The sequence below is a fragment of the Lepisma saccharinum genome, chromosome 1 (genome assembly GCF_977018435.1).
Source record: "Lepisma saccharinum chromosome 1, izLepSacc3.1, whole genome shotgun sequence".
In the NCBI taxonomy this organism is placed as follows: Eukaryota; Metazoa; Arthropoda; class Insecta; order Zygentoma; family Lepismatidae; genus Lepisma; species Lepisma saccharinum.
In genome coordinates this window covers 99122646-99392051 of record NC_139229.1, presented here as the reverse complement: position 1 = coordinate 99392051, position 269406 = coordinate 99122646, and the positions used below count along the sequence as shown (strand labels likewise).

The 269406-nt window shown below is 38.2% G+C and overlaps 5 protein-coding genes across 11 annotated transcripts; 3 read left to right on the top strand and 2 right to left on the bottom strand.

The window, feature by feature from the left end:
- The first annotated feature begins 7938 nt into the window (after nt 1-7938).
- Nucleotides 7939-18728, top strand: LOC145998688 (tubulin alpha chain-like). The gene is made up of 5 exons (XM_083135161.1): nt 7939-8065; nt 9545-9764; nt 13960-14261; nt 16035-16562; nt 18329-18728. Exons 1-5 carry the CDS (start codon nt 8063-8065, stop codon nt 18617-18619), a joined length of 1344 nt encoding a protein of 447 aa, XP_082991287.1. The 5' UTR covers nt 7939-8062; the 3' UTR covers nt 18620-18728.
- Nucleotides 18729-30892: 12164 nt separating this feature from the next.
- LOC145998676 (uncharacterized) lies at nt 30893-175095 on the bottom strand. Of its 2 annotated transcripts, none has more exons than XM_083135144.1 (5): nt 174980-175095; nt 78858-79152; nt 35217-35315; nt 33204-33408; nt 30893-32119 (listed from the first exon to the last, which is right to left on the bottom strand). In XM_083135144.1, the coding sequence occupies exons 2-5, from the start codon at nt 78942-78944 to the stop codon at nt 31293-31295; spliced, it is 1218 nt and encodes a 405-aa protein (XP_082991270.1). In that variant the 5' UTR covers nt 78945-79152; nt 174980-175095; the 3' UTR covers nt 30893-31292. The 2 variants fall into 2 exon arrangements, with proteins under 2 accessions (XP_082991270.1, XP_082991275.1); XM_083135149.1 differs by lacking the exon at nt 174980-175095 and adding an exon at nt 114607-114850.
- Nucleotides 175096-187872: 12777 nt separating this feature from the next.
- Smyd5 (SET and MYND domain containing, class 5) lies at nt 187873-204628 on the top strand. 5 transcript variants are annotated; one of them, XM_083119292.1, is made up of 10 exons: nt 187873-187996; nt 190075-190187; nt 191805-191932; nt 195752-195872; nt 196889-197010; nt 199144-199252; nt 199680-199808; nt 200927-201104; nt 202149-202371; nt 203754-204628. In XM_083119292.1, the coding sequence occupies exons 2-10, from the start codon at nt 190116-190118 to the stop codon at nt 203908-203910; spliced, it is 1239 nt and encodes a 412-aa protein (XP_082975418.1). In that variant the 5' UTR covers nt 187873-187996; nt 190075-190115; the 3' UTR covers nt 203911-204628. The 5 variants fall into 5 exon arrangements, with proteins under 5 accessions (XP_082975418.1, XP_082975428.1, XP_082975447.1 ...); XM_083119302.1 differs by having other exon boundaries at nt 187885-187980; XM_083119321.1 differs by having other exon boundaries at nt 187885-187980; nt 190072-190187.
- A 14669-nt stretch (nt 204629-219297) lies between these two features.
- Nucleotides 219298-246449, bottom strand: LOC145998657 (DDRGK domain-containing protein 1-like). 2 transcript variants are annotated; one of them, XM_083135125.1, is made up of 7 exons: nt 246084-246449; nt 236041-236136; nt 230605-230744; nt 228485-228748; nt 227258-227363; nt 222667-222868; nt 219298-219569 (listed from the first exon to the last, which is right to left on the bottom strand). In XM_083135125.1, exons 1-6 carry the CDS (start codon nt 246172-246174, stop codon nt 222699-222701), a joined length of 867 nt encoding a protein of 288 aa, XP_082991251.1. In that variant the 5' UTR covers nt 246175-246449; the 3' UTR covers nt 219298-219569; nt 222667-222698. The 2 variants fall into 2 exon arrangements, with proteins under 2 accessions (XP_082991251.1, XP_082991255.1); XM_083135129.1 differs by lacking the exon at nt 219298-219569 and adding an exon at nt 220697-220874.
- Nucleotides 246450-246488: 39 nt separating this feature from the next.
- LOC145998667 (transmembrane emp24 domain-containing protein eca-like) lies at nt 246489-268478 on the top strand. The gene is made up of 5 exons (XM_083135136.1): nt 246489-246715; nt 256067-256182; nt 257546-257650; nt 265675-265824; nt 267741-268478. The coding sequence occupies exons 1-5, from the start codon at nt 246571-246573 to the stop codon at nt 267888-267890; spliced, it is 666 nt and encodes a 221-aa protein (XP_082991262.1). The 5' UTR covers nt 246489-246570; the 3' UTR covers nt 267891-268478.
- The last annotated feature ends 928 nt before the right edge of the window (nt 268479-269406 follow it).

The window sequence follows — 269406 nt, the reverse complement described above, 5'->3', positions numbered from 1 at the left end:
GTTGACATTTGCACTTTTCCACCATGCATTTCATAAATTTCGAGGTACACGAGCTGGTAGTTTGGAAAAGATCCGCTTCGATGGCGCTTGGCGCTAAACGCATTCTTTATCACAAGCATACGCCCTGTCCTCTTGCGAGCAAATGCATAACTACTTCCTATCTCCAAACCTGCAGAGGCTTTCTACATAAATGCAAACAGAAAGCATAGAAGAACAATTAAATCACTGCAAAACGAAAGTGAATCAACAGAATCAGGCCCGTACCCAAGCGGGGGGGACAGGGGGCCATGCCCCCTCCCCCTCGAGCCATAACAAATTTTAATTTGAACGTATAAAAACCTACAAAAATTACGTTGATGGTTTTTCAAATTTTGCATGCATTTCAATTTTGTCGCACAAATGAATAGGTTGTTTCTGGACACAGGCAGGCTCTAGAAGTCTGCAGTCTGCAATATTGGGCTATTTTTGTTCTATAACCATTGATGCAAAGGCAGGCCCGTAGCCAGGAATTCTTTGTAGGGGGGGGGGGGGCAAAGTCAATCCTAGGGGGGGCAAATTTTTAATACATTGTGTCGCATTGGCATATATAGCAGGGTACGCAGAGGCACTTGCCCCCTACCCCAAAATAAATAAGTAACAGAATAGGGATGATATCTTGAAACTGCAACGAACAAAAAAAAAAAAAAAAAAAAAACTTCGAGCAACATCAAATAGTAATATTTCGATAATGACATTTCCAGATTGCCAAAGAATATAACGTTTAACATAAATAGGCGAATTGGGACTGTATCTACTTGATATTTACAGGTCCTCTCTGCAGAACAGATTAAGGGAGCCTTTATAAATAATGCTTCATAATGATTCCCTCTAGTTTCCAGTATGCAAGATTTTTGCGTACAAAGGAATCTAACGAGAATCCAACAACACCATTATGTTGTGTTATGCAAGAAAAATCGAATTAATTAAATAATAATGGTTACATATTATCTACACTTTGATGAATTGTGTAAAAATTTGTAATACTTTTTTGTAGTTGCTAAAACATTAAAACATTGGTCCCTTAGTCCACCACGGACTATGTTTCCTTCTAAGGGAGACTTTTGCATCACTACAGACAATATTTACCTACTGGTTACGTTGACCATTTTGCAAAATATTGTGTGAATTGTATTATATTATAGTTGAAATACATGTTTTGACACCTGACAAACAAATAGGAATCCCTTGATTGCTCAATGACGTCTTGGATTACAGTGTCATCATTAATATTTCATATTAAGTTTCATAGAGAGAAATTGATTTAGTATGGCGCAAATAATTTTACGGGGCGCCATGGCACTCTCTTTAACATTTTATTTTTCATATAGATCGTTTGGCTCCCAGGGCCGACTCCCGTCGCTCCATAGCTATGGCTCTGAACTTGTAAACTTGGACCATAAGAATAGTAGACAGTGCGTGCAAAGCGAGAAATACAATTTTATAAAATGTATTTATATTTGTATAAAATTTTAAATCGAGGGGAGGGCAATTGCCCCTCTGTGCTTCTTGCAAGTGCAATCGGCCGTCTGGAAGAAAAATGCAAGGAACACGTAAAAACTAATTCCATCATAAGTAGCCAATTGTCCTGCTATTCTTAGATTCTCCTAGTCTTGTTTTTTTACTTCATTGTTTGCTTCCCCTGGAATTTATTTCCGTCCAAGGTTGGGGGGGGGGGGGGGCAATGCCCCCTGCCCCGCAGTGGTTGCAGCAGTGTTAATGAGTGTCTCTTCATCAATTTCACGTCATCATTCATTGTTGAGATTAGCTAAAAGTGGCAGAAAAGCAACGCTAAGTGACAAAAATCAAACATCCACTCCCTCTCTCTACCACATGAATCGCTATTACCAAAAGGTAGACTTGGGAAACAAAAATATAAGCAGTTCCAAGTTCATACCAACACATCCAAGAAAAACATCCGAACACATTAGGCACCTGTAATACAAGACTACTCATAATGTCACAACTGTACTAGATACTGAAAATTGCAAAATCATTTCCCGAAGTCTGGATCTGGAAGGAAATTTTCCCCCCCAATCCTGATACGACATTATACGGAATCCCACACACCCTAATAAATCACAAAATCAATTTAGTGTCTTTGTTATGTTGCTAGTGTAACACATGATATAATTATAAAGATTAGTGAGAATTCCAAGTTGGAATGTGTTCTGTATTTTCACAGGGAGGGGGGCAAAGCAGGCTCTCAGGGGGGGGGCAGTCGCTCCCCCCGCTCCCCTCTAGCTACGGGCCTGTGGCAAGGCTATCAGACGTTCCGATGTCGTCGGGACAGTCCATTCCTTTTAATCCATGTCCCGACCTTTTCGCCTCGGCTCGGTCACAAATGTTTCACATAATTAGAATAGAAGGGAATTTTCTATACTCTTTACATTATGGGAGAAAGGTTCCTCAATGACTGCAAAACAAAACCAACCATATAAGGGGCATTTGGCTCTCCACCCGCACCGCAAGGTCTGTGATACCTTTCCGCCACCACTGAGCAGAAGGATAAAAAAAACTTTGTATTCTTTCTCCGACATCAAGATTTTCTGCAACTGATGCCCATTCTGCCACTCAATGGCTTAGGGTTAATTATAGGCTTTATATGTAAATAGGAGAATCCACTTCACAGCAGAATCGTTGCTAGATTTTGGGGGCAAAAAATTGTCTGAAGTACTTTTAATATATAGTGTTATTTGTCCAAAACACTCAAGAAATTAAGTACATTATTATTTACGAAATTCTGCCAATCGGAATTTGTTTTACTGCAACTTTTCTTCTTTTCTACTAGTAATTCTCTTGAACATAAATGCACAGTGGTGTGACCATACACAGTGGCGAAGCGTGGTGTCGCATGATTTTATTGTAAACTGATGTTTTAGATGTCATTCGAGGGACAGTCTTCAATGTTCCGATGCCCCTTCTCTCTTCCTATGCCCGATAATAGGCTTTAATGCTTGTTTTGTAGCATTCCAGAGTGATACAAGTCATTATTCCCCTTGCTCACTTCACGCTCACAACAATGACAGCTGGCCCTCGTGGCGGAGTGGTTAGCACATGGCGCTACGACGCCAGGGGTCCTGGGTTCGAATCCCGGCCTGGGCATGGATATTTCTGAATGTCCATTCGTCAGTTTCATCATATCAACACTCTTCCCCATCTTCGCAAATTAGCCAAAAGAGGTACAAAAAGCGAAGTAAAATAATACAATCGGTCTCTGACAGAAACAAATGTCAGTGTCAACTGCAAATATTTGTCACATGGTTACATACATGTAGGTTAGAAAATGCTGTTTTTCCAAATTGCATAACATAATGAGCAAATTTCTCTACCCATCCTCTCCTATACACCCCCCCCCCCCACACACACACACATATACAGTGTAAAATACGAGAGAAAATTTATTTAAAATTCGCCTATGGGTCCGCCGCCCACCCCCTCAAAAAAATCCTGGGTACGGCCTGAGCAGAACTATAAAAGAGGAATATTTGTTCATATTAATATTGTCATGTCTTAAAAACAGACACGTAATTTCATGCAATGAAATCAAGAAAGACCTGTAAAATAATTCTTAGATCATCCATCACTTTTACTCAATATACATAGTATATAAACCTCGCGACAGGTTAAGTTTGCAGCAACTTCTTGCATATATAAACGCAAACGTGCGCTCAGAAATGGCAAGACTGGCCCGAGAGATGCGGAGCGTCGTTCTCACATGGATAAATGCATAAAACCTGCTGCAAACTTAACCTCTCGGGGGACTTAATTTAAAATATCTCTCAGTGCAGGCACTGGCGTAAACAGGATTTTTTTCGGGGAGAGCTGCCAATTGTGACGGTCAATATTACATAGCTGCGTTGTAGGGAGGGGGCAGGATACACAGTAAAATATATCGTAATTAATTACCATTTTTAGCCTTCTTTTTATTTATTTATTTCTTACTTTTTTTTAAATTGGGTGCGTCAGCACTAAGGCTATTTTGCACCCGTCACATTATATGGGGTCCAGCCCCTTATCGTTACACATAACAACTCGAACGTTGCATAACTAAAATCATAAAACATTAAAATCTTCTGACTTTCGTTAAAAGCTGAGGCTGTAAAGGAGCACTCAGCACGAATAAGGACAAAACACAGGACAACACAAACAAAATTATACTGGCCATGGGGCCAGTCGCCAGAGCCTCGTTAGTCTGCAGTCCAGGGTGTACTACGTGGAAGTGAGGTTGACTATTGGGTGCACTACGTGAAAGGAGCACCCCTTACACCCCCATTTTTAGCCTTCGTTTTAAAATGTGTTCAAAGACATAAATGGTAATCAGGGAGGGTGGGGGACATTTACTACTTTGATTTTCCCAATTATTTTTTTTCATTTGAACATTTGAATATCTCAAAATTTCCGAGGGAGCTGTAGCCCCTTCAGCTCCCCCCTTGCGCGCGCCAGTCATGCGAGGTGTATTTTGTCACGTTGGGTTTAAAGCCTATCATTTTGAATCGTGTCAGCCTATTTCTCTCAAAATGTAACAACATAATTGCAGTTGCAGCCTAAAACTTTACGACTGTGTACGAGGTCAAATAAGAGGGGAGGCTGGGGTGTAAGGGGTGCACCAGTCAACCTTACTTCCACGTAGTACACCCTGGACTGCAGACTAAAGAGGCTCTGGCGACTGGTCCCATGGCCAGTTGAATTCTTTGTCCGTCCTGTGTTTTGTCCTTATATGTGCTGAGTGCCCTTTTTAGCCTCAGCTTTTAACCAAGGTAAGGAAATTTTAGATTTCAGACATGCTTTTATTTTTGTTATGATAAGGAGCTGGACCCGTATAGTGTGACGGGTGCAAAATAGCCTCAGTGCTGACGCACCCAAAAAAAAATTCAAATTTTAGTTCAAATTAAAAAATATTCAACGAGGGGAGACTGATAAGTATTGAGTCTTACCCAGAAATAATTGAGCTAGGAAGCTGTAACTGCCACACTATTCTACATATTCCCCCAGGAAGTCAATGCACTTGCGACATCTGTCCTGCAGCTTCTTAAGTCCCTGTAAGTAAAATTCTTCCAACTGCTGGTGTAGCCACTCATTTGCAGCATTAGTTGAATTGTGAACACTCCCAAATCGTTGTTCCTTTAGGTGTTGTTTTTCTTTTTTTCAGATTGGGGAACAGATGATAGTGAGACGGATGAAGTCAGGTCAGCGAATAGGGTGGATGGGGCAACACTTAAAAAGCCTAAGGAGGTTAATGTCGCCATTGTTTCACCTGCAGTGTGTGGTGAGATATTGTCATGCAACAGGATGGCGCCTTTGGAGAGCTTTTCTGGAGGTGCTGCCATTTTCACTTTGGACCTGAAGAACAAAGGGAAGTTAAAATCATAGGAAGTCGATTTTTGCCCCATTACATATAGAAGAATTGACCAGTACACCCTGCAAATTTCAGCTTCCTCGCTCAATTTTGTCTGGGTAAGACTCGATATTTATCAGCCTCCCCTCGTAACAGAGACTTGCCCACCCTACTTCACTTCCACCTTCCCGAACTGTTCGCCGTATTTCAAAGGTTCTATTGCAACATTCTCGTTCAAGTGGTTCCTCAAAATCCCTGAGAGTTGTACTTGTTGAGTTACAAAAAATATGATCCAGGGAGAGATTTGAATAGTCATCAGAATTTGGAGACTGAAGGTTTACTTTGCAAATGGGAAAAAAATCAGGGGCAACCAATTACTGTGATGAAAACTGAAACGCACAGCATTGTAAGATACCTAATTTTGAACGAAAAAGATTAATTCAAAGGTTGAATTTATGAATAGTCACAAATGGTATATTTTTATATCGATATATTATTTCAGTACCACTATTTTCCTAACACTAATTGTCCAAGGTACTTCTTTTTTAATTAAATGTTGGGCCGGCCTCTCCTCAAAAATCGTGGTTATGCCTCTGCCCACTATGTAAATAATTTTTTTTTTCGATTTCGATTTTTTAAAGGAGTTAATGTATAATAGAGAAACAAGAAGCATTGTAATGGCGTGAAATTTTCTAAAAATTAAGTTTAATGGCACATACGAGGGTGCCCGCAAGATTTTTTCTGAGAGGCAGAGTAAGATTACATATCTTGCCCTTCTGTCATAGAAACTTTTATTATTGTTGCTGTTACTATTATTATTATTGTTATTATTATTATTATTATTGCACATTACAAATCATAAAATTCCAATTGGATAGAAAATATGTTGGTGTTGTGTAACTACAAGTTCAGACTCCAGTCTACTATTTAGATAGATACTGAATTCGCCTTGCTTTCTTTCTATAAACATCCATCACTTTGTTGATGAACAGTTCTTTCTCTTTTTGTACTTGTTCATAAAGCACAGCTATCAAACGGAGACCACTCTATTTACTGTCTTTCATGGTACCTCTGATCCATGTTTTTACTTGCCAAAGGGAACTGGAAAAATAGCAGTAATTCAAAATGACGGTGTGAGGATTATCAAAGTCAGATCCCCACTTCGAGAAAAGATATCCCGAATTTTCGTAATCCTAAACAGAAGAGAAATTCCAAAGGATCCTTCTTTTATTGACGTTAATTCTTGATATTTTCTGCACTACAAGTGTCTGAAATTTCTTGAAATTAATAAGTTTTATTCCAGAAGTGCAAAAACAATTTTTAAATGGGAATAATATGTACAGTGGGATCCATGAGTATTACAGTGCAAATTGTCCATGACTATTTCCATTAATTTCTCTCTTACATCGTATGTGTTTTTAAGCAATGGATTTTTATGTATGCTGGTGCAAAAGTTGTTAATAGCATGTGTTGAATTCTCTCTTAATTATTGAAGCTCTTATTGGGTCAAATAAAGTGCACGAACATGGTGATGGACAATTTGCACGGTAATACTCATGGATCCCACTTTACAATTCAAGACTTTCAACTCATCGGAAAATCTTGCAAATTATGATCCCAGTGTCTCTTGCGAAAACATCCTATCGTTATGTTGTTGGAAAGCGCAGTTAATTGCTGTAACTTACAGCCTGTGAAACAGGCAGAAAACAATATTATTTGTAGTAAAATATCACTACAATTTCATCATTCGAATTACATGAACTTTTCCAGATATCTCAGGGGGGTAGGTACCCCCGTCCCCAGCCCCCTGCGGGAGTCAAGAAAAACATACGTTACGATTTCTTAACCAGAAGTGACATAATATTAATTTCTGTTTTCACAATAGTTAGACGTGTTATCAAAGATACCACTTGCTTTGTGAACTAGTTTATATTTGAAGATGCAATGGGAATATTTGTTTTAAAATATAAGTATTATATGGTTGTGGACTTGGAGGGCATCATCCCTGGCAGGGGTGAACATTTTCCTTTGTTACAAGGGTATTATATTTCTTGTTATTTTTATTTTTCACTTTTCATTGCTTTCATTGTATTAGGAAAGAAAAATCATGAAATAATGTAATTAATGGTCAAGTGGAAAAGAAGGCATTACAAACTTATTTTCGTCATGTAAACAAATTCGTGAATAAATAGCGAAGGGAAAAATTGCAAGCATTTCACCCACGTTAATTCTCACACTGGTAGCAATTTACATGTAAATGAACTAGGAGTTGCCAAAATAGAATATAACATTTCATCAAGCAAATATGATTATAAAGAATGAATCTGGAATAATTATTATTTCAACGTATTAAATTCTTATATTGTAATGTTTAACTTAAAATTGCTTTTGTTTTAAAAAAAAATAACATATTTCTTTCTGCTTCTTTCACTTCAAACTATATCAGTTTTGAACCTAAAGTAACAGTGAAATATTATTTGGTCTATTGTTTCCGCCCAGAACTGAATATTGTCAGCTTTAAGCATTCTTTGAAATTTAAACTCAACAAAATAGAATCGTCGCCATGGAAACATAACAAGATTCCTCTAGTTCCAGGCGGATCAAAATTCTAGTACCACACTTTCCTTTTCGGCAAATTCCACAAATTTATAAATTCTCAGTGTAAAATTTCGAAATCTACAGTAGAAAATGGTAAGTAACTAAATGTTAACAGACGATTGAATAATTTGTAGATATGTTTACTAAGTTTAAGAAATATTTCAGGAACTTGAGTTTCGATATTCGCCATTCGAGTTGTAACGGAAATTAACAAACTAATTGTCTGATTTTGATTGTTCTCGTCGTAATAACTTATAAAAATATTACAGTGGACGATTAGAAATAAAATAAATTATTACAGCATTGACATTTAGAAGTATTGAACATTTTGATGCAGGCATTGTTTAAATATAATGTAATCGAATGTAAAGAGATGGTTGAGTACTTATACAAATCTAAGAATACGTCCATCTTGAAATATTCATGCAAAGAATTTCGTGAGCTCTTAATGTTCTGAAAAACTGTTAGTACTTAATAGTAAAGAATGATGCGAACTTGATCGATTGATTGACTTATTTTACTTAACTTTTCTGCCACTTTTGGCTAATCTCGAAGATGATGAGTGATGATATGATGGAATGATGGAATGATGCAACCTTGCCTAGGAGTGTGACAAATGTAAGAATAGACTACCTGCGTTTTGATTATATTAAAGCATTTCATTATCTTAAAACAGTATTACCTTATTATATTCAGTGCTGCCCTTTGCTTTTCATGTTTTAAAATTATTTGCCATTAAATAGTCCATGCTTATAAATAAATAAACAACAATTTCACCGCACTCTTACCTTACTGATTCCCCGGATCTCTACAATTCTTTAAACAGGGCAACTCACACCCTGTTTCCAGATGTTGTAGTGATACATTACCTAATGAAATTTGAGTTTTTGAAATATTAAGAATTGTGATTGGATTTGCTTATTTTCCTTCGCTTTTCTGCCACTTGTGGCTAATCGCGAAGTAAAGAATGGGAAATGATATGATGAAATTGATCCCTGGCAGAGATTCGAACGCGGGACTCCTGGCGTCGTAGCGCGCTGTGCTAACCACTCTGTCAAGGAGGCCGGCTGAAATTATTTAAAAAGGGGAGCGAATGTAGAATATAGAGAATGTCTCTAATTTCGTTAATATTTGGTATACTAACTAAATTTGGCCTTCTAATCACGAATCTGTTGTTAAAATGCCGCGGACACGCCTGCAAATCGTGAAAAAAGCTGATGTAAGTTGAATTTTTTTTTTTAAAAAAAACTTGTTTGCATTGTTTTGCGAACAAAATTTTAACTATGCTTGCTTTGCCTAACCTAACCTAACCTAACCTTGCCGGAAATGGTTCGTGGAGCTATCCGTGAATGGTTTTGGGGGCTATCCGTCAATGGTTTGTGGGGCTACCAGTGCATAGTTCGTGGGGCTACCCATGAATTTTTACACGCGTCCGCGGCATTTTAACAACACAATCGTGATTAGAAGGCCAAATTTAGTTAGTATACCAAATATTAACGTAATTAGAGACATTCTCTATATTCTTCATTCATACCTAAACGGGAACTAAATGCACTCTTTTACTATTCACAGAGGGAGTGCATATCTATCCACATCGGCCAAGCAGGCGCTCAAATAGGCCAAGCATGCTGGGAGCTCTACTGCCTGGAACATGGGATCCAGCCGGACGGAAACATGTCAGCTCTCAAAGACTCCATCTACGACGAATGCCTCCACACTTTCTTCGCCGATTCCAGCTCAGGGAAGCAGGTACCGAGGGCACTTATGATTGATCTGGAGCCCACTACTATCGGTGAGTTCTTTTCGCATTTCGGTCGTCTTTCAACCCCTTCAAGGTTCGTCTGTTGTTCTTGGTTTGTTTCATTACTTCGCCTTTCTGCCACTTTTGGCTACTCGCGAATATAAGGATGAGTGATGATATGAAACTGATGAAGAACGCTCACAAAGAACACCCATGCTGAGATTCGAACCCGGGTCCCTGGCGTCGTAGCGCGCTGTGCTAACAACTCTACCACGGAGATCGGCTCAAGGTTTATCTGGACAATGAGGATGAAGATGAACTGATGAAATAGATGGGTGTGGGTAGGGTGTCGAACCGATCCCCCCATGGAAATGCGACATGCTTCATTTGAAGTTACAAAAAGCCAAGAAGTTTGTTATTTTTATTGTTAGTAACAGAAATAAAGTTCTTAATTAGTATTCGAACAGAATGACCAAAGTAAAATCCTCGTTCAAGAAATTGAGTGTAAAATTCTGGAACTACAATATTCTATCATTGAATACAAATAATAAATGGTTCCACAAAATTACAAAAAAAAAGTTTTATGTGACACGTCACACAACATAAACTTCTAAAGTTTTTTTCTAGAACTAGGTGTGCAACAATTAATAACAAAATACAATAACTATACATTAGTACATTAACTGTATGAAATGTAAAAAATAATTAAAAACAGGTGAGCTGATTTATTTATCTGGTGCATCGAGTAGAAAGTCTTCCTAAGGATATAACAATAATAAATAATTAGAAATAAAATTTGTTTATATTTATAGGTGGCCGCGATGGCTCAGTCGGTAACGCGTCTGACTACCATGCTCAAGGTCCCGGGTTCGATCCGGGAACTTTTCTAACGTTGGAAGCGGCTCCGGCGCCCACCCAGCGTCGAATGACATGGGTACCTGGGGGAAACCCTGGGGGGTAAAGGCGGTCAGGGGCGTGATGCTGATCACATCACCCCCACTCACGACCGGATCAAGAAAGTGTGGGGCGTTACCCCCACACCCCCTATACGCCTTCATGGTGTGGTGCTATGCACACGGGAGCACTTTAACTTTTTTCTTTTTATATTTATAATAGTTATTGTATACTAATAATTATAACCATAATAATTATTATTTATGTTATTATTTCTACTATTTAAGTTTTGTCAATAGCCTGATCCTCCCCCCCCCCCCCGATTACAAAGGTTTGTTTCTAGCTACGTCAATGATGAAATGGATGAAAGAACAAACACATCAATGCCTTACCCAGGAACTACATACATGCCAGAAGTATTGCACGACTTAAGCAATATAATCTTAACATATCTTATTTGTTTTAAGACCGCCTATATACACACATTTTAGAATGTGCACTATTAGTTAAGTTCTGATTTTGATCCCCTGGGTTACACAACGACGAATAAATACTAACCGCACGATTATCTTCAAATGTATTCTGTTATTTCAAGAATGTATAAAGGGCCAAATTATGTAGAGCTTGCTAGAAAAGAAGTTCAACGAGTTTCTCGTCATGAAAGCCAAACAAATCACAAACATTTTGCCAGGTCAAGTAGGCTAACTAGCTACAAGATTTACTATAAATGTTCATGAAATAAATTATCTCTTCGTACATTTCTCGCTAGATAATATCTTAATTATCTGTCTACATGGTCTGTTCACATCCTATCGTAGTCAACACTAATAGACCTAATAGCGCTAAAATCATAATCTATACTTGTTAATGAAAAAGGAAAATGTTTATTTTCTTGTACACGAAGTTCTTTTGATGTGTAGAGTCAAAGCTGGATCATATTTTCGGAATGTTTCATATGAAACCTAATTTAAGTGTTGGGTACATGAGACAATATTAAGCAAAAAAAGCAGGACTTGACTTCAGATAAGGTGAAACTGATTTAAATCGCATAGAGAAGAGTTTTATTTTTTTAAAAAATGTTAAATATTCTTACAATATTGATCGAAAAACAATGTTCTGCACTTTTACCCAAGTCGGATAAGAATGACGTTGTTACTTAAAAACGGTGTCCCATTCTCAAAACATTGCTAGAATATGGTATTGCAGTGTTCCTGTGACGAAGTCTTGCTTGTAATTATCAGCATTATGTAAAAGCAATGCAGTGCATTGTCAATGAAATGAAATTACATTGCATTCTGAAAAATCAATATTAAATTAATAAGAAATAATCGCATGTTCTTAGGATCTAAACAATTGTTGTATTTGTATTATTAGTACGGAGCTCACGTTCATTACAACAGAGACAGAGCCTGATACTATTGTCTGGACAGTAAATGTTTCTTCATTTTTATTTGAAGGTTATATTGTGAGGCCCTTGAGATCAGTGGTGTGGGTAGTTAATTCTAACTTGTTTTGGCTGTAATTATGAAAGAATTCTTACATAGCAATGTATTGTGCATTTTATTATTCTGATGTAGGTTGTTTTCATTTTTGTTGTAGGGGTAATTTCGACATATAGCTAAATATTTTTATTCCTTGTTGTTTAGAATTTCATAGTAGTGATAAGGATAAAATCTTGCTCCTTCTCTGCAACTTTTAACCACTTTTTATTCTTTCATTTTAGTACAGGAAACTATGCCCTCTACTTGTAACGTATTTTGTACTATTAATTAACAGAATAAGCAGAACATGTTGAAGGTTAAAACCAAGAGTTAGGGGGGGGGGAGGGTAATAAACATTCATAAATTGTTGTTTCTTTTCATTTCTGATGTGCCAATGGTGCGACGTTCATTAATCATTATATTTAATTATAAAACTGTGTGTTCAATATGGAACTGCTATTTTCTTATTAAGTGGCAATTTTTATATTCAGTAACATCATCTTTCATAATTCTCTTTTGTTTACTTTAGATACATTTACATTTTTCATATGAAATAATGTTTTGACTTCACGTTTTCTTCCATAAATGAACGAATAGTGCATATTAACTATTTATAATTGAATATTTAAACAAGATTTTTATCTAGTACTTTATTTAGAATATGATTTCAGTAATTTTGGATATTTGACCTTGATAAGGGTATTACTTATAGCATGCGTTGAAGGGGAATTCCCCCTTCTGGTTGCAAATTTTTATCCCTTGCCGGGAGGATGTTGCATACGAGATACCATGATCCTTCAAACAGGTTACTGAAATTCTTCCTTCATCCTGGAAAATTTTCTAATACCACACTGAGTAACACAACATTTTAAATTTATATTATATTCCAGGCCGGCTTAGGTCTTTTTCTGTCCTTTCTTCAGGATGCCCTAACAGTAATTATAGCCTATATATCTCGGCTACTGTGTCCTTAATCTTTCCAGTTGTATTTATGGCCTATAGTTAAGAACTTCGATTCTTCGGTGTTATTTTTTACCAAAATCAGTGTTATTTTTTCCCAAAATTCGTGCTTTTATTTTATCACACTGTTCTTACAAAAAATAACTAAAAATTATACCTTCTACCTTCATTGTGCTTTGAAACTAGTATTTTAATTTGTAAGTTACATGACCTACGTCTGTTTGTGATCCATACATTGAAAACGACTTTTGATGCCAAACGTTTCACGTGCAACAGATACCGATGTTACGACCCCCATAATGACGGTAGGTGCCGCACTCGATCTCCGCCAGAATCTATCGCTATGTTCGGTGCTGCAAAATTCGTGGGGAAGAACCCTTTTACATATTTTTTCATGTAAGAATTATTACATGAGCAACATGCACCATAGTTTTCTAATGATAAAATGTTGCGCATGCGCGTTATACACACGGAAATATTGGTGAGTTGTTATTAAATATTAGAAGACAAATATAGGAAAGGCATATTACACAGGCAGGATGTTCTCTTCGGTTTGGAATGCAACCTTACAAATTCTAATACCTGTCAATTCAGATCCGGCTGTCAGGCTGGTACCTTTCCACCGGATGAGGCAAGTATGTTTTTTTTTTTTCATTAAGCCTAAAATACAATAAATGTTGAATTTTCGCGACATTTTTCACTTTTAAGCACAACATGCGTTGAAATTCGCGGAAAAGGCCACAATTCGCATTTTACACCAATTGCGCTTTATTTCGCAAATTAGAATACATGTAAAATGAGTTTAGAACATATGATTTCACATGCATAATAACTTTTTTTTGAAACAATTTACACATTTTGGTGCGATAAATCTATAGTTTGTGAATTAATGTAGAGTTTCATTCGAATAGACGAGGTAAGAACCGGCAAATACAAGGACCTTTTCCATCCTGAGCAATTGATCAACGGTAAGGAGGATGCAGCGAACAACTACGCCAGGGGAAGGTACACCGTGGGGCGAGAAGTCATCGAGCTCGTCATGGACAGAATCCAGAAGCTGTCGGACAATTGCTCGGGACTGCAAGGCTTCCTCGTGTTCCACTCTTTTGGCGGCGGAACTGGGTCCGGCTTCACCTCCCTCCTCATGGACGCTCTGTCCGAGAACTTCAGCAAAAAATGCAAACTGGAATTTGCTGTTTATCCAGCTCCTCAGGTGAGTCGGGACGTATTTAGTGGAGTACTACACTATTTTAGTCCAGGTACCCTCTTAAGTTTGGACCCATATGAGTTTTCAGCAAGATGGCGTCCCTCCGCATCATGTGTTGACAGTGCGACCTTACCTGAACACACACAGTTTCCCTCATATTGAACAGGACGATGAGCATGAATAAAGTGGCCTCCAAGGAGCCCAGATCTTATTCCGCTCGATCCTCACTACATGAAATCTGTGGTGTACGAGATCAAATTCCAGGACATTCTCAATCTTAAAGAATGCACTGTGGAGGTGTGTTAAAAAAAATGCAACGATGATCCATAAAGTGTTTCGGGAGGGGAGATTTTATCTTCAACTGTGCATGGAATACAACGGCGGACAATTTGGACAAATTATATAATTCTAGGTGCTTTTCTCACATGGGTCCAGATTTATGAGATACCCTGTATATCCTACACCGAAGAATATATTTTTTCGATGGTAGTTATTCTCAAGGCAAATTTTTAAATTAAAATTGTCAGTTTTCTTCAGACGACCTTATGTGCAATTGGGCTAATGGGGACTGGATGTACAGTTTAGAGTGTTGATCTGTGTCACTGTGTGCTCCCACGGGAATCGAACCCTGGACAGGTTGATTACAATGCGTCAGCATTAGCCACAATGATATCGGGTAAACACAAGTTTTATATTAAGCAAGCACTAGTATTCAGTATTCCTCTGATATCCAACAATCCTTACAATAAGAGAACTTCGCTACTGATTTCACAATATATTAAACAATGCAAATTAATTTTTGTATTGTTTTAGATTTGTTTTTAAAATAATGTTGTGCAAAATACTAATCTGTAGTAATCATTTAAGTCTTGTGTGCAATTAAATATTGTATATTTAATTCAAAATCATTAGTCAGAATTAACATGCAAGTTTCATTTCTTATATCTATATGTTGACTAAAATTAAGTTAGTAAACCCAGTGAAAATTATAATTAAACTATAACCACAAGTAACTAGGTATATGTTAAAATAAATGGTTTTTATAATACGTAAATATTTCATTATAGTGCAAAAAAGTAGAATTTCTGCAATTCGAATACTCTGCAAATAAACAAATTTATTCGCATCTTTGTATGAAATAGTAGTTCTGTCTTATTAGAGAATAAATGTATTAATTGGGTCATTCCAGCGTCACGTGTGGGACATTCAAACATGAAATGTAAGGTTCTGGACATGCAAATAAATTTAAATATTTATAATGAACTGATTTCATGGAATTATGAAGTAGTTTGTGGTGTCTGATAACAAATGAAAAAACTTGAGTATGATGACATAGCCTGAATGCATGAGAAGCAATGAAAATGTGTTGTGTATGCTTTAAAACTGTTGCAAAGTTTGACTTCATTTGTGAAGCATATAGACTACAGATACTAATATTTTTTGTTGGTGGGATATGCAAATTATATGCGTTCATAAACCTTATTGCAATTAAAAACAATAATAATTTTCAGATTGATTCATTTTGTTATTTCTATAGAGTAGGACTATTTTTCGCGGAATGAACCATTTCATTCTGTACTTATAATCAGGGCAGGCAACCACAAATATACATGTCTTACCCACGATTCAAACCCGTGACCCTGGTGTCTTACCGCGCTCCTCACCGTGGTCGACACCGATTCACAATTGTCCTGTTTTTTTCTTTTGTATGTATGTACGTATATAATTAACACCTAACGTTATGTTCAATACATTGTTAAGACCACATGGTTATTTCAGATTTCCACTGCAGTCGTGGAACCTTACAACTCAATCCTGACCACCCACACAACGATGAACTACTCTGACTGCGCGTTCATGGTGGACAACGAGGCCATCTACGACCTCTGCAGGAAGAAGCTGGGCATCGACCGACCGACGTACACCAACCTGAACAGGCTCATCTGCCAGGTGGTGTCGTCCATCACGGCGTCCCTGCGCTTCGACGGCGCCCTCAACGTGGACCTGAACGAGTTCCAGACGAACCTGGTCCCCTACCCCAGGATCCATTTCCCCCTGGCGGCCTACGCACCCATCGTGTCCTCCGAGAAGGCCTTCCACGAGAAGATGTCCGTGTCGGAAATCACCAGCGCCTGCTTCGACCTGGGGAACCAGATGGTGAAGTGCGACCCGAGGGACGGCAAGTACATGGCGTGCTGCCTGCTCTACCGGGGGGACGTCGTGCCAAAGGATGTCAACGCAGCCATCGCCGCCATCAAGTCCAAAAGCAACATTAAGTTTGTCGACTGGTGTCCAACAGGTTTTAAGGTTAGTCATCTTTGTTCAGCTGTAGACATGACCTTAACATGTTATATATAGAGAAATATTTGGTGGAGTTCAGCTTTCAGCAACCCAAACATAGTAAAATAGTAATAGTGATAGACCATTAGTAATAACAGTAATATGTATTCCTTGATATTAGCGGTCGAGAACCGGAATTTTTTCCACTTGTTCAAGCGGCTCTGGCGCCCACCCAGCGTCGTTCATGGAGGAACCTCTGGGAGGTAAAGTCGGCCAGGGGCGTGCTGCTGATCACATCATCCAAACCTTCGGCCGTGATCAAGAAAGTGTGGAGCCCTAACTCCACACCTCCTATACTCCTTCATGGCGTGGTGCAAAGAACAGGGCAGCACTTTATATTTTTTACTTTATTCATTGACATTAATGGTCATATTTGTAAAATGCAATTATTATTATCATTAGTCAATTAATTAATACAGTTTAAACAATCTTATTGTAAATATCATTATTCACCTGATTTTAACAATATTTTTCTTCATTATATTAATTGAAGTGCATTCATATTTCAACTTTTGAAAATCTATCAAAATATGTCTGTATTTTCATTTTTTCAGACTATATACAATTCATTATTGTCAATTACAGCATATTTTGTTCCATAATAGATTATAAAACATGCTTAGGTTATGAAGAATTTAACGTTGTAATTGAAGAATATGGGACCATCAATTATAAATAAACCATAATTATATTATTCAATATTCCCCCAAGTAATATAATGAAATGATAATTGATTTGATCATATAATGAATGCAAAATGTTTACTAAAACTTCCTTTATATACGACCATGCCTGTAGATATTTACTTGTAAGAAAGCAATGAACATGTATTCATTTCCTGAATTCTTTGCTTGTCTTCGGCGATCTTGAAGTTGAAGCCAAACTGCCTTGAAATCATAGGGTCGGCGCCGATTCTGCTACATATATAAAGATATGATATACCCGTAATCTCAATTTAATGATTTGCCTTATGTTCAACTTTTACTTAGAATGAAGAATCGAGACCGAGAACCAAATCAGGCCCTTACTGGCCTGAACTCTCGTCTCGTTCGAGATTTTGGTAAATAGGCTAAGTTATATGCAAATCTCGCCTAAATGAAAATTATTTTTAAAATGCTTTTTTGTAGACGGCAGATATGCTTTGCATAATGTTCTAAAGTCGAGAATGATCCGAGGCCAGAATGAGACTGAGGTTTAGGTATGAACCACTTTCGCTCCGTCAAACTCGTTCGAGTCTCCCACGCTCGAGCGTTTTAATGTGACAATAATCGTAGACACATAATGTAAACTATCCCTCCTGGCAGTTTCAGCCCACGATCCTCTATTTCATTTTCATATATCACTGTATTGGTAAGATAGACTAAACTACATTTTAACATGGAGATAAGTGGAGATAATGATTATGTTCACTAAAGTTTCAATTTCCCTGCATCTTTCACCTCACGATCCATATTTGAGGGTCCACTACCACAGATAAATTACGGTTATATGTGTCCTACTGGGTTTCGAATTAATACCGCTCGTTTTGCCTATTCGAGCGTTATTCGAGCCCGGGTACATCGACTCGTCGCACGTGTTGCAAATGAAATCGTTCAGCATGGTGTATTGAACACAACACTTAGTTATTTTTATTCACCCTTGAAATGTGCTAAATAATTTATAACCACCCTGTACGCATATATATGATCCCAGTGTTGGTCAATGTCTGCAATGATTGCTTTTGTTGTTCGCAGGTAGGAATAAATTACCAGCCACCAACCGTGTTCCCCGACGGAGACCTGGCCAAGGTCCATCGCGCGGTGTCCATGCTCACCAACACCACGGCCATCGCAGAGGCCTGGTCAAAGCTGAACAGGAAGTTCGACCTGATGTTCAACAAGCGCGCCTTCATCCACTGGTACGTGGGCGAGGGGATGGAGGAAGGAGAGTTCGCCGAAGCAAGGGAGGACCTGGCAGCCTTGGAAATGGACTACCACGAGGTTGCAAACGACCTTCAGGAAAGCTACTCGGGGTCGGAATACTAAATCGCCCGCTAAGCTAAATCTTCGCAATAGCCAGCAGCATTTAGGTTTGTACACCGAATCTTGTACAGGCAGTTTTCATATGTAAATACCACAGGAAATAATAAATTGTTAAAATGAAATTGTTGTTTGTGTAACTCTACTTGATAACAAGGTGCAAGTCGACCAAGGTGAGAAAAATCCCGACAAACTAGCGATCTGAAGTTGGATGCTGCTGAATCCATAAATACTTCCGTGGGATCAAATTCGAAGGTATTTATTTCAGATGAAATCTATGAACGGACGATCACAAATCAAAAAAATGTCTGCTTTTTGAAGACTCGTACTGATGGCATGATCGCATTTATAGCGTCATTCTTTAAGATATAAATAAAAAATGACCAGTTTTTAAGAAAAAATTCAAGGTATAAAGGTTACTTTAACTATTTTGATTTCCGGAATTTAATACTGTTCTGACACTTTAGTATAATCACTACCATTACGTCATGATTAGATTAAGTTGATGAAGGTAACACCCGCACAGGCGTCCGGAATTCGAAACTTATTATACAGGCATTCAGGAAATAATAATAAAAATAGTGGCGACATTCATGACAGTATTCACACTATTCTAAGTCTCTAAATCATGTCATTAAATTTGCAGAGTATATATCACACTTGCAACAAACATTTGCAATATTCTTTCTTAAAGTACGACGGGCACAAACAACATTTTTCTATATACATTTTCATTTTTAAAGCACTTGTAATCCACCGTCACGCTAATGCCGCAGTGCGGGGGGGGGGGGGGGGGCGGAGACAAGTAAGCCTTTAGGGGGCCCTCAGCCATTGACATAGAAGAGGGTCCGCGTACGTAAAAAATAAACGTAGTTACTCGGGAGGTACAGAAACGTATACAATGCATACAGGTAAAGGTTAAATTCCCTGTGCATATAGCACCGTGCCATGAAGGCATATTTAGGGTATGTGGGGGTAGGGTCCCCACATAATTTCGATGTGATCAGCACCACGCTCCGGCCACCTTTATTCCTCCATCGGGTACCATTTGATTTGAGGCTGGGTGGGCCCTGGAAACTCTTTATGTGGGGACAAAGCCGGAAAAATTCCGACCTTATATCACCCAATATGCCACTGTTTTATATAATCAGATTAGTATTTCTTTTACATGTACGAGTAATTATGTGTGTGCTACTTCATACTACATTGATGTGGCTGAAAGTTGCAGTGTTACACATTTATACCGATGCTTAATGAACGTTAAAAACACTCGAAGGCGCCAGACCGCGGTGTCCCGATTTAGTAGAGCCAAATCCTTATTTCTGATTACATAAATGTGGATATTTGTTTTATAAACAGTTGAATTTGTGTAGAAAATATTAATTGAAGTTACTTCTCAATAATACAAGTATATTGCAAAATCATGTATTAATTTAAACTAAGATAATACACTGTTAATTTGATGTCAACCTACAATATACGCGTGCTTTGACAATAAGGTATTGAAAAAAACAAGGCTATTATTTATTGTCGTTAAAACTATAAATATACAAGGTGGAAAGTAGTGGGATCAGGGTAGAAAGATGAGTCGGGGGTGACAGGGTGGACAGTTGGGGTGCCAAAAATAGACCTCGCCTGGATGAAAATTTTATCTTGGGCCTTCCTTTTTTATGTAAATATGTGTCAAGATATTAGACTCCTATAAAGGATTGTAGGAATAAGTATTATAAACCGAATTATGAATATAAGTATTATAAACCAAATTCTCAGTCAAAAGTTACATACAGAGTATTATGTCGTACAATTGCATAATCACAGTAGTACAGTGAATTAATTTTTTGTCCAGCTAATAATGTTCGATGTACCCTGATATATAGGCTATGACTTGTTGTCAAAGCTAGTTATTGTAATTACAATTTTTCAAATGTTAACTCAAGTGTATTAGGTCTCAACTAACCCCTCCCCCCGAAAAACATAAATAAATCCGTATTCATGCTTTACTTAGCTTTGCTCTCCCCCAAATCTCCGAAGAAACCGGCGCATAAGTACATCAGCCCCCTTCCCATTTAAAAATTTTGTGTTGAATTCAATATGGCGGACGTCCGCTTGGAACACACCAATGTAGTTCCCTCTAAGCCTAACCTGTTTCTATCATAACCAATTGTACCCAGCCTAATTCCTTTACTTTTTATAGGGAGTGTTAAGGGACTTTTGAATCACCCTATAGGCCCTTGTATGTGACTTTGCCAACATGAAATCAAGAATTACACACACACACACATACATTATATATGTGTAATATATATACAAGTATAGTGTATGTGAAGGTAGATAGAGGGGGCCTTTGGTAATATTTTGCGGGGGGGGGGCAAGATTTGTAGATCCGGCACTGCTTCACACTCACTATTTAGTGGTTCTAACTCCTTGTAACAGGTTATGGTTGGATAGATACTGGGGCAGGGTAACAGACAATACAACAACGTACAAATAAGATAACTGCTACACAACGCAATCTTGGGTTCAAGGTTGTGTCACCACAAACTTTAGTATTACAGGTTAGAAGGAAATAAGCCATTCTTGATACTAAGAGAACCTTCATCTACTGGGAACGAAGCATTGGAATCTCACCAGGATTTTAAACTGGCTACCATTGTACGAAAATCAATAGGGTTATTTTGGGAGAGACATCTAACATATGAAGTTAGTTAGCATCCAAGAAATAAGTATGCTTACTTCCTAGGATGTGGATGGGTTTGAAACACATCTTCCTTAGAGTAAAAAGTATGATTGGTTGGTTGGATTTTTGTGCCACTTTGGCTAATTTGTGAAGATGGGGATGAAATTGATGAATGAACACACAAACTTCCATGCCCAGGCCGGGATTTGAACCCGGGACCCCTGGCGTCGTAGCGCGATGTACTAACCACTCCGTAAGGTGACGATGATCAGATATTAGATGAAATCAATTACAAAAACTGTTGCAAAAACCTGGAACTTTTCGTGTGGTAAACTTTCATTATACGCACAACCTGATCATTTTTATATTATCTAGAACTATTGATATCCCGAATCAACGAGAAAACATTTTCTGCCTCGTTGGTAAATATGTAATTATCTTTCACCGAGCATTAAGTGTATTAAGTGTATTTTCGTTAATAATACGGGAGAAAAAATACGCGTGGAATGCTCTTGGCAACTAAATTTTTGTGTATGAATTAGGTTCATTATTATTATTATCATCATCATTTCTTTTAAAGATATACACACTGAAGAATTTGTATTTTTGGTATTTACTGTCTCTTTTCTTCCGCTTTAAACTAATCGCGGCGATGATGATAATGATGATTGCATGAAACGACAAGGGGAACCCCACAAAACTTTCTTAGTGCCATCGACATGAGTGTAAGGAAACTTTCAAACCAATGGGACAAGCGACACTGGATGTTCACACTGTCACACTAGTGACACACACTTCCAGACTGTAAAATAGCATTCATTACACATGAGGTTCCAAACAGCAAACGACACGTTCATATGGCGTATTCGCGTGCTACTTGTTACTTCGGTCGGAAAGCTCCTTAAAGGAAGACAACAGATAGGCGACACGAAAAACCGCACATTACAACAACAGATCTAGGCGACACGATAAGCCACACGTGTCGCTTTGTCGCTTCTGCGTCGCTCAAACTGGGCCATTTCCTCAATAGCTTGCAACATGTTGCCGTGGTTTGTTGTTCGCGCATACGCGATGCAATGAGTGTCTTGCTTTAGTGAGATTGCGCACCAAAGCAACAAGCGGCACGCGACACTTAACGCTTGAGGATTTCACCATCCGAACGCTGGCCTGTGTTTCCCGTCATGCCCCAACGATGTGAAATGTTGCTCTTGATTGGCTCCTTTCCAAGCAACATGTGCCGCTTCGGTATTTATTTATTTATTTATTTATTTATTTATTTATTTATTTAATTGAAACACAACAGGCGCATGCCCAATTACAGTGTTCAATATGGGATGACACCATTACATAAACAAGAAAATTAACAAGAAATATGAATGACGCAATATACATTTTACATTTAAAAACAATTGTGAGAAGAAATTAATTATTAGATTATAGAAGCAAAGGGAACACAGAGACAATACAATAATAAATGAAGCTAAACTATTGGATATAACCTTACAAGCTGAATGAAAGCAAAAATTCAATGAACAAAACAAAACAAAACATACAGAAATTCAGCAAAAAGATCTAATGTTACAATTACATTTAAATAGGTTTACGCTTGGATTATTCTTAGAAACTAAATTAAATAACTTGCACATTCTCCTCATGGGTTCAGCTTCGGTCATTTTGGTTCTTCCAAGGGGGATTTGAAAGAGATCAGTTCTGGGCCTTAACATACAGTTTGGCACATAAAAATTTAAATTCGACAACAGATTAAAAGAATCTATTTTACCATTGATAAGCTTGGAGAGAAAAGTTATTTGACTTGTTTGCCTCCTTTCGTCGAGTGACGGAATATTAAAGATTTCGCGTAATATGTTGCTAGGAGTGAGTTTTGGATATGTACCATCAAGTTTAAATAGTAGATATCTGAGAAATTTATTTTGAAGCTTTTCTAATTTTTCGATATCTTTCTTGAATTGCGGGTTCCAAACAAGAGAAGCATATTCGAGTTTAGATCTGACGAGCGTATAATATAGCAAGAGAAATGTTTCCTTTTTTCTAAATTGATGACCCATTCTCATTATAAATCCCAAATTTCTGTGAGCTTCGCTTAAAATGCGGGCAATATGTGATTGGAATGTTAACTTTTGGTCAAAAGTGACCCCTAGGTCGGTAACTATATTCTCACTTTGTACTAACACATTAGAAATAGTGTATGAATGTTGAATAGGGTGTCTGTTGTGGGTGAATGATACAAGTTTACATTTCTTTAGGTTTAGGCTGACTTTATTAATTTCACACCACCGAAGCAAGTTATTCCGCTCTTCATGTAATATTGTACAGTCATCAGCGTTTTCGATATTTTTGTATATTTTAACATCATCAGCAAAGATTAATGTCTCACATTTTGTGAGTAGTTCTGGCAAATCGTTTATAAAAATTAAATATAGCAAGGGACCAAGGTTCGACCCCTGTGGAACTCCCGAACTGGCCACGAATTCGGTTGATCTGCAGCCTTGATACACGACATATTGTCGGCGGTTCTGCAGATAGGAAGAAAGAAGGGTAATAAGTGGAGGAGAAATACTATTGTTGGCAAATTTCTGTATTAATATATCGTGGTGAACTGTATCAAATGCCTTTGAAAAGTCTGTATATAAAACGTCAACTTGCCCTTTATTAGCTATACTGGGTGCAATGTAGCTTGTCAGTTCGACAAGATTGGTTACGGTTGAGCGTTTTTGGACAAATCCGTGCTGTTTGGGGGAAAGAATGGGTTTAATATGAAAATATATATGTTTGTATATTATCTGCTCGAAGAGTTTTGCTGGTACTGACAATTTTGCAATAGGCCTGTAGTTACATATGTCAGCCTTATCAGCGGCTTTGGGAATCGGACAGATTTCTGTTGTTTTCCATATTGCTGGAAATCTCGAAGTTCTGACAGCCAAGTTGAAAAGGGTGTGAAAGTTGCCTTGGACCGAAGGACCCGTATCGCTTTGGTGTGAAATCCTCGTATCGTTTGTCGCGTGTCGCTTTGGTCTAAAATCTCCTTGAGGAAACGGTGCAGTCAGAGCTTGTGTCCCTACGGTTCGAAAGGCTGCATTGATTATCGACTGCTCGCTTTGAAGCGACACTTGTGGTTTGTCGCCTCGGTATGAAATATCTCTCAGGCTACTATTTATATTCTAATAATATAGAAAAATAAACTAATACACAGTCCAAGACCTGACGTCCGGAATCACATTGCGATGTTTCTTTTTGTGTTACGCACGCATGCTATTTATTTATTCGTTTTATTTTCCTTTTCTTTCCAAATTAATGGCATTTCGTGACTGCAAATCACTCCACAAATATAACTGTTTCCATCAATTCACGTGCCGCCTTTCAAGACAAACAAATCTACATAATATATTCCAAAAACTAACAAAGCTGCATTACTTTCATAAGAAAATTATCACCGATTCTGATCGCATTGCCATCTATGTTCTCATCAGACGCGAAAACCAGTTTCTTGGGTCGTTTTCCACACTACGTTATTCAAGGCGCTGTACTAAGGCTGTCCCTAGCCGCTCGTTGGAAAAACTGCAATTAATTCCAAATTCACTAATAGATGGCAGCCCGCGCTTGAAAACTTTGCCATGGTCCGTACTTCTGATTTCAAATTAATTTAGGATTTTTTCCCTTTCGATAAAAATATATTTTATATAAAGTGTATGATCTGTGAAAATATTAGGATTATCAATTTATTCTTTTCTTTCACTTTTACTCGCACAGAAGTGTCCGTAATTAAACAACTAAGAAAGTAATTTAGAAACCAATGACAAGAATAATAATTCATTCTTGTTTTGTCAGCCATAGTTTTATTTCGTTGTAATGTATTCACTGTCTTATGTCAATAACTAACTAACTCTCTAGCCTTCTTAAGCCCGAAGGTTCATAGCTGCAACAACACATACCTTCCATCTGGCCCTATCTTGAGCAAGATCTATATACTCTTTTCCATCCCTACCGATTTCCTTTAGGTCCATCTCAACGTTATCCCTTCATCCTCGTCTTGACCTTCCTACAGGTCTCTTACCATCAGGTTTCCCAACAAGAATCCTGTAAACTCTTTTCCTCTCCCATTCGTGCCACATGGCCTGCCTACCTAAGTCTTCTTCATTTAATCACTCTAATAATATGTGGACATGAATACAAATTATGTAGTTCTAAATTAAGTAACCTTCTCCACTCACCTGTCTCCACATCCCTTTTAGGTCCAAATATTTTCATAAGGATCTTATTTTCAAATACTCTCAATTTATGTTCCTCTTTCAATGTAAGGGACCAAGTTTCACACCCATATAATATTTCAGGCAAAATTACCGTTTTGTATATTTTAACTTTTAGTTTCTTAGATATTAAACGAGAAGACAAAAGTTTATGAAGAGAAAAGTAACATGCATTTCCTGAATTAAGCCTGCTTTTTATTTCCTATTTAATATCATTTTCATTTGTTAGTATTATTCCTAAGTACTTTAATTTGGAAACGGGTTCATACGAGTTGTTATCAATAATTAGATTTTGATTATTACCTAACACTTGGATTCGGCCTGTAAGCATATATTGTTTTCTCATTGCTAACTTCCAAACCTACCTCTTTAGCTGCTTTGAAAAATATTTTAGCATTATTGTTAATTGTATTTATATCATCCCCTAATAAGCCTACATCATCTGCATATGCTAATAACTGAGTCACACCGTTTAATTTTAGTCATTCGTTAGTTTCATTTACCTTCCCAACAGCATATTCTAAGACAAAATTAAAGAGCAATGGAGATAATGCACCTCCTTGTTTTAACCCATCATGAAATGTAAATTTGTCAGACACATTAATACCCACACGAATTTTACTTTGTTTCACTGGTACATACTTTTATCATATTAACAAGCTTCTTAGGTATTCCAAACACGACTAACGTATTATATAATTTCTCTCTTTTGACTGAATCATATGCTTTTTTTAAATCAATGAATAGCTGATGGACACCCTGATTATATTCCCACTTTTTCTCAGGTGTCTGTCTGATGTGAAAAATTTGATCTGTAGTTGATCAGTTACGTTTAAATCCACATTGATAATCACCTATAATTTCATTAGTATATGGGGTTAGTCTTGTTAAAGGAATGTTAGATAATATTTTATATGTTGTTGAGAGTAGAGAAATTCCACGGTAATTATTGCAGTTCATTTTATCACCTTTTTTAAACACAGGAACAATTATGGATTTTTCCACTGTTGAGGGATTTCTTCTTTATTCCATATTAAACAAATTAATTTATGAATTTGACATATTAACGAATTTCCACCATATTTAATTAACTCAGCTGGTATTAAATCAATGCCAGGTGCTTTGTTATTCTTTAGCCTTTTAATAGCATCTTTAACTTCAGTCAAGTTAGGTTCTGAAACTAAAGGTTCTGCTGTGTGTACTTCATTGAGTTCTGATTTATCTCCTACATGAACATTTAAAAGGTCATTAAAGCAGTTCTTCCATCTATTTAAAATATCGTTTGGGTCATCCAAAAAATTGCCGTTTATATCTTTTATCAAGTTTACTTTAGGTTGCCACCCCTTTCTAAATTCATTTACACCTTTATATAAATCTCTGATATTTTTGTTTTTGCTGTTTGTTTCAATTTCGTTAATTTTACTTTTCAAGTAGTCTCTTTCTTTCTACTTCTAAACGTGCGGTTAACTTCTCGCTTTATTCTATTATAATTGCTTAGATTTGTATCGTCGGTTATATTTTAACCACCTAAGTCTAGCCTGATTTCTTATTTCTATTAGGTTATGACATTAGTTATCAAACCATGGCTTACTTTTTCTTGGTTTATGGTATCCTATAGTTTCTTTAGCTGCTGATTCTATTACATTACGTATGTGCTCCCAATTCTTATTTACGTCTGTTTCATTTATATTTTCATCATCATTTAAATCTTGCAAAACATCGAATCTATTTGACAGTTTAATTTGGTAATCTTTCTTAATTCTTTCATCAGCAAACTTTCCTGTATCAAATTTTAGAATAATGGTCACTGGTACAGTCAGCACCTCTATGTGAACGAACGTCAATTATACTAGTATGCCTTCTCTTATCAATGAGAATATGATCTATCTGATTATGAGTTTTACCATCTGGAGAAGACCAGGTATATTTATGGATATCTTTATGTTTAAAAGTGGTACTTTTCACAATTAAATTCTTTGAGGTTGCAAAAGTAATCAATCTTATACAGGGGAGCCGACTTGTCAAAATATTTGGGGGGGCCCTCTGATCACTGAAATAAATGAATGAATGACTTACTCCCTCCCTTTTTTAAAAAAAATTACGTCTTCGTATAGTAGTTTTTAAGCAGCTATTATATTCCTCATACAAATGAAATGTAACATGAAAAACGTTTAGAAAATGTTTCAAAGTCTCTTTATGTCTTTTGTGTCTGCTCATTTGTTTTTTTAGATAACAATTAACATTTTTATTGAAAAGTAGGCTATGTATTTACATTAAGAGGCCAACCTAACAGTTTTATGCTGGCCTCGGTAGCCGAGCATGTTGGGTGATCGACTCAACTCGCTTTGATCCGAGATTTCGAGTTCGAGTCCCGGCGAGGACATGGTGTGGTTTATCCTTCCGTCATCCGCGCCCTCATAGTAGCAAACAGTCAGCCTATTTCGTACAATTTTATTAGCTATACTAAAACTAAAACTATATAAACTAAAAACATTAGAGGAAATGACACAGAAGTACACGCTTAGACTCTTGAAGCAAATGCACCAAAATATTATTCCCAAAATACGCCTAATTAAAATTTTGCCATATAATAAAGGAACTAAAAAATAAACTCATCATTCACAAAATTTTCAACGTAGTTTTCAGGAACGTTTAACATATTTTTCAAAACAAATTGAAATCATACAACTTCTATGGGCTTAGAAAGGAACAATTTGTTCCAAAATTCTCAGTCAAAATCTTGCTGACTCGCTGAAAAAGCAATCAAACGAGTAAAATACAACTCGAAGATACTTACAAAATATTAAAATCTTCAAATCTCAATACGTTTCTTCTTGTTTTACAAGATATACGTGAAAACAGATATACAAACTCAAATAAAACGGACCGAATATTGTCACTTTTCAATACATTTTGACAAACTCCGACATTTCGTATGCAATGGTTTCTGCATTCAATTAATTTGCATTCCGAACAACGTACCGTCGTTTTATTTTTCTTATATCCGCCAAATTCATGACTGGAGTGCTATGATTTAAGATAGGAAACCTTCCCGCGCGCGGTACTGAGTGCCGCCTAAGGGGAACCGGCCACTTTTGAGGCATGTAAACAAATTAAAAACGCCAGAAAAAAGGTTTGAACGCCTGTATGTTTCGTGGGAATAGTGTAGATAAGTTTCCTAGTGCTTTCCAGACCATTCTTGCACTGATAAGGAGAATAATTCAAAATTTTAGAAAAGGCGGCAGAGTGCTGCCGCGCAGGTTACGGAGGGTTAATGTCCGCAAGAGACTTGTAAAGAAAGGACATGTGACAGCTGCAAATAACCTTAGTGTTGACGTACCTATAAAAATAACGAATATTTACAATATTTAACACTTTTATTTAATTATTTACATAAATGCTAACACAAATCCCAGGAAAATAGTTTTACTTTTTTGTTCTTGCTACAATATTTTACTTTTTAAATTTAATTTTGCAATAATAAAAAACACATAGCACGCCGTGCTTTAGCAATAATGCATTTGATCATAGCCGTTCCCGTTTTCGCAATACAGACTTTTCATAAGCTTTCCTTGCGTACTTTACTGCAAGCCAGTGTGAAATAAACTCAAAGACTTTAGGATTGTTTCCCCCTTATTCTTTGGACTAGAGGAAGAGATTTCGAGGATAACTAAATATCGTACATATCAATATCGCCTGAAAGTCGTGTTTACGACCTCAAATTGTTCAGAATTCACTAAACAACAAACATACTGGTATAATTGTCATATCACCTAGTTATTTTGAAACTCTTTTTAGTAAAAATGTTAACAATACTCATAATTATATACTTAGTAGTAGTTCACCAGTCGTCCCCTATTTCTGCCAATTGTGGGACGCTCAAAGAGCCATGATAGGACAGCTCTGTAAATCCCAACAGAGCAAAATGTTGACCATTTCACTCTGTTGGTTGACTAACTGCAGTGAACAAGCCAATGGGCGATGAGGTCGTCACATCCCTACGCAAATTACATGTATGAATGGATGTACGTCTAGGTTTTAGCAGACTCAATAATGGCCATATATAGGATGCTCAATTTTTCGCATGTATTTTCTAACATTTTCCCGATAACATTCTTTACAAACAGCACTGCAGCAGTCAAAATATATGGACACCAGTATTAATTAAAATTTATTCACCAATACGTACTGGCTGATACTTTTCCAGATTTCTGGTATCTTGCAATGTCCGCAAAAAAGCCACATAATAATTTTGCAAAGTCTAATTATTCTGTAAATGATGCAAAATACATAATACAAAAAACAAAGTGTGCTGTGTTTTAACTAAAATAACCTAACTAGATTCTCTACATAAAACAACATAAAATACAAAACCACTACAAAAACATCTACTCCCTGGTCTTTGTTCCATTCCGTAAAAATTAACATTCATCATTTATTGCATTGCAAAAAAATCAAGCTACCTACGTATAACTTAAAGGTATAAATAAAATATGTAGTTTCTTTTACAAAGGAAAATATTAAAGAAGTGTATCATGTATCATTTGCTACTTTATTTTGGATTGGTAAATTCCGAATTGGTACTTCAACCAAATCAGTAGAAATTTCAAACCAACCAAGTAGAATGTACAAGAAAAAAACAACATACATTTTAAGGAACACTACAACAGGATAAACCTAATTACTTTCACATAAGTAATATTCAGTTTTTGACACACACCTGTACTTTTATCTCTAGTTTTTACCAAATCATGTAGCTTCATGAGGAGGATGAATAAGTTTAAAAAGAAAATAAAAAAACTGAAAAACAAGTAAGTCAAGTTGAAACCAAGATGTTCACTCCTCCATGTCTGGTTGGCAACTCTGCAAAATATACTTCCAAGCTACTGCTGATTTGAATAATGTTTAATGATATTAATGACTGAAGCCATGCATGCATATTTCGTTTTTGACAAAAACACGAAATGTGAAATAACACATTGTAATGTTAATTTTTCATGTTTTTGAAAGGTGTGAGGTGTATTTTCCTATCATGTCTTGTCACGAAATGATGCAAAATGAACTGCAAAATAGACTACACGAAATTTAGAATTTATTTATTGACGCAACACTTTCTGAAGTTTGAATTATCTTGTGAGTTATGCAATTCACGGAAAGTTGTTTCATTCTACTGTAAATATTTGAGAAGCAATGTCAATTCCAACCAATATTTTGTTAAAGCTAAGAAATGGGGGAAATGACATTTTTTGTAGAAAAAAATTCTAAATACAGTTTCACTAACACCTTTCTATCAATTTATATTACTATTCCATATAATGTACATAAAGAAACAAATAATAATTGTAAATAATAAAGTTTATTGGCGATATACAAAACGTACAGGTACAATTATTTTTAGTAGCATGCAAGTTAGATAATACGTAGGACTTTCAAATGCCTCTCTAGATACATCGTAAACTATGGCATTATGTTCAACTAACATTTTAAATACCGAATAAAAATTTCTTTTACTGAAATATTACCGATTCAGCACGTCAAGTGTCAAATATTATTATTTACATCTTACAAATTTGTTGGTGAAATTAAACTGGACCGAATGGCTGTATATTGGCAAGGGGAAAGACCGTGGTTTATACCCACAAATAACGCTCTTCAGCTTTCTGAGATAATATCAAAAATGGATGATTAATCTACTTTTTGGCTTATATTATCGTAATACTTTGCTGAGATGTTTTGTTCAACGAATTATCACGCACGGTGAACACTCACCATAGTCAAGAAAATCTGGATGGCACTGTGGGCACGCCGGATTACGTTTGGCAGCGTCTTGAAAGCTTCTGAACTTCATAACACCATGATGATGAGGATGATCTAAATCGTCCAGTTCCTGATCGGTTTCAAGATTGATTCTTTTCACAAAGGTATAATCGTGTCGTTCATCTAGATCGTAATCAGGAATGAAGAACATTCGACGTGTATCTAGCAGGCGAAGTTCCAAGATGTTTTGAGATTCTGCCGTCGGCGGAGCCACTGTGGTGGTAGTGGTTCTTCTCCGCAAGAAGCTCCTTGTATTCTCTCTTGTCCCAAAGCTGGAATTTTGATTGCCCAAGGATTGAAAAAACGGATTATTTTGATAAATGCCTAAAAGTGTGCTGTTTTGTTGCGAAAATTGTGGTCGTCGTTGTCTTTTTCTTCCTCGTCCGATGAAAGCCAACGGAATATTTCCAGATTCATCTGACCTTTGTGTCGTTGCTTCAACCTGAGGTAGATTCACTTTACCGCTGGGTAATACGTTTCTTGCAGACGTAGACGAAGCTACTGAATGCGTGGTTCCGAATACCTGTGACGGCGTTGGACTGTACGGCGGGAAAGATGTCTTCGAAACGAACTTATATGGCAACGATGTTGTTTTTGGCCTGCTTCTGGTGGTTGTCGATTTGTATGTCGCAAAACTAGGGAAGCTCTGAGCGGCATCTGCGTCTATAGCTGCTGGTTTCTGCTTTCTTCCTGGTGAATAAAATGGTCTCTCGTTGATTATATTAGGCACAGTCTTGATTGGGACAACTGAAAAGAAGCAATAGGGCATATTATAAGAACGCAAATAATTCAAGACGTACCAGAAAAGTTCAGTGATTGTTCCAATAAACTAAACTACAAGGGTAATCCTGAAATTACTTCTAAATAAACCCCTCCAGATGCAATACACGTTTGATATCGTTCATACAGGTTTTGGAAGATTTAGGAAAAGTCATCCTAACATATGCTCTGCCACAAGAGCGTCACATTTTCCTGGATATCTGCAATAATGGCATTTTCGACGATAACTTTAGCTTCGAGAAAAATAAGTTCTCTCCCGGAGTCAAATCAGGTGAGTAGGGAGGATGGTGTAACTTTCCAACGTTTCTATGGACTAGAACTAGAGAAGGATGAACAGCCGCAGCGAAATTCGATGCTGGTGCATTTTTGCTCAGAAGAAACCACTAGTTTTGAACAAAAATTAGTTGCACGCGATGAATTTGCTGCAAAAACGAATTACACATTTTCACACCTACATATCAACAGTTAAGGAGTGTAAGGGAAGATCCTTTGTGAAGACACCCAAATGTCAACCTCCATTCAACGTAGTACACCCTGGACTGTATTTTGCAGATTATCGAGGCTCTGGCGTCTGGTCTCACAGCCAGTATAATCCTCTGTGGGGCTCTTGTGTTGTGTCGTCCTTATATGTTTGTGACTCTTTAATCCATATAATATTTTCACCATTCATCCTCATCTTCGCGATTAGCCAAAAGTGGAAGAAAAGCGACGTAAAATAAACTAAATTAATCAATAGAAGTCTTAATTTAAAATTCGATAACTTTTATTGAATGAAATATTATTTCAATTGGTCAAATCTTATTATAACAATAATATTTGATTGTATATATTTAATTTTTATAGGTCTAGTAATATATTACATCTATGGTTATTTATTTTATAATATATAAATCAACAGTTAAATACCCCTCATTCACTGAACTTTTCTGACCCAATATCCAGGAATATTTATAATTTCACCTTCAAATTAAGTTTGGGAAAAATTTTCCTGTCAAAGCTTTATTCTTGTCTCCGAAACCTACAATAAGATTTATATAATTGATAAGTGTACCTGGACCTCTATTGACTCGTTCTTCTGTTTCTATGAACAGTTTGTTCTTCTGACCGAGCAACAGGTTGGCGCTGTAGTCGAGCTCAGCCACACTGCAGTTAACCATGTACCAATGATCGCACACCATCATCCTCTGCTGGAAGAGCGTTCGGTTTGGGCAGCTGTAGCTGAATTGCCTTCCTCTGCCGTCACACATATGATAAACCTAGAAGTAAAGGGACTGATTAAATTATGAATAACTTTACACACAGAGGTACGACAATCAATCTCGGATTATAAATCAGTGTTCAATTCAGATGAAAATTGACTTATTATGATTGTATTATATCTAATGGCGTTGGTAAACAGGGTGCATGGAGTGGTTGCGGCGTATCAATCAGGTTCGCGTTCTGGCGTTGTAACATGGTTCGTTAAGTCAACTTTATGAAGATAAGTTAATACAGGGTGGCTACTCTAGGACCATGATAAAATTCAAGTATAATTCCCGGTTTTCAAGGCAAATTTTCAAAAAATTCAAGGCTACAAACAGATGTTTTCTCTATTTCAACATTACGTATTACCGCCTCTCAACAGCCACACACGAACTTTTGTCTGGGGGCAAGTACCAGGAGAAACGTACCAATAATAATGATAATAATAATTATAATAATGACATTTGTGTTGGAACAAACGATTTTAAACATTTTTTTTAAAAAAAACATTCAATTTCACATTAATTAATCATGGAAAACATGTACACAAACTGTATTTTTGAATGGCAGAAAATGCATGATAAATGCTTTCCGAATATTATTATTTTTATGCATATAAAATTGCATAACTTTCATGTACAACATATGTTTTACACATATTGAAAATGGAGTGATTTAAAATAAGAAAATCGATGCCAACGCTAAATTATGTACGTATTCAAAGTTTCTTTAATACACACACATAGTATATATACAGCATATAGGTCTATTATTTATATTTATTACATAATCAATTCATCCACCCCATTACAAACCAACAGCAAAAATTATATAAATTGTCTCTCAAATGTGCACGCTCCTTCTCCTCCCAACAATTGTTCATGCATTTAAGACAAAATCCATTTTAGAGAGAAGTCTTATTTCTCTCTGGTAATTTACAATGCATTACAGAAAACAATCATACTGTGAGTGACGCGAACAAGAAAAATTTTAATCGATTATTTTTGCAAACTGAAAACAATATTGATTTAATAGAGCGCAAATAATTTCACAAGGCGCCATGGCATTCTCTCTTTTACAACATTTATCAATTAGATTGTTCGGTGGCCAGAACAGACTCCCGCCGCTCCCTAGCTACGGCTCTGAACTTGACGAGACTAAGGAAAGCAGGCATTGCGAGCGAAGCGAGCGAGAAAATTTTATGAAATGTATTTTTATTTGCATAAAATTTAAAATAGAGGGGGATAATTGCCCCTCTGTGCCCTCTGCAGGTGCCCTTGGCCATCAATGTTTGCCCCCTTGTCATCCTTAGAATTGATTTCCATTCACGTGGCGGGCTGAACTGAAACGTGACGAATCTAGACGAGCGCTCGAAACGTCCCATTTGATTTCCTTAAAATCAATTTGAACGAGCCTGGTCTGTGCTGTACAGAACCGTAAAGCGTCGGTGGATCGTCCACAACTAGTTTTCGAAACAGTCTTCATCCATTTTCCAACAGTCTGCAATTTATCCAATCCTTTCAGTCGATTCCACACTCACACAACGCCATCATTCGGATCGTGCTTTACTGTGCACGAAGCAAGATTCGGAGTGTCTCCAATCTGTTAATTTTAGATGCTTGTGGTGTAATTTAAGATAGGAACATATTTTGACGCATCTGAAAGCAGGGTCCAACTTTTGAAGTGGTGTATTCATTAATTGCATTTGTTGTAAAGCTGCGATTACAACAACTACAAATTAATGTAATTATCTCACATGTTGTTTTACATATTCCTGGAATCAGTGCTACCGACAATAAACATACTGACTAATACTCCTCACCTGACAGCCAGATCCCACGTCAGCATAGTACCCAGCCACTCGTCCTTCACAAGAGAAGTTGGTCTGTGGAACGTCAGGACCAAGCACCTGGAGAATGCCCTGAAATAAGAGTATAAAAAGTTGTAACTACTTGCCACGAATTCATATATTAAATCCTAACAAGCAATACAAACGTTGAATTACCAGGAGATTAAAAGTCCATTAAGTATGGCTAAGTCAATACAACTTTGAACCGATACAGATGCTTGAAAATTGTAACAATTACAAATCGTTGAAAGTATTGCGCTACAACTATAAGCATCAATTTATTAGTGTTTTGTTTTAAAATACAGTAAAACCTCGTTAATCCGGACTAATGGGAGGATAAGTTGACCGGTTTAACGAAAGTCCGGATTAACTGAAATAACGTAAAAGAACAGTAGAAAGTGCATTAAAATTCCGATTATAACAACAAAACACGTTTATTATGGTGTATTTAAAGGGCATAGGCCTAAATACACTATACAACACAGTAAAATGTAAAGCAATACGCCAATGCAGTAGGTACGTACATACGCGATACCCATAATATTATGAAGTGGCTCTGCATCACTCAAAATTCTTGCTGTGGAAGTTGATTGTTGACTTCTAGCCACATTTAAAACCTTGCATTCTGCTTTTTTCTATATTTTCCTTTTGCCTGTCCGGATTAAGCGAAGTTGGGGTCTGGATTAACGAGGTTTTACTGTATTCACAAATTACATCAGAAGGTTAAGATACATGTTACGTAATCTCAAAACCTAATCTTTAGGACTATATTAGTGCAAAATAAAACTAAACTTCAAATTTTGCATGTTTTCCAGGAGAATAAAACTCAAGAAAAGTGTGGCAGGTCATTTTTGCGCACTTCGCGAAAGACCAAAATGTCGGGAAAGTATCGGCCGGTATTGAGAAATAAAATCCAATCCAATCCACTCTTTCTGATACCGATACATCCGCATCGGCTCAGTCCTAGTATTAAAAAACAAACTAAGGCGTTATAAATTTTCTTTTATGGATATAAATGTGACAGGATTGGAGACTTGAATGAAGGTTAACGCCAGTGTTGCCATGTAATTTATAAATCTATATTTAGAAATATTGGTACACATAATCTACGCGTAGTCTACGTAAATGTGGACCCTGTTCGTCTTGACGTCGACGCACTGTGAAAGCTTTCTTACTCATACTCTCTCCTCTCTCTATCTCCACAAATTGTCAACGTTAATGTATGAAATCATAATACAATCATAGCTAAGTTGTATCCCCTAGTTAGCGGTTACATATTGTATCCAGAAGATTAAGGGTGCTTGATACATTCCACAAATAGCAGGTTGAATATTGATTTCAAGAGCTATGTAATTTTTTATCAATGGCAGTAATTTCGCTCCGGTTAATTTTTGGAACCATTCAGCATGGGCTACAATTTGGGGGAAAAAAATCCAAACAGCCTTAAAGTTGTTTCTTTACATGTTGGCATACAATTTGATGTAGATAATATATTTCCTCTTGAGAAACTTTGAAGTGTGCAGCCAAAGCAAGTGGCAAGTATACCAGTAATCACAAATTTAAGAACGAGAGAGAGAATTGTTGTCAATTCAGAGTCCCAAATTCTTTCCCTCGTTGTCTTACTGCTTTCGCTCAAATACGTGATTCTCGTCAACACACACGATGTAATTTTAGCAGCCTTTGGGGAAGGCACGAAGAGTATTATTATATCCCAAGCGTCGTTCGGTAATTCGACCAATGAGGAGCCATCAACAAAGTGACAGACGCCGTCACCGAACAGGAAGACGCTCGTTCCGCGAAGTCGTGATCCAACAAGCATCACCTTCTCCCTTCCCACCCTCGCCTCCCACTTGCACTTTCACCGATGATGATCCAGGAAGGCCAGGAAACCAGTTTACACGCGGAATGGTCCCTACCAGGCTTCTGGCACGCAGACGTCGCATACTGGGGCAAAATATCCATCAATACTTAACTACCTGTCATGATACAAGATGGATCGGGAAGTGTTGTCGTATTACCAGTGCTGTAGTTCCAAAATTTTCAGAGTGTAGCCTCAGTCAAGTTTCGTGCAACATTAAGTGGATACCATGATTCCATTAACTTTGGATTATATCTCCATTAAATAATGAAATCAGTAGAGGCGATTGGGTACCAAAACTAGTGGGACAAAAACAATTTACTTTGGTAGACAAAGCTTAGCATTAAGAGGTCATAGTATGGTGGCAAAAAGTGTGTGTGTGGAAGGGGGGTCGCCTCTTAATCGCCTCCACTGGATAAAATCATTTAACTTCTGCAAACTCATACTAATATTAATAATAAAAAGCGTTGGTGATAGAATACTGATGATGATATGCCCATAATTAGCATAGTTACATTGGCCTATTGCAATAGATAAGGAAACGTTAAAGATATGAAACGTGTATTTTAATGATTGCTTTTGAACGTAAGGGATACAGTACAGCATGTTATTGTATTTTATACACATAGCATGTTAGACTACTGGTAACACTGTTAAGCTTTGTTCCCATGTTAATAAAACATTAAAATGCTGACCAAGGCAAAATTTATTGTATAAAAAATATACACTAAGAACGTAATGTTTCCACCTTCTAACAGGGTTTTCTTCAGACGAAGATTCGCAACAAATTTTATTTAAATTCACAGAAGTTACTGTGAATCTTTGTCTGAAGAAAACCCTGTTAGAAGGTGGAAACATTACGTTCTTAGTGTATATTTTTTATACAATAAATTTTGCCTTGGTCAGCATTTTAATGTTTTGCTAGACTACTGTATTTAAATAGATATAAACTATTATTATACAATATTATTATCTGTGTGTGTAATTGTATTGGGAGTCTGTGACATATGAACTTTAAAAAAGCAGCAATTCAGACACACCAGACGCCGCTGAGAAGCACACTTTCCTCTGTCAACTCTTTAAACTAACAGATACTGAGCTTTTAAAGAAACGAATCCTGGATTTAGAAATACAAACTCTGCTTTACAATGAAAAGCGTCAAGGATTAAGTATGAATGTTTGCGTAAATACGCAAAGGCTTCCGGTGAAATATGAGAAACACAGAATGAGTCACTATTTGCATGAATAAAGCAACGAACAAGGATAAAAGTGACATAAAAGATACGTCAAAAACCTTTAAAAATTGTCCTTGGTCGAACTTGTTAGCATGCTCCAATGTTTCTTGCTCTTCTGTGATTGCTTCACCTTTCAACTCGCTTGATTAGCTAAAACGTGCATGAATTTCCTCTCAAAATGATGAAGCGTTTGTTGGGAGGATGAGTCCAGTTCCTTGAGTTGTTGACCTTGCCATGAGGAAGAGCCTTGCCTGACTTCCAAAGCAGAATAAAACAAAAAGTGTGGGTGAAGCTCAGGGTCTTTACGTCTTCAACGGAAATTCAATGTCGATCGTCTTCTCTCGGTCATAAACAAGGGCCAGTGGCGGCTGGTGGTTTGGTTCTATAAGGTGTGCACCTCAACCTTGCGTTCAGAAGTGTTGTCACCCCCCACCAGGACCGGACTGGGATTGCCAAGAGGGCGGTGGCAATTTTCCACAAAAGGGCGCTCCCAAAAAAACGTTGATTCTAGTGGCCTAGTATTACAATAAATGCTGGATTTGGATTCATATCATGTATATATTTAAAGTAGACATAACAAATTCAAGAGACTGTTATTGCCAACACAATTACGAATGAGAAATGCTGAAACTGAGTTTTTTTTTATGGCTTATTAAGTGCAGCTCTAAATTCATTAAAAAATTTAAATATATATTTGATTCTTCGTGACTTATAGGCAGAGTGGCATTTTTATGGGGTTTTCTTCATCCGCCTCATAGATTGTAAACTTTCGTCTATATATTTAAAAAAAATAATTTATGAAATATCATTAAAATAAAACAATAATCCACACGAACAATGATTCCGCATACAAAGCAGATTTTATGTTATGTATGACAGCACTGTACTCGACCCTCACAGATTTTCCCCTGAGCGGGTCAATGAAATGGTAAAACGATGACAGCACCAGAGGAGGAACAAAGGGGCGGACGCACCCGTCCGAATTTAGGAAATTTGCTAGACCTCCCTCAGCCCCATCCAGTGGCATAGCGCGGTTTTCTGTGGCCCCTCCGCAAGTAAAATGTTCGGGGCCCTTGGTGATGATGATTTACTGATGTACAATAGTTAGCTTGTTTTCCCCTTCCCTGAGAACTAAATTTATGATGACATGATCTGATAAACAACTGGGAGAGGAAATTGGAAATATTATCTTTTACTTCAAGTTAGTGGCTCAGCAAGGGTTCTTTCTTGGTGGGCAGGGGTTTAACCAGAATTTTCTATCTCGGGGGTGAAAGTTCGTATTTAGGTAGTGAAAGGGTGAATTTAGAGCCAAAATGATCATAAATTGTACCCTTGTGAAAAGTTTTAGGATGTTGAGTAAATTTTGTGCGGGTGATGTGTGAGGATAAAACACTTGGGGAGGCTTCATGTCAAATATGTAGAGCATGATCATTGGTATTTTGCTTCACAATTTTTTAAAAAATTGGATGCATGTATACTCAGAGAGACGTTAAAGAAATACTATTTTGAGCAATTGTTGAACGGATAGCAAACATTCCTTATTTAGCCTTTGAAGGGGCTTCAGGGCAAAGATTCAGGGAAAGTCACTCATATTCGCCTACCATTACTAATAGTGACTAATGTATTAAAACAAACTCACAATTCAGTTCTGGCGTTGAACTGGGCTTCTAGATTGTGGGTGTCGACCAAACATCACAAGCCCAGTTGGAATCTATCCAGAAACAAATAGAGAAGCGATGGGACCCACTTCACTCAATGTACAGCCGATTGCAAGGAATTTATCTTCAAAAGGTTGTTGCCACACGGACAAAGAGTTAGTTTACTTTTAATATTTATGGGCCTTGAATTTTAGTTGTGACATTTCTTTTAGATATACCAATGGATATAGACTTCTTATACTTTTAATCAAACAAGACCAAAAAAACACAATCACCACTTCATTCCCTTTGCAACAGAAGATGGATGCGGGTCCAACCTGCTATCGAGTTTTTGGCCCCCTTTGAATTGTTTAACAGTAAAAAAAGGAACTCGACTACCTTGTCACAGTACAGCTAAAAATCGTGTAATGCGGACACAGTGACGGCAATTAGGGGGGCGTGTGGCGCAGTTTCACCCACTATGCTAAACCTTATCTACCAAGAGAAAGTAAACTGTTCTTGCTCCGCCCCCCTCTCTAGTTTTGGAACGCAATCGCCGCCACTGGCGGACAATATGAGATAGCTCGTCTTTTAAGGCCAACATATGAAATTTTCGCACAGTACAAACTCCACTAAGTTGCCGGTTTTTTAATATATGATGTAGATTCATGGCGAGTAAGAATGGAACATGGTTAGCGCAACAATAAACAAAGTGACGACAAGCGTCGATCTGATGGAAATACTGGGATGTTATTGCAATTGGTTTATAGACATCGCGAGCTAGATTTGTGTTCCTTTTTCCTGACTAATCCTTTGCTGTCATTGTTTCTGCTCAGTAAGCGCCAGCCCCGTCAGTCGTGTCTTGTTGTTTGTATCCATGAGGGAACAGGAAAGAAAGGTATATTTACAGCTGCTATATCTGTGTCCGATTGTCAACATTAGGAAAAAAGGCGCCGAATGTGTGTTTTCGGAAGGGCGCCGAGACGAAGGGGCGCACCGGGATTTTGCCCGGTGTCCAGTCCGACCCTGCCCCCCCCCAATCATTCCCACCAGTTTCTACTAATTGTATTGGGGATCCAAGTTATGACTAAAACTCGGATTTTTAGGTTCTAAAAAGGCTCTTAAAATCCTAAAATAGGTTCGAAAACCCTAAAATAGGTCCTAAAAATCTTAAGTTAGGTTCAAAAAACTTAAAATAGTTCAAAATTCCTGAAAAATCCTGATTAGGTATAGTCACCGGCAATGAAAATGGGACACCTATATCCTGAAATACGCACTATCTTGCATAAGTTTATGTATGTTGCCTAACCCTATACGGCGATGGCAGAACTTTCCATTGGACATTTGCTGTTAAAATCTACTCTTCGCCGTATAGTTAGGCAGCAATCTTCTTTCATGTTATCCACAGTCCATCTCCGCAATTTTGTCTGTGAGGATCATCTTATATGCTGAAAATAATAGTTTAACAAAAACATAGTCAGTGGTGCAAACTTCAATGCTGAAATGTTAGTTTGCAAGGCGTGAATGCCACAAAGCACCGAAGTGACGCGAAAGTGAGCAAGACCACACAGATCAGACCACTTTTGGTTGTACAGGTAACAGTTGCACCAGACATTTTGCTTTGTTTAGAGCTTTGAAAAATCACCATGGACTTGGAGGAAGGGAAATCGACAGAGAGTACTTTTCAAACACGTTCGTCATTGAATTTTTTCGTGACCAAACAAAGCAAATGCCTCTGTGCGACATAAAAATCCTGTAAAACCTTTAAAAATATATAAAAACCTAAAAAAAGCTTGGTTTAGGTGCATAAACCTAAAATAGGTTCTAACAAGCAAAACAGGTTTCTTTAGGCACTATAAAACTTCATCAGTCGTTGCGTTTTTTAACGAAACGCTGACATAACTTATTACTTCTTACACACCCGTAAAGGAAAAAAAAAGTAGGTTGAAAACTTTAAAATCCGAGATCTAGTTATGACGCATCTTTCACTGATAATGAGACGATAGCAGAGTTATATTTCATGAAAATTTATAAATATAAGATTTATTACAAATCTGAAATACCCAGTGATTTCTTCAAACGAATACGAGAGAAGAAATGTTGTTTGGTCTCTTTCGTGGCCTGTAAAAAATTCAGCATTCTACAACCTGACAAAATCACTCACAACGCTATACCAATAAATTGCTATTATCGCTAGTTATTTTGTGTATTTACCATGTTTTAATAATGTATAGGCCTATTATCTTTCTTCAATATAAATACTGTATGTCCCATCAGAAACCCAAGTTTAATGCCACAAATATTTCATTGTATACTTGAATTAATTACCATTTTTAATGTACTTATTCAATTTAGTCATTGTCAGGATCCTCGAACCCCTAATCAAAAAACCTAACTTCCCATTACGATACCATACTACACATAAAGATGAGTGCATCCGTTTCAAATACGGGATTCTCTTCCTCTCTTCTAGAAAGCACCAGATCTCACCTCCTAGTCATCTTACTGGAAATTAGCTACCACGCTAACTCTTAAGTTCATCATACAGATGTACTCCACAAGGTAAAGGTTGAAAATGCGTCGTGATCGTCACTATAACGGACTACCAAACTTGATCGGTGCTCAGAGAAAACAGATTCTGCATACTCCCTTGAAATGGTTCCCAGGTACAGATCGGTTTATTTACTTGAAACCACATATTTTTATACTACACAAAATTACAAGAAAATTTTTTAAAATTAATTTACAGGAAAATAAAAAAATAAGTTTCGATCAAGCCCCCTTCGATTTTTGTATCCCTGCGTAAAAACCTGAAAATATTTTTTGAAAATTTGTTTAACACTACAAGAGAACAATTGATACGAAAATATAGACAAATGGTTGAGGGTTTATGTCTGGAATATTTAGTAATGAATGAGGTGTGAGGGCCGACCTTCTGGTAAGGCACCCAAAAGTGAACCTCACTTCCCCGTAGTACACACCGGTAATTGTTTCTTGCAGGACAACGAGGCTCCGGCACCTGGTCCCACAGCCAGTGGTGGTCTCCTGTGTTTGTTCTTGTTTGTGCCGAGTGCCCGTTTACAGCCTCAGCTTTTAATCTGTGAGTTCTTGTTAAGCAATGAATGAATGAATTAGTTTTAAAAATTGAGTGAGGAGTTTTTATTTTCTTGTTAGGAGCCTGTCCTCAATTTTACTTTAATTAAGGAGCTTATCCCCGTATTGTGTGACGGGCAAAAGTAGCCTATGTGCTGATATGGCCATCATATAATCAATCAGTCATCAATTTTTAATAAATCTTTCTCGATGAGTACTTTAGAATAAGTACCTTTCAGATTTGATTTTTGCACCCTACATAAAACCTCAAATATTTTTTTTTAAATTTAGGTTTATCATTAAGAGGTAGCAATTTATACGAAAATATAAGAAAAAATACTATCAATTGTTTGAAGTTTATATTTGGAATGATTTTTAGTAAAACGTATTCGAACTGTACTTTAGATTAAGTACCTTTCCAATCTTTGTACCGCTTCACAAGACACAGAAAATCATTTTTAAAAATAATAATATTCTTTAATTAATAGGCAGTAATTGATATGAAATACGCATAGACAAAATATCAAATTGTTGAGGTTTATATCTGGAATATTTCTTTTAATAAAACGTAGTTGACTGCTCTAGACTAGTCCTTTTCTGAATTTTGTAACGTTACGTAAGACCAAGAAAATATATTTGTTTAAATTTTGGTTTACCACTAAAAAATCGGAAAAGGACGTAACCTAAAGTACACATCAAATGGGTTTTATTAAAGAATATTTCAGAAATATAGTTTGATATATTTTGGTATGAATTAATGTCTCGTAGTTTTTATATAGCGGTAAAAGAAATGGGAAAGGAACTTAATCTAAAATACACTTCTAGCACGTTTCACTAAAAATATTCCAGATATAAATCTCAACGAGTTGATATTACTTTGGATATACAGTATTTCTGCATGAATTGTTGGCTCTTAATGATAAACTAAAATTTTATGAAAATATTTTCGAAGTTTTACATAACTGTACAAAATAACGGAAAATTACTTATTCTAAAGCGTTTATTCAGTAGCGTTTACTAAAAACTATTCCAGATATAAACCTCAGATATTTTGATATATTTTCGTGGATTGCTGCCTCCTACAGATAAACTATAGGCTCTACTCAAAATTATTTTCGGAGTTTTGTGTAGCGGTACAAAAATCGAAAATTGACTAAATCTAAAGTACTGACCAAGCATATTTTAATAATTAAATTAAATATTAATAATTAGTAATTAAATGTATCATATACGTTCCTCAAACATTTGATACTATTTTGTCTACATGTTATTTAGAAAGTATGCCCCTTAATGAGAAACGAAAATTTAGAAATGTATTTTCGGGGTTTTATGTAACGGTATAAAAATTGCATTTGCTTTATTTTTTTCTGAAACAAGCTTCTGTTAAGTATTATATTAAACAAAATGCTGTAACAATAATACTTCAAGCTAGGAACTGACCCGAACATGTTACTCATGAACAAGTCCAACATGGTCCAAATTGTATGGCCTCTCCTCACTTTGCCATCAAGTGGGATACACAAGGAAAAGCTTAACTTTTCTGCCTTTCTTATTGTCCAAAGTTTTACATTTTATTTTTAAGGTTTTTTATACATCACTAGCTGATTACCCGGCGTTTTCCGGGTATTTATTTATTCCAATCTTGTATTAGACAGGAAAATAATGAATTCTAACTATAATGGAAAATGTAACTAACTTTAAATGTGATCGTGAATGTCACCAATTAGCTTAGCGACTCCGAAAACTATGGATTCGACACTAATCTAGGTCATTTGAGGCATTTTATTTTTCACCCCCTCTCAGCCCCCATGTAGTGATGGGTCGTTCGTGAACGAGTCGTTCAAAAGTAACGACTCTCTCTTGTGAGCGGTGAACGACTCGTTCACCAGAATTGAACGACACGTTCAAAGAGTCGTATGTGTGCCACGACTCCTCCGCCCGCCAAGCAACTATTATTCCATTATTCCCTCTCCTTTCCACGAATTTTGCGAGGAAGGCGCATGCGCAAGTGTATACTCGCCTGGCGGCCGGAATTTTTTAAAGAAAGCAAGTCGATTCTGCGGGCAGCAAATGGGAACTGGAGAGGAGAGGGAGGGGGGTCCTCTCTGTTCCTTTTCCCTACCCCTAGTTGAGTAAAGCTGGCTGAAACGTGCCGTGTACGATGAGAGGGGAAGGAGCATGCTCGCGAGTCTACTCTTTCCTTCGTTCAAAGAGTCGTGGCACACTTTAGCGACTCTTTGAACGAAGGAAAGAGTCGACTCACGAGTGTTGTTTGCAGAGAGAGAGCGCGCAACCTCAGCCCATGACGGGCAGCGAAGAACAGCCAACAAATTTGTCCTGTAGTTTCAAGTTCGGCCAAACCATTAGCGCTAAAATTACAAGAAATTAAATGTTAGTAAAAAATATTAGGGGAGTCTTGTAAAGATTTTGGGAAGGTGTTAGGCACAGACCTCTTGATTACAATATTCCGATTAGCCTATTTTGAGTTGTTATTGTTTAAGTCCACTTTATGTGCAGATAGGATAGTCGGGACTGGACCTACAGTTTAAAGTGGGATCCGAACCTCCACTTTGTATTGAACACGGTACCCCTTGATTACCGGCGACGTTATAACTACGCCATCGAGGAGACCCGATTAGCCTATTGGAGCATAAAAGTGGACTTATAACAATTTTTGCCAAGCAAACCATTTTAATACATGACAGCGTTAACCACTATGCTATTAAAGTGAATCAGAAAAGGGAGGCAGTAATTTATAATTTGCAACACAAAATACTTAGTGTGGAAAGCGATTGTTACTTTTAATTATTTTCTAAAGCGCCGGCCTCCATGGTGGAGTGGTTAGTACACCTCATTACTCATCCTGATCTTCGCGATTACCCAAAAAAAGTGACAGAAAGGCGAAGTAAAATAAACCAAATCAATCAACCAATCATTATTTTCTAAAGCAAGATCAAAGACAATAAACACCTTTTGTTTTATGTTACTCCAAATCCAAAAATGACGTAATACAAGCAGCAAGCACAAGTTCAAATGATAAACCTTTAGTGAAAATAACAAACATGTATTAAAACAAAAATTATAACTTACAATTTTTTATATTCAGTTAAGAATTACCTAATAGAACAAACCACATGATAATGAATTAATTATAAGTGGACTCGTGAAATTAAGGTCTTTTTATATTTGAATACTACATTATGTTCTGTTTTTCTGATTTTTTAATAAAGAACCTGAGAGACAAACACACGCTCACACACGCAGTTATACATAATTTCTTATAATCCGATCTATAATAGATATTCAATTTGTTATAACATTAATTTAATATATTTTGTGTAATACAAGGAACAAATTTGAAATTATGCGGGGAACGGTGGGGATTTCCCCTCTAACGATCATATCATGCAATTTCCCTCTCTTTCTCTCTGTATGCATGTGTACATACATATACTTATATATTATACACTTGAGATTAGAAGATTTAAATTTAAATCACATTGAAATGATAACGTTATTAGAGACGAATCACAAATTTACACCAATAGAAACACAGCATTATATACAAAATAAAAGTAAAACACAAATGAAAAGCAAAGATAAATATGAAAATTCAGTGCGCAAAATCATTGCAAAACAAAAATGCAATCAATAAAATTAATATTGACAAAACTAACTCAAGTATTCTATAATGTATGCCGGCGTGGTTAGCACATCAAGGGTCTCGAGAAATATAGTTTAAGGGATGGAAGGGATGATCCTTCCACGTAGTACACCCAATTGTCAACCTCAGTTCCACATAGTACACCCTGGACTGCATTTTGCAGACTAACGAGGCTCTGGCGTCTAAACCTACGGCCAGTATAATTTTCGTAGGAATGTGTGTGTGTGTGTTGTCCTGTGTTTTGTCCTTATGTGTGCAGAGTGCCTTTACAGCCTCAGCTTTTAACCGGTCAGATTATTTTAATATTTTAGTTACTACAGGACATTACAGTTATGTTATTTTAGTTCTGGTAAGGGGCTGGATCCCGTATAAAGTGAAGGGTGCAAAATAGCCTAAGTGACGCACACAACATTTTAAATTCATATTCAACCATAGCCTTTAGTATAAAACAGAGATGTGATGGGGAGGGCCGGCCCCCGTGGCGGAGTGGTTAGCACATCGCGGCACGAGGGCAGGGAATCCTGAGGCCGATATTCGGTGGAAACACATAGCGGCTCGGGATACCACTTTTGCCCAGGCTTTGCTCTTCTGCCACTTTGGCTAATCGCTAACATGAAAATCAGTGATGATATAATGAAATTGATGAAGTGACACTCAATTCCGAGATTCCTCTTAGCGCACTGTTCTAACCACTCCTCCACGGAGGCGACTGAAATTGTTGGAAGTGAATCAGTTTCACAAGTAGAAGGGCATTACAAAATCGCAATGAAAACAGGGCCAACCCTTCCAAAGTTGGTGAGATGATGAGAGACACTCTGTGTAAAATGTACTGTCCGAGAATCTCGTCTCATTGGAGTAACGATACCGATTTATGCTTTGAAATCGATAAGCGAACAAGACCTGACAGGTGTTTTTAACTTGAAATCAAATCACGAACAAGATATGCATTCTCATTCACGAGTTGAAACGATGTGCCAAGTCATCTTGTCTCACCACGATACTCGATCGAGTTGCTCTTCCGCTTCGTGCACATGTAAACCTTTTAATTTACACGTTCAATTTTATTTATCCAAGAAAACAAATCTGTTAACATGAGAATGAACAGAAGAAATAAGCTACTAGTTATTTTCCCATTAAGGAACAAACAAATTTTAAAATGCTATAATTTCTTATAAATTAGCATGCAGTAATTATATTTTATAATTTATTAATTCAGTTTTAATATTTTAACTGCCTAACACGCTTTGTTGTATTTTATGCATCTTTTATACCTAATTACTTAGTATTGACAGTGAGGATGAATGAATTTTACGTACAGATAAGCTAATCGGGATTGGATCTACAGTTTAAAGTGGGATCCACCAGGTATCGTTACAAGGCGACGACGGAGGATGGATGGTGATTAGAGTAATTGACAAGAGGTTAAATACAGATTACCACTCATCTCTGGGCTGGGGTTCGAACCCGGAACTTTCGGTGTCAATAGGCTTACTTTGAGGAGGGCGACACCACTTATCTGTCACTCCAAGATTATTTCAAGCTGGCCAACATAGAAACCAAGAAACAAAGATGCACCATGGAGTATGTTTTATTTATGTTATTCAGCCATCCTTTCATTCCTTGTTAAATCCTGGTAAGGAAATCGCTTCCTGTCTCGGATTCGATCCTCTGTGGAGGCACCTTGCCCAGTGATTTAGACCCCCAGTTTAAAATGTAGCTTCAATCCCGAGCATAAAGTGAACTTTAAACATTGTCTGACAAAATCGTTTTCATATGACGTGAAATATTTCATTAACATTAACGTGTAAATATTTTACTAATGAAAACAGCATTAAAGAATAAGTATAGAAGTTTAATCATAAATCTCATCGTACATGATACTGCAAAAAAGCTTTTATTGAATGACTGCAGAATTAGGAACAACTACGTAAGATGGACATGGGTCATGTTCACGAGTGATATAAACAGCTGTTGGCCATCTGCGGTGAGCCTACGTGTTAAGGTGTTTTACTAGTAGAAAGCAACATTAAAAAAAAATACATACGTATAATTTGGCCCGCTTTATAGAAATTCGATCATACATTATGATATTGGCAGAAACTTATATTGAATGACTGTAGAACAACAAAAACATGGATATGGGATGGACATGGATAATGTTCAAGAGCGATATATATTTCTTAAACACAGCTGTTAGCCATCCGCGGAGAGCGAGCGGGTGGATCATACTTTAAACTGTAGATCCAGTCTGCTGGCGAGACTGCCGCCGCCGCGCCTTGTGTAAGAGAGCTCGCGACTCGCGAGCGAACGATGAGTGAGGAGAAGAGTCGCTAAGGCGAGCGAGTCGTTAAGGTGCTTAATGGCTCTTCGTGCCGACTCGCGAGTCGTGAACGATGAGGGAGGAGAAGAGTCGCTAAGGTGCTTAATGACTCTTCGTGCCGACTCGCGAGTCGTGAACGAATGATGGGGAAAGAGTCGTGGGACTGTGCTGTGACTCTTCGTGCTGTTTCAAGAGTCGTGAACGAGCGATGCTCGTGGAAATGCAAGCATGTGTCGCAGCGCAGATCTGGAGTGCATTTTGTTGCGATATTAAAACCAGTGATCGAATGCAAAAAAGGAAGAATATGTAAATGCACGTTATTACTAATAAAAGGTTGATATAATTATATAGCATTTCTGTGTATGCTATCGTACTGCATAATTTGCATTATCCGCAGTATGAAATGTAAACTGAAACAAGATACAAATATAGAAAATCTCACTCATGAGACAGAGTAATGAAAACAAGTATGTGCAATAAATTTTGTTTGTGTGTGTGTGTGTTTACTGTTTACACATATATGTATATCCACACACATACAGAATCGTATTTGTATTTTTCTTATTTTATGCCGCTTTTCTTCAAATTTTAAGTAATCGCGACGATGAGGATGATGCGTGATGATATAGATGAAGGGACACTCGTAAAGAATATCCTTGCCCAGACCGAGACTAGAACCCGGAAACTTCTGTGGCAAGATCAAATGTCGATTACTTCAGAATCTTGGCCATCTAGTCGGCTACACGCACACACACATACACAAAAATGCAATACAATTTATTAATCTTGAAGGACGTACGTTGTGTTCGTTTACTTAAATACAATCATCTGCTTCAACACCACCTACCCCCTTCCCCCTCTTCAGGCATGTGTTTCGAGAAAAAGAAGCTTGGCGACTCTTTTGAACGACTCATTTGAACGACTCTTCTCAGTGAGCGAGCGCTCATGAGTCGACTCGCACAAATGAACGGCTTGAACCCATCACTACCCCCATGCCGATAGGTGATGAACTTGGAGTTGAACCGCATTGGGAGTGTCACGAAAACTATGGATTCCATTCGCAACACAGCCTGAAAGTTAGACAACCCGAGAAACACTATCGTTGTCCAGATTGCATAGAGTCACGGATGTCTGTTTGTGCGGAATTTAATATCGGTGGTTCTCTATTATTTTTACGTCACCCCTTCCCACCCCACCCTTTAGGGGTGCCAGGGCTGTCTTACCCCCAAATATTATTTCCAGATTGCAAGTGATACGTGTACCAAGTTTGGTTGAAATTGCTCCAGGCGTTCAAGAGTTATGCCGGAACAAACAAATATACACACCCACCCACACACACACATATCCATTTTTATATATATAGAGATTATTTTCGTATTTTTGTATACCTTGCATATTCGGTTAAACGACAATGACGATGAATGAACGTTACTCAGCCCGGGGTATCTTTGGAGTGAAAGAAAACAAGGCTCTGCGTAAGTAGTGATGGATCCGCCAATGAACACGTGAGAGCGAACTGAATTCCCTGAAGGGGGAGAAAGCGACTGCAATTACCAGCCATCGCAGCAGCGGTACTTCGCTCTGCCCTCTCGATCCCCCCCCCCCTCTTCCCTTCTCTGCCGCTATGCGCCGAGCTTGCTCCACAGATTCCTGGGAACAAGTGAGGGAACAAAGTTTATGCCTAGACTGAGACTCAAACCCACAACCTTTGGCGGCGAAATCAATACAACAAGAAGCGTGAGAGTTTCGTTGTTTCGTAGCGGAGTCGATATCCCCCAATAGAGAGGAGAGATATCAAACATGAAGTGGTTGCATTTGCTCGTCTTCATTAACAGCGTGAAGAAAACGAAAGTGACTTCCCTGGAATTCCTCCAGTTGCATCGCAAAGGAGCGCTCGATCTGGAAAAGGTCAGTCCAGCGTGCAGAGTTCTCTCCAGAAGTGGGTTGCCCCCTCTTCCCCCTCCGCCGCGCCGGGAACAATCCCCGATGTGAGGAAAGAGGTGATCACCCGAGAAGTCAAGGATCGCCACTTCACGCCGATTCAAAAGTGGTGGTTTCTGATTTATTGGAGCATTTTCCCAGAGGCCTTGCGCAAGGTGGGCTCGCCAGCGGTTACTTTCACACCTATGTGAAGACCAAGCAGTGTTGCCAAACGAACATTTTGCACAGCTGAAGAGAATTTTCCCATGATACAGTGGGATGCACAAGAATTACCGGCAAATTGTCCACGACTAATTTTATTATTTTTCTCCTTGCATCCTACATGGTTTTAAGAAATGATTTCTTACATATGCTGGTGCAGGGGTTGTCAGAAGATTGTTTTGCGTTTTCTATCGATTATTGCCGTCCTCTCTGGCGAAGTGGTTAGCATATCGCGCTACGGCGCCAGGGGTCCCGGGTTCGAATTCTCCCCTGGGCATGGATGTTTGCGAGTGTCCATTCATCGATTTCATCATTCATCCCCATCTTCACAAATTTGCCAAAAGTGGCACAAGAAGCAAAGTAACATAAAGCATATCAATCAATCAATCAATCAAATATATCAATTGTTGAAGCTCTCGCTGGGTGAAATAAAGAAAAGAAACATGGTGATGTGCAATTTGCACTGTACGTCCAGAGGAAATTCCCGCGGCCAAAGAAAGGTTCCCAAGGACGTTTCTTTGCGACTGTCCCAACATCGATTTCATCTATTCATCATTTTAATTGTCACGATAAGCCTAAAGAAAATAACTTAAAATAAGAAAATTAAACAATAGCTTGATATACAACGTACAGTAGCTCATAATTCTCAATGAATGCATGTTGTAAAATCAGGCATATTAGGAACTCCACTATAAGTATAAATTCCTACAAATATATAGACAACTCCAAGTATAAACTGGTATATTTTAGAACAGCCTAAGAAAGCGATATATTTGTTTCAGTACAGATAAAGTATTTAACGGGATGGTGCAAAAACAGCGACATCTTAATTTTATTAGCTCAAAATAAAATTTGCGCCCGGGCGAAGTGAATTTTTGGCGCTCCCCAATTTCTACCCTACCGCCCCCTTAACTTTCACCATCTCTCAATAAAAAAACATAGCCATGTTATATATTTAGGGTTTTAATTACGAAAAATAAAGAAAATATTTTTAAAATTCTTTAAGAACATGTTCCTTGTAGGTCTGTATTTATTTAATACCTACATAATGATATCAAAATAACAGTAATTTCTTAGCTTCAGTTGTTGCATGGCTTTGCAATATACTTATTATGTTATGCAGCAGTAACTTCAATTAATTCTTGTCTATAGAAACCCAACTCTTTTTAAAACAAATAGCCACTCTCATATAATCATTAATAAGATTTTGGCGCTACACAATGGGGGAGCCCCGCATTGGCGCTCCGGATTGCCCCACGCAATTACACGGGTCGCCCGGCCCTTAATCCGCCCCTGCATATCAATAATAAAGAGAAAAATTAACGGAAGCCAATCTACTAGAAACAGAATAATACTAAACACCAGCAGTGGCAGCGATTGGGTTCCAAAACTTTGGGGGGGGGGGGGCAAGGACAGTTTACTTTCCATTGGTAGATAAGGTTTAGCATAGTTCTGGGGCAAAAGTAGCAAAAAGTGAGGGCGACTGCCACCTCTTGTCCCCCTAATCGCCGCCACTGCTAAACACAATAGCCCCGTCTAGTTCCCCTCACTTTTTGACACCATGTGTAGTACAGGTGTATCCTGGTATCAGGCTGGTGCAAGGAAAATGACGTTCAACCAAGCAGACGAACAGCGGTGTTCAAGTTCAGAAGATTCATCAAATGCCTGTCTGTTGCTTTGAACGTTCATTTCATTAGTTAGCACGCACCACGTGATCACACACTACACCGCCTCAGAACGTGCAAACGGTGCAGACACCAAATACACCACTTGACACCAAATCAACGAAGTAGACGAGTCGGTGTTTAACCGTGTAACCACAGACAAGGTATTACAGCAAAACCTCGTTAATCCGGACTAATGGGGGAATAAGTTGACCGGTTTAACGAAAGTCCGTATTAACTGAAATAACCTAAAAGAACAGTAGAAAGTGTATTAAAACTCCGTTTATAGCAACAATACACGTTTATTATGGTGTATTTAAAGGGCATAGGCCTAAATACACTATACAGTACAGTACAAAGTCTGAGGGAAACAGATTTTCATCAGTGGTTGACTGCCTTTCTTTGGGAAGTTCTCTTGTTGACTTCTAGCCACATTTTAAACCTTGCATTCTGCTTTTTTTTTCCTTTTGCCTGTCCAGATTAAGCGGTCCGGCTTATCGGGGTCCGGATTAACGAGGTTTTACTGTACCTTGTCTGTGGTGTAATCAACTAGATGCGTGAGTGCAGAGAGAGTCAAAAAGTGCAGCGAACTAGACGGGGCTAGTCTTTAGCATAGTCATGTTGAATACAAAGACATCTAACGTGCTCGAGGCTGAAGGGTGTCAATTTTTCAACACAGCAATCATTGCCTGCAAGTAGTCACGACGTTAACTTCGCAACATCTTCCCTTCGATAAACACCCATGATCATTAGGAAACAGAAGCGCCGTTACAGCCTTTAAAAGGCAAAGGAACACAGCGAATGACGTTCACTCCATTTTGTTTCATGCTCAGAATTAACAAACAGAAAGATTGCGTAAGCGTGAACACTTTCGTGTTGATGAGCGAATGTTATGGTTTTTGACAGTGACTGTGTGACTTAACACACAATCCGTCAACTTCAGATTTTAATCAGCCGCCAATTGTTTTGTTACCTCAGCGCAAAGTGCTTGAATCACAATGTTGACGAAGGTGTGAAAAGCTTGCTCCACCTCACGGTAGATCGCGAAGGTGAATTTCTTGCCAATCTGCAAATCTTCGTCTGTGGTCGTGAAGTCTTGAAGGTTGTTGACAGTTTTCATTTCAGTCATGTCCTGGAATCTCCATTTTTTCGGCCAGGGTTTCCCACAAAAAGTCCCTCCCCCCTCTCCCCCCCTTTGTCTGGTCATTTGGTTCGTGTCTCCACCTCCGTATTTGTTTAATATACACTGTATATTGCATAAGTATTAACAGTATACATTTAATGTGTGTGGGAGCATGGGCATAACTTGGGGCCTAACTTTGAGGGAAAAGAATCGAACCTGGAACTTATTTGGGGGTGGGGTAGGGGCATGATGCTAAAAATAGTGGGACTATTTTGCTAATAAATCATGTCCAAGGAGTTTAACATAAATACCTTTAACTTGTAAATTTCAATAAACCTGAAAACTTTAGGTGGGGGACAAGTGACCCCGCTAAGTTATATTTGTGTGTATAGGACAAACGGCTGCTTTGTATAGTTATAAAAGATGCAAAATCACATATTGTACGGGGTTATTTCTAATAACCTTAGTATAAGAATGTCAAATATATCTTGGAGAATTTACAGTTTAATGGAAATAAGCAATTTTGAAATTCCCAGCCGAGAACGTGATGTAGAATGGAATGAAGCAAGAAGAGGACATCAAAAGCTAAAAAGGTGCTTGGAATGTGTAAGAGAGTTCAAAATCAGTGCTAGCTTTCAGAGGAAGTAGCTGTACGTGTGGACTTCTTACGAGAGTAGAATGAGAATGAATGAGAACGGTACCATAACGTCATAGTACCTTAGATCATAGGTGGGTGCCAGTGTGTGCGATCGGGGGCGAAGGAAGAATATTCACTAGTGCCGAAGAGAATTCTACGAAAACAGTTATGCAAAATGAATATAATATCCATCAACTGCGAGTGCATGTATCCGAAGAGTTACTGAACAATGAACAAAAACTTCCAAGTTGTTTAAAAATATAAATGTAGAATACTCACAAAAGTTGCAAATAATAATACAGCTACAAAGAAACCTCTCGATATCGCAGAAGAGTATTGTGTACATGCATGTGTATACATAAACGTATCTATATGTCTACTCTGTATCTAAACAGGGGGGGATTTGCCACTAGGCTATCTTAGGCTATAGCTTAGGGGCCGCATAATTTTTTTGATTGATTGATTTTTCATTCAAATTGGAACGCAGGGGTCCCGGGTTCGAATTCCGGCCTGGGTGTTCTTGGACACAGATGTTCTTTGTGAGTGGTCCTTTATCACTTTCATCACAACTTAATTTTTGTGTGTAGTGCGGTATTTACGATTTCATCATTCCCCAGATTTGAAACTCAAAAGCAGTTATCTTCGAAATCGGCACTTATGAGTAAAATAGGCAAAAAACAGCCACTATTTCTCTCAGAAATGGCCTGAAACTGTTTTAAACGTAAAAGCCTACATTTTATGGTGAAGAAAAAATAGAATTTAGAGCAAATTCTCAGCAAACCTATGACATGTGTTATGCATAAAATTAAAAAGTAAATCTCCGAGTTCAGCCCATCCAATGTTATTCCCACTGCTTAGGGGTGACCATTTAACTGATAGAATATTTTCTAAAAGGAAGATCTATGCACATCTGAACACTCGAAAAACTTTAGAAAGCAATTCTTACTCATACTTACAAAATTTGTGAAAAGTCCTAAGGCACTAAGCAAAGTTTCCCAGATTCTTTGTCCCTTTCACACAACTCGCAAATAGGTTTATGTGAAATTCGTGAGGTTTATAACAAAGAAGCCTTAGAGAGAATAGAATTCTTCAAAACACTCCCAAGGTCTTCCGAAGAACACTTGCTACGTTGTCCTCTTCTCGACATAATACTTATTCATCATTCTTATGTGTTGTTTCATTGAAATCACTTTTGGTATCCCAAGGCAGTCAATGATATAGGCTCGAAAATGTTACATCACACTTTTTTCACGTTTCAAGATGATTGTAGTCTTAAAACGATCGAGCAGACTATAGATTAGTCGCCATATTTGTTCATCACCTGGCAATCTACTTTTCCTCTCCTTTTTTTTTCAAGAAAATGAAAACTAAATAATGACTGTTACATTTCTCAATCCCTGGGCCAAGTAAATGAGTTTTAAGATATAACAGTTACTGTTAGTGATTTATCCACCCATCCAAAAATTTCATCAAACATCCCCCATAAGAAAACTTCATAAAAACCCATTTTTTGATCATTTTGACCCTAAATAAGCCCTTACACCTCCTAAACACGAATTTGCACCCCGAATGGAAAATTCTGGATAAACTCCTGTAACAATAAACCAGGAAACCCCAAAGTAGGCTTACATACAAAGAGACATGTACAAAAAATAGGTGTCCACAAATAAAACAAAAATACACTATATTGTTGTTTGTAGCTAAGTTATTAAGAAACTAGGAGAATTTGCCTTGATAAAGTAGATCCGATACGCGGTGCATTCATAGACGTTTGGATTCCACTTCAAACTGTATTCCCAGTCTTCATTAGCCAATCTAAGGACAAAAAAAGCTTGAAACGTGTTATGAAACCACTGAGAAACAAGTGTGATTATAAGAATGGGGTGTAAGGGGTGACCCTTTTTCAAGCCCTTTAAATCTCAACCTGTTCCACGTAGTGCACCCTGGACTGCATTTTGCACACTAACGAGGTTCTGCAGCCAGCATAGATAATCCTCTCTGGGGCTCGTGTTTTGTGCTGCCATGTGTTCGTAATTCTTCCTTCATCCATCTTATCTTATCGCCATTCATCCTCATCTTCATGATTAGCCAAAACTTTCAGAAGAGCGAGGTAAAATAAACTAAATCAATCAAGAAGACCCATTTGGCAGTGGCGTGCCCAAGGAGGGGAGCGGTTGGTAGAACGTCATAAGCCAATTCTTTGGCCCGTTATTCCAAAAAGAACGTGAAATGCAGAGAACAGATGGCAAAATATTCGACTGACTATAGCCATATACCTCCACTCACAGAAATATTGGGCACGCCACCGTTTGATAATTCTTGAGCTTCCCTTTAAGACCAATTCTAGCTGCGACACTGAGCTCACTCTTTTTCTTCGGTATATCATCTGCATATTACCCTCGAAAGTCTTTGTCGATAGTATCCAAATTACAGAGCAAAGGAACACCAAGGATTGCAACGCGTGTCGCATACACACGAGCAGGATGTTTATGGAAGGAGACCAAGGACAACGAAGAGGTAACAACTAAATAAATATATTCTGCAGACAAAGACGTCGCTGCCGGGGCGGAGGGGAACGAAATGAACGCACGTTTACAGAAAACTATCGGCTTGAAATGGACCAACATGCGTCATGTCATGACAAAGATGGATTTCGGTTTCAGAGATTGACGTGATTCATCCTGAAGCCGTGAAATAAAAATGAAGGGAATCCGTGACCGTGGGATTTCATGAGAGTTTCTTTATTAGGTGTTTCGGTAATTCAGGGACGTACCGAAATTAAAATACAGGGTGTCCGGAAAAGTGTGTACCCTCTTCAAAACTTTTACTCTCAGTGTCATGATGTGTTATGAGCATGCTTTCTACAACAAAAAGTATACCTCGTGGCGGAGAAGTTAGCACAGCGCGCTACGACGCCAGGGGAGCCGGGTTCGTATTCCGACTGGGGCAAGGGTGTTCTTTGTGAGAGTACGTTCATAAATTTCATCATATCATGACTCATCCTCATAAGGACGATATTCTCCCAAAGTTTGTTAACTTAGGTCTAAAGTTTAAAAGTTTACTTTCAGCAGATCTCTGTGGAGGAGTGATTATTCCTGCATGTTCGCACTGAAGATCGAGCGATGTGCTTTGTCTGATTCAGTGAGTGCCTGCACAAGTTGCACCTTGTAATCCTTAATTTGTAAACCCCTATAAAGCATATATACCGTAGCCTGGAGCATCTCCAACTCACAGATCGCATTTCGAACCTAGTTCCTGGGACTTTGCTGGAAAGCTTGAAGCAGTGGCGCAGGAACGGGGGGGTACAGGGGTACATTGAACCCCTCCCCCCACCTTCGGTAATTTGACAGCAGACAGCAGGTGCTACTGTTAAAAGAACATATTTTCAATTCGCCCAATAAAAAAAGTGTATTTTGTTTATAACTTACAAGCGTTATCTTCCTTACCACAGAAATTCAAACCATTGTAAACTTATTCTACTTATTACATTGTGCTTGCTATTAGTTAGTTCATTGACGAATGCTCCTTTGGGTAAGGGGGGTACACTATTCTAATGAAGTGGTCGCGTTGATTCGAAGATAAGATACAAATCTTCATGAGAAGAGTATATGACTGATCCCATTATCTTTTGAATATTTAAAATGGAATTTTTCGAAACGAAATACTTACACGAACGAGATGAGACACGACAGACCAACTTCGGGGGGGGGGGGGGTACAATGTATTCCTGTACCTCACACACATATTTTTAATAACTTTGTAAGAGGGTGTTCGGAAAACTATACTTAAATCTACATATTAAGACTTTTTTTTTGAAAATAGAGTCTCGAATAACCTATCTGCATCTATAATAAATTTTAATAACTTCAGAGTGGAAACCGAAACAACAATAAGCACAAACAAGGATGAGAAAGACATCACCACACAGGAGACGAGATGAGGCTGTGACAATTCTCGACTCATCGCATCGCGATATCATTCCTAGGTGAAATGAAATTTTTCCTAGACATTTAAACAAGGTGCAATTTGCGATTTATTTTTATTTTTACCTATGTATTAGGTATACTTATAATTGGACATAAATTGCTTAAAATCTAATTCTGATATCGAATGCAACACCATTTTAAGTTAAACCCTGAAGTCAAACTAAGAAAATTACATTAGTCAGATGAATGCACGAGATAAATGCATTGCAGGTACTATTGGTAGATTGTGGATTGGATTCACAAGGTCTTTGAATGAGATGGGAATGTTTGATTGATTTATTTGGTTTATTTTACTTCGCATTTCTGTAACTTTTGGCTCTTCGCGAAGATGAGTGATTATATGATGAAATTGATGGACACTCATTGCAGGGCCGGGATTCGAACCTGGGACCTCTGGCGTCATAGCTTGCTATGCTAAATCCTCCGTCACAGAGGCCGGCGAGGTGGGAATGTGTTTTGGATTTTCTTTGTAGATGCAAAAATCTTTAACTGTGACGCGCACATGCTTTTGCTTATATTATAGTTTACCTTTTCACATAAACGAGAAATTGACATGTCATTCTAAAACACACGCATGTATCGGCATTTAATACCACTATATACGAAAAAAATACCTTGGTCGGGTCTTCACATTGTCCACCAAAGATTGAGAAGGAAAAAAACAAGTTTTGAGCGTATGGCTTTCCTTGCTTCCTCCGAGATTTGAAGAATTTCGTTTTTGTATATGTAATGATAGTAGTTTCAGTGCTTGAAGAGTGCAATTAGGTACAGGTAATTACATAACAAATAAATGCTTTGTCAAATGTTTCACAAATATTTCAAAGTTAGACATCCTACGTGTTGATCGGGAACCATCTCAACTTAGTTTTTATTTTTTAATACCACGCCCTATAGATGTCTGAGAAAATACCAAATACATGGCTTCTAAAAGGCATTGGATTTTACACATCTGCCAAGATATTTTATGCGTAGCTATGGAACTTTAAAAACAGAATGAACTGAACTGGACCTCTATTAAGTATGATATATTCAATAATGTGGTTTCCATATCCAGTGGGTGGGAGATAATTATTCTTGGTTGGGGTGACTCAAGATCCTCCTCAACCCCTTTAATCGCCGTCGTCGCCTTGTAATCAAGGGGTCTCGGGTTCGATACCCGGTGGAGGCACATAGTGGTTCGGATCCAACTTTAAACTATAGGCCCAGTCCCGATTAGCCTTACTGTGCCTAAAGTGGACTTAAAACACTAAATCAATCAATCAAAACCTTTAATCTCAACCTGCATTAAAATGAATAGATGTATCTTTGTTCTCAATTTTTACATTTCGAACTCCTGATTTTTCGTTATAATAGAATAAAGCGAGAAGTTAACCGCACGTTTAGAAGAAAAAAAAAGAGATTACTTGAAAAGCAAAATTAACGAAATTGAAACAAACAACAAAAATAAAAATATCAGAGATTTATATAAAGGTGTAAATGAATTTAGAAAGGGGTGGCAACCTAAAGTAAACTTAATAAAAGATAAAGACGGTGATTTTCTAGCTGACCCAAGCGATATTCTAAATAGATGGAAGAACTACTTTAATGACCTTTTAAATGTCCATGTAGGAGATAAATCAGAAGTAAATGAAGTCCACACAGCAGAACCTTTAGTTCCAGAACCTAACTTGACTGAAGTTAAATATGCTATTAATAGGCTAAAGAATAACGAAGCACCTGACATTGATTTAATACCAGCTGAGTTAATTAAATATGGTGGAAATTCGTTAATATGTCAAATTCATAAATTAATTTGTTTAATATGGAATAAAGAAGAAATCCCTCAACAGTGGAAAGAATCCATAATTGTTCCTGTGTTTAAAAAAGGTGATAAAATGAACTGCAATAATTACCGGGGAATTACTCTACTATCAACAACATATAAAATATTGTCTAACATTCTTTTAACAAAACGTAACTGATCAACTACAGATCAAATTTTTCACATCAGACAGACACTAAAAAAAGTGGGAATATAATCAAAATGTCCATCAGATATTCATGGATTTCAAACAAGCATATGATTCAGTCAAAAGAGATAAATTATATAATATATTAGTAGAGTTTGGAATACCTAAGAAGCTTGTTAGTATGATAAAAATATGCACCAGTGAAACAGAAAGTAAAATTCGTGTGGGTATTAATATGTCTGACAAATTTACAATTCATGATGCGTTAAAACAAGGAGATGCATTATCTCCATTGCTCTTTAATTTTGCCTTAGAATATGCTGATAGGAAGGTAAAAGAAACTAACGAATGACTAAAATTAAATGGTGTGACTCAATTGTTAGCATATGCAGATTATGTAGACTTACTGGGGATGATGTGAATACAATTAAGAATAATGCTAAAATATTTTTCAAAACTGCTAAAGAGATAGGTTTGGAAGTTAACAAAGATAAAACTAAATATATGCTTACAGGCCGAAACCAAGTGTTAGGTAATAATCAAAATCTAATTATTGATAACAACTCGTTTGAACCAGTTTCCAAATTCAAATACTTAGGAGTAATATTAACAAATGAAAATTATATTAAAGAGGAAATAAAAATCAGGCTTAATTCAGGAAATGCATGTTACTTCTCTCTTCATAAACTTTTGTCTTCTCGTTTCATATCTAAGAAACTAAAAGTTAAAATATACAAAACCGTAATTTTGCCTGTAGTATTATATGGATGTGAAACTTGGTCCCTTACATTGAAAGAGGAACATAAATTGAGAGTATTTGAAAATAAGATCCTTAGGAAAATCTTTGGACCTAAAAGGGATGAGGAGACAGGTGAGTGGAGAAGGTTACATAATTTAGAACTACATAATTTGTATTCATGTCCAGATATTATTAGAATAATTAAATCAAGAAGACTTAGGTGGGCAGGCCATGTGGCACGAATGGGAGAGGAAAGAGGAGTTTACAGAAAATCTGATGGTAAGAGACCTGTAGGAAGGCCAAGACGAAGATGGAGGGACAACATTGAGATGGTCCTAAGGGAAATCGGTAGGGATGGAAAAGAGTATATAGATCTTGCTCAAGATAGGGAAAGATCGAAGGCCTGTGTTGCTGCAGCCATGAACCTTCGGGTTTAAGAAGGCTAGGGAGTTAGTTAGTTAGTTTGATTTTTAGTTTGAAAAGCTTTATATATTTCAGAATTGTTATCTGGTTAAAAAAATTCTAAGAAAAACAAAGAAAAAATATTTATGCAAATTTTGCATTAAATAACAGGACATTCGTGTGTTTCTTGTTTTTATGCAAATCTTGGCGATATTAACTACACCTAAGCTAGATAATGAGGGCGTGCTGTTATATATCTATTCTTTTACTATCTTTTACCTATTCATGTAATAATAACAAAACAATATGAATTAATTTACATATTTAATTAATATTTTAATTTAATTAAATATGAGTATTCTAATTATTATTTATTTTGATTATTATTGCGGCACTTGTTTGGACCCCCCGAAATGTATTTCTAGATATGTGCCTGCTAGATATAGGTACCTATATATATATATATAATATGGGAGGCTGAATTTTGTACTCCCCCAAATGAAAAACGTTCCTGCGCCACTGGCTTGAAGGTTTGACTCCACTAAATATGATGGGCGACTGGTACCGTTTGCCTTTGCGCAGATAATCTCCCCCCAGGAATTGCGTATACCAATGCTTATCAGATGTATCAAACCCCCAACTGACGCTGAAAACTGCTTTGAACTGTGATCGCAGACGTCGTTTTCGCGTGTTCTACAACAGAAAAAAAGCTGGTATCGATAAATAAAATCCAACCGATACTTTTCGATACCGATGTATCTTTACCGGCTGTAAACATTCTTCTACCCCTCCCCCCCCCCAAACCTCCCACTCTCAGTGACCGAACGTGTTGACCAGTCGACTCGCGACATCGATATCTTCATCCTCGCAATTAGCCTAAAGACAAGGACATATTTAGGGGGGTCTAGAGAAGCCGACCCTTCCCCCCAAAGACTTGGCAAGTACTAAAATTAAATAATGAAAATATGCTTGTTTAGCATGTATTGCATAATCGATGGTTGTTAATTTCCTCTGAACTAATTGAAAGGCAAGGATAATATTGGGATCATACTACTATTTGTGATAATATGCATAAAATATAATCAGGAACTTGATCTAATATCCTTTTTTGTTATTCAATAAATATTAAATTCTTCATCTATTTGACATTGATTTCTTTGCCAAGGTAAATTTTATTTTACAAACTGTGCCGACCTTAACTGTAGGTAATAGAGATAATGAATATATGCTATTATATCGTCTTTTACATATTCGTGGAATAACATAATATTAATTAATTTACATATTTCTATTTAATGTAATTAAAATACAATTTTAATTTAAACATTATTATTATTCCTGAGACACTTAGTTCGGACTCCAAGAAATATAGTATTTCTAGATACGTGCCTACCTAAAGAGGAAGAAAAGCGACGCAAAATTAGAAAAATAAATACAAGAAGTATACACACATCCTCAGGGCCACCAATAGTACAGACAAGATAAATTAAGAACTTCTGATACAGAGACTGGTAGTGAAATATGTCTACCTTCGGGCGAACAGTCAGTCTGAAGGAATTTTCCCAACATCCGATTACGATCGTGCTCAAAAATCCACGCATACTAATTGGAAAGAACATGCGATTTTTCATCACACAAACACGTTCTGCAATATTCCCAAAGGCTTTTTGGTCGTTTGTGCAATTTGCAGGATGTCGCAGCAGCGAATAATTAGTACATTTCATCGTTGCAGAGAGAGTAGAAAGAATTATGTACACCCCGAAGGATTCCCGTTGCTGCAATTGTTCCCTGACCTCGGTGTTGAGATGTAACTGGGTCACGTTCGTGTTGGGTGTCGGTCTCGGGTCTTCCATTATCATCCGAGTACGACTGACGCCCCGTGCTGTGCGTGGTTCCCCCTCCCCCTCCTGTGGCGGTCCAAGCGGCTGGTATCTGGTCCACCCACTAGTCTTTTTGGACCACTTTCACTCTTGGATCCACCGGGTTGGGTTTACTTTTCCTCCTTAGAGAACATTCATTAGTCCCGGAGCTGTTGAAACGAAAATGTCTGGTTCAAAGACCAGGTAATCTCGGTTTTCCCTATTCAATTTATTAACAGCAGTTCTTTCCTCCAAGTTACTAGCATTCACACCATACAATGTAAATTACTGCCTCCAGTATTTTACGAGTAGAATTGTCTGTACACAAAGTAAACTATACTCGACCCCTCTTTGCTGACCTCCGTGGCGGAATGCATGGGCTTTCCTTGCCAGTGTCCCTTCATCAATTTCATCAGACCATGATTCATCCTCATCTTCGCGATTAGCCAAAAGTGGCAGAAAAGCGACGTAAAGTAAACCAAAATCAATCAATCCGTTCCCCTTGTACTTTGCTGTTATTATATCTAACGTTTCGGGGGAGCACATGCTCTCTTCATCAGACAATTATTTGTACTTTTGTTACAGTTATAGCAACAGGATAAAGTCAATTGGAACAATAAAAGAAACCGTTGCACAATGATGTTGTCAATAATGTTACACTGTTGGAATCTAACTACAGCTCAACTGTGTAACAAGCAACCATTTTTTAACTGAAGTTTTATCAAATTTTAATATTAAAATTTGATATGATCTTTAATCAAAAAGGGTTCACAGATGAGTTCTTCGGTTTCATCAATGTAACATTATCGACACAATTTTTAAAATTAAATTTTATTTAAAGGATTTAAAATTTGATAAGATCTTCAGTGAAACAAAATAGTTGCTTCTTTCACAGTTGAGTTGTTATGTTCCAACGTTATTGACAGGATCATCGTATAACTGTTTCTTTTTGTTTTGGTTAAATTTATCCTGCTCTTATAAGTGTAACATTGATCGAACTAGGAATAATGCCTGATGAACGCACACACACACAGCTGTGGGAGGGCGGGAGGCTGTTTAAAACCATTTACGTCAATCTTAGCGTCCCCAAAAATTATTTGAAGTCAACAGTAACAGACGGAATTCAAAACTGATAGATATATACACACAGAAAGCAACACACATTTCCAGCTCACAATTGAAATTGAAATAAGAATTCCTAGGCAGCAAGTTTGCGAGTCGACCTCTCAACACACTACCAACCGATGCTGCTACTGTAGAGAGGAAATTGGGACAAGAAAGCCTTTACAAACCCACGACTTTCAATGTTGAATCCATTAAAAAAAAAAATAAAGCAATTTCTCGAGCGGTTGGAATGCAAACATTGTTCCCGACACATCACGAACCTCCTCCGCAGGGATTCTCCCATTACGCCCACTCTCTTGCGTGACGCCATCCAAGAGCGGGGCTCACATATCGCACACTTCTCAAACACCTATCTGGTCAGGACGACTTCTGGCGTTAAGCTAAATGCTTTCGTTGTTAGGTTAGGTTTAGGTCCCTTAGCATAAATACATTTTTTTGGTCAAGCCCTGAAAAATTGTGTATTTATGCTCAGAGCCCTAAACCTAACACAACAACGGAAGAATTCCTCCCTTACGTCAAAAGACGAAGGGCTGGACTTGACGAAAAGGGATTTGATAAATGTGCGATAAGTGAGACCCTTGGAAGAGCAGCCTCCAGTCGCGGGAAACCAAATCTGCTGCCAGATTCCAGGCTGTCTTAAAGCGCCTCGCAATCTCTGCTGCATGACCAATCTTCAGTAAAGCCGCATAATGAGGATGCAGTGCGGTTGATGGAAAACCTCCGTGACCATCTTGGTGGATTCTCAATGATAAACATCGTACTTATTCTCGATCAATCTCTCTTTGGGTTTAATGCTTGCTTACTACCCTCCATTACAGGCCAGAAAGATTATTTTGGTACAGTTTCCGCCACTACACTACGTCCCAGGAGTCTGTGGAGCAGCACCACGCATAATGGTACAGAAGGGGAGAAAGCGAGTGGACGCCGCTGCAGTCACGTTGCCCGTCCATGCTTCTCTTTCCCTCACACGCATTGCTCGAGCTCTCTCGAATCATAACTTTCCCAGAGGACTTGATTTCGTTCGCTTGCTCCACAGACTCCTGGGACTAGTGTAAATTGACGTCTGCAGGCTGTTGTTACTAAATTAATGTTTCATGTAAATATGATGTTGCATGCGAAAGCCTTTAGAACAGTGGTTCTCAACCTTCGTGAGACTGAGGACCGGTATAGTCTTTTTTTTTAAAAAGTCAATGCCCCGATCCCAACAAGTTTACTCGTAAATGCCTTCTTAACTTTATAACAACTTTATACATTAATTAATATGTAGACCCTTGATTATCACATAATAGTTGTCAACCACTGGATCTAATGAAATCTTGTAGTTTAATCGGTCAAGATTATTAAATGAATTTGGTTTAGTTTGGTTTTCATTGGCATGTTGCATTTTGAACATCGAAAATTTCAATTGATACCAATTAGGAAATCGATGACTGTATTATACTCGCAAAACTGGTAACTATATCAATTTGATAGCAGCCCAGTATAATTGATATCAGGGGATGGTACGCCACTTTTCTGCACTTTTGGCTATTCGCGACGAAGGTACCGTAATATGAACGAGAAAAATACAAAAGTTAGATTTTTATCAAAACGGAGTGGTTAGCACAGCGCGTTACGACGATAGGGGTTCCAGGCCTGGGCACGGGTGTTCTTTGTGATTGTGCCTTCATCAATATCATGATATCATGACTTATCCTCATCTTCACGATTAGCCAAAAGTGACAAAAACCCGAAGTAAAATAAAGCAACTCAATCAATGTATTCAGCGCGACCCTGAGCGCTGTCGATGACGTGTATGAGACGAGCAGGTCGCTGGTGTGACTGTGGCCTTATCCTTTGCCCACACAGAGCAAGGAAGACGCAGCCTACGTCCAGCAACTAAAAAACGTCAGCTAATGGCTCTACGGAGGCCACGGTTCAAAATTCTACTTCAAGATTGGCATCAGTTCTCAGGAAGCACACTTTTCCAGCACCCACTTCATTTGCATATCCAGGATAATTGTCTGTCCATGAACAGTATTACGTTTATGTTGTAGTAATCTAAGTAGAGGCCAACGAGAAAACATGGTCCGTATAAATACGACACATTTTTCATCCTCCCACGACAATCAACCTTTTCCCACGTAAACAACGAAGAACGATTGTTATTTTTTTTCTACCCAAGGCCACAACGCAATGTCACCCTTTTATGAAAAATTAAAGTTCTTGCCTTTATTACAAGATCTTGTATATTCTCGAGTCGGAACGTTTCTACATCCCTTGTTTGTTCGTAGGTTGACAAACTTATCATTTGGTGCTTATTTTCTGTCCCTCTAGGCTAATCGCGAAGATGAGGATGAATGATCATTAGATGAAACTAATAAGGAACGCTCATAAAGGAACCTGCCGACACCAAGACTCGAACCTGGGACCAACGTGGAAAGATCGTGACTCCACCACTGAATGTCCACGGTCACCGAAGCGACTTGATCAATTTGTTCCTATATGTATGTTATATAGTGTAGAATGGCCAAAGGCGACAACTTCACATACATATTGGGGGAGGGGGGACAGATTGACAATATTTTTTATGTTCGAGGGGAAGTCATTAAATAACGGGAATTTTATTCTAAACTTCATGGAGATTTATGCACAACGAAACTTTGTATTTCGGGACTCAAAATGGTTCCTTAGCAACACACCATCAAGGTGTCACGATCGAGCAGCATGCGCATGCGGAGTAGCTAATGCAACATGACCGCTCCACTCACAGTAGAAGAGCTAGGGAATGTTTTTCGTATTCTGTGGTCAGAGGGAGTGAAACCTTCTGAAATCTACAGCAGAATGAAGGTTCAGTAAGGAGCAATTGTTTAAGTCAGGGGAGATTGTACTAAATTAATGGATTCGCTGGTCGATCTGCTCTTTTCACTGGCTCTGATGCCACGCAAACTTACCTCACTCTCCAAATTTCATCACTGACATTTCGTCTTCAGTGTTTAAATCTTTCCACACATTCATACACTCTTCCCTGACTTAAAAAGTAGCTTTTCTGCCACTTTTGACTAATCACGAAGATGGGGATGACAGTATTAATAGTAGGATGAAATGGAGAGGACACAAACACAAGCTCCACAGAGCTAGTTACTCTGCAAGAATGCAATACACGGTGTACTACGCGAAATAAAGGTTTATTTGGGATGCCTTCACTGGGGATCGAACAGTGACAAGGGGACAGTGACAATGGAAATCTTGGTTTGATGAAATGCAACTCACGATGAAATTGGGGTCTAAAGTGCTAAAAAAATGCTTCGCCGGGCATACATTTTACATTGTTTTAAAATATACTTCTCACGCACAAGCACAAAATGAACGGCGCAGGAATCTCTGTAGCAAGCGAACGAAAAGTCGTATCTGCGCAAGTATGATTCGAGAGGGCTCGACCAATGAACGCGTGAGAGAGGAAGTAGGAAAACTAGGCTGCAGCTACAAGCAGTTTGCAAAAGCGCGCACTACTTTTCACCGCCCACTCGCTTTCTCTACCGTTACGCGGGGTCTTCCTCCACAGATTCCCGAGCAGTTTCGTGCTTAATCTTAGCTAGTCTTAAGTGTAGGACACAATTTGTATTCCTGCCCAAATATTATTAAAACAATTAAATCAAGAAGACTTAGATGAACAGGCCGTGTGCCACGAATGGGAGAGGAAAGAAGAGTTTACAGGATTCTTGTTGGGAAACCTGATGGTAAGAGACATATAGGAAGGCCAAGACGAAGATGGAGGGATAACGTTGATATGGACCTAAAGGAAATCGATAAGGATGGAAAAGATTGGATAGACCTTGCCTAGGATAGGGACAGATGGAAGGCTTGTGTTGCTGCAGCCATAAACCTTCGGATTTAAGAAGGCTAGAGTTAGTAGAACATCAATTTGATTAGGATAGAAAAATCCAAGGCGTACGTACGTCTTGCTGTTCTGCAACGTAAATAAATGAGTTGGTCATGCGTTGAAGCTTCATTTGACTTTAGGGATTCTCCCACTGTGTCGTCGGATGTGACACGGCCTTGGCAATTAGCCTTCAGCCTTCAAGGTCAGAGGTGAACGAAGGTATTTGGCTTGGGCGTGTCTGCCTCCTTATGGATTCGGAACGTAGAAAGCCAAATTATCGGCTTGGCGTGATGAATGAACACTCAACGACCTTCACCATTTACTACCATCCATATTGCATGAAAATGTGCGTTGATGACCTATTTGACAAAAGTTTCGAACTCCCGCCTCTCCCTATTAGACCAAAATAATACTAGCAACAATGTAATGAGATTATATTTATTTACCCTTCCAATAATATAATAATTTACTACTGAAACAAAAGTATTTCCATTACAATTTCAAATCTAAACGTGTTTATGAAACAAGTTTTGTTTGTGCTTTCAAACGTCGTCACCAGGGCCGGATTAAGACGAAATTGGGCATGATGCTATACCGTCGATTTTTTTGTACACAACTAACTTTCAAGGTGAAAATTTTACTACCTGTGTCTAGGCGTTCGAAATTGGGGCTCCAAATTTAATTCTAAGATTTATTTTCGATTAATATAGCAAAAGAAAACTGTTCAGCTTTCGGAAAATTCTCGTCTGCTTTCATCTGGGCCTATTTCACGAATGGGCCTAATGTTGCAGCATCAATAGCACCCACCTTAATCCGCCCTGGTCATCAGCGCTATCATTGTCAGAACCTCTGGCTGTACATATACTTCCGGATAAACTTAAAGAAACTCTGGCCTTATCTTCCTCACAAATGTTTCTTCGATGTCGCAAATTCTTACAAGGGCACCCAACCAATACTTAACTATCAGTGACGTATGCTGAGTTCACTGGAACACATGGTCTCCACTTAACGTTCGTCCATTAAATAAATAGGCAAAATCATGTAACTTCTACATAAAATTGCCATTGATAGTAGAATATTGATGATTATTATTTATTACAATAAAGAAGGCATTTCTAAAATAAAAAAATATGGAACGCGCATTTTAATGATTCCATTTAAATGTAAGGTCTACAATAGTACAGTACAGCTTGTTAATGTATTTCATTTTCTTGCTGATCTTGCTTTTGAGAATTGTCAGTGTGTATACTGTTAATGACTTTAACAATAATGCTAATAACACTTGAATAAAATAATTTGAAGACTGCACTAATCACATCCAATAATAAAGTCTTTTTCTGGAGCTGTTTCCATAGAGCGACCAAAACAAAAAACCTTCGGCGAAAAGTCTCCGTGCACCTCCCCCTTCTTCGGTTCAACTCGGGCCATAAGGAAGCATGGTCCACTCTGCCTCTCGCCTCCACGCGGGAGTACGGTGCACAGGAGTCGCGGGTATGCGCAGGCTTTTTTGCTTGTGGTTCCACTATCAGAGTGACTACTCTAGGACCATGATAAAATTTTAAGTATAATTCCCGGTTTTCAAGGCGAACTATATTCAAGGCGAATTGGTTTTCATCAGAGATTCACGGCGGACCACTGATTCCCACATAGACGCCATGCAGGCGAGAACTTAATCCCCTGCACCAAACTGAAGGCACGCCCTTTGACAGCATTTAGACACAATAGAGCCGCGGTTGTTGTACCCTCTCGAGCCGAAGCCACGCCGTAACGTCTTTCCAACTGACATTTTCGAATCTCGTATAAATCTGCGGGACTTCGAGTTTCCACACAGTTTGACAGGATTTTTGTAGCGAGAGCATCTCCGCGCTAGACTCCCGTGCACCTATTGTTTTCGTGGACTTTGTTTTGTTTGCGGACCGTCAGCGAGTAACCGCCTCTGAAGTAATTCGCGAGTGCTTGTTTCGGTGATATCATTCGCGGTGATTTGTTTTTGTGAAACAAGGCCAATCCAGAACCATGGGTGGCTAAGACTAGAGAGAGAAGGGGGCCGTCGGCTCTCGTCGAATTCCATAACGACGCTATGCCACTACCATCCTGCGAGAAGCTACAGCCGGCGACAACGCCAACACCAGACACACTATGCCGCGAAGCCAACCAACGCAGACGCCAAACTCCATCCACCGCGACGCTACAGCAGAACCTCCAGCGCCCGTATGGCAACGACAGAGACACATCCGACGCCAAGAAGGAGGATTCCAGACCGGCGATTGATAGATGCCCGAGAGAGAGAGAGGGTTCCAGACCGACGCTTGGGAGATGCCCGATGCCCGAGAGAGCAAGGGTTCGAGACCGACGCTTGAGAAGCTACAGCTGGCGTTCGAGACAAGAACGTACAGCCGACGCTTGAGAGAAGGAGGGATACGCGACGTCCAGTGAAAGAAAGTGAAAGCACCAGATATCGTCGCCACCACCCTTCGTCGCGTCCTCAGGAGAGTGAATGAGTGAGAATGAATCAGGGGTACCTGTAAGATGTTTGTTATCCCAATATTTATTTGATTACAATATATAAATATTTTAACGTTCGTCCAAGTTATCATTTGATGCTTTCAGGTACAATGCTATATGCTGTGTTTTTCTTTCAGTGCCGACAGATGTCAGGTAGATTTTAAGGTGTCATATTCCAAGGTATTTTATCCCCACCTCGCACTAGTACGACAACAATGACCGTCTCAGAACCCGAACTAAAAACCTGGTCGTTTGCAATCGCATGAACGGCACCTCCTGCCTATTTGTGACATTTGGCCCCGTGCCAGGGAATGAAAGATAGCCTATGTGACCGGGGGACCGGCATGCGATCATAATACCATCGCACTTCTCTCAATACTGTAGTGATGTAAGTAAAAAACTGGTTAAGGGGGGATGGCTGGATATTTCTCGTGAAAGTTTTGAGATTTTTGAAGTGAAGTGACATTGTATCCAATTAACCTCTAATTTTAAAACTTGAAATCAACAATCACAAAATAATTATTATTTCGGTAGACTCAGAATCATACACATGGAAACATCAATCAACGAAAGAATGAAACGCGGTGGATATTAAAGAAATAGGATCATTGATATGAAACAGTCTATCTAGCGATAACATTAAAAATCGAAAATTTGCTTCATAATATTTAAGACTGGAAATCAGGTTGCCATCTTCTGAAGCACCATCATATTATTTAAAGGAATAATATTATGCTCATTTTCTAATCGATTTTTCTTCTGTATCTTAATCTCTAGGCATCAGGCTTCGCAGATACTCGGGAATCTGCAGAGTAAGGCCACGCATAACAGTAGAGAAGGGGAGAAAGCGAATGGACGGAACTGCGCGCTACTGCAAACGGCTAGTAGTCGCGGTTTCCTGATCAATGTAGAAACATTCCCTCTCGCGCGTTCATTGGTCGAACCCTCTCGAAGTCACTACTTGCGCAGAGAATTGATTTCGTTCGCTCGCTCAAGAAATTTCCGGGACAGTGTGTAGCTTAAAATATACGCCCGTGTTAACAATACCTTAAATATGTGAAAATGTTGGGCCATTCAGTGTAACAAGCATTAAAGGGGCGATCCAAATAAAAGAACTGCCTTCCCAAGAGGTCGCAGTAAGTAAAGAACAATTACATCACATTCTTGGCTCCCTTGCGATCTGTCATCCTGTCATTCATGTATCTAGCGCAACAATGCCCATTTCCATTGTTGGATTTAGCTCCAAGAAGGCACTGGATAAAAAAAACCGCTGAAAGGCAAGTGAGAGTGGACGGTCATAATCTGAATCACGTGCTTCCACACCCACGCAACCTCCTGGAGCCTCCAGTAAAAAAGAAAGGAACTTGTTACACTTTGACCCGGGTTTCCGTGCATCTCGGGATACCCGAAAGCAGAAAACTATAAAAAACGAAAGGTTCGAAGTCTTGGAGGAAGCAATGCCTATTGGTAACGCGTGCAAGGCTTTCTTCCTCGAGGAGGTAATTTGAGCCGTCACGCCGCGCCAAAACCGCATTGCATCATGGGAGTTGGATAACCTGTATTTGCACAATGGAACGGTCATAATTACAATACAATTGCAGGCCATTGCATGTCCCGATTGGTTTGCTTGCGTAAAAGGGGTTGGTCATAATTTCTAATGATCGGTTTAGCCGGAATAATGGGTCGAGCGCAGCGGCGTTCAATGAGATGTATGACTTTCCAAGAGAGCAAGAATGTCTTACAATACAGACAGTAGTATTCCCAAGGGGATTACTGACCCAAGTTTTCTTATAATAATATGAGATTTAGAAAGATTATATAATAAATATAACTGCCGACCTCCGTGACGAATGGTGTCGGGTTCGAATCCCGGCCTGGGCAAGGGTGTCCCTTCATCAATTTCATCATATCATCACTCATTTTCATCGTAGCGATTAAGAAATGGAAAGTAAACAAAACAAACTCAGACAATGCTCCTGAAAGAACTTAATGACTAAATGCTGGTTGCTACTTTTGACTAGCCGATTTAATCAAAAGAGATTGTTTCTTTATTCAGTTTGGAAGAAATTGCTCCAACAGTGATTGAGCCACTGTTTATAACCACTTGCGAGAAGCTTTCATATTATTTTTGAATGATAAATAAATAACTAATTATAAACAAATTTGCAAAATAAATTCGTAACTACGTATATTCATGCATACAAGTATGAGAATTGGAATATCCAATCATTCATGGACACTTAACATGTTTTATCATCCCAGTCACATCTGAGGGTTAGCGACATAAAATAATTTCAACTTGCTGGAACTCTTACATAGGCCAACTTCATACTTTAGCCTTCACTTTCATCTCCGATTTGGGTTTCTACAAATTAGTTACACAAAAGTAACCGTTAATTGTGAAGAAAACGTGTGTGTAACAGAAATGTTTTAAGCACCAATGAATACAGCATATCTTCAAGTTTATTGTCGCACGTCATTTGCTTCCAGTTGTTAGTTTCAGATGCCGCCACTGGAGGCGTGAGCGTTTGCTTATCTTCTCTAGTATTGCGCCCGTCATCATGGACTGTCAGAGGCATATCATACCTGAACATGCTCGAGAATTATCTAATGCCACAATTGCGTTGAAGATATGGGTGCTGATTTCATTTTCATCCGCATTTTCATAAAGAAGTAATCGTGAAGTACCAACTTGGATTGGTCGTGGTGGAACGATTCCGTGGCCACCTCGTTCACCTGATTTGAACCCACGGATTTCTCTATCTGGGGTTACATTAAAGAACGTGCGTTTGTTCCCCTCTTCCCAGCAACGTCGACGAGCTGCGGGTCCGGATAACGCAGGCAGCTGCGACCATCGATGCAGACAAGCTTCAATGGGTTTGGCAGGAAATCTAATACCGCTGGGACATTTGCCGTGTGATGAAAGGATCACATATTGAACACTTGTAGAGAAAACTTGAAGATATGCTGTATTCATTGATGTATTTCTGTTATACATACACTTTCTTCACAATTAACAGTTACTTTTGTATAACTAATTTATAGAAACCCGTATTTCGCTTGTGGCGTCTGGAAACGTGTGTTTTTCTTCAAGAATTAAAGCTTATTTCGCAAAATTCACGTCTGCTATTTTCCATCAGAGAATCAATTACTGCGTAGATACGCAGCCAGAAAGACAATTTTAAGCTTGCATGCGTCTTGAATATTAAACGCAGCATCCAACCGGTCTGACCGTTGATTGATTGCGCATTTTGACACAACGGGTTCCATCCGATTCCACCTTGGTGGCGTCGCTGTAATTGCATCCATATCATGTCGTAGGAGTCAATTTTCACATATCACTGCAAATAACTTGATAGTGTGAACAGTCATAGCAATAAGAGTAACAGAAGGAATATAAAGTTAATTGTTCACTCACAGTCTTTGTACGTTCGTCTACCTCTCTTGCTTTCTTTCTCTAATTCTCTCTCTCCCTCGTTCTGATTTCTCTCTCTCTCTCCCCCTCATTCTGTTTTTCTCACTCTCACTCTCCCTCATTTTTTTATTTCTCTTTCTCACTCATTGTTTTCTCACTCTCTCCCTCATTGTTTTCTCATTCTCCCACTCGTTCTCTCATTCTGTCTACCTTTCTTTCCTTCTGTCTCCCTCTGTGAATGTTGTCGTAGGGCTGTGATGATTTCATAAAACACAAACATAAGAAGTAATGTGCGTACTTAATCATGCTTATGTCATTGACTGAATCGATATTATTAATATTCTTATACATATAAATATATACTTATAAATATATTAATGTATATTATTGATAGATGCCCAGAAGCGTACAACGAAGGGCCACTCCCCCGTATCTGGACTGGAAACAATACGAAACTTATATTTAAGGTCAATTCGATACATGTAATTTCACCTAAACGAATCCTGGGTTCGATATCAGGCTAGCATTTCAATAGTTCGAATGCGAACTTTAAACAATGTGGACATATAGAAGAAAACTTTGAAAGCTTGTTAATTTTTGGCATGTGATATTTTGGAATATAACAAGCTGGACTGGCCCTTCTCATTCCCGCTCAGTCGATTTCTCGCGACGTTGCAGTCCAAGACATAATACAAGGGCAAGTGACGTATTCGCTTACCAAAAATGTAATTTGTATGTCTGGTCTGCTGTAGGATTTGTGAAGATTTGTCAGAATAAACACACATACGCGCGCGCTTTATAGAGTTTTATAAGCTACAAGATATTGTGTGTAATTTAGAAAAAAATGTCCGAATCCGGTAGACTTAGATATTAGGATTTATTCGGATTTTAGAATACCGGGTACATAAATATGTATGAAATATCCAGACTTCTGAAATCCGGAGACAATTTATTCAAATTTAGCCATCCTCAGTTCAGATTGCAGGCATTAATCCCGGATTTGGATAAGTTCATACTCTTCCAACTAACCAATTTAAACTTAAAGCAACGAGGCCAATGAGAAGTTGTACGGACATACTAAGCGTTTTACGTGAGACATATGTTGACACCACTGAGACAAAAATGCAATGTCCTTCATGCCTGTCCCACCACATTGCAAAGGACAAGAGAATCTCTCTTTTTCCCCCTCACAGCTTTCTTTTTCTTCATGGAAGAGTTAATTATGGAGTAAGTACGTAATCTTACATAGATGCACAATAATTACGATGTAACCGCACAAATCTGATACATATCTGTCACGTTTCCCACGGTGGGGAAGTCTTTCAGTTGAAATCTTATTTACTCATCACTCCAAGATACGACTATAATGCAGTGATCACGGCAGAAAGTTACGTGAGATAGTAATTAGTTAATTGGCAGTTAGTTGAGATTTCTAGCTGCTGATGTGGTTTCAAAGGTCAACATAATTGAAATTTAATACGTAGGGTTCTACCATGGTACGTATTATCATAAAACGAAGTAGTAGGAATTTGGACATGCCTAACTTTCGTGGGCCAACAATTGACATGATCTGCAATGACACTTTAATTTTGCGTAAACATTAGAAAGACGATATCCAGTTATATAAATTAATGTTACAACAAGGGACATAATAAATATTTATTTCAAACCGAGACATCATTTGAAACACAGGTATAATTTTTAGCTTACTGTGACATTTGCAAGGTTCAATGATCTTGCTCGGGATAGGGACAGATGGAAGGCCTGTGTTGCTGCAGCCATGAACCTTCGGGTTTAAGAAGGCTAGAGCGTTAGTTAGTTAGTCAATGTTGAAGTAACACTTGATAATGAAAATTTATTAAAAAAGTATATGGAATGCTACGTCAAGGAAGGTATATTTTTAATGTTTTATATGTGTTCCCTTTCCAACAATAGTGAATATCTTTCATGATACAATTCGTATTATGTACTAAATATAGAGAAAGATATGGGTGCCAATTAACCTGTTGAGCAATTCTGATAAGAAGAATAAACCACAAAATTATTACTGACAATTATAAGTAATGTCTCTTTGAAATCATACTAGTAAAAACAATGGAATTGCTGAATTTATCTTTATCTAGGTTAAATGAGGTTATTTTGTTATTCTTAAATTCAATAATGGAAGTCACAGTCAATATTATTACTCGACGTGAACAGAGTAAACTAAATTTATATTAAAGAACCCATCTTCTTACTCCTAAACAATTCTTATCTACTCTTTGACATGGAACGATACATTTAATAACAGTGCTTTAGAAGTTTTAAACTGGTTTCGTGGTTACTTAAGTCTATTAAACTACTGATAATATCAATATAATAGCAAAAGTAAACCAAATGAAGATTCACGTGAATGCTCTTGAAAGAATTCTACACATGTTTTTTTTTTTTCAAATTTTGGAATATCATAACGGTTTTTTGAAAGGGGAGCAAAATTCGAAAACAGCTGCCCTGGCGTCGAGCAAAGGTCCAGCCGAGCCTTAACTACACTGTTTAGATGGTTCTCAAGTTCTTTTTTCTGTAAATGAATGGTAGTGTTAAGTAAAACTGTACAATCACACGTCCCGTTAACAGGTTGACAAATTTTTGACAGTAGAGGAAAGAAGAGTTTACAGGATTCTGGTTGGGAAACCTGATGGTAAGAGATCTGTAGGAAGGCCAAGACAAAGATTGAGTGAAAATGTTGAGATGAACCTAAAGTAAATCGGTAAGGATAGAAAAGATTGGATCGATCTTGCCTAGGAGAGGGACAGATGGAAGGCTTGTGTTGCTGCAGCCATAAACCTTCGGGTTTGAGAAGGCTAGAGAGTTAGTTATAATATTGTAAATTTTACGGTAATCTCGAACAAAACAGTGTAGCGTAAATTTGAGGAATAGCTTGCATATTCCTGTTAGCTCTTCCCTTTAGATTTCTACCTTGCACAAAATACCACTCCCAAGTGCAAGGGTGTTAATTAGTCTATCTGGGTAACTTCGGGCGCGGTAATTGCTTCTGCATGGCAGTCAAAAAATGAAAGCAACTTATTAAAACATTTTGCGCGTCGTTAATTTGGATAACATGACTAATTTCCTAAAGGTTGTTACTATTTTAAAAGACAAGAAGTCGTGTTACTTTCAAATTACACGATCCTATGCCAAGAAAGAAATTCGAACACGCAAAATCATAGTTTACTTGCCTCATCTTGATTACACGTTTGAGACTAAGTCGTGTTCTTGTTGCTTGCTGCGAGGGGTTAATTGAAATGTACTATGTCATTACATATTGTTGTGTATTCAGCTGTCCAATTTCGCTAGTGTGAGCAAAGAAACAGGTTCTGTAAAATAATTATGGACGCAATTTTGCAATTGAAGACTGCAGGCCCTGATCATATACTTTAATCGGCTATTATGAGAAAGTTGTAATGGTAAAAAAGTGGACATGGTATTGCGAAGAATGATTTACAACTACGTCGTCCCATCTTCCGTTGTCCAAATGCGTTCCTCGCAAGATTACTCATTCGAGCGTCCAAACGTGCTTTATAATGAAGCTTTGTTGAATCAAGCGTGGAAAATTCGATTCTATTAGCTAAGGAATATGGAAAGATTGAATGAGGAGTGAAGATTTATTGCAGATTCGGTTCGTATGGTCCTGTACAAAGCTGTACTTTACATACCTTTTCCTTTAATAGATTTCAAACGACTTTTGTTTTTCAGGTTTTCTGCATCCCTGCATCAATGAAGTTATCACATCGACTATGATCTTAAAAGGAAATGTTATTTCACGTGCAAATAGTTGCATCATTATTAGTAATACTTCCAAATCATTGCAGTATTCCATAGCATGGTAATTTTAGAGTGTGTATGTACAATTTTAGTGAGATCGGTTCTTTCTATAACAATGCTGTTTCCAATAGATATGCATATTCGTTCTTTTTTTATTCGACATTCTGTGTTGTAAGAAATGGAATTCTGTTTATGCGAAGCACATGTTGTTCTCTGCTAATTGGCGTTTTCATTTCCATCCATGATCATCACATTCTGGAAAAAGATTGTATGAAATTGGTGATGGACAATTCGCGTATTACTTTTGCCATTGGGTGTACAAGAGTTTTTAAACACCTCCACCATGTCACTGATACATTCAATTACATAGGAAATAATGACCATCCCTCGCTGATTGGAACTTTCAAAAAAGCTTAATCGTTTCTTAGGGTATAATAGTGTCGATTAAAGTCGGTAAGATTCACATACACTAAATTTCGAAGTGAAAATGTTAGGTGGTTAATACCCCCTTGCACCCACTCCGTACCCCTAGGTAAATGTAACTAGTTATGGATGGTATCACTAGTATAAAAAAACAAAAAACATTTAATCTACTTACCCTTCCGTTCGCTCCAGACGATATCCCAATGATCACAGCGATGGACAGCGTGGTCAAGAATAACGCCTGCTTGGTAATCTGACCCATCCTTGATTGATGTCACCTGAGTGGTGCAAAAAGTCACACAAGCACGTTTCTACAACACTAGCAGGTAACCTCAGTCACATCGTTCATACCGATAGTCGTCCTACAGCACACAGAAGCACTTCTCAGTCCATCTTGAATCAAACAATCTTTTCCATGCTCTAGGTTGCCAGAAATGCTGGTGATTCCCAAGGACCGATCCTCAATCAAACTGTAAGGAAGAACAGAAAGAAATCTTGTTTAACGCAACTACGATCCCAGCAAGTTCTGTACGGTGAAAGAAATTACAAGACAAGGTAAAAACTCTCACAGACTCAATGAAGATATTCTCAAGCAGGAAGAAAGAGACGAAGGCTGTGAGAAAATCCAACAATTACGGCCTAAATTGGAGCAGTATCATTGTTAAGAGCAACAATCATCTTTTTTTACCCTGTTTCATCTGAACGTTACAATTGTTCATTGTGTCTTGAACAGTATCATGCATTCCAACACGTGCATTGAAATTAATCAGTTTGGAAGGAAGGTTTATTTGAGATTGTTCATTTCTCAAGCGCATACTGGAAGCGACTCGAACATCTGATGTTGCAAGGGAATTCTTGCCCACTTAACTCAGTTTTTTACTTAGACGATTGCGCAGAATATACTGCACATCTCCCTCACAAGATGCTGTCTGCAAACACTATAGGCTCGCTGACTAGCTTAAAGATTGAACTCGCAGTTGTTACGAACTTGAGGGCGAGCTCACGCTTGTTTTGAGCTATTTTTCCTTAAGGTGAAAATTAGTTATTTTCTGTGGAGGAAATGCAGTAACTGAAGAAAATCATACAACAGATAGCGATAAATGGCATTTTTCAAAGATCAGGCTCAGTGTTTGAAAATTCTGTCCACTAGTTCTCGAGATTAGCGTGGCTAAAATGTAGCCTGTAAGCTTTACACGGACTGAGGAATTAGAAATCTTGAAGAAAGGAATAAGACATGCATTTACAAGTTGAAAAGAAAGGGTGAAGACAAGCCCACAAGAGTGATAAGAGCTTAATGGAACAAGACAGATCACCCGGAAGTGACGCAAGTAGAGTACAGTCAAACAATCCACCACCGGAGCACATCCCTTCCGTATGCATACACATTACACGTAGGTGCACTTGATGGAGGACGTATTGCTCCTCTTGTCGTTAAACAGTCATAACGCAGGAGAGAAACGACCGGGTGTGCCTTCATGACTCAGTTGATTTCTCGCTTCGGCCACAAAACGAATGGGCTGCAACGTCACGCTGAGAAGGATGCAAGCTATCATTACACGCGGGTCTGACGAGTATCGGCATCACCACTTCTTGCTGTCTGAAGCTCAGTGATACCAACCCTAGCATAATGACGCTAAACCTAGCACAATTTGAGCTTCGACCCTGTGTTTGGCATAATGGGAAAATAGCATAATTTGCAAACTTGCTTCTCTGGGAGGGAGAAATTCACTTAAAGTGGCGATATTTTCATGAATTAAAACTAAAATTGCATCCAGATCATATTTCCTGTCCAGGAGCATGCTTTTCCAACCACACCCTCCTCCACATCTTTTTCATCTGCTATCATCCATTTACCTCGCGAAGAATATTTCTGGCAAGAAATCGGTAGAAAGTTTGGCCGACAAATAAAACAAATGTTCCGCTTTGTAGTCGACGATTGATTTGATTGATTTCTTCTTATCGTACTTCGTGTTTCTGCCAGTTTTGGCTACTTGCGAAGATGAGGCTGAACGGTGGTAACATGAAAAAAAAAAAAGGTGATCTCCCGGAAGCAACCCGCCTCCAACCTCATACATTCGAGGGTATGAGCTTAAAGTCCTGGTGCCTTTCATTAAACCAGGACGTCATTTGCTCCGAATTTACCAGTTCACCTGTTTTTTTTATTATTATTATTTTCTTCATTTATCTCGTTTACAATATAGAATTACATATATCAAAGAGAAAAGGTAGAAAAAAAATTATGTCATATATCTAGATGAAATAGATGAAGGGACAATCACAAACACATATGAACACAACACAAGTCCCATACAGGATTATGCTGACCATGTGTCCAGATGCCAGAGCCTCGCAGAATGCAGTCCAGAGTGTACTACCTGGAAGCGAGGTTGGCATTTTGGTGTCTTCACCCCTTATACCCCTTGAAGTCGATGACTCACCTCAAACTTTCTCTAGTCCAGTGCCGAACTCATCTCGAAAAGTAGATTCATAACCTAAAATTACAATCATCCGAAAATATTTATAATAATCAATTGCTATTAACAATTATCAACAATAGTAAATTCATTATCATTGTAGATCCTGGAGCAATTTATCAGCATTTATTATTATTTCACAGATTAAACAGCATTTGTTTGTTATCGGGAGGTTGGCAACGCTGCTGAGGCTAAAAGACAAGGCTGATCAAGGCTCGTAATGCATCACCCCGGAGGCAACAGAGAGCCACTCATCATTTTCCGCGTGCAATTCACGAGAAGGCTAAATGCGCGGTTTAGTTTCAAGTACATAATTAAATACGTAACGAAAAGCCGGAGCGAGACTATAAATTACAGAAATGTCTGGTTGCTTGATTTGGATTTTTAGCTTTCCCTATTTCTGCCACCATAAAATGAAGAGGTAGTTTGTAGTTGTTAACATGTTTGTGTGCTAACTTTCCACTTGTTCAAAATTCTGAAAATGTTGATTCTGCCACTCACAGAATGGTTTAGCATGAATGAATATAAATAAACTATCTTCACAGCATAAGAGTTGCTAGATGTTTTAAATCTAAAATTTAGCACAGTGTGTCCTTCAATCCTGTAACCAGACAAAGTTATTTTTTGGGAAAGAAAAGGAGGTTTTGTAGTCTTCTCCGCGACGGTAAGGGCCTCTCAAGAGGAAATGAGCCCCTTAAGCGGCTGGTTACGTCATTTACGAACATTTGTTCTATAATTTAAGAGCGTCCAAAATTCTTTATCCCAACAAAGAAATGTGATTTGACCAACAGAAAGAATTAATGCTTTCTCATAACACCTACAATAATTGGCCTTCATTGAATTGATTTATTTTACGAGGAGAGAGTGAAAAGTTTTGAGCCTCACATGGAACGAGTGATGATGCTAGGTAGATAAAATTTTGGAGGATGTAAGGTTTGAGTTTTAGGACACACTGTGCGAACGTTTATGAAATTCACTGTTTTCTTCTATGCTTTTGTCAGGTTGAAAATGAATGAAGTGTCAGAGAGTGGGCGACAGGGCCGTAATTCGGTCTGTCGAAAAGGCCTCACTGCTTTGGTCGAGTGTGGCTTCACCGCACTTCCCCACCCACCTTATTCCCCCGACCTGCCCCCGTCAGATTTTCATATTTTCCCTGCTATGAAGAATTCACTTCGAGGACGTCACTTCCACACGGACGAAGGTGGTCATTCAGTGGTGTGAGACTCAGGACAAATCATTTTACCAGATGACTGTAAACAAATTCCAGCACAGAATGCAGAAGTGCATTGATCTGGGGGATGATTATAGAGATTATGTGATTATGTAGAGAAATCATAATGAGGAACTATAGCTCACACACCCCTTCCCTGTGAGGCTCAAAACTTTTCACTCTCCCCACTTCACTTTTCTGACACTTTTGGCTAATCCGAAGATGAGTATGGATGGTGAAATTGATAGAAGGACAATTAATTACATACACATAAGGATAGGCAAAACAAAAGTCTCATAGTGGATTATATTGTCCATGGATCTAGACGCCATAGCCTCAGTCTGCAAACTGCAGACCAAGAGGTAGCACATAGAAGAGAAGTTGACATTTTGGCTGCTTGACAATAGTTTGCAAAATGATCTACGTAACCAGTACAATGCCTATAGTGGTGCAAGAGTCTTCCTTTGTAGCAAGTTGAGTCCGAGGTAGACCTTGAGATCCATGTTTTACCGAAATACTAACAACTTATACCTTTATGATTATATTGGTACTCATCATAGTGTGGTAAAATGTAACCATATTACATATTTTTACCTGTTATTTCATTTGAATCCAGGAGTCCAGGGTTCGAATCCCGGCCTGAGCAGGGGAGTTCTTTGTGAATGTTCCTTCATCAATTTTATCATATTCATCACTTCTCCTCATCTTTGCGATTAGCCAAAAGTGGAAGGAAAACGAAGTCAAATAAACCAAATCATCATTTGTTTAATATAAATTGCGCTGTTAGACCTCTTTGTGTAAAAATCTAGCGTAAAAAAAGGTAAAGGTAAAGTGCTTCCCTGTGCTGGCGTACCGGAAACTATAGGGAAAAGATATAAAACACTATTTGTACTCAGTTCTGCAGGTGGTCTTGTATGTGTATTAACGTCATTATCGTAATTCTAACTTTATCATCTTTTAATCAATCTGTCCTAGATTCGATTTTTAGTGACTGCAAGTTTGAATTTCAAGGAGAGTTGGGCCTGACCCTGTGGCCGAGTGGTTAGCACATCGCGCTGCGACGCCAAGGGTCCCGGGTTCGAATCCCGGTCGGGCTTGGTTGTTTGTGAATGTCCATTCATCAATTTCATCATTTCATCACTCATCCCCATCTTCGCAAATTAGCCAAGAGGCACAAAACGCGAAGTAAAATAAACTAAATCAAATCAAGGAGAGTTGCTAAATTTTGCGCTAAACTTTTCTTTGTATTCTTTGGCAGTCTGGGTAGGGATATTATTGAAGGATTCTATTCTATGTTGTATTGTCCGGACGTTTGCTTGTTTGTTGGGAATTATCGAAATCATCTTTTCATCATACTTAGTCATAGCCTTTGGGAGGGCACGTGCTCCCGTGTCCCCCGCTAAATCCACCCGAACGTCGCAATTGCATATTCTTGATCCTTTTAGAATAGATCCACCAGTGGAATTCATTATCACAGCCGGGTATAAACAAAACATTCGATAAGCGAAACTATGATCGCATTTTTTCCCGTTGACATCAACACACCCTTGTTGCATTGTATTACATATCTGATAACGCTTGACAACAACTGGGTTACTCATAACTACTCAAGGGTTAGTCGAAAGAAGGCAGCAAAGCGTTGAGTTCCTGAGCATTCATCTATCGTGAAGAAAATATTCTCTTCTTTTAATAGACTTCTCAGTAGCAATTGACTGGAAGAGATGGAAAAGACAAGAGTTGGTAAGTAGGAACTGCAATTTTATTGTGTTTTTTTATTATTATTAATTGCTTGTTTTGTTTTTACTTATTAATGCGAATCTCATCGATGTTCAGTCATTTCGCACTCGACTTGAATTTAATCTCATTGCTTGATTAGCGAATAATGGATGGACCTCGCGCATTTACCGTCCAACCAGGGGGATTTCCCACTAGACTATCCTAGGATATAGTCTAGGGGCCGCCAAATTCAGGGGAGAAGGGCCGCATAAAATTGAGACGCTGAAGGAATAGAAGGGACAAAGACAATGAATTTATGATAATAGCAAAATGAAACAATATGAATTGACCGAGTCTCTCGTTTATCAGTTTACTGCCATGAAAACCAGAAAGAAACATTTTTAGGCGAGCGTTCTCTTGTTAAATATAAGTGTATTGTTTTATCAAAGTTTAATGAATATTCTTTTAATCACATGTGTCTATATATTAAAGTTTACAAGTGTTATTAATACACAGCACGCAATTAGCGGAAGTGAAGTACCATGATAACAATACTGTAATAATAATAATATGATTAAGAATAGTGGTTGCAGGGCCAAATTCAAAGGACAACCAGGGATCCCAAATTTTATAAATCCCTCCCCTCCCCTGGGTCGAACCACATTAAGTTGTGACAGTGTTGCATGCTGATAATGAATATTAGCGTCCGTCTTCATCGATTCTAGAAGGCTTTGTAAATCTAGAGAGAGGCAAGATACAAGAAAATGGGTCGATTTTAGTCATTGTCACATTGTAATCAAAGGATCGCGGGTGGATTTAGAGACCAAGAAATGAACTTGGAACCAACGGTTTTAAAGAGAGGAAAGATTGAGAGTAGGAAAAGAGAGAGAGAATGTGACCCTTTAGAAGTCCTATCAGTTAATTCCGATGCCCGCTGTTGCACCTGAAATATCTAGTCCGTTTGATAAAGTATTTTCCACCTGAGTAGGTTACTATGGAACATATGTGTTGATAAAGCTACGGTCAATTGAACGAGCCGAATTAATAGGCAAGCAGAACAAGATGCGTGCTTATGTTTACATTGACTTAATTCTTATGACAGACGGAGAGAGAGAGAGTAGGGGGGAGGATGGGCTATGTGCAAGTTTGATAATCAACAAAAGATTTAATACAGTAAAATTGAGGGTAGGAAACAAACAGATACTGCTGCGTAAGGAAATTTGAAGACCCTGCATCGTGCGCTTATCGTGGAGGTTTTTTTTGTCAAGAAAAAATTGCTTAAATACCAAATCGACTGACTTCACATGCAACTATGACTTCTTTTGCCTCTGCGGAGATAATTGATGAAGTTGGAGTGAGATATTATCTGCCCGCACAGGTGGAAACGTGTCTCGTCCGACATTATGTAGTTGTGAAAGATGCTGGATATAAAATTTCCTTCGCTGTTCCATTCAGATCAACAGAACTTAATTTGTACGTATGTCGATTAGGTAACCGAACGCGTCAGGTGATTGATATGATTTGATTTTTTCTTATTTGTTGTCGCTTTTCTGACAATTTGGCTTATTGCAAAGGTGATTGATTGATTTGCCTTATTTCACTTGGCCTCTTGTGCCACTTTTGGCTAATTTGCGAAGATGGGGATGAGTGATGATATGATGAAATTAATGAATGGGTACTCACAAACATCCATGCCTAGGCCGGGATTCGAACCCGGGACCCCTGGCGTCGTAATTGCAAAGATGATGGTATGATATATTTTTTATTGTCTTGAAAAAGGAGGAGGAATGAATATAAAGTGCCAGGGAAACATCAAAACCAAGTCTTACACAAACCTTTAGACGAGGTGGAGCCTCGACCACCAATAAATAATTATTTATAATAATATATATATTTACAATTTTCCCAGGCACTCTGTTTATATCGCACCCTACACTATAACCATGCATATCGACGCCTCCCCAAACACATCCGGTGTTCAAGGAACACGGACAGATGACAAGTGAGAGACAAATACACAGCCCTGAGGACGGATACAGAACCAGTCTCTGAAACGTAGGTACAAAGAGAAAGTAAAAACAGTGTTTAAAAGTGCAACACTTTAACATGAATCAATCACCACATCAGCTACGAAGATGGGCCCTGTATAATAGTTTACATATGTTGAATAGTGTCAAGATTAAAGATGGCTAAATGTTCTATGAAGCGAGGCCACATTGTAACCAACAGGTTTATATTCTGTGGCTTTGTCGATTTTGAAAAGCAATATGTTTCCTTCTGTATTAAATAGTTCAAAGAAGTGTAACCTGGAAGCTTCCATACTACTCTTGTGACGATCATTGTCATAAGTGTCTTTATGTGTCTACATTTTGATTTTGTTTGTGAGCTAAAACTATATATTTGTCAAAAGGATTGTTCTTAGACGTTAAAGCCTATCGAGTACTTTGTTTGCTCACATATGGTACAGCTGACTGAGTTGCTATTTGGTACCAAGAATACTCAATAGATATCATCAGTTCACGGTTGACATCGTATTAGCATAATTAAGTTGTGTTTGTTGAACTGCTTACAAATGTTATTTTTATTCAAGGATTATTAATGTCTAAATAAAGTAACACATCTTAAAAATACGAACTTAATTAGAATTTCGACATGTATCTGGACAAGAGCGAAGGAGAACATTGAAGGTTGGGAGAATTGAATCGTCTTCAATGAACTGTTAAAAAGAACAAATCGAGGAACTAGTGGGTGTATCAGAAAAACATTTGTTCATTTCCGATGAAGCATGGTTCCATCTGTCAGGCTACATAAACTCCCAGAACACGCAACACTGGTAAAGGTGACAATCCACACGTGTCCATGGAGGTTCCGTTCCACTGCACACCCAGAAACTCTGTGTCCGGTGTGCCGTGTCGTCACGCTGCATCATCCCCGTGTTCTTCGATGAGACTGAACTCGGCTCGTTACATCAGTAACATATTCAACGTGTTTGTTGAATAACTGACTGAGGATGAGCGAAGGAACGCTTACTTTCAGCAGGATGGAGCCACGGCGCATACAGCATGTGCAACGACCACGCGCATCGAGTCAGTGTTCTCGCCTGATCGCGTCATCAGCCGTGGCACGAACCAACCTTGGTCACCTCGTTCTCCAGATTTCTTCTTGTGGGGAGCTCTAAAGGGACATGTGTATAGCAACAACCCTCACACACTCGAAGAAACTCCAGAACAACATTATCACAGCTATCCAGGCCATCCAGCAGGATGTCCTCGCCCGTGCTTTTTAGAACATGTGGTATCGTCTGCACACGTACCTCGAGATCAACGGAGGACATTTCCAGCACCTCCTCTAGGTAGGTTTTGTTACACTATACTGTATTTACAGAAGTGATTTTTCATTCATTTACGTTTATGTCAAGTTGTCTAAACTGCTTGGCACCGATATCCTGGACTGTTCTCAACCCCACTCTTCTCTTCGGTGTACCAGGGTTGCCTACATGCAAGGAGCACATTTTCCACTTGGCCTCTTTTAACAGACTCACCCAGCATAATTTTGTAAAATGTATTCAGTACAAAATGAAGCCAAGTTAATGTGGAATATTTTATATGAAAATGTCAGCTTTGTAAAGGGGATAAAATTCATCACCTGCCAAAATCAGTTTTATTTGCCTAACACTGGTGTTACGGAAATTTCTTAAGAGTGTCAAAATTGAAATCTTACTAGGTTCTTCTTGGTGTCATGCTCCATATGATAACAAATTCATGTATGTAGTTAAATATTTTAGTAGGCATGACACTTTATTATGAGTTCTATTCTCACACAACACAACGTGCTTTGATTTATAATTTCTGTAAGCTATTGCTCATCGTGTAGGTGAATGTAATGGTACTGATTGGATAATGTTGCGATTGGCCTAGATGAGTAACGTTAAGCGACGGCTGTAGACTTGTAATTAATCTATACACACGTTCTTGATGCTGAATAAGAATATATAGTTTGAGTCTGATTTTGCGTTTCAGCCCAAAAAGTTCATGTAGTGTGTAGTTGATTAGTTATATGTGTATTAATGTCAACATTCTTTTCCAGAAAGGGGGGAATGTTCATCTCTCACTGGTCACTACGGGTAATCTTTCTGCTTGTGTAAATGAGGAAATAAATAGGGGAATACTGTAAAAGTAAGAAATTTATGAGGGTCTGTCTTCTCGATTCACTTGGAATGGAAAAGGGGTTCGGAGGGAAGAGGCTTGGTGAAGGAGTTGATATAACATATGGTTTGTCCCTATCTATTAAGAGTGGGTGTCTTATGGAAAGTATTGTGTATATAGAATGACGTGTCTTAGGTTCCTGGAACAGTAATTTTGGGGTATTGTAGGTAGTATATTTAGGAAATTTGTCATTGCAGTCTACCTGTCACCGCTACCAGCGTTACCGGTATAATGGGTTGTATTGGGATTAATGTTTAGGTTAATGATCCCATCATTGACATAGGTCAGATTCCTTGAACCCGTTACACTCTCAATTATATAATTAAACTACATGTTCTTGATAGACACTTCATTTATAAAATATGCATTTGCTTATAATTGTACAACATGCACACCATTGCTTCTCAATAACATATCGACAAAGTCACAGAATACAAACATATTTTCAATCTGGCTTCGATTCCTAGAACATTTAGCCAGCTTTAATCTCGAGAAATAGATTTTTATATAAGCTATCATGTAAAACGTTCTAACATTTTGAAAATATTTGCAGGTGGGCCTAAAAGGACAAGGAATTTGGAGGCTGGGAGGGGACGCAGAGAAAGAGAGTCGAAGGAAGTCGGCAAGAAAGAACCGACAAATTTGCATGAACGTGAGGACCAAGAAGATAAATCAGTGAAGAGCCACGAATACTGCAAGGATTATGAAAATGCAGCTGCAGTGGCAGAATTGTTCAAGTCTGAAAATGAACCCAGGCCCAGAGTGGAAGGAAGCGGCGAGTCCGCGACTCCGAGAAGCTGCTGTTTGAAATCAGGTGCAACCAAGGGTGTTCCTGCACCGGGATGCCACATTTGTAGGCGTTTGTTCCAATCGCATGTCGCTCAGATGCGAGTGTCTCGCAACCTCACCGGTGAAGAAACAAAAAGATATGCTGATAGACTCCAGCTGGATGAATTCTTAAAGCGGTGCCCACATGGCAAACCTAAAATGAAAGTGACATTCAGTTTAGCACAGCTTTAAACTAATGGCAGTTCAAGTGTGGGAAAGCTTCAGTATAATGCGAATCATTTTGTAAGTGTCTACAGAGCTGATATTTTGATATTTGAGTTCTTAAAGTGGAATCTGATCTGTTTGTTGAACAAGTGAGAAGAACGTGAGAAGTTTAATTTTGTGTACATGAGTTGTGAAGTGTAGATGAGATAAAAAGAAAAGGGGGTTAGAGAAGGTAGAAAAAGAGAAAGAAACAGGTCAGAGAGAGAGAGGTGAGAAAGGGATTGAAAGGGATTGGTAAAGTGAAATATATGTAAGTTACTGAGAATAGTGAACATTTTGAAATGGTAGGATGCAGACAGAGCGGAGAATGTGAGAGACAGACGTAAAGACAAAATGGATTTAGACTGATACTATAAGAGGGATGAAGGCAAGAGAGAATGTGAGAAGAGAGGATAGAACTGTTACAATAGAGAGGGGAGAGAGGGGGGGAGGGAGAGAGAGCTAGAGTTAGAAAGAGAATCTCCAGAGAAAAAAGCAGGAGGGGGGGTTAATATTTTGGAACACTTAGACAGAAAAAATGTTTGGATTAACGAAGCCTGGTTTATAAACCTTGTTTGTAACCGTAAACAAACATATGATAGGTTTTACTAAATTTGGTAACTCGACTGATAACTAAACTAATGTGCACGATCACTAAAAACATTTGTTACTGGTGAAACGTATTTGTTTCTCGCCTATTTAAACAAATATTTCGCCACGAGAAATTATTTCTTGATTATTCCAAACAAATTTATTTATCTGTGTACATTATGTACAAAAAATGCATAGACCCTATATTTTGACATTAACTTTACTTAAGTACACTCCGATCGGTTCATTAAACAAGGATCCAAGAAATTACTTTTTAAGCAATTCGGTGACCTTACCAGCAATGAGATGTTGAATTGTAAACACAAGTTGTTAAATGCAAAGAAACAAATGTATCAAATCATATTTATTTTGGTTCAGTTTTCACAGCATACTGCAGAAATTAGAATATTAAAGCCCAAGAGTAACATTTAAAATATGGAAAATTACGGAAAACTGACTCACGAAATGTTGATGCTATAGAAAATTTTAATTTCATGTTCTCTGTCGTTCTGGAATTCGATTACACTAATTTAAACATAAAGTTGTACAATATTAAGAGCAAAATACGTAGTAAAGTAGCGTGTGATATATGTATGCAGAGTGTTTATTAAAATTTGGGATGCTTGTGTTATACATAAATGAAAATTTTCAGTTAATGCATTCAACTGTCAGACAAACTGACTCTGGTTCACCCCGTTATTGTCACTCATGTACACTAGCTTCAATATTTTTCTGTGAATTGACACATTGAATTGGATTTTCTTGACTGTAGATACCTGCCTTTTAACAAATAAAAAGTATTTCGTTATACTATTACTGCTAACATTAGGTATTACGAAAACAATAGTAGTGGGCAGTTCGAGATTTTGAAGAAAGTATTATTTTTCATGCATTCTTACAATACATTGTACGGTCACGGACACTTCTGGGTTGTAATGATTCCATTGAAAGTCAATGTAATTGTTACAACCGAGGAGTGTCCCTGCTGTACATACAACGCTGACTAATGGTGATTATGGTTATCACTTTATTTACAAGTTATTTGTGGCAACGAGAACAAGTACTCAATCATGGGCGTATTCAGAGGGGGCAAGGGAACACCCCCCCACCCGGAAAATGATTTGTCCCAAATTTTGTGTAACGGCAAAGGTTATAAAAACGCTTCCACGATTTCCATTGCTCATTTTAATGGCAATGTTTTGCACAAACCTTAAAATTGTAGTTGTACTTCTGGTGGAAAAATATAACAGTTTAAAATTTGTAAATATTAAAAATGTTTTTAATAGGGTTGTTTGTGCCCCTGGAAAAAGTCTCGGTACGCTCATGTTCGCAATGCAATTTGAAATAAAAATTTCCTGAAGGGTCTTTAAATAAGAAGACAGACGAATAAATATTGAATTGAGTTGTAAAAATGAAGTCCATCTTCTTTAATTCACGTTTTTATTGTACATAAATTACATTTAGGCTTATGAAAATCAATTACACAACCACTTCCAGAGAAATTGTGCAAATCACAATTAAGAGTCTCACAACAAACAATGAAAAGTTTCAAGCAAATATAAATCGGTTTGGTTACATGCAACTTTGCCTTAGTATCAACAGAATAAGCTTAGTCATCAAGAATCAGCTTTTATCAAGAATTCGCTTCCTGCAACCTTATAAGGTTCTGTATAGCCATCTAGGTGTGGACCACAGAACAATGGCGAGTTCTGTTCTTGGTCTGAAGTGTCAGATTTCAACATCGTAAACGTAAACGAAATCGCCTATTGTCGCTTGTGCTACGGTGCTATGTGCAAGCTGGAAATGAAGGCAAAGAAGTTTTGACGTGAGTTTTCAAAACTGATAAAAGGCTCTTCTCAACCCTACTAACACACACAAGCTGTTATCTAACCTAACGTAGTGTTGCCAACTATGTGGAATGCAAATGGCCTAAATTATACCCATATATCGCTTTCGTGGAGCTACAACTTCGTCCAGTATATATATCTACCGACTGCTGGTTATTGAAAATGGTTATTATCCCTTTGGGGTTCACCCAGCCTCATCAATGAGTTAAGGGGGGCAATCCTCGGAGGAGCTGCCGTAGCGTGGGACTGATCATATCACCTCCACTACGATCGATAGGGAGGTAAAGCACCAAAAAGTCAACCCCGCATCCCCGTGGTACACATCCTGGTAACTGCTTCTGACGCCTAAATCCACGACCAGGGATTTATCCTCAATTGTGTTTTAGTTAACGGGCTTATCCCTGTATTGTGAGACTGGCAAAATAGCCTATGTGCTGACATGCACATAATATAAACATCAACCAATCAACTGCGGTCAATATCCTTAATCGAAAGTTTCCAATATTTTCATTGAAATGACACTTAATTGTTAGTCTATACATGGTTTTAGAATCGGACCATTGCATCAATCCAATATATTTAGTACTTTCTACATGTAAAATGTTTCTGAATTTAACATATGTGTTTATAGGCAAGCAACCTAACCACACTAACTGAGCGGTTGTAAGTGTTAGATAGGCCTACATTCTGACTTGGGCGCAGCTGAAAAATCTTGAAACACCAAGGGCGCTGTGAAACGAAAGAGTTTGGGAACTCCTGTTATAAACCCTTGCTCCTCACCCTCAAATGTGACTTAAACGAACGATAAAATGAACAGAGGAGAGTCTTGTCTTTTTGTAGGCTTATAAACTTTACAAATTTCGTCTATATTTCAAGTTTATCTGGATAATAGATGGCAGTGTAAGATTGCATTTAAGTTACTGCTGTGAAAAGCGTGTAAAGTTTGAGGATAAATTACCTTACTGAGGATTTATTTAAAATAGTTACTACACCAGAAAGGAAATGAGAATTATTGGTTTTGGCTCCTTTGTTAGTACACGAATACATCACACAGACTTTTATTTTAATATTTGATGTATACATTTTGGAAGAAAAAAACTGCAACAAGATGAGCTGTTGTGTTACGTCCCTGACTGCATTTTATTTTCATTCGTTGCAATAATATATAAATAGCAAATTACCGATATGCATGCGGGATTAACAGAGTAGACTAGAAATATGTGGTCAGTTTATACTTTTGCGAAATTTGCATCAATTTAAGGATTCCCACATACAGGAATAACACATTTACTGATTTCTCCAGGCAATTTTAAAGATATTTCCAGTCCATTTAACACGTTATCAAGATATACGTGGCACACTGAAGAACTTAATGTTTATTCAACAATAGTAAAAATAAGTTAAAAACAGGCTATGAAATATTCTTGTGTGGGATATCTCCATTCAAGAAGCTGAATCAAAGAATAGAGTGGCATTCATTTTCATTATCAGATCCTCCAAATACAAAAAAACAAAACATTATTTACCGGAACTTTTTCAGGATTTCCACGGTATTGGGAACCTTGGCTGTATCGTGTATATATATATATATATATATATATATATATACAGTATACGTGTACATATTCACCATTTAGTTGTTTAGAGAACGATTCATATTTTATCCCCTTACCGAAAAGTGAAAATTTATATTTTTGCCGATCTTTATGCATTCTGGATCACTGTGCAGTAGTGGAATTTGTATTTGTGTGTGTGTGCGTTTTGTTTTATCTTTAGCGTCGCTTTTCTGCAACATTTTGGCTAATCGCGGCATTGAGAAGTGGCGATTAGAATAAAAATAATTAAGGGACACTCGCAAAGAACACAGGAAAAAAAACCAGATCGTTCTATGTTATTCTGGCTACGAAACAGATAAGTTGGCAACACTGACTCAAGCTTTCATTGCTGGCCACGCGATGTGTCCGTCAGTAGGTGAGAAGAGGCAGCATACCCTCGAACTTTGTAAAATCGCCAGTCATTTTCCCGCCATAAATTCTTCTTTAGCAAATAATAGGTCTGCCAAGTTTTTTGCAGCGTCAGACATTTTCCCCTTTCGTTATCGCTTGCAGAACAATGCGCATGCGAACACGTAATGTGAAGAAGACAGTAAACGCTATTTGGCATTTATAGTGTACAAAACAGGCGCTCTCAACTCTCACCTTGCGTGTGCATGAGGGCATTTGGCGATTGACAAAAAAAGGTGTGTTCTTCGAACTGCTTCCGGGTGCCTCCATCGTTGGGAAAGTCTCTGGTTATATCTTCTGAGAGGAAATACGTATCCTTTTGTCTGTTCCATTGCGGAGCGGACATGATATGAAGCCAGAGGTCGCAGGTTCAAACCCTGGTTAAAGCATGGATGCATCATCCGTTCATTATTGATCCTCATCGTCGCGATTAACCACAAAATTGGAAAACGGAAATAATATTTAAAAAAAAAGAAAGTTAATACTCTTTCTTAAGGCCTGTTCCCAGCACCAGCAAAATTTTTGATAACTTGAAAAACAAGTCAGCAGATTCAAATTTTTTAACTTTTCTAATTAAAAGTACATTTACTTGCTTTTCAGCTGATCACGGCATTGTATTATTATAAATAAGCAAATCAAACCATAATATCGACCTCGCCGATGGCGTAGTGGTAACGTCATCTCCTACTAATCAAAGGGCTCCGGGGTTAGATACCCAGTGGAGTCACAGCGGTACGACGGATCCCACTTTAAACTGTAGGTGTCCAGTCCCGATTAGTCTTTATGTTCATAAAGCTAACATAAATAAAAAAAACGCGTCGCGTATGTATAATACGTATTATGGTTGAGTGTAAGACGAGGCATGAGCCTTATCTCCGCCACATAAAATAAGAACTAAATAAATACATATTCCTCTTAATGATGATACTTGGCATTGAATAAAAGTGACGACTAAGTATTGAAGAACGCCGCATATTTTGGCAACGCAGGGGTAGGATTGCATGGCAAGCAGCTGATTGCATCACCCACGCTCCTTCTGTTCGTCTAGGGTTGAAAATTCGACAGCGCCAGAGGAGTTTGGTAGACTACTATCAAGGACATATTTAGGGGGGTCCAGAGGGTCCGGACCCATCCCCCTTCCCCCAAAGACTAACCAAGTGCTAAACTTAAATAATGAAAATATAATTGTTGTTTAGTCGAAGGTTATTTATTTCCGCCGAAGTTATTGGAAGGCAAGGATTATATTGGGATCATAGGACTTTGAATGATTGTACCAATGGAGATTTATACACACTACTATATAATAATATGTACAAAATATTAAATAGGAACTTTACTTTTCGTGAACTGGATATAACATTCTTTCTTGTTATTCAATATATATTCAATTCTCTATCTATTTTACATTAATTTCTTTAATTTTGGCGTTCTACAGAAGGAATAGTACATGCCGTTGGTATTTATTTATCCCAAACTTCTATTAGACAGGAAAATAATGAATTCCAATTAATTTTATTTACAGGTATTTAAAAGTATACAAATTACAAAGTAACATATTTTACAAATTCACTATAATATTAATTTAACTCAAAACTTGATTATAAACAACATTTTTAGTTTCACCTCCAGGAACGGCATTGGGAGTCTCACAATTCATCTTAGCGACCCCGAAAGCTATGGATTCCACACTAATATCGGTAGTTTTCGATTATTTTTGCATGTCCCCCTCTTCCCACCCCAACTCCTAAGGGTGCCAGGGGTGTCTTACCCCCACAGTATTTCCTTCCAGATTGTAAGTCATACGTGTACCAAGTTTGGCTAAAATTGCTCCAGGCGTTCGAGAGTTATGCCGGAACAAACACACATACATACATATCATACGCACATACTTCCATTTATATATATATAGATTTAATTAATTTAATATAAATATTTTAATTTAAACCGTTATTATTATTATTACTATTATTATAAGACACTTTGTTCGGACACCCCCACGCCGGATATCTAGATACGTGTCCGAGCGTGTCTGTTGAGAGAAAGGGAGAGAGAGTTTACAGAATGCTCATACGATGACAGAAGATTAGGACATTTCATGTAACTTCACCGACACACACACACACACACACACACACACACACACACAAAGACACTGGCCCGTCTGACAGCGCCCCTCGTTAAATCTACGCACCAAACCAGAAGTAAGCAGGTTGCAGCTTGAAATATTGGCAACCGGTGTAAGAGCATCGCCAATTTGCATATGGCCATTCATCCCGAAAGCAGCAAACTCCCTGCTGGACCAAGTAGATTCTTTCATGCTGGTGGAAGCCGGAATGGTAATACGTTACATCTTTCTGCACATTATTGCATGATTGGAAATATAATTCTTTTCTTACATCCCTCTTGGACTTGGTCTTCCGCAACTATCTTGTTACAGGCTTCCCGCTGTGAGAGCTAACGATGTCCCTGAATTTCTGTGCGTCTGCTCACCAGAAAAACATGCCTGATAAATTCTAAGCTGGCCGTAACTTTGCCAAAGAGAAACCAGTGACAATCCTTGTGAATTGACGAGGAAAAGCCGTATAATTCAGCATGTCCGGCATCTTTTAAGCATATTGCGCGTGGATATTGTGTCCCTGCACACCAAGATACCAAAGTTTTGTGGAACCGCAGTGGTGGAATTGGTATTTATTTCTAACTTCTTGAATAATTTTGTTGGCTGAGTTCCCATGGTATATTACGATATTAACACCACTGACTAGAGCCAGTATACAACTTTACATTTGGGGTGTAAGGGGTGACCTTCCACGTAGTACACTAAATGTCAACCTCACTTCCACGTTAGTGCACCCTGGACTGAAGACTAACGAGGCTCTGGCGACTGGCCCCATGGCCAGTATAATTTTGTTTGTGTTGTCCTGTTCTTTTGTCCTTATGTGTGCTGAGTGCCCCTTTACAGCCTCAGCTTTTAGCGAAAGTCAGAACATTTTATGATTTTAGTTCTGCAACGTCAGAGTTGTGATTTGTAACGATAAGGGGCTGGATCCCGTATAATGTGACGGGTGCAAAATAGCCTTAGTGCTGACGCACCCAAAATTTTAAATTCAAATTCAAATTCAAATACAACTTTACATTTGCGAATTGCCACAGTGTATGTTGCCTTTGGCAGACGCCAAAAAAGCTGTTTTCGAAATTTCCTCTCCTTACGAAAAACCGCCATGATATTCCAAGTTCTGAAATATTACAAATCCTTAGAATTCCTTCAAGAGCTGCGGTTCTCAAACTGTGGCGTGCGTACCCCCAGGGGATACATGAACGACTTGGAAGGGGTACGCGGTCAGATCGGAAAGGAAATGTCGAGAGTAACCACACAACAATAAAACCTCCAAAATTGTGCTTGACAGTTTGTTTACAAACTTATTTTTGTTGTTTATTTTTTTCAATAACTCTGGAAAAAATATATGGAAATTATTTTATTATATATACTTCTTAGCATGCATATGCTTCTCATTTTTATTTTTGTAACTAATCATAAAGATTGAAAACGTAGTAACACTCAAAAACAATAAACGTAGGATTCTAATGTTTATTTGTTTACCATCTTTCCACATACAGCCCGAATGCCATTTTGCTCTATTGCAGATACACGCCTCCAACATAACAGTTGGGCTGAAAAGTTCGTAGGCTAACATAGTAAAAAATATTTTTTTTGACAAAATTCGATTTTATTATTCAATACAGTTGCCTTTGAGGGCGATACAACGATTATAGCGGTCATACAATTTTTCGATGCCATTTTTATAGTACGATTTCTCTTTAGCCTCAAAATAGGCCTCAGTTTCGGCGATTACCTCTTCATCAGTGCTAAATTTCTTTCCAGCGAGCATTCTTTAAAAGGTCTGCAAACAGGAAAAAGTTAGTGGGGGCCAGATCTGGAGAATATGGTGGATGGGGAAGCAATTCGTAGTCTAATTCATATAATTTTGCCATCGTTTTCATTGATTTGTGACACGGTGCTTTGTCTTGATGAAACAGCACTTTTTTGCACAGCTTTCGCATGTTCAAATATTCATGCACAATATGTCCAACACGTTCCTTTGATATTTTTAAAGTCTCAGCTATCTCGATCAACTTCACTTTACGATCATTTAAAATTATTTTGTGGATTTTCTTGATGTTTTCGTGGGTAACAGCCTCTTCGGGGCGTCCACTGCGTGCATCGTCTTCGATGCTCATTTCGCCTCGTTTAAATTTAGCAAACCACTTCTCAACGGTTGATTTTCCTGGTGCAGAGTCCGAATAATGTTTATCAAGCCAAGCCTTGGCTTCAACAGTATTTTTTTTCGCCAAAAAGCAATGCTTTATTAACACACGAAATTATTTTTTATCCATTTTTTCACAATAACAAAAGCTGCTTCACTCACAATGCTATATCTCACGAACTAATTATCCGGCAGCTGTGAAATTTATACACTTATCTTTTGAAGGTTAGTACTAAGTAAAAATCACATGGATTTAATTCTAGTAACGCAATCTATGAGTCAGCCTACGAACTTTTCAGCCCAACTGTTATCAAAAACGCCCCACCAATCAGGCAGCAAAAGAAATTCCCCTAAACCCACTAATTCGGAGAAAACCTATGGTGGGGGTACATTAGACCTTTAGTTGCGACAATGAGAAAAAAGTTTGAGAACCGCTGTACTAGAGCATTCACGTGCAACTTCGTGTGGTTTGCATTCGCTGTTGTCTAGATATTATCAGTAGTTTAATAGGCTTACGAAGCCACGAAACTATTGAGAATATCTAGGCAGCAGCGAAAGCACACCAAATTAAGATTCACATGAATCATCTAGAAGAATTTCTAAGGATTTGTAATATTTCAGAATTTGAAATATGAGGGTTTTTCGAAAGGAAAGGAAATTTCGAACTGCTTCGCTGAGGTCGGTCGGACTAGTCACAGAAATCCCTGTGTTCGAATCCAAGCCTGTGCATTGGTGTTCTTTGCGAGTGTTCCTTCATCAATTTCATATAATTATCACTCATACTCACTATTAGTCAAAAGTGGCAGAACAGTGACGTTCAATTCAATTCTCCATTATTAAAGGGCGAGGTTCAGCCTGCGGCTGTTCTACCACCTAACCCCGATGTATACATTACATACTAAATACATTCTACATACTAAATGTTTGTACAATAACAAAGAAGAAAGAAACACAAAGAAGACACAAAAAGAACAAATACAAAATTGAGAACAAAGGCTCGTCTACACACTAAAAAAAAACAATTGAAAACAAATACACAAGGGATACACAAATTAATTGACACAATTGTGCTTGGTGTGATGTAGTGTTAAGACTAATACAAATTACTATTATGTGTAAAAATATATAAATGTTCTTAATATACAAGAAAGGACAAAATATCGTCAAGGGTTGGACGTTAAATAACATAATATAAATTAGTATTTGAAGTAGTATTTGAACAACTTGTCAGTGACTTTTGAATGATGGCCATACGATCTCTTGGACCTCTTTTCCGATGCCAATATCATAGTAAATGATCGAAGACTAAGTTTCACTCTATCACAGCCTCCCCGATAACTTTATGGTTACGTCTTCGCCTTGTAATCTAGGGGTTCCAGGTTCGATATCAGTTAGAATCTCATTTCCAACTACAGTATAGGTCCAATTCCGACAAGCCTAAAGTGGAATTGAAGAAAATTCAAACTCTCTCTCCCTGTGCGTACGCGTGCTTGCTTGCGTGCTCGTAGGATGCAACCACGCTTCACATGTCCGGGAACTCGATTCCAATACGAGGGTCTCCCTAATAGTGTCTTCACCTTTTATGTAAATATCGAAGTAACTCGAATTCCGAGTTTGACTTTTATTATTTAGCGACGATTTTTCTACCACTGTTGGCTAATTGCGACGATGACGATGTGTGATGATATGATGAAATTCATGAAAGGATACTCGCAAAGAACAACAATGCCCAGAGAGGGATTCCAACCCAGAACCCCTGGAATCGTAGCGTGCTAACCACTCCAAGTATAACAGAATTGGTACAGCATCTCCTTTAAGAAGCTATTTGAAGTTTCAGTTCATGCGAAAGCTTCCTTGGAAGATCAAGAGCTGTGATTGCGCAACAGCTTAGGTCCCGTCGAGTTTTTAAAAATTACACAGGGTGATCCAGCTTGCTCAGTGACCCGTTCCCGGTAGCCGCAGCGAAAATTTCCGGGACGACAGCTAGCTATCGGGCAACGTGTCGCAATTGGTCACATCGCCTGACCCCTCTTCTCTCGGCAACCGCCTCTTCCTGTGCGACCTCCGACCCCATCTTTCGACGTGCCTCGCCCTCTAGAACGCGTCGTCTGAGGCGGGGGACTTCTGTCGCGGCAACCTTTCACTTCCTCTGCTCCTTCGCAAGAACCCGAAGGCTTCATCAAGATTCCTGCAGACTCTCTCTCTGGCTTCCTGCCAGGTATATTGGTGCTTGATTAAGTTCATTGTGTGCTTTTCTTCGAGCCTTAAGCCCGTGGACCAAAGAAAGGCAATGGTGCTTCAATTGAATTGTATAAACATGCGACGGTATATCATCTTTCTTTCAACTGCACGGTATGGTGCCTCATCCAAATACCAATGCAAGTCAGGAAGTGTTTACAGTGTTACTCCGAGACACGGAAGACAACATGCGGAATACAATCATATAATTATACAGGGTTAACCTAAAAGGAATAGACACTTTCAAAGTTTTACAGATAGAAGTTTTAATAATTGGGCTGGAATACTTACATGGTTTGAAGAGTACGTCTTGAAGTTTACATTGGTAAGTTACAAGTGTTTTGTGTGTGACCCTTTTGTAACACGACATATCAATGCGATAGTCCAGTTCACCCCAAACACTACTTTCCCCTTGCACAGACAACCAGTTTCCTGAAATTTGTTGCTCCAATTGTAGCTTGACTGCCTTGTGGGTGGTTGTTTACCATACCGTGTTCCAAAACGACGCTGCACGATAGTAACATAATTTGTTTTTGCAATTTCAATCTCGCAGAAAGCCTTCTCCACCTGGGTAGCGGCCAGAGTGCTCACGTGATGCTGACGTCAGGAAGACAAACGAAAAGCGGAGATCGTAAACGAAGACTTTCTCTATACAACAGCACTAAATGCTTTCTGATGTAACAAATAAATTTCAATTTATAAAGCTTTTAAACTGTATTTCTTTTAAGCTAATCCCTGTATAAGAAAAGTAGGGTTCCATATTTAACTGTATAGCACTGACGACGAGTCTATTATACGGCTACGCCAGGGGGTGTGCGACGCATGCCACCGCACAGGGCCTCTCTCGCGCTTGTGTATATCTGGGGTACATAAATTTGAATCAGTATTCTAAATCCTGGTCCACACAATGTTTTGTCCTCAGTCCTGCATGAAAGGTAACTTTGACAGATAAGACTGACGCAAAACACGCGGCAACACTATTCATGCCTTTTCTCAGTCTTTTATTTCAGTCTTTCCAAAAACAACATGGATGAAGCATTATTGACAAGTATAATTTCAGTGTGTGAGGTGAGATTGAAAAAAGAGTTGCACATCGCTCACAGTGATCTAGAGAGGGGTAAATTCTCACATATCAATTTGCTCCGTGAATTACGGCAGGATCATGAGAACTGGCATATTTTTTTACGTATGGGCCTCCCCGATGGCGCAGTGGTAGCGTCGCCGCCTTGTAATCAAGGAGTACTGGGTTTGATACCCGGTGGAGGCACATAGTGGTTCGGATCCAACTTTAAACTGTAGGTCCAGTCCCGATTAGCCTTACTGTGCATAATATGGACTTAAAACACCAAATCAATCAATCATTTACGTATGGATATGGACACCTAATGCAAATTATTATCGCTAAAAACCCCAGAAATTGAAAAACAAGACATTACTCGTCCAATATCAACGATACCCAGCGCAAAATTAAACGAAGTTTGACTGATTTGATGGATGTGCGTCTACATGCTCACTTGTCTTCCGTTTTGCTTGAAAACAAAGCTCTGTGTTTCGTTCACACGTAGTGTTTGTTTGATTCGTCTGGCATGATCGATCATGCAAAGGTGACGACTAAAGCATTAGCCCCGTCTAGTTGGCTGCACTCTTTGACTCTCTTTGCACTGAAGCGTCTAGTTGGTTGCACGGTGCAATACCGACTCGTCTAGTTCGTTGATTTGGAGTCAAGTAGTGTATTTGGTGTCTGCACCGTTTGCACTACGTTCTGGGTCAGTGTATGTGTGGTGTATGATCACGTGGTGAGTGCTAACTAATCAAATGAACGTTTAAGGCAGCAGACAGGCATTTGTTGAATCTTCTGAACTTGAACACCGCTTTCCGTGTAGTTGGTTGAATGTAATTTCCTTGGACCACTCTGATACTGGATACACCTGCACTGCACCGAGTGTCAACAAGTGCAGTCAACTAGGCGGGGCTATTACGTGTGGACCAGGCTTACAAGGCTAAAGAGAGATTATGTATTTTATGCGAAGATGAGGACGACTGAAGACATAATAAAAATTGATGAAAGAACACTCACAAAGGACACAGTCGGTATTCGAACCCGGAACCTAAACAAAATATATCACTTGTCTATCAATAAGTAGATAGGTGCCCACTTGGTATGGTTGAATGAGTAAAGTAAAATTTGGTTTAGGTAAATTTTGCAAATATTATACCAAAGTATTGAACTAGACAGAGTCTCGGCCTCGTCTTGATTTTACAGGAGCCTGTCTCGTACTCGGGATCGTCTCGAAGGTTTGTCTCTCGTCCTCATCTCGATTTTTCCAATGCCGTCAAGGTACCATACCTGAAGGAATATATTTTAAGAAAAAAATCTACACTAACACTCAAGATAAGCATTTGGAGACTGGCCTAATGGAGTATGCCACAATCTCAAAGCTAGTCTAGTACTGCATCTCATGGCGAGGGAGACAGCACCAAAGCTTCTCCACTGCAAGTAACCCTACACGAAGTAAACGCAACCTGCCACTAACAAGCAACCAAAACCAACTTGCAACCCAACCTCACGACTTTTCGTGGCCAACAAATTGCCCTGCCAATTGAGACACGCGTTCCACTTACGACCAGGATCTGTTCTTGCGAGCACCAAAAATGGTTCTGTACGCAGGCACCATCCACGGATAATGGTCTCCTATCTCTCCTGTTTGATTGGTGCATTGGAGATTCCTCGAAGGTCAAACAGTGGTCGTCTTCTGCTGAATTACGCAACGGTGTGCCATTGCAGGGACTCATTCCGGGTGACCTTTGCATGGCGAGGATGTAATAACGATGGATATTGTTGCAAAGTGAAAAAAAGGACCCGTGGTTGATGAACGTCAGAGCTTGAAGACAGGCATTGTCTGCCCATCGCCACCTTTATAGGTGACAGTCACTCCAATGTTTATTCAGTATTGCATCAATTGCAGACACGTTGACATAGATCAGGAGAGAGTTGTACAACAAACGTTTCTTTAATAGTTTCAGTTGTTTTTTTAAACTTTTGCTGATGAGAGTGTTCACACTGCCAGCCCCATGGAGCGGTTTCTGTATTGGAGAAATGGTTCTCAGATGGTCCAACTTCTTGGGTGGAGTGTAGTTTCATTTACCCCCACCATCGAAATATTTAGCAGCATTTATTCGACTAGGAGCTAATCGCAATTGTGGCGACGGCAGAAAAATAAAGGGGGACAGATTAACAGATGAGGGGGACAGAGAAAATTCGGAGATTCGGAAGTTAATACAAAATGTTGTTATTTCATACTGATAATCAAAATATTGTTTTCTATCAACTGTGAACCAACCAAGCGTCGCCAGTGAATCGCTATGATACTATAGTAGGACGATTGTAGAACAGGGTTACAAGAAGATAAATTCAAAGCAGATACCCTTTCAGAGGACTTGCTTTAAATAATTTTTTATACCTTCACTGGCTTTTCAAATTAATTTTCTTCAACCTGTACAAATGTTTTGTTTTGTTTATCTGTTTGCATAAATACGTAAAAACGTTTATCTGTAACTTTAAACAATATGCACCGTAGTCTTCACTAATTTTTGTAATGCTGACAAAATTCGTTATAATTCTAAGGAATTCGTATTTCTTATTTTCCGCGGCTTCTTTTACTTTAAAAATGGCAACGATGAGGACTAATAATGATTTCAATATTGTCCAGGCAGGCACTTTAACCCCAGACCTCCGGTGGCGACTACAACTTATTTTCATATCTTATGTACCATACTCTTTCCAATTGTTCACAGTTGAGATGGGTTTTTGTTGTTAAGTCCACTTTAGGCACAGAAAGACTGATCGAAACTGGACCTACAGCTTAAGGTGGGATTCAAACCACTATGTGCCTTCACCCGGTATCGAACCCGAGACCCCGTGATTACAAGGCGACGATGTTATCACTGCGTCATCGGGGAGGCCAATTACTTTGTGTGCTGTGGTGATGAAAATCGAAATCATTCATGGATGACCCTGGATTCGAACACTGTACTTCTGGCATCGTAGCAAAGCTGTGCTGACCACTGCGTCAAGGAAGTCGACTACTCGTCCCCGAAGGTGATTGGTAACTCAACACAAATGGTTGGTCTATTTAGCTGCCTCTATTGCCGGGCGTGACTCAGGAGTCCCGTCTACTGCGATGCACTTTTTAACTCTTTGCACTGAAGGGTCTAGAGTTGGTTACACGGTGCAACACCGACTGGTCTACTTCGTCGATTTGGTGTAAAGTAGCGTATTTGGTGTTTACGCCGTTGCACTACGTTCTGGAGCGGTGTAGCGTGTGGTGTATGGTTACGTGGTGTGTGCTAACTAATCAAATGAACGTTTAAAGCAGCAGACAGGCATTTGATGAATCTTCTGAACTTGAACACCACTATTCGTCTACTTGGTCGAAACGCAGCGGAAAGAAATAAAATACAAATATCAACTATTCCAAATATACGGTGCATATGTCTGTCATATGTTTATTGTACGTATCTTCCCTTTGGTTACCATGTGCAGAATTCACTCCTGCTGGGGTATACTTCTCATAGTTACGCAACAGCCAGTACATAATAGACGATGACAAGGTAATAATGACGATTGATGATCTCACTTGGTGCACTCGTTTTGAAGACAGATCGGAAGATAAAGCGTCTTTTATGGACTCCAAAAGTTCCCTTGGAACATCCTCGCTCTTCTTCCCAGGATTCATTGCGCGAAATTTACCCACGAGAACCATCTTAGCAGCCACGATTGTCTGGAAGCCCATTATCCGCGCGTTTCGCAACTGAGGAAGAAGCTTCGGGTGTTGACAGCGAGAGTGGAAATGAATAAGTAGCAAGTAATGAAGAAAAGTCGCCGTCGACAATCGAGAATGGTGAAAATCCATCGGAGGAGGAAACGGTCAGGAGATGGAATAAAGCCAACTGGAATTGGCATGCGGAAGGCTCGAGAAAGAAGCGGGGAAAACACAAGTGGACAATTGGTGACATAACTCTCCCTGAGTGATTTCTCGAGTTTGCAAATCATTTGTGCATAATTCTTATTTACCTAAGACACCAGCATGGTATCTGTCGCTAACTGGCTATTTTTCTCCTGAACTGGCTCCAAAGAAGTTCCATTCTAAAAAACTTACGCTGTCTCAAATTAACTACAGAATATGTGTCTTCGACGGCCATTAAAATTAACATGAATGAATTTTCACGCATAACTTTTAACGAAAGTTAAAATTAACGAACATTTGGAAATCAAAATTAGTAACAATATGCGATGAAGTTCAGTACATTATTTATTTATACACACCAGAAGGAATAAAAAATCAAATAGTTGTACTATAAGAAAATGTTTTAAAAAATTGCGTTATGAAGAGTTTTGTGAAACAGAAATTTTAGTTTTGGAAACTTATTTGATTTTAAATTTACGAACTGTTTTCATTTTAATGAAACAGTACATCATATTACTGTACAAAATTGGAACTACTACTCCCAAAATAGCAAATCAAAATTTTTACGAACCAACACATTTTTTTTTTACGTACAAACAAAAAAACAAAACCGTGTATGTGTGGAATATTGTCGATTACTTTAGTTTATTTCCTTCAGACATTTCCTCTGCTATTCATCACTTATCAAATAAAACAATGAGCTCAGGAATGTTTACAAGATCATAGCGCATACGTTCTGTGAGGGTTGTTATTTGGGTCAAATCTTCCTTTGACCGGTTCTTCCTAAAGAAAATAAGTAACTTATTTCAATAACTTCATTTTTCAACGCATAATTGCATTTATGGTTTTTCAGCAACATTTTGACAGCATTCCCTTAAAAATTCACGGCTGGACCTACGTATATGGTCCCACGCTAGAAGAATGCATATACAGGGTGGCCAAACTAAAAGAGGCCCCATGTCTTATAAACAACATACAGACAATTCACTCATTTATTGTATATACAGAATACAGAGTAGGAAAGTATTATTATGAAAAACAACGTACTGAACATTCAAGAAACTTTTGCCAGTTCATTTGGTGTGATTTCCGCAATCGCATTGCGAATGTTTGTTTTCAACTCTTCAATTGTATGCGGGTTGTTACTGTAGACCTTACCCTTTAAATTACCCCACAAATAAAAATCACAGGTCGACAGATCGGGCGATCTGGGAGGCCATAAACCTGCGGAAACTGTACGTTCTTCTCCGAAAACTTCATGGACGTATGACATTGAAAACCGTGAAGTATGCGCCGTAGCGGCATCTTGCTGGAAAAACGCATACTCTCGATCTTCATCCGTTAGCTGCGCTATGAATGGTTGCAACAATTCCGTTACATACACTTGCGAGTTCACAGTGTTGTGAAAGAAAATGGGGCCTACAATCCGTTGGCCTGAAACAGCACACCAAACGCCTACTTTCAAATCATGCAGAGGCACCTCAAAGCGTTCCCTGAGATTGTCTGTATACTCAATGTTCGATTGACAAAGGCATTCTGCAGCACTTCTCAACACGCTTCAAACCGACTAATGACAACGCAGCAGCACTGATCACTCAATCGCTGCTCGACATCACGTGACCCCGCTCGAGCGCCGCCCTAGCGGTAAAAAATAACAACACGTCATCACACAACGTGCGAAAAAAATTCTTGTAACATAAATGCAGCTCTTACTTCCTTAATGTTCTTTTTATATCACGTATAACACGGGGCCTCTTTTATCTTGGCCACTCTGTATTACCAGAGCGTTTCCTTTTATCGAAATTTTGTTTCTTGCTCTACGATACTTTCATAGGACAATGTTTCCTCAAGTCACTCGTATCAAAGAATGCTATCTTTATTATCTTCCTTCATGACATCCACTTCAATATTTTCTGCAACTTTTCCTGTTCATGTTCACACTACAGGGTGGGTGAGAAGTAACTAGGCATTGAAAATTTGGCCAATCCATAATTCAATGTAGACACCGGCGGCGGCTTTCTCCAACGAACGGGGTGGAATCCACTGTTTTCCTTCTGAACATCCAGAATCAGTGTGGGGTCTTGTCTTGTATACTTCCTCCTTTGCCCAGCCCCACAGGAAAAAGTCACAGGCCGTGAGGTCTGGGAGTCCATTCGTGAGTTCTCATCGTCGTCCCAGCCAACGTCCCGGAAACATGTGGTCCAACTAGGCTCGTAGGGCAAGTGCAAAGTGTGGCGGCACGCAGTCTTGCATGAAAGCAAGCACATCAATGTTTCCCATGGAGATACGATGGACAAAACATACCTTTTCAACATTGTCAGGTAGCGTTCGCCATTCATGGTGTCATACAGAAAATATGGACTTACGGCCTTATAGGCTATCATATTGTGAAATTCGTATGCACATATGCAATCTTATTCCATCATATAGCTATAGTATGTACAGAAAATTTCATTGAGATTGCTTAAATATTACAAAAACTACAGGAAATTTTCAATCCCTGGTTAATCTCACCCACCTTCCCAAAAGGTAAAAAAGGTCTCCCCGATGGCACAGTAGTAGCGTTGTCGCCTTGTAATCAAGGGCTCCCGGGTTCGAAACTCGGTGGAGGCACATAGTGGTTCGGATCCCACTTTAAACTGTAGGTCCAGTCCCGATTAGCCTATGTGTGCATAAAGCGGACTTAAAACACCAACTCAATCAACCAAAAGGTAAAATAAAGTTAATCATCATCGCCTTCATCTGGAAGCATTGGCTTCCTTCATCACAATGTCCTGAATTTCTTTTTGGCCTACTTAAAAGTCATCTTAGCACAAAAGTTCTTGTCCCACAACAATACAAAATTCTAACATTTCTTGTTGTATAGCTCCCACCTTTATTATACACATAACACAGTAGAGTATACTGTTAAGAAACTGAAGTATAATAGATAGTGAAAGTGCATATTCGTTATTGTATGCAATAAAATCAATTACACTGAATAGCTTTTCAAGTTTACACCACCTTCAGTTGCATAAGAGTGCGTAAAACATCTTAAGTCGCAACGAACCAGGAGAGTCATCAATGCAACTATTTACAGGTGTGTCGTCCAACAATGTAAGATACTTTCATTCTCCACAACGCGTAGGTACAATATGCAAGTACCATTAGCCAGGTCCCGATGGGTCGCAAAGGGTGGAATGTCTCGGGTACACCTTTGCTATGAAGGACGCTGGCTTCGTATCGAGGTCAAAAATATGCACGGCGCGGTGATACGCTCTGCGTGGTGAACGACACGTGGATACAAGGATAAATACGTCAGGTACTTGTTTTAAACAACACTCGCGCCTACTATTACCGATTCCAAAGCTTTGGAATGTGGCAAGTTTCAGCGAAACAGGGAGCAGGAAGCCTACCACCTTCTCTTAGCTAAGGGTCAAGAGTGTAATTCTTTTTCTTGCCTCGTGTTCCTTGTCCTGTCAAACACGGCAGTATGTTTAGGTTTTAATGTTCGGTACATGTAAAGAAGCTCCGGCCATAAGTTCTCAAGGTATTGTCGATCTGTTAATAGGATTACGTCTCCAGAGGAGAATGCAAAAATGCTCATAGTTCCCGCATAAGGTGCGTTGCTGCCTTTCTCATCCCACACAAGTTGTCAATAATTACGCGTACAACTAAGAATGAAGTTATAAAACCTTGTAAATCTATTGATTTTTGCTTCGTTTTTGTCACATTTGGCTAATCGCGAAGATGAGGATGAATGGTGATAAGATGAATGGGCAATCACAAACACACAAGGATAGCACACAACATGAGCGCAAAGGAGGATTATACTGGCCGTGAGTCCATACGTCAGAGCCTCGCTAGCAAAGGGTTCTGACCCTCTTCTTCTAAATCTATGAGTTATATTATAATATATGCAACTGTAGCTATTGCAAATTATAAAAACAGTGAGTGGAAAAGCTAGCAAAATCTGCATAGACAACACACCATGTGAATAGGACAGTCATGACGCTCTCTAGAGAATAGATAGATGAACACAAGCAGCACGCACGCAATGCTGAAGACAGATAGGTCGAAAATATCCATAGAATTCATTGGAACAACAGTACTTGACGAAGAACCAAGTTGGAAACTGAGGAAAATCAAAGCAGCAGCCAGCCTTCATAGCTATAGCCAAAACCCATCCCAGTGTAGAATGCAAGCAAATACGGTGCCCAGGACAAGTGGAGCAAAAAAGTAGTATAGAATTTCAGGAGTTGGTTTGCGCACCAGATTTGTAATAAAATCGTAGGTTCGATCCTCACCACACAGGTAATAAAGAATTTTGTTTGCCTGAAGACGAGGAAGTGCTCGTTAAACGTAGTGTTAAGAGTACAGTTGAATTGAAAGCACTAGAGACTAGACAATGTCCAATCAACATAGCATTCTAATAATGTTTCTCTTTAGGTTATTTTACGTCGCTTTTCTATCACTTGGATTAATCGGGACGATGATGAAGAGATGAAGTTGATAGGACAAACGCAATGATCCATTGGCAGGGTTCGAAACTGGGACCTCTGGCTTCGCAGCGCCACGGAGGCCGGTACTATAATGTTATACATGTTATAATGATGTTATATATGTTATATATTACATTTGTAATTAGAAGTGTTTCTCAAAGGAAATTTCTTTTTCATTTATTGTCTAAAAAACCCGTGACGTAACGGTGAGGGTCGGCGAGTGCCTACCTACCGACTGGTGACCTCACTTCCACATACATCAGCCGAGGTGCGAGATCATCCAACCAGTTACGGGGTGACGTGTGGTCAGCACGAGGAACTCCAGTCGTTGTTGTAAGTTTTCTTTGACCGGGTTACGCTACTCATTCGTAGCTCCCCAATTTCCTCACAATGGTGGGCGGCCATTGGTCCCATACACAGGCCGAAATCTCAGGAGAAACGTTGTTATGCTCCCTCCAGGAGACTCGAACCTGCAAAAGCTTGCGCCTTAGACCGCACGGCCACGGTGCGGGACACTTTATAGTCTGCATCGGAATGTTTTGTTTCAATTACTGAATGCCTGGCCAAGGCATTTTCTCTTGTTCTCATCAAAATATATATTTAGTTATGTGTGTAGAGAAGGGGCACCACAGAAAAGCGTTGAATTTTATATAAAGTAACGCAACTAGAAGTGGAATAACTTATACTGTGTTGCTACTTTGAGTAACTCCACCAACTCTATGAGCCCTGGCAAGTAAAGAGTCTACCAATCGGAACGTCAGAACTTTGAAAGAGTGTTATGGCAACGCTGACTGGAATGACGAGATGGAACTGTGACATTTGTGTGCAGTAGTCTGTAGCAAGTTATCATGGAGAGATACACAATGCAACAAGGCATAGAAATTATTCGAATTTATTATAAAAATTCGTGTTTAGTTCGACAGACATTTAGTGCATTGAGAGGAATTTACAGGTATGGTCGTCAACATAATCGACCGACATAACAAATAAAACTGTAGGATTTGGGCAGATGAAAATCCGCAAGTGATTCTGAACGTACCCCTTCATCCTAAGAAAGTGACTTCGTGGTGTGGTTTTTGGGCTAATGGCGTGATCGGGCCTTATTTGTTTTTAAGATCAACATGGAAGTCACGTGACTGTCAATGGGGAGCGATACAGGAATATGGTGGTGAAGTTTTTGTGGCCTAAACTGGCAAATCTTGACATGAACAATATGTTTTTTTCCAACAGGACGATGCAACTTGCCACACAGCTCGCCAAACAATGTAATTATTGCAAGAAAAGTTCCCCGGACGAGTTCTGTCCAGAAAGGCTGATGTGAACTGGCCGCCAAGATCATGTGACCTAACCCCCCTGGATTATTTTCTATGGGGTTATGTCAAATCCAAGGTCTATGAGACTAAGCCACTCACAGTACGTGACCTGAAACGGAACATCGAACGAACCATTGAGGCTATACCGCTCAATATGTGTGCAGACGTGCTGGAAAATTGGACATTCAGAATGCATTCCACCCACCGAAGCAGAGGACATAATTTGAACGACATATTGTTCAAAACATAATGCCATTGTTTGCTCTTCAAAATAAAATAAAAATTATGTCATTATCACTTGTGGTTTTCATTCTATATAATTTTCAAGATCTGACGTTCAAATTGATAGCCCTATATTTATAACCAATGGATGGAAGCTGGAGATGTTGAACGGAGATTGCTTTCGAACAGAGCCGTCGGTTGTGATTTGCATCGGCCACACAGGAGGAAGTCTTATTCCCACATTGTGGCCAAGGCTGCGGTCATTCACATGCTCAGAACACCAGTGGCAGGGAGAGCGGAACACGTTCAGAAGCTATCAACAACGCTTGATTGCGTCGATGTCCTCCGTAACCTTGAAAAGATGGAATTCAAATAGGCACCTGATATGCATTCCAGGTGAAGAAACTTTGATTTGGAAATAACATCTGGAAATTGTACTGTACGCTAACATACAACCGGTACGAATATTGAATTTAGCCAACCTCCGTGGCGGAGTAGTTAACACAGCGCACTACGACGTCAGGGTCCCGGGTTCGAATCCCGGTCTGGGAATGGGTGTTCTTTGTGTGTCCAATCATCAATTCCATCATATCAATAATCTTCATCTTCGCGATTAGAAAAAGTGGCATAAAAGCGAAGTAAAATAAACCAAATCAATCAATCAATACTGGATTTCAGGTGTTGAAGGTGCTCCATTGATCAGTAGGATGCGTTTTTTCTTATATACATTAAAACATAGGCTATGATATTTTAGGGAGAATTCACAACGAAGAGACACGCGACACGAGAGTTTCACACCTAAGAGCAGGGTTGGAAGTGGTAGCGTCGTCGCCTTGTAATCAAGGGGTCCCGGGTTCGATACCCAGTGGAGGCTCATAGTGGTTCGGATTCCACTTTAAGCTGTGGGTTCAGTCCCAATTAGCCTTACTGTGCATAAAGTGGACTTAAAACACCAAATCAATCAATCAAGAGCAGAGTTGGCATCTTTAAAACAAAAGTGTTTTAAACAACTTGTTTTAAACGTTTAAAACACATGGCTTTTTTCACAAATGTTTAAAACGTTTAAAACAAAGTGTTTTAAACATGTTTCTTTCACGCTTGAAACTGTATACGCTTCACTGACATCAAACTGTATACGCTAGACTTTCCAGCCTGGATAAAGCGAATACCTAAACACTATAGAAATGGTTCTCAATATTCGTGAAACCATATCACGGTATTTTTTTTTTAAGTCAATGCCCTTAGCCCAAGAATTTTCCTCGTAAATACCTTTACAGTAATATAGATTTGATGCATGAATTAACATGTATCTATGAAATTAAATATTGATAAATAAGTTCTAGCATAATCATAAAGAGTAATAATAGTTTGATTACGTGTGTAGAATTGTTGACAAATACAAAAATATGAATGACGAAGTGGTAACGTCGTCTCCTTGTAATTAAGTGATGCCGGGTTCGATAACCGGTGGAGACATATGTGGTGCGGGTCCCACTTTAAGCCGAGTCGTGATAAGTATATTTGTGCATAAAATGGACTTAAAACACGAAAATTCACAACTCAAATATGATATTGGGATTATGATTAGTTGTTAACCATTTTCAGCAGCTCAGTATAGTTGATACGTGAGCACAGTATTGGGTCGCAGCCAGGCGATTGAGAAACAATGCACTAGATTACTTGACCATGTTGACTGATCTATTTTGGACTAAAGTGCCTCCATATGCTGTTCTTTTCAAATGAAAACAGTCACGTCGTAAAGGCGAAAACAGGGCCTCTTTACACGATGTTGAAGGCAAATTACAGCCCATAACTGCATCAAAAAAATTGATAAAGCGTAAAGAACGTTGTGTTTTAATCTTAAAACAATGTTAGAACATTGAACATATCGATACTTTATTATATCAACAAATTTGAGTTTCAAATACGTTGTAAGGTCTCCGGTTGGGCTCTCTTCTAAAGTCTAAATATAGCTCGTTGGAATGAAGCATTCACTGCGCAAACGCGAACAACAAACTGAAGCGACACGATGCACGATATTGAGAAAACGGCACAGTCCGAGAGACACGTAAGCGACATGCGACACGTGCATCTTGCAGTCTCTCTTCGGTTCGAAAGGTTGCATCGATTACTGAGGGTTCGCTTCCAAGCTACACGTGTCTCTTCGGTGTGAATTCTCCCTTAAATTCGTTTCATCTTGTTTCGAGCGTGATAGAGCATTTTATAGTGCATATAAGTGCCTACTTTGCATAACCTTGCCTAAAAATGCCTCTTTTTTTGCTAATTCCCGATTTAGTTACGTTTTCTCTTAACATTACATTGCGTAAGGAGTTCTGCGAGTGTCCCTTAACAAATCTCATCTACCTACAATTCATAATCATACTAGAAGCGCCGCTTCCCTCAAATATCAAACCGAAATATATTTGTTTCCGTGGGGATTTAGCCCCATTAGTCCCACGTGGAGAAGCACATGGGGAATTCGTTACAGTGTCATACCCTTAACCTTTCGAGAAATGTCCGTAAATGAGTTCATTATATGTGACAATTAGTAGCTACTTCTTTACACGGTTTCAAGTGTACGATGTGACACCACCTTACATCTGCATCTACCTCCGCAGCGGAGTGATTAGCGTAATGAGCTACGAATTCAGAGGTCACAGGTTAGAACCCTGTCAGGCATCACTGTGTACGTCTCATCGCCATATCATCAGCTTTTCTTTTATTCTCATCATCACGATTAACCTAAGTAGAAAATGCGACGTAAAATAATCAAAATATAAAGAAACTACCGCACAGATTTCCATTATAATGCACCAGTTAGTGAGCATTCAGACCTAAGCGACAAGACACGTTGAATCCACACGAAAGCGACAAGCGACCTAAGTCCAATCAGTCTATAAGCTAGCAATTAACAGATCGCGGAGGTAACACAATGCACTGCGCTGATTTGGTTTATTTTACTTCGCTTTTCTGCCACTTTTGGCTAATTGCGAAAATGAGGATGAGTGACGATATGATGAAATTGATGAAGGTATACTCACAAAGAACACCCATGTCCAGTCTTGGATTCGAACCCGGGACCCCTGGTGTCTTAGCGTAACCACTCCTCCACGGAGGTCGTTGACGAAACGTGTGTCGGTTGATTGAAAGTTCCCTTACGTCATCAGAACACAATGCCTACCCACCACCTTGAATTTCATCCAGGGTCTCAGGTTTAGGAACACCATTGGATACATCAGAAATCAATAAGTTTCCCATATAAAACGTGCTTAATGAAATCACTAAGTATGTTCATGATTCACTTCAAGGCTATGATGCGCAATAGCGAACAAAGAAGTAAAAAGTATAAAAAAACAATCCTACCTGCTGACAAGAGCTCTCACAGACAGACCACTACACTGCTCGCCCCTCTTTGTATTTACGCTTCAGAAAGAGTAACCGATGCACAAAAAAAGGATCATCTTCAACTTACGCCATTCTCTTTCTTTAGCTCTTGAACGCCTCAGGCTGTGCGGCATACCATCGCTTCTGCTGCTCAACAGATCACGAGATTGTTAAAAAAAAAGAATATTCCCCAGTTACCTTGCCGCTGGCTGTGTACGCTAATGTTTCTACGTGCATCAGAATCCCCTGTTCGTTTGTGAAGAGAACATGCAGCAGACGCCTGCCCTCCCCTCTTGCGGTAAAGGCTGCAAACTCATTTTAACACGACAAGGAAGAAGGCAAAATTACTTGGCAGTGATTGAAATTACATCGCACCCAGCAAGTTAGAGGCACGATATTTAGAGGAGAACTTTCATTAAAAGGCGGTGAATGTAATAGCGTTTAAATAATACCAATTTCGAGAGACGAGAGTTTATACTCTGAAGATGTTTATTGCTGTACACTAGCATAACTTCGTAGCGTCAGAATTAGCTTTCAGACCGAAGCGACACGAGACACGTGCTCTTGAAAGGAAATGGGTCTTCCATATCGCACAACGCGATACCAACGTTACGTTCTGAAGTCAGATGCGGAATGCCTATGTTGTTAGATTTGGTTTCGCATGTTAGGTTCTTTTAGCATAAATACACTGAAAATATATTATTTATGCCAGTGGCGGCGATTAGGGGGGCGTGACTGCCCCCCCCCACTTTTGTATCCGCACGATTCTACACCTCATCTACCAAGGGAAAATAAACTGTCCTTGCCCCCCGACCCTACCTATTATTTTTACCTTGCCCCTTCAGTTTTGGAACCCAATCGCCGCCATTGATTTATGCCAAGAGAACTAAACCTAACAACTTAGGCATTTAGCCTAAGAATGAAAGCATTCCGCTATGATGTCAGAATGCAAGGTTGGTATCGCGTTGTGCGATAAGGGAAACCCGGAAGGAAACCCTCAATAATAAACATAGGCGTCGCCAGAAATTTTGATAAAAATTGATAAAGTTTCAATAGCAGAAATAATAACTATTATTATCACGCTTTTGATTATTATTTACAATAATGACTATTACAAGCTACTAAAAACAAACAAATTTTATTAAAAAATTATTATTTTTAATATTATATCCTTTGGGACTTTTTTACTCGATCTAGCAGATTAGCGAATAACCAGCAGACCTTTGATATTTCATGCAGTTAGTGTACGGAAATGTTATTACCTTTGTTATTACACACCTTGTTCAAGAAAAAGCTTTAAAGGTTAAGAGGAAATTTTAGAGATACTTTTGATAAATCGCGACGATGAGAATGAGTGATGATGAAATTTATGAAATGACACTCACAAAGAACACCAATACCCAGAATGGGACTCGACCCTGGGAACGTAAGTGGCGAGATCGAAAGTCGACCACGCTACGCTAAGTACTCATTCAGGATGACCACTCTAGAACCATGATAAGATTCAAGTATAATTGCCGGTTTCCAAGGCGAACTTTCCAAGAATTCCAGAGTGCAAGAATATGTCTTCTCTATTTCAACCTTCCGTATTACCGCCTCTCAACCCCCCCCCCCCCCACACACACACACCGACACAAATAGAGTATATTAACAATATAAAGGGTCTTTGTGATTACAATGTGTCCAAAAATTCTGTTTCAATTGAATTGAACCGTATATACAGGGTGTTTCTAAAGGTCGTTTACAACGCTTGGGAGGTGATTCCTCACACGAAAACAAGCAAAAAGTCTAAGTTCCATTTTTAAGACTGAGGCTTCGTTTCCGAGATAGGAGCCTCGCAAAAGGTGACAAAGTGAACGTCACACCTAACTGGGACGAATACTATCACAGATAGAGAGGCGGTTCCAAGGGAATCATAAAGGAATCGTATGTGCTCAGTCCGGAAGTCACTATGAAAAGTTCACTGCACGCATGCGCAATGGAGTCCTCAAAGGAATTGGGGATTTCCAGCAACAACAATGCATGGAAAAGGTATGTAACGCAGCAAGAAGGACCGTGACAATGAGAAATGCGTTCAAGACAACACATCCCGACCTCAAACATCAAAACATGACCACCGAACACAAAATCCGAAAAGTTGAGCACGGTTGCATACCCCAGTTACACGCGAGGAATGAACGAATCATGTCATGTGGCATACGAGAGACAAGAGGAGGGAAAGAAAAACACAATATCAGATGATTGCGACAACGTGTATTTTTACACGCGACAACTACGTAATATCCCCCCCCACACACGCACACAACAAACAACAAATGCTACAATATCTTACGCACAGACAGTCCGTGTCACTGTACACCAACTGAAGATGTCACTTTCACCACACAAAGGGGGTGGGGAGCAATACCAAAAGTGTTCGCACGCGATCATTGTGACGTAAAAGAGACCAGTTTTGGAAGCGCTGCACAGGCAAGTCTGGCTCTCGTAGTCTACGTTTGACCTTCATGACTGCTGTTCCCGCGAGAGGAGCTCGAAGGGTTGGTTCTCTCCGGCAGTCGTCCCAATCGTGTTGCAGGTGCTGGGATATGATCAGCAGTTCGCTCTAGGTTGTCATACGCGTTGAAGAGTACTAGTATGTTGCATTGAAAGAATTTGACGTGGTGGAGTGGGCAAGTCAAGTATCGCAACAATTGGTCTGTGGTGTTCGTACGGTGATACGGCCAATTTGTGCAGTGTGCCAGTGTTAAACAAAAACAATACTTTGCAGTTCCAGCTCCCTATTACACAGATGGCTGCGTATACGACCCAGCAGCTAGCAGACATGCATCTCATGTATGGGGAGGCACGTGGTAATAGCCGTGAGGCAAGGCGTCTTTATGGAGAACGCTTTCCACATAGACGTTTACCGTCTCACACCTTCTTTCAGGTAGTGGACAGTCGACTGCGTGAAACAGGGTCAGTGTTACCACCGCGACAAGAAGTTGGAAGACCCCGAAGTGTACGCACACATCAGTTTGCAGAAGATGTGTTAACAGCGGTCGCAGAACATCCTGGCACCAGTACGCGAGTGCTCGCTCGGGCACGAAACACGTCTCATGTGAATGTTTGGCGAGTGTTGTCAGATGAAGGAATGCACCCTTTTAAACTGCAGAAAGTACAAGAACTGTTACCTCGTGACTTTCGCCCTCGTATGGAGTTTTGCCAATGGTTGTTGCATCAGCTGGACACAAACCCTCACTTCGGGGCAAACGTATTGTGGACAGATGAAGCCATTTTCACCAGGATGGATGTCTTCAATAGTAGAAACAGTCATGTATGGGACTTTGACAACCCACATGCACTTTTTGTGGCCCATCACCAGCACAGGTTTTCAGTGAATGTGTGGTGCGGGATAGTACATGATCATTTAATTGGACCATACATTCTCCCTGTTCGCCTGAATGGTCGCACGTATCATGCATTTCTTAGTGAGGTTCTGCCTGAACTGTTGGAGACCGTACCTTTGGCACTGCGGCAAGAAATGTGGTACCAACACGATGGTGCACCAGCTCATTTCGATCGTAATGTACGACATTTCCTGCATGACGTGTTTCGCAATAGGTTCATTGGTAGGGATGAGCCTGTGCCTTGGCCACCGAGGTCGCCAGATCTCAACCCTCTCGATTTTTTCTTCTGGGGAGAAATGAAAACCCTCGTATACGACACACCTGTCACAACAGCTGAGGACCTCGTTGCTCGCATCAACGTCGCCGCCGCGACGGTAGCAGATACACCTGGCTTGTTTGCTCGTACTCGACAATCCTTGATTCGTCGCTGTAATCTCTGCGTAGAAGTAAACGGCAGACATTTTGAAAACCGTCTGTGATTATTGCCCTCGGCAAATACCAGTGAGAACACTTTTGGTATTGCTCCCCACCCCCTTTGTGTGGTGAAAGTGACATCTTCAGTTGGTGTACAGTGACACGGACTGTCTGTGCGTAAGATATTGTAGCATTTGTTGTTTGTTGTGTGTGTGTGTGTGGGGGGGGGGATATTACGCAGTTGTCGCGTGTAAAAATACACGTTGTCGCAATCATCTGATATTGTGTTTTTCTTTCCCTCCTCCTGTCTCTCGTATGCCACATGACATGATTCGTTCATTCCTCGCGTGTAACTGGGGTATGCAACCGTGCTCAACTTTTCGGATTTTGTGTTCGGTGGTCATGTTTTGATGTTTGAGGTCGGGATGTGTTGTCTTGAACGCATTTCTCATTGTCACGGTCCTTCTTGCTGCGTTACATACCTTTTCCATGCATTGTTGTTGCTGGAAATCCCCAATTCCTTTGAGGACTCCATTGCGCATGCGTGCAGAGAACTTTTCATAGTGACTTCCGGACTGAGCACATACGATTCCTTTATGATTCCCTTGGAACCGCCTCTCTATCTGTGATAGTATTCGTCCCAGTTAGGTGTGACGTTCACTTTGTCACCTTTTGCGAGGCTCCTATCTCGGAAACGAAGCCTCAGTCTTAAAAATGGAACTTAGACTTTTTGCTTGTTTTCGTGTGAGGAATCACCTCCCAAGCGTTGTAAACGACCTTTAGAAACACCCTGTATATCTAAAATATTTAATTTGAGGTGCGGATTTTACATTTGCAATTTCACATACTCAGACTAAAAACATAAGTCACAAATGTTACGGGATATACTAATCAACGAAAATGTCCATTGTGTAAGAATTTCAAAATCAAATTTACCTAATCAAATTCAAGATATTATATTATCTTGCAATAATCTTCTGTCTGTCAGATAGATTATTGTTCCGCAAAGAACACTAACGAAGCAAACCGATTGAGAGAATTTTGATTTATTTTCCATGCAGTTTTTTTTCTTTTCCTTCCTCCATAAAAATGAAAGCTAAATGTGAAAAAAATGTCTTAGGGTATTTATAAATATGAATAAACTCAATGTCATTTGGATTAATAAAAGTTGCAATTTTTCACGTCTACGGAGAAAAATTCACGTAGAATTCACGCATAATTCCCGGAGCCAATAATTCACTCATAATTCCCGGAATTCAAGGAATTTCCGGTGAGTAGGTACCCTGTCATTATTATTATTACCTTTAAGGAAACCCCCTAAACAGTAGTTTCCCCTGTCATTCTCTTCCAGTTTTTTGTTGTAGCAGCCTTTACTCAATTCTCTACTTTTTGTCAGGACAAACACAAACATGCATGTCTTAACCGGTATTCGAACCCGGAACCTCTGGCGTCTTAGATAACCACTCCGCCACAGCAGCATGAACACTGGGCTAGTGAGGCGCCGATAATTAAAACAAGCTGAGAACATAGCTTTTATACTGTCACCGGCAATAAAAATGGGACACCTAGATCCTGAAATACTCGCTTTCCTGTGAAAATTTGCTATTAAAATCCACTTGTCGCCTTAGGGTTAGGCAACACACAACGCATTGCATGACAGCGAGTATTTCAAGATCTAGGTGTCCCGTCTTTATTGCCGGTGACTGTACATCATAACTTCTCTATGATGTGTCAGACAGCCGTTCTCTTCATATGCATGCAGAATCGCACAATGAAACAATTTTCATTTGAGCGAAAATTTCATATACTTTGCACTCTAATGTACTCAAGTCCCAAGACAAGACTAAAAAAATATACCAAAATATAGGCTATAGACATACAACCTACAGACATTATCTGTTACACATTTTCTAGATTATAGAATTCAAGTATATTTGGAATATTTTAAAGCCAATGCTACGGACATTACTTTGCATTCATAATCTGAGTCAGAAATAATTATATGAATGATATGCTTTTAATTTTTAAAATATAAGGCAAATGGCTGTATTTTGACAGTGGGGTTTGACAATAGGCTACGTAAAACTATAATGAAAACCAGGTACGTAATGAGAAAAGAACAAGAATAGCAGAATCAAAAAACCTTGTGCAAGATCTATTCAGAAAAAGACAGACCTTGAAAAAAAAAGAACCTCACCCAAATCGGTACTGAGAGTGTATTCCTGCTAGTAGTGGCACCTAGGAGCGAGTTTTGGCAACTCTATGCATCTTAGCTCATCTCGTCATCTACAATGATCGTGAAAGAATTATTGATGCATGTGGTTCCGTCACTCATCAAATGTTGAAAAACACTTGGATGGAGGTTGAGTACTGCCTTGATGTTTGTCGCGCCACCAAAGGACCACACATTGAGATCTACTAAGGTGAAATTTTTTTCTTGTTGTTTGGTTTAAAAAAATTCTATGATTTTCTCTTCCAAATAAACGTTATTTGACATTTCTGTAGTTAACGATTGTTGAGTTATTTAAATTCTTTATTGGAATATTTTTTCTCGGACACACTGTATTATTATTACTACTATTAAGAAGTTTTTGTTCACTGTGAATTCATTCCACACGAGCAAGCAGTAAACAAAGAATTCTACCTAAAACTGTTGCGGCATTTGAGGGACGCTATGCCCAAAAAGAGGCCAGAGTTGTGCAAAATCGAAATCTAGATGCTGCACCCTGACAATACTAGGGCTTACTCGTCACTCTTGGTCTGCAATTATCTGACGAACAAGCAGACATGCCACACCCACCCTACAGTACGGACATGTCCACAGCAGAACTACTTTCTCTCCTCAGATTGAAAAATACTTCAAAATGGATAGTTTTTAAACTGCTAAAGAAATTGAAATACTGCTAGTCATTCCAGAAAACGTTTTCGGAAAGGAGAGGAAAGTGCATTCCAATTACGAGATATACATTGGGAGCGATGCGTCATCATTAGAGATGGCTGTTCCGAAGGTGAGAACTCTGAATAAAGTTGCAATTAAGTAATAAAATTTTGTACCATATGTTTTGTCTTTTTTCTGAATAGTAAACGCTTCATAAGACGTTCAAATACAAATATGGTACTTAAAAATTAGAAGTCTGCATTTTAAAAAGTACATTTTCAAATTGCATGTGTAAAACAACCGAAAAGCGAAAAAATTACCCTTACTTGCGAGTTTTACTTGTTAATGATCTACAGTATTCCCAAGACTTCTATTTAGACACTTTAGGTATTAATAAGAATATCAATAGTTCCTTACCTTTGCTGTCTTCTTGTGCTCACTTTATAAGGTCTTATAAGTGGCAATAGAAATCGTACATACCTACAAGAAAAGAATTACAAATTAGTCTACAAATTCTAGAATCAATAAATGTCATTCGTAAAAGAATTCATGTGTAGTCACGGACATTTATAGGTTGCAGGGACTTCCTTGACATTCAACAGAATTGTTACAATCCAGAAATATCCGCGACCATCAGCTCAACTGCGCATGCGCTAACTGGACAAGTCCAGTGTCAAAATAGGGGTTACAGCTGCAACTGGAACGCATAGAGAAAAGCAAGTTCGTATTTTTTTTCATTTCGAAATGGTTTGTTACGAGTTGCAGCAGCAGTCACATTTCAGACACAAAAAGACGAACTATAATAAACAACAGAACGCCTACAATCGAAATACTGATCTGAAATTTAGAGTGAAGTTTTGCGCATGTTTCTGCCCACTTCCCCTTTAGAGTTTGGAACGTCCACTCGAGATAGGTGCGTCTTCTTGGGTCGAAGAGTACTAATAGATCAATAAATAGTAACAGGAACAAAAGAAAAAGTGTGAGGATGTAAGAACGAAAATGTTTAGGAGCATAACAACAATTGCGTTTTACACAGAGAAGAAAAACACATCTGCCAAATTAATGTTGATTGTACAGTAAAATAGTCCTTACAAAGAACCGTAAACAAAAGGAACCAGTTTTTATTAAATGTCCGAATGTTGTCATGCCTTACCTATTGTAGTTTTAAATGCAGGTATTTGCATATGTGGATGTAACTATTTAAAAGAGAATTCCATGTTTTGTATGTGTATTTGCTTTTGAAACTTTTCAGGCTGTATGCAATAATGACGGAAGGCGGTTTTGAGTTTTTAAGTCCGCTTTATGCGCAGATAGGCTAATCGGGACTGGGCCTACAGTTGAAAGTGGGATCAGATCTGTCTCCACCGAGTATCAAATCCGGGACCACTTTATTACATAGCAACGACGTTACCACTACCCCATCACAGAGGGTTGACGCAAGGTGGCCTGAAGAAATAAAAGAGAACGAAAAGTGAAAGAGCATATTCCTTAAATCAATTCCAAGCTAATCAAACAGACAGGAGCGTCTAACGTATATCCTCGTTGTACAGTCAACGGCAAAGATAATAGTAGGCAAATTGTCCATCACTATTTTCATAATCTTTATTCCACATTCTGTGTTGTTTTAAGGAATGGATTTCTGTTTATGCAAATCAGATATTGTCCTCTGCTTATTGACGTTTTTACTCCAATTTATGATCATCATGTTGTGGGAAACAGACTGAATGAAAATGGTAATCGACAATTTGCCTACTATTTATTTTGCCGTTGACTATATGGACAAACGTATATCTGGTCGTACCGAGAATTTGAGGAACAATGGGACTGGAAACTTCTCTCGGACGAAGACGGAAAAAAATCCTGTATTAAGACAAAATCTGAGAAGCGAAAGTTCATATTATACAGTTTGTGATCGCGCGCCGTGTTCGTTCCTAAACCCATGTAACAAACAGCCAATAAATAGTGCTGGAACGTGTCCGGTAAAAATCGATTATGTCATGAAGTTAAGACGACAAACCATATTGTACAAGGATAACCGGTTTCATCAAAAAATCATTTACCTCAGATTATATAACCTGATTATATTCAAATACATTCTCCTAAGGATATACGTATGAAAATTTTCTATGAACTCGTTCCTAACGCTGTAACATAAATACGCTGTAGCTTGAAGGATTCCGGTATCAAACCAAAGAGATGGTGTACTCCGAGCCAGTAAGAAAAAGCAATGAACAAACATTACATAAAAACTCAGCAGGAAGGTGTTATTGTAGCTAGATATGGTTCCTGGACATGACGTTGGCCACTTGTCTCATCTCTTCTCCTGAATAAGATTAATGTCGCCTTCCAAATAGCTGTTACGTTTATATTTGCTTTTATTACCTAAAAGCATTTTAACTAACACACCAGGGTGCGAAATCCTGCGGGGGGGATAGGGTGCGTTTCTTACATCAACAATCTTGTCCTACAAATCCCCCACAACCGGCACCAAAAACTTTCGGGAGAATGGCTCTTGCTATAACAGCAAATATAAGCAATTGATTTTTTATTCAAATACAATTTACTAATGATAACATCGAAAACACAAAAGATCGATTGATAATGTCTGTGTCTCTGTGTGTGTTTTATGCTTTCTATCTATCATCATTAACAGATCTACACCAGCAACATTTGCACAATGAAAGTAAAACAAGCATGCAAGACAAATATAACAATGAAATCTAATTGATTTATATTAATAGAAAGCAAAAACTAAATAAAAAACTTATGAACAATAAAACCATTTCAACTATTTTGTAATTTATTGACATTTTAAACCAGTTGATAAAGGAATTAGTTTTCTACTTTATAAATATCTGATAAGTTGCAAATGATTTTCTTTGTATATAAACATTTAGTTATTATTTACTTTCTATTCATAATTCATGTGTAAATATACTCCTCACAAAAAGTTTGGAATGTTGTTACGTTAGACAATAGGTGATCGAGACCGGATTTTAGAGGGGAAAAATCCTCTAAAAAGGACAAAAAGGGGGGAAATTATTGCCAAAAAAAATGGGGAAAAGAACTACAGTTTTTGGCACTCCACTAAAAATACTATTTTAAATGAAAGTGCAATACATACCATTCATATATAAAAAGGAATAGATTAAATTTCGTATTAATGTATCCCTTTTTATATATGAATGGTATGTATTGCGCTTTCATTTGAAATAGTATTTTTAGTGGAGTGCATAAATAAACTATAGTCCTTTTTCATTTTCTTTCTTTTGAAGGTAAAGTACAGCGAATAATCTGACGATCCGTTTCGATGAAATCTTCCTTGCAACAGCTTACCGCATTTGATAGCTTGTTGGCACTTGTACTTTCACTGACACTCAATACTGCCGTCACTGTCACACAGTTAAGTTAAAACTATTCTAAAGAAATCACAATAAAAGTCTGAATCTAGTAGATTAAGTACACTTTCAACCCAACAGGCGTGCTGCTTACAATGCGTTTGTTGCTGCGTAAGCCCAGATCGAATTGTTTCAATAATCGCTGCAAAGTACTCTCAACACACTAATTGAGGGAAGGTAAGGTAGAGGGTGGTTGTTATTTCATTCCTCTAAATTGCACCAAATAGACAATTGTTGAAGGTTTTGTTCAGGGAAAAAAAAAAAACAGTCGTACAAAATATTTGATATATCTTGTCAATAAAGGAACCAAGAAAGATGTTTTCAAAACGAGGAAAAAAAGGAATGTAGGCTGAGAAACTAGTCAATAAAGGGACCAGAAGTGAAAATATTTAAAAAGAGGAAAAAACTGAATGTGGGCTGAAATAAGAGAAGTCAAAACCAAGTAATCTTGTTGGTGGAAGATAATTATCAACACTGTTGTTATTTATTCCATGATACGTGTTGAGAAATAAAAAAGGACTTCCCTTTAAAATCCGGTCTCTAGTAATAGACATGGCCTTGGAATGGAAGAACACATGGTATCTGTCTGATGGACGTTCTCGTCTTCTCGCCGACATATGCCATCGTACTTATCACCTATTGCCTAATCTAATAATATTCCAAACTTGTTGTGCCTAATATAACGATATTTCAAACTTTTTTTGAGGAGTGTATATATGTACACACACATACAAACACAGTTGTGTGGTGTGTGTAAATTTAGATATTCCTCCCCTAACTTCAATCATTTCGCACTCTGTAATACTTTTGCCTTCTGGCAGAAAATAAATGTGCATTTAGTGTGTCACTGCAGATGAGGAATCCAGTCACGGCTTTCTTAATTTGCACATAGTGAAGATATATAAGCATGAAGTAGGCATGTGTACAAATAATCTGTGTTTTGAAACCGTTCGGCCCCTTTGTAGCTATCTCACGAGAATAGTTCTTTAAGTGCTGACCTTAATAGGTCTCTGCTTGTTTATAAGCATAATATATCCAAGGCAATCCCTGCCTTAAGGCTTGTTTTTAATTACACTCAGGATGACCAAAAACAGACAAGACAAGAGAAAATAACTTATAGAAACGTTCCTGCTGACCTTCCTAGAATTTGTTTGAAGATTCTATTCATTATGACACAGTTGCCGACCTCAGCTCAACTATTATATTAATTTTGATCCAACAACAACCAGATCTGTACTTCTGTTCATCTTGAAATATGCTTCTTTCGATTATCATAAAGAGCATAAACTCTCCAAATTTTCGTAGTTCATTGTGACTATGACGCACTCAAAGGCACAAAATGCAGGGGATTGGCTGGTTATTTTGCTTGGAGCAAGGATTCTTGAGAGCACCAAAAACTAGAGGTTTTTTTTCTGGGGATGTACGTATGGAAGGCGCCATGTTGAAACTTAGCCCCGCGTGTACATAATAACATTGCTAATAATAATGTTGTACATAATGCATTACCAATTTATCAGTCACTTAGTTGATCTCTTCTCAACAGGCTATATTCCGTGAAGTTGCTGTCAACTGTACGAGGTGATTCGTAAGTTCCCTGACAGTTCTGTAGTTTGGAAATTAGCTGGTTATGGACAACCTGGACATACCACTGGAACAGACATCTGACCATCACACTGGTTTGATTGATTTATTTGGTTGATTTTAGTTCGCATTTCTGCCACTTTTTGGCTAATCGTGAAGTTGAGGATGAGCGATGATATGTTGAAATTGATGAAGGGACGGTCAGAAAGAACACCCATGCCCAGGAAGGGATTCGATCCCGGCCACATTGGATGTTGGATGCTCTTTTCGTGTGATATATGAAGCAACAGTAGAACTTCACCAGAATCTGCAATCGTTTTAGCCTCGATGCTACGGTTGGTAAATTATTTCGGTATTTCCTGTACCCATAGACTGGAGCCTTCATTGAGTTTTTGGAGTTTGAGTTCTAAGACCACTTTATGTCAAGATAAGCTATTCGGGACTGGGTCTATAGATTAAAGTCGATTTCGAACCACTATGTTCCTCCACTGTGTATCGAACGCGAAATCCCTTGATTACAAGTCAACGACTTTACCACTGCGCCACAGGGCAGTCCCTCCGGCATAGAGATGTGGCAATTAAGGAAGTCGAGACGCACAGAGGTTTGTAAAATCAAAGAAAGAAAATGTAAACTTGAAGTTGATTACCGTGGTAATAAATATGGTGATTAATGATCTGGACTTTACAATCTTGAGTAAATCTTAAGTCAATGAACATGGTTGGTTTTCAGTTTCTGCAAGAAACAGCGAGATGGTCGCCTCATCAATCACCCCCGTGACCCCTTCCATCAATCCCAGCATCCTATCATTTGGGATGCGATTGAATACTCCGTCCCAGCACCCATCTTAATCGATGGAGCAGCGGCCTGCGATTGCTACCGCGGCTTCCGCCATTATCTCCTCGCAGATGCTTCTAATGATACGACAGCCTTATGTAACAACGGCCTCTGACCGACACCGCTTCGGGCTGCTGGACGTGACCGAGTAATAATACATCACACTTGGCTACCCATCGTGCTAAATCTATTCTCCGTTTGATTGCAGGCTATTCTTGCGTGAAGGAAAATAACCTTTGGTTCGAACACGGTCGCACCTGCGTGGTGAGGCTTTGTCTGTTGTCAGATGCGTCTGCTATATATTATTATTATGATCAGCAGCGCCGGTGCGACGCGTGTTGACTGGAGAAGGTGCTGAGACAAATCTCCAGTGGCGAGTCGTTGCTTTTTCGTAATGTAGGAAGAAGTTATGCTAAACCGAGGAAGGTTTGAAAAATTCGTTCAATTACATTCACACATATTGCTTATACTCTATCCATTGCATTTAGAATGTTAGCTGCAGACCCATGCTCAAGGTATGGCAAGGGGGCCCTTGTTTCTCACTTTGAACTATGAAATATTTAAATGTGAACCTATAAAAACCGACGAAAATAACATTGACGATATTTCAGATTTTGCAAGAGTTACGATTTTCTTCTCCCTCCCTGTCGTCGTGTGGATTGACGATAGTAAAAAGTGCTGCTTAAACTTCGAAATTATGCTAAATGCTTCTAATTGTGCTAGGATTAATTATATTAATTTTTTTCGGATAAATATAATTCTGTATCTACTTTTCTAGAGTTTTGAACTTGCGTTACTTATTATTAACAGCTATGTAATAGTGTAAATTCCCCCCCCCCAAAAAAAATTGTTTAAAATGGTGCAACAAACATGGGTTCAACATAGAACTTAAAAAGGTTTCAGAAAATTGTTTACCCCGAACGTTTTACCGATTTCCTACCAAAAAATCTCCTGACGAACTAAATTGGGTAGGATGAAGAAAAGATAGAGGATGGATCGTGGTATGGTTGTAAAAAAGCATGCAGCTGGGTCTGATACTCCCTTTCGTTTGAAACATGTCCGCTGGTGAAGCAGAAATTAGATTTGGACATAATTTCATTTGTATTTCCTGAAAACATATTCCTTTGAATTAGATTTGCCTCTCCCAGGGACTGGCGTTTGCAGATTATGCTAGATTTTACCATTATACCAAAAGCAGGGTGCTAAGTGTCAACGAAGATCAAACTGTGCTTGGTTTATACCATTTTGTTGGGGTTGGCATCGCTGATTGAGAAAAGTCTTGCTGGTTCCTCGCCGATCTTCGCAACCTCCCTCCCCCATCCCGTCACTGCCCCTTCCGCTCCTCACCCATCTGTCTGTAGGATGACCGCAGATGTTCCTCAGCGAGCGGCAGCAAATCCATCGTCTTTGGGCTGCTGTTGGAGCGAGCGAGAGCAGTAAACTCTTGACAGTAGCTAACCTAGTCAATTGTACGTATATTGCGCTCATAATTTTATAAGGAGCATTAAACTCATAAAAAGTACAGAACTTGAAATAAGTATAAATGAACTGTAGGAAGTTACCCACTTCCTACATGGAGGAATCGCCCTTGCAAATCTCGGTCTAGTTTCGTCGAGGCGAGACCAAGGGTTTCTCTTATGTTAACGAAATCCTTTTCGACGACTTGAAGCTGGCGCACGAACATTTCAACCAACAAGCAGAAACGGTATTGAGAAGAGACTTGGCCTGTCTTGTTCTAAGTCTCGCCTCGAATTATCAACATCCATCTTGTTCTCGTGCTAGTCTCGGTCTCGCCTAGTCTCAAAGCGCACCGACACGCACCTATACACCTATACTGACTTCACTGGAAATGTCCTAAAGTTACTAACTCCACTTAATCGGACTTCTCAGATGTTTTTATAAGGCAAGGAGCCACAACAACTTTAATTTACATAATCTCATATGCGTGTAGGTAAATAGTTTAGTTTTATTGTCACAAAGCAGTTTCAAAATAACGTACTTCAAACACATTTCCAACATTTATCTTCCTCTATTCAGAAAAACCAACACACTTATGCAAATATGAAGTTTCATCAATGTTTATAACATTAAACCCGGAAAAAATAATTAACATGTAACTTAAAAAATTGTTACATCCATATACTTCTTTTTACAATAAACCAAAATCTTCATTATCACATTTTTCTCTGTCTCCAGAATCGAACAGTCTACATTATTACCTTTTTTAAGAGTCGCACATAAAAGTTGGTCGTCAACCACAAATTCTCAGAAATGCATCATACGCATGAAATGTCAGTGATCACTGAGAAGGCCGTTACAGCATTATCCCAGGAATCTCCGGAGCAAGCCATTGAAAACAAGTCCTCTGCGCAAGTAGAACTCCAGAGGGCTAGACCAAAGAACGCGTGAAAGAGGAAGTGAGCGCAGCTACAAGCCGTTTGCAGCAGATACAGTGTGTAGTAAAAACACACAATGCGTCGCAGTACAAAATTTAAAAAAAAGATAGTGATCATTAAGACAAAACAACTTTTCTTAGTAAACTTTTCCTGTTTGGCGCCCTTCTTGAACGCTAACAAGCATTGAAAACAAATTTTATCCTGAATTGTACACACATACACACACCGTGTGCGTGTGCGCTCATGCGAAGTGGAGTAATGCTCGTGGATAAAAATTGAGGTCGTAACGTACAAGGATGTGTTTCAGAAACCGGATGAAGCATGTATAGTGGAACCACAAGGAAAGAAACCTGCGCAGACCCGCGACTCCTGTGCACCGTACTCTCGCGTGGAGGGGAGGGGGAGAGTGAACCATGCTTCCTTATGGCCCGAGCTGAAGGTAGAAAGGGAAAGGTTTTATTCCTTGTGGTCGCTCTATAGTACATAGTTACCTTGGCGTGGAAGCGTTCCGCAAAGGCAGAGAAATTGTTCAGGAGAACCATTTTCCTTCACTGTAAACGGGAGATAGTGAAACACCCTCCATACTGTCCTAACATGAGTCTTTGCAAAGGAAATATTACCATATCAGAAACTAAGTTATCCATGCATTAGGGTGGTCACAGCAGGATGTCAACAAAGATGGCCACGCTAATAGTTTGTGTGCGATACCTTCCACAAGTCCAGCTGAATGCGTTTGTGTGTGCGCGCACGCAGGTAGGCAGCACAGGCTCACAGCTGCCTTTAATAGTTCGATTTTGTAATTACTTTAAACAAAATATATGACTTAACTTTAATTAGGTACATATCTGTTTGGTATGTTTCATAATAAAGTATGTTTAGTCTAGGTAAAGTTTTCAATATCATACCAAAGTTTTGTTCTAGTCTCGATTTTACATCGGTCTGTCTTGTTCTGCGACAATCACATTTCTACCCCAAGAATTCAAGACAAGTTTTTTGTAAAGAAAATAATTTGAGGCGAAAGAGAATTTGTCGCTTCCCTCTGGCGACAAACAGATTCAGCCCTGCCATAGCCTATAAGGTCATCGCATTTTCTAACGGCGTTCCTCTGTTACGTCATAGCTTTACATCGGTAATAAACAACAGCCCATTCGTGTGCCCACTGGTGTGGGCTCAAGCGGACCAAATCCGGAATATCTCCTCGTAAAACCGCTGGATGGCCAGACAAGAGTTCTGGAGGAACTAGAAAGTGCAGATGGACAAGGTCAAAGAAAACTAACTTATTCTCCAGTCTGGAGACTCCAGAGGTAATAACATTTAAACACGGTGATTAGTAATTACGACACTAATAAGCCAACTGTACTTGCAGTGCCTACTAATGTATGTTTCTCAACGTTTCAGCAAAGGACACATGTATCCTTGTCAAAACATGTGCATGGAAGAGAATCTAATAATGGTAGTCTAATGACTTAGTCTATGCAACTTTTCTAATTGAAATATTACGTGCAGTCTTTAGTATTTTTATCCATGTAATTACCCCTATTCTGTGCATCAACTGTTAATGATAGTAATATTTGTAGGGACTAATTTACTAGTGTCAGTGTACGGAGGTAATGTGTGTGGGTTGGGTATTTACACACACACACAGAGACAGGGTGATTTTAGTTTCGTGCCGTCAAACTTCTAAAACTTTGTTTTAAAGCATAGAAATCTCTTTCGATTGTATCTTCAACAATTCATGATTAATACACATTGTTAAGAGGACTTCTCCAATGCTGTTGGGGGAACGTCGTCGTCTTCTAACCATTGCGTCCCGGGTTCGATCCCAGGGGGAAGCACATTGCACGGTGGTTCAGATCCTACTTTAAGTCCAATGACTATTACTCTATCTGAGGAAAAAAATGAATTTGGCACAGTCTATGTCAAAATTTTTCATCGTCAACATTAAGCCCGAATTTATATATGTGGAGGTCCGGGGCTAACCTTTACTGCGAGCCTTCCTCCCCCCTCCTCCTCCACCCTATATATAATTTCAGATATAAATTTTAGAGCAAATATGCGTATGTCTGGTGGTTAGTTTTAATTCTTATATTCTTACCATGTTTCAAATATCTCATATTTTCTCATTTGTTTCCCTTTTCAGAGCAGTTTTCTCTCAATTGAAGGCCCCTTACAGGACCGGGTGACTGTACCACCCACTCCCTCAAACACCTCCCCCTTCCCAGGTCCTGTCCTGGTCACGATTCTCTCTGGAGAGTTCTATATATTTGTTATTTAGCGTTGCTTTCTACCACACGAAACACGCACGCACGCCCAGACCAGGATTCGAACCCGGGACTCCTGGCATCGTAGTGCGCTATGCTAACCATTCCACAACGGAGGTCGGCTCTCCCTAGAGAGGTAGCAGAGCGACTTGAAATAACTAAAATACAAATAGTTCGAAAACTAGTTGCAAAACGACTCAGAATAAACACGTGCAAATATAAAGAGAGAAAGTGAGAAGTATATGAACATTCATGATACGGTTGCTTATGAATGATGAGCGGCCAGGAAACAGTCTCTCGAAGTATGACTTGCACATCCTTCGGCAATGTCCATTCTGAGAATCAACCTCTTGCATAAGCGTCTGTACTCTTGAGTAAGTGTTCATATGTACACCGCTGACCTTCGGAAGTACGAACCGTGTGTTTGGCATTCTCCTATACGAGTTAATAGGTTTGTTTTTGTGTACTCTGGGTATTAAGGAATGCAGCGTCAGAGATTTGCAATTACTCTTTCTATAGCCACTTTCCACTGGGAGCATAAGAGCACAAGGAATAATTACATAGAAGTGAAATATTGCTATTGTTCTTCCTTCTTCTACTCTACATTTTAGAGCAGTATTTCTCAACATCCGGGCCCTGGCTTCAATTATACCGAACCGTGAGACGTTCTCGTGAAGTTTGCAACTTGCAGCCCGAGCTGGTAACCACATGAAAAAAAATGCTTCTCGTTCAGGGATCGTCAGCAATATAGAGGATTTATTCTCTCGCCAGTCAAATCGGGTTTCTACTGCGATAACAGAAAATTGTTTCGTGACAATGATGACGGGCGGGTACGAAAAGGTCAATTAATTCAGTATGCGCAGAAATTTTCATTAACAAATATATTGAAGTGGAAGTATTCTGGTCAATTGGAATTTTTCGTTGTCCGAAATGGAACATTCCAATGGAAATCAACACTTACTAAATTAATTTCATGATATTGGCCAGAGGAAACTAAAATATTCCGTTAGATCCAGTGGTTGTCAACTAATGTAAATAAAATATAATATTTGACAACAAACAGACATAATCGAACCAATACTCTATGATTATGCCATAATTTCTTTATTAATATTATATTTCAAGGGTACATATTAATTAACATATAAAGTTTTAAAAATTAGAAAGCTATTTATGAGTAAAATTGTTGGGATCGAGCCATCAACTTTTAAACTTCGAATTTACCGGGCCGCGGGGTCACGAATATTGAAAACCACTGTTTTAGAGGACCTAAAGATTAGAACACATTCGATATGGCATGCAGTTGTTGTGAGTACAATGCATGACCTATATAAGGGTGGTTCAGTAATTGAGGAGAAGAAAGCAACAAAAATCCACAAAATTAGTGATATTTAATGCAAAAGTGAATTTGATTTCAGAAAAAGGATAATGTTAATTTTATTGTAATTATTACATGTGGAAGTAAAGAAAATTCTACATTTAATGTAAGAAACTATATATTTTGTCAATTCCTTGCATCTATATCCTAATCAAGCCTATTACTAAACGCGTTCTTAAAAGAACAAAATATCTACCTTTTCTTCTTTAGTTCTACTTCCGTTATTTTACATCATTTTTCTACCTCTTGTGTCATTCCGTGTCAAATTAACAAATAAAAAATATTTTTCAACCTTTAGGATTCAGATTTTGAAGGTAGGTTAGTTTATTCTTTGTACTTATCTAGAGAACAAAAAATGCAAAATTTCAGATCCTTTGCGTTCTTAGTTACAAAAAATAGCAAGAATTAACACGTATAAAAATCTTTAAACAGCTGTAGAACAAAAACAATTTCACCTAGAGATCTTAAATTGGGGTCATTCTCTTCCGTTTTGAATTACTTTTAATTTGAAATGCATCGTGACTGTGGTGTTGTAATTTTTCAAAACATCAATTTGTTTGTTGAACACCAATGGGTTCATATCAAAATTAATTTTCTTCTATTGTAATATTTAGACTTACATGTTAACTCGTATAAGCCGAGTAGTTGATGCTCGAATCTTCATATTAATGTATTAATTGAAGGGCTCGGGTGTAAAACATGGTAAGTGACATTTTGGTCATTTTTTAGTTACAATGGAAAATGTGCCATCCTTCAATTTTGGAGTGAAATTGCCATGTCATACAACTTGCACTGGACTCAGTGAAGCCTTCTGAAATTGGTAAACACAACACGAAAACCATTTATGTACAGTATAGCTTCTAATAACCTTTTTTCTTAATGAACTCAGAAATGACCAAAATGTCACAATGTTTTACACCCGAGCCCTTCAATTGATTTTATAATTCTTGAACTACAAATGGTAATAATCGCTACGATGAAAATGAAGGACGAACTAATGAACTGGATATGGAAGAAACACAATGATATATCTACATCTTAGCTAAGGTTCGAACGTGGTAACTCTGGGTACGAACACGTTGCTATCCACTCCGTTGCAACGCGTTGGCATGATATACTGCTGTTGCACGCTGCACACATTCTGATACCTGTCTTTCACTCCTCCTTCAAAGCCTTTCAACCTGTCCAGCAAGATAAATTCCCAGCGGATTTCAAGGCCATTTATGAGACTCTTGCAGCCACATATGAGCACGTGGGAACCATCCGAAGAAGATATCCACCGGGGAAGGCGATAATTAAGTCGTTACGTGAAGCCTCCGCGAACACAAGAGGGACATTCTCCGGATAGACGCTTCTTCGTACACTACATCTTCATTATTTTACACCTTAGTGCTGCAATGGGAAAGTGATACTTCAAGAAGCACACCTGTACGTAATGACGCTCAACGAATTAATGGTGGATGGGGCGTGCGCGTATTACTTGTCTATACTCATCAATCAGTGCAAAAGAACTTCATTAGAGCTATAATCTCAAAGAAACATTCAGCTATATCAAACGTTGAAAATTCAGAAACTGCATCTGGTGTTATGGCGTTTGGATTTCAGGGATTCAAGTCCTGAGTAGGGCACTAATGCCGTTTCTCTCAAATCGTGTATTTATCCATATCGTCCATTTTCGTCGTGTTGATTAACTATATAGATACAATCAAACTAAAACGTGGCTGGCTCGGTAGCTCAGTTAGTAGCAGGGTCGTTAAAGTTTCAGGAACCCATAAATTCTAATGGATTCTATTGGGTTTCGCAACAGGACCAGAACCTTTTTTTCTCGCACAATTTAAATGCGGTTCAAGTTGCGTATTGTTTCATTGAAAAAAGAAAAGTTCCTGAACCGTATTTAAATTGATACGGAAAGAGGTTCTTGGACCGAATTTAAATACCTTACAGACAAAAAGGTTCTTAACAGTCCAGAACCCATTTACGGTTGCTGATTTTCTCTCCTGAATTTCAATTTATTTAAAATTCATTAAACATTAACAACCCTGGTTTAGTAGTCGACGTCCGTGGCAAGGTAGCCACAGCAACGCGTTACGATGACTGGGATATTGGGGTGTTGTTCGTGATGAAAACTAAGAAAGAAAGTAAGAAAAATGTAAAAAAGATAAGTGAAATAAAAATAGAACGACAGCGAAAGAAAGAAATCAATAAAACAAGTGAAAGAAAGTTAGTAGAGCGATGGCACGGTATGCCAGAGACCCGCGTTCGAGTCCTGGTCGCTTAAATTTCTAAGGTAGTACATCGCCTGTATGTGCCGAATATTAAAGTGTGCAAAAATTATATTTAAAATATATGTCTGTTTCATTTAATAGTGCATTTCTTCCTAATAATTTCTTCAGTTCTGGACAAGGTATAGTTAGTTTTATATCTTTTGTAGAGAAGTAAAGAACACGTATGGCGAAGCGATAGAGTTCTCACGTTGAGGCCATTGGCTTACAGATGAACATTGCTGCTTCCTTCACGAAATCCCAAAGCTACACGCACAAATCTAAACCACTCATCGACCTTAGTCACGTCTTATTATACACACAGAAAAATAAACGTATTAAATAACGTCAAAAATCTAAATAAATATAGGTTAAAGCAAACGACTACATTTATCAGAACTTGAATATGCACTGAAATACGTGAGGTATTTGCGAATATTATTTATATCATACTACTAGACTCAATAAAATATATCAAGTAAATAAGTTTGAATTCTTGAAATGTAATATCCCTCCTAGCGTTTTAAAAAAGTGTTTTATTTTCGAATGTAGGTAATAATGTTATTTATTGAATAATGCATTGCCGTTAGTCATTTTCAACTTGCAGTTTGAGAGAACTTTTCTTCTTATTGTTGAGTTATTTTACTGCGCTTTTCTGACATATTTGGCTCATCGCGAAGACGATGATGAAAGGAGATAAGATGAAGAGTATTAAGGGAAAAACACAAATGGACAACACACAGCAGAGAATTACACTGGCTGTGGATCCAGACGCCAGAGCCTCGTTAGTCTGCAACAAGGCAGTCCAGGGTGTACTATGCGGAAGTAAGGTTGACATTTGCGTGTATTTAGAAATGATTTCTCCTTACACCCCAGATTTTTTTCCAGATCTTTAACTTTAATACCAAATTAACAAGAATAACATTAACAGGTATTAATAAGATCAACAGAAAAATATGGAAATTAAACCAGTCGTATGAACTTAGGATGCGATGAAAACGCATACATGCAATAAAATGCATTCCAATGTTTCTCTAGATCCACATCATTTTCTCTTAATGCTTTCTATTGTACATATATCGGGACAGAAAATTCAGTCAACCAAGAACCAATAAAACACATGTTCATATGAATTGATAAGTTGTTAAATACATATGTATATACACAACAAGACTGGATAGCAGGTAAAGGATCTCATCATCGAAAATCCCGGATTCGAATCCCGGCCTGGGCATGAAGTTCTTCATCAATTCATCTCCACAGCCGCGATTAGTGGCTGTGGAGCGAAAATCGAAGTAAAAGAAGGAAAATACAAATGAAAACAATCATATTCCAGAGAATACAAAAATCCTGTCTTCCCCCACCCACCCATCTCTTTTTTCTCTATCTACCTGCTGTGTTTTTTTGTTTTGTTATTCTCGAATTGGCCACAGTGTGTGCGCGCGCATCAAAAGCACGTTAATTTCTGGCCAAACTGTTCCGTGTATATATAAAAAAATCCAAAGACCTCATCTGCATGTTAACCTGCAGGGTAAAAATCGCGTGGGTGTTTCACATTGTCATGGATCACCACGTGAGGAGTAATTGCATGTGAAATCCGAAATCTTACGCAAGGAATTCCAATAGCGTGCTGCTATATGGACACCAAAATTTGAACCGTGATCAAATTGTCAGTGTATTCGAGTTTCCGCCTTAGGTGGTAAAATGATCACGGTAGTTCCAAAGAACCTGTGTTATATATGCATAACATAGCATGCTGGCATTAAAACACACCAATGCAGAGCATAATAAATTATTTTTTAAAAAATGATGACCACAGGCGGATTTTGGGGCGGGGGAGGGAATAACCTTCCATGGTTATGAAAAAATAAGAATAATAATCTATCAAGAATCACTGTACTCGAACTAAGAGTACAGTGCAAATTAACCAATCAGTGGCATATTTGTAATTTCATTTCGGTTTTTTTCCTCGTATGCAAATTTCTAATGTTGCCAGCCAGTAAACTAAACTATTGCCTTGCGGTTCCAAATACCTTAGAAAGTTAGTTTTTCCCTAGGTCATTAGATCTTATTAAAACATTTCCACGTAATTTGGAAACACTTAGAATATTTACATTGTAAGAAAACCCAAACTCTCACGCGGGCCTTCCCGATGACCAAGTGGTAGCGTCATCGCCTTGTAAGCAAGGGGTCCCGAGCTCGATACCCGTGGAAGCACATAGTGTAGACCCAGTCCCAATTAGCCTTACTGTGCATAAAGTGGACTTAAACACCAACTCAAATCAATCTCTCACAAAAAGAACTATCCAAGTAGTAACACATAAAACTTGACCAAATTTATGTTGCATAGTTGAAACTTAATGTCCATCTAATCTACATACAAGTTTCTTGTGCACTCTTTAATACTTGTAAAATATCAGCACTATGGTATGAAAACTTAAGTGGAAAACAGCCTGCTGTTGTCTCTGCTCGGTAAGGTTGATCAGTTTCAGAATGGCGTCCTCCTTAAATCCACAAGGCTGCATATTTTTTTGCAGATAAATTTTTGATGACTGAATCACGATTGGTTATGTTTGTTTGTTTGTTTCATAGTTAAGAATGCTTTCAATCTAGTTTTCTTTGATAAAAACATCTCTAGCAGGCATAAAAATAATTTTCTTTTGCCGGCGATATATTTTTTTTTTTGTGGGTGGAATCACTGACCTTACCCCGTACTTTCTCATATGTACAGTGTGCAGAGTCATAACTGCAATGAAATTTTTGAGTTATCAAGCTAGAGACAGTCACAAATTTGCACTGCTAAAGATAAACTTAGCCCCCGAAATGAGACCGTAAATAAACCCACTGTGTGTGTGGAGGTGTGTCTAGAAAGACAACGTGGCAACACTGACTGATTGATTCATCAGTACCAAAGACTTTTGTTATTCTCTTCAACAACCTTCGATGAAAACTGTATTCCATTAAGAACATTAATTAAATTGCGCAAATGGAGAGGACACTTATATATCATCAGCTTTCTTGCATGCATGTATGACGTAGATGCATGGCTATTAACGTGTTCGTTGCTAAAAGCCATGTTTCGTGTGCGTGAGGTCCCAAAGGGAGAATTAACATTCTTAAGCCCTGTCCCATATCGACATCCACCTCATGACCCGCTTACTGCACACACACACACGCGCACATATACGCATAAACATTAGATGAACCAGCGAATCCACACGACTGCGATTGGCGTAGGTTCCAAGTTTACAAACATATTTGCAGTCAGTGATTATAGCATTAATGCAAATTTTGTTTAACTATAAAAATTGAGACGAGAATGAGGCAATACCCTTCGAGGATTTATCGGGATGAGACCGAAACCACAGAAAAGAGTATATACCTTTATCTGTGCCGAAACTCTCGATTTCTTTCGAGATATTGGTAAGATATTGAAGAATTTTACCTAACCAAATATATTTTACTGTACTACTACTGATATGCCAAGCAGACATCCGATTTACTTGTAGATAGGGCATGCATTTTGTTTCTCGAAGGCTCGTAGCGTCGAAACGAGACGTCAAACAAATACCTTAAAGAGAAAAGTTGCCTGCCTAAGTGCCTCTATATGACCTTAACTCCACAATTAAAAGTCGTTTAAAAACTGTACTTATGTTGCAGTTACTTTCATGCAAACGTTGTAAATATATAAATAAATAATGTACTTCTTGAGGAGACCAGAAATTACAACCGGAGAATCATTCCTTCGACAAAGTAGAATATCACATATCTTCAGTGTCTCGATCGAATGAAAATTTTTAACGTTGTTCGAAGTTCAATTGGGTGAAAAGTAAGAAACTTCAGTACATATTGCCAAATTAACTAAAGGTTTTTGCTTGAAAAAGAAAACAGAATTGCAGAATTGGGTCAGCTGATTCACACATGACTGTCTTGCTGTAACATAAGCACTCAAAGAATGACTAATGTGACGACTGAAATCAGCATTTCATAACAGTTCTTCAGAAATGTACGGCAAGTTATCTTTTCTCTTCTACCAGCTTAGAGAGCGAAGCAAAGATAAAGATCCATTCCATCCACGTTATTCATCATTTCACAGCAAGGTTTTTGCGATGAAGAGATTGAATGAACTATGGAACCCTATTTTACACTAACTATGAAATTTATTGCCAGCGACCCGTGCGGGGGCATATACTGAAATACTGCTCTTGAGCAACAAATACGAACCGGGGCCGAAGCAATTTATAAAACAAACTGACAGTAGCTGTTACACCTCCCATTGTAATGCAACGAACATTGGATGTATGGATTCAGTCGACATCGGCAGGGTTGCCAGGATGCGTAATTTGAAACCAAAACTGTTTAAACTCAAAATATTTCTGGTCCTTGTAGCCACATCGGTGACCGAGCGCGTTCACTGCTCGACTCGTGGTCTCGCCACCGAAAGTTCCAGGATCGATTCTGGTATGTACACAGGCAGTGGCGGCGATTAGAAGGGGGCGAGGGGAGGCAGTTGCCCCCCCCACACACACTTTTCGCCACTTTTGCCCCCGCACTATGCTAAACCTTATCTACAAAGGGAAATATACTGTCTCTGCCCCCTCTAGTTTTGGCATTTTGCCCCCCTGTTTTGGAACCCAATCGCCGCCACTGGACACAGGCCTTTCTTTGTAAGTGTTGTTTCGTAAATTTCGTCTAATCATCATTCCTCATAGTCTCATGAAGCAAAAGTGGCAGAAGATAAAGAAAAAATGCATATTCATTAAATGGAACGCGGTTATATTCAGTGTTGTAGAACTACCTATAGAAGTTGGGTTAAATTGTGTGTTGTGTTCTGATTATGTCATCTGAGCGTAAGGTGAGTTTTTCCATGAAAACTAAAACTAAATCAATGTGGTAATGTTGCACACTTTAAAGATCACTCGAAATCACGTACGGAGATGCTTATTCCATGAAAAAAAATACTTACCTTGCCACACGTTCATGTTATGTATTGTGTGTGTTCAAAGCTGTTTAATATTTGTTTTTTCAATAGTTATATAATTTTTTCGATTCATTAGGTTAATTTTACTTCACTTTTCTGCCACTTTTGGCTAATCGCGAAGATGAGGATGAAAGGTGATAAGATGAAATTCGTGAAAGGACAATCACAAACAGGTGTGCCGGTAGTACAGTCAGTAAGGCGCCTGACTACCATGCGGGAAACCTGGTTCGATTCCCGAGGTGGATGATTTGAAGTTTGAATTTTTCTGGTTTTGGCCATGCATAAAGCGAGTCTGGGATGCACCCACACTCAAATTAATGGGTACCGGGGGAAAAGGCGGTCGCAGCATAGTGCTGATCACATCACCTTCAGAAATGATCGAGATTGAGAATTTGTGTGTGTGGCCCTACCTCCATATCCCCCTATGTGTCTTCATGGCAAGGTGCAATGTGCAAGAACAAAACAGAAAGCGAAGAAAAAAGGAAGAGAACCCCTGAAGGCGCCCAATCTCCACCCGCATACATTCAGGGGTAGACACTAAATGCTCTGGTGCCTTTAAAATAAACCAGGGCGTCAGATCCGTAGAATTTCGGTTCCCCTGTTTTCCTTCTCCTTTTTTGATGCTTTCAATTATACATGTTTGAGGCGATAACCCACAACTGGTTAACGTCTCGTAGATATTGTGGACCAAGATTGTTCCGGCGTACCAGAAGCAAGCTTGGTTTACAGTTAAGATTTGTGCTAGTAGAGCAATAAAATAGAATTTATATGTACTCGTATTTATCATATGTTAGTAATAGAACAAGGTGTAATGTGTTATGACAGGGGGTGCAATGTGCAAGGGAAACTTTACCTTTACAATCGGAAACGCACAATGACAGGACAACACGAGCTCCACAGATGATTGCACTGGCTTCCAGGCGCCAGAGCCTCGTTAGTCTCCAACCCAACAGATGTACTACATGGAAGAGAGGTTGACATTTGAGTGTCTTCAGAAAAAGTCACCCCTTATACATAGTTTAACATTTGCATATTGCAACACTGTTTCATTATTCAATAATAATGAGTTGGTTATTTTACGTCGCTTTTGTTCTACTTTTGATTAATCCCAATGGTGTGGAAATTGCTGAAATGACAATCACAAACACAAATGGACAGTACACATACGTCACAGATGAGTATAGTGACTGAATCCAACCCGCAGAGCCTCGTACATCCTTCGTTGATAAGTTCTAATGAGTATTTTACACCCACATCATGTTATTTGTACAACGAATTAAAAATTTCAATTCAGCTCCTGGACTCTATCCACAACTTCTTTGGTATCTTTTAGGCACACGGCTGCAACGCATGATGATCAATTCTTTGGCTATAGGCTATATTCTTAACGGCGATGGTTGACACGCAGGTGAAGATGTTGAAACTGGTTATCATTTTCGTCACGTTTGTACACAAGGTAGATGCAATAAATTTTATGGCCAAAAAAGTGTGTTTAACAACTGATGACGCAAAGAACCACATGAAACGTTAATTGTCGAAATCTTGTAGCAGTTAGTTCACGTCTTTTTCCTCCCTTCGTTTGTTGTTAGAATTACTTCTTATTAATGGCGGTAAATTTGTAATTTTTATAACTATTATGTAACTGTTAATATATAGACAAAAAAGGGATTGATGCAAAATTAAAGTTTTTCTTTCAGTGAATGTTAAAAAGTGTGTGTGTGACACTCATGCAAGTGACAGTAAATAATTGTTTTTTTTAATAACGATGGTAATTTTGTTTGTTTTAATTGTTGCTTTAAGTCCACTTTATGCACAGTTATACTAATGGGGATTGGACCTACAGTTTAAAGTGGAATCCGAGCCACCGTACAGTGTGACTCCACCGAGTATCGCTATATATTTGCACCTACATAAACAACAAAGGAAACAGTGATTCAATAACAAAAATGTTCTTCAATTTTAGTGATTAAAACATGTGTGGGCCTCTAACACCCCTCCCCCTCATGTAAGTGCGTTTCTTGTACGGCACGGGTGAACTAGTGTTAAGATTTGTTTTTGTATTCGTATTTCACCTAGTTGAACCTCATCCGCTTAATAAAGAAAAAAAATTATTGTTATTATTATTATTATTATTATGAGCTCCATGACTTAAAATGGTGTCTCCACAGACGTTTACAAGCCGATAATTTTTCAGGGCGTTGCAGTTTCAATCTAGGATCTTGCAACTGATAAATGACATCACACGTAACGTCCATCACCTTTTGACTTTTCAATCCTTAGCAGACATTGACACATCCTAGATTACCTTACATCAAACAGCTCGTTTCTCTAACTTGCACAATGCCAGCAACAATCACGCCTCAACAAAGAATATCTCGAATGGGGTATTGAAGACACGACGACATTGTCCACTCAGCAGGTAGACCGCTCGCAGCCATTAATCTAAAGCCGTTCCCTTGTCGCGAAACGTAGCATCAATCACCCAACCGGTTGGACAGATATGCGACCCTTTACTGGCCTCGTCATGCAATAATGCACGACGTCATGACCCAAGATTTTCGGTTAAGGACCATAAAAAAGCCGTAAACATCCATCTCCGGTCTAAGGTACAACCACGAAATGTCTCATTCGGCATTGATATTTCCCACATGCTGTCTTCGTCTAAGTACTTCGTTTCCGTTGCCTGTTGTGATTACATGTAATCAAGCAGTACCCTAACGATTACTTAGTCCAAACGGTCATTTGTCTATTCTTACCTAATGAAGTTGTTTTATCCAATGCCAATATAGTGGAAAAGATTAAATTCTTACAATGGGAAAAAGGCACACGTATTCGTCTCTCGATATTTAAAATGGCCGCTCTCTTCAATTTACAAAGGTAATATTTATCTTCAAAGAGGTCAATTAATACCTGATCCAACAGGAATAACCACTACATAACCGTAGTGGCTACGTTGTATTGCATGTTCATGTTCGAACTTGAATATGCATTGTAATATCATTGTGGTAGCTATAATAGGGTGAATATGGAATCATATTCAGTCGTTTGCCTGATCTCAAATGACACCGCATATCCCTCGTTATATTATTCATTGATGGATTTGGTTTATTTTACTTCGCTTTTCTGCCACTTTCGACTAATTTCGAATATGAGGATGACTAGTGATGTGATGAAACTGATGAAGGGACACTCACTCATAAAGAACATCCATGCCCAGGCAGTGATTCGAACCCGAGACCTCTGGCGTCGTAATGTGATGTTCTAACCACTCCTCCACAGAGGCCCTCGCACATCCCTGGTGACTCTGGAACCGTTGAAATTTATTTCCATAAAAATCATCAATGGTAAAATTATAACCCGAATTCTAATCAACCAACGAGTACCCACACGGCCAACCTTTCAACAGCGGTCTTTTTTTGTATAGGCTTCCTCGCTTACATAATAATCTGCCCCCAAATGTTGACACGTTGTTGCCAGAAAACAGTTTCCGATAATTGTTAGCAATGCATGTGTAACTTTTCAATTTTATTCTGTGGCATCTTCTTTTGTTTTGTTGTTTTCCTGCTGTTAATGTTTCAGTATAAAATGCATAGGCGTGCGTACCTGAGGGCAAGGGGGCAGTTGCCTCTCCTAAAACTCTCACTCAGAATTTTAGTGTGGAGAAATCTTATTACAATTATATTAAACAATATCATTCTCTTTAAAAAAAAATGAAGTATTTTTAAGGTGACGAAAGTTCAAAGCAACCACGTGGGTTTATTTCCTATGTAATTGGACTATCTCACTTCATTCTTCAGTTAATTACTTGTTATTAAGACTCACGTATTTTATTGGTTAGCCTACTTGTGTTACACCTATGTGGTCACATGCCGACCTCCGTGGCGGAGTGGTTAGCACATCGCGCTACGACGCCAGGTGTCCCGGGTTCGAATCCCGGCATGGGCATGGATGTTTGTGAGTGTCCACTCATCAACTTCATCATATCACTCATCCCCATCTTCGCAAAAGTGGAAAAAATCAATCAATAATTTGGTCACACATTGGAAATGAATAAATTATGTGCAGTTGTTTTGAATCTGCTGTACGAAATCATGTTTACATGTAAATTAGTCTGAACCACAGAGAAGGAACACAAAGGGAGAGGGGAACACAGAACTTTTGTGCCACGGAAGCTGGATAATAGAGTGATTTTCTGTGGGTGCGGACACACACTATATACGTCCCTGTTTAGTACCCATCAATACAATAAAATAATGAGACGGAATGAGGTTTCCCTTTCTCCGACTGAACTTTCATAAAGGCTTTTGCCCTCATTAATCAGTCTGCGCACGCCTATGATAAAATGGTCAAACTTTAGGTCAATAAATAAATAAATAGAAACTATATGAATCCGCTCGTTGCCTAAACTCTTTAGGTCACTGATGTGATTTCTGTTCCCAGACATGATTACAGAAAGACACTTCAGTCAAAAATCCCTCCCACCCTCTGAATCACTTCACCTGTCACCGCAACAATAAAATACATTTCAGAGCCGTTTCATTCAGCTTTTTTGTCCTCCAGAAAGATCCTTACGGTGGCAACATCATTCATCAAGTATTTGACAGAAGCAGAGACTACTCAAGCGTTGTCTCTGCATTCTTCCGCCATGTTGAAGAACTGTGATGAAACGTTGCTCTTACTCTCATCTCGGCTTTTGTGAGAGAAGATTCCATTTGCCAATCCCATCGCTCACTTCCTGCTCGCAAAAACGTGCCAACTTCATAGACACGAAGGCTCCTCACAGCCTTTTTTCTTTCATACACCACCGCCTTTCCAACGTGACTATATACTCCTTGTACTCTGTGCCAATAAAAGCTGAAGGATAATAAATGCCAAATCACAGGGTGTGGAGATGCGTATACTGATGTTCCCAGCAGGGAATTTTACAAGAAACTTTCATTGAGATGGGGAACTTTCCAAGAAACTACTTTGATTGTTAAGAGGGGGATCGGGAATTTTACAGGCAACCGTGAGGATAAAATGAAATATTCCACGATTCTGACTTGATACTTAGCGTCGCTTTTCTGCCACTTTTGACTAATCGCAACGACGAATTATTTTTAATTTGGTGTTTTATGTCCACTTCATGGACAGTAAGGCTAATCGGGACTGGACCTACAGTTTAAAGTGGGATCCGAACCACAACCACTATGTGCCTTCACCGGGAATCGAACCCGGGACCCCCTGCTTACAAGGCGACAACGCTACAACTGCGCCATCGGGGAGGCTCTAAATCGCAACCATGAGGATGAGAGATGATACCATGAATTTGATGAAGGGACACTCAGAAAGAACACTCATGTCCAGGCCGGGATTCGAACCCGGGACCTCTGGTGTAGTAGCGCGCTGTGTTAACCACTCCGCCACAGAGGTTGGCTGGGGAAATTCCATAATGGGCAAGAGCCTATGCCAAAGTCATATGTGACAATTAGACAAAAATGAAGTAATTTGAATAGCTGTCAAAGGTTTCATCTATAAAGCCGGAAACTACGAGGGTAAGAGAAAATATGTACTCAAAACCTGACCATTACTAGCTTAACGCAATTAAAAATCACAATGATACATCACTTCAAAATAAAGAAAATGGATAAAAAAAAAGTGTTACAATTGCCTGCTTCGTTCTCGTCTGTCTCGAAACGAAAGTTGTGATCTCGTCTCGTTCTCGTCTGGAGATAACTACGTAAGGTGAGTTCTTTGTTCCCACTACACGGTGCCATGAAGGTATGTAGGAGGGAGTAGAGGAAGGCATCAGTACATTCACGACATCGGCCAGCAACACCACGTTCCTGCCGCTCCCCGCACGGGATATCCCAAGGTATAGATCCACCATGCTTTCTGAAACCTCGGAAAATATGCGAACTACAGGCTTCCCAGTTAGCCTAGCGACACTAGCGCCACTGCCCCCACATCACGGTTTCAAATGTCCTACTTATTAGAGGCTGAGAGAACGCAAGAGCCACTTTATGCAGGAAAAAGGTTGGACATCACAACCTTGGATCACTCACCCTGGAACGTAATTTTCTTCACATTACAACTTATTATTTGTGTAGGCACGGACTTGGAATAAGTCAATACTCAAGTAGTTTGGTTGCAGATGAAATGTTCATGCATCTTACTTTGTAATTTTGAGCCGCGGTAGCTCAGTCGTTAAGACGCTACCATGCGAGAGACCCGGAGAACCTACCTTTTCAACGGCTCCGTCGCCCACCCAGCGTCACGTAAAGTGGGTACCTGGAGGAAACTCTGGGGGGCATAAAGGCGGCCAGAGGCGTGGTGCTGATCACATCACCCCCACCTTCGGCCGTGATCAAGAAAGTGTGGGGCCCTAACTCCACACCCCCTAGTCCCTGTACGCCTTCATGGAGTGGTTCAATGCACAGGTGAGCACTTTACTTTACTCACTTTGTAATTTAGAACGGAACGAGACTTTCGGATGTGTAAGATTTGATCTGGTCTTGATTTTACAAACGTCTTCTCGATCTCGTATTGACAAATCTCGAAAGATTTGGGCACGTTCTTAGTAAATTATTAAATTTAGAGGAGATCAAAAAAGTGACCTCGACTTGTCTCGTGATGACAATTGGATAAATTAAACCCGAGTCTGGGAACATTAGCTGTTAAGAAACAAAAGAATAAAAACTGATTTGTAACACAATCTATGGAAAGACGAAAGCGTGTACACGAAAATCCGTGTAAAGGTAATGAAGTTGAAACCCCTATGGGGCTAGGAGCGGCCTAAGCGTAATGGGACCAACAATCAACTCCTAGTAAATTAACATCCATCCCATAACGAAAACTTATTGCAGTGGTTGCGAAACCTTTTCGCTTTCCTTTCCGAACACGTTTCGCTTGAAACAGAGGAGATGTCTCTCGTGAATAATTGGTGTGGTTCATTGTGTCGGCGTAGTGACGAATCTTGGGGTTCCTTTCGTAATGATGGTCGTGTACTAAAACCTAAAAATAGCCTGGGGGTTAAATTTAACCTAGATTATTTTAAGAAGATTAGATTTAATGCCTGTTCTTATGATTTCCTTGTATTTCTCCATTCAATCGTCCTGAGTTGCTTACAAAATAATATACAGGGTGCTTCAAAATGATTGTTGGATTCCAAATAGTCGTATATTTGGAGTTCAAAAGGCCAGAGCGGCAAGTGATACGACAATCTGAAGGAAATCTCTGCACAATTCACACTCCCAATTACCTTACAAGTGCTTTATGTTATATCTTTTAGTTCCACATTACAAGAACAAAATCAAAGTGATAGAGGAAGTCGTAGCACACTTGCTCTAGCATGTCCGTTCTCACAGACTCCAGAGCAGTCACGATGCGATATCTGTAGCTCGCCGTTGCAGCCACATACCGCCTTTAATACGTATATCCCCAGAAGACGATTCTATGTGAATTAGGTGGCCAACCACTATGGCTTCACGAACTCCAAATATGACAATTTAAAATCTGATGAATCGTTTTGAAACACCCCGTACAATTAAAATAATTGACTATTGTAAAGTTTAAGTGCTCAGATAGGCTAATCGCGACTGGACCTAAGTGTAACGTGATTCCAATAAGATTCTAGCCCGTGACCTCTTGATCACAACAGGAAATAATTTAATATGAAATTTAAAAAGTAAAAAAAAATACACATTTCATTGAAAGCAAAAAAAAATCTTGGTAAGAATATCCATTTATTGCAGGAGTTTTTGCACAATTTCTTTCTTAAGGAGATCGTATACAGAAGTAGCAACTACAAGTACGTACGTGCCTTCGTAAAACACGATTCGTTTTCCAAACAAACAAGAAGCAAATGAAAGCATTCACGATGAAGGCGCATGATGCTACTCAACTTCAGTGTGAATGCCTTCATTTGTTTCTGTGTGTTTAAAACACGTCTTGTCTCTCCAGCAAGCACGTAACGCCCAACTGCTAATTCGGGTTGCAATCTCTCCTAGAAAGAACTGTAATATGTCTTATTTAAAATGTGTGCTAAGTGTACAGCCTGGTGAATATTAGTAAATACCTGTATCATAAAATACGCTGAAAATTCTACGATTTTTCTAAACCTAAACTGAATAAAATAACGATAATACACTACACAAGATCATATTTCAGTGAAAGTATTGGAATGTCAAGGAATAAGACAGTGTTTGCAGCTGATGCCAGAAAAAAATTCACCATCCGTCCATATATTTCTCATTACGACGTCGATAGTAGTCAATTAGTAGACAAGCAAGTTAAAAATCTCCGCCTAACAGTGGCCCAAATTGCCTCAAAACTTGCACGCAGTTGGTTTTGAACTTGCATGTTTCAAGAGAGAGCGTGTTCGATGCGTTAGTCACGAGCTCTGCTTACAAGTGTAAACATTCGACGCCCTCTTGTCTCGAGGTGGAGGGGTCAAGTATTGGACGCCGTTAACTCCAGACTTGACCCCTCTTCGTGTGTGGAACAGATTCGTCGCGCTGTTTGAAATTACCTAGTTTGGAGTCAGGTTCTTCAAAGCTGAAAGTTGTGTGTTTACCATTTCTTCAAAAAGTTAATTTTACGGTTTGTGAGATTCATCTGATAGTACAGATATGCTCCTTTGCATACAATTTTGAAGTGCCACACTGGTTATGATTGATTGATTGATTTACTTCGCTTTCTTGTCACTTTTGGCTAATTGCAAAAATGAGCATGACTGATGATATGATGAAACTGATGAAGGGAACCGCACAAAGAACATTCACGCCCAGGCCAGAATTCGAACTTATCACTTTTCACTGTTTTCTATGGCGGCTCACTGCCCCTATTTGTCCAAGACTGTCCAGGTTTTGACAGTCTCGCGCAGCTCATATAGCACAGTAAGCATCCTTCATGTGTGAAACAAACAAGCCTTCATGTAAAGCGAACAAGATTGCTGCAAGCATATAATGGCAAGCTCTAAGTTTGCAACAGGCTTGAATCAAGCCAACTAGTTAACACGTGTAAAAATTACAGCAAGCTTCCCAAAGAAAGCTGAATGCTTGATACAAGCTTGTCAATTGTCAACTTGATTCAAGATGACTGTGGCAAGCTACAAGCTAGCTACAGCAAGCTTGCCACAAACTTTCGAGTTTTCTGGGAGAGGTTTATCCTGAATTTTCCATCTGGGAGGTGAATGTTCATGTTTAGGGAGATGTAAAGGTAATTTAGAGCCAAAATGGCCGTCTTAGTGAAAAATTGGGGGGGGGGGGGTTGGATAAACCACTGGTTTCACGTCTCAGGTAATTCCTCGCTGCGCAGCTACTGCCACGGGTTTCTTCGACGTGGTCTTTGACCACATCACTCTTACATTAAAATATCTAGTGTAATAGAAACGCCTGTCAATGCTTCTATTTCCTAGCCAACTGGGTGGCCGAGCGCGTTAAGATGTTGACTTTCGGAATAGCTATCTACGTTTCCGGGTTTGAGTCCCGACCTGGGTATGCGGTTTCTTTGTGAGTGTTCCTGCATCAATTTCATCATCCTTCATCATTAGCTCAATTTGTAGGAAAGCGACGCTAAATAACAAAAATGCAAGTTGCTTTTGTTCTCTGTAGCGCATACATACTCAGTGTAACTTTAGATAAATAACTTCAAAACAACATAAGAGAATATATTTCGTCCTCTAGTTCAGAATTTATCAAGGTAACGCATAGTTACGTTACAATTACTCATAATTTTGGTAGTTCGTTACTAACCCTAGTAGCGAAAACTAAAGCGTTGCTGCGTTGTGATTTCGAGTTTTATTTTATATAACTCGGAATCTCTTTGAGCATTTTTTGTTGATGTGTTTTTGTTTTAGGAATCGAGTAAACGTGCAAAACGAGCCAGTTTTTTGTTTCAAAACAGTAAATCTGGCAACAATGAGTAAATCAGAACACTGACGGATTCAGAATTTGGCACCATTCGTTTCTGTTTGCAAGTTGTCTTAGAAAGTTATGTCATGGGTTATCCCACAATACAGTGACAAAATTTAACGCGTAACGATGAAAGGAATACCATTTATAGATCCACGCTTTCGAGTCAGAGATCACAAAACAGAATGATGCATGGTCAACGGTCTTCCTTCCCGCCGTTACTCACTGTCATCAGTGTTGCCACAGCGATCACTTTCTATCTTTCAATACTCTCATTGCGCAAGATGAGTGAGCATTTAGCTGCTTTTGCGTTCTTTACACTATGGTTTGATTTCATATCACATTCGAACCTCTAATTCTACAATACAAGCGACTATCACACTTTCCCCCATTTGTAAAAACAAACAGTGCTACAGTCTGTCTGAACAGCTCTTAACATTTTAAAACTTGAACAACCTGCGATAAACACAGATATGAGTCTTTTCTTATAACTAAGGATTTTTCCTACTTTTATTATTATTCTTGTGGTGTAAAATAAAGGCTTTAATGTTCTAAATTCGTTTTATATTAGTTTATTATTTGGCACACAGGATGTAGAATTTTCAGCAAAAAATGCAGACTCGACCAGGACTCGAACCCGAGTATCCGGCATACCGTGCCATTGCTATATCATTTTTTGTTCAATTTAAAGGGATTTCGCAGTTTTTCACTTAGATCCGTTTTACAAAAATTATCGGTTTTCCCACTTTGGACAAACACAAACATCCATGTTTTACCCTAAATTCGAACCCGGGATCCCTGGCGTCGGAGCGCGCTTTGCTAATCACTCCGCCACGGAAATCGACGTCCAATTGAGCTATTAAGCCAGCCCTTGTCGCCGCTTTACCTGCTTGGAGTTGTCTCTGACAGTAGAGTGCTACCGCAACGGGATCTGTTGCCTTTCAAGAATTGATGTCGTCAAAGGTACCAGCGTAGAGATGTAAATTACCTTAGCATTTGGTAAAGCAGCAACAGCGAAAAATCAGGCAAAACCAGGGCTGGCTCGGTAGCAAAGTTGGCAATGAACTCAAGATCTTCAATTACAGAAGAAAGCATGTACCAAAAGCAATGTGTAGTAACAACATGAAAGATCACGTAAAATAATATTATGTAAACTAATTTAATGTTTGTTTTTATTTTAGACTTATTTACATCACTTTTTCTACTTCTCGGGATAAAGCCTCCAAGTAAGAATGCTCGATAAATGGAGAAATACAGTAAAAAAAGTTAAATTTAGAAAATATCCCACAAAATTTTGTTTGATTGATGATTGATTTGGTATATTTTACTTCGCATTTGTGCCACTTTTGGCTAATCGGGAAGATGGGTGATGAAATGATTCGAACCCTGAATCACAAACTTTTGAGCCCTATCTTCAAGATGTTACCTAATCCATTGCTAACCATTCGTAACAATGTAGTTCCAACAACAAGAATAGTGACTCTCATTGTTAAGCTAGGATTAAGACAACAATGGCACAGGGGGCCTATGAAACAATCATCAAAAGACTGCCTTTATTTGAAATCTTCAATTTATCATCAAGACTCTGGTGCTTATTCGTTATGGTCGATCATTCTTATTTTTCAACGTGTCTCATCAATTTCTCCAAATGACATATGATACATGTTGCAAAGACCTTATATGACTACCAAGCAGCATGGACGTATGGCGTGTGAAGCAACGTTATGAAATATTGTTTTACGGGCCGTGATGTCTGTCCCCAGCATAACTGGGAGCATGAATACAACAAGCAAAAGCAAGCCCGAAAGTAGGCCCAAGTGTCCGCATGGCGAATCGATCAATAGTGTCTTGTCGATTTATATGTGGGGTTATAAGGCTCTTACATATGGCGTCTTGCAGCGACATAATATTTGTTTATCGTGTACTCCTTTCCGGACGTTGAAAATTGATTTATTCCTCTACAAATCCCTGGGACCAGAACGATGCATCTCCTTTTCCTTGTCTTCTGGTGATGTGATTTATTATTATTTTTAAAGTTTTAGCACCGGGGGAGGAGAACTCGAACGGAAGACCAATGAAAAAGGTGTCGAGATCGGAAGTCGACCAATTGGCGTGCTCGGCCGCGAAGACAGAATAGCAGGGTGGTGTGGACATACGAGTAGGATGGAGAAGACAAACTACCACAGATGATGAATGAAATATAGCAGGAAAGATATATAGTGGAAGACCAAGAAGGATAAGAAATTACGAAACAAGGTAAGAACAAAGGATTGGAAAACGTGGAAGCAGAAAAAGAGTGGGTGAAATGTGGAGAGAATCGACTTGACTATAGACCTGTCCGAATTGTAAAGGATGACTATGTTGCTTATCACAAGAAAAGCCAGGCGGCCTCCCCAATGGCGTAGTGGTAACGATGTCGCCTTGTAATCAAAGGGCACCGGGTTCTATACCACATAGTGGTTCCGATCCCACTTTAACTCTAGGTCCAGTCCCGATTAGCTTTTCTATGTATAAGATAGACTTGAAAACAGTTAACCTACTATAAGTATTCAATGCATACTTTGAACATTAATTTACTATTTTTAAATTTAAATTTAAAACTATGCCAACTACTGCATCAAACTTACTATTTTGATTTATTTCATTCTGATAGTTCAAGTTAAAGTAATAACATCTTTTTGACACTCATTTTGTACAAGTTTTGTCCCCTAAACGCACGACCATGAAAATAGGCAGCTGGGCAGAATTGCGTTTGTGCCACATATGGAAAAAACAAGGCGAGAGTGGGACAAATGTCGCTGTTGCCCGCGCACTGTGTGGCAGCGTCAACCGGGCTGAGTTGCCTAGTTCGAGAGTCAGATCGACCTCTCTCCAGGACACTTTCGATGCAGAGCTGGTGATCGTGTGAATTGAAAGTTCGTTACAGGCCCCAGAAATAGTGTCCCATATTTACAACTCTACAACGAGATCTTTCATTCTCTTAAACCTCCAAACACACAGGGTTGTGCTCCGACGTGGCAACAGCGCAAACTTCTGCCACCCACCTAATTTCATGGCCGTGTGTTTAGTAGAACCTTTTATTATACAAACGCTATAATATCTATAAATATTCTTCAATTAAAGGTTCGTTGTTCGTTAGCTAGTTTCTCGAATTACTATCTCCACACTTCTTACTAGACATTAACTAATTCATGGTGATGAAGAACTTTTAACAGATAAGAATTAACAACAAATAGAGGCTTTTTAACATCCTACACTCCCAATTAATTAGTAGTCAACTTTAAATCCCTAACCTATTAACTCTTTTATCCCATTTCATACACTTTACACTAGTATTACTAACCTGTTATCTCTAACTTTAAGATCTTAAAATCAATAATTGTAGATCTATCACAATAACATTTTAACCCTACTAAGACTATTATACGTAAACCAATGATTATTCTAGTCTCCGAATAATCATTGGTCCTTTTTCTTGTATATTAAATCACAACCATCATGTTCAAAAAATGGAAATTACAAATAAAGAAGGATAAACGGTGGAATCCGGTAAATATTTCGCGTAACTGACGTTCCGGTATAATTTAAGGCACCGGGACAATAGCGCATACCTCCGAATGTATGGGGGTGGAGGAGGGCATTTTTCGGGGGTTCCCTCCTTTATTTATTTATTTTTTGTTTCTGGTGACACGTTCCTTTTTTCTTATGGTTATGTAGAAGAATTGATTTTGAGTTTGGAAAAGCTACTGTTCTACGACAGACTATTAATACTAGATTCTATTCAAAAGAAAGATTATTTCAGGCATAGTTTTTGCTAGTTTTGGGAAGAATTCGGTATCAAACACTAAGATTATTTCAGAGTGAGTTCGAGGTAATCATTTTGTCATCGAACTAACACAGTAAAAACTGCAGTACAATTTTGGAGTACCAAGAAGTCTGAGTTTTTCTTTCAAGTCCACTTTATGCACAGATAGGTGGATCGTATCTGGACCTACAGTTTAAAGTTACATCTGAACCGTTATGTGCCTCCACCGGATATCGAACCCGTACCCCTTGATTATTGAGTATATAGCGCTGGCAATAAATATAAGGGAATAGGGGGATTGAAATCCTGTAGTCATGATTTCTTCACATTATCATCCTTCTTCGTCGACAATGGCTGTCTGGCGGTTGACAGGCGAACAGACGGATTGGTTATTAATAGATCCGAATGTCGCTTGGCACCAACGTCTCGCCGGACAGAGGTGAAGCTGTGGATGCGGTGCATAAAGGTGGGAGATTGAAGTTAATTTGGTACTTCAACAACCGGCGAAGGAGAAAAGAATCGGCGGTCGCCCGCTGCGTCGCCGCGAGTCAGGTTGGCTGCCGGGGACTCCCGGGGAGCTCTTTTGAAAACACCCGGCGAGAGAGGCTCCTCGGGTGAAAAGCTAAAAAGCAAAAAAAGGCGATGCGTTGGCAATGTCTATGAGGACAACAATGACTGTGGATGAATGAGAAATAGTATTTAAAAAAATTACACACAGGATTATTAGTGGTTTCCACTGAGCATAACTGAAATATAAATGCTTATTTACAATATAGCAATATTTGTTGTAATTTCAGTCTTCTCTTTTTTGCGTGTGGCATTAGCTAGAGCGAAGAAGAAGGCTTATATGTCGATACACAGTACAATGTGTACCATGTTATTTGACTCGGTATCGTTCAAGTTTTGCTCTGTCGTGAGTTTCCGTGAAAATAGTATACTATAATTTGTTAAAATGAAAGCAATAACACACGCGGGGTTGCTACCGAGTCTATGAGGGTGAACTTTAGACCAATGAGGATTAGTGACGATATGGTGAAATTGATTGATTGATTTGGTGTTTAAGTCCACTTTATGAACAGTAAGGCTAATCGGGACTGTACCTACAGTTTAAAGTGGGATCCGAAGCACTATGTGCCTCCACGGGGAATCGAACCCGGGACTCCTTGATTACAAGGCGACGACGCTACCACTGCGCCATCGGGGAGGCCCTCATAGAGAGAGAGAGAGAGAGCACGAGAGATAGTAGATGAAAGGAAAACAAGAGTACGAGAGCAGTAGCCATGGCCACCAAAGGGTAGCACACCTGGAAATATTCCTGCAACTCTTGAACCTTTCAAAAGGAAATCCTCTGACATTACCACTACAGCATATGTATTGCAAATAAAGCGTGCCAGTATGCTGAGGAGGAGAATGCTCCAGAAATATATTTCTAAACATGGTCTTGATGACAATCCATAACACTATTTTAATGCGGGATGAAATTCTCACTTGTAGTTGCTACTGGAAATACCGCAACAATGGTTTACCAAGCCAATTATTACCAATTTCACAGTTCTCGCTTCCCGACCTTCACAGCACTGAATTACCGTATTTCGCCGCTGATACTCGACCTTGAAGTAGCAATAAATTCAGTTCATACATGCTTGGAAGAACAATGTCGCATCCTTCTACACTATATGGAACTTCCCATATCTTTTCCCCACAGAACTATTGTCTTAAATGTCAAGGATGTATGTCCAGTGCTATGGGTCAGGGAGTTTGGACGCACATGTCTTTTCCTAATTAAGAATCCGATGGAGATTGGAGAGGGAAGGTGAATATTATTATGTGTGGGAAACTTACACTTTTATTAGGCATAAGCTGACATGCAAGGCAGAGCAGTGTTGTTCGACGAGTTTATGAGGTCAGTGCCTCGGCAGCTGACAAGCTTTTTTGAGTTTTGTTGTCTGAATAAGAATTAAAATCTCGATTTATGTACGGTCATCCGCAATAAAAATGGAACTGATGCTGAAATATTAGTTTCTCTGCAGTGCAGTGCGTTGTGTGTGTTGCCTAACTTTACGGCGATGAGCTAATTTCAATATCAAATATTAAATACCAATATCTAAAGTGTTATTTTTTTAATGCTGCATTAAAAACTGTGTGTGTGTATAATACATGTATATGAAATACACTAATTGACAAAACATATTTCTGTAACTAATAATAGGATGATGCAGAATGAAGGTATTCTTCATTGACAGTGAGCAGGAACCATAGAAACTGATAGTTCAGTGTTACAAACAAGGCATTGACTCATGAGAGCTTTATTCTTAAAGATTCCTGCAAGTAATAATAATGAGATGTGAAATGTCGTATTTATTCATAATGGACCTAAATTTGTTTTTACATGTTAATTATTCTCGAAAAATAATCAGAAAAAAGCAATATTCTCTCAGAAATTAAATTTTAGCATTTTGTACCTAATGCATTATTTGAATTCTGTAATATATCTAACTGTTGTTTACAATGGGACTTAATTTTATACCTACATAAAAAGATTTACAAAACAATAACATTCTATTCTACTGCCTCGTTTTACACACACGCGCGTGCATATACGTTTGTCAACTCAGCGTAACTTTCAGTAGAGTAGATTGGTTGGTTGGTTCATTTGGTGTTTTAAGTCCACTTTTTGCACAGTAAGGCAAATCTGGACTGGGCCTACAGTTTAAAGTGGGATCCCAACCACTATGTGCCTCCACCCGGTATCGAACCCGGGACCCCTTGATTACAACCACTACGCCATCAGGGAGGCCCGTCATTAGAGTAGAAATTGATTGAATGTGTGTGATGCGAGTTTTCTTCAAGTTAAACCAATTCTTCTAGGATCAAACATCAGTGTCCAAAAGCTATTTGCAATGTTTTATGTGGGGAACACTCGCAATGTGCGTGCGTGTGTGTGTGTGTGTGTGTGTGTGTGATGGTGTGTGTGTGGACATATGTGAAATGACTTAATGTACTTTGTGTTTAATATAATATTGTAGTCTATAATTTTACGGGTATGGTTGAGTGGAAGAAAAGGCTTTGTACGGCCTTAACTCCGCCATTTAAAATTTGTGATTTCAACTATTTAAAATGTAATCATGTACATTGTTAATAAGTAGATCATATAGCCAAATATGCGTCATTGATATCACTATGTTCTTTGGCTACTCCAGTAACAATCAAATGAATAAAACACTATGTAACAAACCACATACCTCCGAAAGTTTACATAAGTGCATTATGATACTTGATGGGACGCTAAACTGCGCCTCCTTCCCCCAAGGGTCTTGCGGTATTTGCACTTCCAACTTGTTACCTCACTCACGAAATTTCGTGAGAAGCGCAAATCGAAAAAAGTAGAACGCGATCTGTTATTTAATTCGGGAGTGTTGGGGGCACGAACAGGTATCGAGATCTTCTTGATAAGGAAGTTACATTCATTGTTAACTGTATTTATGGGTAGGTAAGTAACGTCATAAAGGAAGATTACGTTTCCATGGGGAAATTTGCGCATTTGGCACAGGTTTTATTTTTAAAAAATTATCTTCACATAAACATAGTGAGATGTAGGAGCAGACCACATGAAATTCATGGGTACATAATGTTACATGGGCACTGGATGAAACGTATGGTTAGTGTAGGTGTGGGAAAGCGAAATAGGCACAACATTTTTAAAAGAAGAATTAAATGGGGCAATATAATTAAACGGAGAACAGTAAAATCAAAGCAGCAGCCATTATCCTAAATTTAATCTCAGGTAAACATGATTACTTGGTGTTAACCCTTAAATGTAGCAAATGTAATATAGATTTCTAAGGGTCAGGTTGAGTATCATGCTGGATCAGTAATCGAAAGATCCTAGGTACGAATTACCAAAATACAGTAAATTGAAAGAATGATCCACATCAACAAGAGAGAGAGGAACTCTCTCCAAAATGTTGTATATTTGTACTCTTAGGTTAACCGATACGGGAAACGAGATGACGAAGGGCGGTATAGAACAAGGTAAAGGAAGGAGTGTACGCTGCCCTCGTTAAAGTTACTGTTCCAGCATTTGCCCAGAAGCGCTGAATAGAAAACTGAAAACCCCGTAATGATAGTAAGATGGGGAGCTTCTCTTTTCTATTCTTTCCTTCCCTTCATTTTTATGCTCTCTCTCTTTCTCTATCTATCTCTCTCTCTCTGTCCCCTTCCAATCTCTTTTTCGTTTGCTTCCCTTTGGTTCTTATGCTCTCTCCTCTTTCCTTCTTATTTCTTTACTTTTATCTTGCCTCTTTTACTTCTTTCACTCTTCCCTTCTCTCTTTCCAAGTCCACAAATGTGTTCTTTCAAAGAACAGGCAAGTCGGCAAGTTTTTTTTCTCCCCAAATACACAATTTTACGTGTGATATTTGGAGCTTTATTTATTGTGATTGGCCCCTCCCCTTCTACAGTTCCACGAATTTCTTCCTGACACGTTTAAATTGATTAATTTGCTTTATTTTACTTCGCCTTTTTGTGCCACTTTTGGCTAATTTGCGAAGATGGGGATGAGTGATGACATGATGATAGACACTCACAAACGACCATGCCCAGGCCAGGATTCGAACCCGCGACCCCTGGCGTCGTAGCGATGACACGCTTAAAAAAACGAGAGAAGCAATGGTTTAAACCAACAAAGATTGCATGCTACAGCAGTCGCTTCAGACAGTTTCGAGTTACCATCGAGTCTCTGGTTTTCAGTGACTTCCAGCTAAACGTGTGATGCTTCATTATAAGATTAGGCAGGTCTCGCATGGCTGTTCTCCCATACGCTAGAGCCTTGAAACAATTACTAGGTTCCCGGGCTCCCGTTACGCCATTCGCCTTTTGACTGCCACAGATCAGGAACTTCCACGGAATAACAATAAAAATAATTATCACAGTCATCCGAACGGAATCACGAACGTGGATCTCCTCACTTTGTGCTTGACCGTGGAACGCATACGTGATAAACAAAACCTTTACTTCGTTTGTTGTAAACACTCGTGTAGGGAATGGCCATGGAATGATTTTATGTTTACGAAAGGACAGAAAAGTTCGTGTTAAGCCGGCGGTGATGTGCACGTGGGGTGAAGGGAGATGGGTAACTTCCCCCACCCTTCTGGAAGGATGTTTGTTTCAATTGTTGTTTTAAGTCCACCTTTATGCAGAGAGGCTAATCGGGACTGGACCTACAGTTTAAAGTGGGATCCGAACCACTGTGTAATGGTCCCGCACCAGGCCCGTACCCAGGACGGGGGCAAGTCCGAAAACTTGGTTTTATATATATTATTTATTTATTTATTTACTTACTCAGAGTTTCAGATAGTCTTATTTGGCCATTTTATACTGAAACAACATAAAGTAGAAACAAAAAATAACAAAAGATAAAAACAATAACAAGATGGGATAGATTTACATGTTCTTGGTCAGTAATATACAAAAATTACGTTCTGGAAGGAAAGTATCTACATTCAGGGGAAGTTTGTTGTAGATTTCTGGGAGCCTGTAAAACAAGGAGCGTTTTAGAAGGGATAGCCTAGTGGTTGGGTTGTGGAAGAGTTGTAGGTTGCGCGTTTACTTTTGGGGTATCCTAAGTGTGAATTCACTGATTAGGAGATCTGTTCTGATTTTGGCATTTATTATCTTGTATAAAAATGTCATGTCAGCTAGATCACGACGAAAGGATGGAGTGTGAATATTCAGAGCAGCCATGGTGTCTGATTTGGATACATGTCGAAAGAAATGTATTCTATGGCGAACAATTGCAAGAAAGAAACTGAGAACAGAATCTATACTGGTGAGATTGGTTTTGGAGGCCATTGCCCAAATTGGGGAGCAGTATTCAAGGATGGGTGAGATGAAAGATTTAAAGAATAAAGCAAGAGATGATGGGTTTTGAATTACGCTAAATCTGTATAGAAGACCGAGAAGGCATATGGCTCTTTTAGTGGTAGCTATAATATGATAATTAAAAGTGAGTTTTTCATCCATGATAATACCTAGATTTTTTTGGGTGGAAACGTTTTGGATTGGATTGTTTTCAATAGAATAAGTAGACACCACTTTGTTCTTTTTTAGGGAATAAGTAAGGAAAGAACATTTCTGAGGGTTTAGTTCTAAATTCCACTGACGACACCATTTAACAAGTTCTGCGTGAGCATTTTGAAGAATCATCATGTCATGATGCGATGAGATCTCCTTAAAGAGTTTACAGTCATCCGCAAACAAAAGTATATTGATAGGGAGGGAGGATAGTTTTTCAGGGAGGTCGTCCATGTACAGAAGGAATAGGAGCGGCCCTAAGACACTCCCCTGAGGAACTCAGACAAAACGGGAAGAAAGTTAGAAGAGGTACCTGAAAGAATAACACGTTGTTAAGTAAGACGGAAATATTTGTTAGGCAAGAGCTGCCTGGAGTAAAGAGAGAAATTTGCTATGGATGTTAAATCTGGATGATAATTTATGAAGAAGAAATTTATGATTAATTTTGTCAAAGGCTTTCGAAATGTCCAAATATATAGTGTCAAGTTGGGAGTTATTATTAATAGCTCTGGCAGCATGCGAAAGTAAGACGGAAATATTTGTTAGGCAAGAGCTGCCTGGAAGAAAATCATGTTGTGCTGTGTTGATATATGGTGACGTAAACTGAAGTAACCTGTTTTTGATGATTTTCTCACAAATAATTGATAGTGGCAATAGAAGTGAGATTGGTCTATAGGATTCTACACATTTTTTTATCTCCAGTTTTGTGAATGGGCACAATGTTGGCCCGTTTGAAGTTTTTCGGAAACACACCCTTAGAGAAACATTTGTTGAGTAAGGCAGACAGAGGAAGAGCCAAGGAGTCGGCAGTTTTACGTAGGAATATTGTGGGGATTTCATCTGGACCTAGGGACCGGTGGAGGGGCAATGAAGCGAGAAGGTATTTTACTTCCTCGGGGGATGTTTTTATTGAAGATAGTGTGAAGATATATATATATATATGTCATGAAATATATGTCAATTATTAAATAATTAATTAATATCATTAATTTATTTATTTATTTTCTATTTATATTTATAAACATATTTAAACAAATTTATTTGCTACATTTATAAACTAGCAAATTAATTCCTTTAACGACTGGTTCAAAATGTCAAGAAATCAGAAGATAGGTGAAATGTTTTCAATAAGTGTTAGATATTATTTAATTATTGCTTTTTATTAAAAATTATAATTGAATTTTCATACTTTTATTGTGTTATGTTTTTATAATGGTGTAAATCTATTAATGGTCTCTCGAAAGGAAATATTTCCTTATCAGAGTTGTATCTCGAGATTTCAGCGCCCAGGACGAGAATGATTTTCACACCCCCTGCACCCTCCCCCCTACCTAGATGTTGATGGCATACTTAGACATTGTAGAAATTTTATGTACTTACTCTTTTCCGCTGATAATAAAAGGACAGTCGGTTGTGCATCCCACACCATCTTCATTGAAGCAGTGTGTTTTATTGTTCACGAAAGGACGTGAGATATGGAGGAGAAATGACAGTTCGATCAAATTTCTGTGTTCCAGGGGCCAGGGCTCCATTTCTTACTAGTCCAATTTGATATAATTTTAAAATCTTATCTATGACTGTAGAAGTACGTTTTTTCCCCATGCCGTTACCAGCCCTAGAGAGAGAGAGAGAGAGAGAGAGAGAGAGAGAGAGAGATGTATTCAACATTCACACACAGGCTTTGTTATTCCTTCTTTGTATGTGTTTATGATGTTATTCTTACTAAAGTATGTTTGAAGTCCAAACTAATTGCTTATCTTTGTTGTTATAACACACACTCTTACCCTCGGACAATTTTAATTGGGGAAAATTTTTAATAGAACAAGATCGTTGGTGGGAAGGTGGGAATTCCTGAATGTGACCACCAACGCTATGGAATTATCCTTATAATGAAGAACATGTCTGAATGTGAATTAACCACAAAAAGAGGACATTTTCTCATCAAGACTGCAGTTCGAAAAAAGTCAAAACGGGGAGTAAATATGGTGAACCGTCCTGACGAAATTGGAACATTTAGTAGCTTTGCATAAAGATAAATGGTTATAAAACTAAAATTACTAAATATAGTAGACTGCAGAATTCTGGAGTCTGCCTCTCTCCAGAGACAACCCATTCATTTATACAAGAAAATCTAAATTCTTGCAAAATCTTAAAAATTATCCATGTTATTTTTGTAGGTTTGCATCAATTTATTTCATGGCTCGAGGGGGGGGGGCGTGGCTCTCTTGCTCCCCTGAGTACGGGCCTGTTGCAGACAACACAAAGGCGGACGTTACCCTCAGTGGCGTAACAATCGCTTCCTTACGCTACTTAGTTTTCAACCAATAAAGTGGCAGTGACGTAGCTTTGACGAGAGTTTTGGTGCCTTATGTAAAATTGTGTCGGGTCTTTCTACAGTACAATGAGACTACAGTAAATTATATAAGCTGTTACGAACAGTGAACAGGGGATTCAGGAGTTTTGTACCCCTCCAAAATTTTGGAGGGGGATTACAGTGCCCCTTAAACCCTTCAATCCAATTTGTACTCCTTGTACGCCCCTCAAATAATTTGACAAAACAAAAGAGTGTAGTTAAACTGATTGTAGTAAACACAAAAAATATTTTATCTCCATTATATTCATAGGCGTGCTTTGTTTGATAAAGGGGGCAAAAATATTAATTAATTTTGGGGGGAAGACTATCTTACGTCTTCAATGATGATTGGGAAGGCAAATAGCCCCAACGCCGGGCTGTGACGTCTCTGCCATTTAAGGTATAGCTGAAGGCCTGACTCGAACGCCAGTTTGGTATCTCTGACATAGCTCGAGAGGAAGCCGACCGAAGACGTATCTGGTTTCGTATCAGCACCTGTTTTTCTGAGAAGCGCTGTTGATACTTTTACTTGCACTGCTTAGGCATCCATTCATTCCCTGCGACGCTACACTCCCAAGGTCTCCACGTTGTATTTGTAAAAAAAAATAGCACAACACAATAACACAACCTAAAAGATAACAGCAACCTCACGTTATGAAACTCTAAAGAAACTGTTACCAACATCTAATTTACTCAACGTGGACTTGACAAGTACTGTCAGTTCCTAAAACGGACGCTATTGGTGGGAAAGATTTGAGGGGAGGATACACTGGGCTTCACGTGGACTTCAGATATGGTTTTCAGAGGACAACATATCTTTCGTAACTTTCTTTCTTTGAAGTTAAATGGCATTCGAATCAGGACTTCAACTTGAATCTCGCGCAATAATAGCTGTCAGTCACTGAACATGTTGAGTTACCAATTGTCACTGATTTGGAGGCAGAAAGAATTCAACAACTGTCTTTGAACAACAATATTTCAACATTGTTGAAGAGGAAGAGAATTGCTACGAAACCACAACTCTATCTATATGTGAGTTAAAGAACTTCGCTTACAGGTATTTTATTATGAGATAGAATTAGTTTAGTATATTACATAAAATGTACATAATGAAATTGAAGTAATAGTATAGACGAGAGTATGTCTTAAAAGAATAATAAAAATAACACCATCAATTTCATATCGAATTTATATAAGCGACAACCTATATAAAGCAAAGGAAAGTGCGCGGTAATGCTTTAAAATGGATTGTTTTTTTTTATAAAAAGGTTCCTCATATTTCACAGAGGTTAATCATCAGCTGGATTACACATTGAACATTACCATTGCTACCCAAAAGGGAAGAGTGTATCACTTTATTGCAACATATGCCATAGTCAGTACTTTAACCCTACTTGCCTTCATATATATTCACATATTATGAATATGGAAATTGAGGCTGCGGAAGGGGAAGCTGGCCTGAATAAGGAGGGTGCGCAAGCACCATCTCGCACTCTCATTGACGCCGTTAATGACCCTAGGTCTTCCGACAGTTCTACGATATAGAAGATCAATTTGTCTATTCCCGATTAGTACCAAATTGAACACATCGCTGTTGTAGAGTAAGCGAGGCTCCAGTTGTTGTAAGCAAACGCTAGATGGTGCTAAACGTTGGTAATATTTTGAACTGGTCTTACAAATTGTCCATTGCGGTTATGTAAAAAAGTATAAGGTATTTTTTTCAGGGAAACAAGGTGAAAACATAACATTAAAACTCACGAAAATGTAAAATAAGGGAACGCAAAATCGGTGCTTCACTGTATTAATTTCGATAGACGTATCTAGTTTATATGTTTCTTTAACGAACTGAATTATGTATAACGGTTTTATTTTTAATATATTTCATTAATTTAATTTATATATATTGTCTAAATCGCCCGAGTGTAACGTGACCTGCTAATCTATAGACCGCCCCAAGTCATTAGTTTACTACAGGGCTTTAGGATTTTTCTCTATTCACTCTCTTTTAGCACACACAATAACTGTAAATAGGAATATTAAAAGAGAAATATATTATTCTCAGACCTGCATTATCATTTAATCTACTTTGTCCTACTTCGATGCTTTTCCCTTGAAATAGTAATAATTTATTTTCGTTGACCAGTGCACATAAATATAGAAAACATCATATTTATTGTTTCAGCTATATTCATACATGAACATAAGTGTTCAATTACACCAAAATATTACAAATGGCATATCTTATTAAGTATACAAATTTGTATATAATTCTAATTGTGTGTGAAATCAACAATCAGTAGATGAAACGGCGGATAATAATTTAAAATAAAAGCTAAGATAAAATATACAGAAAACGAGCAAAAAGTATAAAATGCCAAGAAAACACTACTTTCAGTCATATCTTATTTTGGATTTGTGTAGCACTAAAATAATCAAAATTATTTGATTCCATTACATATGATACTATTCTTAATAAGGAAAATTTAAATAGTTACGTAGCATTTATTATCAATGCTTACGATAGTAAATAAATGTAATTTCTGCTGGTTTGATTGTACAGTGGGATCCATTAGTATTATTGTGCAAATTGTCCATCACCATGTTCGTGCACTTTATTTGGCCCGATAAGAGCTTCAAGAATTAAAAGAAAACTCAAAACAAGCTGTTGACAATTTCTGCACCAGCATACATAAAAATCCATCGCTTAAAAACACATGGGATGTAAGAAAAAAGTTAATGAAAATAGTCGTGGACAATTTGCACGGTAATACTCATGGATCCCACTGTACTAGATGCATCTGTAGTCAGAAATCTCTGTCGACAGTCGACCCGGGTTACATTAAGAGAAGTGCTGCACATACATTACTCTGTAAGAACACGATAATAAGTCAAGGGCTCAATGTTCACGATACTTACAAATAAAAGTCAATAAAGCGTTGGCGTTGTAGTCAGAAATTTAAAAAAGGTTTTTAATATATAACATTGAAAACAATATTTGATTATGAAAGACGCATCATATTTACATAACTCATATAAAATTGTCACACATTTAATCAATGTGATCCTTGCAAAATGCTATCATGACCTTAAAGCACATGTGATATTCGAATAAGGCTCTGTAGAAACTACGGACGTCCTATAGAGCGTGGGTTCCTGTTCACTGAGAATGCTGCCCATTAATATTTTACTGTTAATTGCTTTTTGTGCGGGCACGCTCGACAGGCCGCTGTCCGAAACCTCAGTTTTTCAGGAGGCGACAACGGACAAACGACACTGGAGAATGCGTGCCCTGGTCAAAAAATTATGGCATGTTGTTATCCGAAACTTGACCGGTGTCATCTTATAATACACGATATAAAAACCACCTCTGAGAATTTAGACTCTTTTCCAGATTTTTATTATTTATGAATAAAGGAATCAAGCAATAATCTTAGTTATAGGTAATTTATTATTTTCAAGTTCCTACAACTTAAAGTCAAGTATATTTAAAATATTAATATTATATTTATATTTGCATATTATTTTTTATTTAAATTGTCCCTGTCACTTATTGAGATCTATTACATTTCATTTATTAATGGTAATAGGTTTGCTTCGTCCCAAGTAGAATACATAAAGGTGAAATAATACATATATTTTTTTAATATTGGATGAGACATTACATACTTTATTGGACATAGGTGCGTTTTTTTATGTAATGCAATCAACTTCGCACGTATATCTTAAATATGTTGTATTTTCCCTGGAAAAACAATTATAAAACACTACAAATTATTATCTCGTGTGAATTGTAAATACTTCTTAACGTCCCAAACTACGAAGTCGAAACTTCCCTAAAACAAAGAATCACGCGCCGGACACACTTCTACACATTCTTCTTTTCCTCACATTGATGTTCAATGTAAATAAATTTAAATGTATAGCATGTTTCCATGTAAGTTAAATCTCGTATAGAACGGACTGTAACCTTGTTTTTGGTATCTGTCAGTTTGAATTTGTGCATAACACAAGCTCAACACAAAATTTCTTTAAATACAAGAAGTACTGTGCTTTTTACCATTTTGTAACACCTTCTTTAGACCTCTCTGAGATAATCTTAGTTGCTGACAAAAATATACGCTCGCCACAATTACTAATTGTGCATTTGGCTTAAACATAAACGTCGTTTGCTGTACAGTATATGTTGTCTATTTCTATTCCTCCTAACCTAGTGAATAAACATCCTATTTCAGAGTGTCAAAAAGTTTGGGGGCATTAGCAACCTAACCGCCATCACTGAGGATGAGTGATGATTTAATCTATATATAGTTTGAAGTTGGCGTGTCTATATCCTAAGGAAAGATAAATAATCATAGTTGATACTGAAACTTCGATATTTAATTGTAAAGCAATTGCAATCCTTTGTTCATAATTAATGAAAATCTGGTATTATTTTATGCAAATCTGTAAGTATGTTATTCAATCTTATGATACAGGTCAGGTAAACAAATTGGTTCTTCGGCGCAAGGTCGCAAGGTACAGGTGGCCTTTCGTCCCTCTCCAACTTAAAACAAAAGAGGCCCCCACAGATGGTAGCCACGTTGACGCCGTTGTGGGGCTTATTAACTACTGAGAGCTACCTGTACCAGCGATGTCGGAACTTATTCAAAATATTATTTTGAATTAGTTCCGACGTTCCATATGTGTGTTGTACGTGTATAGTGGTAGAATTACTACTAATAAAAATGATATATTTCTGAAACTAATAATGCTAGGATTTTCTTGTTACGGAAATTCATCAAGTTTCAGTAGATCTTCAATGTGCGTCCTTGGTGGCCTGACAAATATCAATACAGTATTGATTCACTTTATGCACAGTAAGGCAAATCGGGACTGAACCCACAGATTAAAGTGGGATCCGAACCAATATGTGCCTCCACCGGGAATCGAACTCGGAACCCCTTGATTACAAGGCAACGACGCAACCGCTGCACCATCGGGAGGCTATCAAAACAGAACTCTAAGGCCGCGTTCTCACGAGGCGACTTGTCGCGAAGACCGGTCTGCGCACTTCTTCGCAGCAAAGCTTTTTTAAATGGGAGCGTTCATACGTGGCGATTGCTGTTGCGCGACTGCGAGAGACAGTTTTTCAGTCGCCCACTAGCGCAATCGGTCGCGGAGTCTGGCAGTCGCTGAACTTCGACCTGGAGCATTGTCGTAAATGAGCGAGTTCACACGTGGCGACTGCAGTTTCGCAACTTCTCTGCTCAGTGAATTACGAAAGAGGTGGTTATTGCTGTGGTTTTTGCGCTCTTTGCAGGCTTCGGTGAAAAATGGAGAAGCTAGTGGATTCAAAAGTAAACACATAGGGCCTTTCCAATGGCGCAGTAGTCGCGTCGTTGCCTTGTAATCAAGGGGTCCCGGGTTCGATACCCGGTGGAGGCACATAGTGGTTCGGATCCCACTTTAAACTGTAGGTCCAGTCCCGATTAGCCTTACTGTGCATAAAGTGGACTTAAAACACCAAATCAATCAATCAATCAATCAATCAAAAGTAAACACTGAAGACCTTATATGTGAAGTGGACAAAAAACCCGCAATTTGGAACTGCAGATCTGATAAGTATGCCAGTAAAATAGAACGTAGTAATGTCTGTAACAGGCCCAACCGGGTGTCGAACCTGGGACCCCTTCATAACAAGGCGACGACGTTTCCACTACATCATCAGGGAGGTGTGGTCTGCCCCTACATCTCACTATGTTTATGTGAAGATAACTTTTTACAAAGAAAACCTGTGTCAAATGCGTAAATTTCCCCATGACGTTACTTACCTATCCATAAATATACTTAACAATGAATGTAACTTCCTTATCTGGAAGCTCTCGATATCTGTTCTGGCATATTGGCCTTTAAGAAAAGTCTGATACACAGCAGAAATTTTGTTCTAAACCCAATTTATATGCAGATTGGTAGATCAAGACTTGAATAACAGTTTAAAGTGGAATCGTATGTTCTGTCTAATTCACCTCCATTGGGCATCGAACCTGGAACACATTGACATCGTTATCTATCAAACCAGCTCTGGATTAGAAATGTGAAAATTTCAGAAGGGCTGGACCTGAAAGCCAATGGTATGGTCTTACATTCTGTTTTCCGCAATGTGACGTTCAAGAATTGAAGAAAGAAGCACCAATAAGCAGAGGAAAATCTCTGCTCCAGGATCGGTACAATTCCATTCCCTAAAAACACACAGAATGAAAAAGAAATAACAAAAATAGCAATGGACAATTTGCCTTATCTTGACCGCTAACTGTACAATCAAAACTGGGACGGTCGTGAGACAATTTGGGCCGACACACAGCGAGGGAGAGAGAAACCTCAATTTGCTGCATATTTTGACTAAACACTGCTCAAGAAATGCTTTTACTTTCTGAAACATTTTTGTTAAAGATTTTTGATCATCACTGCAGATTCTCACAGCATTGGAAATCTGGCCTGCGTAGGCACCTCTACAGGATACGGCGAGGGGCAAGCAAAATTGTTTTATTCTATACTCTCCCCTCCCTTCTTGAAACTGCTAGCGGCATTTATCATAATTATGGTAGCGAAATATACATATTAATGAAGATAAGAAGAGGATAGGAACAGGTAAGCAATAATACAAGATAAAAAAGGAAGGAAGAAAGTAGAAAATTATAGGAAATGAAAGAAAATAAAATAAAGAAATGAAAAGATGAAGTAAGAAGAGAAGGGCACTGCAGAGTAAAGAAAAGAAAAGAGTGGAAAGGATAGAAAATAGAGGGAAAATAATAGAAACAAAAAGAGAAGAGAAAATAAGAGAAGAAGACAAAAGAAAAAGAAGAGAAACTAAGATAAGTTGAAGACAAAATAAGGGAAGAAGATAAATGAAAAAGAGAAGAGGAGAGAAACTAAGATAAGTTGAAGAGAAAATAAGGGAAGAAGATAAATGAAAGAGAAGAGGAGAGAAACTAAGATAAGTTGAAGAGAAAATAAAAGAAATGAGAAGAAAAAGAAGAGAGAAAGGATTGATTTTAAAATTTACCGGAACGCTGCTACAACGCGAAAAATACAAACAAACAAATCCTTCAACGGGAAACTGTTACCGCTTTGTGCTTTCTCTTTATCTCGCAACAGTGTGTTAATTTTCCCAATGGGTTAATGATATCGGGCCCTCTCCACCACCCAAGGAGCAATTACACGATTCATTAGGCTTAATGTTCCTTGAAAAAATACCCGGATGAACCAGCAGGAAATTTTCATTTGCATACAATAGGACGAAGTGAAAACACTGCCCATACAGTTTAGCTACGTTACCATGCTTGTTTGTTGCAATTACAAGACCGCTGAGAATTTTCCACGAGCTCTGCGAATCCAAAAAAAAATATATTTAGAAGTGAATGAAAATTTCTGAGGAGTTTCTAGGAACGAGTACAGAATTTAGGAGAGATTTGTAGAAAATTCGGAAGGAAAATATACAAGTTAACGAGGGATTTTTTTTATCGAAACGACACTTTAAGAAGTTGTCTGTAAAGTTTGGAGAAAACAGAATTTAGGAGAGGGAGAGTCTGAATGTGTTTGAGGGAATACTAAATGTACAGGAGGTCTACAAGGTTTTCTTTAGAAAGAAAACAAATTTTAGTACAAATTGTGGAAGGCTTGGAAGTGGTAATGCGAAGTAGTGAGGACCAGTGTAGAATTATGAAAGAAAGATAACTCATAGAGCTTGATAGATAAGGATTTGAGGAGAACATAATCTAATAGAATTCAATGGAGGATTGGAAAAGACTAGGACAATGGCGGCTCCTGCCTATAATAGCACACTCGCAAGTGCAGCATTTCTCTAAGAACATAGTATTTTTTTAAAAATATATATGTTTAACCAAGTAAAGAAACATATATAAAACTTAACAAATTAAATAATCATATTAATCAACATATAAATAAAGATTTGACACAAATAGTTACAGCCTAGCGGTATAAAAGTAACAAATATACAAACAAATATTTGTGAAAAAAACATGTAACAATTTTTTTAAGCTCAAGAAAATATTGCGCTTCCCATTCATTCTTACGTAACGCTAATTACAAAACCTAAACTTTTCCTTCTTTTTCGTACACGTTAAAGATAGCGAATGAAGGTAGTTAATTATTGAACTGCAATGTAACGCATTAGCAAATTTGTTAAATGTTAAGCAACACAGAAATTAGCTGGTGAAGGGCTATCATCAGACAAAGGATATAATTCTCCAATTAGCAGATGGTTCCTCCTTGTTAGACGATGTCTTCACAGCAACACTACAACAAGTGCCTCTACACTTTCTCTGACAAGCGATCGTCATTTTCTCAATAGCTTGTAGTTGTAGTTACTTAGTGTCCCATTGTCTATTTTTTTTTCAATATGGAAGAATCACTTATGTAAACTAAGATTTACTAACGAGCCGAAAAACTAGGAAAGGCTACCATTTCCTGGAAATTACCAAGAGAATGATAAATTTCATTTGAGCGACATGAATTTTAGTATACTTTCCAAAGAAAAAGGAGTACACTACAGCTTATCAGTAGACCTCGGGTTTTAGGTTCTTAACCTATTTTTGCCTTTGCAGGTAAATAAGAAATAACAAGTTACGTCAAAGTTTCATTAAAAAACGCAACAACTGATGAAGTTTTATAGTGCCTAAAAAAACTATTTTGCTTGTTATAACCTACTTTAGGTTTATGCGCCTAAATCAAACCCTTTTCTTAGGTTTTATATATTTTTAAAGGTTTTTCAGGATTTTCATATCAGACAAAGTTATTTGCTTGGTTTGGTAACGAAAAAATTTAATGACTAACGTGTTTGAAACATACTTCCTGTTGATTTTACTCCCTCCAAGTCCATGATGTTTTTTCAAGGCTCTAAAGAAAGTAAAATGACTGGCGCCAGTGTTACCTGCATGGCCCAAAGTGCAAACTTCTGATCCGTGTGGTCCTGCTCACTTTCGCGTCAGCTCGGTACTTTGTGAGATGCACACCTTGCGAAATAACGTTTCAGCATTCAAATTTGCACCACTGACTGTGTCCTTATTGAAAACTCATTTTCAGCATGTAAGATGATCCTCACAGAAAAAAGGTACCGTTTGACTGTGGATAACATGGAAAAGATTGTTATGTATTCAGGGTGGGCACTCTAGGACCATGATAAAATTAAAATATAATTCCCGGTTTTCAAGGCGAACTTTCCAAAAATTCAAGGGTGCAAGCAGATGGTTTCTCGTTTTCAACCATACGTGGTATTCCCGCCTCTTACCACCCATACACTGAACTGTGAAAAATTTGCCTCGGGAGATTTATAAATACGTATGTATAAATTCAATGGGACTTCCATTAATAAAAGTGGCAATTTTTCACGTCTACGAAGAAAAATTCACGAACAATTTCCTGAATTCAAGAAATTCCCAGTGAGTAGTAACCCTAGTATCGTACAGGAAATTATACATAATTCATTCTTCACATCAAGAAGTATATTTTGCTAACGGAACAAGTATAGTATTACAATATTTGGTTGTTTTATACACCTATTAAAATTTCTTCGGTTCTTCTGAAATTTTGTTTTTAACAATTTACACCTAATGTGTATTTTTCAGGAATTTTCAACCATTTTGTTTTTTGAACCTACTTCAGGATTTTTGGAGCCTAATTTAAGATTTTTAGAACCTATTCTAGGATTTTTAGAGCCTATTTTAGGAACCTAAAGCACACTTTTTAGATCCTAAAAATCCGAGGTATGCTTATCACTGGGAACGTCAGACGGACGCACGTCCGTCCGGTCGACCAATCCACCCCTACATCAAACAAGCAAGATTATATATTTATGTAAAGAGTATATTAAAAGTGACTGTGTCCTTCAAGAAAATGCTCCCTTCCCGCGCTTTATGCCTTCTCTCTATTAATCTTCTGTCGCCGTCGCTGCTGCGGATGTGGTGAAATATATATATGAGAGTTGCGATGGTCCATTTGGTAGGACACCTGACCAGAATTCGATCCCCGGTGTGGTTGATTTCAGGTGGGAATTTTTCAAGCAATATCCTTCCATTGAGCGGCTCTGGGGTTTACTCAGCCTCTAATGCATCCCCTATATGGCTTCATTGGATGTTGCAATGTGCTGGAGGTAGCTTTATCTTCACCTATATAAAAAATATCCTTGTTCAGAGTAGACCAGGGCTCTAACGAGTAACTTAGAGTTGAGAGCTTGTGAGTGGACCTCTCAATGCGATCGCCCACCGGGGCAGGGAGATTGTGTGTTTTTTTGCCTATTTTTGGCATTTTCAAATTTTATCTACACTTTTTTTTTTTTTGTTATTTACCTTCACTTGCCTGTCAATTTTACTTAATCGCCACGAGAATAAGTAACGATTAGATGAAATTCATGAAGGGACGATCACAAAAAAAAAACACACTCGTGCCCAGATCAGGACTCGAACCCGGGAACATCGCTTACGAGATCAAAAGTAGGCCACCGAACAGGAACCTTTATATATATATGACAAAAGAGTTTGAGTTGGTGTTTTAAGTCCACTTTATGCACAGTAAGGCTAATCGGGACTGGACCTACAGTTTAAAGTGGGATCCGAACCACTTGTGCCTCCACCGGGTATCGAACCCGGGTCCCCTTGATTACAAGGCAATGACGCTACCACTGCGCCATGGGGGAGGCCCCTATATATGACAAAAGAGATCTATGAAAACAATAATAATAAAAAAGTGTCACCCCCAACATTTGTCAGAGAGTTGGGAGAATGCATGCACAGGGTCAACGAAGTTAGTAATAAGTTGTGTTTATACAGCGTTTATTGATACCCCTGTAGATTGAGTTGTATCTTCTGCAAATATGCGTATAAAGAAACAAACTAATTGAGGCGAGTGTACGAATGGTAATTGGGGATTTCAACGCGCGATTACACCGTTAGAAAACAACAATAACCAATACCACAATAAAATGTAATAAAACTAAATAAAATGAAGATGCCACAGGGGAAGCATTCGATCAGGAGCGTATTTATGGGGAGGGAGGAGGGGACGATCCTAATGTAACAATATGTCATCAATTAACTAACGTAAGAGTATATAATCGATCAGCAGCCTTAGCTTAAAAAGGCGATCTATAATCTCAGTCTAATGACCACACCGAGATATCTAAATTATAGTCAATGAACATAAGGGTAAGTGGCTCCCGTTTGGCGTTAACAATTAAGCGAGATGGCCCCTCTAACAATAAACCTTCATCATCTAAATCTAATGAGATTGCTAAAAAAAAAATCACCTCAGTGGACGTAAATCATTCACAGAGAGGTAAAACGAAATAAAAACACTGCAGATATACCTCGTAGGAATGTAACATTAACGTATGCATACGGCGAATGAGCACGAGTTAAATATATTTTAACTTCCACAGGATAACCCTTTTTCGGAAAGTAATATTATAAAACACAGTACAGTGTCATTCAGACTGTGCACATACTACTGAACTTTTTCACACTTAAAACGAATGAAAGATCTGATTTGGTAATAAAATTATACCAAGAGATCAGTGTAATTAGGTTATTTATACCTTTGGCAGGGGACAAGTTCCTTAATACCATCAAAAAAAGTTAAGACAGGTCTATTGTAATAATAAAACAACTTAGACCCTTTTAATCGTAATACAGAGGCCAACTACTTAAAAAAAATTAAAAAGAACTATCACAGCTATCACAGGACTAAAGGCCGATATGCTCGGTTGCACGTAAGAAAATACAACTAAGATAATCATCACTGCAGATGTACTGAAATTGTACAACAGACAAGCGGCAAAAAGATAACAAATATTTGCCCATCGTTAGTTTCGTTTTTCCCCTTGTACACTTTTTAAGGAATGGGATTTTTCTTATGCTGGAGCGCGGACCACATTTATTCTATTTTACATGCGAGAAACAGATTGAATTAATATGGTGGTGGACGATTTGCCATTTATTTATTGGATTTGACATCAAAAGTGCACTAGACAATAAATATAATGAGAATTGTTCTAGGTATGAATCTAGGGTTGGCAATTATACAATATGTTTTTATGTTCCGTGAAAGTTTATGTTTTATTTTAATGTAATATATAATGTGCATTAGAATATATACACTATATTATAGTGTTTAAAAACGGCTTTTTATATTCGCCTTCAGTGTGTGTCCTGTGTTAGCAAAAGAGAAATATGACAAGGTGACTAACAAATTCAACTTACATGTGCACACGTTGCTGTTATTATATGAAATTGTCAAGAAGTAATCAGAACATTACTTCCCTTCCCTACATTCTTGTCAAATTCTACCATAATCCTGAATTCCTAATTTGACAGATTACGCATTATACCCGTTCTGTCGTAAATACGAAAACACACACAGAAGAACACTTCTTGCGTAACACGGGAACAAAAATTCATTAATCACTAACCTTTATTAAGCCGGCTTGGCGCTCCACGAGAAGCAAGATTCACTTTCACTTGTTCCAGCTCTGCGGCACACCAACTGCACACAAACTGAAGAGTTTGAGGATGGTTCATCTTCCTTCTTTCCCGCCCGCTATAACTGCTACTCAGACGCCATCTGCCAGGCAGGAGCGGAACTGCACCGTGAGTCATAAAACTAGGGATCTCTTGCGTCATTGTGCCGTTATGTGGTAATTCCATTTGGACATATGATGCTACGTTGTAGCATGCTCCGTTTTTAATAAACTGCTCCTTCGAGTTGGAACTAACGAGGCACATATTTTTGATCCATTTTCTATCTCTCTAAGCTATTTACAATGATGAAGATAAATTGATGAAACATATTGTGATGGAACAATAAAAATGAATCGGTCATGCCTTGCCAACGATTCGAACATAGAACCCCTGGTTTCGCAGCGCTCTACGTTAACCCATCCACCACGGAAGCAAATTATCTGTATTTTTTTCTCTACATGGATCACACTCTTGCCAAAATTATACTTTGCAGCACAACAAAACTATTTCTTGCGGGGTTGATCAACAGAAAAGATTGATTGAATTGGTGTTTTAAGTCCACTTTGTGCACACTAAGGCTAATCGGGACTGGACCTACAGTTTAAAGTGGAATCCCTACCACTATGTGCCTCCTCCGGGTATCGAACCCGTTGATTACAAGGCGACGACCACGACGTTTCCACTACACCATCGGGGAACCCGGGTGATTTCAGGTGGGATTTCTTTCAGTGACGTCCCTACATGGAGCGGCAGTTAAGGCAGCCAGAGCGTGGAGCTGATCACATCACCTTCACAAATAGCCAAGATTGCTCTACCTCCACATCCCTCAAAAGACTTCGCGGCATGTTGCAATGTGCAAGGAGTAGCTTTAATTTTTTTTATGTGATGGGCCACACAACATAAACTATACGATTATAATTTTCCCACAACTTTCAAAGATTGTCCTTGCCTGAATAAAAGTTATAACAATAAAAGTTATATATATGCATTTCTGTGTATTTAATAATAATAATAATAATAATCCGTTGCGCAACAGCCCATGAAGGGCCTAGGCATACCTACCGACTGCCGATCTCCCTCCCACGCTTTCCTTCGTCACATCTAAGCGTGGAGATCTTCAACCAGTATTGGAAAAGTCAGGGGGTCAGCCCGACGTATCCCCAGCCGTTATAGTAGGTCTTCTCGACCGGATTACGCTCACTCATTCGGAGCTTCCCAATTTCCTCACGATGGTGGGTTCCCACCGGCCCTATACGTAGGCCGAATAAATTCCGACCAGAGCCGGATTCGAACCTACGCCGTCGAGCAGCGAACGATCTCAAGACGAGTGAACGCCTTAACCCGCTCGACTACAGAGGAGGACTTTCTGTGTATTTAGGGTTTGATTTCTCTGGGGAAAAAGTAGCAAGGTAAAACAGCATAGAGTTGCTCATCTCGTTTGTTTGTTTGAATTGTTGTTCCAAGTACACTTTATGCACAGATAGGCTAATCGGGACTTACAGTTTAAAATAGGATCCGAACCACTGTGCAATATGCCTCCACCAGGTATCGAACCCGGAACCCCTTGATTTCAACGCGACGCTCATCTCGTGAATCGCGTAGAGGAGTATTATTCCATGATGATGATGATAATTTAATTAGTTTAAAATAATTGATGTTATTAATTACATTGCTATTAGTGTTTAATCATTACTACTTCTTCCTTCTAGGGATATCATTTTGAAAGATTGTAAATTACGGTAAGTGTGTCATGAATTGACGAACCTAAATTTTATATCAACAATTCACCCACTACAAAAATAAATCAATTCTTCATGTAAAACTAGAGCGCTACAAAGAAATAAAGTAATGAAAATGAAACAGAGAGACAGAAGAGCTGCTGTGCAAACGAAAAACTCGATAATCCCAAAATCACGAGACCAACTCAGCTAATCACACCATGATATCCCTACCTAGTTAAAAACTGGTTTTCTTATTTTCTTTCTGTCTAGAAACATTTACAGATAACCAAGAGACCTCATAGAACATTCTACGAAAAAAGCATGCAGGACGATCGTAAATAATTGGCGAAAAAAAGCAACCGGATTACCTTGGATCAAATCGGTAGAAAAGGTCAAGGTGAAAGTGAAATATGTGTTCACGATGCGTCCACAGCTGCGTGAAAATGTGCTTCGTTTTCTTCATTGCGTGAAACGTTGATTATAGAGTTGCGGAAATGATTTGAAGGGCATGGCTTTGATTTTGAAGGTAGTAACAGCAAGCTGGATTGCAAAGAGTTACTTGTGCAAGAATAAACTACAAACATTTGACATTTTTCTTTTTTATCACATGTGTATACATGCGTATGCCATATTTGCATTCTTATTATTGGGTCTCCCAGGTGGCGTAGTGGTAACGTCGTCGTCTTCTAATCAAGGGGTCCCGGATTCGATACCCGGTGGAGGCACATAATTGTTCGGATCCCACTTTAAACTGTAGGTCCACTCCCGATTAACCTTTTTGTGCATATAGTGGACTTAAAGCAACAATTCAATCAATCGATTTTAGTTGAGTTGAGTTGGTGTTTGAAGTCCACTTTATGCACAGAAAGGGTAATTGGGACTGGACCTACAGTTTAAAGTGGAATCCGAACCACTGTGTGCCTCCACCGGGTATCGAACCCGGGACCCCTTGATTACAAGGCGACGACGAATCAATAAAACTTGTATTATTATTAGCCCAGAAAATGCATGTTTTAACCTTGCAAAACATAGTGTAAAACTGAAAGTTGGTGGAAAATTACTTTTGTAGTTTTCCTTTGGGTCGCTTTTCTGCCACTTTTGGCTAATCAAAGATGAGTTAATGATTACAAGGTGACAGCGTTACCACTACGCCATCCGCGAGGCCCGGCAATCGAAAAAGTTTTGGGTTTTAAGTCCATTTTAGGCACAGAGAAGCTAATCGGGAATGGTCTTACAATTTAAAGTGAGATCCGAACTACTATGGGTCTCCACCGGTTATCCGAACCTGTATCTATTGATTGACATTAAAATGCAAATTACATATTTTATCATTTCATATTCCCCTATACGCCTTCATGGCCTGGTGCAAGACACAGGGGAGCACTTTTATTATTTCATATTACAACAAATAAAATTAAATTTTAAAAAAAAGGTAAAGTGCTCCCCTGTGCATAGCACCACGCCATGAAGGCGTATAGGGGGTGTGGGGGTAACGCCCCACACTTTCTTGATCCGGTCTTGAGTGGGGATGATGTGATCAGCATCACGCCCCTGACCGCCTTTACCCCCCAGGAAATTACAAATTTATTTTAATATAAGCACTTATGATAACCCAACTAAAAGACCCACTTTCAGAAGGATTATTAAAACTCTTCTATCATACTTACTTACTTTATAAAATCATCATAATTGTGCTATGTATTATGCCTAGTGCTTTAGATGGAATATTAAATTTGAAACTGATCCAAATCTTTTAACATAATGAACTACTCTTTATTGCTCGAACAGAAAAGATCAAGGATTAGTCTTAGTGGCTCTTACGGAACGGATGAATTATCCTCTGCTTGAGAGATTCTAGTTTGTTTCTCTTTTTGTTCGGATCCGCAGTTGCATCCTGGGAATGTTTGGAAGTTTCTGGTTTGCTCCTTTCCCCCTTCGACTGATTTCCTGGACCCTGGAGCAATTTCAGATTGAAAGAGACTCCCGGAGCGTGGACGGGGAAGCTGAAATGCATCTTCAGAGAGAAATGGTACTTATCTGCAGTCGTCTTTGGTTCCAGAAGCTTCCGTTTGTCAAGGAACAAGAAACTGAACTCTGAGGGAGCATTTTGGTTGTGGCACTGCAAGACTATGTGACAAGTAATATCCATTCGCTCGAGGTTCAAGTACATTTCGTCAAATTCCTTGTGGAGTTTGCGTCTGATTGTGTAAACGTACGTCCCTGTTCTGGAAACGCTCCTCTCCTTCACCAGGAATTTCCCGATGTAGAGACTGTTGAGAGGATTGCTGGCGAAAGTCATCTTGAAGAGCCTCTCCTCCTTGTCCTTCAACATGAAATAGTTGTTGCGGCTGATGACGTTTCTTAAGTACTTGCTTAAAATGCTCTCTGCTATCGTCGACTGATCCTCCAGCATGTTTGTTATGTCCTTCGGGGGTCGCATGCTCTTCCAGCACCTCACCTGATACACCCCTTGCAGGTTGAAAGTGTGTGAGTCGTGCGTGACACTCAGCTGGCAAGTCGAAGTAAGACTGCAGTTGAGAAGATCCACGATTTTGGAACCGAACGTGGACACCTTCTCGAGTTGAGGCTCTACATTGTCTTCAAAGTGATCCAAGAACGATTTTCCTAGCCGGAAGATCCTATCCGAGAACCTCAGCTCTATTTTCTTCAGCGAAGATCTCGCGTTACTGATTTCGCTCACATTGTACAAATACTCGTCGATCAAAGCCCCTCCTGTGAAGATGCAGGCGCCAGTTTCCACATACTTCCAGCAAAGAGCTTGCAAGACCCGAAGTTCGGACCTCAGCATCTGCAGAAAGATTATCTTGCGTATCAGAACCATTTCTTCCTCGGGACTCGCAACGAACTTGAATCCATGTTGGAACTTCTTCATTTTAATCGGTATCAGAGAGAGGACGTTCTGAAACCCACGATTCATCATCGATCCACAGATGTCATTGAGCTTCTGACAAACCTCCCTCAGCACACCGATTTCCTTGTAGCTGAGGAAGCTGAAAATATGTTCCAGGATGCTTTGTGGTAATTGCAGTATGTTTATGCTGTTGAAGCGTTGCCTTGCGCCATTTCCTTCTGGAAAGGGATCAATCTGGATTTTGCCTTCGTCCAAAGCGTCGAGGTGGCGTCTCAAAATGGCCGCCAGCTTATCAGGCTTCACCGTCAAGTTACAGTCTGACATGGTAACGTCCAAGCTCTAACGGCTGGCTTCACACTGCATGATATCGGACGGAATGATGATTTTGAAACACAGCCAATGCTGTGTGAAGCCTGAGATGGCGTGTTGTAAACTAGTAGGTTAGAACTACATCTTAGTAAATTTGCTAGTTTTTTTTTTTAAAAAAAAAGTAAAGTTACTAACGTTACTGCTTAACAACAATCAACAATGTTAACCTATCAAGAAAAGAGCAAACATAGTATACAAAGTTCTCATTGTTGTAATTTTTTTTGGCCACACACATTTTAATTGTCTTTTCTTTGGTAGTGTCTGCTGTCACGTTCTTTTTCTGTTGGAACCTCAAAAGAGATATGCGCGTGGCAGCAGACTCGCTCTATTTTTTATTATAGTGATTTCATCATGTTATGTATGCAATTACGTCTGTAACATATACTGTGAAGTTTTAGAGATTACTTACACAAAAATGTTTTAAGATTAGGTCCCTTAGCATTCTTCTAATAATAAACATAAATGCTCTCGTAGTTAGGTTATGTTAGCATTAAAATAAAATCGCTAAATGCTTTCTAAAAAAAAAAAAGTTCTAAATTACCTGTACATTCATTCCCACTAGTCATAAACTTGCATTTTCCTCGTCTTCATCTGTTCTTAAGATTTGTAACATCCTCTTAGCAGACGAATTACGTGGCAGGACCAAATTTGACGCTTATTCTTACTGCTGACACGCGCGTGGCAGCAGACTCGGCCCTTTTCTTTACACACTTGTGTTGACGTTTCGTCAATTGATCTTTGTTTTTTCTACGCATAAACAGCCTAGCTGACAAAGTCACGCTATTCAACGACTGGTTTGTTGATATTATGATTGCTTATTTAATCACTTACATTGACTGCGTATGGAGGCTTATGAGAAGAATGGGAAAAGGAAGTTCTTCTTTTCCATTTCAGGTTTCCTTTCTACCTCTAGAGTTAATCGCGATCTTGAGATTGAATTAGCAAGGCTAATCGGGACTGGACCTAGAGTTTAAAGTGGGATCCGAACCACTATGTGCCTCCACCGGAAATCGCCTTGATTACAAGGCGATATCGACGAGGTAGGTGCTCCGTTCACCATCTTCCCTACCAACATCTACAAACAACTAATTATTTACAGTTTTATTGTCACAAAACACATAACGTGAAAACCATCGCAGTATATTTTGTTATCCATAAGTCTGACAACGGCCTTCAAGGGTTAGAACAAACTCATTGACAGCGTTAATACTACACCATGGAGGGCATCAGTAAAGCAGAAATACTTAAATCGCGGTTAAGAATATACAAAGAATTTGTAATAGGGATAAACAAACATTATGGAGGATGTGTTAAGAATCTGTACGGCAAGAATACGGACATCACGTAAATTAAATATTAAAAGAATATCGGGCAGTTTGCATGACGTATTCGTTGAAAATCCGTTCCTTGGATTTACGGACAGTTAATAAGCAAACTATCCATACATTCGGATAATTCAAAACGGATATAGGATACTTTGAAATCCGGTTATCTGAAATGTTGTTTTAAGTTCACTTTATGCACACAAAGACTAATCGGGAGTGAACCTACAGTTTAAAGTGGGGTGCGAAAAACTGTGCCTCCACCGGGTATCGAACTTGATTTCAAGGCGACGACGTTACTACGCCATTGGGGAGACCCGAAAACTTGTTACCGATCCTGAGTTTGCGGTTGTCCCTCATATAGGGGTTATTCCTGAGTAAACAAAAAATAATCGATCAGACAAATCTATTATCGATGGCGAAAAACTAACTTCCGGTTTGACGAAGTTTCCTGTATAAACAAATGGAACACAGATTGCCTTCGAGTTTATTTTATTACACAAGATCGGATACAAACTGGATCACTTGAAATTTTTAAGTAATATGGAGAAACAAAGGTACCTCGAAGAGCTTTTGGATGAAGATTTATGGAACAATAGTAATGTTTTCCGAGACCATGTTGATCTACCAGCGGCTTCGTCAGGAACTTATTTTTCGTCAATTGGATGTAATATTCTTCTTTTGTTATTTAATAAATATTCAATTCTTTATTAATTTCCTTAATTTTGGAGATGTACACTCCATGTTTTGTAAGCTATAATGAATATGTCCAGTTATATCTCTATTCTTATACCGTCTTTTTTACCTATTATTAATCCCAGATTGGACTTCCGTTCAAGATTGGGGGGACAATGCCCCTACCCCCTGTGGTTGCAGCAGTGTTTGTGAGTGTCTCTTCATCAATTTTACGTCACTCCCTCTCTCTATCACATGAATCGCTATTACCAAAAGGTAGACTTGGGAAACAAAAAATTATGCTGTTCAAACTTCTTAGCAACACATCCAAGAAAAACATCCAAATACATTAGGCACTTTTAATACAAGACTACTCAAAATATCACAACTGTTCTACATACTGAAAATTGATAAATCATTTCCTGAAGTTTGAATCTGGAAGAGATTTTATTCCCCAAATCCTGATCCGACATTATACGGAATCCGACACACCTTCATAAATCACAAAATCAATAGATGTCTTTGTTATGTTGCTAGAGTAATACAGGATCAAATTGTAAAGATTAGTGAGAATTCCAGGTAGATATGTATTCTGTATTTTTTACAGGGGGGGCAGTTGCCCCTCTGCTCCCTATAGCTACAGGCCTGCTGTGACGTCACCTACGTAGGTGAAACTTCTTCCGAGGGTCGCCATTTCAGCAACGAGAACATGTTGATTTGAAGAAGGCTCACACAAAGCATTTGTGGGGGGGGGGGGAGAGATTCGAAAGTGTTGAATGCTCAATTGATTGAATTAGGTTATTTACGTCGTTTTCTGCCACTTTGGCTAATCACGGCGATGATGATGAGTGATGATATGATGAAATTCATATGAGAACATTCACAATGAACATCCATGCCCAGGCCGGGCATCGAAATACACGTAGAACGAAACAATTTAATAATGATTGACTACTATAAATGTGGATCTGAAAAAAAGGAAGGGGTGGGCTGACATCTGATTGGTGTCGTTCTGTCCGAGTCACCAAGTAGCTATCCAGGTTCTTTACTCTGGTGGTGAGAAATTGGAATTTCAATAATATTACATCCTTTGTAATGTGATAACTAGGGCTAGGATTTTGATGCAAATGCATATTTTTTTTGGTAAGGCAGAAACATTGCATAAGTAGATAGGAACGTATTTTACACGTAAGTGAATAAATGGTAACGCCATTGTTTGGGCACTTTTTTGCAATTCTTTGAACTTTTTGAAGTAAATGTAATTTTTTAGACTTTTAAAACCGTTTGTCATTTTTCGGCCATTTTTTAAGTCATTTTATGAATTTTCTACATTTTGGTGAAAGAAGGGACATTTTACATGCAAATGTAACCCTTTGAAGGAGAGAGGTTCCCGACTCTCGTCTCATTGTCTTCAGCTCAGTTCTGAATGACTGTGTTTGAAGAAACAAAGAAATTCTGTGCAGGATTGTTGACACAAGGTGTTGTATAACAATTCAGCTCAAACAATGTGATTTCCCCTATATCAGTAAATATATTGTCGCCAGACGGATTATTGTAAAAAAACAAAGGGTACAAAGTTTTGTGCTCTGTATCGGATATTTTGTCAGGGAGCAATTTGCACTCTATGGAATTGAAAGTGACTTAACAGGAAATTATATTGTTCATTTCAAGTAAGCTACTCTTGTGTAGGTGGAAGTCGAGAAAAAAATTTCCGTGTACAAGGCTCTCTTGTCCAAAAACCGACAATCATTCGTTGTGTACTGTAACTCAGTACTTAAAGTGTAAAAGATGACAAAAAGTGAACTTTCTTACTTGTACTACCACCATACGCAACAGGCCCGTAGCCAGGAATTCTTTGTAGGGGGGGCAAAGTCAATCCTAGAGGGGGCAAATTTTTAATATATTGTGTCGCATTGGCAGATATAACAGGGTACATGGAGGCACTTGCCCCCCTCCCCAAAAAGAGATAAGTAACAGAAAAGGGATGATATCTTGAAACTGCAACGAACAAACGAACTTCGAGCAACAACAAATAGCAATATTTCGATTATGACCTTTCCAGATTGCCAAAGAATATGAAGTTTAACAAAAAAGAAGCTAGGAAGGCTAATAGGCACTGTATCTACTTGATATTTACAGGTCGATAATGTTAATAGATGATTAATATGTACCAACAACTTTGTGCCTCTCTGCAGAACTGATTAAGGAAGTCCATTATAAATCATGCTTCATAATGATTCCCTCTAGTTTCTAATATGCAAGATTTTTACACACAAAGGAATCTAACGAGAATCCAACAACACCATTGTGTTGTGTTATGCAAGAAAATAGAATTAATTAAATAATGATGGTTACATATTATCCACACTTTGATGAATTGTGTAAACACTTGTAGCTAATACATTTTTTTTGTACTTGCTAAAACATTAAAACATGGGTCCCTTAGTCCACCACGGACTCTATTTCTTTCAAAGGGGAGACCCTTGCATTACTACAGACAACATTTACCTACTGGTTACGTTAACCATTTTGCAAAATATTGTGTGAATTGTAGTATAGTTGAAATACATGTTTTGACACCTGACAAACAAATAGGAATCCCTTGATTGATTAATGACTTATTGAATTACAGTGTCATCAGTAATATTTCATATTAAGTTTCATAGAAAGAAATTGTTTTAATAGGGTGCAATAATTTTACGGGGCACCATGGCATTCTGTTTAACATTTTTTTTCATATAGATCGTTTGGCTTCCAGAGCCTACTCCTGCCGCCCCATAGCTATGGCTCTGAACTCGGACTGTAAGAATAGTAGATAATGCGAGCGAAGCGAGCAAGAAAATTTTTACAAAATGTTTTTTTTTATTTGCATAAAATTTGAAATCGAGGGGGGCAATTGCCCCTCTGTGCCCCTTGCAAGTGCCCTTGGCCGTCTGGTAGAAAAATGCAAGGAACACGTAAAAATTAATTCCATCATGAGTATCCAATTGTCCTTCTATTCTTAGATTCTTCTAGTCTTGTTTGCTTCCCCTAGAATGGACTTCCGTCAAGGTCAGGGGGAGGGGACAATGCCCCCTGCCCCCTGTAGTTGCGGCACTGTATGAGTGTCTCTTCATCAATTTCACGTCATCCTTCATTGTTGCGATTAGCTAGAAGTGGCAGAGAAGCAACGCAAGTAACAAAAATCAAATATCCACTCCCTCTCTCTAACACACTATTACCAAAAGATAGACTTGGTAAATAAAAATTTAACCAATTCAAAGTTCATAGCAACACATCCAAGAAAAACATCCAAACACATTAGGCACCTTTAATACAATACTACTCAAAATGTCACAACTGTTCTAGATAATGAAAATTGTGAAATCATTTAACCGAAGTCTAATCTGGATGGGAATTCCCCCCCCCCCCCAATCCTGATACGACATTATACGGAATCCCATACACCCTAATAAATCACAAAATCAATAAGTGTCTTTGTAATGTTGCTAGAGTAACACATGATATAATTGTAAAAATTAGTGAGAATCCTAAGTAGGAATGTGTTCTGTATTTTTCACAGGGGGGGCAGAGTAGGCTCTCAGGGGGGGCAGTTGCCCCCCATGCCCCCCTCTAGCTACGGGCCTGATACGCAATGAGCATGTGATAGATACTGTAACGTTGATTTGTAATTTGAATTTCTCTTGGTAGTTTATAAATTTGTTTTAAAAATCTTTCAGAATTTTTAGGTCATTTTTCTAAGTTTATAGGGCATTTTCTTGCATGTATTAGGTCATAAATGCATTTACAATGTACTTAAACCTGAGTTGAAGAAATAAAGATGAATAAAAAATAATAGAAAAATTGGTATTTTAGGCAATATTATATAATATGGGAAGGCCCGTACCCAAGGGAGGGACCACGGGGGGCATGCCCCTCCTCGAACTATGAAATATTTAAATGTGAACTTACAATAAGCTACGAAAATAACATCGACGCTTTTTCAAATTTGTAAAATTCCAATTTTCTTCTTGCAAAAATGAATGTGTTTTTTGTGTAGAGAGGCAGACATCAGAAGTTTGCAGTCTGCAATATTGTGTATTTTTAGTTCTATTTTACAATCATTGATGCAAGGGGGGATTCTCTTCGAGATTCAGACTTCGGGAAATGATTTCGCAATTTTCAATATCTAGAACAGTTGTGGCATTTTGAGTAGTGTTGTATTAAAGTTCCCTAATGTGTTCGGATGTTTTTCTTTGATGTGTTGGTATGAACTTCGAACTGCTTAAATTTTTGATTCCCAAGTCTACCTTTTGGTAATATTGATTCACATCATATGAATCATATGGTAGAGAGAGGGAGTGGATATTTAATTTTTGTTACTTAGCTTTGCTTTTGTGCAACTTCTAGCTAATCGCAAAAATGAGTGATGACGTGAAATTGATAAAGAGACACTCACAAACAGTGCCACAACTACAGGGGTGAAGGGGGCATTGTCCATCCCCCCTCCCCGACCTTGGATTGAGTTCATTCTAGGGGAAGCAAACATTGAGGAAGAAAGAAAAACAAGGACAAATGGATACTCAAGATGGAATTAGTTTTCACGTGTTCCATGCATTTATCTTTCAGACGGCCGAGGACACTTGCAGGAGGGCACAGAGTGGAAATTGCCCCCTGGATTTCAAATATTATACAAATAAGAATACATTTCGTAAAACTTTCTTGATCGCTTCGCTCGCAATATCTTCGCACTTATAGTGAAAATTCAGAGCCATACCATGGGGCGGCGGGAGTCGGCCTTGAGAGCCAAATGATCTATGTGGGGCTATATACTGGAGAAGAAATATTCGTTCCCGACATCATGTTGCAACCAACAACCACGCAATGATTGTCGCCTTTTTTGTAATACATTACCCTTACACCTCTGAAATCCATGTTATTTTTTCAAAACCGGAAGCAGCGTCCCCGCCTGCACCGAACACGGACGAAAATGTAAACATCCTGCGAAATGCCCCTATTGACAACCAATCTATTATAGGATGGCGCGCTGACCAAATTCCCCCATTGATTTGTGCGAACACTCGTCTTTTGTGTCTTATTCACAAACCACAGACATGGAGGTCTGTAAGGGAGAATTCACATGTGTCGCTTGAGGATTTCACCAATCGAATTCAGGCTTGTGCAGCCTGACATGCCGCTACGACGTGAGACGTTGCTGCTGATTGGTACGTGTCGATCCCAAGCGGCATTTGTCGCGTGTCGCTTCGGTCTGAAGTCACCCTCAACCGCACAACCAAGAAGCCAAAGCTTACTTAACTGTTGGACAACAGATGTCAGCACCATCCACAACGCACACCCCACTCGGGTGTAACTGATCGCACACGCACAAGAATCTCTTTTTTGGTCCAAGTCCCGCCCTTCGTTTCTTGATGTACGTGAGGAACGTCTACGTTGTTAGATTAAGCTTAATAGGTTTAATTCTCTTAGCATAAATACACTGCAATTTTTCGAGGATTGAAAAAGAAGGTACTGTTTATGCTAAGAGACCTAAACCTAACAAGCTTAGTCGAACAAAAAATATTTATATATTACATCAGAAGTCAAAGGGTGGGATTTGACCCAAAAGTTGTTTGAGTCTTGTCCAATAAGTAAGACCCGTCAGCATTCACGTCACGGGTCTTCCTCTCCGCACACAGTCTTGCTACCTTGTGTTCTGACGTCAGTTGAGGAATGCCTACGAGGTTAGGTGAGGTTCCATTAGCATAAATACAATGAAAAATTATTATTTAGGCTAAGAGAACTAAACCTAGCTAGCCTAACCTGACAACGTAGGCGTCTAGCCTTATATTAAAAAAACTTTCTCCCGTGACATCAGAACACAATGTTGCTCGAGCGTTGTGCGATAAGTGAGACCCACCGTCACCCACACACTAGCAGAAGCAGAAACAGAGTATATAAAACAAGCGTACATAAGTTAATCCGTTTGTATTTTGGCTTGTTCTGTCTACATTAACGTAAGATGCGAATGTGGTAATTATTTTATTTGTCCAGTAGAAATATTTAACGTTACCATTAAGCTAATGGGAACGAAATAGCCCCAAAGTAATTTTAACAGTCACACGTGTATGTTCCACCTGTCGTATATATTCACACGTGTATGTTCCACCTGCCGTAGATATTACGTGGCAAATATTTGATTGATGTTAACGCAGGGTACGTATCGTACATATTATGTACATACATGTTCTGAGATGGGTGAAATTTCTTGTTTTCGCATTTGGAAAAATTTAACTGCTTGCCATGTATAAAGACTTTGCTTCTTAAGTACAAGGGGATAATACTATCTTTGTCGAGGACCAGTGCACTATCATACAGTAAAACTAACTTATATATGAACAAAAATAGAGAAGTGCACCATTTAGAGGCATGTTTAGGCCCAAGTTCCGGTAACAGTTCGTTATATCGGAGACCCTTGTCTTCAAATTTACAGGAGAAACTACTTGCGGAAATCAGTTTCTGTAGCATTGTCGAAGTTCTTCGAGGTATTTTCTTTCATCTTTCAATCTGTTTCAGCCGGAAATCAATTCCCGTTGCTTCAATTTAAGCGAAAACGTAACCACGCCGTTTTTTTTAACTATGTTTGCCAAACCTAACCTAACCTGTGAATGATCCGTGGGGCTATCCGGCAATGGTTTTTGGGGCTATTCATGGATGGTTATACGATGCCAAATGGTTTTTGGGGCTATCCGTGAATGGTTTGTGGGGCTCGCACCATGACGTGCGTTCCGTAACACTTCGAGAAATGGCATATTTTATTGTAAAAAATGTTTCTAATCATGTGAAAACCTTAATGGCACCTTCAAATATGTTCCGCAATACACAATTGGTAAGTACGAACCATACGAAACACAAAATATCAGATTTTAAAGTGTCTCCGATATAACAAACTGATACCCAAGTGCCTTTTGTTTAATTAAGTTCATTATGATATGCACATATTTTTTGCATGGTTCGATTTCTATTTTATAGCTGTTAACACATACTTTGGCGTTTTAGTGATTATTTGCTGTGTGTTTGCATAAGAATGTTTTTTCACTTCCGGATAATCCTATAGAATAGTTTTCTTGCCACCAGCCATTTGTTTACATTGTCTTAGTCATGGACTGCTGCTGTCATCTAGGGCATATGTGTGGGGTGGGAAGGTTTTTTTAATCTATTCATTTATCATGTGGTGAGCTATTGTGTAGTTCCAGTTGCCAAAAACTTCCCTAACTGCTTTTGTAGTTGGGTTAGGTGGGTCAGGTTAAGGGTTCTTAACATTAAAATAAAATAATGTCACTAAATGCTTTCCTAGTTAGGAGGGTCTGAAGCACGACACCCCTTTGAGCCTCATGTAAAGAGGCAACAGCGAGTAGTCTGTGCAATGCCTTTTTTATGGTAAAACAACATCTTTGCACCATTAAATGTGACTTTTCAGAAGTACAAACACTTAACTACTTTCAGGAAGTTTCAAATTTACGTTCACAATTATTTCCACTTTATGCTATAATTTTTATTTCTTCTATGAAAGAAAAGTGCCCGGTCGCTGGGAAGCGGGATGCTTGCATAAGGTAGTTTTTATGTCTTGTGATAATTACTTTCACCAAGGTTGAAATTTACTGTAACAATCATTTCCACAATTCGCAATACTTTGTCTTTCTCCTACGAAACTTGAAAAAAAATCATTAAACATTCAGAATCGTTGCTGCATGTTTAGTTATACAAATATGCTCTACATATTATTTGGTGTAATAAGTTGTTATTTCCTGGGCTACTAAGCTATTTGTATTCCTTCTAAATTTTGTAAGAAAAACATAGTAACACAATATTTAATAATATCACATGTACACATTCATACAAAAATAACAAAGGGATTTTGTCATTCGTGTCAACCTGTTATTTTCAATTAATTTTAGTGAAGCACAGGTGAAATGGGGAAATCAATCCAATACAACAAAAATGGTCACTAAGGGTAAGTTTGTTCTTATTGCATGGTGTGATTGATGATTAGGCAAACTAATAAAGTTCACCATGTGAAATACTGATCATACTTTTATTTACTTCAGCAGATTAGTACTGCAGAAAATGTTCTAGTGCCTTCTATGAGAAAATGGAAGATATAAGTGAGGGAAGTGAAATGGAAGATACAGGAGTGGAAGTCAGAATCATAGGAGAACCAAAGGTATGCCACAAAAATATCACTTTTATATGGTCATTATTAATTTTGCTAGGTTAAGTTTATTGCTTAAGAGTAGGGATGTGACGAAGCTGAAAATGTACCGATGCCGATGTACCAATAATTTTTGGAACCGATACCGATATTTAACCGATTCCAATACATAAGATTATTAAACAGAAATGGGATGTTACTTTCAGCATGACAAAAATAAATTTTCTATGTACATTTCTATTGCATATCATATGTATATACATATATATTCTCAAGACATGCGAATGTACATTTGCATCTACAAAATGTTATGTGAACCTTTAAGAAGAACATGGATTCTCAAGAGGTTAAACATTAGTACACAAGCAGTTCTTTGAAATGCAAAATGAATTCCTGTTCTGCAAGATTCAACTTTAGAAACACGAGATTTGGAAGCACTTCAGGAAGTAACCTACTTCTTCTCTTATCTCAAATCTGTTCAGCAACACTGAACACTCAATCACTGAATACTGATGCAGCAGGTATGCCCAAGTATTTTCTCAAGACTTGCTTCAGGTTTGAATATTCATTTTTGAATTTCCAATACAACAGCAGATCCTGGTTCAGCTATGTACTGTTTTATTTCCGATTTATAGTTAGGTTGATCCTCTGAATGAGTTTGCAATAATTTTTATTACAAAAACTCTACAATAATGACGAATCATAACCAAATTTTCAATAAATCTTATAAAACTTATTAGAAGCTAAAAACTCTAGTATAATCTGTGCCGGTTTAAATATCGGATTTTTGCCGATTCTGATACCGATGCGGATGTGTCAATTTCGGCCGATTTTCATACATTTGTAATCAGCTTCGGCACATCCCTACTTAAGAGATTACAGTGTGAACTTTTACCCCATGCATATTTTTATCTTTATCACTGGAAGGGTAAAAAAGCACAAAATACAGAAAAAATAAATAGTTTCGTGGAATGTCTGGAAGAATGATACATAAAATACAGAATAGTGGTGCCAACTGCAGGCCTGTAGCCAGGATTTTATTTCGGGAGGGGCTCATCCCTTATCAGTAACCACCATTTAAAGATGAAAAAGTGAAGTTAGAAGCCGTCAAGATGAATTTCTCAGTATATTGCAACTTATTATACTAGATGTTTAATCCTGCTAAGGATGTAAAGTTAGTTATCACTATACACTATGTAAATTAGATATTTGTAGGATTTTTTTGGGGGGCTAAAACCCCCCCGAGCCCTCCCCCTGGCTACGTGCCTGGCCATCTGTGCAGGTATGTTCATAGTTTAAATTCACATTTCTTTACATGATTCATAGTTTTGTTTTGTATGAAATTTTGATTCCTCTACCAAAGTGTTTGTACATAACATAAGTTAAGCTGATTCCGTTATGTTGCCTTATGTGTACATAACAGGAAAAGGTTTTTATTTCAAACAATGTAAAATTTCTATTTAGAACTACTAACATGGTAGGTTAGGGTTAGATTGCCACAGTATACCTGTAGTTCCATATTCCACATACTTACATGCACAAAATTAGTAAAATAGTATGTCTAATAAAGAAGATGTAGAGTACCGAAGTTAAATGACCAGGTTATTAACTTTCTTTATTCTATTTCAGGGCAAAGGACTGTTTGCAACAAAAGCATTTAAAGTTGGTGATGTTTTGTTCGAGGAAAGACCTTTGGTGTGCTGTCAGTTTTCGTGGAACGCCACATGTGGTTATCGGGCTTGTGATTTTTGCATGAGGTAAAGAATAACAATAAACCATTTTGATTCAATATTATCATCACCATTACAATCTCTGAAAGGACATACATAGATATTTGTATACTAAGGGACAATTAAACATGAATTGTCAAACATGGTTGAGTAGAAATTATCATCTAACAGGGATAAGTTCTTGTGTATATTGTAAACAGAGCATTTTTTAAATATTAAAACTTAAGCAGATTGGTGTAAGAGATTTAACAGCTTTACCTAGTTTCTCTAAATAAAGAATTCAAATATTGTGATGAATGCATTGTTATTATTATTCACTCATGATGGGAGTTCAGGCCAGACATAGGTTTATCTTCCACTCAGCCAAATACATCAACCTATAATTGTTACAGATACATTAATGAATATAACACAAGTCACATGTACACTCACACACACACATATCTATACATACATGGGTTGGATATTTTATAGTGGCAACATTGCTGTATACATGCCATGAAACACAACTGGTGCTTCTCGCTTGTATCACATTAGTTTGGTACCTAACCTTAGAGTATAGAAGGTATAGAGAGAGCGCAAGCATGTTTTCTGGGTGAGGGGAATGAAGCCGTAAGGGGAAGGGGGTGAGGTAAAACCACCATATTGGGATGTGCCACAGTTGCAGCCGATACAGTGGTGGAAGTAGGGATTTGAGCGTGGAATGTTTGTTTATAGTGCATACTATCTGTACATTTCAATGACACTGCGAGTAGATAATATATAAGAAGCTGCTATGCCCCTGTGTGCAGCTTTCGGATGCAACAATAGAAGTGGCAAGAAATGTTTTAAAAAAAGAAGGAATTGAGAGGTCCCAGATAAACAACATGCTTACAACATTCATTTATTCATTGTTTTCTGCCTAATTGGCAGGTTTTTCACTGCAATCTCCAGCTTTCCCTATTCTCTGCCTTACGCTTCGTAATAGCATACGACACAGTTAATTTAATATCATCCATAAGCTGATATCTCTTTCTTCCACGGACTTTTCCTCCTTCAACCATTCCCTCCAAGGCATCCCTTAGCAGACAGTTCCTTCTTAGACAGTGTCCTAACCAGTTTCTTTTCCTCTTCTTGATGGTCTCCATTATAGATCTTTTCTCATCAACTCATTTTAGTACGGCTTCGTTTCTTACATTGTCTGTCCTCATTTTACATGCTCCATTTTTCGCCATGTCCACATTTCAAAAGCTTAGAGTTGTTTTTCTTAATTTCTTCCAGGTTTCTGCACCTTATAGTGCTACACTCCACACAAAACATTTCACTAATCTCTTCCTTAGACCTATGTCCATGGGTCCACAAAAAACATTTTGTCTTTTATTGAAAGCTTCTTTTGCTATTGAGATTCTCATTTTCACTTCTTGGTTTTAACATATTTACGCTTATTATACATGCATTTCTGTTGTGATTTTATTAGTGGTATTATTATTAACAGTATGTATAAATTTTTAAATTCAAAATTGTGACATATTGGAATAGCGAAAATTGTTCCCACATTTCTTAAACATAACTATTGCAAATATTTATACGTGTTGAGAACTTTGTGGAATGTAAATTCATTGAATGAACAAAGAGCGGCTTTTGGGTCATTCCATGCCAAATCACTCAAAAAAATGGAATTTTTGACCTCACCATTTCAGAGTTGGTAGTATTTGAGGAGCAAAGAACATTTGCACAATAACAGCCAACAGCAATGCATGCTTTTTTTGTGTAGCAGGGTTGTCAACTTAGGGGAAAAATGAAAAATTTGATACACAGGGCTGAAGAAAAAAATTCATAACTGTTGTTGCAGGTAAACTAGAATCTTCATGTTGGGCTCATTTTAAAGCTAAAGGATTGTTCTTTTAATATAAAATAAACTTCTTTACCTTCATTCAAATTTCTTCAGACATGGAAAAAGAGAAACGTATCGCTTGGAAACCAACCATCAGAAATAAATGAGACCTTCCGAACCGAAGTGACATGCCAAGCTGCACATGTCACTCAGACTGGGCCGTTTTCTTAATATTGCCCTTCGTGTCACCTCGGTCCGGTGGTGGCGCATGCACGGTTAATTTTTTTGCTTCAGACTGAAGGACCCCATATCGTTTGTCGCCTCAAATAATAGTTTTTTCAGGTGTAAACGTTGGTTTGCTTGTTCCGACACAACACGAGTCCCGTGTACATTAGATCTGAAAACTCTATTATTTGAGGCGACAAGTGACACGAGCCCCTTCAGTCTGAAGCAAAAATAAAAAAATAACCGTGCATGCACCACCAACAAACCGAGGCAACACGTGCAGCTTGGCGTGTCGCTTCGGCTCCGAAGGTCTCATTTATTTCTGATGGTGCAGCCTGTCGTGTCGCTACGGTGTGAAACGTTTGCTGTTGATTGGCTCGTTCCCAAGCGACATGTGTCGGCCGTTGCTACAGTGTGAATTCTCACCAAAGCAAAATATTCACTGCAGATGCACGATCAACACACCGAAGCAACACTATGTATGGTATTGGGAAAATGATCCAGTCCGAGTGACAAGCGACATGTGAAGTTTGTCGTGTCGCTTCAGTTTAAAAAATTGCATTAATTTCCGAGTCTGTTGCCAAGAGGCGATTGTTGCCTGTCTCTTCAATCTGAATGCTTCCATTGAATGAACGGGCTCCTGTCTTGTAGCCTATTGCTTGATATTTCGGTCCGAAATCTACCTACAATCTCAACTTGAGGTGGCTTGTTATTAAATCGTGTTAACCTTTTGTACATAGCTCATATTTTTATATAATAATGTTTTGTGATGCATTTATGAATGTAGGAGTTATAAATGCAACTCCTATTTTGATTCTATTGTTATTTCATTAAACTCTTTCTGGTATACTAATGTAGCATTACATATGGCAAATTAACACGCCCCAGTACATAAAAAGGTCTAGATCACTTTGTTTTTTGTCAAAACTAGTTACTAAGAACTTTGTGTTATTGTTTCTGACGATTTAAACATAAAGAAACATAACAAGCAGCCTTAATTTTCCCGACGAAATTCCCTCTCGCTGAATGTTAACAAATAGACGCAACAGCCGTGTGGAACATCCCAATATGGTAGCCGCCGTAAGCTATTTTGGCTTCAGCTGACGTCACACATGCTCTCTGTATACCTATTCTAAGTACCTAACCTACCTCCCAGTAAATGGACTCTTCCTTCCAACACTAGGTGCATGCGCAGTGACGAGAGGAATGGAGTATCGTTGGAGTTGGCGGTCTAAAGTTGTGTAGTCAGAACCTAACTAATGTGAAAGTTATGGTGATTCTCATGGACAATTGTGATGGTATTATCTTAATGCATACCTTCAAGAATAGACCGTCAATGTGCAGTATTACTGTCCATTTTTGGAACATAACCTGCGAGCTGCATTGTGAAAGAAAAGGGGACACTTTCAGCTGAATCCTCCCATCATTGTGCAGGACAATGCTCGGGTGCATGTAGTGCAACCTGTGGCTGATTTGTTAGCTTGCAGGTGCCCTACCAGCCCTCGTGACTTTGATTTGATCCGTAAGATGAAGTAACTACTTCGTGGCATTTGCTTCCGAACTGTTCCAGAGGTTCTTCAGGCAATAGACTACTACATTTGAACCATGAACAGAATAGGCATTGCTACACACATCGCTGGCAACAGGTGAAAGGGCTGTAAAAGTTTCACAGAGGTATCTCTTTTGTATAAATTGTAAATAAATAGTTGCCACTATTAAATCGCCAACCCTCGTACAGGTATATTGTTGCTCTTTGCATGTTTGTTTTCATGAATTGTGGTCACTTATGCACAGTAATATTTTTGTAGGTTTCTGGAAGGAGCAGAAGAAAATGCAAGACGTCTAACAGGAATACAAGATCTTACTTTACCTTACCCACAGTGCTGTGCTACAAGAAAAGATTTGCATGCAGAATGTAACTTGTGTGGGGTGAGTTATCAGTTTGCTAACATATCTGAATTGTCAACTTTATCTTGGATGTCTGTATTGGATGTAGGAAAATGTATTTGACAAATATCATACTCCTGAGTAAGAATAATAATTTAATTACACAGGATGCTTGACTTAACTCTTTTCAAACATTTTTGTTTTTGCTTTTTCAGCACCTAGGGCAACCCCCTCTCCCCCAGCTTTTCCGAAGATTCTGGGCCCAATCCTATTTTTATAGGAACTTTTTATCAGTGTCCACGGAGTGCAAAGTTCCCCATTACCTTTTAATATTTTACTCAACCATGATCTTCATAAAATAATTTTTTGATGTTCATAGGGGGTTCTAATATGATTACTTCATTAATCACAATGTATTAAAATTTAACTTAAGGAAAATATATTAAAATAATCTACATTCATAAATATTCAATGCAGTCAACGAAGGGGAAAATATACATATTCTATGTACATATACATATTCTACGTAAAAAGAGGGGAAAATATTTCTGGAAGGAATAAAGCTGATGAATTTTGTGACTAATGACTAAATTAACTCCTGAAAAAAGTGTAAATATTTTTAAAACTTTTTATTTACTTTGACAAGATTTCTACCCCCCCCCTTTTTTTAGGATGACTGGCATATATTAGTTTCCACAAAAAACAAATAGTCAATATAATTGGTGAGAGACCATTCATGTGGTATTAACAAAAGTAAAACCTCCAATCACAAGTCAGATACAATTAAACATTTATTTATTTATTTATACACAAAAAAACCCAAATAGAGCCAATGCAATTTGTGAGAGACCATTCATGAGGTGTTGATGCTTTACCCAGAACCCCTTGCTTTGCTGTTATGCTACCTGTTCACCACAGAAGCAAACCAAACAAGCATTGGCAATACCTCAAAAAGTGAAATAATGTAAAAATAACATTGTGTATGCCAAATATATGTAGCTTCATTTTCGCTGTATGTGGCATCTTTATTTGTATATGATTGTCGTTATTGTTTTCAGGTGAAATATTGCAGTAGCCAATGCAGCGAACAAGCATGGAATCAATATCATAAAACATTGTGTTTGAGATCTCGAGTTCCTAATCCATCACATCCATTGGAGAAGCTAAATGAAGCTTGGAAGTAATGCAGTTTTCATTTTCGTCTTTATTTCTTACTCGATATGTATTTGCGTGAATTAGATACAGATTGTACTTCCTAAGCGTGTTGTTGAATTTAAATGGTGGTGTGAGAAATGTGTTGCATTTATTTAAAGTTTATGATCTAAGACAGATTTAGCTATGCAGTGAAACAAAGTCACTAATGGCATATTTTGTCATGTTCATCCCACCTCAGTTAGCTTCTTAGGTTGGGATCGAGTACAGGGCATGGATGGTAATTGTGTTTATTTCCTTATAATAATAATAATCCGTTGCATAATAGTCCTTGAAGGCCTACCTATCAACTGCCGGTCTCACTCCCACATCACCCAACCAGCTAGAGTGATGTGTGGTCAGCACAACGAACCACCAGCCATTGTTGTAAGTATTTTATGACTAGGTTACGCTACTCATTCACAGCCCCCACATTTCCTCACAATGGTGGGTGGCCACCAGTCCATATGCAGGCCGATGTTACGCTTCACCCAGGAGACTTGAACCTGTGCCCGTTTCATAGCTGGAGCCCAAAACATGACACCATAGGTTGCACGGCCACAGTGCGAGCTGTTATTATTATTGTTATTTCCATACAGCTTCCATTTTGGGAGATCTGTTTTCCAATCTGAGCTGACTGGAGCAAAATAGCCTCTCCCTTCCAAGTAACAGTTAATCTTTCGCCACCTATCCATCATGTTAAGAGCAGCAACACCTGAACTGTAAAGTCATCACTGACAGGAAAGGTTTGAATGAAAGATTGGAGGCTGGACGTAGATAAATACCCAATATTAGATCGATAATTTGTAAGCTATCTGAGGGACATTTAACCTAAAATTGTTGAAAAGTGATATCTTGTGGAAGTAAGAAATATTCCTTTGTGTAAGTTTGTATTTGCTTATTTGTCTATATATATATATATATATGTTCATTTCTCTTCCTTTTGCCATTAGTGTATGAGTTAGTATATAGAAGCAGTTTATGTCGGCAAAATATTGCAAAAATTTATTATGTTGCATGCTAATTTGACTATAAAATATATATTGTCTGTTTTAACAATTTAGCATGTTTTAAGTAGTTTAGTATTTTGTGTTGCATCCCTGCTTTTCTTTAATGTATTGTCTTTGTTTTTCCATATGGATTGCTTTAGATTTTTGACTGCAAGACACAGGAATTAATGTGATGTGCCTTATAGTTGCAATTGGTTATTTACTGCAGGAACAAAGGTGCAGTCCGTTGGATGCTCTAATTATCTGAAATAGCTTCTGTTCACAGAAGGTAATTAGGGCACTTCCGCAATTTTTTAAAACCTCTTCTGGGTATGATAATGTATCTGGTAGATCGAGTATTTCTTCTTGCATATGGTAGTTTGGGCAGTAAACTTGAGAATTAGTTAAATGAAAGGCATCTGAAACCAGCAGTCAAAAAGTAAAAGCACTGATTTCAACATTGTGACATGGCATGGGGTTTCACACTGGACTGACAAACATGGATCCATCCAGTTTGTAGAAAGCATTCACACAAACATGTGCGACCACCAGTCTGAGGTGGCACGATGCATGATGCTATTGAGTGACAAGCCCAGTGATGCGTGCAGATTGTCATTTGGTGAAAAAGCTTGCATTTATTTATGTAGGTTCGTTTCAAAGTGGCAAGTGTCACTTTTCATTTCTCACTTTGGTCTGAAAGCTCCCTTACTTTCACATCATGCAACTTTATGAGGAGGTTAGACTTTTACATTTTAAAACTTTAAGAGGTAAAGTCAGATGAAGGTAAAAACAAGAAATAAGTGTATTGAAGTCACATAATATGGTGGGAGCCCAAGATAAATAGAGGCATGTACAAAAAATGGACACCTTTACTTGTGGGCACTTATAACAAGTCTTAAAAATTTCATATTGGTCCATCTGTAAACTTCTGCATTGTTTGTACTTAATCTATAATTTATAATGTAGTTAAGTTTGTACATGTATTCAAAGTTGGAGAAGAAAAGACTTGGTGTGGGGTATTACCAAAGTATATGTGAATGCATTATATAGAATCAAGTAGTGACCTTCTAGTGAAAACTAATGCTAACATGTATACATAACATAAGTTATATTTATTTTTTCACTATTTCCAGACAAATGCATTACCCTCCAGAAACAGCATCTATTCTTCTGTTAGCAAGAATGATTGCTACCGTGCAACAAGCAGAAGACAAACAGGGTGCTATGAATTTATTCATGCAGGTAAAGAATTGCTTTGTATTATTTTTCACATCACTTCATGGCATGATATGCTAGTCACTCTACCATGGAGATTGGCAAGTTTCAATGTATATTGGTAGGGTCTGTACTGAATACTAAATCATAGTAGTAAATTAATGTGATTGTGAAATATAGAAAGGAAGAGTCTCTACCTATTTAAATTTACCTTCAAATTAAAAAAGAGAAAGATTGGTTTTGTTTAATTTTTACTATGCATGCCTATTTCCATAATTCTTTGTGACTGTATTCTTGTAAAAATTTGCTGCCGTGTGCAGCATCTTAGTAGTACTGTATATCTAAAATATTTTACAGATGTTGGAGTATTGGAATTGAAAAAGTATACAGTTACAGGAGCAATGTGCTAATTTGATTTCAACCTTTCATTTTGTAATCTAAATATGTGTTTCAGTTTTGTCACAGAACTGTGAATGAAGAAGAAGAAATTGCACATAAACTGCTGGGAGAACAGTTTAGTAGCCAGTTGGAAATTCTTCGGTCATTAATGGTGCAAGCATTGAATTCTGAAGAAGTGCATCATGTAAGTTGGTTACTTTTTGTAAGGAATGCATATCTGTTATATCTAGTTTTACTGTAATGCATGCATAGGTAAATGCTGCTAGATGCACTAATGGCACTGTGTGTAAAAGATGGTTGCATCGCAGCAGAAGGCATTTTTATCTGATGAACAAAGGCTGTGGCAACACTTTCAGACCAAATTTGTCAAGAGTGTACTGTACAGAAAGTCCATTGCCTGATGCATGATGTGATTTGAATCCACTAGCTGTTTGTTTCCAGGAAAAAGGCTGGGCCCACAGACTTCAGAAGAGACGGTGAACAGGATTCTAGCCATGTGCAAATGGAGTCCATAAAAGTCGGTAAAGTAGACTAATGAGATAACACAACTCATAGTATGGCATATGTTACGAACATGTCTGCATTGTCCATACAAATTGCAGCTCCTCCTCGCAATAATACCAGATGGCATACCAAACATTTCGTCTTGTAGGAAAACTTCATGGATCCTGTGTATCTGCTCCAAATGCCACAGAACTTCGATGGGCTGAAACAACACACCTCTAATGCAATGGAATTGACATCCAAGGATGTGCTGGAATGTGTTCCAACAGAGGTGCACTATCATCTCAACATCATCTGCATTAGCAATGACACCCACATTGAACACTGGTAACGTGCATTTGAGACCGAAACTACACATGACACGAGTTACGGAACACTGGTAACATGCATTTGAGACCGAAACGACACATGGCACGAGCTACCTTTTCACACCATAGCAGCATGACAGTTTGCACAAGCCTGCATTTGATTGGCGAAATCCTCAAGCAACATGCATCATGCAATTTATCTGACTTTATTCTTTCAGATATAAATATTGCTCAAGTTGAACTTCTCATTCTGCTGAGGTTAAGTTCCATGGTTTCATCAATTTGCTTTGCTTGCAGAATTAATTATTATTTTGCCTTAACTTGTTGATCTATGGTAGTCAAAATTTGTATGCACTTTGTACCAAATGGTTGTAACAATAATCTATTAGTGGTATATAATTTTCATTAAATACTTAAAGTAATAAGGTGTAAAACATGATATTTAGAAATTGCCAATAATTTGTTCTTTTTCTCCTATTTTACCTTGCAGTGGCTAACACCAGATGGCTTCCGATCTCTTGTGGCGTTGGTGGGAACAAATGGTCAAGGTATTGGGACAAGTGCTATCAGCGAGTGGGTGAAAAACACTGCTGCTTTGAATTTATCAGAAAAGAACAAACAGGAATTGGATACCTTCATTGACAAATTGTATGAAGACTTGGAGCAAGGTTTGTCACAAACATTGCATAACAAGCTGTTTTTTTGTTGTTGTATATTTTTTAGGAAGGGGGAGGGTTAGATGATGTTGTTTCAGACAATTTGAGACAATTACTTTGTAAAGCCATGGTACGTGAATTTCATCTAGAGACTTGAAGTTTTCTTTACTCTGAAATTTAAGCTTATCAGTGTAAATTACCTATCTCTGCGTAACCGCCAAACAGATATCTTTAGATACAATGTGAGGTTTTAGTTTTATTTTCCCTAAATTTCGATATTATTTTTTATTGCAATTTGGTGTTATTTTTCGCAGTTTAGGGAAAAATTTGGTGTTATTAATTTAAAAACTCTGTTATTTTCACATGCATTTTTACGGTTCCTTCTATGCTCAAGATTTTCACATTGTTTTAGTTCTGGAAAATTGAGACAAATTTTAGTTTAAATGACAAAAAAATATATATGGCTTACCTTTGTGAGAAATGACCAAATGTCTTCCATTTGGAAAACTTTCATTTCATCAGCCAGTAAATATGAAATGTTTATTGAATGATGATACCCAAATCTTTGAACACAATCATACACATCACATTTCCCTAACAATGCCAAAAAAATCCCTCTGCGGCCTCAAAATAACAAAATGGAGATATTTTTTCTCAAAGTTTTAAACACCGAAGTGCATGTCACTTTCTCTAAAGAATTTTCCTGTCAACATATTTGTTATCTATTCATTCTTCTCTTTCCTTATGTGTTGTAGTACCCCTCATAATTATTTGGGTTTACCATCTTCCATGGTGGAGTGGTTAGCACAGCAGGAGTCCCAGATTCAATTCCCAGCCTAGGCATGGGTATTCTTTGTGATTTTCCCTTCATCATATTATCCCTCATCCTCATCTTCGTGATTAGCCAAAAGTGGCAGAAAAGCAAAGGAAAATAAACCAAATCAATCAATCAATTTCTTTGGGTTTAAATATCAGTAAATTAAAGCTTAATGTATGTACGTCAGTTTACTAAAATTTAGTCATTTGAGAATGCTTATATACATATTTTCCTTTCAGAATCCGGAGGGTTCCTCAATAACGAAGGTTCTGCACTGTACCCCCTTCAGAGCTCCTGCAACCATAGCTGCATCCCGAATGCTGTTCCTAGTTTCCCATACAGTAATTTCCAGCTGGTAATGTGTGCAACGCAGAATATAGCAGCAGGAGAGGAAGTATGTGTCAGTTATTTAGACGAGTGTACTCTCTCCAGAAGTAGGCACACACGAAACAAACTTTTAAGGTATGCAATACTAGCATTGTGGTAATATTTTTCAGGTATTCTGGTTTTGACATACATGATGATTTAATGGGGGGGGGGGGATGCTGTAAAAATTCTGTTTCTGGATTGTAAATAAACATATTAATTTATACTAGTAGCAAAATAGTTTTCACTTATTTGAGAATTTATGAGATTTGAAATCACAACAACTAAACGTAGCCTCAAAATTAATATTTTTCCTTACAGAAGAGCAGTAAAATATCTAACTGAATGTCATCTATGATCAAAATTTTGAAATTAGGACGTTGCATATGGCTGTGTGTTTTTTAAGTCATGTTTTGTTGATAATGATAAATACTATCTATTTTAACATTTTGAAGCAAAACTGTGATGAATTGATTTTAATTGGAATGCAGTAATTACACATTAAAATTAATCAATATTTTGAATAACTTTACAATTTTCAAGAATTTATAGTGTTTCAAAGTAGAGTGACCAACTCACACATATTTCCTGCGAATTCCTGTATTATAATACATTTTTTAGATCCTCCAGGCTCCTGTACTGACCTGCTATTCTCCCATATTTCATTAACAATCAAGATTGCAAAATTTAAATTTTATATTATTCCCGCCATGTACATTTCAATATACTGTAAGTAGGCAAGGCGAATAACTGCAAGTCAATTGCTAGTACTTAGGCTTTGTTTTTCAAGCTGGTTCTTTTCTGCCTTGTCAAAAATCCATTCCATATCTTTGTTATAGCTTTTTGGGTTATTGCACTATTTCTTGGCTCCGAATAAAATTAAATCATAAATTGTCTTTTGTTTTATCTCCATGCGCAGATTCTTTGTGTATGAAGGTTCCCCCCACTCAAAGGTTTATGCAAAACTCCAGTCTCAACTTTGTTGTTGTGGATTTGTATTTCAAGGTCTAAGTAATTCAACATGCCATCAGTGTTGTTCTCCATGAATATAATTCTAGAATGCACCTGATTTAATTTTGAAAATAACTGGTGTTTAGATTGTTTTTGCAAATACAAATTACGTGGTTATGTGAACATTTAAGAAATTATATTGTAGCAAATTATTAACAATAGTTATGTTAGTATGATCATTACATGCAACTATACATACCAAACTTGAACTTCATTTTACAGTATTCTTATATTAACTAACGACACAATCAGAGTATTAAAATAGCTGTCATTTTTTTTCCATAAAAATACACTCATATTGGTGTAAAAGTAAAAGGAAATGTACATGTTTTTGCATAATTCCCCAGGATATTCAGACCCTGCAAAGATGTTGTTTGTGTATTCATCACATGGTTTCAAGTACTATGTTCCTATAGTTTTCCTAAACATTGAAACTTCATAATGTCGATAACATGTTTCCATTACAGAGATAACTACTTATTTACATGCCACTGTGTTAAATGTGATTCCCAAGCAAATGATCCTGATGTGACAAGTGATGAGGAGTGTGACGAAGAAGAAGATGATGATGAAGCTGATGATCACATGGAAGGGACCCACAACTGCATTCAAAACGGAGAGTGATACTAGTTGCGTGGTGAACAAAATTGGTTCACTTTTCAAGGAACGCACAAACCCATTGAAACACTGCTACTAATGTGACCATAAGTTTAGAAAATTAAGAGTTTCCGATGTTCCTGTTTGTGTATAGTTACTGTTGTCTGTAGGTATTTTACTGATACAAGACTGATATTATAGCACAACTGTGTTTCCATTACGAAAATCAAAACAAGTAGCAACCAAGCCATAAACAATGTCTACATAATAGTGAAAACACCTGAACTTCTTTAGTATAGTTAAGTGTCAATAGCAAGTAATGACATTCGTGTTGTCTTGTAAGGAAGTCTTGATTTTTAAGGGTTCCAGCGACTTTTGTTATTTTCAAGTTCGACAGATTTTTTTACTTAAATATCAACACAAACATTCCATCTTGTTTCTTAAATTTAGCTTTCTGAATTTTATGAACATGCAAAAATTGGTTCCTGTAGATGCGAGCATTTTTGATGGATAGGAGTAACAATAATATCAGAAACAGTTTTCAACTATGTATTTCACTAATTTTGTTATGCACCCTGAAAATGTTGTTCAAACTTAAAAATGAGTATTTGTAATGTTTTTTCTTTATCTAAGGGTAACATATTGGTCTTCATTTCTATCTGTTTTAGTGAAAAATCCAGGCTTTGTACCATGAAACTAGTCAAAATAAACTACATGATTCCTTTGCCTGTAAAATTTGGTATGATGGATTGTTTTTCCACGTGGCAATATGTACAGGATGCATGAATAGTCATTTAAAATATTTCATTTCACTTTGCTGATTTCCTTTTAGTAGATAATTCTATGTAGTTCTTTTTGTTTAAAAAAAAAAAAAAAAAAATTGACAGAGGTATGAAGCGAACTAGCACCAAAAGGCTCCAGAATGTTGGAAGGAAACTACAACATTTTGTAAAATGGTAATTAAAAGACCTGGTCCTCCAGGTTTGGGGTTTGGCTGACAACCTTACCCCATAAAACACACTGTTTTGAAACCCCAAAGAACTGAAGAACCACAAGTGCAGAAAAATGGACTACGAATATCACCTACAGAGCAAGTTCTTGTTCCACCCATGTGTACAACTCTCATTAGTACAGTCCAAGGATGATATGTAGTAACTAATAATTATTATATGAAAAGAAAATGGCATAATAGCATATATTCATTGTCAGACTTATTTTTAGTCAATTTACAGAGAAAGCCATTATATGAAGGAAACTAATGTCCAAATAAATAGAAAATGAAGCCCTTCATTATAGTTTTTATGGATATCATGTTAATTTCTGTAGACAATTTCAATACAAAACTGATTCAATCAAATCAAATCCTTATCTTCATATAAAGTCCCTTCAATAAAGGGAAAATTGAAACATTCCTTATTTAGTACACTGCAACTCTAAATACATCCTTGTGTTCACAATCAAATGTTTAAAATGGTGAATGAAAGTTTTCTTTTTTTTTTAATTTCAGATGCCTCCTTAATCACCGATTCATGCATAGTTCCCCCCCCCCCCCAAGTTACTCAGGCAAATGCTGGGATACCTTGAACAAAGACTATGGCGGTTTCCTTGGCTTTCACCTTGTGACACTGACAATTCCAATTTCTTTATGATCAATGTTGTTTTTTTGTTTGAACTTAATTTTTTTCATCTATATAGTAATATATGACACATGATTTTTTTTTTAAATGGTACAATATTTTCATTAATATTTACGTGTCACCTACAGGTGACACTGGGCATTATTGCTAAAATTTTCAAACTTCTCAGTACTTTATTGATATTTACAACTTCTGGCACCAATATAAAAGAATAGGTAAAGTTACCCGTGCATATAGCACCATGCTATGAAGGCACATTACTGAATGTGGGATTAGGGCCCCACACTTTCTTGATCATGGCCATTGGAGATTATGTGATCAGCACCATGCTCCGGTCACCTTTATCCCCTAGGTTTGACCCCCAGGTCAGGATAATGGTCAGCATGGTTTGCCATCTAATATAAAATATTTTTTTCAATTACATACCTGTTTTTACATAGACAAAAATGAATAACATAGACAAAAATGAATAAAATGTAGTTTCACAACCTTGTTTCCGTGATAAGAAATAACCTAAGTAATATTATGCAACAAGGAATCAAATCTTTCATATTATATTTTTCAGGTGTGAAACTTGTATACGGTATATATAGGGTGGGCCAAAAGTCAGGTGACAGCATTGTCATAAAAAAGACTGGTGTGTTGGAGGTCCACTTTGGCTACATATGATGTTTGGGGGGAGGGGAAAACCCAAGGACACATGTGACCTCCCCGGACGCCATCTTGGAATCCGCCATCTTGAACGCAATTTAGGTTTCTTAAATGGAACCATAGGCATGTGGCATATCATTTCCAATTGTTTTTTCGTCAGGAGTTCAATGCCGCAAACCGTTTTGTCCTATCGTGAACCTTTTCCAAATTATGGCCTGTTTTATCTTTGCAGGTATAATCGACTGAATAATGGTGTTGAAGACTGAGGAACATGTCGAGATCATCCTCATGTGTGGGAATTGGAGCTCGCGTGTGGTGGCTGCATAGTTTAATGCATTACACCCCTATAGGGAGCCCATTTCCCAGAATGGTGTGGACAAACTCATCAGCAGGTTCCGAAAGACGAGATGTGTGGTCGATAAAGCATGCAGTGGTCGCCCGAAAACGTCAACAGATGAGGCAACCACTGTCGCTGTCCTCGCATCCTTCTCCAAAGAGCCCCCAATCTAGCACCAGACGTATCGCCCTTGAATCTGGAGTTAGCCGAACGTCCATACGGAGGATACTTGCCGTTAACAAGTGGCACCCATACAAAATTCAGATGCACCAGCATCTGACCGAGGGCGATCCTGACCGTCGGGTACAGTTTGCCGAATGGGCGACGGAGGAACTGGAGACCAACCCGGATCTCCCCTTACAGGTGTTGTTCTCCGATGAGGCACTTTTTTACGTAAACAGAGAAGTGAACAAACAAAACCACCGTTATTGGAGTGAAAACAACCCACACTGGATTGATGCATGATACATCGAGGATCGTTGGTTCCGAGAAGGTTATGGTATGGTGTGGTATTTTTGGCACGAGGATCATTGGCCCATTTTTCATCTTCGGCACGCTGAACGCCGACCACTACAAACGACTGTTGGATGAGGAGATTTTTTCGTTGGTTTTGTCGGAGGACGGTTCATACCCAACGTTCTTCCAGCAGGATGGAGTCCCTCCCCACTACGGATATTGTGTACGGGACTACCTGGACCAGCAGTTCCCTGGGAAGTGGATCGGGCATCGGGGGATCAGTAGAATGGCCACCACGATCACCGGATCTCACGCCTCTCGACTTTTACCTGTGGGGCCACCTCAAGACCAGAATTTACAGCATCTGGTGCAGCGGATTGTGAAGGCCTGTGCTGCTGTGCGTCCGGAGACATTGCTGGTTGTGCATGAGAACTGGAAGAGGCGTGTGGCACAAACCATTGTGCACGAGGGTGGTCATTTCGGGCATGTGTTGTGAGGAGACACAAAGGGGGAAAGACAGGCCATAATTAGGAAAAGGTTCATAACTACCTCCTGTAACTGCTGACCATATATTGCAACCAAACTTTACAGGTTTTCCGTTTGTGTTGCTTTGAAGAGAGTCGCCCATAGTATGGTACAGTCAACGGCAAAGATAATGGTAGGCAAATTGACCACCGCTATTTTCATAACTTTTTTATTCTACATCCTGTGTTGTTTTAAGGAATGAAACTATGTTGGTTCGAAGCAGGCATTGTTCTCTGTTTATTAACATCTTTATTTTAATTCACTGTCATCACATTGTGTAATTCAGACCGAATGAAAATGGTGGTGGACAATTTGCCTACTGTTTCTTTCGCTGTTGGGTGTACCATTGTCTCAATTGAGAAACACATTGGGAAGTTTTTCATAAAACTGTAATTCAGTAAATTAAGGCCGTACTAAAGGCAATTTTGTGGTAATTTTTCGATAACAGATGGCAGCACCGTTTGCCATGGCAACCGTGGGCCATGTTGCCAGATCTCGGCGTAATCAAGGCAGATACATACAGGTTGGTCGATTAGGGTACTCCTTGATGGGATATGACGTCATGTTGGTTAGCAGATTTTATTGAAAAATCTAAGTAGATGTGGAGCAACGTAATTGTTTATCATGAGATTTTAGTTGTATGTTCTTATTGGAAAAAATACAACAATTTATCAGCAATGCAAGATAGTAATAGAGGCCAGCATAATCTGCCTTTTACCTACCCACTGCCCGCTTGCACGCGATAACAGGTTTACCTGCTCGCCTGCCCACGGCAACGAGTCGACTTGCGTCTCTACCCGGGTTCTTGGTCTTCAAGGCGCTCTGCGCTTACAAGGTACCTGGGCATTCAACAAGACCCGGGCGCCTGCAAAACCTGCTGGAAGGAAACAGCCCTTTGGCAGCGTGTCGCTCCAGGTGTTTCATCACCACGTGGACGGCTGCAGCCAGTGTTGCCTACTTACGTAGCTACTAAATCCTACGAAGTCCTAGGAGGAGCTTCTTCTCCAAGGAGAATTTATATACTTAGCGATTTCAGTTCAGCGTAAGCAGTTTTTATCTTATTGCCAGGAAATACACGCAATATTACAGCTTCATTTATCTAAATGAATGATCGAGCAAACAAAAATCTCCTCACTGAAAACTAATTGTTTTTCATTGCATGGTGCCTTAACCAGGCACGCAGTGGCGCAACCAGAGGGGGCAGGGTGCATTGCTCACAACCTTGGACGAAAATTGTCTAGCGGAGGGGTCAGGGTGGGGGTCAAACATTAAAGTACAAGTCTCATCAAGTTCAATGCCGTAGCAAAGGGGTAGCGGGAGTCGGCCCTGAGCACCAAACGATCTAAGTGAGAAAAGTTTTAAAACAGAGAATGCTATGGCGGCCCGTGATATTATTTGCTATTAATGTTGGTTTGTTACGAGTTGGATGAATTAATTATGTAATACGTCGCTCCATGTGAAAAGAAAATATTGTAGATGGAAATTTTACATGCCATATGCATGTACATTCGGAATGCATTTATCATGCACTTTCTTTCTTTCAAAAATAGTTTGTGTGCTTGTTTTCCATTATTAGCTAATGTGAAATTGACGTGTTGAAAAAAATATTTCTAATCCTCTGTTTCAACACAAATGCGTGAGAACCAACTTCTACCCCCTTTTTGCATGATTTATGAGGATAATAATGCCTTTCATGCTACTTTATTACTATTATTGTGATTGTTGTTGTTGTTACGTTTATCCAAGTACTTGCCCCCCCCCCCCCCAAACGAGGGTAACGGCAATGCCCCTGGCTGGCTACGGCCCTGGTGTTCGCAGTAGAACAGTGTGTTGTTTGACTCGCGACCTCAGCGTCGAACGTGACATGTTTCAGTCCTGCCCTATATCACTATATATACGTATATTGGTTATTTATGACATATACTTATGGATCCTGTGCCACGGAAAACCTATTTCAATGTGTGTGTGGGGGGGGGGAGCAACATTTGTAAATCTCATTTCATTGGTGATGTGGCTTACGAAGCTTTGAGTTCCCTTTTTTAAGTAGTGAAAATCTATTGCAGTTGGCAACACTGCAGAACGGTGTGGGCCCGGTGCAGTTTCTACTCGAAGCAACTACGTCATGCAGAGGGAGGGGTCTGCAGTTGATGGAAAGAACGAACTGAGACCTACTAGGTATCGTAAGACTGCGGGTACCCGGCGGGTCTACAATGCCTGCCAGGAACGATCTGGACAGGTGGGCATACAAGCTGCTCAAGCGAGGATGTTGCGCAGGTTGCATGGCATTTCAGGAGCGGTCTCGCGAACGGGTCTGCTCCAGGTCTTGTGCAGGCCTCTGGATAGTAATAGTCGTAATAGTAATATAAAATCCCTTGTATTGTATTACGTATTTCTTTTAATATTTCGATAGCAGAAGAGAACATACAAAGATAGCTGTAGTTAATTGAAACACGAAATGCATAACGTAAGAAGAGTAACTGAAATAATTGAAAACATTTTGCAATTACGTTTGAAGCGAATGCTGCATTGACTGTAGAATTCACTTTATATGACAGTACTTGAACATATTTATATCTTTTATCGGTGACGTTAGCAGATTTTCTTCATAAATTTGCAGACTTTCAGTGAACATCTTGTAAATATTTATAAATATTAGCGCTCTCTAACGATCCTCAATCTTTTATCCTTCAAGTGAATAAACATGTAATTCTGCACCCTTATTTTTACTGAGTTTAATATCGCGATTTTGAAAGAAAAATGTCAGAAGAATCCTGGATACATAATAGAATACATATTTGTTATTTTTATAATAGTTCAATATTAAATACAGTTTTGTAGCTCATCTAATTTATTTGCATGTCATGTCACCACACAATGTCCTGTTTCATAGTTCTTTACGGATTTGATCTATTCTGGTTTTCAGTTCTGCAGCTGATGTAGGATCTCTGGAAGTATCAGTAACATTTTCAAGTAACAGTAACTGTAAACTACTTAAGTTATGAAATTAGTAATTGTAACTCAGTTATTTTTCCACCTAACTAGTAAGTTGTACAACTTTACTGCATGGAAATAAATATTAACTTGAACCAAATGTTCTCCTCAAAGAATGGGTAAATTGACGATTATTAAAGCCCGTGGTGGAGTGGTTAGCACATCGCGCTACGACGCCAGGGGTCCTGGTTTCGAATCCTGGCCTGGACATGGATGTTCGTGAGTGTCCATTCATCAATTTCATCATATCCACTCATCTCCATCATCGTGAACTAGCCAAAAGTGGCACAAAAAGCGAAGTAAAATAAAGCAAATTAATCAATCAATCAATTGATGATTATTAAAATCTCGAGACCATGAGGATAATTTTGTTTTTTCGTCAAGAGCCAGGATGTATCCTAAGTTTATTTGTATTAGAACACTTACCATATAAGATTACATACATAATCTCCAACAATTCTCATGGGCACACAGTAATTTTATAGTTCAACAAAAATTCTAAAAAATATTTGGTTTGCTCAACAAAATGAAATGAAATGTAAATCGTCATTGCTTTGTAACAGAAGTTTATTGTGAATTTTATTGCCTCAATGTTTGTACATGAAATGTAAGAAATAAGTTATACTTTCATGAAACTTAATTCTTAGCATTTAGCGGTCATCGGTGGTGAAAAGGACATCGCGCTTGCAACTCATGATCCGAACAACGTCTTACGAGATGAAACAAATCTAGAGTAAAGTAACTGTAATAATAACTATGTCAAGTACTTTCTAAAGAACAGTAATAACAGTAATTATATGCGAATTACTTTCTCAAGTGATTAACTCGGAGTTACTTTTAAAGAGTAACTATTCAAACACTGCTGATATATCATCGAGTTCAGCAACGTATTGGTATGAATTGCGAGGGAAGTTGAGCCTCCCCCTTGGCAAAGTGGTAACGTAATCGCCTTGTAGGTAATAAAGGAGTCCCAGGTTCGATAGACGGTGAGTGTACAATGATCGTCAAATAAAAATGGGACAACTAGATCCTGAAAGTCTTCCTTCTCTGCAATGCATCTTGTGTGTTGTCTAAATCTACGGCGATGAGTGAATTGTAATGGCAAATTTTCAATGGCAAGTTCTGTCACTGGCATTGAGTTAGGCAACACACATAACGCATTGCAGGGCAGGTATTTCAGAATATAGGTGTCCCATTTTTATTGCCGGTGACTGTATATAGTGGTTTGGATCCCACTTTAAACTGTAGTTCCAGTCAGCCTTTCTATGTATAAAGAAGATTTAAAAAACGTATATCGAGGTAAGATACAGTACAGTAATAAATACCATTACAGTAATAAATACCATTAGAATAGAAGTTCAATAGCTTACAAAATCATTGTTTACAGTGACTACTAAAACTAGATTTTCGGGATATATAAAATCATATTTACGTTGTTGTTTCAATGCATATTTATTATTTTTCTTTATCGTACCCTGCAAAACATTATTGCGTTCTCTGAGAGCAGTGTTGGCGATTGGGTTCCAAAACTGGGAGATGGCAAGGACACTTTAATTTCCATTGGTAGATGAGGTTTTGTATAGTACTGGGGTAAAAGTGGGGGCCATCTGCCCCTCCCCCTAATTGTCGCCACTGTCTGAGAGATATGCTTTTTGCAGATCATCATCGGATTCAGGAAGAAATTTATTTACTTAGGATTTTTGAAAATACCTCTAAAATTTGAACTTGCAAGAATATCAATGAATGCGTACCAATGCTTGACAGACAAGACAAGTAAGTCACACCCCTGGCACTGTTTTTTTTTCTCCTGTTTCCCCTAATATACAATTTACAATTGATGACCACTTGCTATCAGATATTATGAAGGCTTGAAACATAATTTCTTGAGAATATTTTGGACTCTTTATTTCTAGTAAATCATCACCATTCAATCAAGTGTCTACGCTAGCAAGCAAAAATGTATGTACTCTTCCATGTAAAGTTCAAACAGTCCACTTTGTTGATTTACAGTATATTCCGTAGAAGCTTATACACAAACTGACATGGTACGCAACTGCCATTGTCGGTCAAACCTATTGTCCTTTTGTACAAATTTCAAGAGTGGTCTTTACTATTGGTAGAAGACACTTCGATTAGTTTCTCAAATGATCATCTGCAAAAGGAACAAATAAAAATAGTTTTAACATCGTATATGAGACTATGAACTTACAAAACATGTTTAAAAAATATTGACATTACATTTTTACAACCTTAGACAAGTTGAGTTAATAATGGAACTTACAGATGTTGAGTAAATGGATTTGAAAATAATGGATCCAATTGGCACTATAATGCTTAACGATATCGTCCTGTTATTAAAGGGCAGTTTGGTTTACGATATGAGCTCACTTCAATGATCTAATTTTATAATGAATGTTAAATATGATGAGCCTAAAACAGAAATTGGCAAAATAATTGTTAGAAATACTTTCATAGTAGAATGATGATTGCAACGCTATATGGAGTGAGGTTCCTCCAGGTTCCAATCCTGGTTTCATTTATGTATTTAAACATTACCTTTGTTCCAATCATCCATTTTATCAAATCATTATTCATCATCATTGTTCCAAGGAGCAGAAGTTGGAGGTGAAATAACAGAAATACATTATGAAATGGAAATTCAGTTCCAACTATATTATTATAGTAGACCAGCCAAGAAGCAAAAAATCTTAAAAAAAAACTTTTATCTGCATGGAATGTTAATGATAGGCATCCATGCAAAATCAATCAGTCATAGGTCTGAGAGAAAAACTAGTCATGCTTCAAGCTCACTGCTATTCAAAGTAAACTATTTAGTACAAACGGTTACTGAAATCCAATCTGATATTGAACCAATTATATGTAGCATAATCAGGACAAATTATGATTTCTATGAAGCTCTGTGTCATCCACAATTAAATTATTGCCCTTGTACTTGCAAGTATAGGAACATTTATCTATACCGGTACTCATTTGTAAATTCTCAGTAAACATACAGACTTGTGTTCGATAGACGGTAAGATTTTAGTCTCATAACTGTTAGGGTGTACTTTTACACTTTAAATATATACAGCATCAAGTTATTGGACGAAATGCACTCTCATTATGGTAAAGGTAAAAAAAGGTAAAGTGTTCCCCTGTGCATAGCACCACGCCATTAAGGCGTATAGGGGGTGTGGGGGTAAAGCCCCACACTTTCTTGATCCGGTCGTGAGTGGGGGTGATGTGATCAGCATCACGCCCCTGACCGCCTTTACCCCCCAGGGTTTCCCCCAGGTACCCATGTTATTCGACGCTGGGTAGGCGCCGGGCCCGCTTCCACCGTTAGAAAAGTTCCCGGATTTGAACCGGCCGGGGATCGAACCCGGGACCTTGAGCATGGTAGTCAGACGCGTTACCGACTGAGCCACCGCGGCCACTCTCATTATGAGCCGTCCTAAATTATAAAAGGACAAGAAAACAGAAGAGCTTCATACAGTTTACAAAACTGGTTTTCTGACGTGTTTCTGTAAAGGAAGATAACAGAAATGTGCCCGAAACTTGCAAACATTCAGGGATCTCACATTACATCTATTCGAATCAAACCTAACTTAGCCTGACCTACTTAATACATATGAATATTTGCGAGCTGCTTCAAAAATAAAAAGAGAAAAGCTCTTGTAGAAAATAGGTCAGCAAGTACTCGTTTCAACCATGTACAAGGGCAAAATAATAAAAAAAAACATTTACACATATTACTGATTTGTAATAAACATTCCGATGTTGTAAGTACAAGTGAATAGCATGAGTTTCGTAGGTTTAGAAATTAACTTACAGGAATGAAAATAGAGCATTTTATGCAATATTGATTTAATGATATCAGATATAATCTATATTAAGCTACGTATATGTTATGCTATAGTAATGATCTCAAAACAGTAGTTATTAGGATTATGCCTAACGTAAAATATAACATCCTATTCTGATTTTACAACTTCGTTTGGAAGTTAAATAAGTCATGCAGTGTCAAGCGATATTCTCATCGATATTACATCAAAAGATATTTCTTCAACATGTAAATAAATTATACATTTTGCCTATATTTCAAACATTTTGCCTTTGATGGATAATATTAAGCAAAAAGCAATTAAATATTAAGACTTACCTTCGAGCTTGTTCAGCTTTTTAACATCCTCCGTGGAATATTTGTTCCCTTGTTCTCGTATCTGTACGGAATTCGATATCCTCCGGTAGCTTGGTTTGATTTTCACTCTTTCAAGAACTTGCATTGATCATATCGTTAGAAATCACGGAGTGAAATCTCGGCAACAGTGTTGGCTAAAATCTGCACCACGGAGTATATTGCGCCGAAATGCCACTTCAAAAGTTTTAATGATAAGCACTACTCTCTGAAGGTACGAAATGTTTTCATTTTTTCACGTAGTATTTCAGATGCTTGCGGGAAGAACATGTGATCTTTGTTTCACCACAAAATCTTCCATACTAGTAATAAAAGAAAGAAAATGCACCGGTATTAAGAAAACTACCACTTCAGCGCCATCTGTTCGCAGAAGTTTGAACATGACGGAGACCTTATATTTTCTGTTATTTACTTAAATTTCTTCAATCGTAACAAAATTATAAGGTTCACATGTTCTAGCAAATAAAACAATCTTTTACATCGGAAAATTTCTTCCTTACCGAATCTATATTAGTTGTATGGTTACCCTTAGAAATTTGGGTCTATGCTTTAGCATGGCTTTAGATCCCCCTTAAAATATTTTCTAATTTTACAAAATTTCTCATTTTTTGGTAAATCGAAATTGTTTCACAAGTGTAAGAACTGTTCGATCTAAAAAAATATATTCAGCCACATACTCTGCGCTACTGATTTGTGTGTTGTTGACATACAATGCCTAACACTAAAAGTTTGAGGTAAAAATACACTATTTTTTTTTTTTCAAAAAACAATTATCACATATTATTAAAGTTCTTGTAACTAAATATACAAATACGATGATAATTTGTTTTGCACAATATATTGAAATTTGAACTGGAGGCAGTGGGAGATCTGTCTCTACAATCCGCCATCTTGAACAATTAGTTGCAGAGCTCGACGCAAGAGTGGAGCACTGTCCAATGGCACGGCACCATTGTGGTAAAGCATTAAGAAACAAAATAATATAAAATGAAAATCTTTCATTTGATAACTTGTATCGTTAATATTATTTTGAAATCATTACACCTGCAGGTGACACTGGGAATTAACGGGTTGAGGTACTCATTGCAGGGGAGGGGATTCAGAACATACGGCTTTCCACCTTGAATGAGGCTTTTCCTTGGTTTCAATCAAGGCAATGGCACCTTCAGTGCAGTCCAGGAATGTTTCACCTCCTTCCTCACTGTTAACCTAATGGCATAATTTAAGTGACATTGTTTAAATCAGTTGGACGACCTTACCTACCTGGGTGACAACCCAAGGAGCAGACCCCTCTCCCTGATATGATTGATCTGTAAAGTTCGCCATTACAGCCCCTTCTTTACAGCAAACAAGATGGTTAGTGCTGTACTAGTCCAAATATGTATTTTTTTTGTGTGGTATTTACAGACGTATTGAATGTGAATATCCTCCTTTCTTTTCCTACTATTTTGTTTTTCCTAGCAGTCACTAACAACTTAATGAATTCCCTATTTACAAAATAGAAACATCACTGGAAGTGGGAAAACTAGGTTGAAAGGGGGGGGGGGGAATATTGTGTCCCATTACATTAACTGTGATGAGGAATTAAAATAAAGAGCTGGGAAAATGAGGCATTGTAGCTCAGTCATTAGGGCATCTCACTACCTTTGGGATCACACCAGGATTTTTTCCACCTTTTCAAGTAGCTACGGTGCCCACCCATTGTCTTATAAAGTGGGTACCTGGAGGAAACTCGGGGGGGGGGGGGGTAAAGGCACACTGTTCAATGGTTCATGAAAAGAAAGCCCATGCATGGACCCAACTATATGGGTAAATCCACTGACATCCTGACCCTTCACGAAATACACTTACCCATAATGCAACTGTCAGATATGGCAAGGCACCGATGCTACAGGCTTCACAGGCTTCATTATTCCAGGAAGATATTTGGGTGGACACAATTTTATTCCAAGTAACTATTCTTGATGCTAGAAACATCTTTTAACACACAGAGGAGAAGATTTAGGGAATTGGTTCTTATTGTATGCACAGGGCAAATTTTTAATGCACATGGTTTGAAATTCCAAGCATGTCAGCATGGGTATCACTTGTTCACTCAAGTGACATGGTATCTCAATTCCGAAGACAAATTATGGTAAGTTAACAGCTTCAGGAATATAGTGATGGGGGGATTCTATTTCCAATTTCCTCCAAGGGCAACCACTTAAAAAACATTATTTCTACCCTTTTATTTATGTTGAATTCTTTATACATTTGTGTTAAGATGTTAGCAATATCAAAGTTGATATATCTGATTTTATTTGTCATACATTTTGCAGATTTTATGTAATACTCATTGTATATAAATAGATTCAAATAAATGTTTTCATTAATTACAGAACTTTCTTTTACAATCATGCTGTAACTATCTAAATATGACTGTAAACAGTTGAGGTAAGAAAACTTTCAGTTATACTAATGCAGATTAATTTTTATTATCTGACAATATTGAATATTTTAGAAATGTTCAATTAATGAGGCAAATATTACATGCCAGTCTACCATGGTATTGCTAAAAGGCAATAATGAAACAATATGCCTGCAACCAGGTGGCCACAATACATTTTGCCTTAGAAAATGAAATTGCATATTTAGACATTTACTGTAAAGATGATGATGACATGGAGCGCACCTCAAAAATTCATCAAAATGGCAGAATTTTACATAAGTTGCAATTTGTAAAAACATTGGATCAGTAAATGTTTCAACAATTTTACTGATAAATGATGTACGTATATTGGCTGATGTATATGGTACTAATTAATGTCCCATCCCTAGTGAAAATTATTTTCAGTTTTAAGTTTTCCTGCATTATACATTCAATCTTCATGGTCCCAATAGAGCACATATAAAATATTCCGAAAATTTACATTTCCCTGGTTTTTATGTTCTCTTAAAGGTAGATTGACTACAGCAATGTACTAAATCCAATTGATTGATTGATTTGCTTTATTTTACTTTGCCTTTTGTGCCACTTTTGGACTAATTTGCAAAGATGGGGATGAGTGATGATATGATGAAATTGATGAATGAATGGACACTCAAACATCCATGCCCAGGCCAAGATTCGAACCCAGGACCCCTGGCATCATATAGTGATGTGCTAACCACTCCACCACAGGGACCAGCTTACTAAATTCGAAACTACATTTTATGGAACCACTGACATGAGCCAAAATGAATAAAAGCAGTTGTATACTACAAGGGTTAAAAATGTCTTGAGTAATGGAAGTCTACCTTCATCAAAAATCTTACAAGTAACCTTCATCAAAAATCTTACAAGTAAAAATACCTTAAAAATAATGAAATAATGATATACGCATTATTTGGGTTTTCTTATTGTTAAGTTTAATGTCAATACTTTCCATTCTCAGATGACACAAAAAACACGTGACACCAGCGATAGCTTGGAAACTCGGATGTAGAGAAATAGCATGGTATGGCGAGAGACCATATCCTGGTTGAGCATTCATTTTCTCTTAAATTTTTACATTCTTTCATCTGTATTAATATCAGTTTAAAACACAAAGCAAGAAAATAAACCAAAAGGGGAAAGTGGTAAAAGCACTTGCACTAAAATGGTTTGGCTAGATCTAGACCGATTAAAAAATTAGCACATGATGTAGCCATGGCAAAGTTGCCAGCAATGACGTTTTCTATTCTACAATATTTTGGATGGTGGAAAGCCAGGTAAACCAACCCAACAACAGGTTAAACTTGTAATGATAATTAAAACAATGATTGTGATTGATCTTTTTAAATTTTACTTTGCTTTCGTGCTTCTTTTGGCTAATTATGAAGATGATGATGAATGCTGGATGAAGGGTCTATCTCAAACACACATGGACAGAACACAACACGAGCCCCACAAAGGCTACTGGATATGAGTCAATGCCAGAGGCTCGTTGATTTGAAAAATGCAGTCCACAGTGTACTATGTGGAAAAGAGGTTGTTGACATTTCGGTGTCTTCAAAAAGGGGCACCCCTTACACCGGGTTACGCTACTCATTAGTAGCTTCCCAATTTTCCTCATGATAGTGGGTGGCCACCAGCTCCATACCCAGGCTGAAATCTCAGAAAAAAAATTTTACGCTTCCCTCGGGAGACTCGAACCTGCGTGTGCATCCCATCGTCAGAACCCAAAGCTTGCACTCCAGACCACATGGCCATGGACCACAAATTCAGAAATGGAAAATCAAGGTTCTACATGTTCCCATTTTTATACACTAAACCTTTCTGGTCCCAATAAAGCAAATTCTTATATTTTTCTCTGGATTGTATTTATATAAATAAAAATAATATATAAATATTTATCATACTTGTTATTTTTTTTTCCAGTATACTTTCTTTAGCTGTAGTATCGTGACAAAACAAATAATGAAGGTGACACTGTGTCTATTATATTTAAGGATTTATAGAGAAAGGACTTACGGATGGAGACTGGAATTACAGAGAAGCATGGAGAAAGGCAACGGAGGATGTGTCAAAACATTTTACCAGCTGATAAATAAAATAGTGATACAGTATCATTATAAAATTTACCAACAACTTACATTCTCTGTAGGTCAGCTAACAGGACCAGCTGCCCTTAATCTATACTATTCCACACATTGAGTTACTGAATATATAAGAGATTTGGTTTTACAAAATGTTGAAAGTATATTTAACTACAAATTTGTAACAATCAACTTTAATGCAGGTTGTGTAGCATATTGCAATACAAAATATTTCAAGTCAAACACCTTTCAATCAACAGAGCATCCATTATTAAAAATTGACAAAAACTTTCACCATACAATCCAAATTATAAACTCAGTTTAAGATGATGGGGTGACATCAAATTCCTCCAATCTGTAATTTACACAAAATAATTCATTATTTTATTATTATTATTATTTAATATTGATAATAATGTATTATGAATGAATAATAATGAATTAAAGTTGATTGTTACAAATTTGTAGTTAAATATACTTTCAACATTTTGTAAAACCAAAACTCTTATATATTCAGTAACTCAATGTGTGAAATAGTATAGATTAAGGGCAGCTGGTCCTGTTAGCTGACCAACAGAGATGACATGTCACACACATAATAGTCACCAAGAACTCCAGATCTAAAACCCTGCAACTTTTTTTGTGGAGATCTGTAACAGCCAGAGATTTTGTTCCCCCACTTCCTGTAATGAAGCATTGAAAGTGCCTATTTCTTTTGCAACACACCTATATTATAGAACCGATGTGATACCAAAATACAAAACAAGAACATTAGTTTTGCCATCACCTATGACATACCTTAATGAAGTGAATGAACCAGTCATGTTTTTTTTATTGAATATGTGTCATTTATCATATTAGATTTCTGGAATGTAAGTTGTTGGTAAATTTTATAATGATACTGTATCACTATTTTATTTATTTAAATTTTATTTATCAGGTGGTAATGTTTTGACACATCCTCCTGCACCTGTTTCCTGTGTTAACATCTGTTGCCTTTCTCCATGCTTCTCTGTAATTCCAGTCTCCATCCCTAAGTCCTTTATAAATCGTTAAATATATAATAGATTTCACCTTCATTATTTGTTTTGTCACGATACTACAGCTAAAGAAAGTATACTGGAAAAAATAATAACAGGTATGATAAATATTTATATATTATTTTTATTTATATAAATACAATCCAGAGAAAAATATAAGAATTTGCTTTATTGGGACCAGAAAGGTTTAGTGTATAAAAATGGGAACATGTAGAACCTTGATTTTCCATTTCTGAATTTGTGGTCCATGGCCGTGTGGTCTGGAGTGCAAGCTTTGGGTTCTGACGATGGGATGCACGCACACAGGTTTGAGTTTCCCGAGTCATCTCTGTTGGTCAGCTAACAGGACCAGCTGCCCTTAATCTATACTATTTCACACATTGAGTTACTGAATATATAAGAGTTTTGGTTTTACAAAATGTTGAAAGTATATTTAACTACAAATTTGTAACAATCAACTTTAATGCAGGTTGTGTAGCATATTGCAATACAAATATTTCAAGTCAAACACCTTTCAATCAACAGAGCATCCATTATTAAAAATTGACAAAAACTTTCACCATACAATCCAAATTATAAACTCAGTTTAAGATGATGGGGTGATATCAAATTCCTCCAATCTGTAATTCACAAAATAATTCATTATTAAAATAAATAGAAGAGAGCTGCTTCTACTTATACTTAACCATTTAAAAGTTTACAACGTAGCCTATTGTATCAGATTTTTTCACGTGGCATTAGATGAATATCTGGTGAGAATAAGTACCCAGAGTGAAGTGTTGATCGCAACACAATCTATAGCAAGGATTACTAGTGGAGGCCTTACTTCCTACATCTTCAAATTATGATGTATGGGGGAAATTACTCTTTACAGAAAATTGATAATCATGAAAAAAATTTCAAAAGTTGGTGGTTACATAATCTGCACATTTTATGAAAAATATTTATATTTGCATGCTGAAGAAAAGATATAAAAATATCCCAAAAATTTAACATAACTGTTAAATAAAAACTAACATAATGTGAAATATTTAGTCGCAGTGAGGAAATGACACTTTTCAAGTGACTCTGGCCAGCAACTCAAGAAAAACTTAAATCTACTTTTAAATGCACGCTATTTCTTTCCAAATGCTGATGTTTGTTTTAGGGCACTACTCAGCAAAGCTGAGAAAGTGACCTTAAGCTTCAAGGGATTCGGTAATTTATACCTGTCGAGTGCAAAGTAGGTTATAAAATGAACCCCACATTATTTTCAGCAGTATGATGTCACCAGAGCTTTATAAAGTCTTCATGGTGCAGTTTCTTTTCATATTATCCCAGGTTCGATACCCAGTGGAGGTACATAGTGGTTTGGATCCCACTTTAAACTGTAGTCCAGTCCTGATTAGCCTTCTGTTCATAAAAGTGGACTTAATGAGCATTTACAAGGTGTAGAAATTTATTGAAATTTAAATAAGGAAATAATTTGAACATACACTCTTGATTGAAAATGTAAAACTGTTAGAAATTTATTGAGATTTAAATAAGCAAATCACTCGAAAATACATGCTTGATTGCAAATCTGTAACAGCCCGACCCTGTGGCCGAGTGGTTAGCACATCGCGCTGCGACGCCAAGGGTCCCGGGTTCGAATCCTGGTCGGGCTTGGTTGTTTGTGAATGTCCATTCATCAATTTCATCATTTCATCACTCATCCCCATCTTTGCAAATTAGCCAAGAGGCACAAAACGCGAAGTAAAATAAACTAAATCAATCTGTAACATGTAAGACACAGAGCTTTATATCATATTCACAAATAAATGCTTCCATTTCAAAATTACACTACACTGTGGTGAACTAGTGCATAATATACCTACACATCAATACTGCCAAATAGGGTTTGATGACTTTGACCTCCAGGTTCCATTTCACAACCAAAATAGTATATCCTTTCGGTGCCAAAACTGGAAACTTACTTGCCAAAATTTGATTGCATATCAAAAATGAAATGGCAAAACTAATAGCGGCCCCAATGGCAGAGTGATTAGCACATCATGCTATGATGCCAGGAATCCTGGGTTTGAATCCTGGCCTGGCCATGGATGTTTGTGAGTGTCCATTCATCAATTTCATCATATCATCATCCCCATCCTCGCAAATTAGCCAAAAGTGGCACAAAAAGCAAAGCAAAATAAATCAAATCAATCAACAAAACTAATATACATGAAAAACTTAATGCAATCTGAATTTATTGAAAATAATTCATTTTTACAGTGAAAAATTAAACATTCTGGTACACTCTGGTCCACATTTAAAAATATTACGCCATTCAAAGTATTGGCATTGGTGGGACTCAAGAAGGATATCAGCATCAGATCAAGGTGGTTTCAGCCAAGCTCTTTAGTACTAATCTAGGAAAAAGTTTCAAATTACCTATTTTATCCCACAGGAGCTGGCAAGACAGTTCATCCTTGTTGAACAGGCACCAGTTTATTCACATTTAAGTTGATCAGCTCATTGCTGCTCTCAACCAACTCTGCTATTGAAACTCTACCTCGTTGTTTTACAAATTTCGCTACAGCTTCCAGCTCTTCGGTAGAAATGTAAATAAACTTCCCCCGGTCATCAACCACACCTGAAAAAGATGCAAAGATCTGAAATTAAATTCATAACAATTGAATTTTTCAATTCGTAATGCACTACTCAATTCGCATTGCGAAACTGATTTTATATAGAATTGTATTCAATTGAGTAAAGATGTATGTAGAACATGGCAACACCACATGCATTGTCTCACTGGGGCAGCCTGCAGTTTCCATGCTTCAACAGACATCGATGTGTGCCATGTTGCCACAGATGCAAAGAGCTTCAAAACAATACCAATATTGTATTTGTAGGATTACCCAATACCAATAAAAAGTTTTCGCAAAATTGAAAATAACGTTTTTTTGACAAATTTTGAAAATCTGAAAATTTCAATTTGTTTTTAAAACCTTTCTGTCTGCACCATACTAAAATTTAATCACGATCGGACAACCCATCTTTTATTTATAGAATTTCAAAGTGTAACGACCCTGCGTGGTCGCCACATTTAACGACCCTGCATGGTCGCCACATTTAACGACCCTGCGCAGTCGCAATATTATATTTTGTTAAGAAGGGTTGGATAAAGAGTGCATGCTAAAAGTCCCTGCGAAGCATACACTTTTAGTTTAAATGTGTTAACGGATCCACCTCTACGTTTATTAGCTTCGACCCTGCGTGGTCGCTGTATTCAGTGAATGTTATCATTTACTGTCATTTATACTGTTCAAATTCGTTGAAGAGTCCTGCGAGGTTCAATATCAATTGTATTGTCTGAATGCACACAGTTTTAGTTTATATTGACACGTGCAACTAGTGATTTTCCCGCTAGTGTTTTCTTAATGTCACTTCTTGGATGTTTCTCAGTATGAAGGTTGCAATTGTAATATTCACGTACTCGAGATTTCATCCGTGAATATTACACGTACCATTGAGTACGATTATAGAGTTCATTTGTTAAATAAACTCTCCAACCCAATAGACGGTAGCCTCGTCGTCTGCTTCGTGTCTCCGTCTATTGGCCATAACAAAAAACTACTCTCTCCTTTTTCTCCCCCCCCCTTTTATCTGCCCCGTCGATTCCGATCGGGAACACAGCAGTTCGCATTCAGACTCCGCGTTGTGCCTTATCAGCCCAGCAGCAGCGACACGGGAAAGCTCGCCTTGAACTTTTACTTCCTTCGGAAACCTATTGGGACCACAAAAATGGAACACGTTCAGTAGCAGCTGCATTTATGGTCTCAAGTGGAAATACTTAACTGTAGTTTTTGGTACCAGAACAGTTGAGTGTACTTGGTTTACGACTAGAGCTCCGGAGGAATACATATAAGGTAAATTGGACTTCTATCAAATATTCCCGTTGTCTGCTTGCTTGTGGAAATGTTCTTTTTTTTTAATTTTTGCACACGCGATCGACGTATGTTATCCCTCCTTTCAGTTTTAGACTTGTGCCGTTGTTGCAATAATGAGTACTGTGAATTTGAGTGACTGCACGATTATTACTCCTAATTATCGTCGCAACGAAAAACTTACAAAATGCCTTCTAGTGTGAAGTGTTCGTTTTGAGCATGCTGCCCGTACCAAACGACGGTAGTAGTAAAAAAGGGCTTACCTAAATGCAACCACTTCCTTTTTTTTTAATTTTGGTTGAGCGCGTGTTAAGTGGCAGAGGAACCATTTGGACAGTTAATAGTGTTGTTGAAGAGCTACTGGGAGTTTATCCTGAATTGCTTTAACTACTTCCCCTTTTTTGGTAACTCGTACAACACACCCCGCTCTTTCCGGTTTCAATCCAGTACCACCAAATAACCAACACGGTAGCATCAACGGCCATGCAATAAAAAAGTTGTATTACAAAAAAAAGAGAGAAAGGAAAATAATTGTAGTCTATTACTGATAAGACTGGTTACCATTCTTAATGCTGTTGGTATTTGTATATTTATAATGCACTTGTTACGATCTTAATTACTCCTTGGGAGACTGAATTGTTAACCAGAGTCCTGATGGACCTTTTTATAATAGTTGTTGAGAACAGAAATTAAACAGATTGTTAAGAGGAAGTTGAATTGTACTTATTTGATTAGAAGTTTTTACCCCAGTTATCTCTGAACAATCTTTTGCTCTGATTGATTAGATTATCGCATAATAAGTCACGATATGTGTCTTGCTCATGGTAATCTCCTTTCTTTGTGTTTTTTCTTAACAGGACTAACTCTTAGAAACGCCGCATTTAACTCTATTAGCGACGTGTGAGAAAGGTGTAAGTCATTAAATTGATACGCAACTGTTGTGTTGCAGAGTGTTATCCAATTACTTACGCTAGGGTGTTCTTGGTCTTGAAATCATTTTTTTTTTTTGATACAAGCATTAATATTCTTTTTTCTTGCAGCATTATTGACAAAAATAAAGTGAACGGAATCATTTGATTTCGACCGTTCCATTGGATTCCAAAGTATACTGGAACCTGACGTGACCTTTCTGTGACTTGCCTTGTGTTTGAGAATATAGGCCTAACAGGAACGTCGTGTCAGATTGTGTTTGTGACCCTTGTGTAGGCGTAGGCGTTGACAATTGTAATTTTCCGCGCGCTTCCAGTATAGTTTTACCATCAATTCGGGCAAGTCAGCGTCCTCCCCAACACAAGTGTCACACAATATGTAAAAAAATGAGTTAGCTACACGTACTTGTAGTTAAAATTTTCACCACCAATGTGCCGCCCCCGCGAGTATAAAGCCAGCCCAGCGAGGCCCGGAGTTTAGTTGGCAGCCTGAAGTCAACGGGCAAACTTCCAGGGTTAATTGGCCTCCCAGCCTGAAGACTAGAAGTCATTCCAGAAGGAAGGAAGGAAGGAAGGAAGGAAGTAAGGAAGGAAGGAAGGAGGAAGCAGAAAGAAGAAGAAGAGCCTAGCTGCAACCTACCTACCTGGTCCGATCGCTTCGGCTGATAGGTGCTCAGGTACTACCTGCCTGGCTAATCTGGGAGCACCCCGGACCATTCCTTTTTAACCTGCCGTCCCTGCATAGGAGACCCCGGTTGGCTCGCCAATTTCCCGCTAACGCAGGGGGGGGTGTCACGGCAATCCTTTGATCATTTTACCCAGCGCCCGCTATTCGAGGTACCGATTGGTTTCGGCCAATTCCCGGCTGTGGTTGGGGGTACTATGCACAACCTACTCTCTCTTTCAGGGGAACCCATGACGACTGTGGCGACCAGGCCCTAAATAAAATTAGGTCCCCATACTCCCCATTGGCACCTCAATGCGAGGAATGAATTGGATGTTCCCTGTCCCCTCCCCTCCCTTTTTCTCTTCGAGTCTAAAGGTGGTACAGGTAAAAGCATGTAAGGGATACAGGTAAAGACTCGTGTGCTAACGGACATCTTTGTGTTCTGATTATAATAAACTTTATAAATAATATATAAACCTGGTTTAATCTTTCTTTACACCCAGCAAGCACTGAGGTATTTCTGAGTCTTTGTACTACAACTGAATCATTGATTGATTGATTGATTGAGTTAAAATTTCTGGGTGAGTCGGCACTTAAGGCCATTTCCCACCCTTCTATGTATACGGGAAAATATCCCTTATCTAAAATTCTGACTGAGAGCTTAAAAAAGGGGTGTAAAGAGCCCCTTGGGGAAAACTAAAAGTGCAAGGTTGTAAAAAGACCTGCACGAGACAAACACAACACATTAAAAAGTCAGAACAAACTAAAAACCTCCTTACAGACGGTGGAAGAGTCCAGCTCTTTGCAAAAAAACTAAAAACATGTGATAAAATACTGCTGTCATCAGACTGAATCAGTTAGCACATATGGGTAAACTTTTGCCGACCACCCAACTGCAGTGTTTAGCATGTTGAACGCAGCCAGTACCAGTACTCCTGCGCTGTGGTGCTGAGCTCTGCATGGGTAGAAGTTGCAAAAGATAGCGATCATTTGCAAAAGTCGAAAAAAGTATAACTTTTTTCGTTCCCACGATGATAAAAAGTAGAAGACATGCTCGAAAAAATGTTGCTTAGCATAGAATAACGCAGAATTGAATAAGCTAAATTTTGATGTAACTCATTTTTATGTAGGTCTACTGGTTATTTCTAATTGGAGTGCAAACTGAGTATCTATAATTTTCAATCCGACAGTAGCCTCTAATCAATGGGTATCCAGAGTCAACTTTGGCAGTTGGAACATGATGCTGATTACATCATATCCAGTATGACCAAGATCGAGATATTAATCAAGATTTTGAACATTACTTAATTGTTACAATTTTCAAGCACCGGTTTCAGTGGGGATCGATAAGGGTATTGGTATGCATTCAGCCCTTATATATTTTTATATATTACAGGGATTTTTTTGCAAAGCCATTTTCATTCATTTTCTGTAACATCATATGCTTGGAAGACCAAAAACGAAGCTGAAACCTGTACAAAAACACCATTACTTACCAGTTAAAATGCCATCTTCTTGAAGCAACTGGATCCTATCTATAACACTCTGAGTTTTCAACTTGAAATGTGCAGCTAAGTCTTCCAACACAACTACTTTCATTCCCTGAAAACAACAGTACACATGAATCTCTTTCTACACATCACAATATCTAAGATATAACAAATATCACATATGTACAAATATACATACATTTACAGAAGAACCTCTCAGGGCAATGTCAAGAACACTAGCCATTCACGCATGTCCCACAGTTAAAAGCTGCCCTACTCAGAGGCCTCTGGACCCTGTTCAAACCAACGGATTGAGCTGAAACTTGGTTTAGAGTATGTATATGGAGACCATAGGGAAGCATTGCTGATGGAAAAAAAAATAGTTCATATTTTTACCACCAGGGTGAAATGTGGTGCTTAGAATTAAATTCCCCTTACTCAAGAGCCCTCACGGATTGTGCTGAAAGTTGGTATAGAGGCTATGGACACCATGGAAGAGCGTATGCTGACAAAAAATAGTTCCAATTTTCACCACCAACGGGTGACTACCATGCAAGAGACCTGGGTTTGTTCTTTCCCTGGTGGGGGAATTTTTCCACCTGTTCAAGCAGCTCTGGCATCCACCCAGCATCTTATAAAGTGGGTACATGGAGGATGGAGGATGATCACCTCATCCCCACCTTCTGGCATGATGAAGAAAGTGTGGTGCCCTAACTCCACACCCCCTCACACCTTCAAGGCATGGTGCAAAGCACAAGGGAGCACTTTAATTTTTTTTTACCACCAGATTGAAATGTTACTCCAGTAACTTGAGTTTATGTTGTTACAGTAGTGTTCAATATGCACTATGTCAACGTGAATGACCTGTTGGAAGATTAAGAGAGTGTGATCAATGGTTGAACGCAGCATTTCCCTGGATGTTGTCCACTGTGCACCAGATTTCAGCAACACATTTGCACCTGGTGGTGAAAATTGAAAGTATTTTTTCATCAGCATTCACTTCTCATGGCCTCCATAGCCTGTATACCAAATTTCAGAACAATCTATTGCTTCAAACAGACTCCAGAGGGCTCTAAGTATGGCAACTTCAATTATGGCCACCTGCTATATACTATCATAAATTCAAAAGGATTGGCAGCTTGGGTGTTATGCCGCCATACAAATCAATACTGTTTTGACAACATGAACTACTAATATAAATGCTAATTACCAAAAATATGCTGCTTCCCTTACCTTGATATAATCAACAAATTCCTTCAAAAGATTTCTCTCTCCACCTTCCTCTTCCCCTTCTTCAAATCCTTCTTCTTCAACACTGAAGGCTTCTTTCATTTTCAAGTACTCCTCATATTCTTGTCTTTCTTTTTCCTCTCTCTCCTGCTTCTCTATTTCCAGCCTCTTGGCTTCATCCACCTTATCTCTCTCTTCCTGTTTCTTCCTTTCTTCTTCCAACCTAGCATCCCTCTTCTTTTTTTCTTCCCTCACTTTCTCTTCAGCCTACAAAAAGGAAGAAAAACCAAGGGTTAAGGTACATCAGAAATGTGAACAGGAATATCTACAATCAGTTCAACATTAAACACTAGGGCCCGGATAGTTATGCATTTTTCATGCATATTTTAGAGCCAACAACCATGACTAAAATTGTACTTTACATATGCATGTTCAGCATATTATTGTCTTGTTATTGCAAGAATGTATTTCTTCAGTCACTGCTGTTTATTCTCCACTTTCTTTTACAAAACAAGGGGATAAGATTCTTTCGTCATTGTAAAGGGAACTCTCAGCAACTACTCTTTCTGAAAAAGAAACTAGAACAATGCAATGGAGTCGGCCCCCGTGGCAGAGTGGTGAGCTGGAAAAAAGAACGAATATCTGTTTTACCTGTAGAGTTTTTGCAGTAACTGAAAGAAAACATTTAAAAAAGAAAGGTGTATTTCTAAAGTGCATATCTTACACCTTTTAGAACATATTTTAGGGATTTTAAGTGCATAACTATCTGGGCCCTATTAATCACCAACCTCAGCAGATACTTTTCTGGCATTCTGATATCCCACAGAGCCTGAAAAATTCTGTGCCTCACTTTCTCAGGGTCTAAATATCCACAAAATCATGTAAAATTCCACATTTATATTTAATTTCCACTGATGTACTATGGAAAATTGGATTATTGTGTGCCACTTTAATATTCTGGTAATCTCTTTCGCTGAACTTATGAGTATTTTAAAGTAGAACTCTACTACATTTTTATTGGCTATTTCCAATGGAACACTGACACAATACAATTCTTGGATATCATATTGCCAGCTGAATGCTGTTTTATCGTATTTTCATTTTAGTCAGAAATGAGTTGATGACCTTATCATGTTCCATACATGTTAATGTGTCACGTTCCAAAGCAACATATCTGGATGTCAAATGGTGTGAATTATCAACAACAATCAAATGTTTGCGCAAATCTTGTAGTGTATTCAAAATCCACATATTTTAAATTTCAATCAGCTCTCCTGAAAAATCAATGCAGATGAACATACAACAAAATAGTATTCAACTGGTGTTATGCTAAACATTTTAACAATAGGTTTAAATGTACTTGTTAAACATTCAACTTTTAATAATTAATTTATATTAGAGCTTGGGACAAATCTATCAGCACTTTGAAGTTACCGGCCATGGAAACCTGACTGCATGTTCCAATATGATGAAATGTTAGAATTATTTTGCAACTTTTAAAATTTTTCAAATTTATGTGTCTAGTCTCAGAACTAGAGTGCTACAGGGAGAGCATTCCACTTGAGAGCCAAATAGTTCGCACAGACAATGCTAGATAGCATACGGAATTGAGAGCTTCTTTCCTCGAGTGAATGATACTAAAACAGGCTAAACGAGCGGTATACGCTCGAAGCTGAGTACTACACATATAACTGTAATATGTCTGTGTAGTGGCTCCTCAAATATGGATCGTAAGGTCACAGATGCACAATGAAATTTAAACTTAAGTGAACATAGTCATCATCTCCATGTTAAAATGTAGTTTAGTCTATCTTACCAATACACAGTTATATATGAAAATAAAATAAATTATTGTAGGCTGAAACTAACAGAGAGGATACTTTACCCTTGTGTGTCTACGAATATTCTTACATTAAAATGATATTCCATTGTACATGTTCGGGGGAGCTTCGAAAAGTACAAGCGAGCGAAAGTGGTCCCCTGCAGTACTCTACACAGGAGCTCTGGCTTCATACAAGTATTACACACAAACCACGACTTCAAACTTCTTCATCCTAACCTTGAAAGTATGGAGGACAGCATTTCATAACAACACAGAATAGTACATAGAAAAGATAGATTACCTCTCTTTGAGCTCGGCGTTCAGCTTTCGCTTCTAATTTGGCTCTTTTCTTAGCTCCTATTTTCCCATCAGGCAATGCTATTTTATCTCCCAACTCTTGAAGAGCTTCTTCTTCCTCCTCAGATTCATCCTGATGTCGAGCTAAAATACAAATCACACCAAAGTGATACAGATGAAAGTGTAAGTTTCTAAATCTGAAGTTTCTTTTTAAGGCAAAAACCTATTGCAGTCATCTGGATACATCTATTAATTTAGGTATTTAATGAACCATTCAGATTCTTCACGGAACATTTATAATTTTATATGTGATCAGTATCATTAGACCAAATGCAATTAAAAGAAAGAAAAAGAAGAAACAGTACAATGAACTACACATTTTGTGGACTCAGATCCACAATAGATGACATGATCCAAGTTGCCAAATATTCTGCTGATGATCAAAACGTATTTCCCAGTATGCTGAGCTCTGTGGCAGAGCATGCTACGACATCAGGGGTTCCAGGTTCTAATCCTGATCTGGGAAAGGGTGTTCTAAAGAGTGCCCTTCAAAATATTGTCACTTCTGCCACTTTTGGCTAATTGTGAAGATGAGGATGAATGATGATATGATGAAATCAATGAAGGGACACACAAAGAACACCCATGCCCCGGCTGGGATTCAAACTAATGGATACAGAAGATTCTATCCAAACACATCACTGGTTGTCTTCTTTCTCAATCATGGATTATTATAGACCATGGAAATGAGAAGTTAATGAGCACTCTCCTATTGGCCAAAACAGACAGTGAGGTATCAATAAAATTGCCAATGATTTTACCAATTTGATATTTCTATACATAATCTGTAATTGAGTGCATGATTTGGTGATTCTATTATTGTTTTGATGTACAGGGTGACCAAAAATTTCTATCACTGCACAAAATTATTATAAATGTCCTATGCACTGTCCACCAGAAGTCAGGCAACTTCTGGAGTCTCCAGTGGAAGACATCTATTACACTTTACATGGCACTCTATCCATCATTCAGAGAAGTTGTCATGCAGTCGGTGGAAGTGTCAAAAACAAGAGTTACATGGTTAGAAAGACCACACATGGTCACTCTGTATATAAAGTTAAAATTCATATAGGCAGGTTCTGTAAAGCAAATTTCTAAATATTCAGCATAATCCAAAATTCATTGCAGTCCAGGGACACAATGATGCAATTTGTAGAATAGATATGAATACCTTTCTTTGTTCGAAAAACGCAAGCTAAACTACTGCACATTCTGTGACCTTATTTACTCGTTACTTCTCAAGAACCACTTGCAATATAGCACCATAAACACGCCTGTATCTTCATGGAATGTGTGTGCCATTTATCATCCAATTGGTAGAACATCACTTATAAATAGACCTCGGATTTTAGGTTTTTAACCTATTTTTTTCCTTTGCAGGTAAATAAAAAATAACAAGTTATATCAGCATTTCATTAAAAAACTAAATAATTGACGAAGTTTTATAGTGCCTAAAATAACCTATTTTGCTTTTTAGAACCTATTTTAGGTATATGTGCATAAATTAAACCTTTTTTTAGGTTTTTATATATTTTTTTAGGATTTACAGGATTTTTATATCTCACAGAGGTATTTACTAGGTTTGGTGGTGAACTAATTTAATGACTGGCATGTTTGAAACATGTTCTCTGTCGATTTCCCTCCCTCCAAGTATATGATGTTTATCAAAGCTTTAAACAAAACAAAAAATGTCTGACGTCACTGTTACCCACAGACAGTGGCAGCAAAAGGGGACAGATCTCTCATACTTTTTACCCCTGCACTATAGACTCTTAATGCTAAGCCTTGCCTACTAAGATAAAGTGAACTGTCATTCCCCCCACCCCCACCCCTCATCCCCATTCTCAGTTTTGGCACCCAATCGTGTCTACTGCCTGCACAGTCCCAAGTGCAAACTTCTGATCTGTGCAACCATGCTCACTCTCGTGCTAGTTTGGTCCTTTTTGGCATTCACGCCTTCCGAAGTAATGTTTCAGCATTCAAATTTGCACTACCGACTATGTTTCTGTTGAAACATAATTTTCAGCACATGAAATGATCCTCACAGACAAAAGGCGGAGTATGCATAACGCAAAAAGATTCATGGTGGTCACTAGGACTAAATTCAAGGATACAAGCAGATGTTTTCTTTATTCCAACCTTACGTATTACCGACTCTCACCCTCCCTTCCACACACAAAAATATTAACAATATAAAGGGTTTGTATGATTCCAATGTACCAAAAAATTTACCTAATCAACTTCAAGATATATTATTTTGCAATAATCTTCCGTCTGTCAGATAGATTGTTTTGCAAAAGACACTAACAAAGGAAACTGATTGAGAAAATTTTGTTTTATTTTCCATGTAGCTTCTTTCTTTTTCTTCATAAAAAAAATAATAAAAGCTAAACTGAGACAAACTTGCCTCAGGGCATTTATAAACATGTATCAATTTCATGGGATTTGGATTAATAAAAGTTGCAATTACTCACGTCTACGGAGAAAAAATTGGAAGAGAAAGCATCTGCTTGTACCTTTTTTCATGTTTTGTCAAAACTCATGAATAATTTCCAGAGACAATAATTCACATGTAATTCCCGGAATTCAAGGAATTCCAAGTGAGTAGCCACCCTGATATTGTGCAGCAAATTATACGTACGTAATTCATTTTTCATATCAACAAGTAACTTTTTCTAACAGCACAAGTGCAATATTATTTTGTAGATAATTTTGAAAATGATACAAAGAAATTAAAATTTGTTTAGAAAATTAATATTTGGTTATTTCGGCTCTCATGAAATTTTGTTTTTAATGATTGTATCTAATCAGTAGGGCTAGGATTTTGATGACCTAAAAATTCGTAAATAATGCCCTTAAAAAGATGCATTTATGACCTAAAAATTGCCAAAAAATGACTTTAAAAATGACCTAAAAACCGTTAAAAATTCCAAAGAAAATTTTTATTTGCACTTCAAATTACAGCAACTCTAGTATGCAACTTTTGACAAATTATGAGAGGTTACTGTTCAGTTTTGAGTTGCAGTGTGTAACGAATATTTTCTGTAAATTTTCAAAAAGAAATGAATGACGATTGTCAGCTAGCACACTTTTATACATAGAAAAGCTCCTTTCAACATCAACAGAGGTAACAGGGGCATATTTAAAACAGATTCAGAGTCTGGCAATGAAAACGTTTTCCCACACAATACGTCACGAATAGAACATATTATTGTGTATCCTGCATTTTTCCCTAGCACTTTCTGCATCTTTTCTCTCACTTGTATTCCAACAGTACCTGGAACTGCTTCCAAATTATCCTGAACTTTGTTAAGGACATTAACTTGATCAACCAATGTATCTCCAGATGTCTCGAGTGAAGTTATGGCAGAAGGTAGGAAGCCGAAGTTGGACTTTATATAGCATAATTTTCCCTCCATTTCAGGAACAGCCAAGAGTTCCTGTGCTTGTCTTATACACAATGCTTCACTACTGGCAAACGAGGTTACAACTTCTTTCACAACTTTATAATTTTCACAATAGTAACCACAAGCCTCTAACCACGTACCCCATCTAGTAAGAATAGGAGCTGGTGGCAAAGGCACATCAGGTGCATGAGACCTAAAAGCTAACACTCGTGATGGGGACTTGAGGAAAATCTTCTTAATGTTTGCAATCAGTTGGTCTACATCAGGAAAGTGACTTCGCAGTTCTTCAGCAATACGGTGACATGCATGTGCAAGACATGTTACATGTACCATTTTCGAGTACAGACCTTTCAGAGAATTCCCTGCTTTATAAGGGTAACCATGTACGGTGCCACATCTGTTACGAAAAGCAACACCTTGTCATATTGAATGCCGTCGGGCCACAATAACTGCATCGCGTTATTGAAAACTTTGCTGATCGTTGAATAATTCACTTTTTCTAGACATTCACAATTTATTAGAAACACTTGAGTAGACTCGGATTCCTGCATCGTACCAATCACTACATTTGCAATGTACCGTCCGAGTGAGTCGATACTTTCGTCAATTGACACCCATATTTTTTTACCGTGAATTTTCTGCCGAATTTGATCCATTGTTTGGTTGTGGCATTTCTTGACATAATTTTTCCTTAGCGTGGAAGAATCTGGTATCGATTTCCCAGTATGTTTTTCCAAAAATGCTCGAAGTTTAGGATTATTTAGTTTACTTAGAGGAATGTCAGCAGAAATAAAAGCGTCGCACAGTTCTTCAGAAATAACAGAGGATTTGGAGGAACACTCACCCATTAACAATTGCACTGTCCTCTTCTGATCTTGAATTTGCTTCAGAGCTGCCTTGTGTTTCTCGCGGTTGACATGTTGCTCCACCGTGAATTTCTTTTCCGCAGCAACTCTTACACCACAAAGCTGACAGAATAATACTGATCCGTCCGTACTGAATGTATTTTCACCATACTGGGACACAAACTGTTTTAATTTGTACTGTGTACTTTGCTTGGTTTTTGGCATCTTGTCCAATGCTTCGAAAACCTGCTCTACTGAACACTGCACCAAAGTAAATTCTTGCAATAAACAGGAACTTCGACAATGGCCAGATCACACGTTCCATCCATTCACTTTCAAGGAACACAACAATTGGTCTGAGCAGATTAGAAGATAAGATTAGGCAGGGCAACGACTTTCTTCTCCTGGGGAAAAATTGCGAGCTGTTTTGAACTTCTAACAATTGAATTTCATTGTAAGGAAATCGTTATATTCGTGTTGTTTATTTTCTTCCGAGACGGATGGAAGGTAGCTGCTGTTTCATATATTTTAAATTGTCTAGGGAAGATATGAAAAAATAGGATATTTATTCATCTTAATCCTTTCACGTTAATGCTGCCATGCACTCGCAGCGTACAAGTGCTCTGGAAAACTAAGAAAATAAAAAAAAATGACCAAAAAATGACTTATACAACCCATAATGGCAAAAAATGCAAAAAAATGCCCCAACAAATAGTGCTTAAAAGTTTCAGCATGACATGAAACATATAAATATTAAAAGATTTGGGTTTCTTATTCACCAGAAAAAAAGATGCAATTTCATCAAAATCCTAGCCCTACTAATCAGTATTTTTCAGGAATTTTGTACCAAATTAAGTCTTTTGCAACCTACCGTATTTCAGGATTTTTGGAGCCTAATTTAATGTTTTTAGAACCTATTTTAGGAACCTAAAAGCACACTTTTTAGAACCTAAAAATCCGAGGTCTAGTTATAAATACTGGAACATTTAATATCAGTGTGGGTTGAAAATTTCATATTTACTTCCCTTTTTATAAATGAAACTTACGAAAGATTCATGTTATATTTATATCTACATTATAAGACATATGTAACTACTTTCTGGGAACACAGCACATATGATTTTGTACCTGCTGCTCTCATTCGAGCTCTTGCATTCCGAGCTGCTACTGCTCGCCTGGGAACTTGTTGCCCTGTTTCTCGGGGAGCTCTCTCTTGTGGCGCCTCTGAAAAACAAATCAAATACATGTATAAAAAAATATAGAAAAGTGAGATAACAAGAAAAATAAACTTTTTTTTTACCAATTCTGTAGTTAGATATGGGTAATACAATTAAAAAATGGAAACTATATCCAATAACAGTGAAGAAACAATCAGAAAAGTCAGGATTAGCAGAACACAGCATCACTGAGGTCCACAGAATTTATTTTCAGACACCGAAATCATAGCCAAAAGTACTGGTTTCTGGGACAGAAGAGTAAAGGAAGCTATGGCCATTACCCAAGAAAACAAGATTCTCAACAGGGACATGGGGCTGCAGGTCAGTCTCATCTGGAATCCACTTCTCTGTACATAAGGGACGACCAGTGGCGCAGGAATGGGGGGTACAGGGGTACATTGTACCCCCGCAATTTTTTGAAGGGGGTACTGTACCTCCTAAATCTGTAAATCGAGTTGTACCCCCTGTACCCCCCTTTGGTAATTTGACAGCAGACGGAAGGTGCTACTGTTAAAATTACCTATTATCAATTCGCCCAATAAAAAATGTATTATTGTTTATAAATTTTAAGCATTATAGTCCTTACCACAGAAATTCAAAACATTTAATTGTAAACTTATTATACTACATTGTGTTTGCTACTAGTTAGTTTATTGACCTAAGTTCTTGGAAACCTCTTTAAGGAGATGAAAATTGTTTAAAATGTGTGTGGAACGATGGAATCAGATTGACTCTCAGACAATTATGCTGCAGACGATTGCTGCTTTGCGTAAGGGGGGGGTACACATTTCTAAAGCAGTGGTCGCGTCGATTCGAAGATAAGATACAAATCTTCATCAGAAGAGTATATGACTGACCCCATTTTCTTTTCAATATATATAATGGAATTTTCCGAAACGGAACACTTACACGAACGAGACGAGACACGACAGACCAACTTGGGGGGGTTACAATGCACTCCTGTACCCCTCACCCATATTTTTCATAAATTTGTAAGAGGGTGTTGGGAAAACTATATTTAAACCTATATATTAAGATATATATTTTTTAAAAAATAGAGTGCCGATTAGCCTATCTGAGAATGAGGTGAATTTGGAATAAGTTTTCATAACTTCAGAGTGGAAACCGAAAGAAAAATAAGCACAAACAAGAACGAGAAGGACCTCACCACACAGGAGACGAGATGAGGCTGTGACAATTCTCGACTCATCGCATCGCGATATCATTCCTAGGTGAAATGAAATCTTTCCTAGACATTTAAACATTTGCAATTTTATCAGAGGGGGGACTATTTTTTACCTATGTATTAGGTATACTTATAATTGGACATTAATTGCTTAAAATCTAATTGTGATATCGAACGCAACACAAACACAACGCCATTTTATGTTAAACTCTAAAGTCAAATTGTAAGAAAATTACATTAATCAGATGAATGCACGAGATAAATGAGACTCACTGCAGGTTCTATTGGTAGATTTTGGATTGGATTTACAAGGTCTCTGGGAGTAAGATGGGAATATTTGATTGATTGATTTGGTTTATTTTACTTCGCATTTCTGCCACTTTTGGCTAATCGCGAAGATGAGGATGAGTGATGATGATATGATGAATTTGATGGACACTCAAAAATAACACCCATGGCCAGGCCAGGATTCGAAATTGGGACCTCAGGCTTCTTAGCATGCTATGCTAACCCCTCCACCATGGAGTCCGGCAAGGTGGGAATGTGTTTTGGATTTTCTTTCTAGATGCGAAAATCTTTAACTGTGACGCGCACATGCTTCTGCTTACATTAAAGTTTATCTTTTCACATAAATGAGAAATTGACATGTTATCCTAAAACACATGCATGTATCTGCATTTCATACCACTACACACGAAAAGAAATCTTGGCTGGTTCTTCACATTGTCCACCAAAAATTGAAAAGAAAGAATATACTTTTGAGCGTATGGCTTTCCTTGCTACTTCTGAGAGCTGAAGGATTTCAGTTTTGCAAATGTACCGAATGATATTATTTTCAGTACTTGAAGAGTGTCATTAGGTACAGCTAATTATATTACAAATAAATGATTTGTCAAATTTTTCACAAACATTTCAAAGTTGGACTTCTTACGAGTTGATTGGGAACCATCTGAACTCATTTTTTTTCTTTTTTAATACAACACCCTATAGATGTCTGAGAAAATACCAAATACATGGCTTCTAAAAGGCATTGGATGTGGTACACATCTGCCATAAATTGTTTAAAGATATTTTTATGCGTAGCTATGGACTTTTAAAATTAGAATGAACGGAACTGAAGCGGAACTCTATATAATGTATTTTCTATATCCAGTGGGTGGGAGATGATTATTCCTGGTTGGGGTGGCTCAAGATCCCCCTCACTCCTGATTCTCCATTCCGTGAAATCCAAATAAGCCCAGAATGGGGTCCAGAGCCTAGCCTTATATGTTTCAGAATTGTTATCTGATTTTAAAATCTGTTTGTATTTTTTTTTAAACTTAAATTCTAACAAAAACAATGAAAAATATTTATGCATATCTTGCATTAAATAACAGGACATTTGTGTGTGTTGTTCTAAAAGAGAATATTTCTCATGGCTTCACATTATACCTAGGTATCAAGGACGTTTTTGTGGGGGTCCAGAGGGTCCGGACCCCTTCCCCCCGAAAGACTTACCAAGTAGTAAAAGTAATTTATCAAAATATAATTGTTTAGCATTTGTTATATACTCAATTTCCATCAATGCCAATACCATGCTTGAACAGCATAACAATTAAAAGTTAGGGTGCGGGAGAAATATCTCCTGGATTTCATTTGTGAATAACAAAGCAACAATAGATGTTATGCAAAACTTTATTGCACAGTTGGAAAGAACAAGGTTTGCCATTTTATTGCACATTTGCAAAGAACAAAATGTTCCAATTATTTTTTGTCGAAATTGCCACAAGTCAGCATTTTGTGTGACATAGTTTACTTTGTTTTAAAATGATATCGTTCAAATGCCGATCTGCACAGTGTACGCATTTCTGAAGTCTCGCCCTGAAGTTCTGCATTACCCTCCTAGTCATGCCTGGTCGGTATTGCCGCTCTTTCCTGTCTGATACCATCTTTCAGATCATTGGTGTCCTCGGCCTTCCTTGGTAAACTTTAGCCTACAGGTACTCCCACAGAATGAAGTCGCAGGGTGCGAGCTCGGGGGAACGAGTTGGCCATGGAAGGTGACTTCGAAGTGAGATCAGACGCTCTGGAAACATTTCACGTAGCACGTTCATCGATACGCGTGCTGTGGCACCATCCTGTTGGAACCACACAGTCAATTTGCCACGTTCGTTCAATTGCGGCTGCAGGAAGTTGCGTAACATCCATACATAACGGTCAGACGTTACATAAACTGCGTGCAGTCTTCCTCAAAAAAGTAGGGCCATTCATGGAGTTGTATTGGTATATATGGGAAACAAAATGATAATCCTTGTACTTTCCAACTGTGAAACAATTTTCCATAACATCTATCGTTGCTTTGTTATTCACGAATGAAATCCGGGAGTTATTTCTGCTGCACCCTGTATACTCTATGGTTTTCTCCGCTGAACTTATTGGAAGGCAAGGAATTTGGCTCATACGGCTTTGAAGGATTCCAAAGATCTATGCACACTACTAATGATAATATCCATAAAATGTTAATCAGGAACTTTACTTTTCGTTAATTGGATCTAACTCCTTTTTTTGTTATTCAATAAATATTCAATTCTTTTTCTATCTGACATTAAATTCCTTGCCAGAGCAGTTGTTTTTGTGCAAATCTTGGCGATCTTAACTACACGTACGCTTGATAATGAATACTTGCTGTTATATTTCTATTCTTTTACTATCTTTTACCTATTCATGTAATAATAACAATACAATATTAATTAATGTACATATTTAATTAATATATTAATTTAATTAAATATAATTATCCTAATTATTATTTTTGTACCACCCAAATGAAAAACGTTCCTGCGTCACTGGGGACGACATCAGCCAACAGAACACTGGGATACAGAGTGGACCAATCACAAGACATAGTCTAAGCCCCACCTTTTAATATACACATATTTAACCTCACCCTTGATCTCTAATGAACATTCCCTGAAGATGAGAGCAATGTATGCGATCAAAATGTTGAATGCCAACATCAATTTAACCTGGTAGGCAACCAGGCAAACACTTGTTTGAATCACGTTGCCTGGAAAGCTACAATTTATACAAAAAATAATTTTTTAAGATAATAAAAATATGAATGACTCCACAATGTACTTCTCATTTTAGTTTTAAATTGTTTGCCAATTTATAAATCCTACAAGTCTCATCCATAAGGTACAGTGACAGTGCTGCATCCATTGGTGAGGGACATATTGTTCTGCAACTATCCTAAAAATGGCACCCCATTCTCCTAATTTCCAATTCCGTTTAACATTTACACAAAGATTGTAATTTTTGTGCCGAGACGGTCAAAGGAAGTCAGCAAGCTAAAGGGTATGTCACAAGGTATTAATATATATATATATATTTTTCAGTTTATCAGCTATTTCTCTAACTCTATTCATGGAACACAAATATTTCAGTTGCTGTGATATACAAACAACACTGTCTGTGATGTGCTCAAGGGGGGAGTTGGTAGGGCTCATAACCCCCCTTTTGGCCCAGTATTCCTAAAAGAAAAAACATCAAAACCAATGTTCAAAAAAAATTATTGTCGTTAGTTCTCCTGGGGCAGCCATTTTTCCAACATGGCGCATGGCTTTTCTTGCTCATGTAGCAGTATACAGAAATCTTAATATATTAAAAACCATTAAAGCTAGAAACCTGAAACAAAATTCAATTTGTAGCTAATGAAGTATACTTCCTATGATATTCAGGTATGTTTTGCTTAAAATTGCATCGTAAGTATGAAAATTATGGTGGAAAATGGGGTAACAATAGTTAAAAAATTGCATTTTTAAGCCCGATTTTTTTAATGAAGGGGTTTAGTCTAAGGCTTGAATTTTTTTTTCATGTCTAGACCTACCTGCAGGGTGTCTGTAAATAAAGTATCAGTGCTTAGAAATGCACCCCTTTTTTACAGCATGTGTTCAAACATGGCCGTTCATTGAATTTTGACAGTTTTCAGGGTTAAATATCTCAGATGGGTCCCCTTTAAAAATTCTGAAATTTGGCACATAGGAAGCCCTTCATGAACCTAACTCACAGTAAAAATCTCAACTTTTAGATTCAACTCGTTTTGGTCAATATGAGGTAACATATGCCACCTAGTTTCTGACGTTGCAAAGTAAGGTTAAACTACATCCAATACTTAGAATAATGAAGTCTTTTCTTTTTCTTCTTTAAATTTGGGTTAAATAAAGGCTCAGAAAATATAGTAACATAAGGTTTTAATACTTGACTTACCAGAAATTGAAATTACAAGGTATGACAATTGAAAATCTGCGAAATTTCATTGCAAAAGATTTGATTTAAATTAGGTTCCCACGACCAGTTTGTATTGTCAGCTCCAGTTTCTTATTCTCTTTGTTGAATCAGGCAGGATTCTTTGTTCTTTCACTAAGTTCCTAAGTAAATTATCAGAAACCTTCAGTTCATCACATATTTTTTCTTGACCAACTGGTAGCAATCAAACTGATGATTCTGACCTTTTCAACATTAGTTTTTTGCTCATTTACATTTTTCTTATTATAATTTCAATTCTATGATTGTACTGGCCACACAAAGTATTGTCACACTTGCTTTCCTTTACTTCAGTTTTAATACTTAGTGAAAAGCAACTTTCCAGTTTCCTTTGCACTCCTTGTAGGATGTGAATAGTTTTTCAAGCAAAATCACTTTATTGTTTTTCTGCAATCAGCCTCGTCAATTTTGAAACAGGAGATGAATAAAAAACAGAACAGACTTCATGCATTTCCTTTAGTTTTCCTTGGCTTGGCACAAAGACATGATTTCAATTCCGGCATTAAAGTGAGTCACTTTCTCCACATATGAAACTTTTACTCCAACATATCAGGCATATTGATTTAACTAGTATAAGGTTTTCTTGACACTTTTTTTACCTTACCTTACTTAACCTTTTCTTTAAGTGGTACTTCTGAAGATCACAACATACCTTACCATATAAAAAGCTATATTTAATAGTATTTGCATATTGTCTCTAAGCCATACACCTGTAGTCTTGACCTAAGAAGTGTTATCATTTTCACTGACTTTGTTAAGATTAGTTAGGTCTTTGGGAACCTTACCAAAAGGGTATTTATGACAGTCCTCTCCAGTTAAAAATATTACAGAACACTCCATTTCCTGTCACAGATAACGAACAATCACAAGTCACTACTCTCGGCACATTAGGCAAAGGAAGAATGACAGCAGAGATTGTACATGCACAGATCAATTCCAGGCTTGCCTCATATCCTATCAAAATATGTCTCTGAATCTTCTGCTGTGCATGACTCACATCTATTTTAACGAATGTCTTTTCTTGGTAGAAAAAAGAAGTGGAAAATAAAGGAAACAAAAGATAATATAATATATATTGACACACCAAAATAAATAGCCTACTTTCAGTGGAGTGCCCAAGGAAGGGTTTGTGGGGGTCATAACCCAATACCTTTGGCATAAACAATTACATCAAAGGCAGGATAATGTGGCAAAAACAGGGCTGTATAGCAAAAAAGTATATGTAACCCCCGTCCCCTCCCATTCGAAATTCCTGGGCATGCCACTGCCTATCTTAAGCTTATATGGGGAAGTTCAGTTTTGGAGCTGACAATACCAACTGGTCGTGGGTACCTAATAAATCAAACCTTTTGCAATGAAATTTCGCAGATTTTCAATTGTCATACCTTGTAATTTCAATTTCTGGTAAGTCAAGTATTAAAACCTTATGTTACTATATTTTCTGAGCCTTTATTTAACCCAAATTTAAAGAAGAAAAAGAAAAGACTTCATTATTCTAAGTATGGGATGTAGTTTAACCTTACTTTGCAACGTCAGAAACTAGGTGGCATATGTTACCTCATATTGACCATCTGAGATATTTAACCCTGAAAACTGTCAAAATTCAATGAACGGTCATGTTTGAACACATGCTGTAAAAAAGGGGTGCATTTCTAAGCACTGATACTTTATTTACAGACACCCTGCAGGTAGGTCTAGACATGAAAAAAAAATCAAGCCTTAGACTAAACCCCGTCATTAAAATAATCGGGCTTAAAAATGCAATTTTTTAACTATTGTTACCCCATTTTCCACCATAATTTTCGTACTTACGATGCAATTTTAAGCAAAACATACCTGAATATCATAGGAAGTATACTTCATTAGCTACAAATTGAATTTTGTTTCAAGTCTCTAGCTTTAATGGTTTTTGAGATATTAAGGTTTCTGTATACTGCTACATGAGCAAGAAAAGCCATGCGCAATGTTGGAAAAATGGCTGCCCCAGGAGAACTAACGACAATAAATTTTTTTGAACATTGGTTTTGATATCTAGAAACATGTACAAACCTATGTACTAAAAATGAAATTTTTCTAAAATGGTCATGCAACTACCATTGGATGGTTTGGCATGGAATGACCCTACTATCGTGTTCGTCACATGTGAAAATTTTACATTATGCACGGGTAGCTGACGGACAGCCCCACGAACCATTTCCGATAAGGTTAGGTTAGGCAAGCATAGTTAAAAAAAGGGGGGATTGGAAACACTGAGAGGGGGTTACGTCATAAAACGTATGGAGCTTCCAGTTTAAGTAGGAAAGCAATGGCAATTGTGCTTCAGTGAGATGTTTCTGTTGCAAAATACATGATTCCCAGTTCAAATAGATTCCACATTGAAAGAAAATATCTCGTCGAATGTTATAAACCTTAGATAAACTCATTTCAGTAGTTTCTTGTGTAAAATTGAAGAAATGTGTCTCCGATGTATGAAACTGTTACAAAGTTCGTCGAGGTATTTTCTTTCATCGTGGAATATATTTGACCGGGAAATCATGTAATTTTCAAGAGAAATATCTCACCGATGCACAATTGCCATTGCTTTCATTTCCTTGCTCTACGACAACCGGATGCTGCATAAGTTTGATGACGTAAGCCTCTGTCAGTGTTTCAAAATCCCTTTTTTTTTACTATGCTTGCCTAACGTAACCAAACCTAACCTAACCTTATTGGAAATGGTTCCTAGGGCTATCGGTCAGCTACCGTGCATAATTGTTTGTGGGGCTATCCGTGTATGGTTTGTGGGGCTATCCGTGTATGGTTTGTGGGGCTATCTGTGTATGGTTCGTGGGGCTATCCGTCAGCTACCCATGCATAATGTACAATTTGCACAAGTGACGAACACAATAGTACGTATTTGTCAGTAAAGGGTGTTGGAAACACTGCATTTCCACTACAGTAGTAAAGATTTAGATTTGCCCGCCATATTCTGTGTTATGGAAGCGAAAAAAGGAGTCAAAGAAAGTACTCTCTATGTGAAAAATTGTGGTTTTTTTTTCATGTAAAAAGCATAATGGCACCTTGAACTATGTTCCACAATACACAACTGGTAAGTACAAACCATGCGAAACACAAAATATCCTATTTTAATGTGTCTCCGATCTATGAAACTGGTACCATAGTTTCTTGTGTAAAAATGAAGGTACTACTTTACTATACCGGAGACACCTATCAATGATTTATTTCGCAATTTTTTACACTGATAACGTACTATTCTGCGTTGCAGAACATTTCTCTAGGTGAAATAATGGATTTCTAACGATAATAATGGTCTATTTCTTACATACGATATCCCCACGAACCATCACAGGGATGAGGTATGCCTACTAGGTTAGGTTAGGCTCCATTAGCACTCCTTTCGTTCAATTTAGCATATACGACAACATCGGAATTACAAATTCCGGAGCGAATTTACAATATAGAGAAAGTCTCCAATTTTGTTAATTTTCGGTATACTAACTAATTTTGACCTCCTAATCACGAATTTTAAAAAAAACGGGGGTTACGTCTGAAAATTTGAAAAAAAGCCGATTGAATTTTTTATATATATAGGTGTATATACGTAGTTTTACGAACAAAAATGTAATCTCCTGTCATTGTGTCCAACCACGCCGTTGTTTTAGAAGAAAATGATTTATGATGTTCAATTCTAGTACGATCCCTATTTTTTTGATGAATTTAGGGGTGAAATGAGTGCTAATGGAACCTAACCTAACCTCATGTGAATGGTTCGTGGGGTTACCCGTGGATGGTTTTTGGGGCTAACGTCAGTGGTTTGTGGGGCTACCCGTGGATGGTTTTTGGCGCTAACGAACAATTTTTCATCAAAATGTACAATTTCCAGACGTGACCCCCGGTTTTTTACAACAGATTCGTGATTAGGAGGCCAAAATTAGGTAGTATACCGAAAATTAACGAAATTGAAGACTTTCTCTATATTGTAAATTCTTACCCAAATTCCATGGCATCTTCCACACCCGGCAACACCTTCACGACGCATCCTCGACACATCATGTTGTAGCAGCAGCAATAGCGCGTCCGAAATAGATTTTCGTACAAAACCACATGCATTCGCATTAAAATGGATCAAAACTACATTCCCGAATATCAACAACGCTACAGAAAATGATTTGCGTAAGTACTTTCTTGTGTAAATTTGAAGAAACCCGTCTCCGGTATAGTAAAGTGTTACCAAAATGAAGAAATGTGTCTCCGATATACCGAACTTTTACCATGAATTTAAATGTATTTTATTTTGGCCTCTCGTATTATGGTCATGTATATCTTGATTTTTTTTAGAACATGTTGATTTCTATGAATGAAACAAGGTTTCCAGTACCGCTATATATTGTAAGTATTCACAAAAAAGCAGGAAGTAATAAATAAGAAACTATACTGCTTTACCATAAAAAAAAAACTGTTACCTGTGTTTGTCTTCCTTTGTCTGGTTAAGGCCACAATAAAGAGGACCACAATTAATCCTGATGCTATTGTAAAAAGCAATATCACATCCATTTCTTATCAAGTTTCACTAAGAATATCTCACAATTTATTGAACATATGGCCAGGGTCTTGATATGGTTGTTGAATGATTGGTGTACACTTTAACACTTCCGCAAAGAAACCTTTTACAATAACTTTTATATACGTATGTATTACATGTATTCATCAATTCAATATCAATTATTTTTCATAATTTCTATTAAATATAAATATCTCTAAAATGTGTATTATATTTACAATAGACGTCGTAGACCCAAGAAGAAAATAGTTACTTCCGATTTGTTGATTTGTCCATGACCACCCCAGTCTCAGTGTTGCCACCAAGAATCATGCTCCCTTTGCCATTGCCACAATCTGCTCCTGCGGGCAACACCACAATCGTTGTGGAAGTTCTGTTCTGCAAGAAAAATGAGCATTAGCAAAAACCAGATTCTGGTGGGCTCTATTTTGTTGGTGTTTTTCGTTGCAGGATCATCTTCTCTATATTTTCATATTGGGGAAACTGAACGAAAATGTTTCATAGAAGAAATACCAGATGAGACGACTGTCATTGGTTAGTAGCAGGTTCTAGGAAATTGTTTCAGCTGGGTTTTCCCTTGTTACATGTTTTGGTAGTATTTTCTTAAGACACGTCATAGATATAAATAATAATTTAAGTCTGTCGACAACTGCGTGACTAACATTTTTACTTGAACAAATATAATCAGATGATTGTTTCCACAAAAAATAAAATCCTTCCAACTAACATCACCCCAATTATAACTGTTTCCACAAAAAATAAAATCCTTCCAACTAACATCTCCCCAATTATAGTTGGCACATATTCACATAATTTAAATCTAAGTTCATTTTATTCCTTATTTTAATCTGACCAACTTAAACTGTATCCTTTCATTCTTCTACATTTACAAATTACTTTGTCCAAGTTCCGAATGTTTAATTCAAAACTTATCATGGTACACAGCCATTTTTTTACATGATTCGATTTCTATTTGTTTGTTGTTGACATATACTTTGGAGTCTACTGCACGTTTTCTGGAGAATGTTTTTTTAATTTTCCTTCCGTACACTTTAATGTCGTCGTGGTGACAGATTGCTGCTACCATCCACTTCATATGCATAGGATGCAAAGGGGGCCCAAGTTCCTTTTGTTATATTACGATTTCATCATGCTAGAATAAACTTTTTGGTAACCGTTTTGGTATAATTTAACAATACAGGGAATTGATCCAATTTGTTTGAAATTTGGGATCCTTACTAATTTGGGCCTCGTAATCACGAATCTGCACTTAAAATTTGGTGCTCACATATAAATTTGGCGCTTATTTGGGGGCAGGTGAATCCGGCCAATTTCTAACATGCCTCACGGACTCTATAGAAAAAGCCGGAGCAGAGCGAAGGCGGGGCCACGTTAGTGGTTGGGGTCGGTAGGGACAGAGCCCGGAATCGGTGGGAAATTTGGACTAAAAAATTTCGAACGGCAATATCTGTCCTTCAGTCGGCTGTAAATTGGTAAATAGTTCTTTCCGTGCTCCAGATTTATGTTCTTCACAATTAGCATTACATAATGTTCACAAAAACAAAAAAGTCCGAAATCGAGGGTGTAGAAATAAGAACTTAATTTAGATTATTTTGCTATTTCCACATGTGAGCGCCAAATTTTAACTGCAGATTCGTGATTAGGGAGCCAAAATTAGTGAGTATGCTGAATTTCAAACAAAATGGAGAAATTCCCGGTATTCAATTTCAATTTCAATTTCCCTTTATTAAAGGGCGAGGTTCAGCCTGCGGCTGTTCTACCACCTAACCCCGATGGATATATATACATACTAAATACATTCTACCTACTAAATGTTTGTACAATAACAAACAAAGAAGAAAGAGAGAAACATAAAGAAGACACAAAAAGAACAAATACAAAATTGAGAACAAAGGCTCGTCTACACACTAAAAAAAAAAAAAATAATAATAATAATAAAAAGATTGAAAACAAATACACAAGGATACACAAATTAATTGACACAATTGTGCTTGGTGTCATATGGTTAAGAATAATACAAATTAATATTAATGTTATGTGTAAAAAAAAAACAACAACATATAATTGTTCTTAATATGCGAGAAAGGACAAAATATTGTTAGGGGTAGGCAACATGTAAGGGGAAAAGTAAACAAGCAAAATGTAGATGAAAATACTTGTTATTAGGAAGTTGGGTCAGAAATGCGAGCTATTATTCGTGAGTGCTGGAACACAGATATTGTTCATTTAACAATAGAGTTTTTAGTTTGTCTTTGAAGTTGTTGCGATTAGTGAGGGACGTCATGGAAGGAGGAAGTTCATTCCACGCTCTTGCAGCTGAATACGTAAAATCGCTCGGTTTACAATGTTCGTCGAGGTATTTTGTTTCATCGTGGAATATATTTGACCGGGAAATCATGTATTTTTCAAGAGAAATATCTCACCGACGCACAATTGCCATTGCATCCAGTTGCTTACCCTACGACAGCCTTATGCCGTACGTTTGATGACATAAGCCCCTGTCAGTGTTTCAAACCCTTTTTTTTTTTACTGTGCTTACCTAATGTAACCAAACCAAACCTAACCTTATTGGAAATGATTTGTGGGGCTATCCGTCAGCTACCCATGCATAATGTACAATTTGCCCAAGTGACAAACACGATAGTAGGTATTTTTCGGTAAAGGATGTTGGAAACACTGCATGCCCACTACGGTAGCCAAGATTTGCCCGCCATATTCTGTGTTATGAAAGCAAAAAAGGGAGTCAAAGAAATTATTCTCTATGTGAAAAATTTTGTTGTTTTTTTTCGTGTAAAAAAGCATAATGGCACCGTGAACTATGTTCCACAATAGACAATTTGTAAGTACAAACCATGCGAAACACAAAATATCCTATTTTAATGTGTCTCCGATCTATGAAACTGGTACCCAATTTTTACATCGTTCGATTCGATTTACGTCTGTTAACACACACTGTTAAGTTTTAGGGATTACTTAAGATTTTGTTCAATATATGCTTTCGTGCTTAGGTTAGGCAGGTCAGGTTTGATTCTCTTAGCATTAAAATAAAGTCCCTAAATGCATTGTACAAAAGTTCCGACTTAGCCTACTTTACATTCATTCCCACTACTCTACGATACTTAGTCTCTTATCAACGGAAAGTTCACTGTCCATGGGAAGCACGCATGCTTGCATAAGATACCTTTTAAGTTGTTTTTTTCAACATATATAACTTTTTTCAAATTCCACACAGTGCTCATTACTTTAATCTTTTGGGTCTCAAGTGTCTCAGTCGAGATACCCAAATGTAACCCTCGCGGTCCCAAGCATCTCGATCGAGACGCTGTGTCAAGGTCGTAGTTTTTACGTTATAACTTTTCTATTTTTGGCTAGATTTTTTTTTTTATATATATATGTATTTTCCCTAACACATGTATTTAACAGACATGTTTCTTGCACTTTTTTTCTTCATGAAAATGGAGGGGAAAAGGCAGGAAAAGGGACTTCTCTTTTGCGTCTCTTTTCAAGGGAAAATTTTTGCCGACAAAGGAAGATGGGCTTTGTTGTTCTACAGCAACGCTTTTCACTCCCACCTGGTAACTCCATTCGAAGGAAGCTTGTTTATCAGTATCTGATGTCAAAATGAAAGTTTTCCGTGCGGACGCAAGCAGGTGGTTCGTGGAAGGGGGGGAAGACTGCTTGTTGAATCTGCCTTGTGAGAATGGAATTTCGAATAATTTTTCACTGCGTTCTAGCTTTTTGTCCATAAAAGTTGTGCGTATGTGTGTGTTGTTTTGTGCCCAAGTGCGAGGATATTTTTTGAGTGAAGTGACAGACTTCCAAGGACTTTTTTGTCGTGTACGTGTTTTTCTTGTGGTGTGAAAAGTGTGCTAGTGTCGTTGCTGCATTTTGAACTTTTCGTATCCTTTTTTTTAAAAAAAAAAATTCAAGGGGTTTCCCCCTTTCCCCCTCCATATGTACGCCGAATGTGCATAAATTATATATCATCTGAATCTGTGATTCATTCTGTGTACAACGGTATATCTTTCATATCTCTAGGGCATTTAGTTTCTGAGCTATAGTCATTTCAATGTAACTCTGACTTACTTGACTTATTTCCTGTTACTCCGCTACGGAGCATAGGGCCTCATCGAAGCATCGCCAACAGACTCTGTTTCCAGCGATCTTCCTTATCTCGTTCCAGGTCTTTCCTGCTTCCCATATTTCTTGCTCTATTGTCCTCCTCCAACTCATTCTTGGCCTTCCTCTCCTACGTTGTCCTTGTGGATTCCAGCTCAATGCTTCTCTCTCTATTGCCAATGTATTGCCGATGGATCTGTCCTCAATGTGTGGCCAATCCACTTCCACTTTCTTCTTTTGATCTGTATTGCCACTGGTTCCTCTTGCGTACGTCTCCATAGATCTTCATTTGAGATAATATCTGACCAATATATTCCCAGAAGTTTCCTTAGGCATCTGTTTATGAATGTCTGCAGGTCTTTAGTAATTTTCTTTGTTACTTTCCAAGTTTCACATCCATAAAGGAGAACTGACTTCACATTAGTTCTAAAAATTTGCAGCTTAGTTCTTATTGAAATTTCTCTGGCTTTCCAAACTTTATATAGCTGAATAAATGCCACATTTGCTTTCCTAATTCTTGATCTAACATCATCTTCTGTTCCCCCTGTATTTGTCACCAAACTCCCCAGATATGTAAACTCCTTAACCTCTTCAATATTTTCCTCATTCAAGTGGAAATTTTCCATCTTTTTTACATTTGTTCTTAATGATTTCATCTTTATACTATTTATCTTTAAACCAACTCTTTTCCCTTCCTTATCCAAATCTCCTAATTTATTTTCCATATTACGGTATGTGTGAGACAGCAGACAAACATCTGCAAAACACAAGTCTTCTAGCTGTTGGGTGAGACTCCAATTTATACCTCTCCTTTTTCCTTCCCTTATCCTCTTCATTACTTTATCAATTACCATCAGAAATATTGTTGGTGATAAAATACATCCTTGCCTTACTCCTGAAATAACTGGTATTGGATCCGTAAGTATTCCCTCATGCACAACTTGGCATGTGGAACCATCATAGGAGTTTTTAATAAGATCAATCGTATGTGCTGGAATGCCATATTCTTTTACAATTGTCCACATTTTCATTCTATTTACAGAGTCAAATGCTTTCTGGAAGTCCACAAATATAAGGTACATATTAGAGAAGTATTCCATACTCTGTTCTATAATAATACACAGTGTATTTATCTGATCTATACAGGAACGGTTGCTTCGAAAGCCTGCTTGTTCTCTCCGGATCTTTTTTCTCAACACATCCTTTAATTCGGTTTAAAATAATTCTACTTAGAACTTTGCTAGGAACTGAAAGTAGTGTTATGCCTCTCCAGTTATTGCAGTTAGTAATATCTCCCTTCTTAGGTATTTTTACTAGTAAACCTCTTTTCCAATCTTCTGGTATTGATTTTGTTTTCCATATTTTTGCAAAAAGTGGTTGTAATATTTCTATTGTTGGTTCTTTAGTAGTTATTTCATCTATTTCATATTCTGGCATTTCTTCCGGTATTTCAAGCAAATCTTCTGTCTCTTCTATGGTTTGGTTTAATACTTCTGAAAAATGTTCTTTCCATCTATTGAGCTGATTTTCCTTATTCGTAAGGAGTACTCCATCTCTATTTCTCACTGGGTGATTCAGTATGGTTTTCTTTTGAGACAAGATCTTTGTAATTTGGTATACTTGCTTCATATTTCCCTCATTTACTGCTTTTTCTGCCTTCCCGGCTAACTCACTGGTCCATTTTCTACGGTCAGCTTGCGCACTATATTTCACTTCATGATCTTTTTTTCCTATATTCTTCTTGCAATTCTGCTTTCTTTCTCCTAGTTTTACACATATTAATCTTCTGCTTAATGTGTTTCCTTTCTTCTATTTTCCTCCAAGTTTCCTCTAACATCCAGTTCTTTTTCTTAGGGTTTATATATCCCAAAACTTCTTTTGATACCGTTGTAAATGTATTTTTCACCTTTTCCCAGTGTTGTTCCACCTCATCACCATCCAGCTCCCCTAGTTCTTGATATTTGTTTGGAAGTTGCAACTTGAAGTCCTGTTTTACACTATTATTCTGTAGTTTTCCAATGTCAAACTTTGTGCTTTGTTTATTAAATTTCTCCTTTGCAGCCATAATTTTTACCCTAAAACTGGCTACCATAAGATGATGATCACTGCTAATGTCTGATCCACGTTTACTTCTCACATCTAATAAAGATGTTCTCCATTTCCTACTTATAGCTATATGATCAATCTGATTTTGAGTCCTATGATCTGGGGATACCCAAGAGATCTTATGTATATTTTTATGTGCAAATAGTGTACCTCCAATAGTCATTTCATTTGAGGCACACCAATCTACAAGCATTTCCCCATTTTCATTTCTATCACCTAGATTGCTTGCCAATCACTTGCTCCAGTCCAACATTTTCTGAGCCAATTTTGGCATTTAAATCGCCCATTACAATAATAACATCTTTCTTCTAAACCTTATTTATAGTGTCTTGTAATTCTTTGTAGAACTCTTGATTTTCTTCTATTTCTGCTTGGTTTGTACGTGCATAGCATTGTACGATGCTCACATTTCTAACCTTTGCCTGTAATCTGACCATAATTATTCGTTCAGATACAGGCTTCCAGTCCAATATACTTCGAGCAGTCTTCGTGTTTATGAGTATGCCTACTCCATTACGATGTTCATCATCATCATTTGGTCTACCTGAATAGAGGAATGTCATACCACTAGATGTTTTCATCTCTCCGAATTCATTCCAACGCACTTCGCTCATTCCCAGGATGTCCAACTTATATTTCTCCATTTCTGCTTCTACTTGTTGCAATTTTCCTGCCTCATATAATGTTCTAACATTCCAAAACCCCACTAGAGTTTTCTTTTTAAGTCCAAAGGTCGTCAACAGTTTGTCCGTCCGGCTATTTCCTCGTTTGGTTTCTTTAATAATCTATTTTAAAGGTAGTTGGTTATTGGCCCTCTGACCCCGAGTGCCATGATGGGGCTTCCATCTTTAGGCCTTGGCTCTTGCCACTCCACAATGTGGGACACAGATGAAGATGTTCGCATTTGTTTGTTTGGGACTGGGTAGGAATATTAGGATAGGATATACTAGGTAAGATGGGGCGTTGCAGAACGCCTTAGTCTGGCTTCTCTTCTGAGACCTGTCCAGCATGGGTGACCCTGCAGGTAGAAAAATCTACCGCTGGCATAGCTCTCAGCCTCAACAAAGCACGCAAACCCCTCCGCCTGCATGGTCAGTGCTACTTTAAGGTGGCTTTCCCTGGAGGGGAATGTAACTCTGCATTTCGCTCAATTCCGAAGCTTGAGACAGTGGCGTACAAGCCTTTCGTTTCAGGGGTACAACTCGCGTTACATTGGTCATATGACAATAGTGCAAATATTTTTCTGTTTCTTACATGCCAGCGATAATTTCTATGTGCATTTTGAACTTTTCATATCCTTTTTGGGGGGGAGGGGGAGAAACCCAATTTTTTTTTAAAAAAAAGTATTTTTCAGGGGATTTTCCCCCCTTTCCCCCTCCATATGTATGCCGAATGTGCATAAATTATATATCGTCTGAATCTGTGATTCATTCTGCATACAACGGTATATCATTCATATCTCCAGGGCAAATAGTCTCTGAGCTAAAGGCATTTCAAGGTATCAGTGCATTTTGAAGCTTGAATCAGTGGCGTGCCGACCATTCCTTTTGGGGGTACAATTCACGTTACATTGGTCATATGATGATAATGCAAATATTTTTGTGTTCCTTACATGTCAGCGATTATTTCCATGTGCATGTCGACACTGTCATGTACTTTTTTCTTGGGGGGAGGGGGTGGGACCCCATTTTTTCCCGGAATTTTGCGAGTTAGCCCCCTCCCCCCACCACATATACACCGAATTTGCATAAATTTCATATAGTTTGAATCTCTGGTTCATTCCACGTACAACGGTATATCACTTATCTCTCCAGGGCAATTAGCCTCCGATCTACACTCATTTAATTGAAACTCTGCATTTTGCTCAAAATCGGTTCAGGACCAAGGGGATTACATGTGAAAATGGCCTTGGGACTCAAAAGGTTAAGATTTCGTGTGACAATGATTTCCAAAATAATTAGTCTTTTTGCTAGGAGAATTTGGGAGAGGGTAATGACTGAGAGTATCCCTTTAAGAAATTCTTAATTTTTTATTTTTAATCCACAGATCTTTATGATTTATGAAAATAAAGTTTGTTTTAACTTGTGGAGATATACTACCAGGTAACCAAGAAAATTCATGCGGTTTTAGTACAAAGAAGAAAAGGTCCAAAACAAATGTGTTTACCTTATATTTATTCTGCAAAATATCCACCATCCGCTTGTACAACCTTCTCCCATCTTTGTACAAGCCTGTAGATGCCACGTTTGAAAAAGTCTTTGTGTAGGGCCGCAAAAAACTGCACCACCGCGTTTTCAACCTCCTTGCGAGTTTGGAAATGTCGTTTGCGCATATGGTTGTCCATAGACAAAAAAAGATGGTAGTCTGATGGAGCGATGTCGGGTGAATACGCTGGATGTGGCAGAAGTTCCAGCCGAGAGAAGAAATCACCTCCAGGGTCATCTTTGCTGTATGCGGTTTAGCGTTGTCTTGGTGGAAAAGAACATGCTTCCTATTCACTAATGCAGGTTGTTTTTTTGCAAGCTGTTCGGCCACTCTTTGCAATTGCGTGGAGTACACCTCTTTGTTGATGGTTTTACCACTTTCCAAGAACTCATAATGCACAATCCCAGCCGTAGTCCACCAGACACACAGCAGCACCTTCCGCTGATGAAGAGCAGGTTTTGCAGTTAAAGGTATGGTGTCATTTGACGATAGCCAATAGTATGAGCGTTTCTTGTTATCGTACATTACCCACTTTTCATCACACGTCAAAATGCGGTCCAAAATTGGACAATTGTTGTTCCTAGTGAGCAAGGAAGCGCAAATGTTCAGTCGTTGGAGACGGTTCGCAGCAGTCAACTCATGCGGGACCCACTTACTCAGTTTCCATGATTTGCCAAGCTCATGCAAGTGCACACGAATTGTTTCAGCACTTACCGCAAATCGTTGAGCGAGTTCTTGACACGTTTGACTTGAATCCTCTTCAATTGCTGCCTTCAGTTGGTCCACATCGAGAGATTTCGGTCTGCCCGATCGAGGTTTGTCTGCCAGTGTCTCATCGCCACTCGAGAAGGTCTGAAACCACTTTTGTGCTGTCAGTTTACTAATTGTACCTTCTCCAAACGCTGCACATATTTTTCTTGCTGCTTCTGCTCCTTTTGTGCCCAACTTGTACTCATACAGTAAACACGCCCTGATTACTGCATTCGACACAGCCATAATTCACTGCGAATACTTGCTCCCGAACTATCGACTGCGACCTGTTATCTACGTTAGCCGACGTGCCAAGGAATGAGCTTTCCGCCAATCACACATACATGTACCCCTGGCGGCTGAACTGCGTACTACCCCATGAAAACTATGGGCAGTTGTAAAAACCGCATGAACTTTCTTGGTTACCTGGTAGTTACTGTTGCATTTGGTTTTGGAAGTATGATCTGTTGAAACTTTTCATTTTAGCAAACCATTGCAGATATCACTTCAGGTTAGTGCTGCAAATTCTGAGGTATTATAGTGTAATATTAGTAATTTGTTTTAACTGTCAGAGATCCTTGCTTGTCTCATGTCTGTGAAGCATAAGCACGTGTATTAAACTGGAATTCTTATTTTCTGATGCACTGAATACAAATTTTATTCCATGTTCTTCGTATGTTTCAGGGAGCTACAAATTAGAATTGTATGATCCAAGAAGAAATGAATATGTACCTTTTAGTCCAGGCATTGGAATGCACGTAGAAGTTCGTGGTCCTGATGAAAAGACAATTCTCTCAAGAGTACGTACCACATAATTCTATATTTTTCAAAAATAAATTGCAGTGTAAGTTTGGCTTTGTAAGCCAGGTCTTTCTTACTTATCAGCTTAATTCTAGGTTGAGATTATTTTCTTTCAGTTTTCAAAACAGTATAGTAAGGTAATCATATGTTCTTCAGACAAAACAAAGACATATCTGAATGTTGAATCCTTAAATTTTTGGCAACACCTTGTTTTCGGTTAAAGTTGGAAAAGATGACCATGTATAAAAGTTTATTCCTCCAGTTTTTTCTTTTGATCAGTTTGAAGTTAAATTTTCCATTTAATATAATGGCATGACTATTCTCACCAGGTGGTGAGACTAATGGATCGGGCTATTTTCACCAGCAAGTTTTTTTACTAAGTACTTATGCTGTTATATTCCACACTATGTTAGTGTTTTGTAAGATAAATTACTGTCACTAACAGTATAACATTGAAAACTGAAGAGTATTATTTTTATTATGGAGAGCAGTTAACTACTATACCTACACCATATAAAAATTTCTAATTCATCTTTTAGAGACATATTCCTAACCAGCCTCAACAATGGTGCAGTGGTAGCGTCGTCGCCTTGTAAGCAAGGGGTCCCAGTGGAGGCACATAGTGGTTCATATCCAACTTTAAACTGTAGGTCCAGTTCAAATTAGCCTTACTGTGTACAACGTGAACTTAATACACCAACTCAATCAATCAAACATATGCCAAACCTAACAAGCAGTGTGAAACTAAAGAAATGTACAAGAATTGTATAGATTTTGTGAAAGAAATCCCCACACATTGATGAATCGTGTGATCCAGTGAAAGTAGCACAAAAGGTATGTTCATCACCTGGTGATAGTCTCTCTTTTAATATAATGTAAGTTTTTTCAACACCTGAAGAAAGCAAATCATTACTAAGAATTTTGATGATACATCATTCAAGTAACCCTATGTGTTCATGGTCTTTGAAGAATTTGCCAGCTTGATGACCTAGTATTGGGTCATTGTCTCATGATCTCACCACCAAAGGTTGCAGGTTTGATTCCTGACGTGCACATAAGTGTTCTTGCATGAGTTTGATATAATCATGATTCATCTTCATTCCCTCACTTAGACATGATAGTGACATTTAAGAAAAGTATGAGAAAATAATCCTTGAAGAATTGTACCAGTTAGAAAATTATTGATAAAAATCTATAAGAAAAAATAATATTGTACTTAAGGAGTGGACATTTAACGTAAGACATGGTATAATTAAATTCCGAGTATAAGGCTACACTGTTTATGAAACATAAGTATCAAGACTATATTAAGAATGTTCAGATAATTGTAATACTAATTCCAATAATGTATCTTCACTATAGGTATACAGTTCAGAGGGTCGTTTTACATTCACCTCCAACACCCCAGGAGAGCATATGATATGTCTCTCTTCTAACAGCACAAAGTGGTTCAGTGGAACCCAATTGGTGAGTTTTATATTTTTTAATGTACCATTTCCTAGCTTAGTTATTGTCTACAAATTTTTAGTTTCACGGCGCTGTTAGTGTTCAAGACATTTCCGTGGTGCCCAAGTCAGAATGTAGGCCTATCTAACACTTGCAACACACAGTTAGTGATGTTAGGTTTCTTGCTTGAAGTTAAAAAATAAACACATACGAGGGGGTATCAAAAAGTTTGTGCAATCTCCTGGAAGGAAGGAAACTAGAAACCCCCTCGGATATGTGTATTGTACAATGGTCCTTCTAGGGTAAGCACACAAATTTTTGTCTGTTTTGGATGTTTATTGCTATCCTTTTTTAACAGGTGAATAAATGAAGGTGTCATGACAAAGTTGAGGCATGGAGCGTCATCAAATTCCTGCATCTCCAGTGGAAAGCAGCGAAGCAAATTCACGATGTGATGAAAGCAGTGTACGGGGAGGAAATCCCATCCTATGAGATGGTTTCCAACTGGAAACGGCCGTTCCGGTCACATGTAATTTCCGATGCCCCTAGAACAGGGAGACCGTCCTTCACATTGATGGAGAAAGTGGAGAAGATGATAATGGAGGATCACCATTGAAAGTGTGATGTTTGTAATCGGTGTTAGTTATGGGTCCATCTGGAATATCATCCATGACCAGCTGCATCTTCATCAAGTGTCGGCACACGGTGGGTGCTACAATTGCTCACCCCTTTCCAGAAGAGGACTAGAGAGGAAGCAGCACTAGAGATGTTAGGCCGCTGTGAGCTGGATGAAGAGGATTTTTTCAGCAGACTGGTTACAATGGACGAAAGCTGGATCTACCTTTATGACCCAGAAACAAAATGGGTGAGTAAGCAGTGGAAACACAGCTCCTCACCACCCCCCAAAAAGGCAAGAGTGCAAAAGTCAGCCGCTAAGGTGATGCTGTCCATTTTCTGGGACTGTGAGGGAGTCATCCTAACGGACTACCTGCCACAGGCTCACACAAGCACAAGTGACTATTATTGTGATCTCCTAGCTTGGTTACGTCAAAAATTGAAGGTGAAAAGCCGAGGAAAGCTCACAATAGGAATGCTGCTATTAGCACACAACGCACCAGCCCATTCTGCCCATGTATCCATTACGAAAACAGTTCAATTAGGATATGAAATTTCGCCCCACCCATATTCCCCAGACCTGGCACCGAGTGACTCCTTCCTCTTTCCGGAAATGAAGCGTCCACTCAAAGGACACCACTTTGAAACGAGGGATGATGTCATTTCTGAGGTGGAACAGTGATCAAGCGAAAAATGCAGTGTTTTATAATAACAGCTTACGCAAGATGAAAAACCGTTGGCAGAAATGTGTCACCAAGCATGGCGACTATGTGGAGAAGGATTAATACCACCATGATTTTGTACTTATCCAAAGTTGTTTCCTTCCAGGTGATTGCATGAACTTTTTGATACCTCTCGTATTTCAAATTCGGAAACATTTTTGTGTGTAAAAACTACTAAATAAGCACATCTTTGTAACAATCATATCATTTCACTGAAAATATTGGAACCCCTGTAAGACAGCCATGGCACCAGGCACTGTGGTGCACACTTTGGTAACCACTGGTCTACATCAATGGCTGTGATTAGGGATGCAGTTGCCCCCCCTTTTTTTTTTTTGCAATTTTTTGGCCCCGCAGCTATTGTGTATCAGTGCAGGCATTCCATTATGATAGTAGAGGGTAATCCTTTCACTTCAAGACCCTGGAAAATGCAAGTATCTTAGCTTGTTTAAAATGTACAAATATGAAACATGTGATAAGAAGAATCTAATACTTTGAGAAAGAATGGAAATAAAATCAGCTGACAGTGAGTAGCAATGTAGCACCGTGATAATGTCCTGCCACATTGCTGCCATTTACACTCTTCCTTTTGGCCGTAGCTGGGTCATTCCATGTCAGATCAAACATTTTTAGTACATACGTTTGTACATGTTTCTACATATCAAAACCAATGTTCAAAAAACAATATTGACTTTAGTTCTCCTGGGGTAGCTATTTTTCCAACATGCTGCATGGCTTTTCTTGCTCATGTAGTAGTATACAGAAATCTTAATATCTCAAAAACCATTAAAGCTAGAAACCTGAAACAAAATTAATTTTGTAGCTAATGAAGTATACTTCCTATGATATTCAGGTATGCTTTGCTTGAAATTGCATCGTAAGTATGAAAATTATGGTGTAAAATGGGGTAACAATAGTTAAAAAATTGCATTTTTAAGCCCGATTATTTTAATGAAGGGGTTTAATCTAAGGCTTGATGGTTTTTTCATGTGTAGACCTACCTGCAGGGTGTCTGTAAATAAAATATCAGTGCTTAGAAATGTACCTCTTTTTTACAGCATGTGCTCAAACATGGCCGTTCATTGAATTTTGACAGTTTTCAAGGTTAAATATCTCAGATGGATCCCGTTTAAAAATTCTGAAATTTGGCACGTAGGAAGCCCTTCATGATCCTAACTCACAGGAAAAATCTCAACTTTTAGATTCAATTCGTTTTGGTCAATGTGAGGTAACGTATGTCACCTAATTTTTGACATTGCAAAGGTTAAACTACATTCCATACTTAGAATATTGAAGTCTTTTCTTTTTCTCATCTCAATTTTGGGTTAAATAAGGCTCAGAAAATATAGTAACCTAAGGTTTTAATACTTCACTTACCAGAAATTGAAAATCTGCGAAAATTGAAGGAACGTCATAGAGGTGTATACTAATGAAGATTGTATTTCAGATTCTTAGAATGCGATCACGACTGTCATTTATAACTCGAGATTAATTTTGCTATCTAAAATGCACAACACTTGTAATATTGAAATGAAGTAGGTGCTCAGTACACCAATACAAACGTTTAATCTTTATTAAGAAATTACATAGGCCTATATTAAGTTGTAGATTCATCAGGTACTTTAAACAATGATTCCAATATGCAGTGGTCAGAAGTAGCATGCTACTTGTAGCATCGCTACAGTAGCTAGCTACAAAATTTGTAGCTGTAGCGACGCTACATTTTGAGAATTGTAGTTGTAGTGGTAGCGAAGCTACAAAATTCCTGTAGTTTTAGCGAAAATTTCACTACAGCTACATTTTCTCTCAGCATTTTCAGGTGAATTTTGAATGTGGCAACAGCGTCAGAAAAAATCGACAGTAACCTTTAATTTTGCAGGAGGTTCATAAAGACAAAGTCTATTAGATGGAAATACAGATTACCTAGATTGTAGATTATAGATATCTGCATGTTATTTAATTAGTATCTGAATAATTCAGATATCCAGATAACTAACTGAGATATATGAATATATTCCAGCTAACAGCTCCGTTTTTTTGAGCTGCATCGCTATTTTGGGGAGAAACATGCCTCGTTTGCATCACCCCCGGAACAAATCCTGTGGATATCCATGGTGTAAGACATACCAAAATGTCATTAATTGCTGTCTAACAACTTGCAGTGCAAAACCGAGCGATGGATTTTCCACTGCACTGACAAAGGAATAGTGCCAGCAGTAAATGGTTCAGTACGTTAAGAGCATTGATCATTGTCAGTATATAGGATCTCACCAGCAAGAAATTATTGTTACAAGAATGATAGAGTTTCTGGAATTACAATTATTTTTGCGATTATATTTGTTGACAAATTTTAAAATTACAATACATTTAGAACACTTGGGTTTACACGAGTTTCCTCAATATATTGTAAAAAGTACGTACGAGTTATTGACTTTTCTGCAGAAACTACAATTTTCTTTAGTTAATATACATGGTTTTCAAATTTATGTATTTTTCCTACTTTTGCGTCACTTTTCTGTAACTTTTGCTAATCATGACATCATCATCATTATCCTTCGCCGTTTCCTGCCTCTGACTGGGTCGGCATAGAAGTCAAGCCTCTCCATTATTTCCTGGTCTTCCACCACTCCTCTCTTGTCATGGTGTTCCAGTCTAGTCCCTTCTCCTAACACTCTCTACTATCTGCTCTTTCCTCCGACATTTTGGTCTCCCCCTTGGCCTTATTCCCACTCCTTGTGCATTATAATATCTTACTGGTAGTCTTTCTGCATCCATCCTCTTCATGTGCCCGATCCATCTCATCTGTGCCTGATCTGTCCTGTCCTGAAGCCTCACCACACCCACTGTCTGTCAGATCTCCTCATTCCTTATTCCCTTGTAGTGTTCTCCCATAGACTCCTTAAAATTTTCATCTCCACTGCCTGCATCTTTTTCTTGTCTCTTTATGTCACGTAATTATTAATATTATCTTCTTGCATTTCATAGGTACATCCCTGTTCCATATTAATCTTCGAACGCTATGATATAGTCCACCACCCATTTGTCCTCTTGTGTTTACCTCCTCATCTATTCTTCAACTCTTCTCAATCATGACAATGAGGATGAATGGTTTATTTAATTATTCTAGAGTCGCTTTCTACCACTTTCGGCTAATTATGAGAACGAGGAAGAATGATGAATGATGAGCAGTGTGGGGAATGGAGGAGCAGGAGGATCCCATCCTCCCAACTTGGCATCTTTCCTAGTTTTGGTTTTGAGTCCATTTTATGCATAGATAAGCTGATGGAGACTGGATCCGAGCCACTATTTGCCTCCGCTGGGTATTGAACCTGGCGCCCTTTTGTAAACAAAGAGCCCCAGGTACTTTTCATTCAAAATGCTGCCTTCATATCAGTCTATTAAAAAATGAAATTTTTATTCTCAAGAAAAATATGTTTTCATGATTGGGAAAAGAGAGACACGGTAGTATATAAATACGGAGAAACTAGTACTCACTTTTATCCGCGAAGGAAACGCACGCCATAATGCACTTCCCGCACGAACTAAACATCGATAGCGGGCAAGCGCACCATACTTGGATTCCACTACTGCAGCAGTTATCGCCCGGAAATAGCAGACGACGCACCAAGATGCACAGCGCACCTAGCAGCGCACCTAACGGCAGCCAGAGAACTACGAACAAAAGACGCACGCCAAGCAACAGCGCAGCAAGTTCCAACGAGGATGGTGGCAGTGGCCACTGAAATTAATCGAAAAAGCAGAAAAAACAGCTTCGCGGATAAAAGTGAGTACTAGTTTCTCCGTATTTAAAAATATGTTGATGTGAACATAAATACGTAATTCTACCAAATTTCATATGTGTATAATTGTAATCATTAATTTGGGTAACACCCTAATTGCAATATTCATATATCAAATTTGAATTGAAATGCCACTTGCATAGGTACGTTATTCTCAAAAACTATAGTAAAAATAAGTAACTGAAGTAACATTGCTATCAAAATTATCGAATGACTGGAATCATGATAATAAATAACAGAATCTATTTACCAGTAGTATGGGATTTTTTTTAATATCCATGATTATTTTTAAGTTTTTTATAGCACAAAAAGTAGCGAGTAGCGTAGCGAGGTACTTTTTGGTAAATGTAGCTGTAGCGAAGCTACTTTTAAAATGTAGCGTTCTGATCACTGCCAATATGTATGTTGAACAGCAACGTATTTATGTTTGCTCAATATTGAATACATTCGTAACTGTAGTTTGTGTACCAAATAGCATAGAATTACATGATTACCACATTATTACAACAACACAACTATTACGTTCTACATAACAGTGTATTTCTTGAAAAAATCTACTATCGGGGAATACTATGTATACTATCTATGCTATAGCTATTTCATTATGCTTGAGACTGAAGATAAAGGTACACACCTGCAATTGATCTCTTGATGCTTCTGACAAAAGTCGTAATGTATCTTATATCGTAATGTATCCATTATTGCAACATCTGCTAATATCAATTCAAACATACAAACTTGCTATCCACAGAGGCACAGTGTTAACCAGGAAATCATAAGAGAATAAAGGATAAAAAATAAACTACTATGGTTTAGCAGATTGTTGTGGTCTGCTAGTTGGTGTGCTGGGCAGCAATGTGCAGTGGGTAGGTTGAGCGGCAATTACAAGGTGTACAACTTTGCTTCTGCCTTGCAGGAAGTAGCGGTCGCGCAGACGTCACGCAGTTAGCTTGGACCTCTGTCAAGATAACCCCATTCAAACATTAGTCGAGTGGTGTGTGCATCGTGAAGTTGTTCGCGATTGAAAATGTCAGTGTACAAGCCAAATTCTCGCCATTTGCGGGAGGTTCTACTTTTTTGTTTCAATATGAAGAAAACTGCGGCTGAGGCTCATCGAATGCTCTCCACTACGTATGGTGAGGACGCTATAAGTGAGAGAACCTGTCGTGAGTGGTTTCAATGCTTCAAGAATGGTGACTTTAACGTCGAAGACCGGCATAGTGGTGCAAGATAGAAAGTTTTCGAAGATGCAGAATTGGAGACATTGCTGAGTGAAGACTCGCGTCAAACTCAAGAAGAATTGGCACGATCATTGGGAGTGACACAGCAAGCCATTTCAAAACGTCTGAAAGTGATTTTGCAGCATGACAACGCACGACCCCACGTTACCAAAGTGGTGAAAACGTACTTGGAAACATTAAGATGGGACGTCCTACCCCACCCGCCTTATTCTCCAGACATCGCTCCCTCTGATTATCACCTGTTTAGATCAATGGCTCATTAACTGGCTGACCAACACTTCCGATCTTATGAAGAAGTCAAAAAGTGGATCGATTCGTGGATCGCCTCCAAAGATGAACAATTTTTTAGACGCGGCATTCGTACGCTGCCCGAAAGATGGGAGAAAGTAGTGGCCAGCGATGGACAATACTTTGAATAATGGCTGGGTAAGCAATGTTTTTCATTACAGCATCATATTTTTGGGGGAAAACGGCGGAAGCAAAGTTGTACACCTTGTACAAATGTGAATTATATTACATGTATGCACATTTTATTAATAAAAGCTCGACAAAACCTGAAAAAACCCAATTAAACCCGAAAACTGATTAAACTGCACATTTTATTTATAAAAGCTCGACAAAATCTGAAAAAAAACCAATTAAACCTGAAAAAACCGATTAAACTCACCTAAGCCCAGGTGGTTTTTTTTTTTAAAAAAAAACTGGTTTTTTTCAAACCCTGCGTAATTTCCATGTTGGTCCTCAAGAAATAAGGCCCGATCACACCATTGGCCCAAAAAACCACGCCACACAGTCACTTTCTTAGGATGAAGGGGTACGTCCAGAATCACTTGCAGATTTTCTTCTGCCCAAATCCTACAGGTCACTCTTCTCTCCTTGCGAAGGAAGAAAAGAGAAGACAGAGAGAGAGAAAAAGACCGAAGAAAGATGTCTTTCTTCCTCTCTCTCTCTCTCTCTCTCTCTCTCTCTCTCTCTCTCTCTCCACAAGGGGGTTGTTAGGTGGAAAGAAAGAAAAGAAGAAATAGCTTTCTCTTTCCTCTACAATAAGAGAAGCAAAAAATCTCACTCTCTCTTTTACCCTCTCTCTCTCACTCACTCTCTTTCTCTCTCGACAAGAGAGAGAAAGAGAGAGACGAAAAAGAAAGAAGAATGCGGGAGAGAGAGTTGTTTGTTATGTCCGTTGATTATGTTGATCATAAACTCCTCTCAATGCATGAAATGTCTGTCAAACTGAACATGAATTTTGATAATAAATTTGAATAATTTCTATGCGTTGTTGCATTGTGTATCTCTCCATGATAACTTGCCACAGACTACTGCACACAAATGTCACAGTTCCATCTTGTCATTCCAGTCAGTGTTGCCACAACACTCTTTCAAAGTTCTGACGTTCATATTGGTAGACCCTTTACATACTGGACTGCAGTTTGCAGACTAATGAGGCTCTGGAATCTGGACCCATTGCCAGTATAATCCTCTATGGGATTTGTGTTGTGTGTTGTCCATACATGTTTGTTACTGTCCATTCATTACTTTCATCTTATCATCCTTCATCATTATTTTTGCAATTAGCTAAAACTGGCAGAAATGCAAAGTAAAATAACCTAATTCAATCAATCATGACTAGAACTTCACTTCTCTTATAGTGTACTTTCTTTCTTTTTCAGCGTGTACATCTGGACATTCATGTTGGAGACTATGTCATGCAACCTGGCAGTGTTCCTGAGAAAGAAGCATTTTCCGCATTGCAACTCGAAAGAATCAAGCAACTTGTGAATCAAGTTGAGCAGATTACCAAAGAACAAAATTACCAGAGGGTGAGTGCTTAAACTCCCTACAAGTGTTTTCAGTGACACAGTTATGAAAGGGGGTAGCAAAAATCTTGGTAGTTTAATTTACCCCTAGTATGAATTTTCTTGTGATTTCAATAATAAATGCAACTGTCCCATCCAACAGAATATTTTTTTTTCTTGTATGTATGTATTGCTTGCATTGTAGAATTATTTCTCTTTCAAAGTTATGTTCCAACAGTGTCATATTATAGACAGGATTTTTTTTTCTATTAAATTGACTTATGTTGTTGTAACCACGCCAAGAATGCATATAGGGGGTGTGGAGTTAGAGCCCAACACTTTCATGATCACAGCCGAAGGTGAGAGTGATGTGATGAGCACCATGCTGCTGGCTGCCTTTACCCCCCAGAGTTTCCTTCAGGGTACCCACTTTATATGATGTTGGGTGGGTACCAGATCCACTTGAACAGGTGTAAAAAATTCCAGTTCACCCCCACCGGGGATCAAACCCAGGTCTCTCGCATGGTAGTTAGACGCCCTAATGATTGAGCTACCATGGCTCACTACATTGTTATAACTTTAGCATAATAAAAAAAAAATAAAGGTCTGATGATGGGAGCGTGTGTTCTCCCAAAACGTCATACTGATAATTGTGTTTATGTGCTTGTAAGAACTGTAAACTTTTCGAGAAATAATGCCCACATGATACTTTCTACTATCTCTTCCTTATTTAATTTTTTTTCTCCTGATATTTCTGACCATTTTTGTTTTGTTAAGATTACCACATGACTCCAAATTTTAGCTCATTTGATTTACATGTGATAGATTTGGTTCATTTTACTTCGCTATTTTGTCACTTTTGGCTAATTGCAAAGATGAGGTTGAAAAGAACATCCATGCCCAGACCAGGATTGAAACCCGGGACCCCTGTCATCCTAGTAGTCTGTGCTAAACATTCTGCCACTGAGGTCGGCAAAATATGTGTGATTGTGGTGTCAGGTTTAATACCTATTTATATAGAAGATCAGTGTTCATATTTGTCGATATTTAGCCTACATATACAGAATAGCAATTTCAAGTATGAGATATACAAATACAATTCTGATATTGTCATCATGCATTATGAATACAAATAGGTAAACCTGGCAGCAGTCCATTGTATCCTGTCCCGAAGACAAATGGACGGCATGGATGTGATGTGATCAGCACCATGCTTTGGCTGCTTTAATCTCCACCTGCTGTTTCCCATAGTCACCCCAGGTACACATTGATGAGAAGCTGGGTGCCCCAGAGTTGCTTAAACAACTTTTCCAAAATTTTCGAACATGAAATAATCCATAATCATGCTACTGTTCCATTTTTCCTTCAGAGGTTTGCCGTTCCTCTGTATTCTGTTTGCTTTCTACTCTGTTTATTTTAAATCTTGACATTAGAAAATACATCTGTTATTCTAACATTTAACAATAGAGAATGCAAGCTCAAGCCTTCACTGTGAAGTCCATTGTATATTTTAATATATTCCCATTAATTCAAAATGAAGTCTTCATGTAATATTGAGCACAGTTTCAGTCAATATGAATGTGTCTTTTGGGACTACAGATGGAGATTCATGTTTCAGGTCTAAACAAAAGTTTCCTAATCCAGTGTTTTGTTAACAATAAAGCCCATTTTATATTTGGATTCTGCATTACAGATAATTTCATGTAAGGCTAATGCATTTTATTTAGCTGTATGGGACACTTTCTTAAAGAAAATTGCCCTTTTTACAATTGTAAGTCCATTTTTTATTCCATATTTTGATTAAAATTACTTTTGTACATATAAATCTGTTCCCTGCTTAAAAATGTTTATGTGAGCACTGTAATTTAGATAACTTTTTCAATTGCAGTGAATTTGATAACTTATAATTACAGTGAATGTGTTTGTTCCTTCTTTTGCAGTACAGAGAAGAACATTTCCGCCAAACTAGTGACAGCACCAACCGGTATGTATTGTGGTTGTCAATTGCTCAGATGTGCATCGTGGTGGGACTAGGAGCGTGGCAGATGAGGCATCTGAAGAGTTTCTTTGAAGCTAAGAAACTTGTATAAAATTCAAGACAAAGGAGGGAGAACACAATTTCTGTTACTTAGTGAAATTTTAAACTGCGTTTACCGCATCCATCATGAATGACAATATCTGTGATAGACAATTTGTGAACCTGTTGTGCAGTGCCTAATATAGAAGTGATTTAAATTCGCAAGGACTCTAGTTAAATGTGGTGGTAATTACAAGAATAATAATGGACCAAGGTGAAATGCGAGAAAATGTATTGCATATATGTGAATGTAAAGCTGGGGTTTCACGAACAGCAAATAGTGGCAGAAAAGTGATACGAAAGAAGAAAATACAACGAAGTTTAATACCTAGAATAAAATATTTTGCCATTTTCAAGCTTAGCCCACTTTTCCCAAAATGTCTGCACATTTGAAAAGTGCATCACTTCAATTTATATTTAACATTAGAAGACTAACATGTTGTAAAGCTATCATTATCATTATGATTATCACTAATGGCGCTGGGCGACCCTGGTGAAATAAATCAAGCTACAATAAATGAATATTTGCATATATTGAATGTTTGAAATTATGAACCTTTTATTGTTCTTTTTATATATTTATTAATATATTATTGTTGAAGGCTTTGTTTATTTCTGTGTTTACTACGTACCAGCTATAGAGAAGTTACTGGAGTCACATGAATACTATGTAATCTTCTGTTGACTTTTGCATGTTTGTAGACAATATTTGTGTCCTCTGCAGAAAACATTACTTATTTTGATGCTTCAAATCATCAAAGGACAGCAATTTCTGTCCTAGATTTATGCAACCACGTGACAAATTTCCACAGTTGTCATTATTTTCTCTTTTTAAATGCAAAAGCATTTTTTATTATTATTTTTTAATTCTTTTTATTTATTCATGGACTAGGTCTTCTTCAGCACAATATGCACAACGCCAGAAAAGACAAAAACCTTGATTACATTCTCTCCTCTTTTGAAAACTGTGAGGTCACACCCTCGTTGAATCTCGTTCAGTCAGACCACGAGTCGCTTTGTGCTATTTTCAAAATTCCAGTGAAAGCGCGAAGCTCCCCTTCTGCACCCCCCAGGCATAAGACTCCGTTGTTGAAGAAAATGCCATGGGACGCCGTCTGTCGAGCCATTGACCTTTTCAATTGGAACCTGCTTTCCGAAGGGACCGTAACCGAGGCTGTTGAACTGTTTTCGGACGTGATTCATGCCCTAATTCAGGACTATGTGCCACATAAAACAATGAAAAGTAAAAAGTTCCCCCCTTGGTTTGATAAAGAGTTGCAGCATCTGTTACATAACAAAAAGAGAGCATGGCAACTGTGGAAATGTTTTCCCAATCCCCACACACACAACACTTTCAAAGCACTTCGAAAGCATAGTAAAGACCTTATGAAACAGAAATACACCGAATATGTCAACACAGTCACAAACAAACTCCTTACTAATTCAAGGAGATTCTGGACATTAATAAATTCACAGAGACAAGCCAAGTGCATCCCTTTAGAAGTAACGCACAATGACATTTCAGCTGT

Coding starts and splice junctions, on each gene's coding strand:
- LOC145998688 (XM_083135161.1), top strand. Junction 9,765..13,959: donor TCTGGAGCCCACTACTATCG/GTGAGTTCTTTT, acceptor TCATTCGAATAG/ACGAGGTAAGAACCGGCAAA. Junction 16,563..18,328: donor GGTGTCCAACAGGTTTTAAG/GTTAGTCATCTT, acceptor TGTTGTTCGCAG/GTAGGAATAAATTACCAGCC.
- LOC145998676 (XM_083135144.1), bottom strand. CDS start 78,944: ATGGGTCAGATTACCAAGCAGGCGTTATTCTTGACCACGCTGTCCATC. Junction 35,316..78,857: donor CGTCTGGAGCGAACGGAAGG/GTAAGTAGATTA, acceptor CTCTTATTTCAG/GGCATTCTCCAGGTGCTTGG. Junction 32,120..33,203: donor ACGAGTCAATAGAGGTCCAG/GTACACTTATCA, acceptor GCTTCTTTTCAG/TTGTCCCAATCAAGACTGTG.
- Smyd5 (XM_083119292.1), top strand. CDS start 190,116: ATGGAAGATATAAGTGAGGGAAGTGAAATGGAAGATACAGGAGTGGAA. Junction 199,253..199,679: donor CTATGAATTTATTCATGCAG/GTAAAGAATTGC, acceptor TATGTGTTTCAG/TTTTGTCACAGAACTGTGAA. Junction 201,105..202,148: donor GTATGAAGACTTGGAGCAAG/GTTTGTCACAAA, acceptor TTTTCCTTTCAG/AATCCGGAGGGTTCCTCAAT.
- LOC145998657 (XM_083135125.1), bottom strand. CDS start 246,174: ATGGATGTGATATTGCTTTTTACAATAGCATCAGGATTAATTGTGGTC. Junction 236,137..246,083: donor ACAAAGGAAGACAAACACAG/GTAACAGTTTTT, acceptor TTTGTTTTTCAG/AGGCGCCACAAGAGAGAGCT. Junction 227,364..228,484: donor AATTTGTTGATTATATCAAG/GTAAGGGAAGCA, acceptor TGTTGTTTTCAG/GGAATGAAAGTAGTTGTGTT.
- LOC145998667 (XM_083135136.1), top strand. CDS start 246,571: ATGAGCATTAGCAAAAACCAGATTCTGGTGGGCTCTATTTTGTTGGTG. Junction 257,651..265,674: donor GGTTCAGTGGAACCCAATTG/GTGAGTTTTATA, acceptor TTTCTTTTTCAG/CGTGTACATCTGGACATTCA. Junction 265,825..267,740: donor AAGAACAAAATTACCAGAGG/GTGAGTGCTTAA, acceptor CTTCTTTTGCAG/TACAGAGAAGAACATTTCCG.